The 277,700-nt window shown below is 42.4% G+C and overlaps 3 protein-coding genes and 1 long non-coding RNA gene across 8 annotated transcripts in view; 1 reads left to right on the top strand and 3 right to left on the bottom strand.

Annotated features, from left to right (window-relative positions):
- The first annotated feature begins 7,394 nt into the window (after positions 1–7,394).
- On the top strand, positions 7,395–34,238 carry Pglym78 (phosphoglyceromutase 78). Its single transcript, XM_070084496.1, has 5 exons — positions 7,395–7,631; positions 18,346–18,578; positions 22,370–22,512; positions 32,515–32,636; positions 33,829–34,238. The coding sequence occupies exons 1-5, from the start codon at positions 7,532–7,534 to the stop codon at positions 33,993–33,995; spliced, it is 765 nt and encodes a 254-aa protein (XP_069940597.1). The 5' UTR covers positions 7,395–7,531; the 3' UTR covers positions 33,996–34,238.
- LOC138852633 (uncharacterized) lies at positions 19,660–20,287 on the bottom strand. Its single transcript, XR_011391928.1, has 2 exons — positions 20,199–20,287; positions 19,660–20,150 (listed from the first exon to the last, which is right to left on the bottom strand). It is a non-coding gene; the product is annotated as an uncharacterized lncRNA (long non-coding RNA).
- A 21,220-nt stretch (positions 34,239–55,458) lies between the features above and the next one.
- LOC128688663 (clavesin-2) lies at positions 55,459–189,112 on the bottom strand. Of its 3 annotated transcripts, none has more exons than XM_053776590.2 (6): positions 189,012–189,112; positions 73,061–73,421; positions 70,245–70,527; positions 62,878–63,052; positions 61,462–61,572; positions 55,459–56,888 (listed from the first exon to the last, which is right to left on the bottom strand). In XM_053776590.2, the coding sequence occupies exons 2-6, from the start codon at positions 73,227–73,229 to the stop codon at positions 56,433–56,435; spliced, it is 1,194 nt and encodes a 397-aa protein (XP_053632565.1). In that variant the 5' UTR covers positions 73,230–73,421; positions 189,012–189,112; the 3' UTR covers positions 55,459–56,432. The 3 variants fall into 3 exon arrangements, with proteins under 3 accessions (XP_053632565.1, XP_053632566.1, XP_053632564.1); XM_053776591.2 differs by lacking the exon at positions 189,012–189,112 and adding an exon at positions 188,886–188,997; XM_053776589.2 differs by lacking the exon at positions 189,012–189,112 and adding an exon at positions 107,616–107,759.
- A 77,752-nt stretch (positions 189,113–266,864) lies between these two features.
- Positions 266,865–277,700, bottom strand: part of LOC128688665 (major facilitator superfamily domain-containing protein 6) — a 58,764-nt gene continuing 47,928 nt past the window's right edge. For 2 of the 3 annotated variants that reach the window (XM_053776595.2, XM_053776594.2), the window contains 4 exons: positions 277,518–277,681; positions 276,218–276,421; positions 268,396–268,563; positions 267,150–267,748 (listed from right to left, as the gene is read on the bottom strand). In XM_053776595.2, coding sequence (XP_053632570.2) covers positions 267,285–267,748; positions 268,396–268,563; positions 276,218–276,421; positions 277,518–277,681 — 1,000 coding nt within the window. In that variant the 3' untranslated portion in view covers positions 267,150–267,284. Of the gene's footprint in view, positions 267,749–268,395; positions 268,564–276,217; positions 276,422–277,517; positions 277,682–277,700 lie in introns of all 3 variants that reach the window. The other variant, XM_053776593.2, reaches the window with a different exon arrangement.

Here is a 277,700-nt window from a genome sequence, read left to right as displayed (position 1 = left end):
AAGGTGATCCCTACACCACAACAGTGTAGAAATTGCTGGCGATTTGGCCATCCAGCGAAATATTGCAGATCTATCGCCGAATGCCCAGTCTGTGGTGCCGATGACCATTCTAATACGTCTTGCAATCGATCTCCCTCTTGCCTTAACTGTCATGAGGCTCACCCTTCGTACTCTCGCCGTTGTCAGGTCTATTTAAACGAGCGGGAAATCCGTTACCTCAAAGAGACAGAAGGTCTCCCTTATGCCATGGCAGTTTCTCATCTCCGCCTCCAAGGGAGACTCCCACGTGTTTCTTATTCCCGTGTTTCAAAACGTCCCCCCACTTCTGGTATCCCATCTTCTACACCCACCTCTGTGGTTACCTCTCCCATAATCACTCCTGTATCTAATCCTTTTGCTGTCCTCGGCTCAGACGTCCCTACTTCAACGCCTCAGTCTAATCTCGCTTCTTCGAGTTCTCTCTTACAAGCCTCAGTATCGACGAGACCTCGTACGACACCTCTTCCCAATCGTCCCTCTACTTCTCAAAAGTCAAAAAAAGGTCCGGTAACACCTCCTACCCATCTTCCACCTCCTCATTTTACCCTCCCTGTCTCTGTCCCTAGTTCTTCCCCTCTCACTGGCTCAGTTACAAGTGCAGAGGTTCACCCTCCTCCTCGTAATGTACCTTCCTCCCCTGTTCCCTCCCAAGTTTCTTCCTCTTCTGCCACCTCCCAGGTTCCTGTCTCTTCTGTCCCCTGCCACGCTTCTCCAGTTCCCTCCACCCTTTCGCCCCCCCCTACCTTGGTACAGTCCAATACAGTTCCAATCTTTACTCATCCTCCCCCTACCATTCCCAATATTGTCTCCCATACGACATCTCTGAATTCCGAAACACTTGAAGCAATCTCTGAATATATTGCAGAGACCAAACCATCAATGGACACTGATCCACCTTCCGCTCTTCCTCTCTCCTCTGCTCCATCTGCGCAACTCCTTTCTTCACAGCGCACCGTTCCTTCGCTGCTTGAACATTTTCCACTGCCTCCGCATGTGGACTTTTCTAACCCTTCTAGTCCGTAGGAACCCTTACCTGCGGATTTCAAGTATCTTTATCATTGCCAATCATGGCCTTTTTACAGTGGAATATACGCGGCCTCAGGGGTAATCGGGGTGAGCTTCAGATGTTACTCTCCCAGTTTGCCCCTGTTGGTGTTTGCTTACAGGAACCAAAATTACACTCTGCTGTTATTTCTCACATCTCAGGCTATAATTTATTGTATTCTTCAGATCCTTTTCCTGATGGGACCTTTAATGAAAGTGCCCTTCTTCTCCGCACTGATATTCCGTACCATCAGCTATTTGTTCATACTTCGCTGCATTACACAGCAGCCCGTATCCACTTACATAGGTGGTATACGCTCTGTTCTTTATATCTCTCTCCTTCTCGGGCATTATCTATTCCGGATTTTGCCTTCCTTGTTTCGTCATTACCGCCACCGATTCTGTTACTTGGTGATTTTAATGCCCACCATTTCCTCTGGGGAGGGTCTCACTGTGATTCCCGTGGAATTCAGTTAGAGGCTTTTCTTGCCACCCACCCCCTCCATGTTTTAAATACAGGTACTCACACCCATTTTGATCCTCGGACTCATGCTCTCTCTTGCATCGATCTCTCAGTTTGCTCTTCCTCCGCCGCATTAGACTTTACTTGGTCTGTTCTCCCGGACTTACATGACAGTGATCATTTCCCAATCATTCTTACTTCCCCTTCATATTCGCCACCTCTTCGCACCCCACGCTGGCAATTTAATCGGGCAAATTGGAACCTTTACTCACACCTGACTGTTTTTAAAGAGGTTCCTTCTTCGTCCTCCATCGATGAGCTTTTACACCTCTTCTCGTCCTCCGTTTTCACCGCAGCTTCTCATTCTATACCCCAAACTTCGAGCAGGCATTCTCAGAAATGCGTGCCTTGGTGGTCTCCTGCTTGTGCTCGTGCAGTACGTTTGAAACGCGCTGCATGGGGCAGGTACCGGTACAATAGAACCACAGAGCGACTCCTTGATTTTAAACAGAAGCGTGCGATCGCTCGCCGTGTCATCCGTGACGCTAAACGCACTTGCTGGCGAGATTATGTCTCCACCATCACCTCTGCTTCCTCTATGAGTGCAGTCTGGAAAAAAGTACGAAAACTGAGTGGTAAATATTCTCCTGACCCGGCTCCTGTTCTGCGGGTTGCCGGTGTTGATATAGCAAACCCACTAGATGTTGCCAATGAAATTGGCAATCATCTGGTCCGTATTTCTCAGGGACTCCATCTATGCCCCTCATTTCTTTCCTCAAAGTCTGCCAGAGAGTTAGCACCCTTGGACTTTTCTTCTCTCAGAGAAGAACAGTATAATGTGCCTTTTACACTTCAAGAACTGGAGGCAACACTCTCAGCTTGTCGATCATCGGCAGCTGGGCCCGACGACATTCATATTCGTATGCTACAACATTTACATCAGTCAGCCCTTGCAGTCCTATTACACCTTTACAATCTTATTTGGTCACAAGGAGTTCTTCCACAGCTGTGGAAATCCGCCATTGTTCTCCCTTTCCGCAAACCAGGCACTACGGGACATGAAACCTCCCACTATCGTCCCATTGCTCTTACCAGTGCAGTTTGCAAAGTAATGGAACGTCTAGTAAATAGACGTTTAGTGTGGTATTTAGAGACACACAACAGTCTCTCCACTCGTCAATATGGCTTTCGTAAGGGACGTTCTACCATAGACCCCTTACTGCGCTTGGATACGTATGTTCGTAATGCCTTTGCGAATAACCACTCAGTTATTGCCATATTTTTTGACCTTGAGAAGGCATATGACACAACTTGGAGGTATAATATTTTAGCCCAAGCCCACTCCTTAGGCCTTCGAGGCAATCTACCATCCTTCCTTAAGAACTTTTTAACTGACAGGCATTTCCGTGTTCGGGTTAATAATGTGCTCTCCCCGGACTTTGTCCAAGCTGAAGGTGTCCCCCAGGGATGTGTTCTGAGCACAACACTTTTTCTCCTTGCTATTAATGATTTGGCCTCTAGTCTTCCATCAAATATTTGGTCATCACTCTATGTTGATGACTTTGCTATTGCCTGTGCAGGCGCTGACTGTCACCTCCTTACAGTTTCTCTCCAGCATGCAGTCGACCGTGTTTCCAATTGGGCCACCACACATGGGTTTAAATTTTCCAGCACTAAAACCCACCAAATCACTTTCACTAGACGCTCTGTCATCTCTGATCATCCTTTGTACCTCTATGGCTCACGTATCCCTGAACGTGATACAGTCAAGTTTCTGGGCCTCCTCTTTGATCGTAGGTTATCCTGGAAACCTCACATTACCTCTCTGAAGGCAACTTGTCACAGCCGGCTGAACCTTCTTAAAACCCTTGCTCATCTTTCGTGGGGAGCTGATCGTCGAACCCTCCTTCACCTACATTCCACCCTTATTTTATCGAAACTTGATTATGGTGACCAGATCTATTCAGCGGCATCTCCTGCTACTCTCTCTAGCCTTAACCCCATTCATCACCAAGGATTACGTTTATGCCTTGGTGCTTTTCGCTCTTCCCCTGTCGAAAGCCTCTATGCAGAAGCGAACGTTCCATCCTTATCCGATCGCCGTGATGCCCATTGCCTGCGCTACTATGTACGCTCTCATGATCTCCGCAATCCTTCCATTTATAGAATGGTCACTGATATTAGTAGACATTCTTTATTTGTTCGCCGCCCCTGCTTACTCCGTCCCTTCTCTCTTCGCCTTCATTCGCTCTTGTCTTCTCTTCAACTACCACCTTTCTATGTACATGTAGCATCTCACTTTTCCCTACCCCCCTGGGAGGTCCCAGCTGTTCGAGTCTGTTCTTTCTCCCTCCCTTGCTCGAAAGCCCAACTGTCTACGGTCGCTTCCCGCTCTCTTTTTCTTGACCACTTTCACTCTCATTCTCATGCCATTGCTGTGTACACAGATGGCTCTAAGTCTTCTGACGGCGTAGGATTCGCAGCAGTGTTTCCGGACAGCGTCGTACAAGGGCATTTACTATCTTCAGCTAGTATTTTTACTGCTGAATTATATGCCATCCTTACAGCACTTATCCGTATTGCATCTATGCCTGTGTCATCATTTGTGGTTGTCTCAGACTCCCTTAGTGCTTTACAGGCTATACAAAAATTTGATACACCTCACCCCTTAGTCCTCCGTATCCAACTTTGGCTACGCCGCATCTTTACTAAGCATAAAGATATTGTTTTTTGTTGGGTCCCTGGTCATGTTGACGTACAGGGCAATGAACAGGCAGACACTGCTGCGCGGTCAGCAGTACATGACCTACCAGTTTCTTATAGAGGTATTCCATGTACGGACTATTTTGCTGTAATATCTTCCCACCTTCACACCCGTTGGCAACAACGTTGGTCTACTATGCTCGGCAACAAACTTCAGTCTATTAAACCGAGTATAGGTTACTGGCCGTCTTCTTATCACCAGTGTCGAGGTTGGGAGACTACTCTCTCCCGTCTTCGCATTGGCCATACTCGTCTTACTCATGGATATCTCATGGAGAGGCGTCTTGTTCCTCTCTGTGAGAATTGCCAAGCTCCATTATCAGTCAGCCACATTCTGTTGGACTGCCCACTTTATCAACGAGCACGCAGAATTTACCTCTGTCGTCGTCTTCGCCCCGCTGCTCTCTCTTTACCTTCCCTTCTCGCTGATGGACCCACCTTTCATCCGGACTCTCTTATTGACTTTTTGACAACGACTGACTTACTTCACAAATTCTGATACTTTCAGCCCTTTCTACTTGTATCTCTTGCTACCCTCTACCCCCGTACTATCCCCTGCCCCGCTGTTTTCTGTAACCTGCTGATCATCCCCCCTCCCTCCTGCCATCCAATTCCCTTGCTTCCTTCCCTACCCTGCAGCGCTGTATAGCCCTTGTGGCTTAGCGCTTCTTTTTGATTATAATAATAATAATAAATACGGGTTTAGCGCTTCCCCATAATTATAATAATTCAGCTCAGTGCTCTTAGCCTTTGTATTGTTAACAAAGTCTTGTCACAAGCCAAGGTAAGTATTGAGATTTCAAGGTCTAGATGCTTGTATCTGGTTACATATTCATGTCGAGATCTATCATGTAACTGGATCGTGCGGATTGCGCCTCTGTCGAAGACGTCTGATAAATATCTGTTTTCTCAGCCAAGATGATCAACCCCAGGTCCTAACACGAGGCTATTGCATGGTTAAGGATATTCTGGGTGTTTGAGAGTCCGGTGGTGTAAACTGTAAATCATTATATCAGCAAAGCTAATTATATAATGGCAAGGCTGGCTAGGCATACCCCTCAAGGAAGGTTCCTTGATGTTGGTGAGGGGCTCTTGATTTAGGGAATTGGATCTGTGCTCCAGTTCCCTGAATTAAGCCTGAATGCCTTCCACATCCTCCCCAGGCGCTGTATAATTCTCCGGGTTTAGCGCTTCCCCCTTGATTATAATAATAATAATGGCTAGGCATAGTTATTATTAAAGCATTAATTAGAATATTGAATAAGGTGGGACTGAGAACACCTCAGATAGAATATTGAATAAGACGGGACTGGAGACACCTCCCTGGAGTGTTCTTAATTCAAAGTTAACATAAGACTTTGTTGGATAGGTAACCTTTAATGCAGCGGAGATGCTATCCTCTGGCATCCATCCTGACGAGTTCACTGATGATTACATATTTGTTAGCTATATCAAAGGCAGCAGCGCTGTATAGCCCTTGTGGCTTAGCGCTTCTTTTTGATTATAATAATAATAATATATCAAAGGCAGATTTAAGGTCAAGAAAGGTAATGTGGGAGCTGTCACTATGCAGGGCGAGACCTTGACGCTGGTGAGGGGCTCTTCATCTAGGGAATTGGATCTGTGCTTAAGTTCCCTGAATTAAACCTGAATACCCTCCACATCCCCCTACAGGCGCTGTATAATCCTACGGGTTTAACGCTTTCCCTTTATAATAATAATAATATGCAGGGTGAAAAATGTGGTTACTGCGTGCAACGATGCACACTTATTCCTTGCATGAAACTATACAACCAGGGAGACAGAATTTGTTGGATTCTATGAATGAGACTATTTAGAATCATCCTATCAAAGGTTGACAAGCAGCTAATGAGAGATTGGGCAACATGCATTTTGCTGACTGGGTTTCGGAACGTGAATGATGAAGCTGTTGGTCCATTATTTAGGGAGCTCCCCGGGTACACATGTCAAATTGTATAGTTTAAGTAAAAGATTTTCTGGTACTCGACAGCGTAGTCTGGCAATAGCGTTGTAGATGAGTGGAACAAACTCCGGGTAGCGTCATGTGTAAGTTAGACGGGTACATAATTGGGTGTAAATTGGACCTGCCTAGCATGGGCCAGTAATTACGCCTGCTGCAGTGTTCCTTCGTCCTTATGTTCTTAAGTAGGTAAAAGAACCTAGGATAACCCAAAAAAAAGTCAGTGACTTATTTCGTACTAAAAAAATGTAGAAAGTGAATAATTATACAATGACACTAGTTCTAGAACTAAGGGGGTTTGTGCTATGAGAAGCTAACGGAATTGAATGTAAAATCGTTGGAGGACTGGTTCCAGGGGAGACATGATAACAACATACAAAATACTTAGAGGAACTGATTGATTAATCAGGGACATATATATCACCCACATATGCAGATAGGTCTACATATTTGCATGTAATTTATATATTATGCACTCACATTCACCTGGGGCGCTGCTGGGCTAATATATTGTTAGTGCTGGCATATTGCAATTCGCTTGTACACTCCCTTTAAGGGAGGTGCCATTTGATGCTGGAGGGCTCTTGATCCAATGATTGGCAGCTACTCTTTTCTTTGAATCCAATTTGATTGCGTCCTGTTCCTCGAGCATACTATGACCTTTGTGGATTTAATCTTTCCTTATGAATATACTGGTAAATTTTGACAGGTTTAGGAAGAGATGAAAACTCACGTCATTAATAAATATCTTACTGTTTAATTACATATAATCTAGTCATTCAGAATTATTCCTACTATTAGCAATTCTGTATTGACATCAGGTAACTGTTAAATTGACGAAATATATTAAGTAATCTAGAAATATTGACGTCAGAAGGTATGCAATAGTGTCTTGCATACTTCCGAGACACCTGATGCCAGTCATATATTTTTTGCCTAAATAAACTTAGCTTTAATATAGGAAAAAAAAAGCTGTGTTCGTCGTGCAAAAAAATAATATAAATATTTCCACTGCTCTAGAAGTAGAATCAAAGTATAATAAGTGAGAATTACAAAGGGAATGTCCTAGATAATGCGAGGTGTGGCAGGGTGTGAGTGAGGGACGCTGAAGGTCGCAGCGGACACCCGGGGGACGAGGACACCAGCAGTAGCCGGCTTATTCTCACCACCACTACACCGGCTGACTCTCCTCCTACCGGTTATCCTGCTCAGTGGCTCTCAGTGCCAGGCACTTCCTCAGCATGGTGAAATACCAGATTGTGATGGTCCGTCATGGGGAGAGTGAGTGGAACAAGCTGAATAAATTCTGTGGTTGGCATGATGCTGAGCTCTCCCAGCAAGGTAAGTTGTAATGTATTAATATAATGTACTTCATGTGTGAAATTATATGTAACACTGAATACTAATCTGGTTGATTTTATTCATCGCAATTCAAAATATTTGTGTAATAGGCAGAAATAATGTTTGGTTGACGTGATTAAATATCGATAATCAAGTGTTGGGTTTCCTTCCATGACAACCATTTATGTCTGGAATTCAAAGACTTCATGACATACCCCCCTCAAGGAAGGTTCCTTGATGTTGGTGAGGGGCTCTTGATTTAGGGAATTGGATCTGTGCTCCAGTTCCCCGAATTAAGCCTGAATGCCTTCCACATCCCCCAGGCGCTGTATAATCCTCCGGGTTTAGCGCTTCCCCTTGATTATAATAATAATTCATGATATACCCTGGACTTGAACACGAGAACCTGCACTAGAGAATGAGGTGAATATTAGAAATAATGCAAGAAACAGAAAAAATAAACTAAACCGTGTCTACAAGAAAATGTCTGATCTCACTTGATCTTACAAAGTCGAGGTAGAAGTTTCCGGTATTTTCCTACTGATAGTATCCCCCCTTGTATAAATTTAATAAAATTCTTGTCAGTCACAAACATAACCTACATCTAAATTTTGTTGGATAGCTCTTTGATATTTTGTCACTGAGGCTGCTGTCTGATAATAAAATATTCCAATATCTGTGAGTGTCTCCCTTAAATATTTCTAACGTTGTCTTTTGATAGGTTAAAGGACACTTGTCCAACCGTGACATTTTATTGTGGCAGCATTTTGCTCCTCAGCATATTTTATTTGGCTTCTGAAGAGTTAGATGTTGCCAACATTATTCTAGATTTTGATTTGGCCTAATTTGTGGGTTGCATCCTGGGGGGGTGGGACAAGATTAAAGGGCCCCAATGGAAATGTTAGTCCTCTATGACTGACTTTCTGGGGTTATCCTGGGTGGCTAACCCTGCAGGGTTAAAAATCTCAACAAAATCTCTTCTAAGGTTACCCTACTTCAAATGTAAAGATTAAGGTGTGTAGGATATGAGTGTATGTAGTACATAGACTTTGGTAAGTTGTAGGAATTTAAGTATGCATACTGGATTGGTGTGCTAGTGGAATATATAACTATCAACTTTGACCCATCAAACTGCCAAAGGGTCTAAAATAAATGTGCCCTCAGTGCTAGCAGTTTTGAAAAATATAATTACTAAGGGAAAACACCATAAGTGTCCTGGGCCCAAGACTGTTCAACAGCCTCCCATCAAGCATTAGGGGAATTGCCAATAAACCCCTGGCTGCCTTCAAGAGAGAGCTGGACAGATACCTAAAGTCAGTGCCGGATCAGCCGGGCTGTGACTCGTACGTTGGACTGCATGCAGCCAGTAGCAACAGCCTAGTTGATCAGGCCCTGATCCATCGGGATTCCTGGTCATGGACCGGGCCGCGGGGACGTTGATCCCCGGAATAACCTCCAGGTAACCAAAAAATTCTTTATTTTTAAAAGTGAAATAACAAGAGTAAAATTAAAAGTACAGTGGACCCCCGGTTAACGATTTTAATCCGTGCAAGAGGGGTAATTGTTATGCGAAATAATCGTTATGTGAATGAATTTTCCCCATAAGAAATAATGGAAATAAAATTAATCCGTGCAAGACACCCAAAAGTATGAAAAAAAATTTTTTTTACCACATGAAATGTTAATTTTAATACACACAAACTGAAAAAGGCATGCACACTTACATGACACTTACTTTTATTGAAGATCTGGTGATGATTGATGGGATGGGAGGAGGGGAGAGTGTCGAACTTATTGTTTAGAAGGGGAATCCCCTTCCATTAGGACTTGAGGTAGCAAGTCCTTTTCCGGGGTTACTTCCCTTCTTCTTTTAATGCCACTAGGACCAGCTTGAGAGTCACTGGACCTCTGTCGCACAACAAATCTGTCCATAGAGCTCTGTACCTCCCGTTCCTTTACGATTTGTCTAAAATGGGCCACAACATTGTCATTGAAATAGTCACCAGCACGGCTTGCAACAGCTGTGTCAGGGTGATTTTCATCCATAAAGGTTTGCAGTTCAACCCACTGTGCACACATTTCCTTAATTTTTGAAGTAGGCACAATGGATTCCACAACTGGCATAGGCTTCTCAGGGTTAGCCCCAAACCCTTCAAAATCTTTCTTAATTTCCATACTAATTCTCACCCTTTTTACCACAGGGTTGGCACTAGAAGCTTTCTTGGGGCCCATGGTCACTTATTTTCCAGAAACAGCACCGAAAACACTGTAACAATACGAAATATTCCGAGTGTATGCTTGGATGTTACCGCGGAGGCTGGCTGGTAAACAATGGCACGGGCAGCACATGTGAGGCTGGCTGAGGGCGCACATTGGACGCGTCTCGGACGAAAATCGGTGAGTGGGTTTTTAATCGGTATGCGCGGCAAAAATTTTGCGATTAAAGTAAGCGGTATGCGGAATAATCGCTATGTGATGCCATCGTTATGCGGGGGTCCACTGTAATACTTACCTAGATATAAAGGTTTGTTCAGTAATAATAAAACAGCATTTTCTGGCTCCCACAATACCCTACAGTGATTGTATTCTGGAAGAGAGAATAGACATTGCTAACTGGTATCATATAGTGAGCCACTTCACTCTCCTCTAGCTTGCAGTAAACTAGAGGCTCTAATAAAATGAAATGCCAAAACACAAGCTTGCTCAGAATGTTTTGAGTGCCCCTGTGAACCAAAAAGCCGTTGCAATGTACTAGATAATGCACACCTTGTATCTTGTATCTGTGCATCTCTGGCAAAACAGTGATAGTATAAATGATGGGGAAGGATTCTTTTTCGAGTCTCCCTGCCTTGGTCGGAGATGGCCAGCATGTACCTTGTGTATAGTACCTGAACAAAGCTTTTGAGTGATGAAATTCTAGTTTCAATAGCACAGTATAAACTGTCATTGTAAACTAGATTGTAGTTGCATCACTTGACCACAAAAAAAAATACTAACATCGCAAACATTGAACTAAAGCTAAAGGAATATTATAGGAGTCGGGAATCGCAGGAAGAACTAAAAGCCATGAAATCGAAAGAAACCCAAAGTATTTCTTTTCTTATGCCAAATCAAAGTCGAGAACAACATCCAGTATTGGGCCCCTACTTAAACAAGATGGGTCCTACACAGATGACAGCAAGGAAATGAGTGAGCTACTCAAGTCCCAATATGACTTGGTTTTTAGCAAGCCACTAACCAGACTGAGTTGAAGATCTAAAAAGTTTCTATGAGAGCCACAGAATTTGGTACACAAGCCTATCTGACATTATCCTGACTCCAAATGACTTCAAACAGACGATAAATGACCTGCCCATGCACTCTGCCCCAGGACCAGACTCGTGGAACTCGGTGTTCGTCAAGAACTGCAAGAAGCCCCTATCACGTGCTTTTAACATCCTATGGAGAGGGAGCATGGACACTAGGGTCGTCCCACAGACATAGCCCCACTCCAGAAAGGGGGCAGTAAAGCAGCGAAGAACTACAGACTGATAGCTCTCACATCGCATATCATTAAAAATCTTTGAAAGGGTCCTAAGAAGCAAGATTGCCACCTATCTAGATACCCATCAATTACACAACCCAAGGCAGCATGGGTTTAGAGCAGGTCGCTCCTGTCTGTCCCAACTACTGGATCACTACGACAAGGTCTTAGATGCGCTAGAAGACAGAATGCGCATGTAATATATACACCTTGCAAAAGCCTTCGACGAGTGTGACCATGGCATAATAGCGCACAAAATGCGTGCTAAAGAAATAACAGAAAAAGTTGGTAGATGGATCTATAATTTCCTGACAAATAGAACACAAAGTAGTAGTCAACAGAGTGAAGTCTGAGGCGGCTACAGTGAAAAGCTCTGTTCCGCAAGGCACAGTTCTTGCTCCCATCTTATTCCTCGTCCTCAAATCTGACTGACAGGGATGTAAGCCACAGCACCATGCCTTCCTTTGCAGATGACACCCGAATCAGCACAAGTGCCTTCCATTGCAGACACTGCAAGACTTCAGGTGGACATCAACCAAATCTTTCAGTGGGTTGCAGAAAACAACGATGAGAAATTTCAATTACTCCGATATGTAATAAAGTTGGTAGAATTACCGACAATATGTAAAGTAAAAGGACACAAGTGCAACTAATGTGACATTTATTGTAGCAACGTTTCGCTCTCCAGGAGCTTTATCAAGCCATTACAAACAATACATGGACACAGAGGGTATATAAAGGCTCAGAGTGAGGTGAATACTAGTGAGGTACCATTTCGATGTTCACTAGTGGTAGTAGTAGTAGTAGTGGTAGTGACAAAAGCAATTAATTCGTACATGAGTAAAAGGATATAAAAGCTATTACTTGGGTAACATAAAAATAGGTTGGACAAATATAAACTGGAATGAGGCAGGTTGTTTCAGTGTTCACTCTCTGTGCTTTGTGTAGTATAACAGGAGAGACTATGTGATGGCAGGGTTTATTGTTTTCAGGAGGATTCTTGCTAAGACTTCGGAGATGGTGAAGCTGCCGTTGTTTTGTTTAATTGTATTCGAAACAGCGATCAGTGCTGATTCAAGGCACTTGCGTGTGCGGAAATTAGTTTCTTTTATCACTAATTGGGCGTCTCTGAATTTCATAAGATGATTGGTGGAATTTCGGTGTTGTACACAGGCGTTGTTTAAGTTGTCGTTCCTACATGCGTATGTGTGTTCATTGAGGCAGGTGTCGAGGTTTCTTGCTGTTTCACCTTCAATAACAAGCTCTACAAACAAACCTACGGCATGGGAATGGGGTCCCCAATAAGTGCCGTCCTAGCCAACTTATACATGGAACACCTAGAGTCTGAACACTTCGCCAACATCATCCCTTCAAGCGTCACTTGGTTACGTTACGTGGACGATGTCCTCGTAATAACTCCAAAACGTTTTGATGTACGGGATCTTCAGGCAAGGCTCAACGCAGTTGAACCAGCGATTCAGTTTACACTAGAAGAAGAGTCCAATGACAAGCTACCTTTCCTCGACGTCCTCATTCACAAAGTAGACAACAACCTAAGATTTCAAGTTTATCGGAAACCCACCAATAAAAATGATCTCACACACTTCTATTCCAGTCAAGATACCAAGACCAAAAGAGGCATCATCATCGGGTTTTTCCTAAGAGCATACCGAATTTGTAGTCCTGAGTTTCTTGACGAGGAATGTACTTACATTCACCAAACATTCACTGAGTTACAATTTCCTTCTTTTTTCATCAAAGACTGCAAGAAAAGAGCTCTTCAGATCATCAATTCTCCACGCATCAACACCGCTCCCAACAAAGTTATAATTCTTCCCAACAGCCAGGTTGCACTAAACGTCTCAAAAGTACTTTCACAAGCTAACACCAGAGTCGCCATCGCTTCTACCACTTCAATTAAGGATCTAACCAGGACAAAACCCAAGCACCACGAACCAGTCAATGCAGGAGTTTACACTATACCCTGTGGAGGCTGTGACAAGATCTACGTAGGTGAAACAGCAAGAAACCTCGACACCCGCCTCAATGAACACATATACGCATGTAGGAACGACAACTTAAACAACGCCTGTGTACAACACCGAAATTCCACCAATCATCTTATGAAATTCAGAGACGCCCAATTAGTGATAAAAGAAACTAATTTCCGCACACGCAAGTGCCTTGAATCAGCACTGATCGCTGTTTCGAATACAATTAAACAAAACAACGGCAGCTTCACCATCTCCGAAGTCTTAGCAAGAATCCTCCTGAAAACAGTAAACCCTGCCGTCACATAGTCTCTCCTGTTATACTACACAAAGCACAGAGAGTGAACACTGAAACAACCTGCCTCATTCCAGTTTATATTTGTCCAACCTATTTTTATGTTACCCAAGTAATAGCGTTTATATCCTTTTACTCATGTACGAATTAATTGCTTTTGTCACTACCACTACTACTACTACTACTACCACTAGTGAACATCGGGTTGGTACCTCACTAGTATTCACCTCACTCTGAGCCTTTATATACCCTCTGTGTCCATGTAATGTTTGTAATGGCTTGATAAAGCTCCTGGAGAGCGAAACGTTGCCACAATAAATGTCACATTAGTTGCACTTGTGTCCTTTTACTTTACATACTCCGATATGGTAAACGTGAGGAAATTAAAACTTCATCAGAGTATAAAACAAATTCCTTCCACAAACTAGAGTGAAAAACCAACGTCAAAGACCCGGGAGTGATCATGTCGGGGGATCTCGCCTTCAAGGACCATAACATTGTATCAATCGCATCTACTAAAAAAATGACAGGATGGATAATGAGAACCTTCAAAACTAGGGATGCCAAGCCCATGATGACACTCTTCAGGTCGCTTGTTCTATCTAGGCTGGAATATTGCTGCACACTAACAGCACCTTTCAAGGCAGGTGAAATTGCTGACCCAGAAAATGTACAGAGAACCTTCATGGCACGCATAATGGAGATAAAATACCCCAATTACTGGGAGCGCTTGAATTTCCTGAACCTGTACTCCCTGGAGCTGTATAGCCCTTGTGGCTTAGCGCTTCTTTTTGATTATAATAATAATAATAATGTACTCCCTGGAATGCAGGCAGGAGAGATACATGATTATATACACCTGGAAAATCCTAGAGGGACTAGTACCGAACTTGCACGCGAAAATCACTCGCAACAAAAGCAAAAGACTCGGCAGACGATGCAACATCCCCCCAATGAAAAGCAGGGGTGTCACTAGCACGTTAAGAGACAATACAATAAGTATCAGGGGCCCGAGACTGTTCAACTGCCTCCCAGCATACATAAGGGGGATTACCAATAGGCCCCTGGCTGTCTTCAAGCTGGCACTGGACAAACACCTAAAGTCGGTACCTGGCCAGCCGGGCTGTGGCACGTACGTTGGATTGCGTGCAGCCAGCAGTAACAGCCTGGTTGATCAGGCTCTGATCCACCAGGAGGCCTGGTCACAGACCGGGCTGCGGGGGCGTTGACCCCCAAAACTCTCTCCAGGTAAACAGTATGAGGAAAAAAATTTAATGCCAATGTAATGGATGAGTTGGCTTAAATAAATCTTGACAAGTGTGAATAAACTGAAGAAAATAGAATTCAGCAACTCAGTTTTGTTCAGCTGTTCTGCTAGCACCATTGAGCAGCAATGAGTCTGAAAGTGAAGATGTTAGAGACTGAAGAACTTGGTACATTTGATCTTTATAAATGTGTAGAAATTGTAGTCAGCACTTGCAGTAGCAATAATAATAATTATAATTTTAATTATTATAATTATTTATTATAATTATAATTATTTATTATAATTATAATTATTATAATTATTATAATTATTATTATAATTATTATAATTATAATTATTATTATAATTATTATAATTATTATAATTATTATTATAATTATTATTATAATTATTATTATAATATAATTATTATTATAATTATTATAATTATTATTATAATTATTATTATAATTATTATTATAATTATTATAATTATTATTATAATTATTATTATTATTATAATTATTATTATAATTATTATAATTATTATTATAATTATTATTATAATTATTATTATAATTATTATAATTATTATAATTATTATAATAATTATTATAATTATTATAATTATTATAATTATTATTATAATTATTATAATTATTATAATTATTATTATAATTATTATAATTATTATAATTATTATTATAATTATTATTATAATTATTATAATTATTATTATAATTATTATTATAATTATTATAATTATTATTATAATTATTATAATTATTATAATTATTATTATAATTATTATAATTATTATTATAATTATAATTATTATAATTATTATAATTATTATTATAATTATTATAATTATTATAATTATTATTATAATTATTATAATTATTATTATAATTATTATTATAATTATTATAATTATTATTATAATTATTATAATTATTATTATAATTATTATAATTATTATTATTATTATAATTATTATAATTATTATAATTATTATTATAATTATTATAATTATTATTATAATTATTATAATTATTATTATAATTATTATAATTATTATTATAATTATTATAATTATTATAATTATAATTATTATAATTATAATTATTATAATTATTATAATTATAATTATTATAATTATAATTATAATTATTATAATTATTATAATTATAATTATTATAATTATAATTATAATTATTATAATTATTATAATTATAATTATAATTATTATAATTATTATAATTATAATTATTATAATTATAATTATAATTATTATAATTATTATAATTATAATTATTATAATTATTATTATAATTATAATTATTATAATTATAATTATAATTATTATTATAATTATAATTATTATTATAATTATAATTATTATTATAATTATAATTATTATTATAATTATAATTATAATTATAATTATTATAATTATTATAATTATAATTATTATTATAATTATAATTATTATAATTATTATTATAATTATAATTATTATAATTATTATTATAATTATAATTATTATAATTATAATTATAATTATTATAATTATAATTATTATAATTATAATTATTATAATTATTATAATTATTATAATTATAATAATTATTATAATTATAATAATTATTATTATAATTATTATAATTATTATAATTATTATAATTATAATAATTATTATAATTATAATAATTATTATTATAATTATAATAATTATTATAATTATAATAATTATTATTATAATTATAATTTATTATAATTATAATTATTATAATTATTATTATTATTATTATTATTATAATTATTATTATAATTACAATTATTATTATTATAATTATTATTATTATAATTATTATTATAATTATAATTTAATTATAATTATAATTATTAATATTATTAACCCTTTGTCTGTCGCGGCCGTATATATGTCTTACGAGGTACCGTGTTTGACGTATATATACTCATAAATTCTAGCGGCTTCAAATTAAGCAGGAGAAAGCTGGTAGGCCCACATGTGAGAGAATGGGTCTGTGTGGTCAGTGTGCACCATATAAAAAAAATCCTGGAGCACGCAGTGCATAATTGAGAAAAAAAAACTCCGACCGTGGTTTTTTTTTTTTTTTTTTTTTAAATTGCCGACTTTATGGTCTCTTTTCATATAGTATTTATGGTTGTATTCTCGTTTTCTTGGTCTCATTTGATAGAATGGAAAACATATTATAGAAATGGAGGTGATTTTGATTGATTTTACTATAAAAGGAACCTAGAAATGGAGCTCAAAGTAGGGGAAATGTTTGATTTTTGCCAATGTTCAAAAGTAAACAAATGATGCCATTGTCCAATAAATGTCCAACTAGCCATTCTAATATGCAGTCATGAATGGGTTGATGTTATTTATACAATTATTACAGTATTGCAGTAGTCTGCATAATAGTAAGTCTTCAATTTTTTGTTTGAATAAAAATTCAAAATAGAATGCAAGAGTAATATCAGAGGGGCCTGGAGACATGACTGATGCGCAAAGAAAATGTTATTTTAGAGCCAGGAATGTCTGCATTGTTCATTCTGGACCTTATTTTGAAATTCATATTTTTTAGTTTTCGTGAAATTGGCCAAATTGCAAATTTCTGACCACATTATTAGGTAGTTGAAATCGGTAAATGGGCAGTTTCTTGTACTCAGTCGATAGAAAAAATGGAGTTCTAAAGAAATAGCTACGAGTTTGGGCGACTGGAACAATGGAATTAGCCGAAAATAGGGTTCAAAGTGGGCGAAATCGCCGATTTATAAACAGCGCCAAGGTCGCTAACTTCACGAGAGCATAATTCCGTCAGTTTTCCATCAAATTTCGTTTTTTTGGTGTCATTATAATCGGGAAAAGATTCTCTATCATTTCATAAGAAAAAATAATTTTTTTTTTTAAATTTTGTGACACCAGGTGACACTTCAGGAATGGGGGTTGCAACAGTCAAAGGGTTAATAAACCTTGATCCTTTTCCAAATTACAAACAAGCAGCATTCAAAATTAAATGTGCTGATATTAGTGTCATCACACACACAAATATATGGCAATATCATTTCCTAAAGGAGGAAATTGGCTAGATAGAAAGAAAATAAGATAGTTCTGTTATCTCGGGCAAACCTAGCAGTAAGAGTTGATCCCTTCTCCTTCAAAAGTGACATTAAGTATTGGAGGGAACATCTCCTTTCCTCACAGGAACAGATTAACTTTTAAAATAAAGTTGCTTAACTTCAGTTTTTCTTCTGTAGCTGTTAAATATACAGTGCTTGTTATTAACCTATCACAGGTGAAAATGTTGGGCATGTTTCCTTGTACCTGCTGCCCTGTTCACTTAACAATGGGTGTTAGCCAACTGTTGCATTGTGGGGAAAAAAGTTTAACCTAATTTGTCCAAAATGTGCATAACCAGTGATGTCAGCAAGGTCTTTGTTCTATCATGTATTAATAGATACTAATTATTAATGTTAAATTTAGTATAGTTATTTTTATAAATATTGGAAGAGTACAGTGCTTGTATTGGCCTAAAATTATCGGTATAGGCAAAAATTCCCTTTATTGAAATATCTCTACCAGTTTGTAGTGAACATGTATCCAAACCTTGGTCAATTTTGAGCAGGTGTGGAGGAGGCTCATTCTGCAGGGAAGGCTTTGAAGGAGGCAAACTTCCACTTCGATCTTGCCCATACGTCTGTGCTGACACGTGCGCACAAAACTCTGAATGCCATTCTGGAAGAAATTGATCAGAAAGACATCCCAGTTTACAAGACATGGCGACTCAATGAACGTCACTATGGTGGCCTTACTGGGCTGAATAAAGCGGAAACTGCACAGAAGCATGGAGAAGAGCAGGTAGGTACATTTTAATAATAAAAATAACTAACTTAAAATTTCTTTTTATTTAGATAATGTAGATTATTTATTCCATGTAACTGGTGTGTGATTAAAAGATAAAGAATCTAACACAAAGTGTAAGTTGTCAGTTGCTTTGTGTTGATTACCCTGCTCTTGAGAGTCTGAAGAGTAGTTCCAGAGGTTGGTGGACTAGTTTGGTAGGATATGTAAAAGAAGGAAATTAAAAGTGAGCATAGGAAAGAGTAATGTGATGAGGATAACAAAAAAGTTGGGTAATGAAAGATTGGTTAATAGATTGGAGGGAGGGAGTATGGAGGAAGTGAATGTATACAGATATTTGGGAGTGGACTTGTTGCCGATGGGTCTGTGAAAGAGGTGAAGCGTAGAATTGATGGAGAAAAGGCGAGTGGTGTACTGAGTCGTCTGGAGACGAAGAATATTGTCCATGGAAGCAAAGAAGAAAATGTACAAGAGTATAATGGTACCAGTTCTCCTATATGGGTATGAAGCATGGGTGGTGAAGGTTGCAACAAGAAGGCTGGAGGCAGTGGAGATGTTGTCTGAGGGCAATGTTCAGTGTGAATATAATGCAGAGAATCCTCAGTTTGTAAATTAGGAGGTGGTGTGGGGATTACTGAAAGCATTATCCAGAGGGCTGGGGAGGGGTTGAAGTGGTTTGGAAATTTAGAGGATGGAACGAAATGGAATGATTTGGAGAGCGTATAAATCTGTTGTGGAAGGAAGGTGGGTAGGGGTCAGCCTAGGAAAGATTGAGGGGAAGGGGTAAGAAGGTTTTGTGTGCAAGTGGATTAGACTTGCAGTAAGTGTTAGGTAAGAGCAAGTGGAGACAAATGGTTTTTGACTTGATGTGCTGTTGGAGTGCGAGCAAGATAACACTTATGAAGGGATTTAGGGGAACCAGCAAGCTGGACTAGTCCTGGAGGTGGGAAATAGTGCCTGCACTCTGAAGGAGGGGTGTTGATATGTTGGTTTAACTGTAGTGTAGGTGCACCTCTGGCAAGGCAGTGTTGGAGTGAATGATTAAAGTTTCTTTTTCGGGTCATCCTGCCTTGGTGGGAAACAGCTGCTGTTAAAAAAAAAAAAAAAAAAAAAAAAAAAAGCGAATTCCTGGGAAAGCTACCAGTTAAAAAAAAAAATTTTCTTGTGTAATTTGGGTTATGTGCTTAAATTTTTTTTAGGCTAAAATACAGTGCCTGTACTCTGAAGGAAGGGTGATGTTGCTTGAAGGGTCATCTGCACTGTGACGTCAGCACTTCTGGCAAAACATTGAACAGTGTGTTCCATTCCCCCTCCCTCCCCCCCTTTATTTTTTCTTCCTCTTTTTGCCCTATGTTGCGGCCCCCTGCCAAACTAGCGGTTAAATAGTTAACCTGCCGGCCTGAACACCTCACGGTATGCATCTAAGCAGTAGGTACCTGAACACCTCACGGTACACATCTACTGGCTTTAGAAGCAGTACGTACCTAAACATCTCACGGTACACATCTAAGCAGTAGGTACCTGAACACCTAATGGTACACATCTACTGGCCTTAGAAGCAGTAGGTACCTGAACACCTAATGGTACACATCAACTGGCCTTAGAAGCAGTAGGTACCTGAACATCTAATGGTACACATCTACTGGCAGTAGAGTATTCTACTGGCTTCTACTGATTTTAGAAGAAGCGCTCACCGCAGCTCACTGAGTCTGTTGGCCTCAGTTACTTGACGGCCGCATTCAGTGAGCTTGCACAGCATGGTGTTCGGCAAGCAGGATTAACCGAACCTCCTTGCGGTGTCAACTGGTCTTGAAGGCGGTAGATAGTACTCGCCAGACCCTCTTACGGTGTACTTAGCCCTTGTGGCTTAGCGCTTCTTTTTGATTATAATAATAATAATACGGTGTACTTCTACCGGCCTTAGAGAGTATTTATAGGACTACCGGTGATGTCTGCGGACTCGCCGCCTACGCTGGTCAACTGTGGGCCGGAGTCATCGGATGCTGTTTAGTGGGACATTACATGAAGAAAAGGTTGGAGTGTTACACTGAACTGGGCTAGGACCGTAGTGTGACACTTAAGCAAGTATGATGGAGTGGAACACTGAGATATGCTACAGGACCGTAGTGGAACACTGAGAAGAAAAGGGTGTCGTGCGACACTGAAGATGGCCTGGTTTTAGTGTACATTGAATAGTGTCATGTGACTGACCTCGACAAAGACGCTATGCGGGTAGTGTGACGCAGAGACAAGGGTGTCAAGTGTGACACTGTTGTGAAAGTGTGTATTACACGGAGAAAAGGGTGTCAAGTGACACGGTGGAGAAAGAGCTTCACAACTCGGATAAGTGTCGTGAGAAACGCAGTTGATTGTAATTTATTATTTTAAATGTTACTTAATTTATTATTTTAGCATAGATATATATAGTGACACAGTAGTGTCAAGAGTTGTAGCCTGTGTAGGGTCACGAATTATTATTTATCATTTTAGTAAAATGCTAATTGTAATTTATTATTGTAACCTGTATATATTATCAGATGTTTATTAGTTCAAATACCTCTAGACCAAAGATAGTTGATTTTTATATTATATTAAAGATTAATTGATTTTAATGTGTGCATTTATGTATCCCGAACTCTTTATTACAAAATGAGTAAAAACTACCATCTTTAAAAAATTACTTTTTTTGTAATACCCTACATCAGTGGAAGATGGTCAGTGTTAAAAAAAAAAAAATTGTATATGTACCAATAAATGATGCAGAAATTTTACATTGTAATATTGCTTTAAAGTTAATGTAATGGATGGTTTTGTGAACACAAATGAAGCCCCATGACTGATAGTAACTGTCTTGAGTACATTACCTTAATCAGATCAGTGCAACAAATGATGAGCTTTTCCAATATTCGGAAATATTTAAGTTTGAGGCTTCTGCTGCATTACCTTTACCGAAGGATAAGTAAATACTGTGGCTAATCTAGAACTTGGTATAAGACAATTTGGTCAGTTCTGAACAACTTCATAATTACCCAGGACCTAGAAATGTAAAGTTTAAATTTCCAATTATCCTTGGTGTTTATACTGCATACAGGTTCTTCTCACACATTTGCTTATGAAAATATAAAAGCTCTACTTTACCATTTAGAATTCAAAAATGTACCCTTATAATTTAAATTTTTCAGTTTTAGCATCTTTTAAGTTTGTAAATTTATCCCACCCCCCCTCCCCATAAAGAAAAGTTTCGTAATGTTTTATTTAATCTGGATACTTGGTTTCTTCATAAGCATAGATGATCCTGTGATAAAATGTGCAATATTAATATGCTAGTTACATTGAAGATATGATGTTGTCGCTTCTACCTTCATTCTTTTGATGAGGTTGTTGTTCCCAAGATAACCTTAAAAAAAAAAAGTAAATTGGAGAATTACTGCTCTTTTAAAATTCATAAAATTTAATGGAATGGTTATGAATTGCCAGTTAAATCCTTTGGAATCTTTAAATTCATTCCAGAGTTGGGCAAGATGAAAAGCATTTGTGGTTGGGCTTCAAACTTTATTTATGGATAAAGAATTCTTTAATCCCTAAAATAGGGAATAAAGTAAACTATATACACAATCAGATACTATGACTTTGGTAAAGTGTTATAAAAACTATATGATTTTTTTTTTAAGTCTGCCTTAGACTGTAATATTTTAACTGAAAATTGTAAATGGTGTCTTTGATTCAAACCTTCAGAATGTTTAACCTTATTCAGTTACCATATTTACTTACATTTGCAATGACTACAGGTGAAAATTTGGCGTCGCAGCTTTGACATTCCACCACCACCAATGGACAAGAGCAACCCACACTACAAAGAGATCCTGGAAGATCCTCGCTATGCTGATGGCCCCAGCAAAGAGGAGTTTCCAATGTTTGAATCTCTTAAACTGTAAGTCACTTCCTGTTTTATAAATTGGATGATTCAGGGCTTAAATGTAGTTCAGTTAAGTACATACACGATTCTCTTCAGGATTAGAACTGGAGCAGCAAAACTTTTTGAACAAAATGTTAATCTATAATTTGTCTACCAAAATCCTTCTGTACTTCTTGAGGCCTTAATTTCCAAACTGCCAATATACCAAACCCTCCTTTAAATTGCAGGCATTGTACTTCCCATTTCCAGGACTAGAGTTCAGCTAACTGGTTTCCCTGAATCTCTTCACAAAATACTACCTTGCTCACTCAGACAGCTCGTCAAATCCCAAAAACCATTCATCTCCATTCTCCTATTTAACATGCTCTTGCATGCTTGCTGGAAGTCCAAGCCCCTTGCTCATAAAACCTCCTTTACCCCCTCCCTCCAACCTTTTCAGGGACAACCCTTACCCCACCTTCCTTCCCCTCTCCAAGTCATTCTACTTTGTTCCATTCTCTCTTAATGACCAAACCACCTAACATCCCCTCTTCAGCCCTCTGACTAATACTTTTAGTAACTCCATGCCTCCTCCTGATTTCCACACTAAGAATTCTCTGCATAATATTTACACCACACGTTGCCCTTACAGGACATCACTGCCTCCAGCCACCTCCTCGCTGCAGTATTTGCAACCCCTGCTTCACACCCATATAAGAGCATTGGTACCATTATACTCTCGTATATTCCCTTCTTTGCCTCCATGGATAACTTTGTCTCCACAGATACCCCGACGCACCACTTGCCTTTTTTTCCTTCGTTAATTCTATGGTTAACCTCACCCTTCATAAACCCATCCGCTGACAAGTCGACTCCCACATATCTGAAAACATTCACTTCCATACTCCCTTCCTCCAATGTGATATCCAATTTCTCTTTAGCCAAATCATTTGATACCCTCATCGCCTTGCTCTTATTTGTGTTCACTTTCAACTTTCTACCTTTACACACCCTCCCAAACTTGTCCACTAACCTTTGCAACTTTTCTTTAGAATCCCTCAAATGCACAGTATTGTCAGCAAAAAGTAACTGTGTCAACTCTCATTTTGTATTTGTTTCCCCAAAATTTAATCCCACCCCTCTCCCTAACACCCTAGCATTTACTTCTTTTACAACCCCATCTGTAAATGTTAAACAACCATGGAAACATTACACATCCCTGTTAAAGACCTACTTTTACTGAGAAGTAATCTCCCTCTTCTATATACCCTAACCTGAGCCTCACTATCCTCATAAAAACTTTACAGCATTTAATAACTTGCTACCTATTCCATACACTTGCAACATCTCCCACATTGCTCCCCTATTCACACTATCATAAGCCTTTTCTAAATCCATAAATGCAATGAAAGCTTCCCTACCTTTATCTAAATACTGGTTACATGTATGCTTCAATACAAACACTTGATCTACACATCCCCTACCCATTCTAAAGCCCCCTTGTTCATATGTAATCCTACTCTCTCGCCTCTAATTCTTTCAATAATAACCGTACCATACTCTTTACCTGGTATACTTGGTAAATGATTCCCCTGTAATTTTTACAATATCTTTTGTCCCCCTTCCCTTTATATATAGGAAGTATACACACTGCCAATCCCTAGGTACCTTCCCCTCTCATACATTTATTAAACAAAAATAGCAACCACTCCAACACTATATATCTTTCCCTGCTTTTAACATTTGTCATAATCCCATCAGTTCCAGCTGCTTTACCCCCTTTCATTCTATGTAATGCCTCGTGCACCTGCCCCACCCTCGCATCCTTTTCTTCACTCCTAAAAGATGTTATACCTCCATGGCCAGTGCATGAAAGGAGTTTTAGATTGTGTATTGGTGGATAAAAAGGTTGATGGGTAGGCTTCAGGATGTACATGTTTATAGAAGGGCAACAAATATATCGGATCATTATATAGTTGTAGCTACAGTTAGAGTAAGAGGTAGTTGGGACAAAAAGATGGCAACAGCAAGTAAGAGAGGTGAAGGTTTATAAACTGAGGAGGAAGTTAGGGTGAGATGTAAACAACTATTGGCAGAAAGGTGGGCTAGTGAAAGTATGGGTAGTGAGAGGGTTGAGGAGGGATGGGATAGTTTTAAAAATGCAGTATTAGAAAGTGGGGCAGAAGTTTGTGGCTGTAGGAGGGTGGGTACAGGAGGAAAGAGGAGTGATTGATGGAATGGTGAGGTAAAGGGGGCAATAAGAGAAAAAGGTAGCATACAAGGTTTTTACAAAGCAGAAGTGATATAAGAAGGGCAAAGTATACGGAGAGTAAAAGAAAGGTGAAGAGAGTGGTGAGACACTGCAAAAGGAGAGCAAATGATAATGGGAGAGGCACTGTAAAGAAATTTTGCTGAGAATATATAAAAAAAAACAGTAAGATAAACAGGTTAAGAGTTAGGGGAGTTAATAGATGGGGAGCTGGAGGTATTGGGTAGTTGGCAGGAATATTTTGAGGAACTTTTAAATGTTGATGAAGACAGGGGGACAGTAATTTCATGCAGTCTGTTTTTTTTATTATTAACACTGGCCGATTCCCACCAAGGCAGGGCGGCCCGAAAAAGAAAAGCTTTCACCATCATTCACTCCATCACTGTCTTGCCAGAAGGGTGCTTTACACTACAGTTTATAATACTGCAACATTAACACCCCCTCCTTCAGAGTGCAGACACTGTACGTACTTCCCGTCTCCAGGACTCGAGTCCGGCCTGCCGGTTTCCCTGAATCCCTTCATAAATGTTACTTTGCTCACACTCCAACAGCACGTCAAGTATTAAAAACCATTTGTCTCCATTCACTCCTATCGACCACGCTCACGCATGCCCGCTGGAAGTCCAAGCCCCTAGCACACAAAACCTCCTTTACCCCCTCCCTCCGACCCCTACCCCGCCTTCCTTCCGCTTCAGACTGATACACTCTTGATGTCATTCTGTTTCGCTCCATTCTCTACATGTCCGAACCACCTCAACAACCCTTCCTCAGCCCTCTGGACAACAGTTTTGGCAATCCCGCACCTCCTCCTAACTTCCAAACTACGAATTCTCTGCATTATGTTCACACCACACATTGCCCTCAGACATGACATCTCCACTGCCTCCAGTCTTCTCCTCGCTGCAAAATTCATCACCCATGCTTCACACCCATATAAGAGCGTTGGTAAAACTATACTCTCATACATTCCCCTCTTTGCCTCCAAATACAAAGTTTTGTCTCCACAGACTCCTAAGTGCACTGCTCACCCTTTTCCCCTCATCAATTCTGTGATTCGCCTCATCTTTCATAGATCCATCCGCTGACACATCCACTCCCAAATATCTGAATACATTCACCACCTCCATACTCTCTCCCTCCAATCTGATATCTAATCTTTCATCACCTAATCTTTTTGTTATCCTCATAATCTTACTCTTTCCTGTATTCACTTTTAATTTTCTTTTTACATACCCTACCAAATTCATCCACCAACCTCTGCAACTTCTCTTCAGAATCTCCCAAGAGCACAGTGTCATCAGCAAAGAGCAACTGTGACAACTCCCACTTTATGCGTGATTCTTTATCTTTCAGTCTGTTTTATGGGTTTTTAATGGGTCTGATTAAATTATTGGGATGCTGTAAACCATGACTAATCTTTCCTGGTTATTTTATTATCTGAGAGAATAAAATTTTCTATTTTTGTGTGAATAAGCATTCAGAGTGAAAAAGTGAACTATAGTAGAAGCCTGGGAATGTGACTAATGAACATGAAATGTTTTAGTGCCAGGAATGTCTACATTGTTTATTCACTTTATTTTTAAATTGATATTTCTTTATTTTGTGTAAAATTGGCCAAATTACCAACTTCTGTGCACTCTACAGGGTAGTTGAATTAATTTAATGGATGGTTTCTTGTGTTTTATAGAATAGAATGCATACTAGTGAAGTATCTAAGAATTGGGTCAATTTGAACAATGGTATTGGCTTAAAATAGGACTTGTCAGTGAAATCGCCAGTACCACGGTTTCACTGAGACTACTGAAAGTTTTCCATCAAATTTCATACTTTTGGTGTCATTACCTTTAGAAAGGATTTTTTTTTATTAAATACATTTGAGAGCCAGTTTTATTTCAGGGGCCTGGACAGTGAAAGGGTTAACGCTGAAGTGGGTGTGACAGTTGTAGATAGTGTAGTAGGCAAGTTTGTAGTGCCAGGGGTAAATGTAAGGATCAGGGAGCCTTTGTTTAGAAATGGGTTTTGAAAATGAGATGCAGGGTGCATTGAGAACAGTCCAATAGACTGTGTATTAGTAAATAAATGTTTATTGGATAGACTTCTGCATATACATGGAGTGACGTATGTTTCAAAATTTAGTGGTTGCTACAATAGTCTGGTTAGCCAGACTCTAGTCCTGGAGGTTCCTGCACTCTGAAGAAAGGGTAAGGATATTAGAGTTTAGAGGGGCATCTGAGCTGTAATGTCAGCATGCACCTCTGGTAGGGCGATGGGGTGAGTGATGGTGAAAATTTTCAAATCAGTCTACCACAGTGGGAGATGGCCATGAGTAAGGGGTTAGACAATACAGTGAGATTGGCAACAGTGGGTGAGAGAGAAGTGAAAATAAATGAATTAAGTTTCTCAGAGATATAAGCAATTATTGGGGAGAAAAGGTGGGTTAAAGTGCAGGAAATGTGGAAGTTGATGAAATATGGGCTAAATTTATGAATATATTGTGTAGCAGAGGTTTATAGGAAGAGGAACAATTGTTGGTTGAATGAGAGTAGTAGCATGAAATTTTTAAAATGTAAAAATGGAGACTGAATGGTGTGAGAGTAACAAAGGAGAGCCAGTGAGAGAATGGGAGTTATCTGAATTTTGCTGAGAATAAGATTTTTTTGAGCTTTCAGTGAAGTGAGGAAGCCTGGAAAACCAGTGGACTTAATAAGAGCAAAAGAGGGACAATATTAGATGGTGTAGGCACTGGAAAGATGGAGAGGATGTTCTGAAGAGTTGAATGTTAGTGGTGAAGGGGAAGTGGTGATTTCATGTATTGGGAAGGGTGGGATAATATAGGAATGAGGAGCCTGAGGTGAATGTGGGGAGAGATGGAAATAGGCAGTGCATAGATTGATAGATACTAACACAAAAATTAAAGGCCTGTTGCACATTGCCATAACCATAGTCAGCAATATAGCAAGCAACCAGACAAAACAGCAAGGCAAACACAGAAGGGGTAATTTTTTCTTCACCTGTATAATCCTTCACTGCTGTGTATAATATTTACAAAGTCAAGTTGGCAGTATAACGATAAGACAGCAAAGAGCCACTCGAAACGGTAGTAGTGGTCTGGACCAGCATAAGAGTGTCTGCCACTCAGGCAGGCAGGTGTCTCATCACTGTGGTTTGGACCCAAGGTGACGTCACACCTGGTTGGTTGAACTGGACAATTAATACAAGAGTTGGGCCTCAGAACTGTTATATTCTGAACTGCCAGTTCTCTGGTTAAGATGGCATGCCAAAGAGTGATGAACGTCAGATAGGTAACATACTTCGTGCATAGTCATGGTTCTGTTAATCCTTGCAGTATCTTGCGTGTATCTAAATTTTGAGCTTAGTGCCCTCAAATCTGAGTAGCGTTTTGGCCTAGACATGAGAGAACAGATCTGTGTAAAAGTTAAAAGGCCTCTCCCCTAGCCTGTTTGATGGGGGGTAAAGCAGACCTCTGACCTTGTGATTGGTTTAACCCTTTTGCTGTCCCAATCCCTGCTGTCAATTTGTCCTCCTTTTTTTTTTTTTTTTTTTTTTTTTTACAGGGTTTGACAAGGTTAAGGATCCCTAGTTTTATTCACAAGCTATTTACAGGTTAAGGATTCATAACCTTATTGACAAGCTAAGAGCTGTTACCTACATCAGCTCATTTGAAAGAATTTTTATTGTTATGAGACACAAAAGTAGGGAACAGGATGAAGTTGGAGCCATCTGTGGGCCAGCATTTTCATTTGATCAACTGACGTTATCTCGTTGACATCATTATGCTGTACGAATGTGTTCCATACTGGAGTCATCCTGGGTATATATGATCTCAGATGGAGTGATGTTCTGGAGAAGGGTACAGCCAGGGTGAAGTTGCTGCTTTCTGCCCGTCTTGTGGCATAAAAGCTTGTTTCATGCTGTCCTCGAAGTGGATCCAAGTGTGGTACTTTGACAATATTGGCCTTATACATAACAGTAAGGCCACCCACATCCCTCCTGTGTTGAAGGCTCTGCTGAAATGACAGATCTATCCAGGATGGGTCCTGGCAAGAGATGAGACATCTTGCTTTCTCCACTGTCAAGCAGTCGCAGATGAGAGGGGGGGGGGTCAGGCAAACCAAGAAAGTGGAGCATACTTAAGGTGTGAGCGTACTTGTGCCTCGTACAGAATCTTGCAACCCCTACTGTCAAGCAGATGCGAGATACGGCGAAGTGCTGCAAGCTTCCTGGCTGTCTTGTTTGCTAGATTTACAACATGGTTCTTCATGGTTAGTTTGGAGTCAAATTTCACCCCAAGGATATCAACTTCTCCAGGTGCCAACACCCTCCCATTCATCCTTACTACTGCACCACCATTTTCTCAGGTGCAAATGTTACTTGCCATCTATTTCCCCAAGCTGATATAACTCTTAGCTGGTGATTGATGTAGCTTAGAGTCGCTGGCATTTCTTTTCTCGGATAAGTGAATGTCATTGTACAGTCTTCTGCATATGCATGTGATTCTGGGATGAGATGAAGATCGTCGAAGTAGACATTCCATAACAATGGTCCCAGCACGCTTCCTTGTGGAACACTTGCCCCAATAGGATGTCTTGCTGATTCCGTTCCATTGAGAACTACACTTAGAGATCTACCATGAATGTAATCACTGAGGAGACATAGCGTACAGCCTGCAGTTCCCAGTGCTTGAAGTTTTGCTAAGAGGCCCTGGTGCCACACCCGGTCGAAAGCACCAGCAATGTCCAGTGCTACCACACAGCTGACTTTGGATTCATCCAGTGACTGGTGCCACTTAGTGGATAGGTTTAACAACAGATCACCAGCAGAGTAACCTTTCCTGAAGCCATATTGATGATCACAAAGTAGTGAGTGGTAGTCAAAAAACTGTCATTTGTCTTGAGATTATTGTCTCAAGGATCTTACCAGTGATTGACAGGAGTGACACTGGTCTGTAGTTGCTGATTTCTGCTCTGCTCTTCTTTTTGTGAACAGGGACTACATTTGCCTCTTTCTACAGAAAGGGCCACTTACACTGTACTAGGCAGTGCTGAAAGATGCGAGTTAGAGGTGCTGCTAGCTGGTCTGCACATCTTCTCAGCAATCTTGGGCTCAACTTGTCTGGGCCCACAGCCTTTTCTTGGTCAAGCGATTTAAGAAGGAAATGTACCTCCTCCTGCCTTATTGTCACCACTGACAGTTTTGACAGTTCTTGCAGCTATCCAAGGAGGGTCCCTTGCTGGATCAGGAACTTGCATTTTGGTAGCAAAGTGTTCAGCAAAGAGGTCTGCCTTCTCTTGACTACTAGTAGAGGTGGTCCCATCCTGTCGATTTAGAGGTGGAATGAGTTCATCAGGCAGATAACCTTGTCAGTCCTTGACCAGGGACCACCAGGTTTTGGAGCCTACCCTACCTGATGCTAGCTTTCTTTTTGTGTCCACCTCCCATTTAGCAGTGACCCACTTTTGAACGTCACCCATATGTCTACAGGCTTGCCTGTGCAAGTTCCTGTTATTTGTGGTAGGATGTCTTATACCTTCGCCATGCTTTGTACTTGGCAGTAGCAGCCTCTCTACAACGAAAGCCAGACCAAGGCTGATCTGTAGGCTTCGTCACAAATTGCCGGTGAGGAATGTGTTCTTGTTGTAGATTAAGGATGTATCCAGTGAAAGCTTTCACTTGGTTGTCAACATCCCCTTGGAGAAGAGCATTCTAATCGGTGGTGGCTAGCTCAGAGCAAAGGGCTGGCCAATTACCCCTCTCCCATTGCCAGGTTGTGTGTGTGGACTCCCCACCTCGTTCTGTTGGGATTAAGTGTCGTAAAAACAGCCTTGTGGTCAGACGATCCAACGTAGCCGAGGGGTTGACAAGTGACTATGCCTTCTGCCAGATCACTCGCTACTGGGTCAAGGGAGGAGCCAGAGATCTCTCTCTCTCTCTCTCTCTCTCTCTCTCTCTCTCTGTCTCACTGTCTGTCTCTCTCTCTCTCTCTCTCTCTCTCTCTCTCTCACTGTCTATCTGTCTGTCTCACTGTCGCTCACTGTCTGTCTGTCTGTCTGTCTGTCTCTGTCTGTCTGTCTGTCTCTGTCTGTCTGTGTTTGTCTCTGTCTGTGTCTCTCTCTGTCTGTCTGTGTGTCTGTGTCTGTCTGTCTCTCTCTGTCTGTCTGTCTGTCTGCCTCTCTGAAAAGTTGGAATCTTTCTGAAGGTAATGACACCAAAGGTACGAAATTTGATTGAAAACTTAGAATTATGCAGATACGAAGTGGTCCAGAGTGCAATTTATACATCAGCTCTTTTACCCACTTCCTATTTTAACCCTTTGAGTGTCAAAACCCCTACTTGCAAACTTGCTTAATGTCAGAGAATTTAAAAAAAAAAATTCTTGTGAAATGATAATCTTTTTCCAAAGCTAATGAAACCAAGTTTGAAATTTGATGGAAAACTTGTGGAATTACTCACAAAGGTAGTGGTCTTGGTGATATTTACACATTGGCAATTTCACCCACTTTTAGCCCTATTTTGGGCCAATTCCTTTGTTCCATTCGACCACTCGTAGCTATTTCGCTAGAAATCCCTTTATTCTGTCAATCGAGTACAAGAAACCACCCATTTACCTATTTCAACTACACACGGTAAGTTATCAAAACTTATTAATTTGGCCAATTTCACAAATTCAAGGCCAGTTTCAAAATAGGGGCCAGAATAAACTGCAGACATTGTTGGCACTAAAATAACATTTTCTCTGTTCATTAGTCATATCTCTAGGCCACTCTTATATTAGGCTTGCTTTTCATTTTTAATTTTTATTCGCACAAAAAATAGACGATTTACCGTCATTCAGACTACTGCATTGCCGGCGATACTTCTGCATCGGTGATTTCGTCTACTTTGAGTCCAATTTTAGGTAAATTCCATTGTTCCAATTGACCAAATTCTTGGCTATTTCGCTAGTGTGTCTTCCATTTTATCCATCAAGTAAAAGAAACTGACCATTCAACTAATTAAACTACCCAATAGTGATCAGAAAATGGTAATTTGGCAAATTTCATACAAAATTAAAGATATAGGGTCCAGGATAAAACGATGCAGACATTCCCAGCACTAAAATTTTCATTAGTCATATATCTCCAGGCCCCTCTTAAGAATATTACATTGCTTTACATTTTGATTTTTCATTCATACAAAAAATAGAAGATTTACTGTTATGCAGACTACTGCATTATTGTAAATTTTTTAAATGCTTGTGCATTCCTAAATGCATATGAGACTGGCCAATTGGATGTTATTTGTGTACTCTGGAATATCTGCAAAAATCAAACATTTCAGCTACAATGAGCTCAGTTTCAAGCTACTTTGTCCTGAAACCAATCAAAATCATCTTTATTTCTGTAATATATTTTCAATTCTATCAAATGAAAGAAAGAAATCGAAGATACAACCACTAAAACCAAATGAAAATACACCGCAAAGTCGTTGTTTTAAACCATAATCCTAGCTGCCATTTTTTTCTCCTGCACTGCATTCTGCAGGATTTTTTTTATATGGTACACACTTATCTCGGACCCATTCCCTCATATCTAGGCCCAAATTTACTGCTCACAGCTTATGAGCTGAGCTGAGCTCATGGCATAGTACTACAGGACCGATCCTGGCTTCAAAGTCATAGTACGACAGGACCAACACCGAAAGAATTGCTTGCACACTAGTAACAGAGCTAAAATTATGTTTTTGATAATTATTTAAATTTATACCAACAGAACAATTGAGAGAACTTTGCCCTACTGGAATGACACCATTGTGCCCCAGATTAAAGAAGGGAAGAAGATTCTTATCGCTGCTCATGGAAACTCCCTGAGAGGCATTGTCAAACATCTGGATTGTGAGTATTTGATATGAATTTAGTAACAAGTTTATAGTTGCAGCTTTTGAAGGAAAGTGCTTCTAGGAATTGAAGGGTGCATCATCTGAATTCTTTTGATTCTCTTCCCTATCATCTGACGACATCTGATCAGAAGTAGTGATGGTATTACCCAAAATCACATTATGCAATGTCAAGAGGCCTAATTGTTAGTTAGGGATTTTAACCTCCAATTATAGCATTGTGCCTAAGGAGAATAGTGATTCCCATTATGGAATTTCTCTGAATTTGAAAGGAACATGATTATTTGTAAGTGTGGGCTACCTGTATAGTACTGTGTAAGTGTTCCAATGCAGTCAAGTGTTAATTTGCTTATACTGTAATGTATATATTACAAAAAAAGTACCACATGTAGGGCAAACTATGATATTAGATGTGTAAAGGTTGGATGGTAATTGAAGGTGACTTCTAGATGGAGTGAAGCTGATAAGTCTTAACACATTTAAACCAAGGAGATAATTGAAACTATACTCATGTGTTTTGAATTAGCCTTGCACCTAGCTTGGAAATTGAGGAAGGTGGGGATATTTTTCTATGGAGATATAAGGGTGGGTTTGCTTCTTCACTCCTAAATCAGTCACTTTTGCCCATTCCATTCTCCAGTTTCTAAATTCCCTGCTTTAGATGGGTGTCCTATTCCCGTTTCTTCCCTGCGTCTCCTTTTATCTTGTGCCTTTTTCTTTCTTTTTTCATAATTTGCTAAAGGAAGTGGGAATGTAGGAATTTATATATAAATAGCTAGGATGGTTAAGTATCCTAGTGGATTAGTTACATTGGAGAGGAATATCTTACAAGATGGATAAATTTTATAGAGCAAATACTGTGATGATGGTTACAATTTTAGATCTTTTATCTTAATTTGTGAGAATTAGGCTCCTGGAAGTGCATGTGATAAGTTTTGCATGTACATTTTGAATGAAAATAAATTGGCACAAAGGGAAAACAGAAAACGTAATTTGAAGCAGTTCACCGAATTGCTTCAAATTACAAAGTATGCAAACTTTGGGGTTTGACTGTATTGGGAAATCTGTTTTGTGGGATTTTGTTATAATTTGTAGGGTGACTTTGTCCAGGTTAACCAGCATTGTAATCTTGGGAGGGGGTATACTTAGCTTTTGCAAAACTTCTAAATACATGTATTTCATACCAACAGCAATGTCTGATGAAGCAATTATGGGTCTGAACTTGCCAACTGGCATTCCCTTTGTGTACGAGTTGGACGAAAGTCTGAAACCTGTGGTCTCCATGAAATTTTTGGGAGATGAAGAAACTGTTCGAAAGGCAATGGAAGCTGTGGCAGCCCAAGGCAAGGCAAAATAAATTATAGCTCAAATAAAGTGGCCTGTCTCTACTCGCCTTTCCTTGTATGATACTCGTGGAAAACTGAGATTTGCGAAACGAGCTGTTTTGTTAGAATGTAAGCAATTTTTGTATGATTTATGATTTATATTAACTAGGAAAAGTTGTCTAGTCATTCATATTAAATTTGCTGTTAAAGCTTGTGATGTATTCAGTTCCCTTAATTTAATGTATCATAGTTTGAGGAAATATAAATAAAAAATATTATGCATATTCTTTCCTAAAACCTTTCTCAGGGGAGGTGCCTTGATGCAGGTGAGGGCTCTTGATTCAAGAAAAATGGATATATCCTTCCCTTTTTTAATTGAACCTGATTGCTTCTCATTCTCCATGTGTTACATAACCCTTGAGGGTTAACCACTCATCCCTGATTGTAATTATTTTCCCAAAATCAAATGCATACAGTATTCCTAAATGTTTCCTAATTTCTTTCTCTGTAAAGGTGTGGTCATAAATACAGTACTGCAGTTGCCACAAACTCTGCAAGCTGGGTTGCTAGGATGGAAATACATTGCATCATACCATGTAGCTTAACAAATGGAAGTCCCCCTTTGTCCAAGGAATTTCAGCTTGGAAAATGCCCTATTGTGTGTTTATAACAGTGTTGACATGCAGGCAATGCTATCTTTTTCTTGCTAGCATTCCTAATTTCACTATAAAGCATAGCTAGACAAATAGAATTTCAGAGCCCCTGAAGAAAAGCATCTGGATGCTGTACATTCCTCTCCAGAAAGGTACACAGCCATGCTGTGAGATCCAGCACTGGGGCCCTGATGGTCACCAGATCAAACACTAGCTTGTTTTATATTATAGTGGCCCATGGCAAAAGCGCTAGCTTTGCACACTGAGGGGTCCGGGTTCAATTCCCGGCAAGCCTGGAAACACGACGTGTTTTCTTACACCGGTTGTCCATGTTCACCCATCAGTAAAATGAGTACCTGGGTGTCAGTTGACTGGTGTGGGTCACATCCTGGGACAAAGCCTAATTTGCCTGAAATGCATAACAAGGGGCTTTCTATATAGTAATGTGTTATTGATGCCAACTATGGTCTGTATACCTTGTACATTTTTTTTTTTTTTTTTTTTGTCTGCCATTTCCTACTGAGGCAGGGCAACCCAAATAAAGAAAAAACTTAATCATTCAACACTTTAACGATCACTGTCTTTACAGAGGCTCTCGGATACCACAGTTCTGATGTCCCTCCAAAATGCCAATATCTCAAACCCTGACTTTAAGGTGCAGGCATTGTACTTCCCTTGTGCATGTGTGTAGAAATAATATTCTATGAAACTATTTGCTCCCTTCCCAACTAAAATTAAATTTAAAGATTGGACTTTCGAATAGTTTTTATTAAAGGCCTTAGTGCTGCAAGAGGAAAGATTGCCAGACAATCTCCCCAATCCCTAAATGAATTAATCGTCTTTCATTGCCTGGTTATTGCACAAACTTTGACCTCCATGTATAGCTTGAGCTTATTTTTTCAGATTTCCCAGATGTTTAACGATTTTTTTTTTAATACCTATTGCATTCCAATTAGCATCCATTTGAAAAATTGTTAACTTGGCCCTTCTGCCCTCTAGGTCTGTTATTGACAGAAGTATGCTGTGAACGGTAAATTTTGGTTGAAGATAGTGACTTTTAAGATGTTCTCTAGGATAGATTTTAATGGTTTCTTAGTATGTCTCCCATCTAATCAAATACCATTGAAACTGAAATGATTTTGGTTGGTTTCAAGACAAAGTAGCTTGAAATGGGGCTTTTCAAAGTAGCAGAAATATTAGATTTTTGTAGATTTTCTTGTATGGGCAAGGGATGAATTTAACACTTTGCTTCCGACGTATAAATACGTCTTACGAGCCAATGTTTCTGACGTATTTATACGCACAAATTCTAGCGGCTTCATATCAAGCGGGAAAGGCCTGGTAGGCCTACATGAGAGAGAATGGGTCTGTGGTCGGTGTGCACCCTGTGAAAAAAATCTGGGACCCAGCGGTGCATTGTGGGAACGCCATGTTAGTCCATTTTCACCATGCCTCTCGGTAAGAAGTTCCTCACTCCTCCGCGGATTGGAGGTCTTTCGTTCCCAAGTGATAGCTCTAACAGTGATGAAAATGTCAGTGACAGTGAATTCCAGGGTTTTGAAGTGAGTGTTACCGGAAAAAGTGCCCAGGATAACGTAGTTAGTGATGAAAACCCAGATGACCCACAACCTTCCACCCCTGGTGCTGGGCCGACTTGTTCATGTTCATGTTTGCCTGTACCAGGACGAAAGAGGAAACTATTTGGTCGTGTACAACACCCAGATGTTAGCAGTGATAGTGATAGTGATTTCAAGGTCATTGAAAGCAGTTCTAGTGACAGTGAATATTCCCCAGTGAAGCGGCAGTATGTACGACGTAGCATGCAGTCTGGTAGTGTTTCATATGTCCTTCCAATTATTATTATTATAATCAAAAAGAAGCGCTAAGCCACAAGGACTATACAGCGCTGCAGGGCAGGAAGGAAGTGAGGGCATCAGGTGGCAAAAGGGAGATGGATGAGCAACAGGTTACGGATAACAGCGGGGCAGTGGATGGTGAAAGGGTAAAGGGCAGCAAGAGACTGAGCCAGAAAGGGCTGAGGGGAGTGCGAAAAGTATCATCAGAGTTTGTGGAGTAAATCGGTCGTTGTCAAGAAGTCAATGAGAGAGTCAGGATTAAAGGAGGGTCCATCAGCAAGAAGGGAAGGTAAAGAGAGAGTAGTAGAACGAAGACGACGTTGGAGGTAAATTCTGCGTGCTCGTTGATAGAGAGGGCAGTCTAACAGAATGTGGCTAATCGATACTGGAACTTGACACTGCTCACAGAGAGGAACAGGGTGCCTCTCCATGAGATACCCATGAGTAAGACGAGTGTGGCCAATGCGAAGGCGGGAGAGAGTGGTCTCCCAACTTCGGCACTGATGACAAGAAGACGGCCAGTAACCTATGCTCGGTTTAATAGAATGAAGTTTGTTACCGAGCAGAGTTGACCAACGTTGTTGCCAACGGGTGCGAAGGTGGGTAGCTATTGCAGCAAAATAGTCCAGAAATGGAACACCTCGATAGGAAATTGGTAGGTCATATACTGCTGACCGCGCAGCAGTGTCTGCCTGTTCATTGCCCTGTACGTCGACATGACCAGGGACCCAACAAAAAACAATATCTTTATGTTTGGTAGAGATACGGCGTAGCCAAAGTTGGATACGGAGAACTAGGGGATGAGATGTATCAAATTTTCGTATAGCCTGTAGAGCACTAAGGGAGTCTGAGACTACTACAAATGATGACACAGGCATAGATGCAATACGAATAAGTGCTGCAAGAATGGCATACAGTTCAGCAGTAAAAATGCTAGCTGAAGATAGTAAATGCCCTCGTACGACGCTGTCCGGAAACACTGCTGCGAATCCGACGCCGTCTGAAGACTTAGAGCCATCTGTGTACACAGCGGTGGCATGAGAATGGGAGTGGAAGTGATCAAGAAAAAGAGAGCGGGAAGCCACCGTAGGCAGTTGAGCTTTCGAGCAAGGGAGTGAGAAAGAACAGACCCGAACAGCTGGAACTTCCCAGGGGGGCAGGGAAAAGTGAGATGCTACATGAACATATAAAGGTGGTAACTGAAGGGAAGACAAGAGTGAATGTAGGCGAAGAGAAAAGGGACGGAGCAAACAGGGGCGGCGAACGAATAAAGAATGTCTACTAATATCAGTGACCATTCTATAAATGGAAGGATTGTGTAGATCGTGAGAGCGTACATAGTAACGAAGGCAATGGGCATCACGGCGATCAGACAAGGATGGAACATTTGCTTCTGTATAGAGGCTCTCAACAGGGGAAGAGCGAAAAGCACCAAGGCACAAACGTAAGCCTTGGTGATGGATAGAGTTAAGGCTAGAGAGAGTAGCAGGAGAGGCCGCGGAATAAATCTGGTCACCATAATCGAGTTTCGATAAAACGAGGGCTGAATGTAGGCGAAGCAGAGTTCGACGATCAGCTCCCCAGGAAAGATGAGCAAGGGTTTTAAGAAGGTTTAGCCGGCTGTGACAAGTTGCCTTCAAAGAGGTAATGTGAGGTTTCCAGGTTAACCGACGGTCAAAGAGAAGGCCTAGAAACCTGACTGTATCACGTTCGGGGATACGGGAGCCATAGAGATACAAAGGATGATCGGAGATAACAGAGCGTCTAGTGAAAGTAATTTGGTGAGTTTTGGTACTTGAAAATTTAAACCCATGTGTGGTGGCCCAAGTGGAAACACGGTCGACCGCATGCTGGAGAGAAACTGCAATAAGGTGACAGTCAGCGCCTGCACAAGCAATAGCGAAGTCATCAACATAGAGTGATGACCAAATATTGGGTGGAAGAACAGAGGCCAAATCATTTATAGCAAGGAGAAAAAGTGTTGTGCTTAGAACACATCCCTGAGGGACACCTTCAGCTTGGACGAAGTCCGGGGAAAGAACATTATTGACTCGAACACGGAAATGTCTGTCAGTTAAAAAGTTCTTAAGGAAGGATGGTAGATTGCCTCGGAGGCCTAAGGAATGGGCCTGGGCCAAAATATTATACCTCCAAGTTGTGTCATATGCCTTCTCAAGGTCAAAAAATATGGCAATAACTGAGTGATTATTCGCAAAGGCATTACGAACATACGTATCCAAGCGTAGTAAGGGGTCTATGGTAGAACGACCCTTACGAAAGCCATATTGACTAGCGGAGAGACTGTTGTGAGTCTCTAAATACCACATTAAACGTCGATTTACGAGGCGTTCCATCACTTTGCAAACTGCACTTGTAAGAGCGATGGGGCGATAGTGGGAGGCATCATGTCCTGTAGTACCCGGTTTGCGGAAAGGGAGAACAATGGCAGATTTCCACAGCTGGGGAAGAACTCCTTGTGCCCAAATAAGATTGAAGAGGTGTAAGAGGACTACAAGGGCTGACCGATGTAAATGTTGTAACATACGAATATGAATGTCATCAGGCCCAGCTGCCGATGATCGGCAGGCTGAGAGCGTTGCCTCCAGTTCTTGAAGTGTAAAAGGCACATTATACTGTTCTTCTCCGAGAGAAGAAAAGTCCAAGGGTACTAACTCTCTGGCAGACTTTGAGGAAAGAAACGAGGGGCATAGATGGAGCCCTCGGGAAATACGGACCAGATGTGTGCCAAGTTCAATGGCAACGTCGAGAGGGTTTGCTATATCAACACCAGTGACCCGTAGAACAGGAGCCGGGTCAGGAGAGTATTTACCACTCAATTTCCTCACTTTTTTCCAGACTGCACTCATAGAAGAAGCAGAGGTGATGGTGGAAACATAGTCTCGCCAACAAGTGCGTTTAGCTTCACGGATGACACGGCGAGCGATCGCACGCTTCTGCTTAAAATCAACAAGTCTCTCAGCGGTTCTATTGTACCGGTACCTGCCCCATGCAGCACGTTTCAAACGTACTGCACGAGCACAAGCAGGAGACCACCAAGGCACGCACTTCTGAGAATGCCTGCCTGAGGTTTGGGGTATAGAATGAGAAGCTGCGGTATAAACTGATGTCGAGAAGATGTGTAGGAGCTCATCAATGGAGGATGAAGAAGGAACCTCACTAAAAGCAGTGAGGTGTGAGTAAAGATCCCAATTTGCCCGATCAAATTGCCAGCGAGGGTTACGGGAAGGTGGTGAATAGGAAGGAGAAGTAAGAATGATCGGAAAATGATCGCTGTCATGTAAGTCTGGTAGAACAGACCAGGTGAAGTCTAGTGCAGTGGAGGAAGAGCAGACTGATAGATCGATGCAAGAGAGAGTATGAGTACGAGGATCAAAATGGGTGGGAGTACCCGTATTTAAAACATGGAGGGGGTGAGAGGCAAGAAAAGCCTCCAACTGAATGCCACGTGAGTCACAATGAGACCCCCCCCAGAGGAAATGGTGGGCATTAAAATCACCAAGTAACAGAAGTGGTGGTGGTAAGGATGAAACAAGAAAGGCAAAGTCTGGGATAGAAAATGCTCGAGAAGGAGAGAGATATAAAGAACATATTGTAAACCACTTATTCAAGTGGATACGGGCTGCAGTGTAATGCAGCGAGGTATGGACAAATAGTTGACAGTACGGAATATCATTGCGTAGAAGAAGGGCACTTTCATTAAAGGTCCCATCTGAGAAAGGATCCGAAGAATACAATAAATTATAGCCTGAGATAGGTTGGAAAACAGCCGAGTGTAATTTTGGTTCTTGTAAGCAAGCACCAACAGGGGAAAACCTGGAAAGCAACATCTGAAGCTCACCCCGATTACCTCTGAGGCCGCGGATATTCCACTGTAAATAGGCCATGATTGGCGATGAAGAAAATATCAGGAATCTGTAGGTAAAGGCACCTACGGACTAGAGGGGTTAGAAAAGTCAACGTGTGGTGGCATTGGAAGATGTTCAAGTAGCGAAGGAACGGAGCGTTGCGAAGAATGGGGTTGTGAAGATGGAGGAGAGGGAAGAGAAGGAACAGGAAGTGAATCAGTGTCCATTGAAGGTTTAGTCTCTGCAATATATTCTGAAATGGCTTCAAGTGTTTCTGAATTCAAAGATGTATGGGAAACCATATTGGAGATAGGAGGAGGAGGGTGAGTAAAGATTGGGACAGTAATGGACTGTACCAAAGTAGAGGGGGAGGGAAAAGTGTAAGGGACTGGAGATGAAGTGTGGGGGGGGACAGAAGAGGTAGAAACCTGGGAGGTGACAGAAGAGGGAGAAACTTGGGAGGGGACGGGGGTGGAAGGCATAGTACGAGGAGGAGGGTGAATCTCCACACTTGTAATAGAGCCAGAGAGAGGGGAAGAACTAGGTACAGAGACTGGAAAGGTAACGTGTGGAGGTGGAAGAAGGGAAGGAAGGGGCAAAGAAGATTTGAGCAATGTGGATTTTTTGGACTTCTGAGTAGAGGGGCGATTGGTATTAGGTGTCGTACGAGGTCTTGTCGATACTGGGGCTTGTGAGGAAGGACGCGAAGATGTGAGAACAGACTGAGTTGTAGTCGGGACGTCAGAGCCAAGGACAGCAAAAGGATTAGATGCCGTAGTGGCTATGGGAGGGGTAACGACAGAGGAGGCTGCAGAAGATGGGACCCCAGAAGTGGGGGGACGTTTGGAAACACGAGAATAAGAAACACGGGGTAGTCTCCCTTGGAGGCGGAGATGAGTAACTGCCATAGCATAAGGGAGACCTTCTGCCTCTTTGAGGCAACGGATTTCACGTTCATTTAAGTAGACCTGGCAACGGCGGGAGTACGAAGGGTGAGCTTCATTACAATTAAGGCAAGATGGAGGTTGACTGCAAGATGTATTAGAATGGTTGTCGGCACCACAGACTGGGCATTCGGCCATAGATCTGCAATATTTCGCTGGGTGACCAAAACGCCAGCAATTTCTACATTGTTGCGGTGTAGGTATCACCTTTCGAACTTGTAACCGATGTCCCGCGACATATACAGAGGACGGGAGTTCTCGGCTGTCAAAAGTTAAACGAGCCACATTGCAAGGGTAACGTCTCCGCCCCCGGGCAGGAAGGACATAAGTGTCTACTTTGAGGATTGGGAGATCCTGGAGTTCCAGCTGTTCAAAAATGTCATTGCCACATGACTGGAAATTCTGTTGGACTATGGTATGGGGCAGAATGACAGTACCACTACAAGAATTGAGAGAAAGATGTTTTTCAATAGTGATAGGAGTAGTATCGATATTCGAAAGGAGAGAAAGATCATGAGCTTGGGTAGCATTCTGGACAGTGACGATGCGTGTACCGCTCTTGAGAGCGTGAAATGAAATATCTCTGCCAACATGACGCAGGAGCGCTTTGGCAATACTATGGTCAGAAAGGTAGGCAGAAGAAGAAGTAGGTCTTAAAGTAAAGAATTTAGTCCATTGTGTGGTCCGAAACTGAGCGTGGAGAGGGAGTGCTTGACGTGTCGGTCGTTTCCGAGTAGAATGGGAAGGTAACGACGGAGCATCATCAGGAGATTGACGTTGGCGTTTAGGAGTAGGACCGGAGTTGGTCCGGCAGGAAATGGGTGGGCGATTCGAAAATTGCCGTACCGTAGAGGGAGAAGCCGGAAGCATAGTCAAAGGAGAGCGGAGTTCAGACAAATCGAAGGAGTCAGTCGAAGCCCCGGTACCTGAAGCGGGTGAGGAAACAGCACCAGCAAGAGGTACAGGGGCATCAGGAGTGTCCGAAGAGTGGTCTAAACACAAGGCAGGGTCAGAATGGGGTGCGGTATCAAGAAGGGGCCCGGGGGTAGTGGTTTCATGGACTAGGGCTGCCATGGTTAGGTTACTCCTTTGCTTTTTGTTTTTAAGAAAAAAAAAGAAAGAAGAAAAGAAAATAAAAATAAAAAAAAGAATAAAAAAAGGGGGGAGCGGGGAGGAATAGTTCCCAGGAGGAATGAAAGGGCCGGAAATCCCCCTCCGCGCCCAAGAGGACTCGACACCGCTAGTAGCGCAGATGCAGCATGGAACCCGTGCCATACCCTACCCTTCATGCCAGTAAACCAGCAATCTGGGATAGCAACCTCACATCTGCCGAGCTACCTCGGTGGACAAAAGAGAGGGCGGCCGGATATCCGCCACAAAGCATACCTCCTTCAGCCACCACCCCCGGAATCCGAAAGGTGGCTTCCAGAGATACACCCGTCGCCCAAAAGACACCCAAAGCTACTCCGGGATACCGGAGAGGGATCGGGACATCCCCAGGCAATCCAGATTCCACGGCAAACTACGCCACCGCCAAGAAACCTCAACGGAATGGGATGGACCCCGGTGTCCTTTCCCCTACCTAGGAACTAGTGCGCCTGTGGGAGAAATCACGAAGGCCAAGAAGAGGAAGGGCAAAAGGGAGGGGTGAGGAGGAGGAGGAGGAATGGAAAAAGGGGAGGATGGGGAGGATGGGATAGGGGAGGGGAGAATGGGGGGTAATTAGGTTCGGTCTGAGGAAGAAGACCGACAGGGCTAATTCCTCAGACCAAGAGCCTCTTCACCACGCCAAGGAGCCCCCCTTGAAGAGGTTGTCCTTCCAAGGGGAAGGAGAAACTCTGGGAGCACATCCTGTGGCCCTACACCACGACCTGATAGTGAAGATTACGATGTTGTAACGATGGGTATGAATGATGTGAGTGATGGAGCAGGCAGTGAGGGTGGCACGGCCCATGTGGCACCATCAGCGGGCCATGCTACTACCCACGCTGCTGACTCTGCACAACAACCAGCCTCACCCTACCCCACACTCCCACAACCTGCACAACCACAACCACGGTACAATATCCAGACCCCACCAGCAGACCGCATCTGGGATTGGCAGGACGGTGACGAGTTTGTTCCCAGTCCCCATGACTTTGATGAAAGACAAAGTGGGATAAAGCCATCTTGTCCACTTGGGAACAATACCAGTGAACTGGACTGCTTCGAGTTATTCTTCGATGAACCCCTGATGGACATCGTTGTCAGGGAAACAAACACATACTGTGATTACACCATGGCAAATACAATTCTCTCGCCAAAATCACGGCTACACAAGTGGAAGGAGACAACTGTGGCAGAGATGTACCTGTTTTTTGCCACAATAATGCTTATGCCACATGTGTATAAGCACACTGTCACCACATACTGGGCAACAGAACGCCTGATTTCAACTCCAGGTTTTAGTGACATAGGTGTCAATCGTTTCCTGATGCTGTTACGTATGTTACACTTTTCAGACAACCAGGACTGACAGAAGCGACAGGTTATATAAGATCAGAAATGTGTTTATGTACCTGAAACAAAAAGTGCTGCATGTATTTTTATCCCTTCAGGAAGTTTGTTATTGATGAGTCCTTGATTTTATTCAAAGGAAGACTCTCATTCAAGCAATATATACCAAGCAAGAGGAAACGCTTTGGTATAAAGCTATTTGTACTGTAAGATTGCAGAAGTGGTCTAGTTTTGGATATCATTATGTACACTGGCAGTAATACTTTGAGAGATACCATGAAGTTATTGGGTATCTCTGGTGATGTGGTTTGAACAGTGATGGAACCATATCTTGGCAAGGGGCATATGTTGTTTACTGATAACTGGTACACGCCCCTTACTCAGTGATTTCTTGCGAGTGAACTTGACAGACGTGTGTGGCACAGTGCGTCGTAATCATAAACATATGCCAAGGTTCGACGCTGGCACTCGCAGAGGTGAGGTGCAAGCCTTTGCTGCCAATGACATCATGGCATTTCGGTGGCATGACAAACGTGATGTCACATTGTTGACATCAGTTCACAGAAACAAAATGGTACCCAGTGGCAGGGACAACAGAGACCAATGAACCCATTCTAAAGCCTGCAGCTGTCATGGACTACATCATCAATATGCGCTTAGTGGACAAATGTGACATGCAGATTGGGTTTGCAGACTGTGTACGCAAGAGTTATAAGTGGTATATAAAACTTTTTTTCCATCTTGTTGATATCTCTATGCTAAATGCTTATAACATATACAAGTTGAAGACCAACAAAACACCAAAATATGGTGAATTTTGCCTGTCGGTAATCAGACAAATAATTGCAAAGTACCAAGGAGCAACTCCTGCAATAAACCAGCGCCCACACACGTCATCTCGTTTCAGGCCTGGTGATCACTACCCCATACAACTGCCTCCTACTGCCAAGAAAAATGCTCAGAAGAGGTGTTATGTATGTATGCATACCACAAAACGCCCACAAACACGCAGAGACACTCGTTTTATGTGTGAGGAGTGTGAAGTGCCCCTCTGCATATACCCATGTTTCAAAGAGTTCCACAAGCTGCAGCAGTTCTAGGAAAGTGTTTAGTGACTGTACATATGTATATATATTATGGAACAATAGTAATAAACATTGTTTTTTATTGTTTGTGTATACACTTTGTTTACAAAAACAAACTAATAGTGATAGTTTCTGTTATTGTGTTGTAAACAATGAGTGTATATTTGAACAATGCACCTTACATTGGTCTCACAGGCCACATAAGTTACCTGGAACAGAAAAATATTGAAAAATGCAAGAAACCTTTGAATTAGAGTAAATAAAAGAATAACGGGTGGGCGGCAGTCGCCGCACGCACGTCACTTCCTGCAAACTTTGCGGCTCTATATCTCGGTAAGTACTGATGGCAAAAAAATTTTTTTAGGCTTAAAACACTCGCAAAAATATTCCTAACATTTTCATAAGAAAAAATAATTTTTTTTTTTCGAATATTTGGCAACATAGAATAACAGTTTCAGAGGGGCCTGAAACAGTCAAAGGGTTAAAGAAACTAGCATTTTGTAAAAAAAAATTTATTGCCTAGAAATTTTTTTTATGTACTATAAACATGCATCCACCAGCTGAGTGAATGTTTAAATAATTTCAACGATACAAGATGCATTAGTCTGCATAAAAAAAGGAAGCTTACATAAATATTGATAGAAAAATATAATACAGTAATGGTCAAGACTGCCCAAAATGTTATGCTTAACTATGGGCTTCTTGTAGGATACAGTATGCACTTAACTTGCTTTAATAATTATGTATCATCTTGGGAAATAGTTATCTATATTGTCTTGAAAATGTATGTTCACACCATGAGCGAGTATGTATCATATGTGCTTAACTTTATGAATTCAGATATAAAATTCAATTTTTAAAATAATTTCCCAAATTTGGGAGATTCTGAAGCAGATTGTTGTAATACAGTAACATACAAGGCATATAAACTCACTCTTTAATGTCTTAAGATAATGGCATTATATTGCATATTAGCAGAGTAATACACGGCAATGCTGTATAACCCTTGTGGGTTTAGTACTTTATCATAATGAGGCAATCTTCCCTTCCAGACCAAAACGATGTGAATAACTAATAAAATTTAACCTCGGATCATGTAAAGCCAGCATCTCCTTCATCCTACTGAAGAATAATTCGATGACAAACAGCTTGATCCAAATTAAACAGTGATCTCGTTACTTAGCTAAGAGAAATTCTTGATTATGAGGAGTGATCATGCCCAAGGCCTGATTGAAAGCCTTTATCTTAGCCAGAGAAGAAACCAGTAATGCATCAGTCTCGACAATTAAGACCAGGTTTGTAAGAACTAACAATTTTACTGAACAAACAATGCCTTTACAGTATCCATGGAAGCAAATTCATGTTCAGGTAGGTTTGCCAGGACAGGTCCCCATGAAGGCAAAAATGGAATATTCCACAGTATATTGGTACAAACACTCATAGGCATGAAGAATGGGTTTTAAACACCACAGTGAGGAGGCAGCTACAGGAAGTATAGATATTGTCCGAGGGCAATGTGTGGTGTGAATGTTATGTGGAGAATTCGTAGTTTGGAGACGAGTATTAGGTGCAGAATTACTAAAAGTACTGTCCATAAGACTAAAAACAGGTTATTGAGGTAGTTGGGACATTGAGAGGATGGAGCAAATAGAATGATTTGGAGGGTGTATAAATCTGCCATGGAGGGATAGGGGTCATCATAGGAAAGGCTGGTGGGAGGGGTAAAGGAGATTGTACATGAGGGGGCTTGAACATCCAACAGACGTGTGTGAGAGCATGTCAGATAGGAGCTAGTGGAAGCATGTGGCTTTTATGACTTTACATGTTTGAGTAAGCAAAGTAACATTCATGAAGGGATTCAGGAAAACTAGTTAGCTGGACTTGAGTCCCGGAGGAGGGGTAGAGATATTTGCAGTTTGGAGGGACATCTGAGCAATAAAGTTGGCATGCCTATGGCAAAACAGGCATAGTGGAAGTGTTCTTTTTTGGGTCACCCTGCTTTGGTTGAGATGGCTGGTGTTAAAAAAGTGCCTTTATAATATGTAGTTATTAATTTTACCGATATACAGTGGACCCCCGGTTAACGATATTTTTTCACTCCAGAAGTATGTTCAGGTGCCAGTACTGACCGAATTTGTTCCCATAAGGAATATTGTGAAGTAGATTAGTCCATTTCAGACCCCCAAACATACACGTACAAACGCACTTACATAAATACACTTACATAATTGGTCGCATTCGGAGGTGATCGTTATGCGGGGGTCCACTGTATTCTTAATGCACAGTAAATGCATTTGAAACTATTACATGTTTCTTGGTTTTAATGCATTTTCAAAATGTGAAACCAGAAAACTGAGTAATGCACAGGAGCCTTTATGCCGAAATGTACAGTAAATTTAATAAACTGGATGCATGAAATACTGGTATAACAGTTTTCATAAAATTGTAAAATTTGAGTACTACAGGCCATATTACACGACTCTTCCTCTCCCACTGGCAACCCACACTACCTACTATTGTATTCTAGGAGCATTATATGCCTCGCTGTGAATATCTCAGACCCTGTCTACTACTTGCAGGATCTGCCCCTGGCAAACTATTTTCCAGTCGTCTATGAGAATTTGGGATTGATGGCAGCATTGTTGGTTCGGTTAGAGAACAAGCTGTTAATGATCAAACCACAAGAGTTGTTGGTTGATTTCTTTCCACCACTGTTACATTTGGGAACTGTTCTCATGCAAGTGAGTATTTATCATGCATGACTGCTATCCCATGGAGAGAGACCCAACACCTGTGCAACTTAGTCAGGTCTTGTCCAAAGTCACACATTTTGATTGTACAATTTATCAGAGCGCACACATTTCATTTAATGCCCACCAATATTTTGGCATCTTAATCTGCCTGCTCTTCATTTAGAAAGCCCTACCTTCAATGCAAACACCCATCTTACACCAACTTCGACTTTCCTTGTTAGCTCACAAGTTTACCCTTCACACTTCTTTCCTTTGCCAATAGCTCCCATTAACCATGATCTATATTTATTGACCTATTTTGAGTGCCTCAACTATGGCACTTGAGAGGAATATTATTGATGTGAGAGGTGCTAAGAATAAGCGGGAATCTATGATGGTCTTAAAAAAAGAGTGCTACATATACTTAGTGGTGGTGTATGTGCAATGGAAACTGCCCCTGAAATGTGTGAATGAATCCTTTTCATAAAGTAGGAACAGTGAGAAGCAGCAAGTGTCTGGGATTAAGTAGTGCAGAATGTCACCTGTTCAAAAGAATCTCAGGGATCATTACAATTATGTATGATAAGTTACTTGGTGTTTGGGTTGAAAATCCCAGAAAGATGCTTCCCTTAGAGCTCAGATAAGAAGCTCAGTTTTATAATACATAACTATCAAGTTCAGTGCTCTATGGTTTAAAAAATTAACACACGTACTTGATTTCATAAAGGTTTTTGGAGAGTACATCAGCTGACCAAGTAGCTACATCCACATTAATCATCCTCACTCTTGCAATACCTCGAGTACCAACTAACAGTGTAAAGCAAATTATACTGTAGTACTTAATAGTAAAAAAAAAAAAAAGAGGGGGGTGTTCGTAACTTTGGTGTTTTCGGGAACGTAACTATTAACGCTTATTTTACGTTACAAGCCAATGCTCATTATTATTACATCATGGAGGGGAGGGAACACAACATACCACCACACATGTAGGAACATGCAGCACCTGGAATGCAACTCCTACATTATGAGGGGTTTACTTCCCCAATGTACATTTTCATTTGTGTTCAGTTTCTATTGTAAATGTGCTATGGTAAAATTGATGACAAAAATTTGAATAGATTTACTAGTTAGTTACTATTTAGAAACACGGAAATAACTAATTTTTACTTTTTACTTATTTGTCACTTGCACTGTCCTGGCCTGAAGGGAGCCTCATATTTAGGTAAAGCCAATTTACACTAAGCAAATTAGATAATTTTAAAATTCAGCACACTTATAATCAATACAATAGTTAAGCATTAACATTGTGTTTTTCAAAAAAGTCGTTTATACGGATATTTGTACTGTATATTCGTACTTAGAATATTTGATCATTGAATCTACCGACAAGGATGCACTGTTATGGCTTCACAATATACCTAATATGGTGAGTGTTCATTTTTGCAAATTTTATTATTAACAGTGGCTGTTTTTTTATGGAGGTAGGGTGACCTAAATAAAGGAAACATTCACCATCACTCATTCAATAGCTGTCTATCCAGGAGTGTGCAGTTAAAGTATCCCTCAAAACGGTAGCACCCTCACTCCTTCAGAGGGGTGGGGATGGTGGATGCTCTGGCCCTTAAAACCCTATTTACCACACATCCTAGTTCAAATCTTTCCTCTCCTCCATTCCACCCCAGATTTATACTGTCATCCTGTTCCACTCCTTTCCCTAAATGTTCAGACCGAACTCGACAACCCCTCTTCAGCCCTCGGAATTTTTTTTTTTTTTAAACCCAGCTCCACCTAATTTCTATGCTCCAAATTCTATACATATTATTTGTTACACTTTGCTCTCAAATATAATATTTCTACTGTCTCCAGCCTCCTCTTTGCTGTAATACCTAAAATACCAAATGCTTCAACCATATACAAGTGTTGGTACCACTATACTCTGGTCCATTTCCCATTTTGCCTTGGGAAAACTTTTGTTCCACACATGCCTCAACACTTCACTTTTTTTCCTCTCCTTTTCCCTCATCTATTCTGTAGTTCACCTCATCTTTCATAAGACACTTCTGTCAACATGTCCACTCCCAAATATCTGAATGCATTCACTTCCTCCATATTTCCCCCCTACAGCTGGATCCAATCTTTCATTACCTGTATTTTTTTTGTTACTTTCATCAACTTGCTCTTTCTTACATTCTTTTAATTTTCTTCCTTTACATACCTCCCAAAATTCCTCCAGCAACTTTAGGATCTCTTTAAAGAACAGTAATCAGTAAAGAGCAATCATTAACTACTCCCCCCCCCCCTTTTTTTTTTATCAAATTCACTATCTTTTAATCCCACACATCTCAACACCCTAGCATTCACTTCTATTGCAATCTTTTTTTTTTTTTTTTTAACTTCAAATGCACTAGCCATCTTCCACTGAGATAGGGTGACCCCCTCTCAAAAAAATAAGAAAAATTGTTCATTGCAACTCATTCAATCAGTGTCCTCCTAGAAGGACACTGGCATCACAATTTAGAGGGCACTGAACTGCAACAACCTCATCTGTACATAAATCATGGGGGACATCACACATTTAGACATCCGAGGACTACTTTTACTGAGAAATAGCTCCCACTCTCCTACATACCCTAACCTGAGCCTTACTATCTGCACAATTTTTTGTTTTTTTTTAACATACTACCTATTCATACATTTACATTGGCCACACTGCTTCTCAATGTACTCTATCATATATCTTTTCTAAATCCATGAATGTGACAGTTCCTTAACTTTAAGTATTGTTCTCTTGTATGCTTTAATATAAATGTCGTGCCGAATAGGTAAAACTTGCGAGTGGCTTAAATAGCAACGCTCTTCTTGCCGAATAAGGCAAAAGAAAATTTACAAATGCAATAATTTCGCAAAAACCTTTCTGAACCTAATGGAAAAAAAATATATTTTATTGTTTATTATTAATTTATTGTAAATGTATTTAAAATAAAGTAGTGGCACCTCGGGATACGAACAACTCAAAATGCAGACAATCATACAAGTGTATTTTTGGGGGTCTGAAACGGATTAATCTAATTTACATTATTTATTATGGGAACAAATTCATTTGGTATCAGCACTTGAACAGCCTTCTGGAATGGAAAAAGTTTGTATCCCGAGGTACCACTGTAGTTGGATTAGGCTAAATTAAATCGTGTTTGTTATAATAAGGTTAAGCAAGTTTTCTAAGGTTCTTTTGGCACAAAATTATTTATTTTTACATTAACATAAATGAAAAATAATACATCTTTAAATATAAGAGAAAATTTTAGAAAGGACAATTTTAAAAGAGTTCTTGCTAATTGACTAGCTTACCTATTCAGCACGACATTGTCTGAATAGGTATCTTGTAGGTAGTAGGTTGGTAGACAGCAACCACCCAGGGAAGTACTACCGTCCTGCCAGATGACTGTGAAACAAAAACCTGTAACTGTTTTGCATGATGGTAGGATTGCTGGTTTCTTTTTCTGTCTCATAAACACGCTAAGATAACAGGGATATCTTGCTACTCCTACTTACACTTTGGTCACACTTCACAGACACGCACATGCATATATATATATACATACATCTAGGTTTTTCTCTTTTTTCTAAATAGCTCTTGTTCTTTTTTATTTTTTCTATTGTCCATGGGGAAGTGGAAAAGAATCTTTCCTCCGTAAGCCATGCGTGTCGTATGAGGCGACTAAAATGCCGGGAGCAATGGGCTAGTAACCCCTTCTCCTGTATACAATTACTAAAAAAGAGAAGAAGAAAAACTTTATAAAACTGGGTTGCTTAAATGTGCGTGGATGTAGTGCGGATGACAAGAAACAGATGATTGCTGATGTTATGAATGAAAAGAAGTTGGATGTCCTGGCCCTAAGCGAAACAAAGCTGAAGGGGGTAGGAGAGTTTCAGTGGGGGGAAATAAATGGGATTAAATCTGGAGTATCTGAGAGAGTTAGAGCAAAGGAAGGGGTAGCAGTAATGTTAAATGATCAGTTATGGAAGGAGAAAAGAGAATATGAATGTGTAAATTCAAGAATTATGTGGATTAAAGTAAAGGTTGGATGCGAGAAGTGGGTCATAATAAGCGTGTATGCACCTGGAGAAGAGAGGAATGCAGAGGAGAGAGAGAGATTTTGGGAGATGTTAAGTGAATGTATAGGAGCCTTTGAACCAAGTGAGAGAGTAATTGTGGTAGGGGACTTGAATGCTAAAGTAGGAGAAACTTTTAGAGAGGGTGTGGTAGGTAAGTTTGGGGTGCCAGGTGTAAATGATAATGGGAGCCCTTTGATTGAACTTTGTATAGAAAGGGGTTTAGTTATAGGTAATACATATTTTAAGAAAAAGAGGATAAATAAGTATACACGATATGATGTAGGGCGAAATGACAGTAGTTTGTTGGATTATGTATTGGTAGATAAAAGACTGTTGAGTAGACTTCAGGATGTACATGTTTATAGAGGGGCCACAGATATATCAGATCACTTTCTAGTTGTAGCTATACTGAGAGTAAAAGGTAGATGGGATACAAGGAGAATAGAAGCATCAGGGAAGAGAGAGGTGAAGGTTTATAAACTAAAAGAGGAGGCAGTTAGGGTAAGATATAAACAGCTATTGGAGGATAGATGGGCTAATGAGAGCATAGGCAATGGGGTCGAAGAGGTATGGGGTAGGTTTAAAAATGTAGTGTTAGAGTGTTCAGCAGAAGTTTGTGGTTACAGGAAAGTGGGTGCAGGAGGGAAGAGGAGCGATTGGTGGAATGATGATGTAAAGAGAGTAGTAAGGGAGAAAAAGTTAGCATATGAGAAGTTTTTACAAAGTAGAAGTGATGCAAGGAGGGAAGAGTATATGGAGAAAAAGAGAGAAGTTAAGAGAGTGGTGAAGCAATGTAAAAAGAGAGCAAATGAGAGAGTGGGTGAGATGTTATCAACAAATTTTGTTGAAAATAAGAAAAAGTTTTGGAGTGAGATTAACAAGTTAAGAAAGCCTAGAGAACAAATGGATTTGTCAGTTAAAAATAGGAGAGGAGAGTTATTAAATGGAGAGTTAGAGGTATTGGGAAGATGGAAGGAATATTTTGAGGAATTGTTAAATGTTGATGAAGATAGGGAAGCTGTGATTTCGTGTATAGGGCAAGGAGGAATAACATCTTGTAGGAGTGAGGAAGAGCCAGTTGTGAGTGTGGGGGAAGTTCGTGAGGCAGTAGGTAAAATGAAAGGGGGTAAGGCAGCCGGGATTGATGGGATAAAGATAGAAATGTTAAAAGCAGGTGGGGATATAGTTTTGGAGTGGTTGGTGCAATTATTTAATAAATGTATGGAAGAGGGTAAGGTACCTAGGGATTGGCAGAGAGCATGCATAGTTCCTTTGTATAAAGGCAAAGGGGATAAAAGAGAGTGCAAAAATTATAGGGGGATAAGTCTGTTGAGTGTACCTGGTAAAGTGTATGGTAGAGTTATAATTGAAAGAATTAAGAGTAAGACGGAGAATAGGATAGCAGATGAACAAGGAGGCTTTAGGAAAGGTAGGGGGTGTGTGGACCAGGTGTTTACAGTGAAACATATAAGTGAACAGTATTTAGATAAGGCTAAAGAGGTCTTTGTGGCATTTATGGATTTGGAAAAGGCGTATGACAGGGTGGATAGGGGGGCAATGTGGCAGATGTTGCAAGTGTATGGTGTAGGAGGTAGGTTACTGAAAGCAGTGAAGAGTTTTTACGAGGATAGTGAGGCTCAAGTTAGAGTATGTAGGAAAGAGGGAAATTTTTTCCCAGTAAAAGTAGGCCTTAGACAAGGATGTGTGATGTCACCGTGGTTGTTTAATATATTTATAGATGGGGTTGTAAGAGAAGTAAATGCGAGGGTTTTGGCAAGAGGCGTGGAGTTAAAAGATAAAGAATCACACACAAAGTGGGAGTTGTCACAGCTGCTCTTTGCTGATGACACTGTGCTCTTGGGAGATTCTGAAGAGAAGTTGCAGAGATTGGTGGATGAATTTGGTAGGGTGTGCAAAAGAAGAAAATTAAAGGTGAATACAGGAAAGAGTAAGGTTATGAGGATAACAAAAAGATTAGGTGATGAAAGATTGAATATCAGATTGGAGGGAGAGAGTATGGAGGAGGTGAACGTATTCAGATATTTGGGAGTGGACGTGTCAGCGGATGGGTCTATGAAAGATGAGGTGAATCATAGAATTGATGAGGGAAAAAGAGTGAGTGGTGCACTTAGGAGTCTGTGGAAACAAAGAACTTTGTCCTTGGAGGCAAAGAGGGGAATGTATGAGAGTATAGTTTTACCAACGCTCTTATATGGGTGTGAAGCGTGGGTGATGAATGTTGCAGCGAGGAGAAGGCTGGAGGCAGTGGAGATGTCATGTCTGAGGGCAGTGTGTGGTGTGAATATAATGCAGAGAATTCGTAGTTTGGAAGTTAGGAGGAGGTGCGGGATTACCAAAACTGTTGTCCAGAGGGCTGAGGAAGGGTTGTTGAGGTGGTTCGGACATGTAGAGAGAATGGAGCGAAACAGAATGACTTCAAGAGTGTATCAGTCTGTAGTGGAAGGAAGGCGGGGTAGGGGTCGGCCTAGGAAGGGTTGGAGGGAGGGGGTAAAGGAGGTTTTGTGTGCGAGGGGCTTGGACTTCCAGCAGGCATGCGTGAGCGTGTTTGATAGGAGTGAATGGAGACAAATGGTTTTTAATACTTGACGTGCTGTTGGAGTGTGAGCAAAGTAACATTTATGAAGGGATTCAGGGAAACCGGCAGGCCGGACTTGAGTCCTGGAGATGGGAAGTACAGTGCCTGCACTCTGAAGGAGGGGTGTTAATGTTGCAGTTTAAAAACTGTAGTGTAAAGCACCCTTCTGGCAAGACAGTGATGGAGTGAATGATGGTGAAAGTTTTTCTTTTTCGGGCCACCCTGCCTTGGTGGGAATCGGCCGGTGTGATAATAAAAAATAATAATAATATTGTCTACACATCCCCTACCCTTTCTAACTCCATGCTCTGCAATCCTACCTCAGTTCTCAATCTGCCATGCAATTTACCGGGTATACTTAAGGCTTATTTTCCTAAAATTCTTATACTCACTATTCCCTTTTTCTTTTATACATAAGAATTATCCATGCCCTCTGCCAATTCTAAGTTACTCTTCATAATCCCATTTGTCTCAACTTCTTTACTTTCATTCTTCATGCACTTTTCCTGCTCACATCTGGATCCTCCTTACCTTTAAGATGTTACTTCTTCCTGCCCAGTGCTTGAAATCACTGCCTCCCTTTCTTCAACGACATTTAACAGCTCAAGCTATTCCCTCCATCCTCCCAATACCTCTACCTTCCCACCCAACATCTCTCTCTCCTCCTATTATTAACTGTCAGTCCATTTGCTCCCCATACTTTTTCAATCTGTATTACTATGCTAAATTTAATAATAATGCAGACTAATGTTAATGGGCATAGCCAAGCACTAAGCTATCTAACAATTACTTTTAATCTTAAACTTGACTAGTCTTTGGCTTCGAATTTAGAAAAACAGATACGTAATTCTAGGTAGGGAATCTTCCTCTGACATTCCAAGTTTTCATCAAAGTGTTAAAACAAAAAATGGAAGGAACTATCAAAACATTTAAGGTTCTACATGACTATCATACAAGTGAAGCAGTCATTACTTACACTGAAGAACATGAATTTATATATAGAAAGGAGAAAGGGCAAAGCAACATTTAGGTGGAGAAAATTAAGCAGCCCATTAAATGGTATGATAGTAGGTGTAGCCAAAATATAATAGTCACAGGGTAAAAGTTACTACACTGAGCCATTACCTGTAAGGAATTAAAAGTTAAAGCTGTTCCCAATTTTTTTTTTTTAATATTGCCAACATATCTATAAGAGCATAATGTTTACTGTACTGCACTTTAACCAAGTGAGGACTGATGATACATGGTAGGCTTTTCATACTTCACCAGTTTTGGTGACTGTCAAATTAGCCAGTTATTTGTCTAGAATACTAGATGTACTGTCTAGAAGTGCTGAACTTTGACAATTCCCAGATTAAAACATTAATAAGTAAAATCATTCACTTTAACCTGATTTTGGGTAGCCTTGTAAGCAGCAGCAAAGGCTTCATATGAAGGGAAGACAAAGATGACAGCTGTGGTTTTGAAAAGTCACAAAACACTACAAATTTTGTATTGGCTACTTTGAAGAATTATGAAGCAATAACACTGTTACATTTATTTTTTACACTGCAGATCAATTAGTTTCATCACTTCATGACTGCTTACTTAAGAAAAATTCAAAGCCTGTATGAAATGTCAGGAAATTTACAGATTAACTATTTTTTAGATACTGTATAGTGTGCTAACACAGTACTTGTATGGCCCTGACTAAGGCCTATTATAGTCACTTCAGTGCATTTTATATATAGTATGGTAGCACAGCCTGGTCTCAGAACGGGCCGCGGGGGCGCTGACCCCCGAAACCCTCTCCAGATAAACAGCACTATGTAATTATCATTGGTAAAACATCCTTTATTTTTTATATTAATCATTACAGCATAAATAAAATTCTAAACCTGGCTACAAAATCAACACATTACTTTAAAACGTATATTGTCAAAGTGCATGGTAATAAATAGAGAAATTTATTTGTCACCATGCTGAATGACCCACACAGGCTTATGCTCATAAAAAATGTTCTATCAAACATACTGGAAGGGGCACAGGCACTGCACTTGAAGTATGAACATACTTACGCTACAACACTGCTTTAATGATGTTGCGTGTTTAGTAAGCTCATTACCAGCTCACCATTGGTTAGACACTAGTGAGCTTTCAGTGCTACATCTTCTCCTTCACTAATATTCCCATTGGTAGTATTATCAGAGTCACTGTTCCCAAAAAGCATTGAAGCAAAACTGGCTGATGTCCGGGTGGTAGTGGTCATTTTGTTCACCAGTGGAGTGCTCTGCGAAGCTGTGATAGTAGTATTTGCTGTTGTTGTCGATTCATTGAGTGAAGATGTTTCATTGGGAGACTTCAAAGAAGAGAGAGAAACTGATTTATCAATGGATGTCTGTACTTTGGTAGGTTTTGTACAGCTGGAATTATGCACAGCACTATCATCAGTCTGCTGGGTTTGCTTTGGTATATAGTTGAGCATGGTAGCAGCCCAGGTATGTGCGTGATATTCTCCACCTTCACCACCCAGTTCAGCAGGCAGAAGTCTTGGTGGTACTTGATTATGTAATGTAGCTAGATTGTTTCCATGTGCATGTATCTGTAAAACAAGAAAAATATTAAATTTACAAAAAATAGTCAATCACAAACGGCCCGATATTGTGCCACAAATGAAACTAATTAGTTTACCATATACAGTACAGTTCCTACAAATTTACAGGCGATTACATTCCTAGATGTCTGCAAAAGCAGGAACTGTAAAAAATAATAAACTGCACATGCTACAATATAATCAAACTGCACAGGTTGACTCCTGGCATTTTGGAAAAAAAAAAAAAAAAAAAAATTGTACAAGTTTCAGCTTGCTGTATGACCCCTGTGGGTTTAATGCTTTGCTCTGACTGTAGTAACAAGTTTCACCTGGTTTTTGAGGTACTTAAAAGGTTAAATGGTTCTGATGCAAAATTATTCTAGATGGTATAAAAAAAATAATGAAAACATAAAAAGAAACTGAAAATTTCAAAATGCACAAGACAATAACAAACAGTCAGCCCAAACCCCAGATTAAAAAAAAAAAATTGTGGTACAAGAATATTTTACTTTACATGTAATAAAACATTGTCGGGCGCAAAAAGCCACTAGTATGGAATACATTTTGGGAAAACATACAGTATTAAGTAGGATTTATTATATGAACAATAAGAAAGGTAGCTAATGAACAAATAGTAAAATTTTAAAAGTATGACATTATTTCAAACTGATTCAATGATCTTCAGTTTTGTGGAGCAATTGAATAAAGAAGAAGATATAGGAAGTTACAGTGGAAAGAAAATGGATATGATGAGTAATCAATTTTCTATGGGAGTTGGAGCTGTATAGTCCTTGTGGCTTAGCGCTTCTTTTTGATTATAATAATAATAATATGGGAGTTGGAGGAAGATTGGAAGAGAACAGGGACAGAGCTGGATGAGCTGATTTTGTCTGACACTGAGTATTGTTAGGGAGATGAGGTGCTTTTTAACAATAGATGCACTGTATGACCCTTGTGGTTTAGTGCCTCTTTTTTTATTGTACTAACAATAGATCTGAACCGATTGGCAGTTGAGTACCTTTTGATGTTTCATATCCCTCAAGGAAGATTCCTTGGTGCTGGTAAGGGGCTCATGATGTAGGGGTGCTGTATAGCCCTTGTGGCTTAAGAGCTTCTTTTTGATTATAATAATGATAATCATGATGTAGGGAATTGGATCTGTTCTCCAGTTCCCTGAATTAAACCTGAATACCTTCCACATATCCCCTCAGGCACTGTATAATCCTATGGGTTTAGCTCTTCCCCTTGATTATTATAATAATTGATGTTTCAGGTAATGAATTCCAGATCTTTGGGCCTTTTATGCACAAGAAGTTTTTGAACAAGTTCATAAAAGTAAGAAAAAACAAGCACTGCAGTAGATCTATTGGCTCATGTTATGCAGGTCCTACTCGCCTGATCATTACATAAAGGGCATTACAATAGGCATACTGGCCTAACTTTTCCCTCAATCTGTCTCTGCCTCACCCTCTCTCCTACATAATTATACCTTCAGCACTTCCCAATACCATAAATTGTGAATGATTGGCTTTTCATAATAAATCAAAAGGAAAAATAAAACATTGGTTAGTCTTGAGGTTGGGAAGAGAACTAATCTGGAGACACTGCAGCTGTACAGTAAACAAACCAAGGGAAGAAGGCATTTGCAGCCATGTTCTTGGGGGTTTAGGGCATAAGTTGTTCATTATTATTATTATAATAATGCAATCACACTGACTTATGCTCCTAGTTAACTGCAATACAGAACCTATATTTAGGATAATTTAACCTAACCTAGTTGACCCTAACATAAAACAACTTAAGGGAGGATTAGAACAAAACAGTGCCTGACCAAGGCTACCTGTTGTCTGACCTGTGAAAATGAAAGTATTAGTGTAGTTTCGTCTCTGATGCATAAAAGAAATCCAATACATTGAAGGTCCAGTAGCTGGGTTAGAAACACTCTTGCCTCACACACAGTGTCCATAGTTCAATCCCCAGCATGTGGAAACACTGAGCATGTTTCTTCACACCTGTCCTTGTTCATCTAGCAGCAAGTTATGAATTTTTCATTTTTTTTTTTAACCTAATGCATTGATATGTTAATGTTCATTTAATGCAATGTGAAGTAATATTTTAGTACAGATTGGTTAAGAACTGCAGATTAAAGAATTACATTGTTCTGTTAGGATGTGATAGTTATCAGTGCTACTCACAGGCTGAACATGTTAGTGGGCAAGATGCAGGATGGGGAGGTCAACTTTGTCTCACACTATTATACTCAACCACTACTGACTCACACTATGCAGGCACGTTATACCCTCACCACAACAGTGAGTGTATGGAAAATGTACTGTGTCAGGTATGATGCAAGAGGGTGGGAGTGAATAGGAGAGTAAGACGTACCAGCTGCTGTCCACCCCTACACATGTACTGTATTATAGCTCTCATCTGTCAAACTGATCTACAACCATTAAACCATATTTAATGTTATTTGCAAGTGAAGGGAACAGTAGGGAATGTAAAGTATTGGTCAATATCCTTAGTAAAAGTGTACATGAAATTAGGTATATACACGTAATATTATAGCTCTGGAAAATGCACTGTTAATTATGATATGGGAGCAAATAAAGATGCACAATTCAAGACATTTAGGGAGCAAGGGGCTAGTAACCCCTTCTCCCGTATAAATTACTAAATTTTTAAAGAGAAACTTTTGTTTTTCTTTTCGGGCCACCCCGCCTTGGTGGGATACGGCCGGTGTGTTGAAAGAAAGAAAGAATTCAAGACATTTAACGAGGAAATGTTTTACTCACGGTGAAATGTTTCCTCAACAGATGTCTAACTGTGCATACGTGTATCTACATACTGCTGGTATCACCAAACTTGTTCTCCACTAACACAGGTGTAGGAAAAAATAGTTTCAGAGCTCTGAACACTAATAATTTTCTGGAATGCATTAATGTTATATCTATTTTTATACGTTTATTTCATCACGATACATTGTTTACACTGAAATGGGAGACACTCGAGTGCATGTTGAGAGCCCATGGTTATGAAGACCATTTTGGGAAACCTTAAGCCTAAGACTACAAGGGCATATAATTTTACATAAGAAAAAATTAGTTGGATTATAGTCTAGTAAGTTTATAGGTGCTATTTTTACATTAGATGAGAGTATAAGTACTATTTAGTTTGATACAGTAATTTCACTGACTAATATATACATGGAACATTCTGGACTGAAACTGGCAGCACACTTAACCCTTTGACTGTTTTGGTCGTATATATACATCTTAGGAGGTACCGTGTTTGACGTATATATGCTCATAAGTTCTAGCGGCTTCAAATCAAGCAGGAGAAAGCTGGTAGGCCCACATGAGAGAGAATGGGTCTGTGTGGTCAGTGTGCACCACATAAAAAAATACTGGAGCACGCAGTGCATAATGAGAAAAAAGAACTCCGACTTTTTTTTTTTAATTAAAATGCCGACTTTGTGGTCTATTTTCGTATAGTATTTATGGTTATATTCTCGTTTTATTGGTCTCATTTGATAGAATGGAAAACATATTATAGAAATAGATGTGATTTTGGTTGGTTTTACTATAAAAAAAATCCTGGAAATGGAGTTCAAGTAGGGGAAATGTTTGATTTTTGCCGATTTTCAAAAGTAAACAGATGATGTCATTGTCCAATAAATGTCCAACTAGCCATTCTAATATGCAATCATGAATGGGTTGACATTATTTGTACAACTATTACAATATTGCAGTAGTCTGCATAACAGTAAATCTTCTATTTTTGGTTTGAATAAAAATTCAAAATAGAAAGCAAGAGTAATATCAGAGGGGCCTGGAAACGTGACTGATGAACAAAGAAAATGTTGTTTTAGAGCCAGGAATGTCTGCATTGTTCATTCTGGACCTTATTTTGAAATTGTCATATTTTTTAATTTTTGTGAAATTGACCAAATTGCAAATTTCTGACCACGTTATTGGGTAGTTGAAATCGGTAAATGGGCAGTTTCTTGCACTCAATTGATAGAAAAAATGGAGTTCTAAAGAAATAGCTATGAGTTTGGTCGACCGGAACAGTGGAATTAGCCGAAAATAGGGCTCAAAGTGGGCGAAGTCGCCGATTTGTAAATATCACTGCCGTCGCTAACTTCGCGAGAGCATAATTCCGTCAGTTTTCAATCAAATTTAGTTTTTTTTGGTATCATTACAATCGGGAAAAGATTCTCTATCATTTCATAAGAAAAAATATATATTTTTTTTTTTTAAATTTGCAACACCAGGAGACACCTCAGGATTGGGGGTTGCGACAGCCAAAGGGTTAACTTTTACAATAGTCAAGTAAAATACAATTTAAAATGTCATAAATTTAACAATTTTCTTGTAAAAAAAAAAAAAAAGAAATGGTGTATGTGATACAATGTGAAAGGTAAGTGTGCTCAAGGTACCTTGATAGTACATGTTAATGTAATAACATACAATACCAACAAGAAGATAAATAAGACGTGCAATAGTCAGGTATCTATTTAGAATAAAGATGACTAACTGTTGAACAATACACGTTAGCTTAATATTTTCAGTGAACTGACCCGAGAGCGAAGTTTGTCTTTTAGGAAAGGTCGAGCAAGACCCAGTGCTGCTTCCACATACCATGGCTGGTTGACCATGTGCAAGGCACCCAAGCGTAAAGGAAATGCATCCTGTGAAAGATAATTATCATTATTACTGTAATAAAATAATTATTTACTATTAATAGCATATGTAAGGTGAACGATCAGGTTTGTAGTCATATTTGTTGAGGTAGATAATAAAGAATACCGTACAGTATTTTACATCAAACATTGATCTTAAGTGCATTCTTAATGCCTCAAACTTCCTTATTGCAACATTCATAGTCCTTGCTTCACTTTTATACAAATTTGTGGTATGAAAAGTTCAATTCAGGAAGCAAGAGGGAGTAGAGATGGTCTGGATATTTAGAAAGAATGGAGCAAGTTAAGACTGACCATGAGGCTGCATAAATTTTGGAACAATAAAAAGAAGAGTTCATGAAAAAATGGAGAAGAGTCCTTCCAATGTAAGCCATGTACTCACCTATTTGTACTCACCTATTTGTGGTTGCAGGGGTCGAGTCATAGCTCCTGGCCCCGCCTCTTCATTTGTGCCACAAGAGGTGACTAAAATGTTGGGAGCAAGGGACTAGTAACCCCTTTTCCTGTATAAATTACTATATATAAAAAGAAAATTTTTATGAGTGTTTCTTCTTTTTTGGGTCACCCTGCCTTGGTGGGAGACAGCTGGTGTGTTAAAAAATGTTCCATCACAGATGGCAATAAATTTCATGAATACAGCTTTGAAATTTGTATATTTTAATAAACTGCACAGAAATTATTGAAATTATTGAAGACACAAAGAGGATTTTTTGGTGTAAAATAATGAAGATGTGAGAAAGGTGTGGTGATAGTGGTGAGTAAATAAACCATTCGAAAGATGTATAAATGAAATTAAGTACTATACTGTATACAGTACTTTAAAGATGCTATACTTGCACAGTTTAAGACTAAGAGGCAAAGCATACAAAACAACTCAATAAATTGTTAATTAAATAGCGGACATTTGTCATGGATTATGTTAAGTGGAACAGAGACCATACATTTAACATATCTGTTTACAAATTTGAAGAACAAACAGAAAAAAGTCCCACTAATTGGACAAACAAGTGAATTAAATATCTCTTTGTATATTGTATTCTTCCTCCTGTCATTATTTATTGTACTCCAGCCTTTATTAGAATGAAAAATACTGCAGCTAACTAATTAAATCGTGTATCTTTTTAAAGACTGTGGATATAATGTATCAACGTGTATTGAGATGCAACAATGTTCACAAGCAACTACAATCATCTTGATCAGGAATGCAAAAGTAGTCAAAAAGTTAAATTCATTGGATCCCTTTCAATGTAACAGTATCGCACAGAATATAACTTATTTTAATCCTTTACATACCTGAAGTCCATCAAGCATGAGTCTGAGGAGTTTTGGTGTCAAACTAGTGGTGAGGCGTGCTGGAAAATTTGACCAATCAAGAATTGCTACTACACCTGCTGCTTGAACAGCTTCATCTTCTACTAGACGTTCTAACGTTAGCAAGACAGCCTGATATACAGTGCGTACATCATATCTAAGAGAAATTATACATTTTTAGAAAACTAATAAACAAAATATGTTCTAATGTTGTTAGGGTATGTAATATATTCCAATAGTTTTTCCTCAGACTCTCAGTAGAAGGAGCTTCAGCAGATTTGAGGGCACTGCTAAAGTAAAAAAAAAAGCAGGCAAGATATTTCTAAATTACTATTATACTCACAAAAAAGTGTTAAATCTAAATAGGTAATAGTGCTAAAAGATGTGATATGTTTAATGCTGCTGCAGTCTAACAGTGTGACATTGTTGAAGACAAAGCTGCAGTAACAAACAAGCAAAATATTTTAAGAGAAAACTTCTTAGCAGTACTGTTGGCGGGTGTAGCAATGTGAGGGAACCAGGACAAGTATTGTTCTGGTATTGTGTACACAACCATCTCTAAAACTACAACAGTGTAAAAATGTCTATTCCTAAATACAAAAGACAATATATGACCAGATGGATAACTTGTGCAGCAGATATATTAAAATTAATTTAACTGGAAGATATTTCAATATACACATTAAATACAGAGTATACATAGGTTAGTAATGTAAGGAACAAATACTGCAACACAGTAAATGTTGATAACTGTTACATATTAAATATTACATCAAATTCAGAAGGTTTTTGATATTTCTGAACCTATTGTTTTTTTTTTTTTATCCTTCAGGTGGGGTGTTCCAAATTTTGAGCCCTTTGATTTATATGAAGTGTTTGCTCAGGATGAGTAGTACACATGGAATATCAGATATTTATTTCCAGTGTTAAACTTATGCAATCTACTGTAGCTCTAGAGAAACTTGTTTCAGCTCAAGGTTATTATTGGAATTAAGTGTTCTGTATATTTTTTTTTTCCCAACAAGTCGGCCATCTCCCACCGAGGCAGGGTGACCCAAAAAAAAGAAAGAAAATCCCCAAAAAGAAAATGCTTTCATCATCATTCAACACTTTCACCACACTCACACATAATCACTGTTTTTGCAGAGGTGCTCAGGATACAACAGCTTACAAGCATATGCATATAAAGATACACAACATATCCCTCCAAACTGCCAATATCCCAAACTCCTCCTTTAAAGTGCAGGCATTGTACTTCCCATTTCCAGGACTCAAGTCCGACTATATGAAAATAACCGGTTTCCCCTGAATCCCTTCACTAAATATTACCCTGCTCACACTCCAACAGATCGTCAGGTCCCAAGTACCATTCGTCTCCATTCACTCCTATCTAACACACTTACACACGCTTGCTGGAAGTCCAAGCCCCTTGCCCACAAAACCTCCTTTACCCCCTCTCTCCAACCCTTTCGAGGACGACCCCTACCTCGCCTTCCTTCCCCTATAGATTTATATGCTTTCCATGTCATTCTACTTTGATCCATTCTCTCTAAATGACCAAACCACCTCAACAACCCCTCTTCTGCCCTCTGACTAATACTTTTATTAACTCCACACGTTTTCCTAATTTCCACACTCCGAATTTTCTGCATAATATTTACACCACACATTGCCCTTAGACAGGACATCTCCACTGCCTCCAACCGTCTCCTCGCTGCTGCATTTACCACCCAAGCTTCACACCCATATAAGAGTGTTGGTACTACTATACTTTCATACATTCCCTTCTTTGCCTCCATAGATAACGTTTTTTGACTCCACATATACCTCAATGCACCACTCACCTTTTTTCCCTCATCAATTCTATGATTAACCTCATCCTTCATAAATCCATCCGCCGACACGTCAACTCCCAAGTATCTGAAAACATTCACTTCTTCCATACTCCTCCTCCCCAATTTGATATCCAATTTTTCTTTATCTAAATCATTTGATACCCTCATCACCTTACTCTTTTCTATGTTCACTTTCAACTTTCTACCTTTACACACATTCCCAAACTCATCCACTAACCTTTGCAATTTTTCTTTAGAATCTCCCATAAGCACAGTATCATCAGCAAAAAGTAACTGTGTTAATTCCCATTTTGAATTTGATTCCCCATAATTTAATCCCACCCCTCTCCCGAACACCCTAGCATTTACTTCCTTTACAACCCCATCTATAAATATATTAAACAACCATGATGACATTACACATCCCTGTCTAAGACCTACTTTTACTGGGAAGTAGTCTCCTTCTCTTCTACACACCCTAACCTGAGCCTCACTATCCTCATAAAAACTCTTTACAGCATTTAGTAACTTACCACCTATTCCATATACTTGCAACATCTGCCACATTGCTCCCCTATCCACTATCATATGCCTTTTCTAAATCCATAAATGCAATAAAAACTTCCCTACCTTTATCTAAATACTGTTCACATATATGCTTCAATGTAAACACTTGATCTACACATCCCCTACCCACTCTGAAACCTCCTTGCTCATCCGCAATCCTACATTCTGTCTTACCTCTAATTCTTTCAATTATAACCCTACCGTACACAAATTCTGGCCACAAAATAGAGCGAAACACCAACGTCAAAGACCTGGGAGTGATCATGTCGGAGGATCTCACCTTCAAGGACCATAACATTGTATCAATCACATCTGCTAGAAAAATGACAGGATGGATAATGAGAACCTTCAAAACTAGGGAGGCCAAGCCCATGATGACACTCTTCAGGTCACTTGCTCTATCTAGGCTGGAATATTGCTGCACACTAACAGCACCTTTCAAGGCAGGTGAAATCGCCGACCTAGAAAATGTACAGAGAACTTTCATGGCGCGCATAACGGAGATAAAACACCTCAATTACTGGGAGCGCTTGAGGTTCCTAAACCTGTATTCCCTGGAACGCAGGAGGGAGAGATACATGATTATATACACCTGGAAAATCCTAGAGGGACTAGTACCGAACTTGCACACGAAAATCACTCACTACGAAAGCAAAAGACTTGGCAGACGATGTACCATCCCCCCAATGAAAAGCAGGGGTGTAACTAGCACGTTAAGAGACCATACAATAAGTGTCAGGGGCCCGAGACTGTTCAACTGCCTCCCAGCACACATAAGGGGGATTACCAACAGACCCCTGGCAGTCTTCAAGCTGGCACTGGACAAGCACCTAAAGTCAGTTCCTGATCAGCCGGGCTGTGGCTCGTACGTTGGTTTGCGTGCAGCCAGCAGCAACAGCCTGGTTGATCAGGCTCTGATCCACCAGGAGGCCTGGTCACAGACCGGGCCGCGGGGGCGTTGACCCCCGGAACTCTCTCCAGGTAAACTCCAGGTACTCAAACTTATTCCTCTATAATTTTTACAATCTCTTTTGTCCCCTTTCCCTTTATATAAAGGGACTATACATGCTCTCCGCCAATCCCTAGGTACCTTCCCCTCTTTCATACATTTACTAAACAAAAGTACCAACCACTCCAACACTATATCCCCCTGCTTTTAACATTTCTGTCATGATCCCATTAGTTCCAGCTGCTTTACCCCCTTTCATTCTACGTAATGCCTCACGTACCTCCCCCACACTTACATTCTGCTCTTCTTCACTCCTAAAAGATGGTATACCTCCCTGACCAGTACATGAAATTACCGCCTCCCTTTCTTCCTCAACATTTAAAAGCTCCTCAAAATATTCTCGCCATTTACCTAATACCTCCCTCTCCCCATCTACTAACTCCCCTACTCTGTTTTTAACTGACAAATCCATACTTTCCCTAGGCTTTCTTAACTTGTTTAACTCACTCAAAAATTTTTTCTTATTTTCATTAAAATTTCTTGACAGTGCCTCTCCCACTCTATCATCTGCTCTCCTTTTGCACTCTCTCACCACTCTCTTCACCTTTCTTTTACTCTCCATATACAGTGGACCCCCGCGTAACGATCACCTCCGAATGCGACCAATTATGTAAGTGTATTTATGTAAGTGCGTTTGTACGTGTATGTTTGGGGGTCTGAAATGGACTAATCTACTTCACAATATTCCTTATGGGAACAAATTCGGTCAGTACTGGCACCTGAACATACTTCTGGAGTGAAAAAATATCGTTAACCGGGGGTCCACTGTACTCTGCTTTTCTTATAACACTTCTGCTTTGTAAAAACCTCTCATAAGCTAACTTTTTCTCTTTTATCACACCCTTTACTTCATCATTCCACCAATCACTCCTCTTTCCACCTGCCCCCACCCTCCTATAACCACAAACTTCTGCCCCACATTCTAATACTGCATTTTTAAAACTATTCCAACCCTCTTCAACCCCCCCACTACTCATCTTTGCACTAGCCCACCTTTCTTCCAACAGTCGCTTATATCTCCCCCGAACTTCCTCCTCCCTTAGTTTATACACTTTCACCTCCCTCTTACTTCTTGTTGCCACCTTCCTCTTTTCCCATCTACCTCTTACTCTAACTGTAGCTACAACTAAATAATGATCCGATATATCAGTTGCCCCTCTATAAACATGTACATCCTGGAGCCTACCCATCAACCTTTTATCCACCAATACATAATCTAACAAACTACTTTCATTACATGCTACATCATACCTTGTATATTTATTTATCCTCTTTTTCATAAAATATGTTATTTTCATATAGTCGGACTTGAGTCCTGGAAATGGGAAGTACACTGCCTGCACTTTAAAGTAGGGGTTTGGGATATTGGCAGTTTGGAGGGATATGTTGTGTATCTTTATATGTGTATGCTTCTAGACTGTTGTATTCTGAGCACCTCTGCAAAAACAGTGATAATGTGCGAGTGTGGTGAAAGTGTTGAATGATGATGAAAGTATTTTCTTTTTGGGGATTTTCTTTCTTTTTTGGGTCACCCTGCCTCGGTGGGAGACGGCCGACTTGTTGAAAAAAAAAAAAAAAATGTATTACTTATTACCAAATCTCTTTCTACACATAGCTCAATTAAAGGCTCCCCATTTACATTTACCCCTGGCACCCCAAATTTACCTACTACTCCCTCCATAACATTTTTACCCACTTTAGCATTGAAATCCCCAACCACCATTACTCTCACACTTGATTCAAAGCTCCCCACGCATTCACTCAACATTTCCCAAAATCTCTCTCTCTCCTCTACACTTCTTTCTTCTCCAGGTGCATACACGCTTACTATAACCCACTTTTCACATCCAATCTTTATTTTACTCCACATAATCCTTGAATTAATACATTTATAGTCCCTCTTTTCCTGCCATAGCTTATCCTTCAACATTATTGCTACTCCTTCTTTAGCTCTAACTCTATTTGAAACCCCTGACCTAATCCCATTTATTCCTCTCCATTGAAACTCTCCCACCCCCTTCAGCTTCGTTTCACTTAAAGCCAGGACATCCAGCTTCTCATTCATAACATCCACAATCATCTCTTTCTTATCATTTGCACAACATCCACACACAGACTTCCCACTTTGACAAATTTCTTCTTCTTATTCTTTTTAGTAATCTTTACAGGAAAAGGGGTTACTAGCCCATTGTTCCCGGCATTTTAGTTGACTTTTACAACACGCATGACTTACGGAGGTAAGATTCTTATTCCACTTCCCCATGGATATAAAAGGAAAAGTAATAAGACCAAGAACTATTAAGATAAAATAAAAGAAAACTCAGATGAGTGTGTATAAATAAACGTGTACATGTATGTGTAGTGTGACCTAAATGTAAGTAGAAGTAGCAAGACATACCTGTAATCTTGCATATTTATGAGACAGACGAAAGACACCAGCAATCCTACCATCATGTAAAACAATTACAGGCTTTTGTTTTACATTCACTTGGCAGGACGGTAGTACCTCCCTGGGTGGTTGCTGTCTACCAACCTACTACCACTGTATATGTAATATGCAAAACATTAAGTAGGTTCAAATCTTTGAACAGTGTAGGTAAGGGAGGTGTTGTCTAGTCAAACTGAGTGGTTCTAATTGCAGATTTTTGCTGGGTTATGACCGATTTTAGATTTACTGTTGTAGATCCCTATCCGCATACCACAGGCGAAGCAAAGTAGAGTAACGCTTCATCAGGATTATTTAGTATAATTTTTTTTTTTTTTGTTTTTAGTCACTTTGTTAGAACCCAATATACGAGTGTTTTCCAGATCTTTTTTAATATGTCCACCCCTCCTTTAGAGTGCAGGCACTGTACTTCCCACCTCCATGACTCAAGTCTGGGTATCTGGTTTCCTTTAATCCCTTCATAAATGTTAACTTTCTCACACTCCAACAATACATCAAGTCATAAAAACCATGAAATCTGTTGCTTTGATTATTTAGTTTCATTATTGTTGAGCATCTTTTTGCTATGGTATTTCTTAGACAGTACAGGAAAGAGATTACTAGGTATCATTAATGAAGGTATTCAGGGGAACTGTTTGTCGGACAGAGTCCTGGAGGTGGGAAGTATAGTGCCTGCACTCTGGAGGAAGGGTGTGGATGTTGCAGTTCAGAGGGTTATCCAAGCTGTGGCGATGGTATTCTTCTGTCATGACAATGTTTTCTTTTTCAGGTCGCCCTTCCTTAATGGGAAATAGCCAACGTGTTAAAAGAAAAATGATTTAAAATACATTATGCCTTACTAAATCTAAAGTATTATACAGTGCTTATATCTTGGAATTGAGTCTATAATTGCTTGGTTAGGTTTTGCTGCCCAAGCGTGTAAATGGAGTCTTACTTTATTAGTGGTTACTCTGAATGGAGTTCCTAGAAATTCAACAGTTAAGGAAAAGACCATAATTTCAATAAATAGGTGTGGGCTCAGATCTCTAGCTACTGATTTTTAAACTTAATGCTGCTATTAACCAAGCACAATCAAGATTATCTATTTTTGTAGAGACTAAAGTGGATCAGATCATGCCATACAGGTCAGTCAAGAACATAATACAGGAGTAAGCCTCCTAGCTTATGCTAGATAAACCTCAACAGTTTAGGAACTAATACAGAAAGGCATACAAATTTCTCTTGCTTTATGATGTAGATGCATTACAGGTCCATGGCTGCTGTGGCAATCACAATCAGATCAACTAATACTTCATTATATTTGGATACCCATTTATCTCTCAGGGCAAATTCATGTAGGATGTAGGCAATTAATGCTAGAAATTGGACAGCATAAAAGCAAATTTGCATACAGCCTAGTGAATCCACAAAATGAAGGACTATTGTATCTAGATTTTCCAAGTACATTTCAGTTTATGATATGCAAGATTAATAATTTTTAAATTTTTCTTACCTGGAATGATCCCAGTTGCTAGCCAAGAGGACAATAATAGGTCTTCCGCATGGATCTCTTTCTGCTAGCACCCCTGGTAAACCATCTAATAGTGCAGACTGTATTCCTGTCTCACCACTACCAGAGTCGCCAACTCCACCTCCAACATTTAATCCACGAAATAATTCACGGTGACGTTGTCTGTACTCAAAGTAGTGGCAAAGAAGAATGAATGCATCTCCCACTCTAAATTTCTTAGCTCTTAGGAAGCGCAGCAAGAAGGGATGATCAGTCCTCAGGAATGCTGAGTGGGAAAAAAATTATTTTTTTACTTTCATAAATGTAATCTGAAATCTAGAAGAGCTTAGATTAATTATACAAGTTTTTACACATGTCAATTCTGCAATTGACTAACTTATTTTAAGGCTTAATGCTGTAGCTGTGGAGATGGGAAGAGGATGGGGGCTAAGGGTGATGAGAAGAAATGTATCAGGAGCTTGAAAGGTATGTTAAGATGACTTTTCAAGAATATTATATAATCTGCCTTTTAAAAGAAGAGTTGTGTGTTGTAGACCTACATTATTTTTAATGCAGTTCAGTGTAAAGTAATAGCAGCATTTATGCGATTAGAAAAGAGCAACCAGTGAATAGATTCAATTATGCAACATTCTTCTGACTCCACTGCTTTCCCATGCCCATATCTTCATTTTAGTCTTTTCTTTTTTTATGAATGTTAATAATACTGCAATACACTATAATACAAGGATAAGGTCTCTCAAAGTAAACCTTACTTTATACTACTGTATTTACAGTTTATACTTTCGCTGGGCTTCTAGGAATACAGTGGACCCCCGCATAACGATGGCATCACATAGCGATTATTTCGCATACCGCTTACTTTAATTGCAAAAATTTTGCCTCACATACCGCTTAAAAACCCGCTTACCGATTTTCTTCCGAGACGCGCTCACATGTTCCGCCGGTGGCATTGTTTACCAGCCAGCCTCCGCGGTAACATCCAAGCATACAATCGGAATATTTCGTATTATTACAGTGTTTTCGGTGCTTTTTCTGGAAAATAAGTGACCATGGGCCCCAAGAAAGCTTCTAGTGCCAACCCTACAGCAATAAGGGTGAGAATTACAATAGAGATGAAGAAAAAGATCATTGATAAGTATGAAAGTGGAGTGCATGTCTCCGAGCTGGCCAGGTTGTATAATAAACCCCAATCAACCATCGCTACTATTGGTGGTACAGCTGCTGCTGCTGCTGCACTGTCAGCTGCTGCTGCTGCTGTAGCACCGTTGTTGGTGTGGCTTATTGAGAATACCAAGAAACAATTAACCCCAGAGGATTTGCCACCCAGGATAACCCAAAAAAGTCAGTGTCATCGAAGACTGTCTAACTTATTTCCATTGGGGTCCTTAATCTTATCTCCCAGGATGCAACCCACACAAGTCGACTAACACCCAGGTGAACAGGGAAAAATGCCTGGAACTAGTGCTCATATTGGTGAATTTAAAGCCAGCAAAGGTTGGTTTGAGAGATTTAAGAATCGTAGTGGCATACACAGTGTGATAAGGCCTGTTCTGGAAGAAAATGCCAAACAGGACCTACAGTACTCAGGAGGAAAAGGCACTCCCAGGACACAGTGTCTCATCAGTCATTGCTGCATCTTCAATAAAGGTAAGTGTCATTTATTCTTCATTTAGTAGACTAGTACATGCACAATATATACTGTGCATGTACTACTCTACTATTGTGCATGTATCCTTCTCTTTGTGTGTGGGAAAATGTATATTTCATGTGGTAAAATTTTTTTTTTCATACTTTTGGGTGTCTTGCACGGATTAATTTTATTTCCATTATTTCTTATGGGGAAAATTCATTCACATAACGATTATTTCGCATAACAATTACCCCTCTTGCACGGATTAAAATCGTTAACCGGGGGTCCACTGTATAACCCTCTGATTATTTGTAGGGACAACTGTATACAACTCAACCCTCAAGTTTGAATGGGTTAGGTTCCTGGTGTAATATAAATCCTTAAGCTGTGCATAACAAGAAATTTTGCACATCTGAATCTCAGTACAGTATGGTATGTTAGACAGGAGTGGAGATAAATGGGTTTTGGGACTAGACGAGCTGTTGGAGTGTGAGCAAGGTAATATTTTGTGAAGGAATTCAGGAAAACTGGTTAGCCAGACTTAAGTCCTGGAGGTGGGAAGTACAATGCCTGCACTTTAAAGGAGGGGTTTGGGATACTGGTTGTTTGGAATGACATCTAAACTGTCATATCTGGGCACCTGTGCAAAGACAGTGATTATGTGTTAATGATGGTGAAAGGGTTTCTTTTTTTGGGTCACCCTACCTCGGTGGGAGACGGCCGAAGTGTTAAGCGTTAAAAAAAAAAAAAAAAATCAACAGCCAAGAAAGTCTCCAAAACTGTAGTCATCCTAAGATACGATACTATGTACCCTTAAACAACAATACTTACACAATACCATTCTCTAATCTACCCTTACCTCATCTATGGTGTGCGTGTCTGGGGATCTACGTACTATGACTAATCGCCTTAAATCATTAATAATTACCCAACAAAAAGCTGCTCTGTGGACTATCACACAGCAGCTTTTTACAAGATTCATTCAAATTCAAATTAAAGTTTATTTCCACATGATAGTGTTTATACAGAAATGGGTGACACTTTAATGCAAGTAGAAAACCCATGATTATGCAGAGCATTTCAGGCAAGCTTAAGACTACGAGGGCGATAAACATTACACACATCTTAAATGACATTAACAGTGTTAAGAGCTGATAAATTAACTTACCCACATCTGGTCTTGTTGGAAGGAGTGCATGGAGCTGCTGTATGGCATGGGTCTTGTCTGGCAGGGGTGTAACATTTTCTCTGCTCCTGTTTTCCAGACTTAACTCCTCACAGGTGTAGGAAGAGGTCATATGCTGGGTCCAAGGAGGGTTCAACTCGCATACATCCATGTCTGGGGGCGCTGTTTTTAGCGCTCCCCTAAGAGCAGCCCGCAACAGCTTGTTAGAATGATTACAAACACTTCAATGTCTTGTCTATTTTTCAAAAGTTATGCCGCCTCTCAAATTTTCTCAAAACTGTCTTGCACTTACACCATTTATCCTGCTGACTTTTTTATTGCTACAATTTGTTTCAATCCATATCTAGAAATAAACGAAAAATATTTATAAATTTTTAATTTATGCATAAAGGTCACGCAAAAAACACATGCAATACGTTAATACTTTAACTGGCTAATTAGAGCTACATTTAGTAATACATTGGATGCATTGCTAGAACTCTCAGACTCTTATTTACTGTAATTCATAATGGGTTAAGATACAAAAGTTCTCACATGTTATCACCACACTAAACCCAGGTACAGTGACTGATTCAAAACTGGAAATGATTTCACTGGGGACTTAGAACTTCATACTGGTACCTTAAACCACATTTTACTAAGACATGCTAGCACCTGCAAATGAAAGCACAATCCAAATTGTTATGGATTCAGATCAGAAAAAATTAGAGTCAGAGGTCTGCTGTAAAGCACACACAATACAACAGCCTTAGCCTTCACATCTGTCCATTCATTATCCAGGACCATTACACGCTCAAGGTAACAGCAGAATTTTGTCCTTGTGCTTGGAAGCATAAATACAGAATACCTGACTAGCAAGTTATCTTTCTGTAGATGAACACGAGCACCACTGTAGTAGCCTCTCTTATTACCTCCAGTGTCAAACCTTTTGTCATTGCAGTCTGCAATTAGAATACATTGTACTTCCTTAGGGTATCTTAGATGAACTCTGCAATCACTGCCTACTACTTATTACATTTTAAGGATTCTCTCTTCAACTATGTACTGTATGGTAGTTATGGTAGTTTAAAGCACCGAAGTGAATAGCTCAGAATCAAGGCCTTTTTGTGCTTTACATCAGCTAAGCCAGGAGCTGCACTGACAACTGGAAAATAATAATTAAAGGTTTTACATTCATTTAAAATGGGTATGGTCACATTAAGAATGCAATACTGTCTGAGACATAATAAGCTTTCAATAGGAAATGTGTGACTTGAGATTCCTATCACTTCTTGGAGCCACATTAAGATTGATTTTCCTCTGAACACAAAGTATCTTTCCCAAAGATCCACATCACAGAATCCTATACATGTAGTACAGCCTCTCCTCACTTAGCGACATACTCGTTTACCGATGCCTCGGACTTATGACAGGCTCTCTGACCAGTATTCATACCTAAATACAGTGGACCCCCGCATAACGATGGCATCGCATAGCGATTTTTCCGCATAACGATTACTTTTATCGCAAAATTTTTGCCGCGCATACCGATTAAAAACCCGCATACCGATTTTCGTCCGAGACGCGTCCAATGTGCCCTCAGCCAGCCTCACATGTGCCGCTCCGTCCCATTGTTTACCAGCCAGCCTCCGCGGTAACATCCAAGCATACACTCGGAATATTTCGTATTATTACAGTATTTTCGGTGCTGTTTCTGGAAAATAAGTGACCATGGGCCCCAAGAAAGCTTCTAGTGCCAACCCTGTGGTAAAAAGGGTGAGAATTAGTATGGAAATTAAGAAAGATTTTGAAGGGTTTGGGGCTAACCCTGAGAAGCCTATGCCAGTTGTGGAATCCATTGTGCCTACTTCAAAGATTAAGGAAATGTGTGCAGAGTGGGTTGAACTGCAAACCTTTATAGATGAAAATCACCCTGACACAGCTGTTGCAAGCCGTGCTTGTGACTATTTCAATGACAATGTTATGGCCCATTTTAGGAAAGTCTTGAAGGAACGGGAGGTACAGAGCTCTATGGACAGATTTGTTGTGCGACAGAGGTCCAGTGACTCTCAAGCTGGTCCTAGTGGCATTAAAAGAAGAAGGGAAGTAACCCCAGAAAAGGACTTGCTACCTCAAGTCCTAATGGAAGGGGATTCCCCTTCTAAACAGTAAGAAGATAATGCTCTCCCCTCCTCCCATCCCATCAATCATCACCAGATCTTCAATAAAAGTAAGTGTCATGTAATTGTGCATGCCTTTTTCAGTTTGTGTGTATTAAAATTAACATTTCATGTGGTAAAAAAAAATTTTTTTCATACTTTTGGGCGTCTTGCACGGATTAATTTTATTTCCATTATTTCTTATGGGGAAAATTCATTCGCATAACGATTATTTCGCATAACGATGAGCCCTCTTGCACGGATTAAAATCGTTAACCGGGGGTCCACTGTAATGTATATTAGAGCTGATTTACCAGAAATGTTATAAATGGTGCAAAGGTGACAATATCAAAGATAACAAAAAAAGGCACAATACCGTGACTGGAACAATACACAAATAACCCATACATAGAGAGGAACTTACAACGACATTTCGGTCCCATTATAGATTTTACAGTTTTCCCATAAATGCTTACAGATGTTCTGACAAGTACCTCTGATGCAACAGTATGACCTAAGCCAGTTAAAATATGCTACAGTCTATAGCACACCACATGCATTAGGTACCCTTTTAGAAGACATGACAGTGATAAATCAGTATTACAAATGCAGATAGCAATTTCAAGGTCTATTGTACCTGGTTATAATTAAAGTCTCCAGTCAAGGAATAACCATACTATCAAAGGCAAGGTAAAATCAAACATGGGTAGTTTTCTCTTTAGCTGTATATTCCTTCACCAAGCAGGCTTATTGCTATACTGTTAAATCGACAGTATTACAATAAGCCAGACAGCAAAGAGCCACCCATATCGGCAGGTTTACACCTCGGAATAAAAGTAAGAGTGTACAATCTGTAGTGGAGTGAAGGTGGGGTAGGGGTTAGCCTAGGAAAGGTTGGAGGGAGGGCGTAAAGGTTTTGTGTGAGGGGCTTGGACCTCACCATTTGATAGTGAATGGAGACGAATGGTTTTTAATACTCGACGTGGTGTTGGAGTGTGAGCAAAGGAACATTTATGAAGGGATTCAGGGAAACCGGCAGGCCAGACTCGAGTCCTGGAGATGGGAAGTACAGTGTCTGCACTCTGAAGGAGGGGTGTTAATGTTGCAGTTTTATAACTGTAGTGTAAAGCACCCCTCTGGCAAGGCAGTGATGGAGTGAATGATGAAAGTTTTTCTTTTTCGGGCCACCCTGCCTTGGTGGGAATTGGCTGATGCGTTAATAAAAAAAAAAAATTGAGTATACAAAACCAGCTTATTGGTCAGCACAACTTCATCTCAGCTGGGGAGAGGAAGGGCAGCTCTCTCACTATTGGTTTGATGAACTAAACAATTAACAGAGCAGTGGGGCCCCTATATAACCTGCTCCATTCTGAAATGCCAGTTTACTGGTCAACAGGGCATGCCAAGAGGTGTGTGATAAATGTCAAATAAATTGTAATGTAGCTGGTGCATGCCACAATCAGAGATTGTGGCATTATTCATCACATGGTGGTAAAGAACATGTCTTAAATGCTTTATCAAAACTGTAGCAGCATTTTGATAAAGCACTCAAGTCTGGATAGATTTTAGTGTTAAATTGTGCTTTCATTCTGTTTCTCCAAATTCCATGATGTGGGAATGAGGGTTACAATGGACCACAAAAGCACTGATGATGTCATCCATTCTGCAGGCATACTTGTGTTCGTAACCTGCATTCCCATTTCATACAGAAAGTACAACTGATATACAGTAGACCGTCATTTAACACGGTTTTGTTTGGCACGTCTTTGTTATAGCACTAATGAAGAATTGCGGCATATTTCTGTATAACACTTTGTAAAATTAACTTAACACAGTTCAGTTTACAAGAGGGGAAAAAATTTGGAGCATCGCCTGTGGGATATACACTGCCTGGCTGTGGGTTAGATCACCGAGTCAACAGGGGAGACCTACTGCCATCCCCCACCACTCCCACCACCTTTGTCCCAGCCTTGGGTTCATACATGTGTAGGACCATCCTCTACTAGATAAATATGAGTGTGTGATGACTGACTGACTTGCTGACTAGACTGACTAATGCACAATCTGGTACCAGAACCTCTACCATCCACCTCAGCCCAGTAGAGCCACAGCAAAACTCTCCACTCTCTACAATCATCCACAAACACCAGCACCCACAATTTAAGGTAAGAAAAACTATTATTTCTGTTACATCTAATCTGAAGCAGTAAAAACAACATAATACATCACAACAATGAACCACAATTTCACATTTACTTTTATTTTTGTAAGATCTGTTGGTCTAAAAGTTGTTTGGCTTTGGGGGCTCCCAGGAACATAACCCTATTTTTCCCTTAAGTTCTTCAGTTTGTCTAACACAGTTTTAAATACCATGGTATTTTCAGGAACATAACTACCGTGTTAAACGACGGTCTACTGTATCATGAAAAAAAAAAAGGTCAAAACAAAGATGCATTAAGACAACTAATATGCATCCCAAAGAAACCGTAAAATAAAACAGAGGAATGTATACATTAGCAAAACCCAACAGCACGCACTACCTATAAACTTATGGCATAAACAATGTCTTTAGCGTTAGGCTAATTTCTTGTTCCCTTTCAGTATATATCCATGTGCACAGTATACATGCACATACGTGCCCACTGGTATGTGTCCATGTGTGCTCATGCATACTTAAATGCATGTTTGCATGAACAGTGAGAGAACATGGGGCTGAATCTTAGCTCCTGGCCCTACCTCTAAGCTTCATCAACAAGTATTATCGTATTCTAGTTTCGAGTCCTGCCATAACTACACTGAAAACTATGTATGGACTGTCACTGCTTCTAATTTTCTGCATCCAATGCATGTGCGCGTCCACACAGACGCGCACTCTGACACCTTGTCACGTCCTATCACTCGTTTCCTTCCTGTCAGGTATTCTGTGATCCACTGCAGTGAGTGTGTTACTAAGTAACGTCAGGGGGGATTCAGGGTGAAGGAGAGGGTTTGAAATCAAGGAAGGAGAGGACAAGGAGGGATAGACCTGGGAAGCAAGGAAAAATATGAACAGTAAGGAGGGAAGGGTTGGTAGGGAGGGGCCAATGGAGGATGATTGGGAGGTAGGGAGGAGGATCGTGTGTCGAGACGGGTACGGAGAGATGGGTGTTTGAAGGTAGGGAAAAGGTTGGGAGGGAGAAGCGGGTGGGATTAAGGGTTGGCCTTGAGCAGTCGGCTGTGAAGGGCAATATGACTCACAGTCGGCTAGGGGAAGGGGAAGAGTAATAACAGGGAAAGGGGGGTGACAACTCACCACCATATATCCTATACTTCACTGTGTTTTGCATCAATGCCAGCTGTTCATTCATCAATTTTCAAACTTTACAATTAATAATGATCATTAAACATCTCTTCTCAAGTCGGTATAGATACTGAGTATCAAAACTTATATTACCTTTCACGGTGCCCCGTGGTCTGGTGGCAAAAGCACTCACACAGTGTCAGGGTTCGATTCTCGGCGAAGGGGTGGAAACATTTAAAGTGTTTCTTGACGCCGGTTGTCTATGTTCACCCATCAGTAAAATGGGTACTTGGGAGTTAGTCGACTGGTGTGGGTCGCATCCTGGCACAAAGCTGACCTAATTTGCCCGAAATACTCTGCATAACAAGCGGCTTTCTATATAGTAGCATGCCATTTATGTCAGCTAGGCCTGTGTATCTTGTACATGTAGTAAATAAACATATTATCTTAGTATCTTATTAACGACAGAGTAGGGGTGGGAAGGGGAGGGGGTATGTGCATACAGCATTAGTAATGTGACGTCAGGAGGTGCTTGTGTGGTGTGGGTGTGTGCTGGCGCCCTGTGGCAACCCGGATGTTTACCTGTTTATGGTGCTGCCACCTTGCTCCTTATTCCTGCCTGCAGTAGAACTTACCCGTCCTAACCATATGGTCCTCATTGGCTGTTTATTTGACGTTAAAATGAGTTAATTACATTATAACCTGTTAAAATTACTTTGTAGGGGTCGGGTATTTTGTCATGGGAAATTTCTTTTAGCTCGGATATTAAGCCACATGACTCAGTGGAACATTTGGCTATCTGGCAAAAGCCTTCCACTGGCTTATGGACCCAGTCGTAAAACAAAACTACCTTGGAGGTACTGAATAGACGCCATTGCCCCGGTCTCAGACCAAGTAAACTGACTGAAATTGCACAAGTTAAGCAAGTTGCATCCATGAGTCACTGGGAAGCGAGCGGCATAACGGATGGAAAACGGGGGGGGGGGGGGGGTGGTAAGAGACGGGGCAAGAGTTTCCTTACCCAGATCCAGTCACACTGGAACACCATCAGTCCCAGCAACACATCACTGGTGAGGCAGGGAATGGTCAAGCCTCTGTACAAGCGAGGGCGTTGTACGCTAGGGGTAGATGAGGGAGAATCTGTATTAAGGTCACCGAACTGGACAAACACCGTTAAACATCACCCCCAGAGCTCCTACACACCTTCATGATGCTCACCCCCCCCACACACACACACAGTCAGCTAAGGCTAGCTCAAAGTATTTCGCTTTCCTTTGTGGTATATCGGGTAAAAATTATGACCTATATATGGCGTGGGTGTGACTGCGGACGTGGGCCTGGTAACTACCTGCACACATCTGCCTCTCCCATAACTAGATTGAGACTACAAGTGCCAGTGATATTATCAAGTTAGGTTTAATACATTTCAATATAAGGAGCCAAGTACATACACTCAGGTCGACCTTACAAGTTACGTTTCAATCCTGGGACCTTGGTCACCCCAATGATCATTTGGAGTGACCTAGGTCCCAGGACCGATGCTTATCTAATAAAGATGAACTAAATTTAAATGCACTTAGTGCTTCATCAACATTGTCAATGTTGCTGCACCTTCTACTGTAATAACTCACCTACAGGAGTATGGTTAGAATTGCATGTCACCGCCACAGTGAAAACAAAAAAACTTTGAATCTAAAAATAGGGATTAAAATAAACTTGGTATATACAATATATACATCTGTATATACCAGTTATATATTGTTACGAATATCATCAAGGCTTCTCTATAAGGTAAAGGTAGTGCTGTCGCTGAGCGATCCAAGAAAAGTGTAACCTAAGCCCCCTTTACCTCAACCAATGTGAGGACATTTGAACCTACAAACCCTCTGCTACAAATCCAGGCAGCCGAACTTCCTGAAGAGACATAGGAGCTATAGTTCAACCCTCCCAAGAGGTTCAGAAGCCGGAGATCAACATTTTTAAGGTTGGCGAGGGTTTCATGAACCAAGTAATTAGACCAATCTTCCCCAACACTGGATCGAACATGACTGCCTCCCGTTCATCCAGTTATTGCATGACCCCTCCGAATTTAGCGCTCCTCGATGAATAACAATAGCAACACCCGGAAGAGGACCAAGAGTTTTAGCTCGAGACACACAAGAAGTCCAACAACTGTAGCTTAACACCTGCAAAGGACTCAAGATCAACACTCCATTAGGGCCAGGAACTAATATAATGTAAACCTTCCGCTTAGTAAGATACAACAGCTCTGAAGGCTTGAAGCTAATCAGTAGCAGACATTGATAAATTAGATACACGTGCAACACTTTGGTATCTTTATTGTGGAAACGTTTCGCCACACAGTGACTTCATCAGTCCTACACAGAAGAATGGTTGAAAGATCAGGAATTTGAAGTAATCAGTCCCTCACCCTGGAGTCGATTACATAGACTCCAGGCTGAGGGGCAGATCACCTTAAATTCCTGATCTTTTAATCATTCTTCTCTGTATTGGACTGAGGATGCCACTGTGTGGCGAAATTCTTCCACAATAAAGATACGCAAGCATTGCACATGTGTCTAATTTATTAACTTGTCGGTTCTCTGAACAGTTTATCAACAGTACACACATTTTCCCGTTATCACACACAAACCACTAACACTGTCTTAAGTCAATAAAGTTAAATTGAAGTTCTTTTCGTATTGTTCTCAAACTGCTAACTGACAAGTCAAGATGGCATGTAACTTAGCCAGTTCATCATTTTTATCATGCATGTGACGTAATGTGATATAGAATCCACAGAACGTGCACTCCGACTCTACAATCCTACCAGTTAGTTTAATATTTTTATGCACCCCATACCATCCTACCATACCTGGTGGGAGGGTTCATACATCACAAGCCGTCGTGGCCCTTAAAACCAAGAGTTTGAACTTTCATAATATACAAAATATGCACTCTTATTGTAACTATATACAGAACCCTTAACTCCAATATAAACCCTCCTCTCAAACTTCTCCCTGATAGCTGTAACAGAACACAGCCACAACACTGACATCCTTCGTGTCCACCTCACACTTTGCAACAAAGCAATGCTTCAATATCTGGAATTCACTGCCTGAACCAGCAAAAGGTCCTCTGTCTGTTAATCAGTTTAGGATTATAAATTAAATATCCTCATCTCCCAAATATAACTATACAAACACTATACTCTGCCTGAAATCATAGAACCAGTTTGAAACTACTCAAGGAATCCCAGTTAACTTAAGATCAATAAATCAATTTAAAGTATCAATACACTTAAAATTTGTACTAATTTTAATATTTTTTTGCCACCTTTCCTCTATAAATTTTATTAAATTTTATTGAAAATATAATAAAAATTTACCACTGTATAACCTGACCAGCCGGGCAGTGGTTCGTACGCCTGGTTGCGTGCGGCCAACAGTAACAGCCTGGTTGATCAAGCCTTAATTCATCACAAGGCCTGGTCACAGACCCCCGAAACCCCCTCTAGTCAAAGAAGTTATTCTAAAATCTCAGACAAATAATTACCATACAATTTTTATGGTAAAAAAAGGCACCTACATAATGCAATAAACCAAACTTTCTTCCAAGTTGGATACATCTGTGCTGAAACTTAGAAGTTAATCGGTAGAGGCATTAAGTTATCGCATGTAAAGCACTGCCCTATTTGTACATTCAAGTGGTCAGTGGTACATTCAGTGGTCAGTCGTCACGTGAGGTCACAGGCCCTGAGCTGCTTTGGGAATTAGTGTGGACGGTTACAAAGCCATGGCTTGGTTTTGCAGTGTTTTAAAAATTGAGGTTGGAGAGTTGAAGGATGAAGTCTTGCTTCTCCAGGAGGAAATTAGGAGGCTGAAGGTTCACCTCAATGGGGTTGGGAGCGAGTGTGACGTGGCGGGAATGGTGGAGGGGAATGAGGCTACCAGCAGCGAGGTGCAGTCCAGCACCTGCTACAAGTGCAAGTGGTTCCCAGTAATGGGAAGAGCATCAAAATAAGGAAAGTTAAGAGAAGATTTAAAGGTAGGAAATCGCTTCTCTGTTCTTCAGGATGAGTGTACTTCAGTGGCCAGTGAAGGTAAAGGTACTACTTCCCCTGCAAATAGAGTTAAGCGCATACTTGTGGTTGGTGACTCACAGGCAAGATATATGGACCATGCTTTCTGTAATAGGAATAAGAAGGTAAGAGATAGAGTGTGCTTCCCAGGAGCTGGTGTTAGTGACATAGTCGACAGGTTGGATAATATGTCAGGTAATGGGAACAAGCCTTATCTGTCTCAGTGCTGGTGGAAATGATATTGGGAAGGTTAGGAGAGAAGAACTGCTAGATAAGTACAGGTCAGCTATAGATTTAGTTATGTCTAAGGGAGGGGTCCCAGTCATATGTAGCATCTTGCCTAGAAGGGGAGTGGGCAATGAATGGTTGTCTAGGGCAATTGAGATACTGCAAGGAATTTGCAATCCCATTCATTGACAACTGGGACAACTTTTATGGCAAACATGGTATGTATGCAAGGGATGGGGTACATCTTTCTGGGGCAGGGGTGGTAGCTCTTGAAAAATCAATCGAGAGGGTCATTGCTGAAATGCCTGGGATTTTAAACTGATAGAAGATAGAGGTATGGGTGTGTGGGGGAAACAGTCAGGATGCAACAATAGGGTTGAAAATAGTAAATGCATAAAAGACATTCATCATGAAGTAATAAACAAAGACAATAGATCAGGTCAGCAAACAAAGGGAGACAGCAGAGGGCAGCAAGGGACTAGCTCCCTTAGGGTCTATTATACTAATAGCAGGAGCGTGAGAAATAAGATAAATGAGCTAAGATTAATTGCAAGCGCAGGAAACATTGAGATCATTGCGATAACAGAGACCTGGCTCAATCTGAAAGATAGAGAGATGCCTTCTGAATGTCACATACAAGGCTATAAATTATTCCATACTGACAGGGTCAACAGGAAGGGTGGTGGAGTAGCGATGTACATCAGAGACAATTTAAATTGTTGTGTTAGACATAAAATTAGAAGCGTCAGCCACTGAATCTGTTTGGTTACAACTTCTCGAGGGCCGTGAAAAACTAGTTTTGGGTGTGATTTACAGGGCCCCAAATCTTGATAGGGAGTGCGGTAAACTTTTATGGGATGAAATTCGTAAGGCCTCTACATACGAAAATGTTGTGATAATGGGAGAGTTCAACTATAGATTGACTGGAGCAGTTTGACAGAAAATTTAGAGTCAAGTGACTTTCTTAATACGATTCAGGATTGTTTTTTAAAACAGTGTGACAGCCAACTAGAGGAAATAACCTGCTTGACTTGGTTCTTGCCAGCAGGGAAACGCTAATTAATCATCTTGAGGTTAATGATGAGCTTGGGGTAAGTGATCACAAATCACTCGGTGATTTGTGATCATGATTTATGATAGTGTATATGGATTTCAGTAAGGCTTTTGACAGGGTCCCACATCAGAGACTATTGAGGAAAATTAAGGCACATGGAATAGGAGAAATTTTTTCCTGGATAGAGACATGGTTGACAAATAGGCAGAAGAGGGTTTACATAAATGGGGAGAAATCAGAGTGGGGAAGCGTCACAAGCGGTGTTCCACAGGGGTCAGTGTTGGGCCCCCTGTTGTTCACAATCTACATAAACGACACAGATGAGGGCATAACGAGTGACATAAGCAAGTTTGCCGATGACACCAAAATAGGCCGTCGAATTCATTCTGACGAGGACATTAGAGCACTCCAGGAAGATTTGAATAGACTGATGTAGTGGTCGGAGAAGTGCCAGATGCAGTTTAATATAGACAAATGCAAAGTTCTAAATGTTGGACAGGAAAATAACCATGCCACAAACTAAATAATGTAGATCTTATTACAGATTGCGAAAAAGATTTAGGAGTTCTGGTTAGCAGTAATCTGAGACCAAGACAACAGTGCATAAGTGTTCGCAATAAAGCTAACAGAATCCTTGGCTTCATATCAAGAAGCATAAATAATAGGAGTCCTCAGGTTGTTCAACTCTATATATCCTTGGTTAGGCCTCATTTAGATTATGCTGCACAGTTTTGGTCACCGTATTACAGAATGGAAACAAATGCTCTGGAAAGCATACAAAGGAGGATGACAAAGTTGATCCCATGTATCAGAAATCTTCCCTATGAGGATAGACTGAGGGCCCTGAATCTGCACTCACTAGAAAGGCGTAGAATTAGGGAGGATATGATTGAGGTGTATAAATGGAAGACGGGAATAAATAAAGGGGATGTAAATAACGTGCTGAAAGTATCTAGCCTGGACAGGACTCGTAGCAATGGTTTTAAGTTGGAAAAATTAAGATTCAGGAAGGATATAGGAAAGCACTGGTTTGGTAATAGAGTTGTGAATGAGTGGAACAAACTTCCGAGCACAGTTATAGAGGCTAAAACGTTGTGTAGTTTTAAAAATAGGTTAGATAAATACATGAGTGGGTGTGGGTGGGTGTGAGTTGGACCAGATTAGCTTGTGCTACTAGGTCAGTTGCTGTGTTCCTTCCTTAAGTGAATGTGACCTGACCTGACTAGGTTGGGGCATTGGCTTAAGTCGGTAGGAAACTTGGACCTTCCTCGTATGGGCCAGTAGGCCTGCTGCAGTGTTCCTTCTTTCTTATGTTCTTATGTTCAAAAGCACCTAAAGAGCTCAATAACAATTCCTTTCTTTAATGAATATGCACACAAAAAAGTTTGAAGCTAATACAAAGAGGCGTTCTAATACTGCATGGAAGAGCACTCGGAGGAAACCACAAGTCATATTACCGGCTCTAGCATGGCCAGGCAAAAGTAATAAACTTTGCTCTTACGAAAATAACCTCACCCACCATGGAAACCCGTTTGTACCAGGGACGCTGGTGAGGCTTGTAATGAAACTCAAAGTTATTTTCCTGCGTGACACATGCAAGACCAGACTACAGCAAAATTTAAATATTGAAAATCTTTTAGGTTTCAGATTATATAATATTATATATATTATATAATATATGTGTATGTATATATGTGTATGTATGTATATATATAAATATATATATATATAAATATATATATATATATATATATAAATATATATATATATATATATATATATATGTATATATATATATATATATATATATATATATATATATATATATATATATATATATATATATATATATATGCGCGCCATCGTCCACGGTTTAAAGTCTAATAGAAAAGGCATTCTCCAGTTACTGAAGGGAAATAGGTACCAACTTTAATAAAACTGGCAAACTGGAACTTATGAGAGATCAATAACGCGAGCCTTCCGTTAAGAGAGACATACCAGCGCCAAGTTTGAAGGCAACCAAAAGAAGCATTCTCCAGGTATCGAACAGAAACCAACGAGTCCCGAGTTTTTAACCAAGTAAGGACATTGGCAAGGTTGCATATACACAGCCCAAAATTATTTGGCACAATCCGACCCATAAGATTCATCAGCCATTAATGGTCGAAGCCATTCAAGATGACAGTCAAGATATTTCACCGAAAAAATCCAAACCATTTTAAAAATTAAATTAACAAATTGGCACTGACAAACTCCAATCACAATCCTAATTTTCTTCTAAGAACGATACACCGCTGTTAAAAGTTTGAAGCTCATACAAAGAGGCTTCAAGTTACTACACGGATACCTCAACTGGTAGTGATCTACATAACACTGACCAGACGGCAACTGTCCTCATGGTCAGTAGCTGCATGAACCTTCCCTTATTGTAATAAAGTTGGTAGAATTACCGACAACATGTAAAGTAAAAGGACACAAGTGCAACTAATGTGACATTTATTGTGGCAACGTTTCGCTCTCCAGGAGCTTTATCAAGCCATTACAAACAATACATGGACACAGAGGGTATATAAAGTCTCAGAGTGAGGTGAATACTAGTGAGGTACCATTTCGATGTTCACTAGTGGTAGTAGTAGTGGTAGTGACAAAAGTAATACAATATGGTAGAGCAATTAATTCGTACACGAGTAAAAGGATATAAAAGCTATTACTTGGGTAACATAAAAATAGGTTGGACAAATATAGACTGGAATGAGGCAGCTTGTTTCAGTGTTCACTCTCTGTTCTTTGTGTAGTATAACAGGAGAGACTATGTGATGGCAGGGTTTACTGTTTTCAGGAGGATTCTTGCTAAGACTTCGGAGATGGTGAAGCTGCCGTTGTTTTGTTTAATTGTATTCGAAACAGCGATCAGTGCTGATTCGAGGCACTTGCGTCTGCGGAAATTAGTTTCTTTGATCACTAATTGGGCGTCTCTGAATTTCATGAGATGATTGGTGGAATTTCGGTGTTGTACACAGGCGTTGTTCAGGTTATCGTTCCTACATGCGTAAATGTGTTCATTGAGGCGGGTGTCGAGGTTTCTGGCTGTTTCACCTACGTAAATCTTGTCACAGCCTCCACAGGGTATAGTGTAAACTCCTGCATTGACTGGTTCGTGGTGCTTGGATTTTGTCCTGGTTATATCCTTTATTGAAGTGCTAGAAGCGATGGCGACTCTGGTGTTAGCTTGTGAAAGAACTTTTGAGACGTTCAGTGCAACCTGACTGTTGGGAAGAATTATAACTTTGCTGGGAGTGGTGTTGATGCGTGGAGAATTTATGATCTGAAGAGCTCTTTTCTTGCAGTCTTTGATGAAAAAAGAAGGATTAATACGAATTAATTGCTCTACCATATTGTATTACTTTTGTCACTACCACTACTACTACCACTAGTGAACATCGAAATGGTACCTCACTAGTATTCACCTCACTCTGAGCCTTTATATACCCTCTGTGTCCATGTATTGTTTGTAATGGCTTGATAAAGCTCCTGGAGAGCGAAACGTTGCCACAATAAATGTCACATTAGTTGCACTTGTGTCCTTTTACTTTACAACCTTCCCTTACATTACACCAGCAATGAAAATTTGAAGCCGATCTGGATAAAACAAAATCAGGCTACCAGTATAATGAAAGACTTCTGATTTCTACTCTACTGTTCTTGCATTGGAATATGGCCTGAATAGCCAAAGTCCAAGTTTAGAGTCTTGACCTCTCACCTTCCCGCTGTTATCAAAAGCTCCAACACATCTGTATCTATAGTGCTTAAACAAAGAATACTAACATACGAGATTCCTAACATTGATTCAGCAGCTCTGCATTATAATACAAAATGAAGCGCTAAACCTACAAGGGTCATACAGCGCAGCACAGCTCTCTAAATTATCCGCAACCCTAACAAACGAAATTAAAACAATCTTTAATTTTCTTCCATGCTAAATATATTTACATGTATGCAAGAGAAACTTTCAATGTGTTTACGTACGTACCCAAACCCAGTTGTCTCTCCAGGACTGAGAAACTGCTCCTGACCCCGCCTCTTATATGCCTTGACTTACATTTACGGGTTGTGGCCTCACTGGCCCATCATACCTGTTATTTATGTCAGATTTTTCCCACTAATCCTCTCCTCCAGGGTCAAATTCATTTAATTTAGTCTCTATTCATTACTCATTCCTGAGGCTACACCAACATTTGCGGTAATTTAATGTACTGATGAAACTTTTTGCCACCTGATGGGAAAAACGTCTCCATAAATGTGCTAGTTGCCGCTTATGTCTTTCTTACATATTTGTCATTCTTCTCAGATGCTATACAACTTTCTCTCAAACCTGTGGATTTATATAATTTTGGCACGAGTTTGGTCAGGTGGTGGCTCCACGCTGGGGCTACGTACTCCACACTAAGTCGGATGTGCGTAATATACAACATCCTGAAGAATTGTGTTCAGGTTTATAAATGGTTTCGAGATTTGCTACTCACGCATATATGCTGCCGATGTTGCAAATAGAGAGACACATGTTTAATATAATGCTTACTCCCAGTTCCTCACATTTATCACTGATAATTATCAGATCTTCTCCATCCCCAGGCTGTACTCAGTCTCAACTCTACCCTCAGGATAAGCTCAGATAACCACTTCTGTCATTTCCATCCCCCCTTAGCCTGTCCAAGTCTTCCTGAAACCTCTCCCTATTCTCTAAGTTTTTATTTTTTTCTCTCACGAGTCAGACTAACGGACACAAAAATCAATAACCCCCCCCCCGGGTGATCATTTATTTAAATTACTAACAATGACTCGAGTACATATCTTAGAGAACTACCTCAATGACTTACTCTGTTCTCGACCATTCAGATACTCCATTTCACAGCGTTTCTCCCTTTCATCTGTATTTAAACTTGTGAATTTAATTTCTAGTTATGGTACCGCGTCTAGTCATATAATCTAAGATAATTAAGTCCAGCCCTGCCTTTACTGTTATAATATTTTAATTGGGATAAACGTCCAGGTTTCCGAGACAGAATTTCAAGTTTACTGGTTTCCTCTAAAAAAAATTCATCCCCCTCTGTAAATGGCCTACAAGCTTCTACCAGATTTTACACTATGTATATCAGCAACAAGAGTGTGTAGAAGAGTGGAACATTGTTGACTTCTGTCAGATTATATCTTGTCCTTACGGCAACTTATTTTTTTTTTAATTAGCTTTATTAACCCATTTTACCTACATTTGCCGTTTAGTTTATGTTAACGTGAATTAACCAAACTTAAGTGAGACTCTTGATGCGCGACCAGAAAATTTGGGACCACCGAGAATGCCGAGGAAGAAACATTAAACGTTAACATTTTCTACGTTTGCTTACTAAGACATTTCCAACACTGATGTCTACTACCGAAACGCTGCGCCTGCACAACAGGTTCTTCAGACAAGTTAAAGAATGAGACTTGTGCAACATTTGGGAATCTGTTACGGAAACGTTTCGCCCTTCAGTGGCTTCAGTAGTTGAACATCAAAATGGTATAAAATACCGAAAGGTTGTTAGGTAAGACACACATGCAACAGTTCATGAACTGAAGAAACCACTGGCTGGGGAAACGGTTCTGCAATGAAGATTCCCAAAATGTTACACACGTCTCATTCTTTTTCAGTCGAATACCGGAGAACATAACACCGGGGATTACTGCTGCTGGCGGACGCAGCAGCAGCAGTTTGTAACAAAGTTGGTAGAATTACCGACAATATGTAAAGTAAAAGGACACAAGTGCAACTAATGTGACATTTTATTGTGGCAACGTTTCGCTCTCCAGGAGCTCATGGAGAGCGAAACGTTGCCACAATAAAATGTCACATTAGTTGCACTTGTGTCCTTTTACTTCACAGCAGCAGCAGTTGTTGTTGTGTTTTTTGTTGCTTTTTGTTTTAAGGACCACTGCGGGAGACCTATTGGCCCGTGCTTGGCAGGACTCCACTCACACAATCACTGGTGTATTTGCATAACTCATTTTTGAAGCATTCTAAGATACTAGCGTTTATAACACCACTTGACAGTTTCTTAAACTGATCTACAGGTAAGACACCCCTCAACTTTTGTAACCACACGGTCTCACTAGACCGTGCTGCATCCTCAAGGTTCACTGGACCGTGCTGCATCCTCAAGGTTCACTGGACCGTACTGCATCCTCAAACGATTCTCCAAACAGTGGCTTCCTCAGTCCAATACAGAGAAGAATGGTTGAAAGATCAAGAGGAGTTTGAGGTAATCAGTCCCTCATCCTGAAGTCGATGTAATCGACTCCAGGCTGAGGGACTGATGAAGCCACTCGTTAAGACAAGTTTCCCTAATAACAGTTATAAACGGTGATGAGATGTCTACATACTGTCGATATTACCATATACGTTCTCCAACCACAATAAAATCACCCTTTCGAGAGGAAACCTAGACGAAGTTGCTGGAGGAAGGGTGGCCAAGGTCAGTACCCGAGCTCGGCATAATGGGTCATAAAACACTCATTGTCAACAGACATTTCCGGTACTGTTCAGGTGATTATTATATAAAAGTGAAAACACTAAACCCGAAGAGATCGTACAACGCCTGGGATATGGAAGGTTATCAAGTTGCATCCGAGGAAGGAGAGATGAGCTCTAATTCTTCACCTGAATCCAAAGGATAGTAGAGAGAACGCGGCCTCCTTGACCCCAGACACATCCAGTTCACACTCCAGGGGAGGAAGTAGGTCGCACCAAAATACGTCATGGCATTGACATGCCAGTGGTCGCTGCTGCCATGGCCCACCAAAGCCACCATGGTACCATCGACTACCTCACCTTCAATAATCTGTGTCAGATTATTCATCCGAACTGGCTCCTGGAGTTCTCCCTCCAGTTAAGTTACAGTATTTGCTACATTCTTCTATATTAGTTATCTTAAATTGAAATCCCCAAGCAGCAGGATATTTGGGACCACGTAGGACACACCATGTGCTGCGCACCTGATACAGTGACGGCACTACTGTGAGAGGTTATCTTATGACTAGTGATTTTTTCCTGGCGAATAATGGAACATGTACTCTGTGACGAAACTGAAAGAACCACTGAGCCTAGCAGTGAACCCCCCCCACACTATAATATATTAACTGTACGTGCGACTCACGCTGCAGGTGGCGCTGAAGGGCCGAGGTGGAACTCGCAACGCTGTAAGTAGCGCTGAGTTATTTAGGGATGGTGGCATGTTAGTGAAGGGCTATTAATCGAAGGAACTGGAGAAACCCCTCATTTCTCTTAATAAATCTGATTGCCTCATGTGTGGCCCCTAAGGGTTTAATGTTTCACCATTAAAAAATAATTTCATAAGAGTTAAGACTTGCTTGTGTTTGTTTTAACTTCCCGGAGACTGCAGTTTACTACGTGTTGTTACGAGAGTTGTTTACGTTACACTTTTAAAGTAACAAACTGGTACTTAAATGTGGTTATCTCATACAGGCAGTAGGTTCAACTCAATACTTTGTTTACACTTCTTTCAGGAACTGGAACAATAATGCAGTGTTTATATAATGTATGCAGAGATTCCCTGCAACATGTGGCAGTTACTGTACCACAGTCCATGTACCATCAACCCGTCGTTTTCGTTCGTAAACTGGGAACGTTTTAACTGGATTATTATATTCACGGGAAAGCGCTAACTCCGTATGGGTCACCGTCCTTGGAAGTGGAAGGTAATCTGATTTGATTTACGGGGGAGGGGTATCCTTATTCCTTGGATCAGAAACCCTTCAGTAACATCGAGGCACCTCCCTTCCTCCCTCTTCACTGAAGGGGTTAAAACATTAGTTAACATTGTTAATACACTAGAGCATTATATCTTAAGTGTCCATGTTAGCTGGGGTTCTAGGATGAAATGTTGGTCGAATGAAACTGAAATCTGTTATTCAAGCGTTCTATTACGAATAACCGAAGAGGGTTCAGGCCTGCCTATCCACCGTCTGCTATGCCTAGTCGGGAAGTGAGAGAGCTAGCTGTAGCCTACGGCTCACGTAGGGGGTCTCGTGACGTCATGGGTAGCAAAGAACCTTTACTACGAATTAGCTGGGAAATTTAATTAAGTATACTTCCAAATATCCACAACCTGTCAGACACCTCCATGCAAACCTTACAGGATATGCCAAAACACCTCATTGTTAGTGATATCTGAAGTCTTGGAGGTTGTATCCACATTGTGCATGGACTATGAATGAACGGGTTTTATAGAAGAGATTGCAATCCAGTTATGACCACTGTTTTTTAGTGGTGATATCAATTTGAGATTGTATTCTATACAATATTGTGTACATTACTATATGAAGTAATTGTAAAATATAAAATAACTAACATATCTTCCTTGTGATGTAACAATGCCCAGTGAAGTCTGACAATAGAACCATTGTGACTTCTGTAATCCTGCTTTTTATGCTACTGTTCAAAGGACGAGTTATGGGGTGGACAATAACCTAGCCACTCCGGCGCCACTAACATTTTAACATGGCCACAACCCGCTTGCCATTTTTTTGTGAATTATAATCAAGGGAAGCACTAAACCTGTAGGAGACTTTACCGAACTTGGGAAACGGGAGGCAATCAGGTTCAATCCAAGAAAAGGAAGGAAAGGTCCACTTGTTTAGAGCAAGAGTCCCTCACCGGCATCAACGGGGTCTTTGCCGTGAAAAACTGTTAAGCTCAGGACACAGCCCAAAATTTCAGGACAAATTCTGTAAGGAAAGATGACCACATTGCCAGCCATTCTCTATGTTTACGAGGACAACAACCGATGTGAGCTCGTTTGTCCTGTCAACTGTCCACTGAATGGTTGCTTACATCGGTTCAGCCAATGATAGGCTCGTGTGTAGTATTAACACTGTTGACTGGTGGTGTCTCGTGCAGTGGTAGGCAAGGCAATGATGCTCCTGGAACTGAGTGATTGTTATATAGCCTAAGTTTGGTATGTTACAATTTAAATTAATGGCGTGTTCCGAGAGGAGTGACGAGGTTCCTGAATAGCGAAGGTTCAGATGGCATGGAGTCCGAGTGGTGTTGTTGCCTGATGAATAAGTAAACACTGTCTTGGCTAGCTATTAAGACCCATAACGTGTGTTTGGTGTCAAACAATATCAAGCGCTCTTGTGGTGATCACGAGTCCACATTCGTGCTCAGGTGATAAAAGAACATTAATTGTATTTCCCACTGGCACTACTGCTACCAGAGATTATTTGTAAACGATCAGATAAAGTGGATTTCTCTCAGCAAAGACCAGTGCGCAACAAGTGGCAATGAAGCCGAGGGACTGTGCCTAGTAGGGGAAAAAACTCAACTTTCAGAAAACGTTGCTCAAAAATTGATTTCATAATGACAAATCTAATATTGTTTGTAAAATATGTACTACGAGCCTGCTTATATACTGCATACATATTTGTGGTGGCACAATATTTGGAAGAAAATACCGACAGGGAGGCGAGAAAACCATGGTTCCAAGAGTGAGTGCTTGTGGTGACATCTATCCTAAAACAAAATTATTGCAAATGCCTAAATTCCTTTCAGTGTATTCACGTGAGTTAAAGATACATCAACTTACACCTGGAAAACAGTGGTAGGATTAGACAAATCTGCACACAAACATTCTACAGGAACAAGATAGCTACATTGAAAACTGCAAAATGTTCCAGAGGAAGAGCATTATTATTATAATCAAGGGGGAAGGCTTAATTCGGGGAACTGGAGCAGATTCAATTCCCTAAATCAAGAGCCCCTCACCAACATCAAGGAACCTTCCATGAGGGGCCGAGGAAGAGCAGAATTGCAATACGTATAGCAAGAGAACTTGGTATACATAAGGAAGTACAGCCTTTTAAATATCCCATCAAATATAAGGGATTGCAAATTACGTGAACGTCAGGGTCTCCTTTCATCTTCATTAGTAATAATTAAATTACGTGTTTTCTTTGCTTATTCCTTTATATTGTTCCCCCCCCCCCAAAAAAAAAAAAAAGACTGGATATTTGGTTACAGAATCCTGCTTCCAAAAATTATTAGCTGCTACGACACGTTCTGATCGCCTGAGTTGTAGTTCTACGGTGGGCCGCTTGTAGCGAGCACAAACAACCTAACTGTGCAGGGCGTACATCAGGAGGCACGGTGTGAGAGTAAGTATGGAGTCACTGCCAATTCGCCTTGCTCTCCCCCAGTCATTATGATAGGTCGAGCCGAACCCATCATTAACGTATGATAAGGCAATCATCCCGCCCGGTCCAGCCACACACAATATTCTGGTCACTCCCCACGCTCACTTTTTTGTTTTAAAATAGGACATCAGCAGTGTGCTGCTATCCACACTATTACTAGTTTCATGGCAGAAACAAAAGCTAGTTATATTGCCTTAATACAGAGGATGAGCCTCTTACGTAGGGTAATTAAATATCAGCCTGAGCTGGGAAATTTCAGTAAAGCAATGAACAAATATTTCTACATGCCTGCATGCGGGACACAGACAACTAAATATGCAAGTTATGATTATCATTACTATTAAAATCAAAACCAAGCGCTACACCCACTAATTATAAAAAAAAGCAGTTTTAAAAGAATATTTAGATTTTCCACAGTAGTAGAACACTAGTAGGATCCAAAAGATAGTGCGCTACAACCACTGGAAATAATAACACGACACTAAAGACCAGACACTACGAGCATGGTTCGCTTCCTTGAGCAGTACAAATAGATAACTACAAACGGGTAATCTCATACAGGTAACTGTTATGGTTGGTGTGTAGAAGTAACTGGTGAGTTGGGAACAATGCAGAATAATATAAACTCGGGTGGACTAGACCGTGGTTTATTTTCAATGATTTCTTCCAAGCAGACGACCAGGATGAATCTAGGACCAAGGTGAAGGTGTCAGATTGAGGCCGTGAGCTAGCCACGCGGGCTCACTTCAGTGCCAGTCCCCTAGCGAGGCCTATGTGAAATAGGTTGTCGGCGGGCATTATAAAATTACATAATCACTAACGGGTAATCATTAACATTAACAACAAATAATTTATCCCAAACAGATGAACAATTCGTAGCTATGCTTATGATTACCAGTCTGTAACAACTGTTTGTGCTACCTGGAGGGTGTTTCGGGGTTCAACGTCCCCCGGCCCGGTCTATGACCAGGCCTCGCGGTGGATCAGGGCCTGATCAACCAGGCTGTTACTGATGGCAGAACGCAAACCAACGTACGAGCCACAGCCCGGTTGGTTAAGTCCGGACTTTAGGTGCCTGTCCAGCTCCCTCTAAAACAGCTAAGGGTCTACTGGTAATCACCCTATGTATGCTGGGAGGGTTGAACAGTCTTGAGCCCCTAACACATTGTATTATTTCTTAGTGTACTCATGGCACCCCTGCTTTTCATTCGGGGGATGTTGCACCGCTTGCAGAGTCTTGCAATCGTAGGGGGGTGATTTCCGTGTGCAGATTTGGTAACAGTCCCTCTAGGATTTTTTTGCTAGTCTCTAGTTATCGCTTAACTACAAAGAGGTAATGATAAGCATACCTAGGAAGAGGTTATCACAATTGGGTCAGCTAGACGTGGGAGGGAAGTCCACCACCACTGACTCATCAGGCACGTACAGGTGGAGGAAACAGTCACACCAGCCCACAGGGACACGCTGTGTGTGTGGGAGGGGGGGGCGACGACGACTGTGGGCGCAAGTGGTTTTGTGTGTGCATGTGTATGACCTAGCGAAAGATGAGGCAGAATGCATGTGTATCACAAACGCCAACAAGACACTTGTATTAACACCTATGATCGTCCTATGTCAGCTGATCCTCTTAATAACCAACAATTTCACCACTGTACAGTCAAATGGATGACTGAAGGTACCTTAAAACAATGAAAATTAGCAATTCAATTTTCAGTTCACGCCGAAGAACTTTTTCTACCGTTTTTATCTTGTATTTATAATTTTTTCACTGTTGTATAATTGATTTTATGGCAAGAGAGCAGCCTAGTCTAACCGACAAATCTGCAGCAAACCGTATGATAAATGTACAGAGATATTCATGGGAGTTAAGAGGATAGGTTACCTTAGCAGACGATCCCGATTCGAAATTAACCTTTCTTTATAGTCAATAATAGTAAAATTAACCTCATCTCTAGTCTATAATGGTATAATCCGACTGATTATGAGAGTCACACATCAAAGGCCACGTGTGGCCCCCATGGCCACTGGTTGGTGAACCCTGCTTTTAAAAATGGGTTAGTTTATTTATGGAATTTTTTTTTATGTTATTTAAAAAACACAGTATACATGTATGTTATACATAATTGACTTAAAACACAGCCTAAATGTGTGGTATATAAAATTTATTTTAAAACATGAACCGTGAAAACTTTATGCAAGACAACAACAATATATATAACTAAACAGAGAACTGCCGGAACATAAACACCAAATAAATATATAACCAAATCTGACAGTCTTATTCATATTGTATATGATTTTTTTTATATACAAAAGAATGTCATATAAACTATGCATTGCGCATTCAATTGTACTATGGATATACAAAAATTTTATATACAAAAACAATATCATATAAACTAATACATTACACACTCACTAGTACTATGGTTATATAAAACAACTATCAGAAACCCACCTGACTCTTGAAATTGAAACATGGTGTTCTTTATTTTTGGTTTTGCATATATTGAGAAAGGAATCAAAATATACAAAAAGCCTTTAATAATTAACATAAGACTTTTACAGATCTAACATGTATGATTACATATGAGGAAACACTAAGACACCTAATACCCCGACCAACCCCATATTTACCTTCTCAAACTAATTATAAACCCACAAAAAAAAATATACCTTACTTGTATACAGTGATATTAGTCAAGTTGCTTAATTGAACATCAGCTGACTATATGCACCATAAATGATAAAAAAAAATACATGTGATATCACTGGGTGTCAGAACAATATGTCCACAAAAGCGTGCTGCCCAAGGAACTTAAATGCCCAAAGATTACAATATAGGACATTATACTTCTCAACCCCCCCCCTCTCATAGGTGACCTCTACTACATATTCGAACAATCTTAGGCCATTGAAACTTTTTGCCCTTCATCAAAAGTTTACAACCATCACCAAAGGTCTGCTTATGAACATTCCCCTTAAAGGGCTGTATAACACGTACTTTTAGCGGTGATATCAGCAAAAATGGGTTAGTTTATTTATGGAATTGAAAGCCCTCGACTACACGATGGTCAGGGCTGCACGTCACCTGTTCACCACTAGTCAAGGATACTTTCATTACCGTGTCATGGAATATCTAAGGAAAGTGGGGAGGGGGGGGGTATTTAGATTTGATCCGAGATAAAGGAGGAAATAAATCTGCTTCAGTCCTTCAGGTCAAGAGTCCATCATGATAGAGCCTGGGACCCCCCCCCCATTTGCATTATAATGACCTGGCAATGATCATACCACTCCACTGCTCTTATATAAAAAAAATTACTTTGTGCAATTTACCACCGCTTTAGCAGTTTTACAGTGTGTTCTACTGTTCTTTGTCGATGACAAGATATTTACCACGTGGGGACACACTTGCAATAGCCGGGAACAAAATCTGAAGTGGATGAAAATCAAACCTGAGTAACGACCCGTCCCCCTTGAAAATTTTCTTTAATGCTTAAAGTATCGTCGACTGGTAGTTTTTATTTTAATAATCTTTATCACGCACCCAGTAGTACCCTTCCTGTGGACTAGTAGGTGTTAGTTTAAAATAAGCATTATTAAACACCCCATACTTATCCTGTGGACTAGTAATTACTTTAATATCTTATGTACTTCATAACCACCCTGTACACTGGTAGTTTGTTGTGGTCACCAACACCCGGCACACATCAACACCTGCTACCATCAGATAACCCCTTCCGTTAACACTCAACGTCATGTTTACACACTGAACTCATCCAGAGTCGTCGACAATGTAAACAACATTAGTTTTTCTGGATTTGTTTGATTTAGTCAGGGGATAAAGCGTCGAACCCGTAGGGAAGGGGTTCATAAGCGCATGCGGTAATGGGATACATTCAAGATCGATCCAAGGATGGAGAGGGCAAGTCCAGTTTCTCAGATCAAGAGCCCCATTACCTGGTATCAATGCACCTAACCCCACCCCCTTGAGTATTTTAAAAATACATTAATGAAAAGCTTACAATAATAATAATAATAACAATAATATCGATCAGCTGTCTCAGGTCAGTGTTCAAGGATGGTCCTGCCTATCCTAAGCTAAGGAATCTGGACGGAATTTTATAACGAGTAACTTGTACTAGTTTCTAAGCTTTTAATTCTTTAGAATCAGAGCTCAGTGTGGCGAAAATTAAGTCTTGCTTCTCAACGAGGAAAATAAAATATTGAAAATGTTTTTATACAAGTGTAACAATGAGCGTGTAGTAGTTGGGGATTGTGAAGTGTAACACGTTAGCAGTAATGAAGGAACTGGTTTGCAGTTAATGGAGGATAAGAAGGGAGCGGGTTTTAAAGGTACACCATGAGTAATGTATAATGGTCGACGAAGAGGATAACACTAAGCCCCCTTTCTAATAAAAGAATGTTTTCTCGTCGGCGACTCATAAATTAGATTTATGGACCGTGACTTCTGTAACTGATACAGGAAGGCGAGACAGCGGATGTTTTCCTGAAGCTAGTGTAGGAGAGTCAATAGATTAGATCGCATGTCAGGTAATGGGAACAAGCCTATATATGCCTCAGTAAGAGGAAATATTAGAAAGGGGAGGAGCTGTTAGTCAAGTGCAGGACAGCTATAGATTTAATCAGAATATAGGGAGGACTCCCAATCATATGTAGTATTTTAATTTAGAATGTCTAGCAACTGGTTTAAATTGCTGTTAAGCCAGTAATGCAGAAACCTTGCGATTCTATTCATTGACAACTGGGATAAATTCTGTCAAGTATGCATGCATATAAGGGTTAGGGAGGTGCATCTCTCGGGGAAGGGGGGAAAGGGTGGTAGCGTTAGACAACTGGGTCGAGGAAGCTGTTGCTGAACTGTACAAGACTAAGAAGACAGGTGTAGAGGTTTGGGGAAAACAAAAACGAACTGCTGTCTAACGATGGAGCAAAACTGCCAAGATATCTTAGGAAAAACTTCAAAATCAAATAATAAAAAAAAAGCACAGTACCGTGACGAACAAAAATAACCCGCACATAGAAAAAAAAATTACGAAATTTTCATTCCGAGCTGGACTATTAACTAGTCACAGACTAGTTAATAGTCCAAGTCGGACCGAAACGAAGTCACTAGTTTGTCTGCTATGTGTGGGTTATTTGTGTACTGTTTAAAAAACAGTATCATACATTTATTAGTAAAAGCAATGAAACTGGTCAACAAACGGTGCAAAGAGGCGAGTGACTAACTCCCTTCAACGTCTACCATACTAACAGTAGGACTGCTAGAAATAAGATAAAGGAACTAAGGTTAATTGCATGTCTAGGAAGCATATTATTGCGATAACCGAGATACAAGTCATTTGAAAGATAGGGACATGCCTGCTGAATTCCATATACAAGTACATTACTTATTCCACAACGACAAGAGTCGACAGGTATGGTGGCGGAGTTCGGAAAATTTTAAACCGTTTCATTACACAAGATATAAAAGTGGAAGCGATGGACACTATTCGACTAGTTTTTCAAACGACGCGAAAAGCTGAGCCTCGTATGTAATCTACAGACCTCCAAACCGAGATTTGGGAACAAACTACGAAACAAAATCACTAGGCCATCTAGATACGCAAATGGTTAAATGGGAGATTTTAACTTAACCAAAATTATTGACAAAATAAGATAGGAAAGCTAGTCAACTACTTTCTAGAAAGTCCAGGAAATGTCTTAAAACGGTCTGTGACAAAAACTAGAGGCAATAACCTGCTTAACTTGGTTCTGCCAAACAAGGAATCTGTACCTAATAATCTCGAGGTTAATGAAGAACTTGGAGAAAGCTATCACGCATCACTTTCAATATCTTACGGAATTATCGTAATAATTATAATCAAGGTCGTTAATTTCCGAGCAGCAGATTTTATGTTAGTGTAGCCTTGGGTAACCTGACTAGGTATTATCGTGTGTATCAGGAAAGAGAAGATGGTTGACAACAGGAGTGTGCCCAAGTATCAGTATCGGCCAACTGTGATGGTATCGGTGGATATCGGCTAATTTTGATTATCTGTATCGACTTAAAACAGAGCATAGGTATCGGCAGAAAAAACTGTATTGTTCCATCCCTGATTAATTAAAATATGACATTTTCTCGAAGATCGCATGTCAGGTAATGGGAAGTTGCCTAAGCTACACACAGAAAAATTGTATCAAACAAAAATGACCTTAAATGGATAAACAATAAATTATTTTATAGGTCAAAAAAAAAAGGCATTTAGAGGAGTCAAAAGAGAGCGACGCTTACTGGACCAATATATTATACCTTTAATATTTATATTAGTTTTTATGCAACAATTTCAAATTATCTCGACATGATCAACATAGCCAATTACAGAGAGAAATAACATGGTTTAAAAAGAAAGTAGCAGGGGAATTAAAGTGCAGAAAGGTTGTACGAGAAATCTTTCCTGAGAAGATAGGCTAAACTTTAACAAATAGAACACAGAGTAATAGTAAACAGAGTCAAGTCTGATGCAGCTACGGTGAAAAGCTGTGTTCCACAAGGTACACAGTACTCGCTCCCTTCCTATTCCTCATATCTGACAGATGTAAGCCATAGCTCCGTGTCTTCCTTTGCGGATGACACCCGAATTGCCATGACAGCCTCCTCCATCGACGACACCACAAGACTCCAAGCGGACATCAACCAAATCTTCAAATGGGCCACTCAACAATATGAAGTTCAATGAAGAGAAATTTCAACTACTCAGATATGGGAAAACTATAGGAAATTAAAACTATCAGGATATACAAAAAATTCTAACCATACAATAGAGCAGTGGTTCCCAAACTGGGGGTAAATTACCCCCTGGGGGTAATTTAACCATTTTTGGGGGGTAATGGAGGGGTGACAGAAAAAAAGTTATGAATTCTGAAAATCAAGAAAACAATGCGGTACCCGGTATGAGGATTATTAACTGTCTTAGTATATAAAGTTGTAAAGTAAACCTATTATAAGTAAGTAATAAAGTTAAACCAAATAACAATAAACATCAAAAACTAATATACAGTATTATAAAAGAAGAAATATATAGCTAAGTGTGTGGAAACCCAAAAGTATTTTGACAAGTGTGCTTCAGGACAAAAGTCACTCAGTAGCCCAGATCGACCTGTCCAGTACGCGTCACTCACTTCCTGAGGCTGCCTCTATTTCACACTGTCAGTTTATCTGTGAACATCAGCCGAGGTAGACATAAGCTGGTATGTATGTGTACTGCCCTGTGCAGTATATAGTTAGTATTTACCCACTGTTACTGTGAATTTGTAGCTATTATTAATTTTATATATAATGTATGTGTGGTATGTGGGCTTGAAACAAGCATGCATTACTACTTTCCAGAGAGTGACCAAGAAACAGCCACTCTTCAGTGGATCATTCATCCCTTCTCTGTACCTGATGATGCCATTCATGATGATTTCCCTGCAAAGGAGGAGTGGATCACAATGCGAGCCAATGAAGCCTTGAAAATCGAATTCCGAAACCAAAATGCAGATTCCTTTTGGATTTCACGACTACCTGACTCGCCAACTCTGTCCAAGATAGCCTTGAAGTTGTTGGTATCATTCTCAACAACGTTTCTGTGCGAGAAGGGCTTCTCAACTGTGCTGGGTATGAAAACAAAAAAGAGGACTCGCTTGAATGTTGCAAACGATGCCAGGCTGGCACTTTCAACCACGAAGCCAAGAATTCCTAAATTAGCTTCAAGTATGTAACTCCATCCATCCCACTGATGTTCTTGACATCTTTGGTAATAGTCATTAGAGATGCACAATGTTCAAATACAATAAATAAAAGAAAATATCTCAAGTGTTTTAATTTAGCCATATATATCAATAATAACAACATTTTGTGAAAGGGGTAACATGCTTTATGTGGCATGTTAAATTGGGTAACAAGCTGAAAAAGTTTGGGAACCACTGCAATAGAGCGAAAATTAATGTGAAGGGCCTGGGAGTGATAATGTCAGAGCATCTCTCCTTCAAAGACCAAAACAATGTATCTACCGCATCTGCTAGAAAAATGTTAGGATGGATGAGAACCTTCAATACTAGGGACTCCAAGCCCATGATGATTCTCTTCAAATAACTTGTTCTTTCTAGGCTGGAATACTGCTGTACACTAATGGCCCCTTCTGAAAAGGCAGGCGAAATTGCTGACCTGGAGAGTGTACAAAGAACTTTCACGGCACATATAAGTACGATAAAACACCTAAATTACTGGGAACGGTTGAAGTCCCTTGATTTACATTCTCTGGAAGGCAGGCGAGAGACACGATAATATACACTTGGAAAATCCTAGAGGGATTAGTACCAAATTTGCACACGAAAATCACTTCAAATGAAAGCAAAAGACTGCAGGAGATGCAACATTCCACAAATGAAAAGCGGGGGCGCCACGAGTACACAGAACACAATAAGTATCAGGGGCACAAGACTGTCCAACTGCCTCCCAGGATACATAAGAGGGATTACCAATAGACCCCTGGCTGTCTTCAAGAAGGCACTGGACAAGCACCTTAAGTCAGTACCTAACCAGCCGGGCTGTGGTTTGTACGTCAGTTTGCGTAAGGCCAACAGTAACAGCCTGGTTGATAAGCCTCTGATCCACCACGATGCCTGGTTTCAGACTGGGCCGCGGGGGCGTTGCCCCCCGAAACTCTCCAGGTATACTCTCAAGGCCTATCCTCATAGGAAAGGCGTAGAATTAAGCGGAATACAACTGAAGTATACAAATAAAAAATCGGTATAAGGGAATATAAACGACGTGCTAAAAGTATCTAACCAAGACAGGGCCCGCAACAATGGATTCAAGTTGAACAAATTAAATATTTAAAAATGATACAGGGAAGTAAATGGCTCGGCAAGAGTTACGGGTGAGTGGAATAAAATTCCGAACAGCGTCACTTCAGCGAGGAATTTGGGTAGCTTAAATAATAGGTTTGGACAGGCACACGAGTGGGTGTTAGGTGCCGTGCAGCTCATGTTATTTCCCTCTATTCATATCTATTATCCTGAACAATATTTAGTAAGCAATACAAGCACACGTGTACTCGTACACACGTTTTCGTCTAGAGCAGAGATTCCCAAAATGGACGCCCCCCCCCCCCGTGGGGGCGGTGGAAAGATCCAGGGATGCACTGAGGAAAAAGGGGGGCGGCAGAGTGGCATCAGAACCAAGGAAGTGTGTTTTACAAAATCTAAGATACAAAAGAGGAGTCATTATTTAGTGTTGAGAATTTTTTCAAGAAGAAAGACATCCCGCTTACCAACATTCTTGCTTGTGCAACAGAGGGGTACCATCGATGGCAGGTTTGTCATCGTGGCTTCATCAGTTTCTTGAAAAAAGGCTGTACCTGGTGTGTTTACGGTGCACTGTGTAATCCACAAATAACATCTGGTTGTAAAAAAAAACTGTGGTCGACTTCACAAGTCATTAAGCACTGTTATCACAGCAGCAAATAAAATCAAGGCACATGCTCTCAATTACCGACTGTCTCGACAGTTCTGTACCGAGAATGAAGAAGATATTGATTGTTGTTGCACACAGAAGCTAGATGGCTGTTAATAGGAAACTTCCTGAGAAGTTTCTATTCACTATTTAAAACAGTAGTTGAATTCTTCTAAGACTACAATTCTGTTCTGTCATGAACTAAAACATCAAGCATGACACTGCTTATTTGTCAGTTGTATTCACAAAGTTCAACGAAGTTAATCTGCAACTGCAAGGAAATGAGAATATTATCAAAGTCAAATCAGCCCTTTCCACTTTTCTATCCAGGTTCCAGTCATTCAAACGTAACATAGCCCGTCGTGAGCTCTTCCAGTTACCGAGCCTCTGAATTGGAGAAAAGCATACCAGACTATAACCTTCAAGTGTATTGTGTACACCTAAATGAGCTGCATAGACATGTCTGACAGGTTTCAGATTTTTTTTTTGCTTAAAATACAAGACTGGGTGTTCAATCCATTTCTAGATTTCAGCAACAAGGAAACAGGAAAGGTGGAGGAAGAACTGATTTCACTCCAAAATGACATTATGCTAAGGCCAAAGTTTAAAAAAATAAAAGATTTTTTGTCACAAAAAGCATTTCTGACCGCTACCCTGCACTGTGGAACAGTCAAGATGTATTTTATTGCCTTCTCAACATCGTATTTAGTAAATCGAGGTTTCAGTGCAGTTGTCAAGCTTCTTTCTAAGCAAAGACTGAAAATTACTTTACACCGGGATCTAAGACTTCTTAGTGCTTCCAAGACCGATGTTGAGAAGCTGATGTTCCTGCACCAAGCACATCCATCTCATTAAAACTGTAAAGACAACGTAGTTACAGACGAGAAGTAAATTTACCCTTTCATATTAAATAAAATGGTTTACTATGTTAATTTTTATTTGTGAAATAAATACGCTTGTTTATAGTTAATACTGGATTAGCTGTTTTGAATTTGTAGTAAATCTAACAGTACCAAGAAAGAGGTTTCGTATGTGTATGGGGGGGGGGCCCACTAGGGATGTGGTCTAGGAGCCACGGGGGGAGGCAGCCTGAAAAAGTTTGGGAACCAATGGTCTAGTTTTTTCCGGAACAACCTGTTCTAAACTGACCCCACTTAACGAGGCAACATTTAAAGCGGCACTATTTAAATTTGCAACAAGGGGGGTTGCCTTTTACGTTAGACCCTTTCTTTGAGGAAGTGAACCACACTGTACAAGGCTTGTCTGTATTAGTGAGAGGCGAGGGATTATTGCAGGGAGAGTTAGGGTAGTGTAGCCCAGGTGTTTACTGCCGCAGACAGCTGCTCCTCCATACTACCCACCTCCTCCCCTCTGCTCCATGCTCCCCTCATCACCTACCCCTTCCCCCCTTTCCACGCTCCTCTCATCACCTACCTTCTCCCCTCCACGCGGTTTTCATCCTTCTCCATACCATCCTCTCCTACTCCCTCCATATCACACTTCCTTCCATATCACCCTCCTTTTCCCTCCCTAGACGCCACTCTTCCTCTGGTCACACTATTCATAGTACCTCGTATTCGCTTTCATAACCTTGACACTTAAACGCTCTGTTAGACAAATACTCAAGTGAAAACTATGGCTGGGAGTTTTGTGGTTAGCTGCAGGTCTTCCCGCTAGCGCTGCAGTTCCTGCCTGTGTTGCTGGTACTCGCCTTTTCAAACTGTCATTTATTGTGGCATCTAGGTAGTACCAATAAAAAAATAATGACAATTTATGATATATAATCCTAAATTAGCTGAATAGCATAACTAGACGTGAAATATAAGAGAAGTATGACTGGAAAGATTGATTTTTATTTGGAACGATTTTTTATTTTTATTTGTATTAATGGCAGTTTCGCTACATGTGGTTCGGGAATGAAGCCCCCCCCCCTTCCCTTGTGGTGAAACGTTTCCTCAATGTCTTGAATTATGCCAGTATCTACACGAGAGAAGCATAGTTGACATTATTTGTCTATGGACATCGACAGCATGTTGCACCCAAAGAGATCATGAAAGTTTTTATAAAAGAAGCTTCCACAAAAATGGGGTCGTGTGGTGCTCGTGAGAGGTAGTATACCTGACCCATGGTTTATCCAGCTGACAGTCTATATTTTACATGACTATCATGATGGCTGCATCCTACTTGTACACCATCAGTCACGGATACTTCAACTGCTAAGATATGGACTGTATTCAATTTCAGCATACAGATAGCAGCAGAGAAAAAAGAATGTGTATACTTGATATTAAAGCTTTTTTGGAGGTTATCTGTTGAGGAATTCTAGCGTCCTCTACCGTCTGTAGTCTCTAGACAGTTTTAAATTTAGGGTGGGGAAGTGGAGTAGACGGCAAATCAAGGTTTTTGTAGGAAGGAGAGAGTTTTTAATGCTGGGTGAAGTAGAGGAAGTGCAAGGTGTGGGGATGGTGTGAAGTGGGCGGGCAGCCAGCTGTGCAAGTCTTCATTATTCTCTTCATTAGCATCATTAGATATACCAGTGTGTGGATATACTGCGTCCAATACGAATACTTCCACCACGAAATTTTTCACTGTAATAATCAACCACAACCATCACAATAATGGTAATTATTAAATGCTGCTCCACCGCGTATTCTGGCTATAAATTATAATTTAATATGTAGTCTCTGCCACCAAGATAGTTTTATGTTGTGCAATTGGGTAAAAAACCTAACAACGAACATAACCTTACTCCAATAATAATAATTTCGTTCATCCATACAAGGAATACAGTAGTTATATATTGGTATAAAAGTAGGCACAAAAGGAAAACACTAATTATGTAATGCATTTCAGGCAGGGATGGAAATGGCGTGTCTGGTTACTGCCACTAACTGGCCAGACACATCGACTGACTCAGTAACCGCTGATTGACGTGGTATTCCTAAAGAAATAATTTTCCAAAAAACAATTCGCACAAGAAACAAAACATTCGAGTGGTTTAGATAGCAGGTACGTATGTGAAGGTAAATAAATAAATCCCAAGAGTTCCGCCGCAGAGCAACATTAATAACCAGACATTTTACAGATTAAAATCAATTATGCCACATGTTTCGGGTATACAACAATGGCACGTTTAGTAGATGCCATCTAAAATAACCCAGTCAAGTCCAGCAGTCCCCCTGTATGGCAATTATAATCAAGGGGAAGTGCTAAACCCGTAGGATTATACAGCGCCTGTGGGGTAGGGATGGAAGGCATTCAGGCTCAATTTAGGGAACTGGAGCACAGATCCAATTCCCTAGATCAAGAGCACCTCACCAGCGTCAAGGAACCTCCCTCGAGGTGCTGAACCAAGGAAATAGATCGTGATCCACAGCCAAGATGGCGTTCTCTCCTGATTACTGACCCTTCAAGACTTATCTCACCCATTTATTACGTACGGTAGGTGTAAATATTTAGGCCTATTTATACAAGCTAATAATGGTAGTCGGTGCAATATCAGCCCAATGAAAAAAGTCACAAATAGTATCCTAGGCTAATTCTGCATATTTTTGTATATAAAACTTTGGTATACACAAAGTCGTATATAAAGTTGTATAACAACTTACTAACTACTTGCAGATTCACGAACTGTTTCGTCCTTCGTCAACTGTCGCGGACACGAAAACTGGACGTTTCGATCATGAATAATCGATGTACAATATTAATTTTCAATTTGTAATAAATTTATATATAATAAACAAGTGTACTATAAACTACACTGATGGTATTACACATTTCTATGATTCCATAATGTTACACTGTCATACAGTGTTGACGAGTGACTAACTCGCAGCCACGTCCAATACGAGATATTTTAACCATGTAGGCGTTACTGTGTTGGTCAGGTCACGGTAGTTGAACTATCCTGTTTCACTAGTGTATCACGTAATTTAGTTGCTGGTTTACGACTGTGAGGAAGAGGAGACGCATGGAGCACCACCACCACACTGTTGAATATACACATTACCTCACTTCCTGTCACTTGTTAAGAATGACGAGATATATTACAATATAAACAACACAGATCAGAGCCAGGGTGGCAACAACACTCCCTCTCCACGGCTGACAGCACACTGACTGTCTGACTCCCTGCTGGTTCACACCTTGACCAGCGCTGCCAACACTGGTACAACTATTGTACCACCAAAACATACCAAATATACACAACATGTACACGTAAACGTCTCCATGAACATGCGGAGTTATCTGCTGGATGCACAGGTACCACCATGATACATTTAAGCTTGACAATACTTCCGGAGCCACGTCACGTCGACATTACGAAGCTCTGCTTCCAGACGCATGAGTCCAACCTCTTGGGCGGGTCCTGATTCCTTGACCTTGACTTACAAAGTGCGGGAAACATGTGAACTTGGGCGCTGCTGCCTCTCTACCTCAGCTCAGTGGGCACCTGTAGCACCATGAACCATCACCAGTCACCAAGAAATTAGCCACTGCACAATAGTCTATCGTCATTTTCTATGGTCATCTATCCTTGCATCAGTTTCTGAACTTTTCAATGCTATCAGATAAAAAAAAAATAGTGTCTGCTTTTATTCTTGGTGAGGGTAGGTTACATAAGCCGTGGGAGGTGGGAGAGGGAAGTGTGGGAGAGGGAAGTGTGGGAGTGAGGTGTGTAAGCTGAGGATAATACCTGGGGAGCCTAGTGCTGGGTCCAGCTGCTCTACCTCAACATATACATGAAAAGATGGAGACACAATAACACATGAATAATAGAAAACAAAGTGGGGTGAGGGTGAGCTATTGGGAAAGAGGTGAGGCGGGAAAGCTGGTGACACACTGAGAAGGTCGAGGGAAGGCATGGAGACAGGAAGAGGTCAAGGAAAGAAAGGAATGATGGGGTCGAGGAAAGGGATGGAAGGAGGCAGGTCGTGGAGGAGAGAGGGGGGGGGTGGAGACTTCAGAAAAAGATCAGAGTCGAAGTTATTTAAGAGACAGCAATCACAAGCCTGGCCACCAGGAATACTTAGCCTTCACAAGCAACAACGTCAAGAAGTCAGTTTATAAAATAAACTTGAATGAAACAAGAATGTCGTCATATCTTGAAAGTAATACTGTGTCAGGAGTACAGAGAGTCTAGTTGACGGCCTTGCAGGAAGAATGTTCCAACTATCCCGAGGTTATCCGCTACCCATCAAGATTACCGAGCTACAGCTCTTGTCTGTAGCCTACAAATGATTATATCGCATAAAAATCTGTATTTCAATTTTTGCCAGTTTCTTCTAAAAAAAAAAAAAGGTAAATTGAGACCAAGAGGCCAAAATAAATCCAAGCTTTTATTTCAGTAAAATTTACCAATATTTAAGTTTTAAGTAAGTTTGCATGCAAGTAATTACGATATATATGAATATTATGTAGAAACAACCAAAGATAACCTAATAAAGACAAATACTGCGATTTATTACTGATCAGAAGCGACATTCTCTAGTGTATTGTATACAAACCAATGTGACTAATACAATTAGCCTATTAAAACTTACACACCCTAAAATCAAGATTTTTTTTTACGTCATTTCATTAAAGACTAATAATGATGTTCACAACTGTTGTATTTTAATCAGGAGAAATCGCTAAACCAGTATGTGACATCCTGAGACTGGACCTCCACATTCTGTGAAGAGAGTAAAAAAAGTTAATCCTCTTATAGTCTGCCTTAGTCAGAGAACTCAAGCTTAGTCTTGATGGAGACCACCTCGTGAATTTCCCACGAGACTGCCCACCGTAACCGAAAGTTCTGGGACAGTGTAAAGACTATAAGCTCTGGGAAAGTAGCTAAGAGAAAAAAAATCTTTAGAGACACCGAAGGGTCATCTATATGATTAGAACCCGTGTCAGGAAATACTTGTCTCGTCTCCTGATGAATATTAAAACAACAAGGTAAGAAAAGATAGACCGGTAAGCCAGCGGAAGGCCTCGGTCAGATGAAAAAAAAAAAACTCCAGTGGCAGGTCATGATTAAGACCTCGCGTCAGGAAACACTTGCCTAGTTTCCTGACGAATCTTACCGAAGTTGACGAGCCTTGGCCAGGGACAGAGCTGAAGCTGCGTGTGAGGTCTTAGGACCTGGGATTAGGAATCTGGTCTACTTTAAGTGGTCTACCAATGATTATTTTACACCGTAAGTAAATATTTATTTAGATCCAGTATATTGTATTCATCTATGTCAATTATCATGTACCTTCCCAAATATCCTAAAGCGTCAGATAATTTTCTCCTTAACCAAGTATACAATAGTGAGGAGTGTATGTAGTGAGGAGTGTGTGTAGTGAGGAGTGTGTGTAGTGAAGAGTGTGTGTAGTGAGGAGAGTGCGTAGTGAGTGTGTAGTGAGGAGTGTGTACTCACCTAATTGTACTTGCCTAATTGTGGTTGCAGGGGTCGAGACTCAGTGTGTGTAGTGAGGAGTGTGTGTGTAGTGAAGTGTGTGTGTGTAGTGAGGAGTGTGAGTAGTGAGGAGTGTGAGTAGTGAGGAGTATGAGTAGTGAGGAGTGTGTGTAGTGAGGAGTGTGTGTAGAAGAGTGTGTGTAGTGAAGAGTGTGTAGCGAAGAGTGTGTGTATCATGTGAGAGTTCGACACGTGGATTGGGTAAAGTAATACTCACGTAGGCTGGTAGTACGTATAATTACAGACAAGGTGAGTAGCGCCCTTACAGCCGTAACCTAGTCTCTCTGCTCTCTCTCGTACAACTGACTGACTGGCCGCCCACAGTACCCATATGTGAGGGGGTCTTTGAATAGTGCCAGGTCAGCACAACATGAATAGACAGTGACTCAGGCAGAGACGGTTGGTAACGAGTCAACGGTACACTGGTTACTGGTAACTGGTTACTACTACTGAGATGTGTAGTGAAGAGTGTGTGTAGCGAAGAGTGTGTGTAGCGAAGAGTGTGTGTACCGAAGTGTGTGTAGTGAGGAGTGTGTAGTGAAGAGTGTGTGTAATGAAGAGTGTGTGTAGTGAAGAGTGTGTGTAGTGAGGAAAGTGTGTAATGAGGAGTGTGTGTAGTGTAGAGTGTGTGTAGCGAAGTGTGTGTAGTGAAGAGTGTGTGTAGTGAGGAGTGTGAGTAGTGAGGAGTATGTGTAGTGAGGAAAGTGTGTAGTGAGGAGTGTGTGTAGTGAAGAGTGTGTGTAGTGAAGAGTGTGTGTAGTGAAGAGTGTGTAGTGAGGAGAGTGTGTAATGAGGAGAGTGTGTAGTGAGGAGAGTGTGTAGTGAGGAGAGTGTGTAGTGAGGAGAGTGTGTAGTGAGGAGAGTGTGTAGTGAGGAGAGTGTGTAGTGAGGAGTGTGTGTAGTGAGGAGTGTGTGTAGTGAAGAGTGTGTGTAGTGAGGAGTGTGAGTAGTGAGGAGTGTGTGTAGTGAGGAGAGTGTAGTGAGGAAAGTGTGTAGTGAGGAGTGTGTGTAGTGAGGAGTGTGTGTAGTGAGGAGTGTGTGTAGTGAGGAGTGTGTGTAGTGAGGAGTGTGTGTAGTGAGGAGTGTGTGTAGTGAGGAGTGTGTGTAGTGAGGAGTGTGTGTAGTGAGGAGTGTGTGTAGTGAGGAGAGTATGTAGTGAGGAAAGTGTGTAGTGAGGAGTGTAGTAAGGAGACTGTGTAGTGAGGAGTGTGTGTAGTGAGGAGTCTGTAGTGAGGCGAATCTGTAGTGAGGCGAGTATGTAGTGAGGAGTGTGTGTAGTGAGGAGAGTGTGTAGTGGATTAACAAATATACTAATAGCGCTAAACTCTCATGGGTCACTGAGAGGTATACTTCACAGCATTAAGAAACTACGTATCTAGTGTTGAGTGAGGTCACCACCTCAGGGATTATCACAACACAGACCTCAAGAAGGTAGATAACTGCCAGCAAGCCATATTAAAAATATATCACTGTACACACGGTCAAAGAAACATGGATGCTTCAGAGATAAAGAATTCAACGAAGAAAATTAACCGAAATGTATATAAGACAACAAAACATCTCTTGGGTAAGAATAGTTTCTTAATGGCTGTAGCAGAGTCACTGTTGACACACCCACAAGTTCCAATCAAAATGAGGTAAAAAAGAAAAAACTACACAAACCTCACGAAAATATAAAACTAAAATTACCATGGGACCTTGAGACCAAGCCTGATTTTGTAAATATATATAAATTATTTAAAAAAATAAGAAATATTAGCTAAAACGTTATTTTACTGCATGTTTTGACGATTCAGTTTATGCCAACTTAGGAAAAAAACAGGTCTACTTATGTAAGGAAAATACCAATTAAATCCCAGAAATTAATAATTTATTGAGACCCAATGAATACAGACTGTACAAAAATTATAGCCACTAGTGAGAATTGGACAAATACAAATAAACAGGACAATTTTAATTCAATTGTTCTTAAGAAATGCAAAGAGGAATTTAGTAATCCACTAAATGTGGAAATTGGCCACTGTGGCACCTACCTACAAAATGGAAGATCAATCCTTAGCTTCGAATTACCGCCCCATCAGCCCGATCTGGACAGTGGGCAATTTACTGGAATGGATAAGAGCAGATGGCACTCTAAATCACTGTTTGATCAGTGAGCTTCCATCAATTTCACAGTGCGTCATCATAATATCTTTATTTACTACAAGTACATGTACAAGGTATACAGGCCTAGCTGACATCAGTGACATACTACTATATAAAAAGCCCCTTGAGTTAACATTAAATGATTTCAAGCGGTGAACAACGATACAAGAGTACCAAGTTGTTTATCAGCCTCTTAGTAAGGTCTAGGACAGGGTGCTAGAGAAATTCTCTCATGGTTCAAAAGACGGTCAGGGTGAGTGACCAGAGTGTGGGAGAGGTGTTGTCCAGGACTGAAGGATGGTCACGGCAGAGACTGATAAGGAGAGTGGCTGCAGAGGCAAGGATCTCTCACGGATCAAAACATGACCACACAAGAGACAAAGTGACAGCACAAGATATGGAAGAAGTTTTCCTCTAGATGGCGACGTGGTTGACCCACAGGCAGTGATATACATAAATGGGTTTAACACACAATAGGAATTAGCCACATATAACATTAAACAGGAATTACAGTGTAATATATATTTACTAACGACAATCCAACACTAGAGAGTTTTCGGGACGATATGGACACGTTAATATCACGACTGGAAAAGTGACAGACGTATCTTAACCTGAACATATGTAAGACCTTCTTGTAATTTATTATAGGGAAGAGCTAAGATCATCCAGCCACTGGGCAACGGAAGGCGATTTTATTTGACCCGAGGAAGGCGAGGAACGCCCTAAGATAGACGAAAGAAAATAACCCTGGTGGGTACAAAGTAATAATATGGAACAAAAACAATTTAGGTGCAGGAAGAAACTAGTGTTCTGGTTAGTAGAAATCTGAAGCCAAGGCAAGAACGGATAATTGTTCTTAATGCGGCTTACATACTACTAGCTTTCATATCAGCAAGTGGAGGTAACACAGATCTCAAGGTTAAACTACAATACCTTTCAGTATTAACCCAGTTATATTAACACACGTCCTAATGCTACGATACATTACCTTTGTATGTTAATGTCTCTGTTATGTTACGTAGCGCATCCTGCTCTTCATATCACAGCATATAACTACGCATAGAAACTTACCGAGAATAACCAGGTTAATGCACAACACCAGGAATCTTTCCCACCAAACTGAGAGCACTCAAACTTACACTCTCTTGAATAGCCTAAGTGATGTAATTAAAGATTTTAACTGCTGAGATATCACCTCACACACGACCTTGCACCCGAGCCAATATGATGCGGGTGCGAGGGTCAAGATATGTGTTAAGTGTAAATTATGCTAGTCACGTCACGCATAGCTTAAATTCCTTACAAATTAATTATAAATGAATCTAATTTATATAACCCTGAACTAATATTTATATTAAAATCAATACCGTTTTTTATAAACCTTGATTTAGTTATAGTTCTCTCAACAATGGAGATGCCTGATACAACTTTCTCGGCGTTTTAAAAATCAACTGGGTGGTTTGTGTGTGTGTGTGTGTGTGTGTGTGTGTGTGTGTGTGTGTGTGTGTGTGTGTGTGTGTGTGTGTGTGTGTGTGTGTGTGTGTGTATATATATATATATATATATATATATATATATATATATATATATATATATATATATATATATATATATATATATATATATATATATATAGTGTGTGTGTGTGTGTGTGCGCGCGCGTCTGTGTGTGCTGAAAATACGAAACTAAAACAGTGTGAATTTGAATCTCACAGATTAGCAGACGGAGGATAGAGCCTCCGCCACTAAATCACCCACTCAGGGATTAGGGATTCGCAGAAACAATAATAACCTGCCAATGTGTGTGTCATGCGTGCAGTACCCTGTTGTCGCTACACATCACAAGGGGGTGGGAGAAATGAGGGAGATGAGGGAAGGGGGAAGAGAGGACGACCAGAATGAGCGGGGGAGGGGGAAGTATTAAGAAAAGTTAGAGGTGAGGTCGAGAAGATTTCAGCAGATGGTAATAAGATGGAGTAGAAGGGAAACAGGATGGAATGGAAGGTAAACAAAACTGAATAGAAGGTAAACACAATTGAATAGAAGATAAACAGGTTGAACAGAAGGGAGAATGAGCTACGGAACAATTTAAAAACGAAAGATATGAGCAGACACACTCTTCCCTGCACTGCTACACTGAGTATATTCTCATGACGTCAAACATTCAAACATAAAACACGACCACATCGTGAGCCACATACGAAGATAAATTTCCTTACAAGGGGCGACGTCATGCACCATCACCTGGAGTTTCCTGGAGTTTACCCGGAGAGGCTTTCGGGGGTCAACGCCCCCCGCTGCCCGGCCAAATAAAATCACTAGAAAAAATACTGTCGAAACTTTTTTTTTCACTTCTCTGAAAACCGTACCGACCGTAATTACCGCAAAACAACATTCCCGCTATAAATCGAGATAGCGCAACTGCGCGGCTGCATTACGATAGGAAGTGACCGCCGCTTAGCTGGTGACTGCTGTCTAGTTTGTCCCACGGTGTGCCAGGCAAGGGTGAGTAGCTAGCTGGCTCCATCAGCCTTTTCTGGCTGAGCCAGTGCCTTCACATGAAGTAAGAGTCACAGCACACGTGACATATTCAGAGCGAAGTGCAACAGGACAGTGCGTAATTATTGAAGATGAGAGTCTCAGACCTCCAGTTCCAGGACACAGTGTTGCTGGTGGTAGCTCCAAGACACAGTGTTACTGGTGGTAGCTCCAGGACACAGTGTTGCTGGTGGTAGCTCCAGGAGACAGTGATGCTGGTGGTAGCTCCAGGACACAGTGTTGCTGGTGGTAGCTCCAGGAGACAGTGTTGCTGGTGGTAGCTCCAGCAGAGTGTTACTGGTGGTAGCTCCAGGACACAGTGTTGCTGGTGGTAGGTCCAGGACACAGTGTTGCTGGTGGTAGCTCCAGGAGACAGTGTTGCTGGTGGTAGCTCCAGGAGACAGTGTTGCTGGTGGTAGCTCCAGGAGACAGTGTTGCCGGTGGTAGCTCCAGGAGACAGTGTTACTGGTGGTAGCTCCAGGAGACAGTGTTGCTGGTGGTAGCTCCAGGAGACAGTGTTGCTGGTGGTAGCTCCAGGAGACAGTGTTGCTGGTGGTAGGTCCAGGACAGTGTTGCTGGTGGTAGGTCCAGGACACAGTGTTGCTGGTGGTAGCTCCAGGAGACAGTGCTGCTGGTGGTAGCTCCAGGAGACAGTGTTGGTGGTGGTAGCTCCAGGAGACAGTGTTAGTGGTGGTAGCTCCAGAAGACAGTGCTGTTGGGAGTAATTCCAGGACACAGTGTTACTGGTAGTAACTGCAGGACACACTCCCAAACAGTGCTGGGAGCCTCGGGGAGGAAGCAAGAGAGAGAGAGAGAGAGAGAGAGAGAGAGAGAGAGAGAGAGAGAGAGAGAGAGAGAGAGAGAGAGAGAGAGAGAGAGAGAGAGAGAGAGAGAGAGAGAGAGAGAGAGAGAGAGTGAGTTTACACGGAGGTCAGTGGATACGCTTGGCTGCTCTCTCAGTGATGGTGACACACTGGGACCTACCTCCACACCATCTTAGTTCCCTCCCTCCCTTCCTACCCCTGTCCATTCCCCTCTCTCTCCCTACCTCCCTCCCTATACGTATTTCTTCCTCTCTCACTTACACGCTCTGAGCCCCGGGTACAGGTACATATAAATACAGGTATACAAATTTAGGTGATTACAATGATCATACATAGTAACCTATGCAATAATCGCAAACCAAAGATACAAAATGCAAAACAACTACGAGGACGGGGAAGTTGAATGTTAGGTCTAGGCCTTTCGTGTTGCAATCAACACATCAGGAGCTTGCAATGTTGCAGAAATGAGTAGTAAGTCCAGGTAGATGTGTTCAAGGGAACGACTCTAGCTAGCGCCGTTCCCTTGAACAAATCTACCTGAACTTCCTACTCACTTCTGCAACACTGCAAGCCCCTGATGACGTGTTGACGGCAACACGAAAGGCCTAGATCTATCATTCAACTAACCCCATTGTTGTATTGAATAGTAACCTATGTGTAAATTACCTAGCATATCCCCCCCCCTTTATTATTTAACCTTAGCTGTGAAGAGGGGTGCAATAATAGACACAATGTTAGAATGTTACTCTCCTTCCTTAGTAACAAACGTTACATTGTTACATTACACTGTTATAACGTTACAATGTTACCTTACACTGTTATAACGTGACATTGTTGCAACGTTGCATTGTTACAACGTTATTTACAACGTTACATTGTCACAACGTTACACTGTTACAACGTTACGGTTACATTACACTGTTACAACGTTACGCTGTTACAGCGTTACACCGTTACAACGTTACACTGTTACAACGTTACAATGATATAACGTTACAGTGTTACATCACACTGTTACAACGTTGCAATGTTACAGCGTTACACTGTTACAACGCTACAATGTTGCAGCGTTACACTGTTACGTTACAATGTTACAGCGTTACACTGTTACAACGTTACAATGTTACAGCGTTACACTGTTACAACGTTACACTATTACAGCGTTACATTGTTACAACGTTGCACTGCTACAACGTTACAACGTTAGTGTTACATTACATTGTTACAATGTCACATTGTTATAACGTTACACTGTTACAGCGTTACACTGTTACAACGCTACAATGTTGCAGCGTTACACTGTTACAACGTTACAATGTTACAGCGTTACACTGTTACAACGTTACAATGTTACAGCGTTACACTGTTACAACGTTACACTATTACAGCGTTACATTGTTACAACGTTGCACTGCTACAACGTTACAACGTTAGTGTTACATTACATTGTTACAATGTCACATTGTTATAACGTTACACTGTTACAGCGTTACACTGTTACAACGTTGCACTGCTACAACGTTACAGTGTTACATTACATTGTCACAATGTCACATTGTTATAACGTTACAATGTTACAACGTTACAATGTTACAGCGTTACACTGTGGTAACACCTGCAGTGTGCTGTCACACTCTCATCTCATGTGGATGGTGGAACAGTTTCATTGTCTACACTAAGTGTAGACAACCCACTCTGAGTCTTTGTTTACATTCTGAGGCGTTGTTTACATTCTGAGACTTTGTTTACATTCTGAGACTTTGTTTACATTCTGAGACTTTGTTTACATTCTGAGACTTTGTTTACATTCTGAGACTTTGTTTACATTCTGAGACTTTGTTTACATTCTGAAACTTTGTTTACATTCTGAGGCTTTGTTTACATTCTGAGACTTTGTTTACATTCTGAGACTTTGTTTACATTCTGAGACTGTTTACATTCTGAGACTGTTTACATTCTGAGATTTTGTTTACATTCTGAGACTGTTTACATTGAGACTTTGTTTACATTCTGAGACTTTGTTTACATTCTGAGACTTTGTTTACATTCTGAGACTGTTTACATTCTGAGACTTTGTTTACATTCAGAGGCTTTGTTTACATTCTGAGACTTTGTTTACATTCTGAGACTTTGTTTACATTCTGAGACTTTGTTTACATTCTGAGGTTTTGTTTACATTCTGAGGCTTTGTTTACATTCTGAGACTGTTTACATTCTGAGGCTTTGTTTACATTCTGAGACTTTGTTTACATTCTGAGACTTTGTTTACATTCTGAGACTTTGTTTACATTCTGAGACTTTGTTTACATTCTGAGACTGTTTACATTCTGAGACTTTGTTTACATTCTGAGACTGTTTACATTCTGAGTCTTTGTTTACATTCTGAGGGTTTGTTTACATTCTGAGACTTTGTTTACATTCTGAGACTTTGTTTACATTCTGAGACTGTTTACATTCTGAGACTTTGTTTACATTCTGAGACTGTTTACATTCTGAGACTTTGTTTACATTCTGAGACTTTGTTTACATTCTGAGACTTTGTTTACATTCTGAGACTTTGTTTACATTCTGAGACTTTACATTCTGAGACTTTGTTTACATTCTGAGACTTTGTTTACATTCTGAGACTTTGTTTACATTCTGAGACTTTGTTTACATTATGAGACTTTGTTTACATTATGAGACTTTGTTTACATTCTGAGACTGTTTACATTCTGAGACTTTGTTTACATTCTGAGACTTTGTTTGCATTCTGAGACTTTGTTTACATTCTGAGACTTTGTTTACATTCTGAGACTTTGTTTACATTCTGAGACTTTGTTTACTATTAGTTCCCCCGTTTTTTGTCCCCGTCACCAATAATATCTTAATTTCTACATGTACAAGGTATACAGACCATAGCTAGCATCAATGACAGAGCATTTCCCGCAAAATAGGTCTATTTTGTCCCAGGATGCGACCCACACCAGTCGACTAACACCCAGGTACCTATTTTACTGCTAGGTGAACATTGGACAGCAGGTGTCTTATGGAAGTCCTAATGATTTCCAGCGTGTGAGCTGAGTGCGCTACCAATCGAGCTACGGGATTCCGTCAGTCGTACTCATTTTTATGAATGTGTTCTGTAATTTACCTCGCTAAACATCCTATATTGAATAATTTTTTTTTTATATTTAGAATTCAAATTTCCCCCCAAAATATTTACAGGTTTTGGCTATTTTTTGAAAATTATCTTCAAGAAAATAATGTTCAGCGTAACAAACTACATAACATGTCCAAAAATAGGCATGATGGATGCAACAAAACGGGAAGAAATATTTGTACCTGTAACATCTCACGAACCTGTAATTGTCTGTTGTGTTTAGTCATCGTGAAGGCACGTTCAACAGGCGTTTTGTCGTTCTTCAGATTTGACGAATACCGTGTAATCTGCAAGCTGCCTCTGGCGAACGCTCCACATACTCTGGCATTTTAAGTAAAATGAGGCAATAAAATCAACCGAGCAAGCATGATAAAACAACATTCACACATCTGCAGGAGACTGTGCATCAAAAAACAGCAGACACGAGTATTGCAACAGAATTATTATCAGTCGTGACTTGGAGAAAAAATGACAGCCATGCTCAACGACTCGTGTTCTTCGTTCTCGTCAACATGGCTTCATTTTCAATGAACATTCCAGATTTTGTAGTCAGCCTGGAAAAATATCAAGGGGGGTTGGGAAAGGCGAGGAAATGATGCCTTCCCTGTAAGAACCATTGTGCTTCGATCAAGCAACCAACGTGTGTTCAAGAAGCACAGTGACGATTGGGTTCTCAGTGCTGACAGTCGGATAGCGTTTGCGCAAGATTTTATTGTCTTATTTTATATAATACTTTTATTGTGGGAACACCGGCAGCGTGATGTTTCATATAATTTCCTGTAACAAACACCATATTCTATGTGATACTTTGTGGTAACATCAGCAGTGTTAATATACTAGCCTATGTGAAAGTTGCATGGTGGAAACGTTACCTAGCTATAATTCCCTGTCACATTCCTTCACACAGGATGGGTCAAATATACGAAGTCTTGAAATCTGTCAGCCTGAGCTGAGAGATTTCAGATGGGAGATGAGGATATCATAATGCATTCAACTATGGATTCAGTAACCATGAAAGTTTAAAAGATTTCTTTTCCTAAGAGGTGAAGTTATTGTTACTTGAGAATTACAATCTTTCAGGATGGCCTCTTCCACAGTCACTCAGGACTAGAATCCATTAAGATGGCTGAAGGGGAAGGTGTTCTGTGACGAATACTTCATCACAAGGTTACAAAAAGTAATGACAAGGTCAGAACCAGGGGTGGCAACAATAGCAGTACCAGGAACATCATGAATGATGGCTACTGTAGCTCCGGTAACGATAGCAGCTGATGCTGCAGCTGTGCTAAAAATATAAGATGAGCACCAGCAATAACATGTATTCAAGAAGGAAGAGTATGAACACACCACTAGCATAACTAAGAATATGATCAACAGCAACAGCATGACTAAGAACTGCGTCAGCAACAAAAGCAGAAGAGAGCTGATCAATAGCACTAGCCAAGTTTAGATAAAGTGTATGAGCAGCAGCTGATAATGTCTGAGACGTCACAGACATCAGACAAGACGCTGAGGTTCTGGAAGACGACATTGCAATCATTGTCACAATGTCTGGGATGCCTCAGCCGTCAGACTAGAAGCAAACGTTCTTGAAGACGACCTTGTCATTGCCTCACTGTCTGGGATGCCTCAGCCATCAGACAAGAAGCAAAGGTTCTTGAAGACGACTTTGCAGTCATTACTTCACTGACTGAGATTCCTCAGCCATCAGACAAAAAGCAAAGGTTCTAGCAGATGACTTTGCAGTCATTGCCACACTGGGATGCCTCAGACATCAGACAAGAAGTTGGGGTTCTTGAAGACGCCCTTGCGGTCACTTGCCAGACTGACCACAAGGCCGTCCACCTCTCCCGCCGCCAACACCTGCAACGTCACCGCCACCAGCCACAACCACCTTCATTTGCCACTGCCCTCAACATTACTTCCACGCGCTGGATTCGACTAGCGTACTGCCGACTGAAGGAAAGACGCGCTTTGCAGAACAAACTTTAGTTAGGACAGATGTTTTGCTCTGTTAAGAGCCTGATCAAGTCATAGGACCTTACCATGACTTAATAAAGCTCTAACAGAGCGAAACATTGTCTAAATAAAAGCTTATTCAGCACCATGTTTTCTCAATACAGTTGGACACTAGCTTGATCTTCGTCATCGTCAGTATCCGGACGACCATGATAACTGCGACAACCTCAGTCACCGCCCATTGGCACTCTATCTACCAAGTTATCACATGTCACAGGCTCATCTGGACGACCATACTGTGACAACCTGATTCCCCTCCTGCCTGCCTGCCTGCCTGCCTGCCTGCCTGCCTGCCTGCCTGCCTGCCTGCCTGCATGCCTGCATGCCTGCTTCCTTTCCTGCCTACCTCCACGTATGAAGTTCCACTGAAGACAATGTGAAACACCCAGTACTCCAGCTGCAGAACCACCACTGAAGACAATGTGAAACACCCAGTACACCACCTGCAGAACCACCACTGAAGACAATGTGAAACACCCAGTACTCCAGCTGCAGAACCACCACTGAAGACAATGTGAAACACCCAGTACTCCAGCTGCAGAACCACCACTGAAGACAATGTGAAACACCCAGTACTCCAGCTGCAGAACCACCACTGAAGACAATGTCATCTTCTCTTACACAACATCCTCATTAACTTTCATCACCTGTTGTTTAGCTGAGGTTCAAGATACCAGTGTATGTTAATGGTAGGTTACTGCTACAGTCCTCCCCCTCCCTCCCTCCTCTCAAACACCCTCCCCTTCCCTATCTTCCTCCTCTCCCCCACCTTGCCTCTTCTTCCCCTCCCTACTTCCTGCAATTAAAGAACACCCCCACCATCCACCCAGTAAGGCCATCCCTACTCCTCTATCAATACATCTCTGATTAATATATCCCCTACCACACACATGCACACACACACGCACACACACACACACACACACACACACACACACACACACACACACACACACACACACACACACACACACACACACACACACGGAGTACAGTCTAGGGACCAGAGACTACAAACCTCACTCAAGGAAAAAGATCTTGGGGTGAGTATAACACCAGGCACATCTCCTGAGGCGCACATCAACCAAATAATTGCTGCAGCATATGGGCGCGTAGCAAACCTCAGAACAGCATTCCACCATCTTAATAAGGAATCGTTCAGGACCCTGTACACCTTGTACGTTAAGCCCATATTGGAGTATGCAGCACCAGTTTGGAACCCACACCTAGCCAAGCACGTAAAGAAACTAGAGAAAGTGCAAAGGTTTGCAACAAGACTAGTCCCAGAGCTAAGGGGTATGTCCTACGAGGAGAGGTTAAGGGAAATCGACCTGACGACACTGGAAGACAGGAGAGATAGCGGGGACATGACAACGACATACAAAATACTGAGAGGAAATGAAAAGGTGGACAAAGACAGGATGTTTCAGAGATGGGACACAACAACAAGGGGACACAGTTGGAAGTTGAAGACACAGATGAATCACAGGGATGTTAGGAAGTATTTCTTCAACCACAGAGTAGTCAGGAAGTGGAATAGTTTGGGAAGCGATGTAGTGGAGGCAGGATCCATACATAGCTTTAAGCAGAGGTATGATACAACTCACGGTTCAGGGAGAGCGACCTAGTAGCGACCAGTGAAGAGGCGGGGCCAGGAGCTAGGACTCGACCCCTGCAACCTCAACTAGGTGAGTACACACACACACAGGCACTGAGACTCAACACCTGCTACAACATAAATATAAGAACACACACACACTTCTGCCACTCACGCAGTCGACCACGTCCACAAGGTACAAGTAAATGACACTCCAAGAGTTTAACAGCCTCGAATAAGGAAGGAAAGAGAAGTAATACAAAGTTTGATAATACGCAATGTCAGAGAAGAACCAGAATTACAGCACAGTCACATGAGGATAACCAAGGATGAAATGATAACACTCAAGAGAGGAAGAGGACGGCCCGCAACATGACAGTGACGTGGGCAACTCAACTCGACAAAAGATCTTGCAGTATCCTCAACATTTAGTAAGGACCAGAAGTTGAGAGGAGGACCAAGAGTGTACAACTGTCATATTATTAGGGAGGACGTAACGAGATCCTTGTTGGAACTTGATGCTTCATGAAAGCCAGCAGGACGGGACACAATATCAACATGGATGCTACGAGTAGGCTAAAATATGATGAAAGGAGCCATTCAACTTTTCGAGAAAACATAAGAGACGGAGGAAACTGCCAGATACCTGCAAGACGGAAAATGTATTAAGAACAGTGTCGCTGTCAAGCTTCTCCTGCAAGACAATGCAAAAATCACATGGAAAATAGTGGAACACCTACAGTACATGAAGTTCCCTATAAACCACCAAGATGGCTTCAGGAATGGGAAATAGTGCCTTGTAAACATGTCTGCAATCTTTTAGGCATTGTCACGTGGTTGGCATTAACGAGCAGGTGTACAGGTGTACCTGATAAAGTGGCCACTGAGAGTATAAGTGACTACAAGAATTCAACTTCAAGGGCAAATTACTGACAATGAGAGTCAAAGCAAGGAGATTGTACACGTAGTCTCGTAGACTACGTGAAGACTGGTGGCTTATGCTAGACTGACAATGACATTCAGAAATCATGGCAAAGACTTCCTAAAGGCATTCTTTCCTATGTATGTAAAAGCTTTTAACAAACATTATCTCTCAGTCCACAACAGGATTCAAACCTGCACACTCTGTATCAAGGTACACAATACCTTCGCCACCCAGCCAGATCGTGTCCTCTGATACAGTGTGTGCAGGTTCGAATCTTGCTGTGGACTGAAAGATAATGCTTGTTAAAGGTTAGTAGTACCAGTGTGAAACCTTCACTTAATGCTTGTATATGTTACACAAAATACTCCTGGGTACAAAACAAGGTCCGGCTACTTATCAGATAAGAAAACAAGAGCTAGAGACCACAAATGAAAACTAAAGTGAGCCAGTAAGACACCAAAAAACACTTCTTTATGGTGAAAGTAAAGGAATGAAATGAACTTAGGAATAACACAGTAGACGATACCTCACGACAAGGCTTCAAACATAAACATAAGAGAGTCATTCACTTTAGTTAGTCGAAAGAAAGATACAGGCTCAGTAAAATACATAATTACCTGAACCAGGTATTGAGAGACTTCGTAAAACAATTCTGTTGCCAGCCACTCAGATCTTGGACAGCCACTCTGATCTTGGACAGCCACACCCGCCCTCACAAGGCCTACTCCATGATTCCTTAACGTCTTGCTAACATTGTTTTATCCGAGTTCAAACAATATACATATTTTATTTTTAGTCCAATTCGCGAGGTAATAATTAAGAGGGGAAAGAGAGAAGATGAGTGTTGTGAGTTTGGTAGATTGCGTGACTGTGTCTGGTGATGACTTGAGTGAAGAGTGGACGGGAGATGAGTCTTTGAGTGTGGTAGTTTGTACAGGGTGCTTAGCTCAGGGAATAGAGACAGACAGACAGAGACAGAGGGAGGGACGGAAGGGGGCGGGGAAGTTGGGTGTCTGGAAGTGTTGTGGGAGTATGTTGATGACTCAGTGTCAGCAGACGTGGCTGGCTTTCACAAGTGTGTGTGTGTGTCAACTTGACCCTCACCTGGCCTAGCAACTCCATCTAGGGTAGCAGCAAGCATGCCTCAGAGATGCATGTGTGTGAGGGTGTGTACTCGGCTCGGCATGCCTCAGAGATGCATGTGTGTGAGGGTGTGTACTCGGCTCGGCATACCTCAGAGATGCGTGTGTGTGAGGGTGTGTACTCGGCTCGGCATGCCTCAGAGATGCGTGTGTGTGAGGGTGTGTACTCGGCTCGGCATGCCTCAGAGATACATGTGTGTGAGGGTGTGTACTCGGCTCGGCATGCCTCAGAGATGCATGTGTGTGAGGGTGTGTACTCGGCTCGGGATAAAACAAAATTATAAACACGAGTGTTCTTAATTCAACAATATCCTAATACTGTGTTCACGCACCTGTGTTTTATATAGTTCCTTGCTATTCACCCACATTCACCAAGCGTTGTATGAAACGACGAGGGTAATACAGTAATACAGCATACAGCTGCATATTTCTCTTAACACCCTAGAGAAAGTAACTTTCGCTCAGTCACTGTTATAAAGGTCACAATCTTTCTCTTAATAACGCCCCAGAGAAAGTAACTTTCGATTAGTCACCGTCATAAGCTTTCTATGTGTTCAAGGTAATTAAATAATGGTCACTGTACTGCAGGTGACCAGAACTACACTGCGTAATACAATCTTCCCAGGTAAGTCTCTCACATTATTGTGTCTTTCAGGTCAGGTTGACAGGTCGGACTGACAGCCTCAGTGGTCACGCTAACTGTCCTGCACCTCTTAACTGAGGAGACTGATGCATTGCAGTGGCTGCGGGATCCCACAGAGTTAACCCTCTATTCAACAACCCCAGGAAATGATTAGTGCAGAGTGCGGTATAACTTTTTAGTACAGTTGAGTATTTATATTCAAGATTAAAGGTGAATTAGATTTGGTATTGGTAAGTTATCACCTGGAAGTTTAATATACAAAAAAAAGAAATCAATACAAATGACACATTAGGACATATACCTGGAGTATACCTGGTGAGGATTTCGGGGGTCAATGCCCCCGCAGCCCGGTCTGTGACCAGGCCTGATGGTGAATCAGGGCCTGATCAACCAGGCTGTTACTGTTGACCGAATGTAAACCGACGTACGAACCACAGCCTGGCTGGTCAGGTACTGACTTTAGGTGCTTGTCCAAAGCCTTCTTGAAGACAGCCAGGGGTCTAATGGTATGCTGGGAGGAAGCTGAACAGTCTTGGGCCCCTGACGCTTATAGTGTTGTCTCTTATACAACCAAAAATTAATTCAAAGCTTCCACTAAGACAAAGCAACTTTGAAGCCACACTAAAGAAGAATTCCTCTATCTCAGAAGAACCAATATCCTAAAATACACCGATGCATTAAGTTTGAAGCATGTCAGACTTTGCATTATGTTGTCAGTGTTGAAGGGTGAAGTCATGAGACACTCAGAGATCATCGTGTGAAAATCAGAATTTCAATTTTGCCAGTTTCTTCTATTAAAAAAAAGGCAAATTAGTACCAACGGAGGAAAACAAGAAATTTAAAAGGTTTCCAGTACGGGAGAAAAATAAAATTAAGGAAGGTCAAAGGAACAGACTTAAAAAAACAGGAAATCGCTTTTCTGTTTTCCAGGAGTAACGAAGTGGTCAACGAGGATAAGGGTAATTATCATCACCTCGACAAATAAACGTAAGAAAATTCCCGTGGCCCGTGACTAACAAATTTGATGGACATTGTGTTTCTGAATAAGTGACAGGAAGGTGAGACAGAGGGTGTGTTTCCCCATACTTTGTGTTGGTTACATAGTCAACAAGGTGGGTATATCATGTCAGGTAATGGGGAATAAGCCAATTATCTGCCTCAGTGCTGTGGATGACGATAGTAGTGGTGGTTGTGGTGGTGGTAGTGGTGGTGGTAGTGGTGGTGGTAGTGGTGGTGGTGGTAGTGGTGGTGGTGGTAGTGGTGGTGGTTGTGGTGGTGGTTGTGGTGGTGGTGGTTGTGGTGGTGGTTGTGGTGGTGGTGGTAGTGGTGGTTGTGGTGGTGGTGGTTGTGGTAGTGGTGGTCGTGGTGGTTGTGGTGGTGGTGGTGGTGGTAGTGGTGGTTGTGGTGGTGGTGGTAGTGGTGGTGGTGGTCGTCGTGGTGGTTGTGGTTGTGGTGGTGGTTGTGGTAGGGGTGCTAGTGGTGGTAGTGGTTGTTGTTGTTGTGGTGGTGGTGGTGGTGGTGGTGGTAGTGGTGGTAGTGGTGGTAGTGGTGGTGGTGGTGGTGGTGGTGGTGGTAGTGGTGGTAGTGGTAGTGGTGGTGGTGGTGGTGGTGGTGCTAGTGGGTCACAAAGGAGTCCTCAGGTCAGGCTCATCTCAACTTTATGGTGAAAGTATTGAAATAAGACTTTGAAGCGGCCGCCCAGTTACTGATGTGCCGACCACCCTCTCACCATCCACCCAGCCAGCCCACCACCCTCTCACCATCCGCCCAGCCAGCCCACCACCCTCTCACCATCCACCCAGCCAGCCCACCATCCTCTCACCATCCACCCAGCCAGCCCACCACCCTCTCACCATCCACCCAGCCAGCCCACCATCCTCTCACCATCCACCCAGCCAGCCCACCACCCTCTCACCATCCACCCAGCCAGCCCACCAACCTCTCACCATCCACCCAGCCAGCCCACCATCCTCTCACCATCCACCCAGCCAGCCCACCACCCTCTCACCATCCACCCAGCCAGCCCACCATCCTCTCACCATCCACCCAGCCAGCCCCCCACCCACTCACCATCAACCCAGCCAGCCCACCATCCACCCAGCCAGCCCACCACCCTCTCACCATCCACCCAGACAGCCCACCACCCTCTCACCATCCACCCAGCCAGCCCACCATCCACCCAGCCAGCCCACCACCCTCTCACCATCAACCCAGCCAGCCCACCACCCTCTCACCATCCACCCAGCCAGCCCACCATCCTCTCACCATCCACCCAGCCAGCCCACCATCCCTCTCACCATCCACCCAGCCAGCCCACCACCCTCTCACCATCCACCCAGCCAGCCCACCACCCTCTCACCATCCACCCAGCCAGCCCACCACCCTCTCACCATCCACCCAGCCAGCCCACCACCCTCACACCATCCCCCCACCCCTCCCAACACCCTCTCCCCATCAACCCAGCCAGCCCACCACCCTCTCACCATCCACCCAGCCAGCCCACCATCCTCTCACCATCCACCCAGCCAGCCCACCACCCTCTCACCATCCACCCAGCCAGCCCACCACCCTCTCACCATCCACCCAGCCAGCCCACCACCCTCTCACCATCCACCCAGCCAGCCCACCACCCTCTCACCATCCACCCAGCCAGCCCCCCACCCGCTCACCATCAACCCAGCCAGCCCACCACCCTCTCACCATCCACCCAGCCAGCCCACCATCCTCTCACCATCCACCCAGCCAGCCCACCACCCTCTCACCATCCACCCAGCCAGCCCACCACCCTCTCACCATCCACCCAGCCAGCCCACCACCCTCTCACCATCCACCCAGCCAGCCCACCACCCTCTCACCATCCACCCAGCCAGCCCACCACCCTCTCACCATCCACCCAGCCAGCCCACCATCCTCTCACCATCCACCCAGCCAGCCCACCACCCTCTCACCATCCACCCAGCCAGCCCACCACCCTCTCACCATCCACCCAGCCAGCCCACCACCCTCTCACCATCCACCCAGCCAGCCCACCACCCTCTCACCATCCACCCAGCCAGCCCACCACCCTCTCACCATCCACCCAGCCAGCCCACCACCCTCTCACCATCCACCCAGCCAGCCCACCACCCTCTCACCATCCACCCAGTCAGCCCACCACCCTCTCACCATCCACCCAACCAGCCCACCACCCTCTCACCATCCACCCAGCCAGCCCACCACCCTCTCACCATCCACCCAGCCAGCCCACCACCCTCTCACCATCCACCCAGCCAGCCCACCACCCTCTCACCATCCACCCAGCCAGCCCACCACCCTCTCACCATCCACCCAGCCAGCCCACCATCCTCTCACCATCCACCCAGCCAGCCCACCATCCTCTCACCATCCACCCAGCCAGCCCACCACCCTCTCACCATCCACCCAGCCAGCCCACCATCCTCTCACCATCCACCCAGCCAGCCCACCACCCTCTCACCATCCACCCAGCCAGCCCACCATCCTCTCACCATCCACCCAGCCAGCCCACCATCCTCTCACCATCCACCCAGCCAGCCCACCACCCTCTCACCATCCACCCAGCCAGCCCACCATCCTCTCACCATCCACCCAGCCAGCCCACCACCCTCTCACCATCCACCCAGACAGCCCACCACCCTCTCACCATCCACCCAGCCAGCCCACCATCCACCCAGCCAGCCCACCACCCTCTCACCATCAACCCAGCCAGCCCACCACCCTCTCACCATCCACCCAGCCAGCCCACCATCCTCTCACCATCCACCCAGCCAGCCCACCACCCTCTCACCATCCACCCAGCCAGCCCACCACCCTCTCACCATCCACCCAGCCAGCCCACCACCCTCTCACCATCCACCCAGCCAGCCCACCACCCTCTCACCATCCACCCAGCCAGCCCACCACCCTCTCACCATCCACCCAGCCAGCCCACCACCCTCTCACCATCAACCCAGCCAGCCCACCACCCTCTCACCATCCACCCAGCCAGCCCACCATCCTCTCACCATCCACCCAGCCAGCCCACCACCCTCTCACCATCCACCCAGCCAGCTCACCACCCTCTCACCATCCACCCAGCCAGCCCACCACCCTCTCACCATCCACCCAGCCAGCCCACCACCCTCTCACCATCCACCCAGCCAGCCCACCACCCTCTCACCATCAACCCAGCCAGCCCACCACCCTCTCACCATCCACCCAGCCAGCCCACCATCCTCTCACCATCCACCCAGCCAGCCCACCACCCTCTCACCATCCACCCAGCCAGCCCACCACCCTCTCACCATCCACCCAGCCAGCCCACCACCCTCTCACCATCCACCCAGCCAGCCCACCACCCTCTCACCATCCACCCAGCCAGCCCACCACCCTCTCACCATCCACCCAGCCAGCCCACCATCCTCTCACCATCCACCCAGCCAGCCCACCACCCTCTCACCATCCACCCAGCCAGCCCACCACCCTCTCACCATCCACCCAGCCAGCCCACCACCCTCTCACCATCCACCCAGCCAGACCACCACCTTCTCACCATCCACCCAGCCAGCTCACCACCCTCTCACCATCCACCCAGCCAGCCCACCACCCTCTCACCATCCACCCAGCCAGCCCACCACCCTCTCACCATCCACCCAGTCAGCCCACCACCCTCTCACCATCCACCCAACCAGCCCACCACCCTCTCACCATCCACCCAGCCAGCCCACCACCCTCTCACCATCCACCCAGCCAGCCCACCACCCTCTCACCATCCACCCAGCCAGCCCACCACCCTCTCACCATCCACCCAGCCAGCCCACCACCCTCTCACCATCCACCCAGCCAGCCCACCACCCTTTCACCATCCACCCAGCTAGCCCACCACCCTCTCACCATCCACCCAGCCAGCCCACCACCCTCTCACCATCCACCCAGCCAGCCCACCACCCTCTCACCATCCACCCAGCCAGCCCACCACCCTTTCACCATCCACCCAGCCAGCCCACCACCCTCTCACCATCCACCCAGCCAGCCCACCACCCTTTCACCATCCACCCAGCTAGCCCACCACCCTCTCTGCTTACCCATCCACAACCATCAGTGCAGCCGCCAACTGCCCTTCCATCCACTGTCCACTCGTCAAGTTCCAGGTACCCCACAAGAGCAACCATCTGCCACCCGTCAGGTTCCAGGTACCCCATAAGAGCGACCACCCGCCACCCCTGAAGTTTCAGGTACCCCATAAGAGCGACCACCCGCCACCCCTCAAGTTCTAGGTACCCCATAAGAGCGACCACCCACCATCCCTTTAGTTCCCGGTACCCTACAAGAGCGATCCAATAAGGTGACTGTGATTTATTTCTGATCATAAGATAATCTCCAGTTATTTCACACAATGTGACTGATTAATGATATCGTAATAAGACGAGGCGAGGCATCCTTTGAGGAAAATACGTCAACACAAAAAGTTTAAAGCCCACCAGAAGAGCCATTCTCCAGTTATTACACAGAATCTAACATAACGTGCGTCTACACAGCCTAAAAGCAAGAAACTGGATTTGACCGGGACAAAGTAGCGAGTAACAGTGTCTACGGCGAAGCTATGCCACGTTGAAACGTAGACATATTCATGGCCGTATTCACAATGTGTACTTTGTGAGGCTGAAGCAGTACGATGACAACCGAAATCGTAATGACACGATTGCAAGCAAACCATACCACGGGTGGGGTTCGAATCCGAGATCAAAGAGTCGAACTCCAGTGGCTAACGCGTCGGTCTGGAGTTTTGAGACTCGACGATGACAATCTCCAGGAAGAACCTTGGGAGAGATACTGCAAATACGTAACTCTCCTATGTACACGAGTGCCAGAAACTCTCCCTGCTGTGAATAATCACCGTCATATTAGCGAGTGAGTAAACAACGGAAGAACATTACTGACGGTCACACAACATAGAAAAGTAAATTCGTGGTCAAACAGTTTCCGTGTCGGTTATTCGTGCTTGAATGAATATTAAGGAAAACTGAGGCAAAGATACAATGTTTAGAGTGCTAATAGTATCTCTGCTCAGCGAGGTATCGCTAGTAATTCTCCGTATTGTGGATATTATCCACCGATATAACTCGCAAGTAGAACTTGTGGACGAGTGATGGCCAAGTTAAGTGACGTTCAGTGTGGCTACAGTGATGAAAGAAATCATTCGTCATACAGCCCAGTGGGAAACATGGAAGGAGAACCCCAGACCCGGAGCTGCTGGGGCTCTGGGCTATAAAGATGAGTACCCCAGACCAACAGTGGTCTTTTAAAATTGTATTCATTCATATACTTCGTAATATCCCCCATATTTGAAGTTATCAGAGCTATTCCAGGATGTTGCGATTGTGTTCAATATTATGGTCACAGGGCACCTGCACATGCCTACTTTTCCAAGAATCTAGCCCTAGTTACTGTACACAAGAATCGAAAATGTGAAGCCGATCGGATAAGGCTTTTTCGGGTTATGAAAGAAAAACGAAAAGCTGGAAGAAAAAATAAATCCTGGCATCACTCTGTTTCCCTTCCTCAATAAATTATTAGTTATTTTATTAGTAATTTTAGGATATGTTAATATATCCTAAAATACTGTGTAAATGTTGTTTTTTCGTTGGTGAAGTCGTTCAGAAACAGACATACGTAAAAGCGTCATAAAATAAACGTATTTTGAGGAAGGTCACCACGGTGCGCGATAATGTGCGTCGCTGTACTCAATTTCATCTCTCTTAAGTTCGTATGATTATTTGAGTTTGATTATCATCAGTTGTGCTTGCTTACACCATCAGCTGTGCTTGTTTACACCAATCAGCTGTTCTTGTTTACACCAATCAGCTGTGTAAACACTAGACGTGCTGTTACTCGTCATTTCAATATTCTCCCGTGATTGATTTACTGATTAGAAAATGCGCTAACATTAATCTCTGTAATAATGAGTACAAGTTGTCCCCATCATGTAAGTAAATTTACTTACTTATGTTTATACATGGTTACAATCATGAACAAATTATAAAGTAATGAGCAATTCACACGTCCACACCCAGTCACAACTGTAATGAGTTATCGTTGCAATTATTAATTGTTGGGCCACACACACACACACACACACACACACACACACACACACACAGTAAGGAATCGTTCAAGACACTGTACACTGTGTACATCAGTCCCATACTGGAGTATGCAGCACCAGTTTGGAACCCACACCTGGTCAAGCACGTCAAGAAATTAGAGAAAGTGCAAAGGTTTGCAACAAGGCTAGTTCCGGAGCTCAGGGGTATGTCCTACGAAGAAAGGTTGAGGGAAATCGGACTGACGACATTGGAGGATAGGAGGGTCAGGGGAGACATGATAACGACATACAAAATACTGCGTGGAATAGATAAGGTAGACAGAGACAGGTTGTTTCAGAGAGGGGACACAGAAACAAGGAGTCACAATTGGAAGCTGAAGACTCAGACGAGTCAGAGGGATGTTAGGAAGTATTTCTTCAGTCACAGAGTCGTCAGGAAGTGGAATAGCCTAGCAAGTGATGTAGTGGAGGTAGGAGCCATACATAGCTTTACGAAGAGGTATGACAAAGCTCTGGAAGCAGAGAGAGAGAGGACCTAGTAGCGATCAGTGAAGATGCGGGGCCAGGAGCTGAGTCTCGACCCCTGCAACTACAATTAGGTGAGTACACACACACACACAAGAAACTCAGTTAATCGTTTTGCGGTCTAGTTCCCCGGACTCTTAGTGTGCTCACGTTATCGTGCGCTACCGTCAATACGATGGATATGAGATGCACAGTACACTAGCCACTTCGACTGCAAAAATCTAATCTAGTACCGTCTGAGGACAGTACTAGACTCAAACCGAACACGGGGAAGACGTGTTCAAGGTGTTGTAGAAGTCTTAGCGAAGCTCAGACCTCTACAACACAATTGTCCTCAAAGATTTGTTAAATTATACCATGAATTAAGATCCCAGACTTCACCTTACGAAACAAATGCAATAATAATTATGGACAAAGATTATAGTGGAAAAGTTAACATGTTATTAGAAGACAGAGGTAATTATGTGCTCCTTAAAGACGCATCTGAGCCACAGAAAATTTATGAAATTTTAATCTCCGGGTGTAAGAGCACTGCTGCAGCTGAAGACGTTGGTGGTAGTGACAAACACAATACTAAGCTTCTAGAGCAGATACAATCCTACACTGGAAGACAAGAATCAGTCAAGTCCGCCATTGAGAGTTGAGAAGCAGAGCCAGGAGCTATGACTCGACCTCTGCAAACAAATATGGGTACACGGGAGGTCTGGAGGGGCAGGGGTAATGATTTTCACTATTAAGGTCAAGCAACACTGTCCAGTCAATTATTTTTTTCCTTCGCTTAATGCATTCCACTGAAGTTTCAGAAAGTCAAGATTACTTTTAAATGAATAATTTTCACTTGCTGCCCAATTTTCAGCCGCACGTCTGTATTAATAACTTCATTTTTTATTCATAAGAGCAGGTAAGATATTAGAATATCATTGAAATTCGAAAATACAATATGAACGCTTACAAAGGACTATGTACTATAACAGTCACATGAAAGACGAACATGACTGCTGATGAGGACACCAACTGGAGGTCGAAATGTAGTCTTATTTCGACTGCAATTCTCCCGTCATCATGTAGGTTACCCTTCAGCACAACCTGTTTTTACTGAGGTGATAAGAAGCCAGACGACTTGCTGGTGTATATAGGTGAAGGCTACACGCAGTGCTCCTGGTGGTTTATTTGTCAGGAAAATTCACCGGACACGCGACTGCCGGCACTTGTGGCGGTAACCACCTGATTCCCCGAACCTACCGTGGAGCACGCAATCAGATACCGCTGATTTACTCGTGCCGGACTCGGTGACCTGAGTGGCGAGCACAAGGCCCCTGTGCTCAATAATGCAACTTACTACGATACCGAATCAATGCTGATGTTGTCTGTTTTCAGTAACTCACTATGTGAATTGGGTTAGACATGTAGGTCACCTCAGTACAGCGACCAGTGAAGACTCGATAATCAAGAGAGAAAGAGAGAGAGAGAGAGAGAGAGAGAGAGAGAGAGAGAGAGAATCAACTTCATTCAACTACACGAGCTAGCTACAGTGTTAAGTGGGCCGTGTATTGTTTTAAGTTTGCAATAATTGCAACACATGGCGCCTCCCCTTGCAACACTAACACTCTTGATGGGCAAAACTTTTTATTACCTTTTCCATGCTATTACTTCTTGTATATGGCTTACAACTGTGACCTCTTGTCTACAACAGTGGCCTCTTGTTTACAACTGTGGCCTCTTGTCTACAACTGTGACCTCTTGTCTACAACTGTGGCCTCTTGTTTACAACTGTGGCCTCTTGTCTACAACTGTGACCTCTTGTCTACAACTGTGGCCTCTTGTTTACAACTGTGGCCTCTTGTCTACAACTGTGGCCTCTTGTCTACAACTGTGGCCTCTTGTCTACAACTGTGGCCTCTTGTCTACAACTGTGGCCTCGTCTACAACTGTGGCCTCTTGTCTACAACTGTGGCCTCTTGTCTACAACTGTGGCCTCTTGTCTACAACTGTGGCATCTTGTCTACAACTGTGGCATCTTGTCTACAACTGTGGCATCTTGTCTACAACTGTGGCATCTTGTCTACAACTGTGGCATCTTGTCTACAACTACGGCATCTTGTCTACAACTGTGGCATCTTGTCTACAACTGTGGCATCTTGTCTACAACTGTGGCATCTTGTCTACAACTGTGGCCTCTTGTCTACAACTGTGGCATCTTGTCTACAATTGTGGCATCTTGTCTACAACTGTGGCATCTTCTCTACAACTGTGGCATCTTGTCTACAACTGTGGCATCTTGTCTACAACTGTGGCCTCGTCTACAACTGTGGCCTCGTCTACAACTGTGGCCTCTTGTCTACAACTGTGGCATCTTGTCTACAACTGTGGCCTCTTGTCTACAACTATGGCATCTTGTCTACAACTGTGGCATCTTGTCTACAACTGTGGCATCTTGTCTACAACTGTGGCATCTTGTCTACAACTGTGGCCTCTTGTCTACAACTGTGGCATCTTGTCTACAACTGTGGCATCTTGTCTACAACTGTGGCATCTTGTCTACAACTGTGGCATCTTGTCTACAACTGTGGCCTCTTGTCTACAACTGTGGCCTCTTACTCTCCTGTTGATGGCGCTAAAGTCTCTTACATTTTCATGACCTTATCACGTCTCACATTTTCTCTGCTATCAGACAACTGACACATATTTAATGTTCTCAGTTTTTCTTCGTAGTCTCACTTTCTTTAAAACTGAGTCATTTGGAAGCTCGTCTCTAAACTTCTTTAAAGCTAAGAAGCTAAGAGTCACCTGACAGCTCGTCTTGGAACTTCCTTACAGCTAAGAGTCACCTGACAACTCGTCTTGGAACTTCCTTACAGCTAAGAGTCACCTGACAACTCGTCTTGGAACTTCCTTACAGCTAAGAGTCACCTGACAACTCGTCTTGGAACTTCTTGGTATAACATTCCCATGTTTGTCTCAGGCGGGGACACAACGCTATCGTCGCGTCTTCCGTGTTTACTCCAACACGCGGCGGCTGTGATCCATTGGCTTTTAAGTCTTGGCATTGCTTTCCACCCATGTTAAGTGAAGACTGGTTTATGGTCTGTCAGCCCACCTTATGATTTTCTCACGATTTCATTTATGTGATTTTCCGGTGACACACTTTTTGTGTGTGTGTGAGGTGATGACCATCCCCCCACGCACCTCGGATCATTCTTACCTGGCTGTTTAAATAATTTCTCACACAATCTATATTCTGTGAGTGAGAGAGAGAGAGAGAGAGAGAGAGAGAGAGAGAGAGAGAGAGAGAGAGAGAGAGAGAGACTTAATGCAAAGTTTGATTCTTTCTTTTATTTTGGAAAACACCCCACAGCTGAAAAGTTGAAAGCCGATCAGGAGAAGCATTCTCCAGCTATCACCCGGATTCCAACTCCAAGTTGCACATGTGTCTGAGTCTTCATCTTGTCGGTACTGTATACATGTGTATTATTATAACCATGGGAAGCGCTAAACCCGTAGGATTATACAGCGCCTGTGTATGTGGGAGGGGGGATGAAATGGAAGGTATTCAAGCTTAATTCAGGGAACTGGAGCACAGATCCAATTCCCTAGAACAAGAGCCCCTCACCAGCGTCCAAGAACCTCCCTTCAGGGAAGTATACATGTATAAGCAGTTTTATACATGAACAAGACTGCCGGCACACAGACTTAATAACCACTCTGGTGGCAGCATCAGTCATTAAACAAGATACATGTCCAACAGTTGGGTATCTTGAATTCTTGTAACGTTCTCTTGCAACGTTCCTCTTACAATGCTCATCTTGCAACGTTCCCCTAGCAATGTTCCTCTTGTAACGTTCCTCTTGCAACATTCCTCTTGCAACGTTCCTCTTACAACGTTCGCTGCTACCCCGCAGAGGATTTTGCAAGTTTGATGGACATATTCCATGCAACCGGGATAACATTGCAACTTTGGTCATAGAGGCTCAAGAAACCGTAATGATGGCAAACAAGCCAGGGAACGGGTGGGGGTTGAAACCTTAGTGAGTGAACAATAAAACTGACAAGCCAGTGTGTTAATCACTCAGATGGACGAGTGGTTAACGCACTGGCCTGTCAGTTTGAGGACTGGCCCGTTCCGTGGCTTGGTCAAGTAGCACCTGTACAGGCAAGAACTTGAAGGTTCTCCTTGAGCGATACTAACTTACACTCACCTTCAACACGTTATACTTTCTAGTTATTCAACACAGCCTGGTTAATTAACACAACCTGGTTACTCAATACAACCTGGTTACTCAACACAGCGTGGTTACTTAATACAGCGTGGTTACTTAACACAGCCTGTTACTCAATACAGCCTGTTTATTCAATATAGCCTGGTTACTTAACACAACCTGGTTACTCAACACAGCCTGGTTACTCATTACAACCTGGTTACTCAATACTGCCTGGTTACTTAACACAGCCTGTTACTCAATACAGCCTGGTTATTCAATATAGCCTGGTTACTTAACACAACCTGGTTACTCAACACAGCCTGGTTACTCAATACAGCCTGGTTACTCAATACAACCTGTTACTCATTACAACCTGGTTACTCAATACTGCCTGGTTACTTAACACAGCCTGTTACTTAATACAGCCTGGTTACTCAATACAGCCTGGTTAGCCAATACAGCCTGGTTACTCAATACAACCTGTTAATACAGCCTGGTTACTCAATACAGCCTGGTTACTCAATACAGCCTGGTTACTTAACACAGCTTGTTACTCATTAGAGCCTGGCTACTTAACACAGCCTAGTTACTCAATACAGCCTGGTTACTTAACACAGCCTGGTTACTCAATACAACCTGGTTACTTAACACACCCTGGTTACTCAACACAGCCTAGTTATTCAACACAGCCTGGTTATTCAACGCAGTCTGGTTACTCAACACAGCCTGGTTATTCAACGCAGTCTGGTTACTCAACACAGCCTGGTTATTCAATGAGCGCCCGGTTACTTAACACAGCCTGGTTACTTAAAACAGCCTCGTTACTCAAAACAGCCTGGTTACTTAACACAGCCTCGTTACCACAGGCTGGTTACTCAACACACTTTGGTAAGTGCCACTAGAGTGAATGACTGGCAACTACAAGCTAACCTCCGATCACTGATCACGTTACCAGGTGATATGACCAAGTGACGTGACACTTGACCACGTGACGTGACACTTGAGCACGTGATGTGACACTTGACCACGTGAAGTGACACTTGACCACGTGAAGTGACACTTGACCACGTGAAGTGACACTTGACCACGTGAAGTGACACTTGACCACGTGATGTGACACTTGACCACGTGATGTGACACTTGACCACGTGATGTGACACTTGACCACGTGACGTGACACTTGACCACGTGATGTGACACTTGACCACGTGATGTGACACTTGACCACGTGATGTGACACTTGACCACGTGATGTGACACTTGACCACGTGATGTGACACTTGACCACGTGATGTGACACTTGACCACGTGATGTGACACTTGACCACGTGATGTGACACTTGACCACGTGAAGTGACACTTGACCACGTGAAGTGACACTTGACCACGTGAAGTGGCACTTGACCAGGTGATGTGACACTTGACCACGTGAAGTGACACTTGACCACGTGAAGTGGCACTTGACCAGGTGATGTGACACTTGACCACGTTAAGTGACACTTGACCACGTGAAGTGACACTTGACCACGTGAAGTGACACTTGACCACGTGATGTGACACTTGACCACGTGAAGTGGCACTTGACCAGGTGATGTGACACTTGACCACGTGACGTGACACTTGACCACGTGACGTGACACTTGACCACGTGATGTGACACTTGACCACGTGAAGTGACACTTGACCACGTGACGTGACACTTGACCACGTGACGTGACACTTGACCACGTGATGTGACACTTGACCACGTGAAGTGACACTTAACCACGTGAAGTGACACTTGACCACGTGAAGTGACACTTGACCACGTGAAGTGGCACTTGACCACGTGAAGTGACACTTGACCACGTGAAGTGACACTTGACCACGTGATGTGACACTTGACCACGTGAAGTGACACTTGACCACGTGAAGTGGCACTTGACCAGGTGATGTGACACTTGACCACGTGAAGTGACACTTGACCACGTGAAGTGACACTTGACCAGGTGATGTGACACTTGACCACGTGAAGTGACACTTGACCACGTGAAGTGACACTTGACCACGTGACGTGACACTTGACCACGTGAAGTGACACTTGACCACGTGAAGTGACACTTGACCACGTTAAGTGACACTTGACCACGTCATGTGACACTTGACCACGTCATGTGACACTTGACCACGTGATGTGTCATTTACATCACTACGTAGTATATGTTCCCTGTGTCTTCCCCACATGTTGCCTGCACGAAACTGACTTCTCGCCCTGGTGTCTTCCCCACATGTTGCCTGCTCGGAACTGACTTCTCGCCCTGGTGTCTTCCCCACATGTTGCCTGCACGAAACTGACTTCTCGCCCTGGTGTCTTCCCCACATGTTGCCTGCACGAAACTGACTTCTCGCCCTGGTGTCTTCCCCACATGTTGCCTGCACGAAACTGACTTCTTGCCCTGGTGTCTTCCCCACATGTTGCCTGCACGGAACTGACTTCTCGCCCTGGTGTCTTCCCCACATGTTGCCTGCACGGAACTGACTTCTTGCCCTGGTGTCTTCCCCACATGTTGCCTGCACGGAACTGACTTCTCGCCCTGGTGTCTTCCCCACATGCTACCTGCACGGAACTGACTTCTTGCCCTGGTGTCTTCCCCACATGTTGCCTGCACGAAACTGACTTCTCGCCCTGGTGTCTTCCCCACATGTTGCCTGCACGGAACTGACTTCTTGCCCTGGTGTCTTCCCCACATGTTGCCTGCACGAAACTGACTTCTCGCCCTGGTGTCTTCCCCACATGTTGCCTGCACGAAACTGACTTCTTGCCCTGGTGTCTTCCCCACATGTTGCCTGCACGGAACTGACTTCTCGCCCTGGTGTCTTCCCCACATGCTGCCTGCACGGAACTGACTTCTCGCCCTGGTGTCTTCCCCACATGCTGCCTGCACGGAACTGACTTCTCGCCCTGGTGTCTTCCCCACATGCTGCCTGCACGGAACTGACTTCTCGCCCTGGTGTCTTCCCCACATGTTGCCTGCACGGAATTGACTTCTCGCCCTGGTGTCTTCCCCACATGTTGCCTGCACGGAACTGACTTCTCGCCCTGGTGTCTTCCCCACATGTTGCCTGCACGGAACTGACTTCTCGCCCTGGTGTCTTCCCCACATGTTGCCTGCACGGAACTGACTTCTTGCCCTGGTGTCTTCCCCACATGCTGCCTGCACGGAACTGACTTCTTGCCCTGGTGTCTTCCCCACATGTTGCCTGCACGGAACTGACTTCTCACCCTGGTGTCTTCCCCACATGTTGCCTGCACGGAACTGACTTCTTGCCCTGGTGTCTTCCCCACATGCTGCCTGCACGGAACTGACTTCTTGCCCTGGTGTCTTCCCCACATGTTGCCTGCACGGAACTGACTTCTCGCCCTGGTGTCTTCCCCACATGTTGCCTGCACGGAACTGACTTCTCGCCCTGGTGTCTTCCCCACATGTTGCCTGCACGGAACTGACTTCTTGCCCTGGTGTCCTCCCCACATGTTGCCTGCACGGAACTGACTTCTCGCCCTGGTGTCTTCCCCACATGCTGCCTGCACGGAACTGACTTCTTGCCCTGGTGTCTTCCCCACATGTTGCCTGCACGGAACTGACTTCTCGCCCTGGTGTCTTCCCCACATGCTGCCTGCACGGAACTGACTTCTTGCCCTGGTGTCTTCCCCACATGTTGCCTGCACGGAACTGACTTCTCGCCCTGGTGTCTTCCCCACATGCTGCCTGCACGGAACTGACTTCTTGCCCTGGTGTCTTCCCCACATGTTGCCTGCACGGAACTGACTTCTCGCCCTGGTGTCTTCCCCACATGCTGCCTGCACGGAACTGACTTCTTGCCCTGGTGTCTTCCCCACATGTTGCCTGCACGGAACTGACTTCTCGCCCTGGTGTCTTCCCCACATGCTGCCTGCACGGAACTGACTTCTTGCCCTGGTGTCTTCCCCACATGTTGCCTGCACGGAACTGACTTCTCGCCCTGGTGTCTTCCCCACATGCTGCCTGCACGGAACTGACTTCTCGCCCTGGTGTCTTCCCCACATGCTGCCTGCACGGAACTGACTTCTTGCCCTGGTGTCTTCCCCACATGTTGCCTGCACGGAACTGACTTCTCGCCCTGGTGTCTTCCCCACATGCTGCCTGCACGGAACTGACTTCTTGCCCTGGTGTCTTCCCCACATGTTGCCTGCACGGAACTGACTTCTCGCCCTGGTGTCTTCCCCACATGCTGCCTGCACGGAACTGACTTCTTGCCCTGGTGTCTTCCCCACATGTTGCCTGCACGGAATTGACTTCTCGCCCTGGTGTCTTCCCCACATGCTGCCTGCACGGAACTGACTCCTTGCCCTGGTGTCTTCCCCACATGTTGCCTGCACGGAACTGACTTCTCGCCCTGGTGTCTTCCCCACATGTTGCCTGCACGGAACTGACTTCTTGCCCTGGTGTCTTCCCCACATGTTGCCTGCACGGAACTGACTTCTCACCCTGGTGTCTTCCCCACATGTTGCCTGCACGGAACTGACTTCTTGCCCTGGTGTCTTCCCCACATGTTGCCTGCACGGAACTGACTTCTCGCCCTGGTGTCTTCCCCACATGTTGCCTGCACGGAACTGACTTCTCGCCCTGGTGTCTTCCCCACATGTTGCCTGCTCGGAACTGACTTCTTGCCCTGGTGTCTTCCCCACATGTTGCCTGCACGGAACTGACTTCTTGCCCTGGTGTCTTCCCCACATGTTGCCTGCACGGAACTGACTTCTCGCCCTGGTGTCTTCCCCACATGTTGCCTGCACGGAACTGACTTCTTGCCCTGGTGTCTTCCCCACATGTTGCCTGCACGAAACTGACTTCTCGCCCTGGTGTCTTCCCCACATGCTGCCTGCACGGAACTGACTTCTTGCCCTGGTGTCTTCCCCACATGTTGCCTGCACGGAACTGACTTCTCGCCCTGGTGTCTTCCCCACATGTTGCCTGCACGGAACTGACTTCTTGCCCTGGTGTCCTCCCCACATGTTGCCTGCACGGAACTGACTTCTCGCCCTGGTGTCTTCCCCACATGTTGCCTGCACGGAACTGACTTCTTGCCCTGGTGTCCTCCCCACATGTTGCCTGCACGGAACTGACTTCTCGCCCTGGTGTCTTCCCCACATGTTGCCTGCACGGAACTGACTTCTCGCCCTGGTGTCTTCCCCACATGTTGCCTGCTCGGAACTGACTTCTTGCCCTGGTGTCTTCCCCACATGTTGCCTGCACGGAACTGACTTCTTGCCCTGGTGTCTTCCCCACATGTTGCCTGCACGGAACTGACTTCTTGCCCTGGTGTCTTCCCCACATGTTGCCTGCACGGAACTGACTTCTTGCCCTGGTGTCTTCCCCACATGTTGCCTGCACGGAACTGACTTCTTGCCCTGGTGTCTTCCCCACATGTTGCCTGCACGGAACTGACTTCTTGCCCTGGTGTCTTCCCCACATGTTGCCTGCACGGAACTGACTTCTTGCCCTCCCGACACTCACCCATGAAGACAAAATATCCTAAAAATCAGACCATTTAAAGCGGCCACTCCAGACATCACAACCTTAGATAAAACCCCGCAGTCCCTGCTCCCTGCTTGCTGCTCCCTGCTTGCTGCTCCCTGCTCGCTGTTCCCTGCTCGCTGTTCCCTGCTCCCTAGTTGCTGCTCCCTGCTTGCTGCTCCCTGCTTGCTGCTCGCTGTTCCCTGCTCGCTTCCCCCTAGTTTCTGCTCCCTGCTTGCTGCTCGCTGTTCCCTGCTCGCTGCCCCTTGCTCGCTGTCCCCTGCTGCCCTGCTCCCTGCTCGCTTCGCCCTGCTCCCTGCTAGCTGTTCCCTGCTCCATGCTTGATGTTCCCTGCTCGCTATTCCCTGCTTGCTGCCTCCTGCTCCCTAGATGCTGCTCCCTGCTTGCTGCTCGCTTCTCCCTGCTTGCTGCCTCCTGCTCCCTATATGTTGCTCCCTGCTTGCTGCTCACTGCTTGCTGCTCGCTGCCCCCTGCTTATTGCTCCCTGCTCCCTGCTTGCTGCTCCATGCTTGCTGTCCTCTGCTTGCTGCTCGCTGCTCCCTGCTTGCTGCTCCCTGCTTGCTGCTCCTGACATCTTCCAAAATATCTTTTATTCCAAGATTCATTTTTCTCCCTGAATTCTGATATTCCATTTTGTTGACTCTACTAAATTTACCTTCCTCCCCAGTGACCTACCTTCCTCCCCAGAGTGACCTACCTTCCTCCCCAGAGTGACCTACCTTCCTCCCCAGAGTGACCTACCTTCCTCCCCAGTGTGACCTACCTTCCTCCCCAGAGTGACCTACCTTCCTCCCCAGAGTGACCTACCTTCCTCCCCAGAGTGACCTACCTTCCTCCCCAGAGTGACCTACCTTCCTCCCCAGTGACCTACCTTCCTCCCCAGAGTGACCTACCTTCCTCCCCAGAGTGACCTACCTTCCTCCCCAGAGTGACCTACCTTCCTCCCCAGAGTGACCTACCTTCCTCCCCAGAGTGACCTACCTTCCTCCCCAGAGTGACCTACCTTCCTCCCCAGAGTGACCTACCTTCCTCCCCAGAGTGACCTACCTTCCTCCCCAGAGTGACCTACCTTCCTCCCCAGAGTGACCTACCTTCCTCCCCAGAGTGACCTACCTTCCTCCCCAGAGTGACCTACCTTCCTCCCCAGAGTGACCTACCTTCCTCCCCAGAGTGACCTACCTTCCTCCCCAGAGTGACCTACCTTCCTCCCCAGAGTGACCTACCTTCCTCCCCAGAGTGACCTACCTTCCTCCCCAGAGTGACCTACCTTCCTCCCCAGAGTGACCTACCTTCCTCCCCAGAGTGACCTACCTTCCTCCCCAGAGTGACCTACCTTCCTCCCCAGAGTGACCTACCTTCCTCCCCAGAGTGACCTACCTTCCTCCCCAGAGTGACCTACCTTCCTCCCCAGAGTGTGACCTACCTTCCTCCTCCCCAGAGTGACCTACCTTCCTCCCCAGAGTGACCTACCTTCCTCCCCAGAGTGTCCTACCTTCCTCCCCAGAGTGACCTACCTTCCTCCCCAGAGTGACCTACCTTCCTCCCCAGAGTGACCTACCTTCCTCCCCAGAGTGACCTACCTTCCTCCCCAGAGTGACCTACCTTCCTCCCCAGAGTGACCTACCTTCCTCCCCAGTGTCCTACCCTCCTCCCCAGAGTGACCTACCTTCCTCCCCAGAGTGACCTGCCTTCCTCCCCAGTGTGACCTACCTTCCTCCCCAGAGTGACCTACCTTCCTCCCCAGAGTGACCTACCTTCCTCCCCAGAGTGACCTACCTTCCTCCCCAGAGTGACCTACCTTCCTCCCCAGTGTGACCTACCTTCCTCCCCAGTGTGACCTACCTTCCTCCCCAGAGTGACCTACCTTCCTCCCCAGAGTGACCTACCTTCCTCCCCAGAGTGACCTACCTTCCTCCCCAGAGTGACCTACCTTCCTCCCCAGAGTGACCTACCTTCCTCCCCAGTGTCCTACCCTCCTCCCCAGAGTGACCTACCTTCCTCCCCAGAGTGACCTACCTTCCTCCCCAGAGTGACCTACCTTCCTCCCCAGTGACCTACCTTCCTCCCCAGACCTTCCTCCCCAGTGTCCTACCCTCCTCCCCAGAGTGACCTACCTTCCTCCCCAGTGTCCTACCCTCCTCCCCAGAGTGACCTACCTTCCTCCCCAGAGTGACCTACCTTCCTCCCCAGAGTGACCTACCTTCCTCCCCAGAGTGACCTACCTTCCTCCCCAGAGTGACCTACCTTCCTCCCCAGTGTCCTACCCTCCTCCCCAGAGTGTCCTACCGTCCTCCCCAGAGTGACCTACCTTCCTCCCCAGAGTGACCTACCTTCCTCCCCAGAGTGACCTACCTTCCTCCCCAGTGACCTACCTTCCTCCCCAGTGACCTACCTTCCTCCCCAGAGTGACCTACCTTCCTCCCCAGAGTGACCTACCTTCCTCCCCAGAGTGACCTACCTTCCTCCCCAGAGTGACCTACCTTCCTCCCCAGTGTCCTACCCTCCTCCCCAGAGTGACCTACCTTCCTCCCCAGAGTGACCTACCTTCCTCCCCAGAGTGACCTACCTTCCTCCCCAGAGTGACCTACCTTCCTCCCCAGTGTCCTACCCTCCTCCCCAGTGACCTACCTTCCTCCCCAGAGTGACCTACCTTCCTTCCCAGAGTGACCTACCTTCCTCCCCAGAGTGACCTACCTTCCTCCCCAGAGTGACCTACCTACCTTCCTCCCCAGAGTGACCTACCTTCCTCCCCAGTGTGACCTACCTTCCTCCCCAGAGTGACCTACCTTCCTCCCCAGAGTGTCCTAGTGTGTCCTACTTCCTCCCCAGTGACCTACCTTCCTCCCCAGAGTGACCTACCTTCCTCCCCAGAGTGACCTACCTTCCTCCCCAGAGTGACCTACCTTCCTCCCCAGAGTGACCTACCACCTCCCCAGAGTGACCTACCTTCCTCCCCAGAGTGACCTACCTTCCTCCCCAGAGTGACCTACCTTCCTCCCCAGAGTGACCTACCTTCCTCCCCAGAGTGACCTACCTTCCTCCCCAGAGTGTACTACCTTCCTCCCCAGAGTGTCCTACCTTCCTCCCCAGTGACCTACCTTCCTCCCCAGAGTGACCTACCTTCCTCCCCAGAGTGACCTACCTTCCTCCCCAGAGTGACCTACCTTCCTCCCCAGAGTGACCTACCTTCCTCCCCAGAGTGACCTACCTTCCTCCCCAGAGTGTCCTACCTTCCTCCCCAGAGTGTCCTACCTTCCTCCCCAGTGTCCTACGTTTCTCCCCAGTGTCCTACCTTCCTCCCCAGAGTGTCCTACCTTCCTCCCCAGAGTGTCCTACCTTCCTCCCCAGAGTGTAATACCTTCCTCCCCAGTGTGTCCTACCTTCCTCCCCAGAGTGACCTACCTTCCTCCCCAGAGTGTCCTACCTTCCTCCCCAGAGTGACCTACCTTCCTCCCCAGAGTGACCTACCTTCCTCCCCAGAGTGTCCTACCTTCCTCCCCAGAGTGTCCTACCTTCCTCCCCAGAGTGACCTACCTTCCTCCCCAGAGTGACCTACCTTCCTCCCCAGAGTGACCTACCTTCCTCCCCAGAGTGACCTACCACCTCCCCAGAGTGACCTACCTTCCTCCCCAGAGTGTCCTACCCTCCTCCCCAGAGTGACCTACCTTCCTCCCCAGAGTGACCTACCTTCCTCCCCAGAGTGACCTACCTTCCTCCCCAGAGTGACCTACCTTCCTCCCCAGAGTGACCTACCTTCCTCCCCAGAGTGACCTACCTTCCTCCCCAGAGTGTCCTACCTTCCTCCCCAGAGTGACCTACCTTCCTCCCAGAGTGACCTACCTTCCTCCCCAGAGTAACCTACCTTCATCCCCAGAGTGACCTACCTTCCTCCCCAAAGTGACCTACCTTCCTCCCCAGAGTGACCTACCTTCCTCCCCAGAGTGTCCTACCTTCCTCCCCAGAGTGTCCTACCTTCCTCCCCAGTGTCCTACCTTCCTCCCCAGAGTGCACCTTCACCACCCTCTCGTCTCTGCACCTTTACCACCCTCTCGTCTCTGTGCACCTCCACCATCCTCTCGTCTCTGTGCACCTTCACCACCCTCTCATCTCTGTGCACCTCCACCACCCTCTCGTCTCTGTGCACCTTCACCACCCTCTCGTCTCTGTGCACCTCCACCATCCTCTCGTCTCTGTGCACCTCCACCACCCTCTCATATCTGTGCACTTCCACCACCCTCTCATATCTGTGCACCTCCACCACCCTCTCATATCTGTGCACTTCCACCACCCTCTGATATCTGTGCACCTCCACCACACTCTCATATCTGTGCACCTCCACCACACTCTCATATCTGTGCACCTCCACCACACTCTCATATCTGTGCACCTCCACCACCCTCTCATATCTGTGCACCTCCACCACCCTCTCATATCTGTGCACCTCCACCACCGTCTCATATCTGTGCACCTCCACCACCCTCTCATATCTGTGCACCTCCACCACCCTCTCCTGTCTGTGCACCTCCACCTTCCCTGGCTACAACACAAGAGTAAGTGGGGAAACAAAAGAATTCCCATCTGGAAGGACGTAGTAACTTCTTAAGGCTGACTTATAAGGTATGTATACCGAGAGCCAGGGACCAGGGAAAACCATGGAGAACTAAGGACCAGGGAGAGCCTAGGCACCAGGGAGAACTAGAGACCAGGGTAAACCATGGTTCAGGTAGAACCAGGGACCGGCCCCGACTGCTACGATAAGATAAACATTAGTTGGTGATGGTGTTACATATATTAGGTGTGATGGTGGAAATGGGGTTAACACGGCGCTTGTCCCCTACACTAACATCAAGTGAAACAGAGATTAAAGTCGGTGTATAAACACAAGATACACCTGGTGGTGCATACACCCTGCTATACAACACACACACAAGGTAACGCAAAGGTAGATGAAAGAGTATGTTAGACTTGTCAAGTGATAAGCTCACCATCTGGGCAAGAATGGAAGGAATCGTTGATGAATAAGTCATGTGCAACTCTTGGGTATCTACGCAGGTGCGTTATTCTTCAACTCGTCGGTACTGTGTACCATGAGACCATCAATTCATCTAACAAAACTCTCAACTAACCCAGGGATTAGAGGGTATAACAAGACTTCTTACCCATCACGGACAATTGTTAATTTGCGAGTCACAAAGTTGTAGATTGTTGAATTGCTACATCCATGGTATTGTGGGTAAGTTATGAATTGTTGAAGCTACTATATTGTGAATAATACATGTCCACAAGTTGCTATGTCACTGCCCACCACCCACGCCTCTCCTGGCCCTGGTCCACCACCCACGCCTCCCCTGGCCCTGGTCCACCACCCACGCCTCCCCTGGGCCTGGTCCATCACCTGGGCGACCAGCAGTCGTCAACAAAAGGTGGGCACAAAGCCGCTTTTTGTCAATATCCAGTAGGAAGCAAAGTGCTCAGTACATGTGAATATTACATGTGCGACAGCTTCAGTGATACCAGTGCTCAGTACATGTGAATATTACATGTGCGACAGCTTCAGTGATACCAGTGCTCAGCACATGTGATTACATGTGCGACAGCCTCAGTGATACCAGTGCTCAGCACATGTGAATATTACATGTGCGACAGCTTCAGTGATACCAGTGCTCAGCACATGTGAATATTACATGTGCGACAGCCTCAGTGATACCAGTGCTCAGTACATGTGAATATTACATGTGCGACAGCCTCAGTGATACCAGTGCTCAGTACATGTGAATATTACATGTGCGACAGCCTCAGTGATACCAGTGCTCAGCACATGTGATTACATGTGCGATAGCCTCAGTGATACCAGTGCTCAGCACATGTGATTACATGTGCGACAGCCTCAGTGATACCAGTGCTCAGCACATGTGAATATTACATGTGCGACAGCCTCAGTGATAGCAGTGCTCAGCACATGTGAATATTACATGTGCGACAGCCTCAGTGATACCAGTGCTCAGCACATGTGAATATTACATGTGCGACAGCCTCAGTGATACCAGTGCTCAGTACATGTGAATATTACATGTGCGACAGCCTCAGTGATACCAGTGCTCAGCACATGTGAATATTGTGAATATTACATGTGCGACAGCCTCAGTGACCCCAGAGATAACCTGGAGGGTCTCACGGTGGATCAGGGCCTGATCAACCAGGCTGTTACTGCTGGCCGCAAGCAATCCAACATACGAACCACAGCCCAACCGGTCAGGTACTAACTTTGAGTATCAGTCAGCTCCCTCTTGTAACAGCTACAACTAACCCATCCCTTTGGGTAGGACCTACTTCCACTGAGGAATCCCGCCTACCAGTGACTATGCCCTCGTCTGCTACACGTCCTTATCCACTGACGCCTATATAACCACCAGTCTTCTTGCCTCTGCTCCAGATTCTCCACCACCATGATGCTGTGAACACTAACAAGGCTGAGGGACTGATTACCTCATCTTTTGTATTTTTGTATATAGTTCTACTGTCTTCTAATTATGTCCTCGAATCTATATTGATAAAGCCACTGGATGGCGAAACGTCTACAATAAAGATATCCAGACGTTGCACACGTGTTTTAACTTTCACAAAGTTAGGGGTCTATTGATAATCCCCCTTATGTATGCTGGGAGGCACTTGAACAGTCTTGGGCCCCTGACACTTACTGTGTTATCTTTTAGTGTACTCACGGCACCCCTGCTTTTCACTGGGGGAAGGAGATGTTGCACCGCCTGCTCAGTCTCTTGATTTATGTGTGCAGATTCGGAACTAGTCCCGCTAGGATTTTTCAGATGTAAATTATGATGTATCTTTCTCGCCTAAGTTCCAAGGAGTACAGGTCAGAGGACTTAAAACTTTCCCAGTAACTAAGGTGCTTTATTGTATTATACGTGAAGTGAAAGCTCTCTGTATATTGTCCAGGTCTGCAATTTCGCCTGTCTTGAAAGGGTCGTCACAGAAGTACTGTAGCCTGGAGAGAACAAGCGATTTAATGAGGATCACTGACTTAGCATCCCTTGTTTTGAAGGTTCTCATTATCCATCCTATCATTTTCCTAGCAGATGTGATAAAGACGTTGTGATCTTTGAAAGTGAGATTCTCTGACATTATCACTCCCAGGTCCTTCACATTAATTTTTTTTTCTAATGTGTGGTTAGAATTTGTGTTATAATCCGATCTAGCTTTTATTTCACCAAGTCTTTCATAGCGGAGTAATTGAAATTTGTCCTCAGTGAACTTCCTATTGTTTTCTGAGGCCTATTTGCTGGACTAGACAGTGACACGTGACTCCGCAGGTATTTCTCTGTACCCCGCAGCACCTATCCCTCGGCGTTAGTACTCGAGACTTTGAATGCGTTCATGTACTCTACCAAGTGCAAGGGGTGGCCATTACCCATCAGAGATCCACCACTGCAACTGTCTATCAATTTACACTACCCACTGTGTAGCATGGAGGTATGTACATATTAATACAGGTAAGCTAGGATGGTGTGGCAGGTCCGAGCCTGATTCTTATGACTAACCCACTCAGGTGTAAGCCACAGACAACCTCTGTTCTACACACCACAACCTCCGCATCCACAGCCACAACCACAACCTCCGCATCCACAACCACCACAACCTCCGCATCCAAAACCACCACAACCTCCGCATCCACAACCACCACAACAACCACAAGACTGTACACCGCCGTGCTAATTAACCAGGTAGTGAGAGACGTCAAACATTATTGTCAGAGTTAAAGAACTTGCACTTGTACACCCAAGAACGTACATACCGAGCGGTATATAACGACATATACCGGCAGGCCGGACTTGAGTCCTGGAGATGGGAAGTACAGTGCCTGCACTCTGAAGGAGGGGTGTTAATGTTGCAGTTTAAAAACTGTAGTGTAAAGCACCCTTCTGGCAAGACAGTGATGGAGTGAATGATGGTGAAAGTTTTTCTTTTTCGGGCCACCCTGCCTTGGTGGGAATCGGCCAGTGTGTTAATAGAATAGAAATAGATACCTGGAGTTTACCTGGAGAGAGTTCCGGGGGTCAACGCCCCCGCGGCCTGGTCTGTGACCAGGCCTCCTGGTGGATCAGAGCCTGATCAACCAGGCTGTTACTGATGGCTGCACACAAACCAACGTACGAGCCACAGCCCGGCTGGTCAGGTACCGACTTTAGGTGGTATGGATATATAAGTGAATGGTATAGTGTGAGAAGGGCAGTTTGTGGCACGTAGTATCGTATCTTGGACTCTGAGTGCCCACCGTTTTGGCTACTTTTTTTGTTATGTGTTGGATATGGGTGCTGAAATTTAGGTTGTTGTCAAGGTATAGGCCTAGGAATTTGCCCTCATTATGTCTGGTAATTAGAGTGTTGTCGATCTTAATGTTAAGTTGTGCAACACCTGCTCTGCTACCAAACATAATATAGTAGGTTTTGCCAGTGTTAAGTGTAAGTTTATTGGCTGTCATCCAAGTCGATATTTTGAGCAGCTCCTCGTTAACAATGGTGTTGAGGGTGTCAAGATTAGGGTGGGAGATGACATAAGTCGTGTCGTCAGCAAAGAGAAGGACAGAGAAAGTATCAATTCAGCTAATATTTAAGCAAACAATAGTAAATAAGAAAATTACATAAGGTGACTTATGCTTACTAATAAAATCACATAATGAGGTAGTTGATTATTTAATTACTAAGAGATTGTACTATGAAATTTGAACAATAATGGAGCAAAACATACTGTAAAGTAAAAGGACACAAGTGCATCTAATGTGACATTTATTGTGGCAACGTTTCGCTCTCCAGGAGCTTTATCAAGCCATTGGCTTGATAAAGCTCCTGGAGAGCGAAACGTTGCCACAATAAATGTCACATTAGTTGCACTTGTGTCCTTTTACTTTACATATTGTCGGTAATTCTACCAACTTTATTACAAAACATACACTACACTACGTAGGCTTTTAGGTTGGACATTGTTTAGTTATTCTCTGTAAGATTAGTATCCCTGAGAAATCGTGATAGATCATTCTCGTTCGTAATTGTGAACAGTTGACCTACATTTGTTTTCCTAACTAGAAGTTTCCCATCCCGTGTGAAGCATTGGTGTATAGTGTCATTATTCTCCCGCTTAAGTTTTCAAGTGATATACATTGTACATGTTAGTGTACAGGTGATATACATTGTACACTTTAAAAAACAAGTGAACACCTAAGGAATGAGAGGTGCTCGACACGTGGTACAGTACTAATGTACACCACTGATCCAAGTTTGTGAGGTCAAAGCTAGAGTGATCCCTTGTGTTGGATCCTGAATTGATCTCAGTGTTCTCCGGCCAACATAATCAAAGCGACTTAGATACCCCGTTTATAACAGTGACCAGATAGCCAACTGTGACCCAGGTATGCAAGACTGACGTGTTTGTGACCCAGGTATGCCAGACTGACGTGTTTGTGACCCAGGTATGCCAGTCTGACGTGTTTGTGACCCAGGTATGCCAGACTGACGTGTTTGTGACCCACGTATGCCAGACTGACGTGTTTGTGACCCAGGTATGCCAGACTGACGTGTTTGTGACCCAGGTATGCCAGACTGACGTGTTTGTGACCCAGGTATGCCAGACTGATGTGTTTGTGACCCAGGTATGCCAGACTGACGTGTTTGTGACCCAGGTATGCCAGACTGACGTGTTTGTGACCCAGGTATGCCAGACTGACGTGTTTGTGCACTATGACGGGCTTTCCATGCACTGTGAAGGCTTTGCCGCGCAATATTCCATTTTTAATTAACTTTTTTCATCATACGAGGAAAAAGGCTGGGCTACATAGACAAATTTATTCAATACAATCTCTTACGACGCTACGATACACAGCGCAATGTTGTGCGAGTCCATTGTAAGCAGCACAGAACGTGACGGAGCCTGGGTAGTGCGCATTACGCAGTTTTTAGCGCCTTTGTTTTCAGCCACGGTGACGGGAATCGCACAATGTAGTATGGCTTAACGAGAGGATTTATTACTCTCGCCAAGTTGAACGGCAGTATTGGCAACACATCACGCTTCGCAAGGCGAGTTTGTTTTAACAGGTTTGCGAACGCTAGACACTTAAGTGGCAGCTTTATTAGATACACTTACTGGTTAATGTAACTATTTCTAATCAGCCAATCACGTGGCAGCACCTCAGTGTCTAAAAGCAATGCAGACAGGCTTAACACTGCAGGAATTTCTCTGTATTTTCCCCGAGGTCTCAACAGGTATCTTTTTTTTTCAAGACTGATGAACCAATCAGACTTGTAAAAGGTTGCTGTGCAGGCGAAACGTCTACGATATCCGTGGCCACAGTAGTTCACAACAAATCTATAGTACAGCAGCAGCTACTATTCACGACTACAACACACAAGCTGTAGACAGTGAGGCAGGGTCCCCTACAAGTGACTGTGGGTGACGTGGGTGTGTCACAGTCACCAGCAAGTCACCCACAACCAAGAGACTGTGGGTGACGTGGGTGTGTCACAGTCTCCATCAAGTCACCCACAACCAAGTGACTGTGGGTGACGTGGGTGTGTCACAGTCTCCAGCAAGTCACCCACAACCAAGTGACTGTGGGTGACGTGGGTGTGTCACAGTCACCAGCAAGTCACCCACAACAAAGTGACTGTGGGTGACGTGGGTGTGTCACAGTCACCAGCAAGTCACCCACAACCAAGAGACTGTGGGTGACGTGGGTGTGTCACAGTCACCAGCAAGTCACCCACAACGAAGTGACTGTGGGTGACGTGGGTGTGTCACAGTCTCCAGCAAGTCACCCACAACGAAGTGACTGTGGGTGACGTGGGTGTGTCACAGTCACCAGCAAGTCACCCACAACCAAGAGACTGTGGGTGACGTGGGTGTGTCACAGTCTCCAGCAAGTCACCCATAACGAAGTGACTGTGGGTGACGTGGGTGTGTCACAGTCTCCAGCAAGTCACCCACAACTAAGTGACTGTGAGTGACGTGGGTGTGTCACAGTCACCAGCAAGTCACCCACAACCAAGTGACTGTGGGTGACGTGGGTGTGTCACAGTCTCCAGCAAGTCACCCACAACCAAGAGACTGTGGGTGACGTGGGTGTGTCACAGTCTCCAGCAAGTCACCCACAACGAAGTGACTGTGGGTGACGTGGGTGTGTCACAGTCTCCAGCAAGTCACCCACAACGAAGTGACTGTGGGTGACGTGGGTGTGTCACAGTCACCAGCAAGTCACCCACAACTAAGTGACTGTGAGTGACGTGGGTGTGTCACAGTCACCAGCAAGTCACCCACAACGAAGTGACTGTGGGTGACGTGGGTGTGTCAGTCACCAGCAAGTCACCCACAACGAAGTGACTGTGGGTGACGTGGGTGTGTCAGTCACCAGCAAGTCACCCACAACCAAGTGACTGTGGGTGAGTATATTAATGAGTACGCTGAATCAGAATGAACTAGCTGTCAGAGTGAACAATCTGAACCATACCCCCGGCCGGGATTGAACCCGCGGTCATAGAGTCTCAAAACTCCAGCCCGTCGCGATAGCCACTAGACCAGCTAGCCACAATAAGATTCATCCAACTATGTATATTTCTACACCATAGGAAAGTTAGCACAGGCACCTCTGTGACCACAAATGCAAGTTTTTACAGACGAATCTCCAGCTAGCGTGGCCGTGACGAACTCTAGCTCAAGTCCCTTCACTGCCGTCAACATGACTCAAGAGTTCGTCACGGCCACGCTAGCTGGAGATTCGTCTGTAAAAACTTGCATTTGTGGTCACAGAGGTGCCTGTGCTAACTTTCCTATGGTGTAGAAATATACCTAGTTGGATGAATCTTATTGTGGCTAGCTGGTCTATTGGCTAACGCGACGGGCTGGAGTTTTGAGACTATGACCGCGGGTTCAATCCCGGCCGGGGGTATGGTTTATTTGCAATCGTGTCATTACGATTTCTTGAGTCATGAACAATCTGATTCAATTTATAACTTGTCTCAGAATGCATGTTAAGGTACCTTGACCACTTGAAGGGTAATGTAGAACATAACTTCAGTATATCTGTGTCTAGCATTAGGAATAATATTAGGGGAGACGTAAATAATGAAACAATGTTATAGGAATGCAATTAGAAGCCTGAGTAGATCTATAACCCACTATGATAACATGAACGTAGATAAGTATGTTTATGGAACAACTTGCAATGTGAACAGACTGGCTGATGTTGTAGTGGCCAGACTTAGGCTTGGTTACAAGTACTGACTGATGTTGTAGTGGCCAGACTTATGCTTGGTTACAAGTACTGACTGATGTTGTAGTGGCCAGACTTAGGCTTGGTTACAAGTACTGACTGATGTTGTAGTGGCCAGACTTAGGCTTGGTTACAAGTACTGACTGATGTTGTAGTGGCCAGACTTATGCTTGGTTGCAAGTACTGACTGATGTTGCAGTGGCCAGGCTTAGGCTTGGTTACAAGTACTGACTGATGTTGTAGTGGCCAGACTTAGTACTGTCTGATGTTGTAGTGGCCAGACTTAGGCTTGGTTACAAGTACTGACTGATGTTGTAGTGGCCAGACTTATGCTTGGTTACAAGTACTGACTGATGTTGTAGTGGCCAGACTTAGGCTTGGTTACAAGTACTGACTGATGTTGTAGTGGCCAGGCTTAGGCTTGGTTACAAGTACTGACTGATGTTGTAGTGGCCAGACTTATGCTTGGTTACAAGTACTGACTGATGTTGTAGTGGCCAGACTTAGGCTTGGTTACAAGTACTGACTGATGTTGTAGTGGCCAGACTTATGCTTGGTTACAAGTACTGACTGATGTTGTAGTGGCCAGACTTAGGCTTGGTTACAAGTACTGACTGATGTTGTAGTGGCCAGACTTAGGCTTGGTTACAAGTACTGACTGATGTTGTAGTGGCCAGACTTAGGCTTGGTTACAAGTACTGACTGATGTTGTAGTGGCCAGACTTATGCTTGGTTACAAGTACTGACTGATGTTGTAGTGGCCAGACTTAGGCTTGGTTACAAGTACTTCTGGCAGTTTGGCAGACACACAGATGATCAAAGTAAATGCAAAGTATGTGGTCAACCTTATGGTCACTATCTTCAACACTATGTGCTTAATTGTCCACTTATTGAGAAATATACATAGACAGTTTAATAACCTATGTGACATGTCAAGATATCTTATTATTGAAAATAAAATACCAGATACATTATGCAAATTTCCTAAATTTGCTTGTAACAGATAAGTGAACTGTAGATATAAAACCAGATGTAATCGTATTAACCCTTTTGGGGCCTAGTTCCTAGGCCTTTTGAGTATCCATATGGTCTTGTGCTACTATCCACATGATGGATATGGGGTGCACAATAAACTAGCCAACTCAGTGGCAAAATCTAGATCTAATCTGAACAGTCAGCTTATAATTTGTCTGAGGATGCTTCTTGAAGAACCTTGACCCACTGAAGGTTCAAACATTCCAAATATAAATCCCCAGAGAGAAACAAAATATATTCAGCTCTATAATTTACGCCCCTTCCCTCCTCACCACGTGCTGTGTTGATAACTTACCCACCATATGTTACGTAAATGGATACAGATGCAACTAATGTGACATAATGCTGTTAAGCCGTAACGGCTTGACAAAGCTCCTGGAGAGAGAAACGTTGCCACAATAAAATGTCACATTAATTCCATTTGTGTCCACTTATCCAACATTTTGTCGATAATCCTCCCATTATTTACTTACCCACGATAACCTCAAATGACAAGGATGCGTATGAGAATGACTCTAAAATGAGCGTCAGAAGTGTTCTCTCAGACTCGCCTTCACTACCGGTACCAGGAGCTGGGCTGACGAACGTCAGGAAGGAAGCGTTCTCAAGACTCGCCCGGGCTACAGGTACCAGGAGCTGGGCTGGGTCGATCACCTACACACGCAACCACCACCACAGCAACAACCACCGCCCTCCTGCCACAACCCTCACCTATTTATCACAATACTGTTTATTTTAGGGGTCACACGTAGCTCAGTGGTCGGCGTTTTCGGAACACAGCCGAAAGATCCGGGGTCTATCCCCGGGCAAGTCGAGAAGTATAGGAAAGCACTCTTACGCAAACTGCCCTATTCATCTAGTAGTAAATAAATATATCTGTGTTGCTTGGCTGGTTTGGATCACCAGAAGAAATGTAATACAAATAATAATAATAATAATAATAATAATAATAATAATAATAATAATAATAATGATCATATATTTACTACAAGTACAAGTACAAGATATACAGACCATAGCTGACATCAATGACATACTACTACATAGAAAGCCGCTTGTTATGCTGAGTATTTCGGGCAAATTAGGTCAATTTCGTCCCAGGATGCGACCCACACCAGTCGACTAACACCCAGGTACCTATTTTACTGATGGTGAACATAGACAACCGGTATAAGGAAACACGCCCAATGTTTCTACCCTCGCCGGGAATCGAACCCGGACATCGCCGTGTGAAGCGAGAGCATTAGCCACCAGGCCACGGGGTACCATAAGACTATAAGCTGATAGCAATGACGTCGCACTTTACAATAGGCTTTGAGAGAGTCTTAAGAAGTAAGATCGCTCACCACATGAATTCACAAGACATGCACAACTCAGCTCAGTACGGGTTTAGAGGAGGTCGCTCATGACTCTCGCAGCTATTGAACCATTATGAGACGACTCACGAAATCGTAATGACACGATTGCAAACAAACCATACCACGAGCGGGTTTTGAGACTCTCTGATCGCGGGTTCTATCCCCGCCCGTGGTATGGTTCATTATGAGATGGTCTTGGATGTACCGGATGACAAAATGTGGATGCAGTATACACAGACTTTGCCAAAGTCTTCGACACGTGCGACCATGGTGTAATTACGTGCAAAATGAATAACTGGGTAGATGGATTTCAACTTGCGAACAAACAGAACACAAAGAGTCAAGTCAAAATCTGCCACTGTAAGAAGCTGTGTTTCCCGGAGCACAGTACTCGCCTCCATCTTTTTCCTCATTCCCACACCGAACATGGACAGGAACATAAATCATAGAACAGTATCATTCTTTACAAACAATACTAGAGTTTGTATGGAAGTATCATCCACTGATATTAACCAAGTCTTCCAGTGGACCGCAGTAGCCAGTATGCTCTTCAGTGAGGACAAACTCACCTACTCAATTATGGAAAAATGCGGAAATAAAAGTTGGGAGTGGAGAATAAAAATAACAATAACCACTCAACAGGGAGAAAAATTAACCTGAAGGTCTTAAGAGTGATAATGTCGGAGGATCTCACTCTCAACGATCGCGTGTCATTATCACAATACGAGCAAAATAACAAGATGGATAACAAGAATCTTCAAAATAATGAGACGTCAAGTCAATGATGAGATTTTGAGTTAATTCTCCTCTCTAGGCTTGAATGCTGGTGTACATTAACAGCCCCTTTTAAGGCGGACGAAACTGCAGACCGACAGAATGTACAGAGAACTTTCACTGTACGTATAACTTCAAATACCTGAATTACTGGGAACACTTGAAAGTCCCTCGACCTATACACCTTAAAATGCAGGTCAAAGATACATAATTTTCTCCTGGAAAACTCTAAAATGACTGATCGGAATCGGAACACAGAACACAAGAGGCTTGGCAGAACGCAAGAGGCTTGGCAGAACGCAAGAGGCTTGGCAAAACGCAAGAGGTTTTGCAGAACACAAGAGGCTTGGCAGAACACAAGAGGCTTGGCAGAACGCAAGAGGCTTGGCAGAACACAAGAGGCTTGGCAGAACGCAAGAGGCTTGGCAGAACGCAAGAGGTTTGGCAGAACGCAAGAGGCTTGATTCACCAGGACTGTGGGGGCGCTGACCCCTGAAAACATCCTTCAGGACCCTTCAAGGGAAAGAACTACCATGATGATGGTAAAGGAATTATGAGTTTAAGAATGAGCTAGAACGCTGTGTGATGAAACACTAAACCCCTCATGGGTTTAGCGTTTCATCACGAGTATCAAATTTGTGGGTTGTCTCAGACATGCCGGAAGTCTTACCACTTACACTTGCAAGACGATTCTTGTGCTGCTGGAAGACACTGCTGGGCAGAAGGTATTCGCAGTATATCTTGTAATAATTACAAAAAATAATACTATCACACAAACAGTACACTGATAGTATAACACATGTACTAAGATGGATTCAAATGTCGCTGTCAGTAGTGTTTCTGTGTAGTATACATAGATAATCGCAGCTACTTTATAGATAGGCTCCCTTCTTGCTGTGACGTCCCTCTCATTTGAGCTAAGCGTAGATTAGACAGGCAGGCTCCTGGGATTCTCCTCGACTCAATTATACGCCTTCAAGATATCCAACATGTGTATTTCTTACTTCAAGAAATTGTGATGTTGATGCTAGTGAAGAAAAACACAGATAGCTTTGATTTTGCAACGTTCCCGTGTAGAACTTGAGCAAATCACCTTACAAGAGACACGTTAGTTCCCCCTCTCTTCTAATAATATGTTATTTTCTCCTATAATCTACCTTCTCCATAATTACTATCACATTTGCTTTGTTTACTTTCGTAAGGTGAAGTCCAGGATCTTTCCTTAATTCATGGTATAACTTAACAAATCTTTGAGGACAATTGTGTTGCAGAGTTCTAAGCAAAGCTCTGCAACACAACTGACCTCAAAGATTTAAGTTATAACATAAAGATTAAGGAAAGATCCTGGACTTCACCTTACGAAAGCAGACAAAGCAAATGCAATACTAATTATGGACAAGGTAGATTATAGGAGGGGAAAATAAACATGATATTAGGAGACAGGGAAACTCACGTGCCTCTTAAGCAAGAAAGAACCTCCAAGTCATGCCCTGATAAAGCTCTAGAGAGAGCAAAATGTGGCAACGAAAATTTGTTCTGGAACCAATGTCTTTCCTTCGTATACCAAGTTCTGTTGGCATTTTTGATACAACCAGTAGGGAACTCGAACTTCCCTGCGACTTTCTATTTTCTGCTCACATGTTTTCGCTAGTCTTTCCTCCCCCCCTCCCTTCCCCCTCCCGAAAAATTCTCCCTGCCTTGTGTTTATGAGAACGAGGATGGTCGGATAAACACAGCCCCCCCACCCGCACACACACCTCTGCTCCATTACCACCTTGTGATGGAGAGGCCAGGATGGTAGCCATAAAGACAGCCACACACTACCCTGCTCCATCACCACCTTGTGATGGAGGTGGAGATGGTGTCTTTAAACAAGAGCCTCACACTGCCCTATTTCACTACCCTCACAACACCTCGTTATGTTGAATACCAGTGCCGCTATCGGTCTCCCACTTCAGGTTAGTAATGCCGTGGCTAGACCTGCTACTCTGAGAGGTTAGTTTGCTCCATAATGACACTGCTTGTTCCACCCTTGTTTCCACCAGGCGAACACCAACAGCCAGGTTTCACGAGGCAGAAATAAGAGGGTTATGAACGAGGCTAGTAACCATGCAATAAGGAGTGTGTCATCTGTGCCACAGTACACCATCACCACCTGTCTGGCACCAGTTGGTAATTTATTAGGTTGATAGCCTCATATACCTGGATGTTCGTCAATGAAACAACGCTACACTAACATCCAGAATACTTTAATCCCAAAAATCGATATTAGAGTAAACTCATCTATTAGTATTCACCTATTTGTGGTTGCAGGGGTCGAGTCATAGTTTCTGGCCTCGCCTCTTTGCTGGTCGCTACTAGATGCAGTCTCTACCTGCTCCATGAGCTTTATCGTATCTCTTCTTAAAGCTATGTATGGTATGTCTTGTATAAAATTTTCTCTTATACCTTTAAAGATATTTATGTTTTTTTTTTCATTTATGTTAATATAAAAATTATTTTGTACCAAAAGAATCTTAGAAAACTTACCTAACCTTATTATATCAAGCGCAATTTAATTTAGCCTAATATAACTAAATATATTTTAGATAAGTTTACAATAATTTAATAATAGACTCAATGAAATTATTTTTTTCGTTAGGTTCAGAATAATTTTTGCGAAGTTATTGCATACACAGATTTTCGCTTGCCTTATTCGGCAAGAAGAGCGTTGGTGTTCAAGCCAAAATCGCAAATTTTACGTATTCGGCACCACACACATACACACACACACACACACACACACACACACATACATTATGATAGCTGATGCCAATGCGCTACGATACTCCGAAAAAAACCTACCCTATTTTCCCTGCTGTTGCCCTTGCAACGTTGCACAGCTTCTGATGACGCACTGAGAAGTGTGAAAGTACCTGAGCTAAAGATTCCCCCCCATGGCTTGTCTTGCATATATATATATATATATATATATATATATATATATATATATATATATATATATATATATATATATATATATATATATATATATATATATATACATACATACATCTCTCTGTGTATATATCATGTGTGATTGCTGGTGTCTGGGTGGGAGAGTATAGCTGTAACACACTGTTCACTGAGTGCCCTATAACTCGATTCGTGGATAAATTCAGAAGCGTGTCATTTCACAAACAAGTCGGCCATTAAGCACGTAACAGGTTACCCAATAAACTCTTAATTGTCGTCGGCCAATAATCAATTCCATCCACGGGAGAACGCCGGCACACACGGCTTTATTGGACGTATTAAAAACCCGGCTGAAACTGCCCTCACGTCAATACTTTATTAAAGCGTACATAATTCACTCTCGTTACTAAGCACTCTGAGTGTATATACAGTGAGGTGTTTATCTCACAGTGTGTATATACCGAGAGGCGTTTATCGCTGTGTATATGCACCGAGAGGTGTTCATCTCTGTGTATATACACGAAGTTTACCGTCATTGAGTGGTTCGCAAGCCTATGTCCATCGTGCACCCTTGACGTTCATCGTTTTATCACCCTTGTACACTCTTGTACACACGTAAATAATAACTTACTTATGATGTCTGAGATAAAGACAGATAAAAGATGTATACTTCCAGATTTTAGAGGAACGTAACTTCGCTGTACACACACACACACACACACACAAGTTTCCCCAGACTGTTACCTCTTGTGTAGTAAATGGTGAGATGTGCTGTGGACGTCTTTTCACTACGGACCTGGAGCTGTACGCTAACTAGCCTGGAGGGAAGCTAGTCCATGTGTGCTGAGGCGGGATGATTCTCTCACCCACTCCAGACCGCCCTGACGGAACTAATGGTGCTGCTGCCATCCACCACTACCATACTTTCCACCATGACACCTCTACCATTACCTCCCACCATGACACCACTACCATACCTCCCACCATGACACCACTACCATATCTCCCACCATGACACCACTACCATTACCTCCCACCATGACACCACTACCATACCTCCCACCATGACACCACTACCATATCTCCCACCATGACACCACTACCATACCTCCCACCATGACACCATACCATACCTACCACCATGACACCACTACCATACCTCCCACCATGACACCACTACCATACCTCCCACCATGACACCACTACCATACCTCCCACCATGACACCACTACCACACCTCCCACAATGACACCACTACCACACCTCCCACCATGACACCACTACCATACCTCCCACCATGACACCACTACCACACCTCCCAACATAACACCACTATCATACGTCCCACCAAGACACCATATGTCCACCATGACACCATGTGTCCCACCATGACACCATGTGTCCCACCATGACACCATTACCACACCTCCCAACATAACACCACTACCATACTTCCCACTATGACACAACTACCATACCTTTCCCATGACACCACGACCATACCTCCCACTATGACAACTACCATATCTCCCATCATGACACCACTACCCATAAAGTCTCTTGTTCCCAGTGTATAATTATAACGAAGGAGTATCAGCACTCTGCTGATGTATCCAATGTTTCCTAAGAGTGTTCCGGTTCACTGCTAGTGAGAACATTAACTCACAACGGCTCTTACGAATGCCTCCTCGTATAATATATATATATATATATATATATATATATATATATATATATATATATATATATATATATATATATATATATATATATATATATATATATATATATATATATATATATATATGCAAAACAACCACTCTGAAAGAATAGAGAAATTCCAAGCGCTTTCGTGACTACTCACATTATATAGTTCCTTGATAATGTGAGTAGTCACGAAAGCGCTTGGAATTTCTCTATTCTTTCAGAGTGGTTGTTTTGCATATTCTGAAATCACCTGTTTACTGTGATCTTATTGCATATATATATATATATATATATATATATATATATATATATATATATATATATATATATATATGCAATAAGATCACAGTAAACAGGTGATTTCAGAATATGCAAAACAACCACTCTGAAAGAATAGAGAAATTCCAAGCGCTTTCGTGACTACTCACATTATCAAGGAACTATATAATGTGAGTAGTCACGAAAGCGCTTGGAATTTCTCTATTCTTTCAGAGTGGTTGTTTTGCATATATATATATATATATATATATATATATATATATATATATATATATATATATATATATATATATATATATATATATATATATATATATATATATATATATCATAGTTCCCTGATAATGTGAGAAGTCACGAAAGCGCTGGGAATTTAGCTATCTTTTCATATCTTATTGCATATCAGATATACATTGCATGTTTTGTAATGTTGGAGACAAGCATCAGCAGCACTGTCTTACTACTGCTGACTTACGGTGTTTTTATCCCTGGAAGAGATTGGAAGGAGGCGAGTGAGATCTTACCATCTGTGATCAATGTTGCTGAGGGAAAGTCATGATTACTTTTAGCCTGAAGTTTGTAGACTCAAAGTTTGGGATCATATGTAAAGTGATTGTTATTGTCATGGTTAGGGAATTTCGGAGGGAGAGAGGGCAAGGAGGAATGACGGAGAATTTAGGTGATTTTTGTGGTGGTGTTGCTGTCCTGGCGCTCGCACCAGTTAGTAGTACTAGGCTGCAACTGAGTAACTGGAGAGTACTGTATGCGATTACTGTGAGTACTGTGTACTGTTTTATCCCTCAGTTCTGCTCATCTCTTCTATACATCTGACTCCTTCCTGGTATATTGGTGTTGCTCGCAGACTAATACATTTTATACCCACAATTAGTATCATTAGTATCAAGGTGTCTTACATTTTTTCAATTATTCTGACCTATAAATTCCCCCTCCTCATTTTTTATATAAATATTACGGTACCGTGTTTCGCTTTCCGGTTTATCTGTTCGCGTCATCCTTATTATTCCAGTGTTCTGTGTTTCGTCTCTCGGATAAAAAGAGTGATTGAGTGACAAACTACAGAAGAGTGAAAAATAAACGGGCTTGACTTAAGCCTTGTTGTACAGTGTTGGTAATTAATAACTGAGTTATTAAGCCAGACCGGAACTTGTGGACATCCAGACTGTGGTCTGACATTACAAGGTGCCGGGTACATGCCAGGCAACCATATGTTGGAGAGTAGGCGAGGGAATGACCACAAATACACACACATAAACACTCATACATACAAAAACACACAAAAAACACGCATATACGGGGCCATGAGCCGTGAATCGACCCCTGCAACTTCATATAGGTGAGTACACACACACACACACACACACACACACACACACACACACACACACACACACACACACACTAGCCATTTTAGTTGGTACACCTGTACACCTGCTCGTTAATGCAAATACCTAATCAGCCAATCACGTGGCAGCACCTCAATGTGTAGAAACATGCAGACATGGTCAGGAAGTTCAGCTGTTGTTTAAACCAAACATCAGAACGGGGAAAGAAATGTGATCTGTGACTGACCGCAGAATGATTGTTGGTGCCAGACAGACCTGGAGGTTTGAGTATCTCAAAAATTGCTGATCTCCTGGGATTTTAACGCACAACAGTCTTTACAGTTTAGAGAATGGTGCGAAAAACGCAAAACGCCCAGTGAGCGACAGTTCTGTGGGCGAAAACGCCTGATAATGAGGGAGGTCAGAAGAGAATGGCCAGACTGATACAAGTTGACAGGACGGCTACAGTGACTCAGATAACCTTGTGTTACAACAGTGGTATGTGGAAGAGCATCTCTGAATGCCCAACACGTCGAACCTTCGAAGCTGATGGGATGGAGCAGCAGAAGACCACACCGGGTTCCACTCTTGTCAGCTAAGAACAGGAAACCAGGCTACTGTGAGCAGAGACTCGCCAAAACTGTACGGCTGAAGACTGGAAAAAATACGTCGCCTGATCTGACGAATTGAGATTTCTGTTGATATGCAAATGGTAGGACTAGATTTTGGCATAAACCTTTGGGATGTAGTGGAACTGGAGATTCGCAGCATAACTGTACAACTGAAAAATCTGCAGCAACTGCCTGATGCTATCACGTCAATATGGACCAGGATCTCTAAGGAAATTCAGTCTGTTCGGGGGTTAAGGGGGGCCTTACCTAGTACAAGAAGGGTGTAGCTAATAAAGTGGCCACTGAGTGTATATACACACAGGGCGAGAGGTGACATGATAACGGCATACAAAACACTCAAGAGAAATTGATAGGGTGGTCAGGGACAAAGTTCGAGAGGCAAAAAACAAGAACACGAGAGCACAGCTGGAAATTTAAAACACAGATGGGTCACAGAGATGTTAAGAAGTATTTCTCTAAACTGGAGTAGTCAGTAAGTGCAACGAGAGAGAGAGACAGACAGACAGACTATTCAAGTAACTTTTTTTACATTTCACAACCATATCTGCAAATTTAGACGAAAGAGAAAATATTCCACCATTTACGCAGAAATGTTGGATTCTCAGTGGGGCAGACTGTGGGGAGAGTGACACCTGTCCCAGTGTGATCCACACCAAGGTACGAACCTTACGTTTGTAAGCATTACGTTAAGGTGACACAGCGTCTAGTCCATTCCACCTGCCACATTTACAAGAAATAAAAGACCATAAAAGAAGACTCATCTCTCGCCTCAACCCGCTGTGGGTTGACCAGTTACTTCAGCAGAATCTTCAGTGACTGGGAAAATGTGTCTTCATACTGTTAATGAACAAGCCTGGCCCATGGCCGGGCTCCGATAGTTAAACTCTTGAAATTCTTCAAAGGTATACCTTCAAAGGTATGTCATGTGATTCCAAATAAGTGGGGACAGCCATAGGATATATTATGCCCTAAGACGGACAGTCACAATCAGTTCCACTCTGGTTGTTTCCTTCTCAAGAACACCAATGCAGATGAGTCAGTCCTCAAATGACTCATCTGCAACACGTTCTCTGACAGTATTGGCAGAAAAACTCTTGAAAAATAACAGCAAGAGCTCTTAACCTAACTGCAGTTGTACATAATTGATTCGGTGAAGAGGCAGTTGAGGTAGTTAGGGTAGCGGAGGCAGTGGAGGCAGCTGAAGCAGTTAAGGTAGTTGAGGGAGATAAGGCAGTTGAGGCAGGTGTGAGGTTTATTGGCTGAGTCCAGGTGCTGGTGGCTCCACCGCTAACTCAGTGATAGTTATGACCAGCAGTGATAAGTGTAACCTTCAGTGGTTATGACCAGAAGTGATAGTTATGACCCGCAGTGATAGTTATGACCAGCAGTGATAAGTGTAACCTGCAGTGGTTATGACCAGAAGTGATAGTTATGACCCGCAGTGATAGCTGTGACCAGCAGTGATAGTTGTGACCCGCAGTGATAGTTATGACCAGCAGTGATAGTTATGACCAGCAGTGATAGTTGTGACCCGCAGTGATAGCTGTGACCAGCAGTGATAGCTATGACCAGCAGTGATAGCTGTGACCAGCAGTGATAGTTGTGACCCGCAGTGATAGCTGTGACCAGCAGTGATAGTTATGACCAGCAGTGATAGCTGCGACCAGCAGTGATAGTTATGACCAGCAGTGATACTTGTGACCAGCAGTGATAAAAGCTATAAGCTTGAACGTTAACACAAGAATTCTTGGACTGCATTTTAAGAACAAGAACTTTTAGCCTGGAATATAATAGTAACTCTTCGTCTGTAATATATCTGTAGTAACTCTTAGACTGTAATACACAGTAACCGAATGTAATATAAACACAGTAACCGACTGTAATATAAACACAGTAACCGACTGTAATATAAACACAGTAACCGACTGTAATATAAACACAGAAACCGACTGTAATATAAACACAGTTACCGACTGTAATATAAACACAGTAACCGACTGTAATATAAACACAGTTACCGAGTGTAATATAAACACAGTAACCGACTGTAATATAAACACAGTAACCGACTGTAATATAAACACAGTAACCGACTGTAATATAAACACAGTAACCGACTGTAATATAAACACAGTTACCGACTGTAATATAAACACAGTAACCGACTGTAATATAAACACAGTTACCGACTGTAATATAAACACAGTAACCGACTGTAATATAAACACAGAAACCGACTGTAATATAAACACAGTAACCGACTGTAATATAAACACAGTAACCGACTGTAATATAAACACAGTAACCGACTGTAATATAAACACAGTAACCGACTGTAATATAAACACAGTAACCGACTGTAATATAAACACAGTAACCGACTGTAATATAAACACAGTAACCGACTGTAATATAAACACAGTAACCGACTGTAATATAAACATAGCAACTCTCTGACTTTAATATAAACGCAAAATCTGAAGACTAAAATAAACGCAGCAATTCTTAGCAAAATTAAAAAAAAAAAAAAACTCTTGAAAAAATAACCGCAAGAATTCTTAGCCTAACTGCAGCTGTATATATATATTACAATAGGTGAGGAGATTGTCAAGGCAGTTGTGACAGTTGTGGGGTTTACTGTCCCAGCCTACGTGGTGGTGGCTCCATAAAGTGGCAGTTTTGGTCCAAGGGAAGAACTGGTCCAGTGGAAGAGCTGAGAAAGAGCTGGTCCAGTTTGAAAGAGCTGGTCCAGTTTGGTAGAGCTGGAGCAATCGCGATGTTGGAAAATCAGGACCAGCTCCTCTGATGGACCAACTCGTGGACCAGCTCGTCCCCTAGACCAGCTCGTCCCCTGGACCAGCTCGTCCCCTGGACCAGCTCGTCCCCTGGACCAGCTCGTCCCCTGGACCAGCTCGTCCCCTGGACCAGCTCGTCCCCTAGACCAGCTCGTCCCCTGGACCAGCTCGTCCCCTGGACCAGCTCGTTCCCTGGACCAGCTCGTCCCCTGGACCAGCTCGTCCCCTGGACCAGCTCTTCCCCTGGACCAGCTCGTCCCCTGGACCAGCTCGTCCCCATGGACCAGGTCGTCCCATGGACCAGCTCGTCCCCATGGACTAGCTCGTCCCCTGGACCAGCTCTTCCCCTGGATCAGCTCGTCCCCATGGACCAGCTCGTCCCCTGGACCAGCTCGTCCCCTGGACCAGCTCGTCCCCTGGACCAGCTCGTCCCCTGGACCAGCTCGTCCCCTGGACCAGCTCGTCTCCTGGACCAGCTCTTCCCCTGGACCAGCTCGTCCCCTTGGCCAGCTCGTCCCCATGGACCAGGCTCTTCCCCTGGATCGTCCCCTGGACCAGCTCGTCCCCTGGACCAGCTCGTCCCCTGGACCAGCTCGTCCCCTGGACCAGCTCGTCCCCTGGACCAGCTCGTCCCCTGGACCAGCTCGTCCCCTGGACCAGCTCGTCCCCTGGACCAGCTCGTCCCCATGGACTAGCTCGTCCCCTGGACCAGCTCTTCCCCTGGATCAGCCGTCCCCATGGACCAGCTCGTCCCCTGGACCAGCTCGTCCCCTGGACCAGCTCGTCCCCAGCTGGACCAGCTCGTCCCCTGGACCAGCTCGTCCCCTGGACCAGCTCTTCCCCTGGACCAGCTCGTCCCCTGGACCAGCTCGTCCCCATGGACCAGGTCGTCCCCTGGACCAGCTCGTCCCCATGGACTAGCTCGTCCCCTGGACCAGCTCTTCCCCTGGACCAGCTCGTCCCCATGGACCAGCTCGTCCCCTGGACCAGCTCGTCCCCTGGACCAGCTCGTCCCCTGGAGCAGCTCGTCCCCTGGAGCAGCTCGTCCCCTGGACCAGCTCGTCCCCTGGACCAGCTCGTCCCCTGGACCAGCTCGTCCCCTGGACCAGCTCGTCCCCTGGACCAGCTCGTCCCCTGGACCAGCTCGTCCCCTGGACCAGCTCGTCGTCCCCTGGACCAGCTCGTCCCCATGGACCAGCTCGTCCCCTGGACCAGCTCGTTGGACCCCTGGACCAGCTCGTCCCCATGGACCCGCTCGTCCCCTGGACCAGCTCGTCCCCTGGACCAGCTCGTCCCCGGGACCCGCTCGTCCCCTGGACCCGCTCGGCCCCGGGACCCGCGCGGCCCCTGGACCCGCGCGGCCCCTGGACCCGCTCGTCCCCCAGCTCGTCCCCTGGACCAGCTCGTCCCCTGGACCAGCTCGTCCCATGGACCAGCTCGTCCCCTGGACCAGCTCGTCACCTGGACCAGCTCGTCCCATGGACCAGCTCGTCCCCTGGACCAGCTCGTTCCCTGGACCAGCTCGTCCCATGGACCAGCTCGTCCCCTGGACCAGCTCGTCCCCTGGACCAGCTCGTCCCCTGGACCAGCTCGTCCAATGGACCAGCTCGTCTCCTGGACCAGCTCGTCCCCTGGACCAGCTCGTCCCCTGGACCAGCTCGTCCCCTGGACCAGCTCGTCCCCATGGACTCGCTCGTCCCCTGGACCAGCTCTTCCCCTGGATCAGCTCGTCCCCCTGGACCAGCTCGTCCCATGGATGGACCAGCTCGTCCCCTGGACCAGCTCGTCCCCTGGACCAGCGCGTCCCGTGGACCAGCTCGTCCCCTGGACCAGCTCGTCCCCTGGACCAGCTCGTCCCCTGGACCAGCTCGTCCCCTGGACCAGCTCGTCCCCTGGACCAGCTCGTCCCCTGGACAAGCTCTTCCCCTGGACCAGCTCGTCCCCTGGACCAGCTCGTCCCCATGGACCAGGTCGTCCCCTGGACCAGCTCGTCCCCATGGACTAGCTCGTCCCCTGGACCAGCTCTTCCCCTGGATCAGCTCGTCCCCATGGACCAGCTCGTCCCCTGGACCAGCTCGTCCCCTGGACCAGCTCGTCCCCTGGACCAGCTCGTCCCCTGGACCAGCTCGTCCCCTGGACCAGCTCGTCCCCTGGACCAGCTCGTCCCCTGGACCAGCTCGTCCCCTGGACCAGCTCGTCCCATGGACCAGCTCGTCCCCTGGACCAGCTCGTCCCCTGGACCAGCTCGTCCCCTGGACCAGCTCGTCCCCTGGACCAGCTCGTCCCCTGGACCAGCTCGTCCCATGGACCAGCTCGTCCCCTGGACCAGCTCGTCCCCTGGACCAGCTCGTCCCCATGGACCAGCTCGTCCCCTGGACCAGCTCTTCCCCTGGACCAGCTCGTCCCCTGGACCAGCTCGTCCCCATGGACCAGCTCGTCCCCTGGACCAGCTCGTCCCCATGGACTAGCTCGTCCCCTGGAACAGCTAGTCCCCTGGACCAGCTCGTCCCCTGGAGCACCTCGTCCCCTGGACCAGCTCGTCCCCTGGACCAGCTCGTCCCCTGGACCAGCTCGTCCCCTGGACCAGCTCGTCCCCTGGACCAGCTCGTCCCCTGGACCAGCTCTTCCCCTGGACCAGCTCGTCCCCTGGACCAGCTCGTCCCCTGGACCAGCTCGTCCCCTGGACCAGCTCGTCCCCTGGACCAGCTCGTCCCCTGGACCAGCTCGTCCAATGGACCAGCTCGTCTCCTGGACCAGCTCGTCCCCTGGACCAGCTCGTCCCCTGGACCAGCTCGTCCCCTGGACCAGCTCGTCCCCTGGACCAGCTCTTCCCCTGGACCAGCTCGTCCCCTGGACCAGCTCGTCCCCATGGACCAGGTCGTCCCCTGGACCAGCTCGTCCCCATGGACTAGCTCGTCCCCTGGACCAGCTCTTCCCCTGGATCAGCTCGTCCCCATGGACCAGCTCGTCCCCTGGACCAGCTCGTCCCCTGGACCAGCGCGTCCCCTGGACCAGCTCGTCCCCTGGACCAGCTCGTCCCCTGGACCAGCTCGTCCCCTGGACCAGCGCGTCCCCTGGACCAGCTCGTCCCCTGGACCAGCTCTTCCCCTGGACCAGCTCGTCCCCTGGACCAGCTCGTCCCCATGGACCAGGTCGTCCCCTGGACCAGCTCGTCCCCATGGACTAGCTCGTCCCCTGGACCAGCTCTTCCCCTGGATCAGCTCGTCCCCATGGACCAGCTCGTCCCCTGGACCAGCTCGTCCCCTGGACCAGCTCGTCCCCTGGACCAGCTCGTCCCCTGGACCAGCTCGTCCCCTGGACCAGCTCGTCCCCTGGACCAGCTCGTCCCCCTGGACCAGCTCGTTCCCTGGACCAGCTCGTTCCCTGGACCAGCTCGTCCCATGGACCAGCTCGTCCCCTGGACCAGCTCGTCCCCTGGACCAGCTCGTCCCCTGGACCAGCTCGTCCAATGGACCAGCTCGTCTCCTGGACCAGCTCGTCTCCTGGACCAGCTCGTCCCCTGGACCAGCTCGTCCCCTGGACCAGCTCGTCCCCTGGACCAGCTCTCCCCCTGGACCAGCTCTCCCCCTGGACCAGCTCGTCCCCTGGACCAGCTCGTCCCCATGGACCAGGTCGTCCCCTGGACCAGCTCGTCCCCATGGACTAGCTCTTCCCCTGGATCAGCTCGTCCCCATGGACCAGCTCGTCCCCTGGACCAGCTCGTCCCCTGGACCAGCGCGTCCCCTGGACCAGCTCGTCCCCTGGACCAGCTCGTACCCTGGACCAGCTCGTCCCCTGGACCAGCTCGTCCCCTGGACCAGCTCGTCCCCTGGACCAGCTCTTCCCCTGGACCAGCTCGTCCCCTGGACCAGCTCGTCCCCATGGACCAGGTCGTCCCCTGGACCAGCTCGTCCCCATGGACTAGCTCGTCCCCTGGACCAGCTCTTCCCCTGGATCAGCTCGTCCCCTGGACCAGCACGGCCCCTGGACCAGCTCGTCCCCTGGACCAGCTCGTCCCATGGACCAGCTCGTCCCATGGACCAGCTCGTCCCCTGGACCAGCTCGTCCCCTGGACCAGCGCGTCCACAGGACCAGCTAGTCCCCTGGACCAGCTCGTCCCCTGGACCAGCTCGTCCCCTGGACCAGCTCGTCCCCTGGACCAGCTCGTCCCCCTGGACCAGCTCGTTCCCTGGACCAGCTCGTCCCATGGACCAGCTCGTCCCATGGACCAGCTCGTCCCCTGGACCAGCTCGTCCCCTGGACCAGCTCGTCCCCTGGAGCAGCTCGTCCCCTGGAGCAGCTCGTCCCCTGGAGCAGCTCGTCCCCTGGACCAGCTCGTCCCCTGGAGCGGCTCGTCCCCTGGAGCAGCTCGTCCCCAGGACCAGCTCGTCCCCTGGACCAGCTCGTCCCCTGGACCAGCTCGTCCCCTGGACCAGCTCGTCCCCTGGACCAGCTCGTCCCCCTGGACCAGCTCGTCCCATGGACCAGCTCGTTCCCTGGACCAGCTCGTCCCCTGGACCAGCTCGTCCCATGGACCAGCTCGTCCCATGGACCAGCTCGTCCCCTGGACCAGCTCGTCCCCTGGACCAGCTCGTCCCCTGGACCAGCTCGTCCCCTGGACCAGCTCGTCCCCTGGACCAGCTCGTCCCCTGGACCAGCTCGTCCCATGGACCAGCTCGTCCCATGGACCAGCTCGTCCCCTGGACCAGCTCGTCCCCTGGACCAGCTCGTCCCCCTGGACCAGCTCGTCCCCTGGACCAGCTCGTCCCCTGGACCAGCTCGTCCCCTGGACCAGCTCGTCCCCTGGACCAGCTCGTCCCCTGGACCAGCTCGTCCCCTGGACCAGCTCGTCCCCTGGACCAGCTCGTCCCCTGGACCAGCTCGTCCCCTGGACCAGCTCGTCCCCTGGACCAGCTCGTCCCCTGGACCAGCTCGTCCCCATGGACCAGCTCGTCCCCTGGACCAGCTCTTCCCCTGGACCAGCTCGTCCCCTGGACCAGCTCGTCCCCATGGACCAGCTCGTCCCCTGGACCAGCTCGTCCCCATGGACTAGCTCGTCCCCTGGATCAGCTCGTCCCCTGGACCAGCTCGTCCCCTGGATCAGCTCGTCCCCTGGACCAGCTCGTCCCCTGGACCAGCTCGTCCCCTGGACCAGTTCGTCCCCTGGACCAGCTCGTCCCCTGAACCAGCTCGTCCCCTGGACCAGCTCGTCCCCTGGACCAGCTCGTCCCTTGGACCAGCTCGTCCCCTGGACCAGCTCGTCCCCTGGACCAGCTCGTCCCCTGAACCAGCTCGTCCCCTGGACCAGCTCGTCCCCTGGACCAGCTCGTCCCCTGGACCAGCGCAGTATTAACACATTAAATAACTGAAATGCATACACTTAAAAATATCATTTAATGGGTAAGTTTGCGTCCTGGTGCTTGCCTGGTCAACCAGGCTGTTGCTGCTGGAGGCCCGCTGCCCCACATATCCATCACAGCCTGGTTGATCTGGCACTTGGTGAAGATACTTGTCCAATTTCCTCTTGAAGGCTTCTACACTTGTCCCAGCCGTGTTTCAGATATCTTCTGGCAAGATGTTGCTTTGGGCACTTCGTATGCCGTGGCTGGGTTGGTAGTTGCCCCATCTCCCACATTGAGGGACCAGGGTGCGATCCCCGGCGCGAGATAAAACGATGAGCATGTTTCTTTACACCTGTTGTTTCTGTTCACCTAACAGTAAGCAGGTACCTAAAGAACAACAGGACACAATACCGTGACTGGAACAATACACAACCCGCATTCAATGATCCAAGTCGGACCGAAACATCGTCACAAGCTTCCTTCTCCTCTGTGCCGGTTATTTTTGCCAAGTATCTAGGTAGTTAAGCGACCTGTATGGGTCGCACCCTGAGGAAGAGGATCACAATAGAAACTACATATATGTCGTGGCACCATCCGAGAAAAGTATCCCCGCGTTCCATAAGCCCAGCCTCTTCTACTCTCGATGCAAATGGAATATATATATATATATATATATATATATATATATATATATATATATATATATATATATATATATATATATATATATATATATATATATATATATATATATTACCCTCCTCTGGTGGACGAAACGTCTTATCAATATCCCTGATGGGTGAAACGTCTTATCAACATCCCTGATCGGCGAAACGTCTTATCAACCTCCTTGGCGGGCGAAACGTCGTACCAACCTCTCTGGTAGGCGAAACGTTTTATCAACATCCCTGGTAGGCGAAACGTCTTATCAAGAATCCGCCTCACTATCGAGGAAGCCCGGGTTCGATCCTAGGGCTTGACCCTGTTTGTTAGGTAAGACACATATGCAACTGTTTCTTAGTTCTAAGTCCTGTTACTTATTTCTTAGTCCTGCTAGTTCTAAGTCCTGTTTCTTAGCACTTCGTACTGTTCCTCGGAATATTTTTAAGTCCTGTTTCTAGTTCTTTTAACAGGTAATCCAGGAGATTCTTGGTATTAACAGTAGTAACCCTGGTATTAACAGCGGTAATCCAGGAGATTCCTGGTATTAACAGTGGTAACCCTGGTATTAACAGTGGTAATCCAGGAGATTCTTGGTATTAACAGTAGTAACCCTGGTATTAACAGTGGTAATCCAGGAGATTCCTGGTATTAACAGTGGTAACCCTGGTATTAACAGTGGTAATCCAGGAGATTCTTGGTATTAACAGCAGTAACCCTGGTATTAACAGTGGTAATCCAGGAGATTCCTGGTATTAACAGTGGTAACCCTGGTATTAACAGTGGTAATCCAGGAGATTCCTGGTATTAACAGTGGTAACCCTGGTATTAACAGTGGTAATCCAGGAGATTCCTGGTATTAACAGTGGTAACCCTGGTATTAACAGTGGTAATCCAGGAAATTCCTGGTATTAACAGTGGTAATACAGGAGATTCCTGGTATTAACAGTGGTAACCCTGGTATTAACAGTGGTAATCCAGGAGATTCCTGGTATTAAGTGGTAACCCTGGCATTAACAGTGGTAATACAGGAGATTCCTGGTATTAACAGTGGTAACCCTGGTATTAACAGTGGTAATCGAGGAGATTCCTGGTATTAACAGTATAATCCAGGAGATTCCTGGTATTAACAGTGGTAACCCTGGTATTAACAGTGGTAATACAGGAGATTCCTGATATTAACAGTGGTAACCCTGGTATTAACAGTGGTAATCCAGGAGATTCCTGGTATTAACAGTAGTAATCCAGGAGATTCCTGGTATTAACAGTGGTAACCCTGGTATTAACAGTGGTAATCCAGGAGATTCCTGGTATTAACAGTGGTAACCCTGGTATTAACAGTGGTAATCCAGGAAATTCCTGGTATTAACAGTGGTAATACAGGAGATTCCTGGTATTAACAGTGGTAACCCTGGTATTAACAGTGGTAATCCAGGAGATTCCTGGTATTAACAGTGGTAACCCTGGCATTAACAGTGGTAATACAGGAGATTCCTGGTATTAACAGTGGTAACCCTGGTATTAACAGTGGTAATCGAGGAGATTCCTGGTATTAACAGTATAATCCAGGAGATTCCTGGTATTAACAGTGGTAACCCTGGTATTAACAGTGGTAATACAGGAGATTCCTGGTATTAACAGTGGTAACCCTGGTATTAACAGTGGTAATCCAGGAGATTCCTGGTATTAACAGTAGTAATCCAGGAGATTCCTGGTATTAACAGTGGTAACCCTGGTATTAACAGTGGTAATCGAGGAGATTCCTGGTATTAACAGTGGTAATCCAGGAGATTCCTGGTATTAACAGTGGTAACCCTGGTATTAACAGTGGTAATACAGGAGATTCCTGGTATTAACAGTGGTAACCCTGGTATTAACAGTGGTAATCCAGGAGATTCCTGGTATTAACAGTGGTAACCCTGGTATTAACAGTGGTAATCCAGGAGATTCCTGGTATTAACCGGCAGAAACACTGACACTTGCTTGTCATTGCGTAATAAACTCAGTAATGCAGCACATATCCCCCGGTAGCTTTACTCTGGGAGTACAAAGTGAGTCCTTCCCTCACCAACACATCAACAACAGTCATGTTTATCATAAGTGATGTAGCACGTGTGATAAATGGTTTAAAACCGGCAAGTTGAAGAATGAGACACTTATGCAACATATGGGAATCTTTACTGAAGATACGTTTCGCCACACAGTGGTTTCATCAATCAAATACAAATCAGAAAGGTGTAAGGAGAGGAGGAGTTGGAGGTAATCAGTCCCTCAGACTGGAGTCGATGTGTTCAGTCCATCACTCTTGGTGGATGGTACCATTATGAACCCCCCCCCCCCGCCTCCTGCTTCGCCTCACCTGACTACAGTATATAAGCCACGTCTACGGCCCTATGCTGCACTTTCTACAAGATTGATGGACTGAACACATCGACTCCAGGCTGAGGGACTGATTACCTCAAACTCCTCCTCTCCTTACACCCTTCTGATTTGTACTGGACTGATGAGGCCACTGTGTGGCGAAACGTTTCTTCAGTAAAGATTCCCACATGTTGCATAAGTGTGTCTGATGTAGCACGCATCAACAGTCATGTTTATTATACCTGGCACACATCAACAGTCATGTTTACAATATCTGATGCAACAAACATCGTCAACAGTCATGTTTACAATATCTGATGCAACAAACATCGTCAACAGTCATGTTTATAATATCTGATGCAACACACATCGTCAACAGTCATGTTTACAATATCTGATGCAACACACATCGTCAACAGTCATGTTTATAATATCTGATGCAACAAACATCGTCAACAGTCATGTTTATCACAACCGATGCAGCCCACATCAACATCAATAATGATGCCACACCCACAACTCATCATTTTACAACGAGTTTACATTTTTACAATGATAGTCTACACGAGGCTACAAGGAACCTTGACACGTACACTAACCAGTTATGTATACTTCAATACCTAAAACTAAATTAAATTCTAAGTATATATACACATCTCTGTGTATATATACACAGAGATGTGTATATATATACTTATGTTTGCCGGTTTCGCTAGCTCATTGAACTGGTAGATATATTACTGCCTATTTTCTTAATTGGTTTATGGTTCAATATATTCTTTGATAGGTTTATGGCAACCCAGCTCAATGTAACCTAACTTAATATATATAACGTGACCCGTGTAGGTCATTAAGGTCAAGGAGTTGTGGAGACTCGGTCCTCCTTCCTCTAATCCAGAGATAATTGTCGCAGTCAGGGAATTACGTACGACTTACCCCACAAACAACGAGAATTATGCACGACTAACCCCACTAACAGCGAGAATTATGTACGACTTACCCCACGAACAGCGAGAATTATGTACGACTTACCCCACTAACAGCGAGAATTATGTACGACTTAACCCACTAACAGCAAGAATTATGTACGACTTAAACCACAAACAACGAGAATTACGTACGACTTACCCCACTAACAGCGAGAATTATGTACGACTTTGCCCACAAACAACGAGAATTACGTAAGACTTACCCCACTAACAGCGAGAATTACCTACGACTTAACCCACAAACAGCAAGAATTACGTACGACTTACCCCACTAACAGCGATAATTACGTACGACTTACCCCACTAACAGCTAGAATTAGGTACGACTTACCCCACTCACAGCGAGAATTACGTACGACTTACCCCACTAACAGCAAGAATTATGTACGACTTACCCCACTAACAGCAAGAATTATGTACGACTTACCCCACTAACAGCGAGAATTATGTACGACTTACCCCACTAACAGCGAGAATTATGTACGACTTACCCCACTAACAGCAAGAATTATGTACGATTTACCCCACTAACAGCGAGAATTATGTACGACTTACCCCACTAACAGCTACATATACAGTAACACAAAGGGAAACACAGCTGATTGAACGTGGGTTAACTATTACAGGAAGACAAGGCAAGGAGTGACTGATATAGAGAAGACCAACATAATGAAGACCGAAGTCTACTACGTACTGTCGCGGCCATATTGGACACCAAGCCTCACTGACAACATACTCGTACATATATGAGATTTCTCTCGCCTTTCCAGCCTCTTACGATGGTTACCGCTTGTTGTGGCGCTGGGTGCAGTAATAAACAAGATGATAAGTCAGATCTAACACTGTATATTTTTTCCAAGGATTCCGAGAGACGAAAACTGAAAATTTCTGCAGTAAAGCGGAAAAAGGACTGTAAGAGAAGGATCCTGTGGCTGTAACTTGAAACTGGTGAATTGCTCTTGATCCATGGGTTTGGAGCTACCCCTCCCTTTCCTCGACACAAACCTGATTACCTCTCAGTCCCCAAGTGCTGTAACCCCTACGAGTTTAACTCTATAGGTTCTCCCTGTGAGGATACGACTTGCCCTTCGTGCGTTCCTGTACGCTTGAAATTTCACGGGAATATTATTTTTCTCTGTTCAGGTAGGTTAATGTATGTTGACTTATAATTTAGGATAATTACCAAATAACGAAAATAAATAAGAAGGCAACTTATGCCTGGCAACGACGTTGTACATAGAAATTTCGTTCATGCATTTTCACACGCACTGTAAACTTGCGGAAGGCAAGTTATATAGGGTGGGGTGAGGGGTGACTGTTATAGGTTGGTGGGGTGACTTGTAGGTTGGTGGGATGACTGTTGTAGGTTGGTGGGGGTGAGAGGTGACTGTTCGAGGTTGGTGGGGGCGAGGGGTGACTTGTTAAAGGTTGACTGTTATAGGTTGGTGGGGTGCCTGTTATAGGTTGGTGCGATGAGGGGTGAATGTTATAGGTTGGCGGGGCGAGGGGTGACTGTTATAAGGCAGTAAAGCGAGGGGAGGGGAGGATGGGGAGACATTGAAAGTGCTGCAGTAGTCCTCATGCCGCACCATCAGGAAAAACGGTGGGCGATGGTATGGTGGAGGAATGGTAAAGAGGGAGGGATGGAGGACACCATTTTAAAGGGATTTTTACACGTAGCTCGCATACACACACACACACACACACACACACACACACACACACACACACACACACACACACACAGATATAACAGGAATTTCTAAAGGGCGGAGAGTAGGCCACACCGGGTGATATAACAGGAATTTCTAAAGGGCGGAGAGTAGGCCACACCGGGTGACCTGCCAAGGTGAGGCCTAAGAGGTGGAGCTCAATCCCTGGACAGATAATTGGGTCACTACAACAAAGTTAATATAATTTAGGTCACTACAAGTGGCTACAAACAGGTAAATATAAGCAGGTAAATACAACTAGGCGAACACACACACACACACACACACACACAAACACACAAAGACGGGATGTTCCAGAGAAGGGACACAGACACAAGAGGTCACAATTGGAAGTCGAAGACTCAGATGAATCAAAGGGATGTTAGGAAGTATTTCTTCAGTCATAGAGTAGTCAGGCAGTGGAATAGCCTAGAAAGTGACGTAGTGGAGGCGAGAACCATACATAGTTTTAAGACGAGGTTTGATAAAGCTCATGGAGCAGGGAGAGAGAGGACCAAGTAGCAATCAGTGAAGAGGCAGGGCCAGGTGCTATGACTCGATCCCTGCAACCACAAATAGGTGAGTACACACACACACGCACACACATAGCTCCTGGCGGGGCCAGGAGCTATGAATCGACCCCTGCAACCACAACTAGGTGAGTACGTACACGTACACACACACACACACACACATACACACACACAACCTCCGTCAGGTCGTGTATCGGAGTGTAGCAATCAGCTAAGTAGATGGTGGGAGCGAAGCGGTATAGAGGTACGCTCCAGAGTCGCCTCCTGAAGAGCTTTTAACTGGATTTCCTCGTCTTCCACACAGAATCTCCATAACTCTCGCTAAACCCAGTCATCTCTCCCCAAGACACCAAACACCAAATGAATTTTAAATAACCGACAGAGCCTCTTTGCATTTCTGAATGTTTAGATAAATTGAACACCACTAGCTCTGAGACGCATTTAGTGAACACCAGGAGTAGGGGAGGGGGAGGAGTTCATCAAGAAGCTGGGTCACCTTTAGGATGATTGGCGAAAGGGACTGAGCTGTGTTTGGGTGATTGTTGCCTCCCACAGTCCATGAATGAAGCTGTGTTCGGGTGACTTGTCTGCCTAACACATTCCATGGACGAAGCTGTTTGGGTGACTTGTCTCAACAACACAGTCCATGGACGAAGCTATGTTTGGGTGACTGTTGTTTCCCACAGTCCATGGACGAAGCTGTGTCTGGGTGACTGTTGTTTTCAAAACACAGTCGATGGACGAAGCCGAACCGCCTTATACTTGATGATGGTATTCCAGCAGCGAGGAGCCCAGAATTTTCTATTGTTTCAACAAGGCAGATACTTCCTCAGACTTCAAAATTTCACGCTGAAAGACATCAGCGAATTTGGCGATTTTTTTTCTTGAGTAGAATAAAGATCGACACTCACAGTACTGCAGATGGAAGCAATCACACCTTACACAGACTGAAAATTAATACTAAATGATGTTTGGCTTTGTGCTGGACAATGGTAAACTCTTGAACAACAATGATCCAGGACGGAAATATCATTATCCACGTTTCCTCTTCAATTTATGACTTAATTGTGAATAAAATAAATAAACAGTTAACGTCGGTAGCTGTAAGGTATAGTGTAAGCGTCAAGAGTGCCTCCAGGTCCTGCTGATACCAAGAGTGCCTCCAGGCCCTGCTGATGCCAGGAGTGCTTGCAGGTCCTGCTGACGCCAGGAGTGCTCCAGGCCCTGTTGACGAAAGGAATGCTTCCAGACCCTGCTGAAGCCAGGAGTGCTTCCAAGAACTGTTGATTCCTGGAGTGCTTCCAGGCCCTGCTGACGCCAGCATGCTTCCATGCGCCTAAGTTATAATTCACTTAATGCCGTATTATGACTGCAGTGAATAACAGAAAAAGGCACAATACCGTGACTGGAACGATACACAAATAACCCGGCCGAAACGTCGTCGTAAGCTCCTCTCTTCTATGTGCGGGTTATTTGTGTATGACTACAGTGTAAAGTATCACTGACACTACCTGGACACACAGTAATGTGAAATTACTGGCAACACAGGTCTCTAACACCATGTTAAACAATATTAACCTCAGTCATTACGAGGTACTAGCGGCGTCCCCCCCCCCCCACGGATTACTTCATGCAGCCGCTCCCCTCCTCCCCATCCCCCAGGACCAGAGGGAAATTAGCATTATATTCACAGGGTTCATAGTACGTAACTGTCACTTTCATATCTATGTAATTAGGCAACACCCGCCATAGCAGTGTACGTCAGTTCTCTCTTGCTCAACCCTCTCTGCTGCTGCCACAAATCCTGTCGTTCTTAGATATTTTCAGCACGTTATTTGCATACCCCTTTTTATTCTGTTTTCGATTTGTAAACTTCATTCATATCTTCCCTAATTCTACGCCTTTCTAAATTCAGCAACTTTAGCCCGTCTTCAAAAGAAAGTTTCTTGATACATGGGATACACAAATAATCCGCACATAGAATAGAGCTTACGACGACGTTTCGGTCCGACTTGTAACTTTGTATATGGTCCAAGTCGAGCCGAAACGTCGTCGTAAAGCTCCTCTCTTCTATGTACGGGTTATTTGTGCATCGTTCCAGTCACGGTATTGTGCCTTTTTTTTTTATTGGTACATGGGGTCAATCTCGTCATCTAAAATATTTTATGTACATTTTCCATAACATTAATGTCCTCTCTGTAATATGAGGTGAGCAGCATAAGCGTTATTTAAGCTTCTTGTACTGAAGCCATGGAATTAATCAGCTTTATTGAGAACGCTTATGCACTGTTAGCTTGGCTTGAATAACATATTAATAGGCCAATGGAACAGTTTAAAATCGCACTTATGATGCTACAGGTACGTTATGTTATTTAAGTCCAGATGCAAGGCCAATATGTTTTGAGGCTATAAATTATAGTGAGTTAAGAAAACCAGTTATTGAATCTCAGGACAGGATGACCCACCCATAAGCCCAACAGCACCAATGATCTTATGAAAAATATTCATATTAGGTGATTTTTCTTGACGAAAGTAGACACCATGACAATAACAACAACAACGTGGTCACCTGACTGCCACACCACCTGTTTCATAAATACCTGAGACTCACTTGCAACACATGTGCTCTTGATGTGCCACGTCTCACCACGTGAGGTTTACCGAACCACAAAAGTGAGCAGAATATTTTTCAACCATTACTAGGTGTTCCCGGCTCTGGTCTTGAATTACAGCACAAAATAATCTCAAAGAATAACCAGGAATCTTACCAAGGTTAAGGGGCACGTCAGTTCCCCTGTTTTCTAATATGTTATTCCCCCCCCCTATAATCGACCATGTCCATAATTACTATTGCATTTGCTTTGTCTGTTTCGTAAGGTGAAGTTTAGAATCTTTCCTTAATTCATGGTAGATTATGGGAGGAAGATAAACACGATATTAGGATACAGTGAAACTGACGAGCCTCTAGAGGTGTCTGCAGCAGAAACCAGACTACATACAGGAATGAATTAATAATATACATATAAAATGCTTATACATGCATATGCACTGAATACTATCACACCAAAATATTCAATGAATAAAAATTGACTTATTGAAGCCTAAGTCCTGCCTACAATACAAAAACACTTCAGTCAAATCCTGCCATATCCAGATTGCACTCCTCCCCCCACCAGGGCCTTGATGCCTAACCCTCCCTACCCACCCCTGCCAAAACTCCCCCTACCCATCCCACTTAACTAAAATAATCAGCATCTCCCATTATTTAGGCTGCGTCAAAACCCAACTCCACTAAAAAAAAAAAAGTCAGTATTTTACTGTGGTTTACACAGTCGGATGTGTGACTGTGATAGAGGAATGAACGCGTTATTATAAATTTTACGTTGTGTTGTATAGACAGCTTTAAGGAAATCTCTTTTCAATTCACGTTTTTCGAAATTTATCACTTTTATGTATTGTTTCATTTATTGGCGTCACGTTATAATTTTTAACACAGGACAATCTAACTTTTAACCATTACAAGATTATTATAATAATAACTAAGAGATAAACAAGAGTAACGTAAAGCGAGACATTTATTAAAACGGTAACATCCTCAGGCTTCAAGAGGACCGGGCTGAAAAAAAATCGAAAATAATCTCAGGCACCGATGGGATGTGTTGTTGAGAAGTGAGCGGTATACATACATGTCTTGTTTTGCACCCTTGGTAAGCAACACAATGATTCAATCTGAATGTTTAACAAAGACAGTAACTACCTGCAACACAATGCCTATCTGCAACACAATAACTACCTGCAACACAACACAATGCCCACCTCCAACATAACACAATGCCTACCTGCAACACAATAACTGCCTGCCACATAACTACCTGCAACACAACTACCCGCAACACAATACAATGACTTCCTGCAAGACAAGAACTACCTGCAACACAATGCCTACCTGCAACATAACACAATCACTTCCGGGAGCACAATGACTACCTTCACCCTAATAACCACCTGCAACAGAAGGCAATGACTATCTGCAACAGTATGACTACCTGCATCATAATAACTATCTGCAACTTAATAACTACCAGTAACATAATAGACCAGCATGCACCTGAAAGACAATAGACTGGCATGCACCTGCAACACGATAGACCAGCATGCACCAGCAACATAGACAACAGTTCGGTCTGTAGTCTTCTTGCAACACAAATTGGTAAACTGGATTTTGCGATACTTAAAGAATACCTCAGTTGATCGGCTTCAAACTTATTAAAGCAATGGCGAATCATACGTAGTGGAAAGCTAGGACTTATTTTAGGCTGTTTAGGTGCCAATTAGTCAATCTTTGTTGAGATTGGAGTTATTAATATAATTGTGGAAAATAATTTCCCAATATTATGCTGTGTAAATAAACCTGATTAAAAATGTATTTTTAAAAGAAGAGAATGGAGCAGACAAGGAAGCCCTGCGCCTGCGCAGAAGAGACTCGCCATGTTTGAACTAGTCAACACAAACATTAGTGAATAATCGGAAGAATTTTCGTGTTCTAGAGGTTATATTGGGCTTAAAACCTCTCAAACAGGAGCCGAAATTGTTGGATGTGCATTCCCGCATAACTTGAGATATCAGCTCCTGGACAAGACAGCTCCAGGAACCTCAGATAAGGTATCTAAATTGTGTTGTAATTCTGGCCAGTATTATCATAAATTTAGTTAGAATGAGTTTTTTTTGAGTATGATACACATTAATCTCCAGTCAAATTGGTGAGTGATATTAAGATATATTCTCCTGTTATGTAAATGTGTGTATATATAATCATTTATTAATTTTAATATACAGTCCACCAATTTTTATATTTACCAGAATTCCTGGTATGATGCATATTTCATTTATAATTAATAGGTCTAGAGCAACTTGTGGATATGACAGTGGTAGGTATTGAAGGGGGACATTTTTGCGACCTAGGTGTCCCAAATTCCTACTTGTCTATGTAACCTTGATAAATAATAATTATCTTTGTTATCATTTACTGGTATGTACATTATGAGTTACATCCAGATAAATGCAATTTTCCGCAATAATATTATAGTCAAAAAGAAGCGATTGAGATTGGGATACTGGCTAGGCAACAGCATTAACTGTCCATGTCCCATGTCAGCAGATGACCAAAACCTCCAGCTGTGGGTCATCATATGACTAAGACCAGACAAACCTAGTTTCGTCTGCCTGGTCATATAATATTGTAACTTTGAATAGGTTGAAATTCAGCTCCTGGGCCTGTTGAGGGTGTTGATTTAGAGCTCGTGCATCCTGAAGGTGCTGATATGCACAGTTCCTGTTTCCTGACAAACGTTATATATTATATGCCTACCCATGTCGACATCAAATTAAAAAAAAAATCGGCTTCGTAAAGTGTCAATTAGAATGATGCTCCCAATATTTTTAATTAACAAAATTAATAAACAATATTATGAGTATCATTCTAACAATAATAATTATTCAAGAGGTATTAACGACTTTTGTATTAAGCTTAAAAATTAAATCTACATAATTCAATCTACATGTGTGCCCATAACACTATTCTAGCATCTACTTAAAAAAAAATTATAGAATATAAAGCCTATATGAAAAGTTTTTTTGTGACCCCTTAATTAGACGCCATAATTTTTACACAACTTTTGTAGCAAATTAGGATATAATTTGTATTATATATTTCAGAAAATTTAGCTTAAGTTTTTTAATTTTATTTTTTTCAATGGTGTCTAGCACATCTCTTTGCATAGAAATACACGAAGTTCATTATCATCAGTATAAATCAGTCTATACCTTTATAAAAATTAGTATTTCATAAAAATCAGTCTATACTTTCACGTAAATCAGTCTATACTTTCATAAATCAGCCTATACTTTCATAAATCAGTCTATATTTTCATAAATCAGTCTATATTTTCATAAATCAGTCTATATTTTCATAAATTAGTCTGTTTTCATAAATCAGTCTATATTTTCATAAATCAGTCTATACTTTCATAAATCAGCCTATATTTTCATAAATCAGTCTATATTTTCATAAATCAGTCTATATTTTCATAAATTAGTCTATATTTTCATAAATCAGTCTATATTTTCATAAATCAAAGTATTTCTATGATACAAAAGAGACACTTAACACACGTGTAATTCTACCTTATTGCTAGTAATGACCCTCGTATTGTAGATAGTCTTAATGACCCTCGTGTAGTAGATAATCTTTTTAGTATGCTAATAAGATGTTATCTCCATTATAGAATAATAAGATATTATAACCTTTATATTATAATAATAAAGTGAAAGGACCCAAATGAAAATAAGTCACTCTGACTTTTTTGGGTTATCTTAGGTTCTCTACACATATGCTGCTATGTATGATAATCTATGTAACTGTGTTTGTGTATACATGAATAAACTTACTTACATATCCAAACCTTTCAATGCAATAGTAAACCTGTTGAAAAAAAAAAAGATATTGACCCGGCAAGCCTAGTTTCATTTGACTGATCATACAATATTGTAACGGTGTTTGACTAGGCTGAATTTCATCTCCTGGGCCTGTTGAGGGTGTTGGTTTATAACTCGTGTATCTTGAAGGTGCTGATGTACAGCTCCTGGGCCGCTTGAGGGCGTTGATCTCTAGCTCCCATACCTCTTGAGGGCAGTATTAGGGAACACGCTACAGCAGTGAGCTAACACCTGGCAACGGGAAGGTGAGGGAGGGGGATACATGCCACAGTTGTTTAATAAGAAAACAATGCACTATGGTGGTGACGTTATGGGTCGATACTTGTGTAGCGGCAACATTGTGCTTATGTATAGAGAGAACGTGTATCCTGCCCTTCCCCTGATAGTTTCCCTTGAACATATTCCCACGAAGACACTTTGTACCTGGATATATACTCTCTCTACGGACACGTTTACCACTGATGTCTCTCTTAGGCACATTCCCACAGGTATTAAAAAAAAAAACAAGGACTTCGACAACGAGTGACTGACAACGACAGTGACTGACGATGACAGTGACTGACACGACAGTGACTGACGCGACCGTGACTGACGAGTGACTGACGCGACAGTGGCTGACAACGACAGTGACTGACGACGACAGTGACTGACGCGACAGTGACTGACGAGTGACTGACGCGACAGTGGCTGACAACAACAGTGACTGACGACGACAGTGACTGTGACTGACAACGACAGTGACTGACGCGACAGTGGCTGACAACAACAGTGACCTTCCAATATGACCCCGGTGTGTGTGTGCTGTTAAAAATCACGGGAGAAAATGTTCTGTGCTTCATGTTATAAACTGTTGGATGGAAATTATCGGGGGGAGGGGAGGGGAATTATTGAAGGAGTAAAGGGAGGGAAGGAATTGTCTGGGGAAAGAGGCGAACTACGGTAGAGGTGGTTGAAGGGGAGACGCTAAACTCATAAGGTTTATGCGTCGCCTGGGAAATGAAAGCAAACAGGTTTGATCCGAGGAAGAAGAGGGGTAACTCCAGTTCCAATAAATACACACACACACATATATATATATATATATTATATATATATAATATATATATATATATATATATATATATATATATATATATATATATATATATATATATATATATATATATATATATATATATATATATATATATATCTCGTGCCGAATAGGCAGAACTTGCGATATTGGCTTAAATAGCAACGCTCATCTTGCCATATAGGACAAGTGAAAATTTGTGTATGCAATAATTTCGCCAAAATCATTCTGAACCTAACGAAAAAATATATTTCACTGTGTTTGTTTAGTATTAAATTATTGTAAACAAATCTAAAATATATTTAGTTGGGTTAGGCTAAAATAAATTGTTCTTGTTATAATAAGTTAGGTAAGTTTTCTAAGATTCTTTTGGTGCAAAATTAAAATTTTTACATTAACATTAATGAAAAAAATATATCTTTAAACGTATAAGAGAAAATTTTAGAAAGGACTTCATTTTAAATGAGTTCTTGCTAATTGACCAGTTTTACATATTCGGCACATTATATATATATATATATATATATATATATATATATATATATATATATATATATATATATATATATATATATATATATATATATATATATATATATATATATATAAAAATGCTGAATTACCCACAATTGCCTCATGCACCTCAAAAAGCAGCTAGGGTCAGGGGGTCAGAATAATTATGTCTCAAGCACCGGTGTTTAACGGTTCCAAAATAAACTTGAAATTGAACCAACCTTGAGATTCACGGCAAAATTACTTCAGCATTAATATACAATTTTTTTTTCTGGAGCTACCAATGGTAATTAAGATAGTAGGTATATTTACATTAATAAATTAATACTGTATATTTATATAAACAGTATTTACAAGAAATGCTATATGGTTAGATAGTAGTAACTGGGCTATATTCATATGATAAATGGACTATTCTGTAACATTTATCAAGTTGTGACCTGGTAAGTCCTGGTGGAACCAAATACTATCTTATAATTTCACCTTCATAATGTAGGCTATATGATGTTCTATCCACGGTATTGTAACTTTTGTTCTCTTCTGATAAACTGTCATAACAGATAAAGTTACCTGAGGCGTCACTCATGGTTTCCAATGACAACCATAATAAACACTGTCACTACAGTTGCTGTAACTGCTGTGAATGTTATTTTATTAAGGCTTTCTTAATTACTATTATACTCAAGTGCTAAATCCATAAGACTCGTACACCTGGGAAATGGGAGGTTATCAGGTTTGATCCAAGAGAATTGATTCATTTCCATGGATCAAGAGCCTGTTATGTACATCAAGGACTCTTCCTCCTACTCGCTTGAAGGCTTTTGAGGTCTGGGTAAATGTGTCATAACTGTTCATAAACATACTTTCTCTTAACACACATGTGCCCGGGCGGAAACACCCAACCTCCATCATAATACTGAGGCCAATTTTTCCCATTTGCAACACCAAATGATGTTATCTTTAATAGTTAAAGGGAGGGGGGACTGGAAAGATGGCGGAGGGTCATCACATGACCCACCTCACGAGGTATTTGTTGTTTCCTAGGGAGTTTTACCTGACTTAACCTTACGAGGCCTGGTCACAGACCGGGCCGCGGGGGCGTTGACCCCCGTTGACTCCAGGTATACCCGCCTTTTTCAATAACACTGGGCTACAAGGGGTGCTTTCTTAATCTCTATTGCAAATGTGAAAAAAAAATCGGCTCCTGCCCTGTCATAAAAGGGATGGTAATGTGATGGTCGCGGGTTACTTTAATAAATTTCAAGTCCAACTACTACACGTGCTTTACTGGTCCTGCATTTCACATAAATAGTACAGAATTATATTAAATTCAGATTGTGTATGAATAGATATATACGCCTCTGTATGTACTCTGAGCGGCTTTAGATATACAAAACCCGGATATTTCATCTTTGATTCAACTCTCGACTGCCTGAAATACAAACTGGGCCTCACCCTCCAAAAAATGTTAATTGTGCCTTACACTGGTATACAACAAACATAAAGGTCCATGTGATAAATGGTTTTGAAGCCGACAAGTTGAAAGACTGAGACGCTGGTACCATCATGTCAGTTATCAGTACAGAGAAGAGAATCGATGGAACTTACCTGAACACCTGGTGTGACAGGTGGCCATGCCACACACTCACCATTATATACTGGAGAGTCGTGTTGTACCCGCCGGGGAGGGGAAGTCATCACACATACACACCCACAAGAGTATAAATTCCTTCCACGGCAATGCAAAAGAGGTAATCATAAGCACTAGTACTCACGTGTTACACAACAAGAGGACGAGAGAAATACGTTCTCCCTCACACGTCGCAGACCTGAATGACTGGAGATGAGACGTACAGTCCGCCATGGCTCCCTCGCTGCCATCACACACCTCACACTATCGTACCTTCATCATCAAACAATGCTAAATGCATAACAGCTTTACATAAAAAACATTTACGTTTGTATTATAAAAACAATTTTGTCTTAATGGCACTGGTCGAGGAGCGGGCCGCGGGGGCGCTGACCCCCAGAACGACCCCCCAGGTAAGTCGACAGTCTTATAGGTTAGGGTAGGTAAGGTTTGTCAGGAAATAGACAAGTGTTTCCCGACGCTGGAGCCTTTGGTCATCTGACTGAGGCCTTCCGCTGGCTTACCGGTCCACCCCTTTAAAAATTATGGCACACACTAACATTATATAGACCTTCTCTAGTATGACAAAATGAAGCCAGACTATTAAATTTATTTCCAAACATGTAATCGTAGGCTGGGTAATAGATACACCAACCAAGACTAACAGAAAATGTGCATATATGCTTGGACTATATACCTGCTGCGTCATTATGCGTCAAGGCATAGTTTTAGCAAGTGATTATTCGGGGATTACAGTACCGAAATTATCAAGCATGGAACAGTGATTTGTCAGAGTCTGGAACAGTGTGTCAGGGGCTGGAACAGTGACTGTTTCAGGGGCTGGAACAGTGATTGTGCCAGGGGCTGGAACAGTGTGTCAGGGGCTGGAACAGTGACTGTTTCAGGGGCTGGAACAGTGATTGTGCCAGGGGCTGGAACAGTGTGTCAGGGGCTGGAACAGTGACTGTTTCAGGGGCTGGAACAGTGATTGTGCCAGGGGCTGGAACAGTGTGTCAGGGGCCGGAACAGTAACTGCGTCAGGGGCTGGAACAGTGACTGTTTCAGGGGCTGGAACAGTGATTGTGTCACGGGCTGGAACAGTGACTGTGTCAGGAGCTAGAACAGTAATTGTGTCACGGGCTGGAACAGTGATTGTGTCAGGGGTTAGAACAGTGTATCAGGGGCAACAACAGTGATTGTCACAGTGACTGTCTAACTGGTTACAACAGTGACAGTCTCAGGGGCAACAACAGTGTCTTACCGGCTACAACAGTGAGTCTCATCTTCTACAACAGTGACTGTCTCACTGGTTACAACAGTGACTGTCTCACTGGTTACAACAGTGACTGTCTCAGGAGCTACAACAGCGTCTCAGGGGCTGGACCACTGTCTCATGGGCTACAACAGTGACTGGGAGAGGCTAGTGGAGGCCTCACTGCAGTTGCTACACCAAACTCTTGCATCCTAAACATTGTTTTCGTCACAGAGACGATGCTGGAAAAGTTACTAAAAGTCACTAGAATGAACCACCAACAACTGAACTTGATGTACAAAGACTTCTACAGTTGTTTATTGTCTGGGGTGACGTCAACAATATTGTTTTATTCCAACACCCGCAATGTTTTGTGATTAACAATGAGAGCAGTAAGAGAGTTTTCCTTCTGTGAACGACAATGATGCACTGAATACATTCGACCTGCATTGCCTGAACGACAATGACGCACTGAACACATTCGACCTGCATTGCCTGAACGACAATGACGCACTGAACACATTCGACCTGCATTGCCTGAACAACAATGATGCTCTGAATAGTCAACCTGCACTGCCTGAACGACAATGATGCACTGAATACATTCGACCTGCATTGCCTGAACGACAATGACGCACTGAACACATTCGACCTGCATTGCCTGAACGACAATGGCGCACTGAATACATTCGACCTGCATTGCCTGAACGACAATGACGCACTGAATACATTCAACCTGCATTGCCTGAACGACAATGACGCACTGAACACATTCGACCTGCATTGCCTGAACAACAATGATGCTCTGAATAGTCAACCTGCACTGCCTGAACGACAATGACGCATTGAATACATTCGACCTGCATTGCCTGAACGACAATGACGCACTGAACACAGTCGACCTGCATTGCCTGAACGACAATGACGCACTGAACACAGTCGACCTGCATTGCCTGAACGACAATGACGCAATGAAGTACGGTCGTCAGTCAACCTGTGGCATGTAGAACTTTTTACCATTACTGTCTCAACAACACACAGCTGGTCCACAACACACAGCTGGTCCACAACACACAGCTGGTCCACAACACACAGCTGGTCCACAACACACAGCTGGTCCACAACACACAGCTGGTCCACAACACACAGCTGGTCCACAACACCGTATCATCCTTTGCGGATGATACTAGGATCTGCATGAGGCTGTCATCTGCTGAGGACGCGGTTAACCTCCAAGAAGATATAAACAAAGTTTTCCAGTGGGCCACGGTAAACAATATGATGTTCAATGAGGACAAATTCCAACTACTCCGTTATGGAAAACTGGAGGAGATAATAACTAGAACAGAGTATACTACTGACTCCGGCCATACAATAGAGCGGAAAAATAATGTAAGGGACCTGGGAGTAGTAATGTCTGAGGATCTCACTTTCAAGGATCACAACAGTGCCACGATCGCACGTGCAAAGAAAATGATAGGATGGATAATGAGAACTTTCAAAACGAGAGATGCCAAGCCCATGATGATCCTTTTCAAATCACTTGTTCTCTCTAGGCTGGAATACTGCTGTACATTAACATCTCCATACAAAGCAGGTGAAATCGCAGATCTAGAGAGTGTACAGAGATCCTTTACCGCACGTATAAGTTCTGTCAAGCACCTTAACTACTGGGAACGCTTGAAAGCACTTGACTTGTACTCGTTGGAACGCAGGAGGGAGAGATATATCATAATCTACACTTGGAAAATCTTGGAAGGAATGGTCCCAAATCTGCACACAGAAATCACTCCCTACGAAAGTAAAAGACTGGGCAGGCGATGCAAAATGCCGCCAATAAAAAGTAGGGGCGCCATTGGTACACTAAGAGAAAACACCATAAGTGTCCGGGGCCCAAAACTGTTCAACAGCCTCCCATCAAGCATTAGGGGAATTGCCAATAAACCCCTGGCTGCCTTCAAGAGAGAGCTGGACAGATACCTAAAGTCAGTGCCGGATCAGCCGGGCTGTGGCTCGTACGTCGGACTGCGTGCGGCCAGCAGTAACAGCCTAGTTGATCAGGCCCTGATCCATCGGGAGGCCTGGTCGTGGACCGGGCCGCGGGGGCGTTGATCCCCGGAATAACCTCCAGGTAACCTCCAGGTAATCGCATACATGGGGAAGGAAAATTGGGGAGAGCTATAATTTAAACAAGGAAGTTGCACCTTGAAATTAAATAAAATTAAAAGAATTGTTGCAGAAAGTTGCAAATGAGATATTAATGAAAATATTATTGACTTTACTGGTGCACAACAACTTACATAAGTTGCAACCATCTTCACACATCACAGTTCATTAAGTTTCAAACATGGAAGCTGCACTTAAATCAGAAGTTTACTAAAGGTTACAGGTCCATAGCTGCGCCCTGTTGCAGGTGCATAGCTGCTCCCTGTTGCAGGTGCATAGCTGCGCCCTGTTGCAGGTCCATAGCTGCTCCCTGTTGCAGGTGCATAGCTGCTCCCTGTTGCAGGTGCATAGCTGCTCCCTGTTGCAGGTGCATAGCTGCGCCCTGTTGCAGGTGCATAGCTGCGCCCTGTTGCAGGTGCATAGCTGCGCCCTGTTGCAGGTGCATAGCTGCGCCCTGTTGCAGGTGCATAGCTGCGCCCTGTTGCAGGTGCATAGCTGCGCCCTGTTGCAGGTGCATAGCTGCGCCCTGTTGCAGGTGCATAGCTGCGCCTTGCAGGTGCATAGCTGCGCCCTGTTGCAGGTGCATAGCTGCGCCCTGTTGCAGGTGCATAGCTGCGCCCTGTTGCAGGTGCATAGCTGCTCCCTGTTGCAGGTGCATAGCTGCTCCCTGTTGCAGGTGCATAGCTGCGCCCTGTTGCAGGTGCATAGCTGCGCCCTGTTGCAGGTGCATAGCTGCGCCCTGTTGCAGGATCATAGCTGCGCTCTGTTGCAGGTGCATAGCTGCGCCCTGTTGCAGGTGCATAGCTGCGCCCTGTTGCAGGTGCATAGCTGCGCCCTGTTGCAGGATCATAGCTGCGCCCTGTTGCAGGTGCATAGCTGCGCCCTGTTGCAGGTGCATAGCTGCGCCCTGTTGCAGGTGCATAGCTGCGCTCTGTTGCAGGTGCATAGCTGCGCCCTGTTGCAGGTGCATAGCTGCGCCCTGTTGCAGGTGCATAGCTGCGCCCTGTTGCAGGATCATAGCTGCGCTCTGTTGCAGGTGCATAGCTGCGCCGTGTTGCAGGACCATAGCTACGCCCTGTTGCAGGTGCATAGCTGCGCCCTGTTGCAGGTGCATAGCTGCGCCCTGTTGCAGGATCATAGCTGCGCCCTGTTGCAGGTGCATAGCTGCTCCCTGTTGCAGGTGCATAGCTGCGCCCTGTTGCAGGTGCATAGCTGCGCCCTGTTGCAGGTGCATAGCTGCGCCATGTTGCAGGTGCATAGCTGCGCCCTGTTGCAGGATCATAGCTGTGCTCTGTTGCAGGATCATAGCTGCGCTCTGTTGCAGGATCATAGCTGCGCCCTGTTGCAGGTGCATAGCTGCGCCCTGTTGCAGGATCATAGCTGCGCCCTGTTGCAGGACCATAGCTACGCCCTGTTGCAGGTGCATAGCTGCGCCCTGTTGCAGGTGCATAGCTGCGCCCTGTTGCAGGATCATAGCTGCGCCCTATTGCAGGTGCATAGCTGCTCCCTGTTGCAGGTGCATAGCTGCGCCCTGTTGCAGGTGCTGCGCCTTGTTGCAGGTGCATAGCTGCGCCCTGTTGCAGGTGCATAGCTGCGCCCTGTTGCAGGTGCATAGCTGCGCCCTGTTGCAGGTGCATAGCTGCGCCCTGTTGCAGGTGCATAGCTGCGCCCTGTTGCAGGATCATAGCTGCGCTCTGTTGCAGGACCATAGCTGCGCCCTGTTGCAGGTGCATAGCTGCGCCCTGTTGCAAGTGCATAGCTGCGCCCTGTTGCAGGTGCATAGCTGCGCTCTGTTGCAGGATCATAGCTGCGCCCTGTTGCAGGTGCATAGCTGCGCCCTGTTGCAGGTGCATAGCTGCGCCCTGTTGCAGGTGCATAGCTGCGCCCTGTTGCAGGACCATAGCTGCGCCATGTTGCAGGTGCATAGCTGCGCCCTGTTGCAGGACCATAGCTGCGCCCTGTTGCAGGATCATAGCTACGCTCTGTTGCAGGACCATAGCTGCGCCCTGTTGCAGGACCATAGCTGCGCCCTGTTGCAGGACCATAGCTGCGCCCTGTTGCAGGACCATAGCTGCGCCCTGTTGCAGGATCATAGCTGCGCCCTGTTGCAGGATCATAGCTGCGCCCTGTTGCAGGATCATAGCTGCGCCCTGTTGCAGGTCCATAGCTTTGCCCTGTTGCAGGATCATAGCTGCGCTCTGTTGCAGGACCATAGCTGCGCTCTGTTGCAGGACCATAGCTGCGCCCTGTTGCAGGACCATAGCTGCGCCCTGTTGCAGGTCCATAGCTTTACTCTGTTGCAGGACCATAGCTACGCCCTGTTGCAGAACCATAGCCGCGCCCTGTTGCAGGACCATAGCTACGCCCTGTTGCAGAACCGTAGCTGCGCCCTGTTGCAGGACCATAGCTGCGCCCTGTTGCAGGTCCATAGCTTTGCTCTGTTTCAGGACCATAGCTACGCCCTGTTTCAGGACCATAGCTGCGCCCTGTTGCAGGTCCATAGCTTTGCTCTGTTGCAGGACCATAGCTACGCCCTGTTGCAGAACCATAGCCGCGCCCTGTTGCAGGACCATAGCTACGCCCTGTTGCAGAACCATAGCTGCGCCCTGTTGCAGGACCATAGCTACGCCCTGTTGCAGAACCATAGCTGCGCCCTGTTGCAGGTCCATAGCTTTGCTCTGTTGCAGAACCATAGCCGCGCCCTGTTGCAGGACCATAGCTACGCCCTGTTGCAGAACCATAGCCGCGCCCTGTTGCAGAATCATAGCTGTGCCCTGTTGCAGGACCATAGCTGCGCCCTGTTGCAGGACCATAGCTGCGCCCTGTTGCAGAATCATAGCTGTGCCCTGTTGCAGGACCATAGCCGCGCCCTGTTGCAGGACCATAGCTACGCCCTGTTGCAGAACCATAGCTGCGCCCTGTTGCAGAATCATAGCTGTGCCCTGTTGCAGGACCATAGCTGCGCCCTGTTGCAGGACCATAGCTGCGCCCTGTTGCAGAACCATAGCTGCGCCTTGTTGCAGAATCATAGCTGTGCCCTGTTGCAGAACCATAGTTGCGTCCTGTTGCAGAATCATAGCTGTGCCCTGTTGCAGGACCATAGCTGCGCCCTGTTGCAGGACCATAGCTGCGCCCTGTTGCAGGACCATAGCCGCGCCCTGTTGCAGAATCATAGCTGTGCCCTGTTGCAGGACCATAGCTGCGCCCTGTTGCAGGACCATAGCTGTGCCCTGTTGCAGGACCATAGCTGCGCCCTGTTGCAGGACCATAGCTGTGCCCTGTTGCAGAACTATAGCCGCGCCCTGTTGCAGAATCATAGCTGTGCCCTGTTGCAGAATCATAGCTGTGCCCTGTTGCAGGACCATAGCTGTGCCCTGTTGCAGGACCATAGCTGTGCTCTGTTGCAGGACCATAGCTGTGCTTTGTTGCAGGATCATAGCTGTGCCCTGTTGCAGAACTATAGCCGCGCCCTGTTGCAGAATCATAGCTGTGCCCTGTTGCAGGACCATAGCTGCGCCCTGTTGCAGGATCATAGCTGCGCCCTGTTGCAGGATCATAGCTGCGCCCTGTTGCAGCACCATAGCTGTGCCCTGTTGCAGGATCATAGCTGCGTCCTGTTGCAGGACCATAGCTGTGCCCTGTTGCAGGACCATAGCTGCGCCCTGTTGCAGGACCATAGCTGTGCTCTGTTGCAGGATCATAGCTGTGCCCTGTTGCAGGATCATAGCTGTGCTCTGTTGCAGGACCATAGCTGTGCTCTGTTGCAGGATCATAGCTGTGCCCTGTTGCAGGATCATAGCTGTGCTCTGTTGCAGGACCATAGCTGCGCCCTGTTGCAGGACCATAGCTGTGCTCTGTTGCAGGATCATAGCTGTGCCCTGTTGCAGGATCATAGCTGTGCTCTGTTGCAGGATCATAGCTGCGCCCTGTTGCAGGATCATAGCTGCGCCCTGTTGCAGCACCATAGCTGTGCCCTGTTGCAGGATCATAGCTGCGTCCTGTTGCAGGACCATAGCTGTGCCCTGTTGCAGGACCATAGCTGCGCCCTGTTGCAGGACCATAGCTGTGCTCTGTTGCAGGATCATAGCTGTGCCCTGTTGCAGGATCATAGCTGTGCTCTGTTGCAGGACCATAGCTGTGCTCTGTTGCAGGATCATAGCTGTGCCCTGTTGCAGGATCATAGCTGTGCTCTGTTGCAGGACCATAGCTGCGCCCTGTTGCAGGATCATAGCTGTGCTCTGTTGCAGGATCATAGCTGTGCTCTGTTGCAGGATCATAGCTGTGCCCTGTTGCAGGATCATAGCTGTGCCCTGTTGCAGGATCATAGCTGTGCTCTGTTGCAGGACCATAGCTGTGCTCTGTTGCAGGATCATAGCTGTGCCCTGTTGCAGGACCATAGCTGCGCCCTGTTGCAGGATCATAGCTGTGCTCTGTTGCAGGATCATAGCTGTGCTCTGTTGCAGGATCATAGCTGTGCTCTGTTGCAGGATCATAGCTGTGCCCTTGTAAATGTAGACAACAACAAAGATCCTGCTGAGCTAAATCCTCTGTGACAGTGTTGAAGTGGTTGTGGAACCCAGCCAAGGTAGTATCAGATCAGAACGTACAGTTATGTACCATTTGACATATATTCTCATTAACTCATCATAAAACCTCAGTTTAATGATATAATTTAAGCAGGTATAAGCTTGACAACTACTGATTATAATTACAATTGTTTTTTTTATCTACAGATTCAGTTACAGCGATTTTTCAATTATATTTAGTTCCAATGTAATTACTCCAGGCCTGGCAAGGAGTGGCGGAGGCTCGATCCTCCGTCAGCAACGCGCTAAACAGACCTAGACGACGCTACAGAGCCTTGAGAAGAGGGATAGTTTTCATAGCAGTACCTCCACATCGCTGCCGTATTTAAAATACTAAGCAAATGACAGGTCCTCCCAGGGTAGTCTTGGACAGTCCCCATAACCTGTCCAGGTATCGGAGATGGAATGACAGACAGCCCGTCAAACAGTGATGTATAGACTTGCATGGTATGAGGGAACTTGTCTTCTCTCTCTCTCTCTCTCTCTCTCTCTCTCTCTCTCTATATATATATATATATATATATATATATATATATATATATATATATATATATATATATATATATATCTATCTATCTATCTATCTATCTATCTTTACATTACAAACTGCGACGACACGACAGTATACATAACGTGATGAATGCTTAAGGTAGTCTTAACATTATACGTTGTTACAAGCCTGGAGTGAGAGGACTGATCAGAGCCCAGTATCAAGTTGTCTTCACTCACACCACAACCCACTGGCCAAGCAATACAAGACTATATTTGGATTTCTCAGCTCGGAGGGTCAGTAACCCAGGATAACCCAAGAAAGCAATTCAGGCTTATTTCCACTGGGGTCCCTTGATCTTCTTCCCCCAGGATGCGGCCAACAACAGCCGGCTAGCAGCCAGGTACCTACTTACTGCTATGTGAACAATAGCAACAGCAGGCGTAAGGTAGTATGACCAACGTTCCCAGTCGTCCTAGGTCCTGTTTACCATGTAACACCATGGGTTTCTACGTCGGCCATGTTGGACGTCAAGCCTCATTGATATCCACGCATATATGCGCGATTTCTCTCTGTCTTAGCCTCTACAATGTTGATTGCTTGATTAGGAGTTGGATGTGGTAACCAGGAAGCTATATTAAATCTAACCTTCTGTAGGCCGGATCTAACTTTTACAGGTCAAATCTAAACTTCTAAAGGTCAAACCTAGACTTCTACAGGTCAAATCTAAGGTTATACAAGTCTAATACAATCTTCTACAGGTCAGACCTAGACTTCTACAGGTCAGATTTAACCTACAGGTCAAATCTAAACTTTGAAGGTCAAATCCAAACTTCTACAGGTCAAATTTAACTTCTAAAAGTCCAGTCTAACCTTATAAAGTCATAACCGTCTACAGGTCAAATATATCCTGCTGCAGGTTTCCCAAGGATTTTGTGAGACGATAAAGAAGCATTTGTGTGGTGAGGCGGGAGAACCAGGAACCAGCAGCAACATTCCCTTCATGGAAGGTGTGCCTTCAAGCTGGTGAAGGGCTCTTTATCTGAGGAATGGGAGCTTCCCCTCTCCCGCGGAGTGAACCTGATTTTTCTCCCATTTACCAGGCGCTGTATCACCCCTACTGTTTTAACGCTAACCCATAATAATAATAACTTTTATTTGGTCAAACTGCTTCAACAGCAGACGGTCGGTGCTAAATAAAATGATAATAATAATAATAGTAATATTAATAATAATAATGAAAACGCATGTCCTAAACGAGACACACACGTCTTGAACCCACAAACAAGAGTTCAACGTATCATTATTCGCGACGTGATGGCCAAGTTTCACCAGAACTGTTAGCGAATTTCGTCTCGTCCTCACTGCTAGATTCTTGTCACGGTCTCATTGCAGGAGAACAATCAGCGTCCAGTATGAGCCGACCTTCCTTCCCTGGCTGTCTGCCCTAGTGTGAGAGACACTGTCGTCTCACACTGCAGGAATGTATACACCAATCACATCTTAAATTATCGAGGGCTGGAAGGGTAAGCCAGTTGAAGGTCTCGGTCAGATGACCAAAAGCTCCAATGGAGGGTCATCAGTTGACCAAGACACGTGCAACAGTTAGATATCTTTGTTATTGAAACGTTTCGCCTAAATCGTAGGCTTCTTCGGTCATATGCAAAGGCAGGAGGTGTGGTTGAGACATGAAGATGATGTAATCAGTCCATCATAAACTTTGGAGAAATAGCATTTGAGTAGGTCAGTCCCTCAGCCTGGAGAAGAGTTCAGCTTCATAGTCTGGAACGATAAATAATTCCGTATATATGTGTATATACATGTATATATGTGTATATATACACATACGTGTATATATGTGTATATACAAATATATGTGTTCCCTCAGTGTATATACGCTGAGAACTTACTTTAATCAAGGGTAGCATGAGGCGATGCTAACCTCTCTATGGTGTATAAATATACACCATAGAGAGGTTAGGATTCATCTGCCATGGGTTCAATCCCCACCCGTTCCTTGATTTTCATGCAGTGTTTGTATTACCACTTCGTGAGTCAGGACACTTGCAGCCTTGATAACCCTCGTGTAGTAGAGCGGCTTCAAACTCCCCATTCTGCTGTGTATATCTCTCTCGATGTGCATGAGCAACAGTGCGTATACATGTGGAGGGTATACTGTATACTTAGAGTAAACTTTAATCCCGGTACTCCCATATTTAGCATTAAAATATTCTTGATTGGTGATGACCAGGTGATGCGCGGACTTAATGATTCTCATGTGACTAAGTTCTAAGTCCAATTACAGAACCAACCAGTATGTCTCATTGTGTATACAATGAAAGATATATGCATGGAAAAGTGTACATACTCTAAGAGGTATATGTCTCGAGGTGTGCATATACCTCGAGATATGTATTATACACTGAAAGGTATATACTTCGAGGTGTGAAGAATTAGATGTGGAACATCTAGGTATCTTTATTTATAGACGTGTCTCCAACCAATGGCTTTATCAGTACAATACTAGGACATAATGTGAAGGTAATCAGTCCCTCAGTCTCGGAGTTAGTGATGAGCACCGTAGTCTTGAAGACTCTGAAGAACAATCAATCAATCAAGGACTCACAGGTAAGGACCCACGAGGGGCGAGGGGCAAGTGGGGACAGTGCGAAGAATAGACGGTGAGAGGAATGTTTTGAGTCGAAGAGAGAGAGTCAGGACTAGACCCAACTGCTAAGCCTGGATAAACAATAACGAAGACGATAGAGAAGACAGCAGGAACTCTGCGGGCGTTGACTGCAACTTGCTGGATGGAAGATTGCTGCATCTTGATGTTGATTGGCGGCTGGCAGAAGCTGGAGGCGTAGTCAAGGGAGGCTAGCTTCTTGATTGGTCAGGTGTCATTAAATTGTGAGTCAGGAGTTACTTCATTTCTTCAGTGTGGGAGGCATTCCTTATGTTGTGCAGTTGTTGGAAGGAAACGATGAGTAGTCTTGTAATCTTGGGTCGAAATGCTGGGTCGGCTTGTAACTGGTCAAGTGTCATCTTGAGTGTAGTGAAGGAGCAGTGGGATCCTTTATGATTTGTAAACTTGACTGTTCTGTCGTGTAATTTCTCGTACAAAGTGTCGACATTCATGGTGGGTTCTTGGTCAGGAGTCGTATAAAAAGTTATATCTTTCCAGTGCAGGTATTGATCTCGATGTTGGTCTTCTGTATTAATATGTCGAGTGATGACTTGAGAGGTTTTTTTTTTGGTGGTTGCAGCATTGAAGGTTCTTTCAATGTTGGTGTCTCCGCTAGAGAGTGTGTAGAAGACTGTGGTAGAATCGTGGCTTCTGATTGGTCCATATGAGTAGTGGTGAGTGGAGGTGAAGGAGGTACGCCGCCACTACGAGCCAATCGACGAGTAGGAGGCGATCGACGAATAGGAGGCGTAGTGCTGACTTGGATGTTATCAGGTGAACGTTGATTGGAGGATTCAAAAAAGGATGCGTCTTCATTGTCAATTATTAATTTCTTCAAGTCATCTGGCGCTTCAAAACTGACGATCTTCGGGATTATTTTCAAAATTTCAGCTGATGGTGGACTTGCAGGGAAGTTAAATGATGGCATGTTGTTGAGTGCAAGAAGTTCATTGATAGTCGTGTTGAAAGAGCCAGGTTTTGCAGCATTTTGCATGTGGGCAAACATCATGCAGTAATAGAATGTGGTAGAAATATCATCAGGTGGAGGTTGAGTAGTGAGAGGTGGTGGAGACGACTGTTGAGTAGCTTGTAGAATCTTGGATGTTGTAGATTGAATCTTGGCAATTGCAGCGTATGTAGGAGAGGTTCCAGATGACTTCTTTGTTTCTTCCTTTAGTTTCTTAGAAAGGATATCCTTTCGCACTGGACACTTGGCTGCAAGAGTATGGTGATCACTCTTACAGTTGATGCAAGTGGGAGCAGCAGTGGAAGTGCAAGAACGAAAATCGTGTCCTGCAGACCCACAGGTGGAACATATCTTCTTATTCTTCACGTGGCAGTCGGCAGTAGAGTGACTGTACGAGTAACATGTCCAGCAAGATGTTATATACGTGAAGCGTTCAGGTTCAATCTGTCGAGGGTTGATGTAGTAGTAAGAGATGGCCAGGCCATCCAACAGTGCTCTGGTCGCCATGGTAACGTCCAGGAATGTGACCTTGAGCATTGAGGAAGCGTTGGGGATCTTCCCTACAGTGTCAATCTTGGCCCAGGTGTTGAGGTCTTCAAGTGATGTAGTAATTTCCTGGATTGTCATGTTCGTGATCAGCTTGTCAAGACGTTTCATAAACACTGAACGTTTTGCAAGCATGTATGGTGACGTAGAGATGGTAAAGCCTCGGTCTTCTAAGGTCTTCATGGCAGTAGGTGTAAGCACCTTGTCAGCTTCAGTATCATCGAGAAAAGTGACGATGAAAGCTTCCTTCAGTGACGTGATCTTGGAGAACTTTGCGTGCAGACAAGTGTTGAGAGAAGCTGCAAGCTCAAGCTTCGTGGCGTCATCGACGACAGCAGACTTGGGCTTAATTCTCACACGATGAGACATCGTGGAGATGGTAGAGGTTCCCCTCCCCAACGGGGATCGTAGGGATACTGTGCAAGTAAGGAGAGCTGCTATGACCTGCCAGGGCGAGAGTCAACAACAGAATTGTGATGAAGAACAGGCAGGAAGGTTGGCGCTTATATACTGGCGTCAGGCGAGGGACGCGCAGCAGACGAAGACATTGTCAATGGTACACGAAATTCCCCAGTGGAAGTAGGTCACACCCGAGGGATGTGCTAGTAGTAAGCAAGAAGGATGTGAAGATGTCCTCTACAAATAAAGATACCCAGATGTTGCACATGTGTCGGTATTGTATACCATTCATGTACAACTCAAGGTGTGTATACCTCGAGAGGCATATATACACTGAGAGGTATATCATGTCTATTCGCTTACCTTCTTCCACAAAAAAAAAAAAAAAATGCACGATGTTGTGAAATCGTATTTCCTCCTCTTGCAAATGATTTATTTCCTTGAACTTCTGTACTGGTGACATATCACGAAGGTGCTTACCGATAAGAGGCAAGGTTGCAACAGCTCAGATGCAAAGTCACAGTTTAGTGTGCCAGACCCAAGAGACGATTAATGGGGAAACTAATGCACTGCATGTTTCATAGCTCTAGTCCTTTTGTGTTGCAATCAACACATCATTAGGAGCTTGCAGTGTTGCAGAAAAGATGTCCAAGTAAATAGGATCAGAGGCAGCGTCTTTGCTCGGATGAGGCAGGGGGCGGTAAGTGTTCCCAGGGATACCAGTACCCATTGCCAGAAAGACTGAATATAATAGCACTTGAAGGCAGCCAGCCCACAAGCACTCATATTGTTGTTATAATCTAACGAGCGTAACATTAGTGACATGACAATAATAAAAAATCCGGTCAGACTACTGTATGATATGAACGACTTTATGTACTAAATATAGGTGTATCCGGCAATAGTCTTAGGAATTCTTTGCACATGTAAAGCTCATTTAAATGGATTTATTTAAAGGGAAACATCTGTAGTTTATCCAAAGGAAGACGGCCATAGTTTATCTATCCCACAAGATTCTGAGGTAGACGCTGGTCTAACCATCAAAGACAATCAGAAAAACAGGTCCTAAGTCCTCGGTATGGAACTACAACACTTAACACAACCCAACGCATTCGTATAGGAGTTTGATTTTAGGCTATGTACGATAATCCTCAACTATAAACAAATCAAATTTGAATAAGCTGTCCCTATTATTGTTTAATGAATGCATTTCACGTTTCATAATTTCCAGTTCTATGATATTCTGTTCAAGCCAAATGGAACAAGGAACAATACTCTGGCTTCCGACCAATTTGCTGAGTTATTGCAGACTCTAATGTGGTTGAAAATGGCATTTGATTCCTGGGCAGTTCGTATCAAATATCGGTGTTGTGATATCCTAACACCTAAAGGTTTGCCAGTCTGTCTCACATAAGTTGCAACCAGTACTGTAAATACGACGAATACACTATTGAAGAGAATTATCTATCAGAATGCTTCTAACAGTCCGTGAAGTTTTAAAACTACTTGTATGTTAAATCTTTACAGGGGATTCGGCAGGTCAGATAAATTCTCATTGTATGGGAGAACCAACACAGTCTTAAAATGAGGTGTTATCCTAGGTTCAGCTGTATGATAAATTTTCCTAGCTTCCAGCAATGCTGATTCCACGAACTCCTTAGGGCTCACTCAGGATCACTCAGGCTTACTCATTCAGGCTCACCCAGGCTCATCCAGGATCACTCAGGCTCTCCAAGGCTCACTCAGGCTCACCCAGGCTCATTCAGGTTCACCTAGGCTCACCCAGGTTCACCTAGGCTCACTCAGGCTCACCCAGGTTCACCCAGGTTCACCCACGCTCACCCAGGTTCGCCCAGGCTCACTCAGATTCACTCAGGTTCACCCAGGTTCACTCAGGTTCACCCAGGTTCACTCAGGTTCACTCTAGTGACATGATTTATAAATTTTTAGAGGAATTTTTCCACATTATGAACAACTTGTTGTATATTCCCAAAGTACAAATAAATTCATCACACAACCTGTGTGTTACAACCTGTGTGTTACAACCTGTGTGTTACAACCTGTGTGTTACAACCTGTGTGTTACAACCTGTGTGTTACAATCTGTGTGTTACAACCTGTGTGTTACAATCTGTGTGTTACAACCTGTGTTACAACCTGTGTGTTACAACCTGTACTCACCTAGTTGAGGTTGCAGGGGTCGAGTCCAAGCTCCTGCCCCCGCCTCTTCACTGGTCGCTACTAGGTCACTCTCCCTGAACCATGAGCTTCATCGTACCTCTTCTTAAAGCTATGTATGGATCCTGACTCCACTACATCGCTTCCCAAACTATTCCACTTCCTGACTACTCTGTGGCTGAAGAAATACTTCCTAACATCCCTTTGATTCATCTGTGTCTTCAACTTCCAACTGTGTCCCCTTGTTACTGTGTCCAGTCTCTGGAACATCCTGTCTTTGTCCACCTTGTCAATTCCTCTCAGTATTTTGTAAGTCGTTATCATGTCCCCCCTATCTCTCCTGTCCTCCAGTGTCGTCAGGTTGATTTCCCTTAACCTCTCCTCATAGGACATACCTCTTAGCTCTGGGACTAGTCTTGTTGCAAACCTTTGCACTTTCTCTAGTTTCTTTACATGCTTGGCTAGGTGTGGGTTCCAAACTGGTGCCACATACTCCAATATGGGCCTAACGTACACGGTGTATAGGGTCCTGAACGATTCCTTATTAAGATGTCGGAATGCTGTTCTGAGGTTTGCCAGGCGCCCATATGCTGCAGCAGTTATTTGGTTGATGTGCGCTTCAGGAGATGTGCCTGGTGTTATACTCACCCCAAGATCTTTTTCCTTGAGTGATGTTTGTAGTCTCTGACCCCCTAGACTGTACTCCGTCTGCGGCCTTCTTTGCCCTTCCCCAATCTTCATGACTGCACTTGGTGGGATTGAACTCCAGGAGCCAATTGCTGGACCAGGTCTGCAGCCTGTCCAGATCCCTTTGTAGTTCTGCCTGGTCTTCGATCGAGTGAATTCTTCTCATCAACTTCACGTCATCTGCAAACAGGGACACCTCAGAGTCTATTCCTTCCGTCATGTCGTTCACAAATACCAGAAACAGCACTGGTCCTAGGACTGACCCCTGCGGGACCCCGCTGGTCACAGGTGCCCACTCTGACACCTCGCCACGTACCATGACTCGCTGCTGTCTTCCTGACAAGTATTCCCTGATCCATTGTAGTGCCTTCCCTGTTATCCCTGCTTGGTCCTCCAGTTTTTGCACCAATCTCTTGTGTGGAACTGTGTCAAACGCCTTCTGTGTTACAACCTGTGTGTGACAACCTGTGTGTTACAACCTGTGTGTTACAACCTGTGTGTTACAACCTGTGTGTTACAACCTGTGTGTTACAACCTGTGCCTTACAACCTGTGTGTTACAACCTGTACTCACCTATTTGTGGTTGCAGGGGTCGAGACATACATCCTGCGTTTGACAACCTGTGTTACAACATGTTGTTGATACAACATGTCTGGTATCACCAATATGTTGTGACGTCTTCATATATAACATCACAAACCATACCACGGGGGGGGGGGTTAGAACCCGCGGCCAGAGTCTCAAAACTCCAAACCGACGCGTTAGCCACTGAACCAGCTAGCTTCAGTAAGATTCATCCAACGAGGTATATTTATACACCACAGGAAGGTTAGCGTAAGCACCACTGTGACCACAAATGCAAGTTTTTACAGATGAATCTCCAGCTAGCGTGGCCGTGACGAACTCTAGCTCAAGTCCCCTCAAAGCCATCAACATGACTCACGAAATCGTAATTTTACGATCGCAAACAAACCATACCACGGGTGGGGTTTGAACCCGCGGTCAGAGAGTCTCAAAACTCCAGACCGTCGCTAACCTTCCTATGGTGTAGAAATTTACATAGATCAATCTTACTGAAGCTAGCTGGCCCAGTGGCTAACGCGTCGGTCTGGAGTTTTGAGACTCTCTGGCCGCGGGTTCAAACCCCACCCGTGGTATAGTTTGTTCGCAATCGTGTCATTACGATTTCGTGAGTCATAGCATCACAAGCATGTGATTTTTCTTAAATGGATTCCTTATTTTCTTTTGCTTATCATTAAAGCCCATACATAGTAAGAAAAAAATCAGCAGAAGCTGGATTACAAGTAAAAGATCAAATCCTGAGAATGAAGTGGGACAGAGGCAAGAATTTCATCTGGCAGTGACTGATGTTGAGTCAACACGGCAGATTCTGGACACGTACACTATCTCTGGTAAAGCTTAACGAAGCCTCTCAGCTCAAGCTTACGGATTTCATTACCTAATCTACCTAATATAACCTGTGTGACGGATTATGATCGAGAAACATAGGTAGCTTTCGTTGTTGCAGTATAATTATCATGTAGAAGAGTGTAGCTGTGCACTGTGGCTGTCTCCGCCATTATAGAGCAGAACTGCCGTACATGTATTCTAGTATACATCAAATAAAAACATTATCTTACCTTGAACACAAACTATGAACCTGATGCTGCTAAGAGGATAAGAATATCATTAATGCAGTGTAGAGGAGTAACAGGACTCCACTAAACACGCAGCGGAGAGCTTTCGAGTTACCATCGTCAACACAACCTGGAACAACACCCCACGAAGGGTCAGTACCTCACAAAGAACTGCTAGGAAAATCGTTCCTCAGTACTAACCTTGTCAGCCGAGCGCATCATTCATAACACCGAGTTACACTGTTCCGAGAATGATAATCACAAATTATTATTAATCACGGAACATTTCCCCGATGTGCGTGACTGACGGTGTTATTAGTTAACGTTTAATGAGGTATACACCCAACTGGGGGGATACTATATGGCTATACGGACCGTACGAGCATGATTCATAGCTGATCAGTATTTTTAAGTGTACTGGGAATACGATTATCACTCTATTCACCAGATGACTGATCCCGCAGTCTGACCAGAGGCACCAGTACAACCCTTCAATTAGGTTGAGTGGTTTTGTGGTGGGAGGAGAGACCAGTAACACCTTCACACCAGCAACCATGTCTAGTTAAGACTTAAGTAACAATCGCTTGGCTGAATATAAAGGTCCCCGTCCTCTGTAAGTCATCACTAGAGACTTAATGGTTGTTGAAGCGGGCTGATGAGTCTATCTCCACCCTAGAGAAAACTACAATTCGTTTACTTGTTGGCTAGATTAGCTGCCTACACTTACAATATTCGTCTACAGTTAGAGCATTCGTCTATTGCATCTAGTTAGAACCGTCACTGTTAAATACCCTGGCGCGGGATTCATCGTTGTCATCTGCTCTTTGTGCATATCCTCAGAAATTTTCAATTATAACATTTGGAAAAAAAAAACATGATTTCTTTTAAATTTCATATATCATCGTTTTATTTATTGTTGCACAGTTCTACTTATTTATTTTTTTCGATCACTAAGGAGACTCTTACGTTATCTTCGTACACACTGAAGATGCTACACAGAATTCTCGTTTTATTGCTATTATTATTATTATTATTATTATTATTATTATTATTATTATTAGTAGTAGTAGTAGTAGTAGTAGTAGTAGTAGTAGTATTAGTAGTAGTAGTAGTAGTAGTAGTATTAGCAGTATTAGTAGTAGTAGTAGTATTAGTAGCAGTAGTAGTATTAGTAGTAGTAGTAGTAGTAGTATTAGCAGTATTAGTAGTAGTAGTAGTATTAGTAGCAGTAGTAGTATTAGTAGTAGTAGTAGTAGTAGTAGTATTAGCAGTATTAGTAGTAGTAGTCGTAGCAGCAGTAGTAGTAGTAGTAGTATTAGTAGTAGTAGTATTAGTAGTAGTAGTAGTAGTCGTAGCAGCAGTAGTAGTAGTAGTAGTATTAGTAGTAGTAGTATTAGTAGTAGTAGTAGTAGTATTAGTAGCAGTAGTAGTATTAGTAGTAGTAGTAGTAGTATTAGCAGTATTAGTAGTAGTAGTAGCAGCAGTAGTAGTAGTAGTAGTAGTAGTAGTAATAGTAGTAGTATTAGTAGTAGTAGTTGTAGTAGTAGTAGTAATAGTAGTAGTAATGTGGATGCTTAAAGTCATTATTATAGGAGAGGCAAGTGTAACTTAGCCTCAGGAATCACTGTGACATTACAGATGGTATAAATACTATACCCACATCTTTCCTTTCATTTTGCACTGCTTCTTTATTCCCGAAATTTATCGCCTACACAGAAGGCTTCTTGAGTCTGAGCCTACTGCGCAGGCGGAACGTTTGGGAAATATACCGGAGTGTTACATAAGTGTCTTACTCTTCAGCGAGAATCCCTCTCACCAGGTCTTCCAGACGAGATGAAGCCTCCAGCATCTCCTCCTCCTCCCCTTCTAGGTCGTGTTTACTGGGGTTCCTTCTATTCCATCCGTACGACTTCCTGGCTAATTAGGATATAAGAACATAAGAAAGGAGGAACACTGCAACAGGCCTGTTGGCCCATACTGAGACTTCATTATAATTATCAAAACAATTCACCAAGATAATAACGTTGATATAATGACACTAGTTACACTTTATGCAACACTTACAAGAAGTTACTCTACACAAAGTTAGAGTGTTCGTATTGGAGTACTCTCCACTGCCATCAGAAGAATGTGAAGACTCATTACACCAGTTATACCGCAATTATTCTTGTAAATAAGGCAATTTATGGAATAAGCAAGTAAACACGGCAGCACGTAACCTATATAGAGAGTATGGTGTTACCTTCCAGGATCGTCAGAGTTTAGCGTCCAGAATCTTTCAGAGTTTAGCATCCAGGATTGTCAGAATTTACCTTCCAGGATCGTCAGAATTTACTGTCCAGGATCGTCAGAGTTTACCGTCCAGGATCGTCAGAGCTTACCGTCCAGGATCGTCGGAATTTACCGTCCAGGATCGTCAGAATTTACCGTCCAGGATCGTCAGAGCTTACCGTCCAGGATCGTCGGAGTTTACCGTCCAGGATCGTCAGAATTTACCGTCCAGGATCATCAGAATTTACGGACGAGGATCATCAGAATTTACCGTCTAGGATCATCAGAATTTACCATCTAGGATCGTCAGAGAAACCTTTCACAAACCTTCGAATTAGTCCCCACATTATTAACTAGTAACCTACTAGAGCAGCGCTGAACCTAGAATAGTTCATCTGTCACTAGTGTCTTCAAGACGTCCTGTACGTGTGTATGTGTTTGTGTGTACCGTTCTCTTTATCCACGTCCTGGTCTTCTTAATCCCATGTATACCAAACGTGTATACCAAACATTAATGCCAAACATGTATATACATTTTCATATATTCCTCACAAAAGTTAAGTATCTTTGTATCCAAGAATGTCAGTAAATTCCTTAAGCATTTCCTCTTAAGCTAAACCTGAACGTGGCAGGTAAATTCCAGTCAGGAAGGATACGGCATTGTCTGAAATTGGTGTTATTTACACGCCATGGCCACTACTCTCACCTGGCGTCGTTTTACACTTCAATTTACAGGCTGACAGCTATTATCCTGTCTTAGTTCATTTATAGGCTGACAGTTGTTATCCTGTCTCAACTCATTTACACGCTGACAACTGTTATCCTGTCTCAACTCATTTATAGGCTGACGGTTATCCTGTCTCAGCTCATTTATAGGCTGACAGCTGCTATACTGTCTCACCTCATTTACAGGTTGACAGCTGTTATACTGTCTCAGCTCATTTATAGGCTGACAGCTGTTATACTGTCTCACCTCATTTCAAAGCCTTGTCCTAATACTCTTACATCATTACTCTTATCAACATTCTCAGAAATGTAATAAAGTTGGTAGAATTACCGACAATATGTAAAGTAAAAGGACACAAGTGCAACTAATGTGACATTTATTGTGGCAACGTTTCGCTCTCCAGGAGCTTTATCAAGCCATTACAAACAATACATGGACACAGAGGGTATATAAAGGCTCTGAGTGAGGTGCAATACTAGTGAGGTAACATTTCGATGTTCACTTTTACTCATGTACGAATTAATTTCTCTTCCATATTGTATTATTTCTGTTACTACTACTACTACTACTACTACTACTACTACTACTACTACTATTACTACCACCACTAGTGAACATCGAAATGTTACCTCACTGGTATTGCACCTCAGAGCCTTTATATACCCTCTGTGTCCATGTATTGTTTGTAATGGCTTGATAAAGCTCCTGGAGAGCGAAACGTTGCCACAATAAATGTCACATTAGTTGCACTTGTGTCCTTTTACTTTACATTCTCAGAAATGTTGATGTCAGGTAACATCGACTTGTAATGTTCACATCATTTACTTTTTTCTTCACTTCCTCTTTCGCTCATTGGGTATGTTCTTGTGTGTGTTGCTGTGCTCTACCTCCCATCTTTACTATCTTCATGTAATGTTGCTAACCGCGAAGAGGCGGCGCCAGGAGCCGCCTCTTCGCTGGTCGCTACTAGGTCCACGCTCTCCCTGCTCAATGAGCTTTATCGTATCTCTTCTGAAAACTATGTATGGATCCTGCCTTCACTACATCACTTTCCAGATTGTTCCACTTCCTGACAACTCTGTGACAAGAAATACTTCCTAACATCCCTGTGACTCATCTGAGTTTTCAACTTCCAGTTGTGACCTCTTATTGCTGTGTCACATCTCTGAAACATCCTGTTCCTATCTACCTTGTCAGTTCCTCTCAGTATTTTTTATGTCGTTAACATGTCCTCCCTATCCTTCCTGTCCTCCAGGGTCGTCAGGCTGAGTTCTCTTAACATCTCCTTGTACGACATACACCTCAACTCCTGGACTAGTTTTGTTGCAAACTCTGCACTTTCTCTAATTCCTTGACGTGTTTGACCAGGTGTGGGTTCTATACCGGTGCTGCATACTTCAATACGGGCCTGACGAACACGGTGTACAGTGTCGTGAATGACTCCTTACTAAGATGTCAAAACGCTGTGTGTGTGTGTGTGTGTGTGTGTGTGTGTGTGTGTGTGTGTGTGTGTGTCTTTGTATGTATATATGTATTATGTATGCTTAACAATTCGCGAAGTATTGTGTGTTTTGATGCAGAGAGCACAGGTTCGGTCCTGATCCGGACTGAGAGGTAATGTTTATATATGTATATAGGAAGAGAGAGAGAGACGTGAGGAGGTTGTGAGGCAGGTGTGAGTGTCAGGTGTGAGGGTCAGGTGTGAGTGTCAGGTGTGAGGATCAGGTGTGAGAGTCAGGTGTGAGGGTCAGGTGTGAGGTTCAGGTGTGAGGGTCAGGTGTGAGTGTCAGGTGTGAATGTCAGGTGTGAGTGTCAGGTGCGAGTGTCAGGTGTGAGTGTCAGGTGTGAGTGCCAGGTGTGAGGGTCAGGTGTGAGTGTCAGGTGTGAGTGTCAGGTGTGAGTGATCTACCAACGTGACTGTCATGTGAGCGTCTTCAGTGGTCTCACTGCCTCTAACATGATACCAGGTTCCTGCCCCTCTAGTTTCTTTCTCTTTCTCTCCACACGTTAATAATCAAACGAGGCTGTGGTTATCGTGTTGGTGCCAGGTAATGTTGTACAGCCATACTTACTCCATGTATTATACTCGTATATACATATTTGCCTTTAAGCTGTGTGGGTATATACGACTCCTGGGATTACCACAGCTTACGTTCCTGCTGGCTTGTGTTTATTACAGTGTTATTCTCTGAGCTTAGCTTGTTTGTTCAGTGCTCGTTGTGTGCTTGAGTAGCTGTCTTTGCTCCCTCAGGAGGAGAAAGCAATGGCTGTCTACGAAACAGGTAGTAACAGACACAAGTGTCTGGGATCTGTAGCAAGAGGCGGTCCGTCATGCAGAAGCAAACACATGTTAACCCCCACAGGTGTTTATTTTTCAGTGAGTCATATATAATGTGGAGAGTAAATGCGAGTGTGTCACCACTGTTACCAGTGTCGCCAGTGTTACCAGTGTCTCCAATGTCACCAATGTCACGTATACTTACATATAACTCAGGTTGCTGTAAAATATATACAGGTAATGTGACACACGGTCGTTTCTTATACAGGTAGTGTGACACACGGTGGTGTCTTATACAGGTAGTGTCTTATACAGGTAGTGTAACAGACGGTGGTGTCTTATACAGGTAGTGTAACAGACGGTGGTGTCTTATACAGGTAGTGTGACACACGGTGGTGTCTTATACAGGTAGTGTGACACACAGTGGTGTCTTATACAGGTAGTGTGACACACGGTGGTGTCTTATACAGGTAGTGTCACAAACGGTGGTGTCTTATACAGGTAGTGTCACACACGGTGGTGTCTTATACAGGTAGTGTCACTCACGGTGGTGTCTTATGCAGGTAGTGTCACACACGGTGGTGTCTTATACAGGTAGTGTCACACATGGTGGTATCTTATGTAGGTAGTGTCACACACGGTGGTGTCTTATGCAGGTAGTGTCACACACGGTGGTGTCTTATACAGATAGTGTCACACACGGTGGTGTCTTATACAGGTAGTGTCACACATGGTGGTGTCTTATACAGGTAGTGTCACACACGGTGGTGTCTTATACAGGTAGTGTCACACACGGTGGTGTCTTATACAGGTAGTGTCACACACGGTGGTGTGACACTACCTATGGTGTGTATCTCGGTTCCCAGTGTGCATTTTGGTTCCCGTTTGTACAGTGTAGTTCTTGTACGATGTTCTTTGTGTACGTGTGTGTCTAACATCTCGTACGTAGTTATTCACGTAAATGTATATGTGTGAGTGTGTGTATTTCACACATCTAGTTGCTTGTATAATACGATGTTCCTAACACCATATTGAGAAGGAATAAACTTATAGCCTCGTCCACCGGGAGGCCCGGTCATGGACTGGGGGGGCATTGACCCCTGGAATACCCTCCAGGTACATCTTACCCTTCCTGCTCCCTCGCCTACACTACCCTCTTTTCTCACCTCTCCCTATCATCTTCTCAACCTACCCTTACCTTCTCTCTCTCTCTCTCTCTCTCTCTCTCTCTCTCTCTCTCTCTCTCCAGGTTTTTCCTCCACGTGTTAGCCAGCTGCTCTAAAGGCGTGAGTGTCGGAAGCCAACTGATGTAAAAGATTACAGTGTTGACGACAGTGTTGAGAGTATTGATGACTGGTGATAACAGTAGCTGAAGGTTGTGGTCGCAATTCTGCAGTCTCCTGTGGTGTGGCTATGACTCCTACTTCTGGTGACTTTCTGCAACCATAGCAGCAACGTCAACAGTAACAGTAGCATCAGCAGCAACAGGAACAGCGTCAGCAGCAACAGAAGTAACATCAGTAGCAACAGGAGCAACATCAGTAGCAACAGGAACAGCGTCAGCAACAACAGAAGTAACATCAGTAGCAACAAGTAGCAGCAACACTAGCAGCAACAGTAGCACCAGCCTCTCCATGTCACAACGTACGTGAGGTGAAGGTCGAGCAGTCGACGTCTCAGTATAAAAACGTCCCAAATATCTGAATACGTTCACCTCTCCATACTCTCTCCCTCCAATCTGATATTCAATCTTTCATCACCTAATCTTTTTGTTATCCTCATAACCTTACTCTTTCCTGTATTCACCTTTAATTTTCTTCTTTTGCACACCCTACCAAATTCATCCACCAATCTCTGTTTGTCATCAGCAAAGAGCAGCTGTGACCTTTATCTTTTAACTCCACGCCTCTTGTCGCATTTACTTCTCTTACAACCCCATCTATAAATATATTAAACAACCACGGTAAGGCGGGAAAAAATTTCCTACACCATACACTTGCAGCCACATTGCCCCCCTATCAAATCCATAAATGCCACAAAGACCTCTTTAGCCTTATCTAAATACTGTTGCACTGTAAACACCTGGTCCACACACCCCCTACCTTTCCTAAAGCCTCCTTGTTCATCTGCTATGTCTTACTCTTAATTCTTTCAATTATAACTCTACCATACACTTTACCAGGTACACTCAACAGACTTATTATAATTTTTGCACTCTCTTTTATCCCCTTTGCCTTTATACAAAGGAACTATGCTGCTCTCTGCCAATCCCTAGGTACCTTACCCTCTTCCATACATTTATTAAATAATTGCACCAACCACTCCAAAACTATATCCCCACCTGCTTTTAACATTTCTATCTTTATCCCATCAATCCCGGCTGCCTTAATTTTACCTACTGCCTCACGAACTTCACACTCACAACTGGCTCTTCCTCACTCCTACAAGATGTTATTCCTCCTTGCCCTATTCACAGCTTCCCTATCTTCATCAACATTTAACAATTCCTCAAAATATTCCTTCCATCTTCCCAATACCTCTAACTCTCCATTTAATAACTCTCCTCTCCTATTTTTAACTGACAAATCCATTTGTTCTTACCTACCAGGAAATATGGCGACATTTGGCAACCTTGCAACGTTTCCGTCTACGTTTAGCAGACTTGCAATGTTTCTGCTTAAATCTGATAACGTTGCAACGGTTCAGCGAGAGCATTGCAGTACTTCCACGTCAAAAACGTTGCCTCGTTCTTCGAGTATGGAGCATTAATAAATTTCCCAGGTGGCTCCGCTGGTAGCGCACTCAGCTCACATACTGAGTGCCCAAGGTTCAATTCCCGGCACGGGTAGAAACGTTGGGCAAGTTTCCTTACACCTGCTGTCCCTGTTCACCTAGCAGTAAGTAGGTACCTGGGTGTTAGTCGACTATTGTGGGTCTCATCCCAAGGGGTTGTGTTGTACCTTAGGGCTGGGCAGTATAATGAGGATAACGTCTTTTATGTATATATATATATATATATATATATATATATATATATATATATATATATATATATATATATATATATATATATATATATATATATATATATATATATAGATATATATACATATACATATATGTATTTATATACGGTAGCAAGTCTTCTCTGTGTACATTATTGGCGTGGCTGGGGATCACAGCCAGCTCATATAGTTACCGTAAGTCTCCTCCCGGTACAGTGAGAGTCACTGCTCCTCCACCATTACTGGTTGCGGTTACTTGATTACATTGCGTCATATCATGAGTCATGTTGACTGTTGCTGGGAGTTGCTCGCAGTCATCCAGGAGCCAGTGAACACTGGTATCATACTACCTCAGTGAACACTGGTATCATACTACCTCAGTGAACACTGGTATCATACTACCTCAGTGAACACTGGTATCATACTACCTCAGTGAACACTGGTATCATACTACCTCAGTGAACACTGGTATTATACTCCCTCAGTGAACACTGGTATCATACTACCTCAGTGAACATTTGAGTCATATACACTACCTCAATGAACACTTGAGTCATACACACTACCTCAGTGGATCAGGGGAAAGCTTAAATAACAGCAAAGTTTCTCAACACATGAGGAACAATCCCGGTGAATCTCAACTCACAAGCGTAGTAAAAAATTTGAGGTTGCAGCCTGGGGTGGCTGACTAGAGGCCAGAAAGACAGTCAAAAATTATTTTTATCAGTAAAATGCTGCAACTACGCGATACTTAAGAACATAAGAAAGGAGGAACACTGCAGCAGGCCTGTTGGCCCATACTAGGCAGGTCCTTTACAATTCATCCCACTAACAAACATTTGACCAACCCAATTTTCAATGCCACCCAAGAAACAAGCTCCGATGTGCAAGTCCCTCTCAAATCCAACCCCTCCCACTCATGTACTTATCCAACCTAAATTTGAAACTACCCAAAGTCCTAGCCTCAATAACCCAACTAGGTAGACTGTTCCACTCATCAACTACCCTATTTTCCAAACCAATACTTACCTATGTCCTTTCTAAATCTAAACTTATCTAATTTAAATCCATTACTGCGGGTTCTCTCTTCGAGAGATATCCTCAAGACCTTGTTAATATCCCCTTTATTAATACCTATCTTCCACTTATACACTTCGATCAGGTCTCCCCTCATTCTTCGTCTAACAAGTGAATGTAACTTAAGAGTCTTCAATCTTTCTTCATAAGGAAGATTTCTAATGCTATGTATTAATTTAGTCATCCTACGCTGAATGTTTTCTAACGAATTTATGTCCATTCTGTAATATGGAGACCAGAATTGAGCTGCATAATCTAGGTGAGGCCTTACTAATGATGTATAAAGCTGCAGTATGACCTCTGGACTTCTGTTGCTTACACTTCTTGATATAAATCCCAGTAATCTATTTGCCTTATTACGTACGCTTAGGCATTGCTGTCTTGGTTTAAGGTTGCTGCTTACCATAACCCCCAAGTCCTTTTCGCAATCTGTATGGCTAAGTTCTACATTATTTAACTTGTAAGTGCTAGGGTTATGGACACTCCCGAGCTTCTTGTATATGACTACTTGTATATGACTTGTATACAATACCGACAAGACGAAGACTTAGACACACGTGCAACATCTGGGTATGTTTAGTTTGTAGACGTATCGCCCTCCAGTGGCTTTATCAATACAAGGACATAATGTGAAAAATGTAGAAGCCTCGTCTAAAATCTCATGCTGGTAAAACCTCGTCTAAAACCTCAAGTTGGTGAATCATACTCAACAACGACAAGCTTCCTAAAAATTTCAATAAATACATTGACGGTATTAGTGATATAATATATATATATTTTTTTTTCAAAAGTTTCACGTCTCTTATAGAAGGAAATAAATAATAGTAGGCTCGTCGGTGCTGTCCCGGTCCGGGTCTTTTCCAGATGGTGACCCGGCGAAATAAATAATAAATTTTATATATCGTTTGATACCTTGGAATATTTTTTTTCCGTGGATTCTGATGCATGAGTGATGATGTGTCTGTCAGTGGTACTCATCACCAGTTTTGAGTGGTGTATTCTGTTATATGACTACTGAGTCTGACTCTCTTTCCCAGTGCTAATGGCGAGTTGTAAATGCTAATCTGTTAATTATATATCACTGTTATTCATGATATTCCCGTATGATCAGTTCTTTGACACTAACAGTAGCTGTGTTCTCATCTAACAAGTCATACTTTCCAGCAACTTAAGTTACATTTTCCACACATGTAGTCTGATAAATACTGCCCTTAAAACTATTTATTGTTTGGCTAGCTATGTAAGTGGTACACAGATCTGTGTGTCCGTATTAGCAGGGGGTCCTCCCAGAGAGTCTTAAGACTTCCAGACTGTTATGTGAGATGATATAAACCGTGGTAATTGACACCGTCATGTGGTTTTAAGACACTTGAACAGCCACTGGGAAAAATTTATTCCTGAGGGACTTGATAAATATGTCAAGAGTTTTTTAAAACCATGTGAAAAGACGACTGGTTAAGAGACACTTGATGAGAGGTGACTGAACCTTCAACTGCCGTTGTAAATACTTTATCTGTCGTTGTAAATACTTTATCTGTCGTTGTAAATGCTTTATCTGTCGTTGTAAATACTTTATCTGTCGTTGTAAATACTTTATCTGTCGTTGTAAATACTTTATCTGTCGTTGTAAATACTTTATCTGTCGTTGTAAATACTTTATCTGTCGTTGTAAATACTTTATCTGTCGTTGTAAATACTTTATCTGTCGTTGTAAATACTTTATCTGTCGTTGTAAATACTTTATCTGTCGTTGTAAATACTTTATCTGCCGTTGTAAATACTTTATCTGCCGTTGTAAATACTTTATCTGTCGTTGTAAATACTTTATCTGTCGTTGTAAATACTTTATCTGTCGTTGTAAATACTTTATCTGTCATTGTAAATACTTTATCTGCCGTTGTAAATACTTTATCTGTCGTTGTAAATACTTTATCTGTCGTTGTAAATACTTTATCTGCCGTTGTAAATACTTATGTCATTGTAAATACTTTATCTGTCGTTGTAAATACTTTATCTGCCGTTGTAAATACTTATGTCATTGTAAATACTTTATCTGTCGTTGTAAATACTTTATCTGCCGTTGTAAATACTTATGTCATTGTAAATACTTTATCTGTCGTTGTAAATACTTTATCTGCCGTTGTAAATACTTATGTCATTGTAAATACTTTATCTGTCGTTGTAAATACTTTATCTGCCGTTGTAAATACTTATGTCATTGTAAATACTTTATCTGTCGTTGTAAATACTTTATCTGCCGTTGTAAATACTTATGTCATTGTAAATACTTTATCTGTCGTTGTAAATACTTTATCTGCCGTTGTAAATACTTATGTCATTGTAAATACTTTATCTGTCGTTGTAAATACTTTATCTGTCGTTGTAAATACTTATGTCATTGTAAATACTTTATCTGTCGTTGTAAATACTTATGTCATTGTAAATACTTTTTCTGTATAAATACCTTATCTACCGTTGTACTTAGTCATTGTAAATACTTTATCTATCTTTGTGCTTTATTTGCCGTTGTAAATTCACATCGTCCGTTATACTAAATGTCGTCTCATAACCAGATGATTATCCGTGGATAATAAACTAACAAGTTCTCTCTAGGCTGGAATATTGTACACTAACTGCCACCTTCAAGGCTGGCGACATTGCAGACCTGGAGAACGTACAAAAAACTTTCACGGCACACATAAGTACGATAAGGCACCTAAACTACTGGGAACGGTTGAAGGTCCTTGAACTGTCTTCCCTGGAACGCAGGCGAGAGAGATACATGATAATATACACTTGGAAGGTCCTGGAGGGACTGGTACCAAACCTGCACACGAAAATCACTCCATATGAAAGCAAAAGACTCGGAAGGAGATGCAACATTCCCCCGATGAAAAGCAGGGGCGCCACGAGTACACTGAGAAACAACACAATAAGTGTCCGGGGCCCAAGACTGTTCAACTGCCTCCCAGCATACATAAAGGGGATTACCAATAGACCCCTGGCTGTTACACAAATAACCCGCACATAAAAGACAGAAGCCCCTGGCTGTCTTCAAGAAGGCACTGGACAGGCACCTAAAGTCAGTACCTGTGGTTCGTACTTCAGTTTGCGTGAGGCCAGCAGTAACAGCCTGGTTGACCAGATCCTGATCCACCATGAGGCCTGGTCTCAGACCGGGCCCCGGGGACATTGACCCCCGAAATCCTCTCTAGGTAAACTCCAGATAAACAACACATCCCCTGAATGATTTTTTTTTAAAGTGTGAGTTGATCCATACAAAAATAAACCGCACATAGAAGAGAGGAGCTTACGACGACGTTTCGGTCCGACTTGGACCATTTACAAAGTCACACTAACGAAAAGGAGAGGAGGATGGGTATATATAGGCAGGAGGTGGTAGTAGTAGTGGAGGTGGAAGGAAGCAGTAGTGGGGAGGTAGTAAGAGTAGGAGGAGCCAGTCAAATACTAAGAGAGAGGAGCACTGCAAGGGAGCTGGGTGCCCACAGAGGGTAAGAGCAAGAACACAGAAGGAGGGGGCAAATAAATAAATAAAGAAGGAACAAATACACGGCAGAAGAAAGACAACCCAAAGGAGAAAAAGAAAAGAAGAAACGGGAAGAGGGAGAAGAAGAAAAAAGAAGGAATCATGTTAAGTCACGGGTGTTCTGAAGTTTGGAGTATTTTACAATGTAGTGGGAGAGGAAGGCATCTACAGAGACGAAGCCAGGACTAAGATTCATAAAAGGAAAGTTGTGTATTAGGGAGAATTCAACCAGACGGCGACTGTTAAAGTTGGAAGCAGGGAAGACAGTTTTAGCAGAAGGCCAGTCAATAGGATGGCTGTGATCTCTGACGTGACAGAAAAGAGCATTGTTAGTGGAAATAAATGGTATAAAATACCGACACAATGGAAATATAAACACAAATGCAGTATAATGTGATCCTTTATTGACTACGTTTCGCCCACACAGTGGGCTTTTTCAAGTCACAAACAGAACTGTTTGTGACTTGAAAAAGCCCACTGTGTGGGCGAAACGTAGTCAATAAAGGATCACATTATACTGCATTTGTGTTTATATTTCCAGCATTGTGCTCCCTAAGTCTGTCAGAAAGACAGACCGAAACGTTGTCGTAAGCTCCTCTTTTCTATGTCCGGGTTATTTGTGTATTGTTCCAGTCACGGTATTGTGCCTTTTTTTTTGTTATTTTTGGGGGTTGATCTCTATCAGCAACAGATGCTTGCTACTGAAGTGATCGTCGTATGACTGTCAGCACATATTTTTCCTGACGAATAAAACACCATCATCACACCGCAGTACTCAGAGCACTGAATCAGAAGCGTCATGCAGCAGTCACTTAGCCATAGCCTGCCGTAGGGTTAGTTGGCACCGCCGTCTCTATTGCTTCATTGCTACGCTGTTTCCCTTCCCCATGAAGCCGTGGAACCATGGGACTATGTAATGGTGTAGAAGACCGACAAGTTGAAGAATGAGACACTTGTGCAACATTTAGGAGTCTTTATTGATGAAACGTTTCTCCCGCCAGTGACTTCTTAAGTCCAGTACAAAGAAGAACGTTGGAAAAAAAGGAGTTTGAGGTAATCAGTCCCTCAGCCTGAAATCCATGCGTTCAGTCCAACAGTCATGAAGGAAGTACAACATATGCTCGGAGAAGTTGCTTATATAATCTGCAGTCAGGTGAGTTGAAGCAGCAGGAAGAGGAGTCACAGTGGAACCATCCACTAGTGTAAGTAGGTCTTGCTGAAGAAGAATTCCTTGTATCAAGAGCTGTCGTTGAAGTGTTTGACAGATGTGATAAATGTGATGTTGAAGTGTTTGACAGATGTGATAAATGGTTCAGAAAGTCGACAAAATCGAAGAATAGGGCCATGATTCCATCGGGCCATCGACACCACCGAACTCGACTTTACTTGTCAACGTCCTCTGGGGATTCACCCTGACGAATGCAACAGCAACAACAATAATAAGCTTGTCACATTCACTACCTCATTAACAGCTAAAGATTATGATGGTGTAAGGTGATAATTAATTTGGTTATTGTGATTTCCTTAGCTACTTAATGGCATGCTAAGCTCCAGAGGTCAAGTTTATTCATGCTCTGTTAAGCACTATTTGTTCAGTTTCTTAATGTGGTTGTGAGACGTGTCTGGTCACTCATTATATACATAGTGAACAAAATATCAAATATAAACTTAATATTGAGCAGATTACCTGGTGTCACACTATCACAGTCCTAACAGAGTTAACTTTTTCTGATTATATATAACAATCTTAATAAAGTTAGCAATATTTGTGTAAACATAACAATTCTAACATTTTACCTGTTCTGTCATAACAATCCTAACATAGTTACCTGTTCTGTCATAAGATCAGGTGGAGAGTCATAACTTTCCCTCCGTCATTACTGATGTGTGAAGGTCACACACACACACACACACACACACACACACACACACACACACACACACACACACACACACACACACACACACACACACACACACACACACACACACACACACACTCGCGTGGTGGCCAGGAATGTTCATAAGAGAACATTATCATCCCGTGAGGGCCAAACAGCGTCTAGGGAATAGGAGATAACCAGGTTTGATCCAAGGGAAGGGACTGGTGGTAACTTAAGTTCCATGGACCGAAGAGTCCTCCACCGATAGCAAAACATTGTCTCTCAAAAATTTTAGCGTACACAGGTCATTATGAACACTATTTTACATTTAGTAAGGCATTTACAAAGTCCTAATTAATATGTAAATAATCCTAACTACGACATACTAATATTAATTAATATTGACTGATTAATACTGTAAATTACGTACTTGTACGTACACACTTGTCGTACTTGATGATGATGGTGATAATGATGGTGATGATTCTCTCAGTACAGTTATCTCTCCACGACACAGTGAACCATTATTATGGAGTGGAGAGGGATGGGAGGAAAGGTGGAATGGAGGGGAGGGGGAAGAAGGGGAGAAATGGATGGGAGGAGAGTAGCCTGATTTTGTCTACACAGTGTCTAGTCTACAGTGTCTACCCACTGTCTACGGTGTCTCTACAGTGTCTACCCACTTTCTAAAGTGTCCACCCACTTTCTACAGTATATACCCACTGTAGGCAGTGGGTACACACTGCCTACGGTGTCTAAACAGTAAATAATGTCTGCATGCTGTATAAAAACTGTCTATATAATATGTACATTCTACAAACTATCTAAACAGTCTATATTGTCTAAACTGTCTACACTGAGAGAACTTAAGTTAGATAAATACAACATTAAAGACCATTGGTGATCTTGGGGGTACTTATCTTCAAGTTGACAGCGTAAGACTTCTAGCAGCAGCAACCTGGAGGTTTCTTGGGATGAGGTCAGCTATCCAATATGATGAATGATGAGGGAAGTGAAGACGGGGGATGTAACGTCATCTCTCAGCTCAAGCCATCGATATCTGTACCAACTACACGGTAGTATCACTCTCAATACACAAAACCAGGTAAGTCTTATGTCCCCATACATATCTATTTTCAGATCACTGCAGGGTTAAGTGTAGGGGTGATAGGACTAACCACTTCGATACTGTGCTAAGAGGGCGAGTGTCCATACTCAGGTAAGACATATAAGCTTCCCAGGTGACACACCTGTAATATTAGAGTATATATGTCATTAGGGCGAGTGTTAATCCTGGTCATAATCTCTGTTACAGCCCAGGGGGACATAAGACAGCTGACCCATCGAAGGAGACCCCTAGGTTACTGCTGCTAGAAATCTTAAGCTGTCAGCTTGAAGATAATGACCTCCCAAGACCACCTATGGTCATTAATGTTGTATTTATCTAACTAAAGCTCCCACAGTTGGTTCCTCGATCACGAGTAAGTGACACAGAGAGTACATAGTCTGGCCACAGATTTTATGTTTAAAACGCAGTGTGATTTCATTGGTAACTTTCTACCATGGTTCACTCACTCAATCATTCGTCACTGTTCGATGATCTTTCAGAAACAGTCTTGCATGGCTAGATGACTACTCATTGTTGACGCCTCTTTATATGGGCGTAAAGATGCTGACATAATGTCTGGAAGGTATGGATGCCAGCCATCACAATGCAGCCGAGTCAAAGAATGTGAATTCCTTGACTTCAATGAGTTCTTTCTATGTTAAATAGGTCCTATTAGCTATGATAGATTGAAGACTTATTACTACGCATTTTTAAAGGACTTAGGAATTGGGGTTTTTATCGGGCAAACACTGGAAGGAAATGTTTTGCTGGCTTTTGATAGGCAAGAGGGAAAAGCGTCTTATGTCCACACCAAGCTCGAATGAATATCTCATCTAAATGCAATCTAAATCTAATTTAGTTGCACTCTGAATCTGCCTAGTCAAGAATACACTAAGATATATGGTTGTTTCGGTAAGGCTTAAATAAGCTTCGATGAAAAACATGATCCCCCTTCATCTCGCTAATGGAAAGATAGAAGGGTCATGACCTCGAACCAGCACCTGCATTTTGCACTGTGGGAACGAGAGAGAGAGAGGGGTCGCAGCCCCCTTGCAGCCCGCCCCCTGTTGGGGGTAAATTCCTCCACATACACACTGGTCGTACACTACATCTTTAGGATTAAGCGTTCATACGTAGGGTTACGCAACATGGGACGTTATCAGTTTTGATCCAAAGAACGGTAGCTCCAATTCCTTGGATCAATAGCTCCCTCGCGGGCATCGAGGAACCTCGTATCCTTACCCGAGGATGACACTTGTACAGAGCAGTGATAGTACTCACCTCACTTTTAGTTCCTCTTCCTTGACTTTTAGCTTGACACTCCCAGGTCTCTCTTCACCTTGTAGAGCTGCTGATTATGTAGCAAAGTTCAGCGATAAAATTTTCTTCCTGGTAAAGTAAGGCCGCGACACCAGGTTATATACACCGAAAGATGTATATAACTTAAAGTTAGTGTATATACACTGAGAATTTACTTAAATCCCTGTGTTAGGGGATACAGTTTACACGCAACCCTAATGATCTTTGTGTAGTCGATGGTCTTTTAAACTAATTAACTAATCAACCAATCAAGACCATGAGAATATTCTTCAGCCAGAAATTGCTGATTTTGTCACCTCATGTTATGCTATAAACTATGTATTAACCCGTTCAGAAATTCAATAAATCAGAGTTAGGTTCAAATAAACCCCATAGGAAATAGTGAATAATTTTATTGCTAACAAGAAGATATCGGTAATGTTTTGTGGTACCGCTGACGGGATGAGCTGCACAGTACATCTATATATATTGATGAGTTACAAAACCTTGAAGCAGATGAATAGGACACGCAGGCAATGATTTGGGAATCTTGATGCAGAGATGTTTCGCCAACCAGTGGCTTTATCAGTCCAGTACTGAGAATAATACAGCAGACAGTAGAAGATATGAAGAAATAGTTTGAGGTGGTCAGTCCCTGAGCCTAGATGAATCAGTTGAAGACAGTGGAAGACGTGGGGGAATAAATTGAAGGTGACAAGTTCCTCATCAATTTTCGGATGACACTTTTCCTTTCCCGGCTGAGACTGTTCACTTCAAACCTATTCTCCATGTCTTCCACAGTCTCCAACTGATTCTTCTAAACTGAGGGACTGATCACCTCTATTTCTTCGTGCCTTCTACCGTCTGCTGTATTATTCCTTGTATTTGACTGAAAATTACTGGCTAGCGAAGAATGTCCACAATTAAAACTTCCAAGTGTCGTACATGTGTCTTGCAAGATACATCTACTGGTCGAGTAACAATGTTCAGTCAATTCTTTATTTACTCCCATTCCCGTTCCCCTCGACATGGTTAATTTTATAAAAATCTACAAATGTACTAAAACGTTTGGAGACAGATAAGATAAGATAAGATTTCGTTCGGATTTTTAACCCCGGAGGGTTAGCCACTCAGGATAACCCAAGAAAGTCAGTGCGTCATCGAGGACTGTCTAACTTATTTCCATTGGGGTCCTTAATCTTGTCCCCCAGGATGCGACCCACACCAGTCGACTAACACCCAGGTACCTATTTGCTGCTAGGTGAACAGGACAATAGGTGTAAGGAAACGTGTCGAAATGTTTCCACCCGCCGGGAATCGAACCCGGGCCCTCCGTGTGTGAAGCGGGAGCTTTAGCCACCAGGCCACCGTTTTTATTTGCACTGAGGATAACAAGACCAGAACTGCTGGGCATATTAACTAGCAGTCAACAATGCTTAGTTAATGAAATGTAGAAAAGATACAGAAACACAGGTAAACTAGCCAACAATGATTCTCAAACTTAACTGAGGAGGATGACCAGGTTGTTGCAGCGGGTTGACGGTGTCGAGTGAGGTATCGTGGGCGCTGGTACTGAGTGAATACCAGTTAATGTTGCTGCTCCACGAGCTACTGAAGACACGGCGAGCTGGGTACCTAGTTGTCTTCATTGGTTTAAGACTTATCAACTGCCACTAATATTCGACAGAGAATTGAGTAAGCTTTCACTGCATAAAAATCAAACAGATTCACCTTTTCAGTGTTTGGGAGGTGAGCGAAAAACTTATTGCCAGGTTGTTGGACTGGTGCTACGCCACTGACTAGTAGCATTTTGAGTGTTTTTGGGCGACAGATTACGTCACCAGCGCTTCCTCTCCCACTTCAAGACAACTTGCTCCAGACATATTAAGAAACACGGAGGACACTGAATAGTGCAGCTGAAGTATGTCATGTAGTCGTCTGGGTTAAGTTGTCAACACTGAGGTGGGAACATTTGCCAGGAAGTGTGAGGGTGACCATAGCAGGCGGGCCTTGAAGGGGGAGGGAGAGCAGCAGAAGCGGGTGATCTGGGAGTTAGAAGCACACCTGGTGAAATATATTCTGGCAGATATATTCATGGAGAAGATTGTATCACAGAAGTATTCGGTGTAGGGCATTCTAGCAGACGAGGTTCTAGCAAGGCTAGCATTGCTATGGGTAATGATATATGGGAGGAAATTGTAACTGGACCTACAGTGTGTAATCGCAGGAGGCCTTGTCGTATAGTCTATAACGGGAAACTCCTTGCAAGTTACATTAAAAGTTTGGGATGCTAGGGTTTCAAATGCATTCTTTCAGACTGGGTAATTGTATTGTGGGAAGGTTCTTGAGTTTGGAGCTTTGGCAGCTGGGACGATCATCGTTGTATTTACACTCTTTTACAGCTTGGGAAAATGATCGATCTAGGCATGTTTCTATACAATCCTTTATTTTGCAGTGGACCACTGTACGTAAGTCCCAGTGTAGGCAATCGTAGGTATGTTGGTGCAGTCTTTCTTCATTATGAAGTGTTTGGGTTTTTGTACTGCTAACAGTTTGGTTATTTTATCAAATGGTAAAAATCTTCGCAGGATCTAGTAATTCGAGCCTCATCGTTTCCTTCGTGGTTGCCTTTTCTAGTTGGTCATCAGGAGACACTTGCCCTCCCAGGTGTGTGACGTAATGCTATGCTGTACTCTGACTCAAAAAACATTCACTGATTGTTTTTTAACTGGTGAAAGACTTTTTCCAGTCTAGGGAGGCTGATTCCCGACTCAGGTGCTGTGGGTGTCTGTTGCTTGTTTTATGTCCTAATGTTTGCTCTCGAACACTGCCGTTCATTTTCCTTCCTTCAGTACTTGTGAGTCATGTTGACGCTCACTAGCTTTGAGCAACGATGAAATCTAAATATTCAATCAGCTAAACATAAGAAAGAACATGATAAAAAAGGAACACTGCAACAGGCCTACTGACCCATGCGGAGCAGGTCCATGTCCCCCCCCCCCGGATTAGATCAATGACCTTCCCCCGGATTAGCCCAATGACCCACCCAGTCTGATCATCTCCACTCAAGGATGGAGCACTGCACCAGACCCAGCAGCACAAGCTACTCAGGTCCAACTCACACCCACCCACACCCACTCATGTATTTATCTAACCTATTTTTAAAATTTCACAACGTTTTAGCCTGAATAACTGTACTCAGGAGTTTATTCCACTCATCCACAACTCTATTACCAAACCAGTGCTTTCCTATATCCTTTCTGAATCTGAATTTTTCCAACTTGAAACCATTGCTGAGAGCCCTGTCTTGGCTGGAAATTTTCAGCACGCTATTTACATCCCCTTTATTTATTCCTGTTTTCCATTTATACACCTCGATCACATCCCCCCTAATTCAACGCCTTTCAAGAGAGTGCAGATTCAGGGCCCTCAGTCTATCCTCATATGGAAGATTTCTGATACATGGGATCATCTTTGTCATCCTCCTCTGTACGTTTTCCAGAGCATTTATATCCATTCTGTAATACGGTGACCAGAACTGAGCAGCATAGTCTAAATGAGGCCTAACCAAGGCTATATAGAGTTGAAGAACAACCTGAGGGCTTCTATTATTTATACTTCTAGATATGAAGCCAAGAATTCTGTTAGCTTTATTGCGGACACTAATGCAATGTTGTCTTGGTTTTAAATTACTGCTAACCAGAACTCCTAAATCCTTTTCGCAATCAGTAGTATTAAGATCTACATTATATAGTTTATATGTGGCATGGTTATTTACCTGTCCAACATTTAGAACTTTGCATTTGTCAACATTAAACTGCATCTGCCACTTCTCCGACCATTGCATCAGTCTATTCTTAAAAGAGGAAAATTGACTCTGCAAACGAGCAAATCCAGTTGCGAGCAAGGCCATGGAATGGATTAAACTCGCAAGTAGAGGTTCCACTGTACCGAGAATAAATCCCTAAATGAGGAGAAACTTTAATAATCAACAACGTTCACTTGATTATATAAAATAGTTGACTGACTATTGAGAGTATATCCCTGGGTGTTTTCTCAGTAAATTTTAATATTTAAGAACTCTAACTTGACTATATAAAATAGTTGACTGGCTATTGAGAATATATCCCTGGGTGTTTTCTCAGCAAATTTTAATGCCGGGTCGCCATCTGGAGAAGACCCAGGCCGGAAGTACGGGCGAATCAACAAGAAGAAGTAAATTTTAATCAAGAATTCTAACCTGACTATATAAAATAGTTGGCTGACTATTGAGAATATATCCCAGGGTGTTTTCTCAGTAAATTTTAATATTCAAGAGCTCTAACTTGACTATATAAAATAGTTGGCTGACTATTGAGAATATATCCCTGGGTGTTTTCTCAGTAAATTTTAATATTCAAGAACTTTCCCCTGACTATATAAAATAGTTGACTGACTATTGAGAGTATATCCCTGGGAGCTTTCTTAGCAAATCTATATATAAATCAGTCGGGTGATTGGAAAAGCTTGCGTGCTCTCTTTCATCGCGGCTGCTTCTTCCTCTAAGTCCGTCACCTAGAGAAAAATGGACTGGTTCAAGACACGCTCTCGCCGACTTCGGGAGAAATATGTTGATTCCAGGTGGATTCTGGAAAATGAAAAGCACCTTAAAATTAAGGACCTCGGTTATGGAGGGTGTGGTAAGACCCAACTCTGGAATCTTCCAGGACACGACACACCAGTGGTCCTCAAAAACATCTTCGATCCTAATACCCGAGAAACGGATTGTCTGCGCGAGGCCCAGATCTTGGAGAAACTCAACGGTGCAGGTGGAGCTCCCAGACTTCTGGGTCTGTCTCCTGAGATAGGTTGTTACTTTATGTCTTTTTTGGGATTGGAGGATCTGGAAACACTCAGCCACAACCAGGAGATAGGTAGGGAAAAATTAGATGATTTGTTTTGGCTAAAAGCCATAGAAAGCATCATCAAGAATTTGATTAAAATCCACAAAAAATGCATTGTCCATCTGGACCTTAAACAAAACAATGTAATGGTAGACAGAACCGACCCAAAATGTCCAAAAACCTCTATAATTGATTTCGGACTTTCAACCCGCCCAGGCCAACCTTGGGTTTATGGTGACTATGAAAAGAACTGCATCGACAAGTTTTTGCAGTTCAGCCCCTGGACCTGTTATGAAGCTGCTATGGGCCAGCCTGTCACAACGAAAAGTGATGTGGTGGGAGTCGCCCTGCTCATCAAACAGGTTATTGGAATAATGGATCGTAAGCCCCACCAGCTGATGACCATGGCCCTGAAGGGCCTCAGCCGGGACCCAAAGGAGAGACCTGGCCTGAAGACGTATCTCCGAACAACACAAAAAATCATTAAATTCTTCACTGCCAAGTTTGGTTGAGCTCGGACTTTTTTTGTTTATTTTTTGTTACATATTGCCAAATTTGGTTGACCTCGGATTTCATTTGTTTATTATTTGTTACATATATTGTAAAAAAAAAAAAAAAAAATAAAAAAAAAAAAAAAAAAAATAAATAAAAAAAAAAAAAAAAGGAACTTGAAGAGCAGCCGCCTCCACGTGGCAAGTTCTGGGTACCTTGTGTAACTAAGAGTACTTGGACACTCATGTGTGACTGTTGCTACATGACCAGTCATGTGTGAGTGTGCAGTACACGATCAGTTACACAAAGTAGCTGAGAGCTGCTCACACTACAGTAGACCGTCATTTAGCACGAGTTTATTTGGCACGATTTGGGTATAGCACGACTGAAGAAATGCGGCACAATTTTATGTAACATTAAATTTAACACGGTTCAGTTTGCGGAAAGGAAAAAAAAATGGCTTTTCCTGAAGTGGCCGCCTTGTTGTGGGTCAACCAATGAGACCTCCTACCATCTGCTGCCACCCCGACAACACCACCCCACAATTCGTACTTCATGGTGTCCAGTCGAGTCGTTCTCTGCTATAAGGTAGCTGTGTTTGTAAATTGTGTTTTGATCATTTAATTTGTATCTACCAAGCAATCATGACACCCAGTAGGCACACCAGAGTTGCTGAAAGTGCCAAGAAAACCTATAAGCATTTAAGTCTTACAAGTAACAAAGTAAACAAAGATCTTAGACAAGAAATACCCATAATACATAAAAAGAGGTGTGTGACCGACTTAACTGAATGACTTATTGACTTGACTGAATGACTTACTGACTATACTGAATATCTTACTGACTTGAATGAATGATTTACTGACTTAACTGAATAACTTACTGACTTGACTGAATGATTTACCGACTTGGCTGAATGACTTACTGACTTGACTGAATGACTTACTGACTTGACTGAATGATTTACTGACTAGGCTGAATGACTTATTGACTTCTCTGAATGACTTATTGACGTGACTGAATGACTTACTGACTTGACTAAATGACTTACTGACTTGACTGAGTGACTTATTGACTTGACTGAACGACTTACTGACTTGAATGAATGACTTACTGACTTGAATGAATGATTTACTGACTTGACTGAATGAGTTACTGACTTGACTGAATGACTTACTGACTTGACTGAATGACTTACTGACTTGGCAGAATGAATTACTGACTTAGCTCAATGACATGCTGAATTGACTGAATGGTTTACTGACTTGACTGAATGACTTACTGACTTGACTGAAGAACTTACTGACTTGGCTGAATGACTAACTGACTTGACTGAATGACTTACTGACTTGACTGAATGATTTACTGACTTTACTGAATGACTTACTGACTTGACTGAATGATTTTCTGACTTCACTGAATGACTTGCTGACTTGACTGAATGACTTGCTGACTTGACTGAATGACTTACTGACTTGAATGAATGACTTACTGACTTGAATGAATGATTTACTGATTTGACTGAGTTACTGACTTGACTGAATGAGTTACTGACTTGACTGAATGACTTACTGACTTGACTGAATGACTTACTGACTTTACTGAATATCTTACTGACTTGAATGAATGATTTACTGACTTAGCTGAATGACTTACTGACTTGACTGAATGACTTACTGACTTGACTGAATGATTTACCGACTTAGCTGAATGACTTACTGACTTGACTGAATGACTTACTGACTTGACTGAATGATTTACTGACTTGACTGAATGACTTGCTGACTTGACTGAATGACTTACTGACTTGAATGAATGACTTATTGATTTGAATGAATGATTTACTGACTTAACTGAATAACTTACTGACTTGACTGAATGATTTACCGACTTGACTGAATGACTTACTGACTTGACTGAATGACTTACTGACTTGACTGAATGATTTACTGACTTGACTGAATGACTTACTGACTTGACTGAATGATTTACTGACTTGACTGAATGACTTACTGACTTGACTGAATGACTTACTGACTTGACTGAATGACTTACTGACTTGACTGAATGATTTACTGACTTGACTGAATGACTTACTGACTTGACTGAATGATTTACTGACTTGACTGAATGACTTGCTGACTTGACTGAATGATTTATTGACTTGGCTGAATGACTGACTTGATTGAATTTACTGACTTGACTGAATGACTTACTGACTTGACTGAATGATTTACTGACTTGACTGAATGACTTGCTGACTTGACTGAATGACTTACTGACTTGAATGAATGACTTATTGATTTGAATGAATGATTTACTGATTTGACTGAATGAGTTACTGACTTGACTGAATGTTACTGACTTCACTGAATGACTTACTGACTTGACTGAATGATTTACTGACTTGACTGAATGACTTACTGACTTGACTGAATGATTTACTGACTTGACTGAATGACTTGCTGACTTGACTGAATTCAGTACATAAATCAAATCAGCATGTCAGTCAAGTCTATCAGCAAGTCAATCAAATAAGTCAGTCAGTTATTCATCACACAAACTCACATACAGCCTCCAACCACCCAACAACAGAGATCCGTTCCCAAGACCACGCCGGCAAACGAACTCGTCGCTAAGTGAGGAGGATACTATAATGGTAGTGCAGGTGTGTCAACCATCCCCCACATTGTTCCAATGCCACCCCTGCACCACCCACAACACCTCTGGTATATATCTAAATGCTTTAACAGAAGTGTACTGTGAAGTGTATTGTAATAAACAGAATAGAGGAAATCAGCTCCAATATACACCATTTAGTTATGAATACTGGGCAGAGAACCCATCACAAGTCCATGGCTTTGGTAAACGAGTACGTCGCTAAGTGATGAGATGCTGCATTATTTGTTTAAAAAAGTCACAATGGGGCCTAAGAGGGTTAGATAACAACCAACCAAAAAGATAATTGGTTGGGAAAAATGTGTTCGTTACTAGGACAGATCGGCACTTCAACAGCCTTCTGGGAAGAATTAAGCTCAAGTGCCGAGGTTCCACTATACATCACCACTCTAAATCACGATACATAACTATACAACATTACACATCACTGCACAACATTACTACAAACATCACTACATATCAATGTCACTACACACAAACATCACTACATATCAACATCACTATACACAAACATCACTACATATCAATGTCACTATACACAAACATCACTACATAACGACACTACAGACAAACATCACTACATATCAACAACACTACACAAAAATATCACTACATATCAATGTCACTACACACAAACATCACTACATATCAATGTCACTACACACAATCACCACATATCAACCTCACTACACACAAACACTACATATCAACGTCAATACACACAAGCATCACTATATATCAACGTCACTACACACAAATATCACTACATATCAACGTCACTACACACAAACATCGCTACATATCAACATCACTGTACAGAAACATCACTACACACAAACACCACTATATCAACGTCACTATACACAAATATTACTACATATCAACATCACTACACACAAACACCACTACATATCAATGTCACTACATATCAACGTCACTACACACAAACAACACTAGATATCAACATCACTACATATCAACGTCATTACACACAAACATCACAACATATCAATGTCACTACACACAAGCACTACATATCAGTGTTACTACACACAATCACTACATATCAACGTCACTACACACAAACATCACTCCATATCATCAACACCAATACACATTTATATACCATTACACAAGTATACACTTCAACACCATCACTAAACATCAACGCCACATACACATCAACACTACACATCAACAACAATCACTACACACACACAATATACTACACATCAGGGACATGAACTGTGGATCAACCCCTGCAACTACCCGTAGGTAAGTGCATCAGAAACTCTGTCACCATACATCAACAACACCGTCACCATTACTCTTCTTCACAACAACTCATCCAAAAGAAATATTTGTTATTGCTTTTCACTATCGCAGACGATGACTAATATTCAATAATTGTAACTTGACTATATAACTGTTTGACTGACTATTGATATGCCCTGAGATATATCTCAGGGCATTTTCTCAGCAAATTTTAATATTCAAGTGCATTCCTGACTATATAAATAGCTTACTGACCATTGAGAATATAACCTGGGGCATTTTCTCAGTAAATTTTAATATTCAAGTGCATTCCTGACTATATAAATAGTTGATTGACTATTGAGAATATATCTCTAGGTGTTTTCTTAGTAAATTTTAACATTCAAGAACTTTCCCTTGACTATATAAAATAGTTGACTGACTATTGAGAATATATCCGTGGGTGTTTTCTCAGTAAATTTTAATATTCAGGAACTCTAACTTGACTATATAAAATAGTTGGCTGACTATTGAGAATATATCCCTGGGTGTTTTCTCAGTAAATTTTAATATTCAAGAATTCTAACTTGACTATATAAAATAGTTGGCTGACTATTGAGAATATATCTCTGGGTGTTTTCTCAGTAAATTTTAATATTCAAGAACTTTCCCCTGACTATATAAAATAGTTGACTGACTATTGAGAGTATATCCCTGGGTGTTTTCTTAGCAAATCTATATATAAATCAGTCGACTGATTGGATAAGCTTGCGTGCTCTCTTTCATCGCGGCTACTTCTTCCTCTAAGTCCGTCGCTTAGAGAACAATGGACTGGTTCAAGACACACTCTCGCAGACTTCGGGAGAAATATGTTGATTCAAAGTGGATTCTGGAAAATGAAAAGCACCTTAAAATTAAGGACCTCGGTTATGGAGGGTGTGGTAAGACCCAGCTCTGGAATCTTCCAGGACACGAAACACCAGTGGTCCTCAAAAATATCTTTGATCCTAATACCCGAGAAACGGATTGTCTGCGCGAGGCCCAGATCTTGGAGAAACTCAACGGTGCAGGTGGAGCTCCCAGACTTCTGGGTCTGTCTCCTGAGATAGGTTGTTATTTTATGTCTTTTTTGGGATTGATGGACCTTGAAACACTGAGCCACAACCAGGAAACAGGTAGGGAAAAATTAGATGATTTGTTTTGGCTAAAAGCCATTGAGAGCATCATCAAGAATTTGATTAACATTCACAAAAAATGCATTGTTCATCTGGACCTTAAACAAAACAATGTAATGGTAGACAGAACCGACCCAAAATGTCCAAAAACCTCTATAATTGATTTTGGACTTTCAACCCGTCCAGGCCAACCTTGGGTTTATGGTGACTATGAAAAGAACCGCATCGACAAATTTTTGGAGTTCAGCCCCTGGACCTGTTATGAAGCTGCTATGGGCCAGCCTGTCACAACGAAAAGTGATGTGGTGGGAGTCGCCCTGCTCATCAAACAGGTTATTGGAATAATGGATCGTAAGCCCCACCAGCTGATGACCATGGCCCTGAAGGGCCTCAGCAGGGACCCAAAGGAGAGACCTGGTCTGAAGAAGTACCTCCGAACAACACAAAAAATCATTAAATTCTTCACTGCCAAGTTTGGTTGAGCTCGAATTTTTTTGTTTATTATTTGTTACATATTGCAAAATTTGGTTGACCTCGGATTTCTTTTGTTTATTATTTGTTACATATATTTAAAAAAAAAAAAAAAAAAAAAAAAAAAAAAAAAAAAAAAAAAACAAAAAAAAAAAAAAAAAAAGGAACTTGAGGAGCAGCCGCCTCCACGTGGCAAGTTCTGGGTATCTTGTGTAACTGAGAGTACTTGGACACTCATGTGTGACTGTTGCTACATGACCAGTCATGTGTGAGTGTCCAGTACACGATCAGTTACACAAAGTAGCGGAGAGCTGCTCACACTACAGTAGACTTTCATTTAGAACGAGTTTATTTCGCACGACTTGGGTATAGCACGACTGAAGAAATGCAGCACAATTTTATGTAACACATTAAATTTAACACGGTTCAGTTTGCGGAAAGGAAAAAAAATAGCTTTTCATGAAGTGGCCGCCTTGTTGTGGGTCAACCAGGGAGACCTCTTACCATCTGCTGCTACTCCCCCAACACCACCCCACCATTCTTACATCATAGTGTCCAGTCCAGTCTTTCTCTGTTATAAGGTAGCTGTGTTTGTAAATTGTGTTTTGATCATTTAATTACTATATTTTGTATCTACCAAGCAATCATGACACCCAGTAGGCACTCCAGTATTGCTGAAAGTGGCAAGAAAACGTATAAGCATTTAAGTAACGAAGTAAACAAAGATCTTAGACAAGAAATACCCATAATGAAGTGTTACTTTGTACACATGAAAAGAGGTGATTATGACAGACTTGACTGAATGACTTACTGATTTGACTGAATGACTTACTGACTTGGCTGAATGACTTACTGACTTGACTGACTTACTGACTTGACTGAATGACTTACTGACTTGATTGAATGACTTACTGATTTGGCTGAATGACTGACTTGACTGAATGACTTACTGACTTGACTGAATGACTTACTGACTTGGCTGAATGACTTACTGACTTGGCTGAATGACTTAGTTGACTTACTGACTTGACTGAATGACTTACTGACTTGACTGAATGACTTACTGACTTGGCTGAATGACTTGCTGACTTGACTGAATGGCTTACTGAATAGGCTGAAATACTTACTGACTTGACTGAATGAATTACTTGACTTACTGAATGACTGACTGACTTATTTACATGAATGACTTACTGACTTAACTGAAGAACTTACTGACTTGACTGAACAACTTATTGATTTGGCTGAATGACTTACTGACCTGACTGAATGACTTACTGACTTGACTGAAGAACTTACTGACTTGACCGAATGACTTATTGACTTGACTGAATGACTTACTGACTTGACTGAAGAACTTACTGACATGAATGAATGACTTATTGACTTACTGATCAACTTACTGACTTGACTGAATGACCTACTGACTTGACTGAATGACTTACTGACTTGACTGAATGACTTATTGACTTGACTGAACGACTTACTGACTTGACTGAATGACTTACTGACTTGACTGAATGATTTACTGACTTGACTGAATGACTTATTGACTTGACTGAATGACTTATTGACTTGACTGAATGACTTACTGACCAGACTGAACAACTTATGATTTGACTGAATGCCTTACTGACTTGACTGAATGACTTACTGACTTGACTGAATGACTTACTGACTTGACTGAATGACTTACTGACTTGACTGAATGATTTACTGACTTGACTGAATGACTTACTGACTTGACTGAATGACTTACTGACTTGACTGAATGATTTACTGACTTGACTGAATGACTTACTGACTTGACTGAATGACTTACTGACTTTACTGAGTGACTTACTGACTTGACTGAATGACTTACTGACTTGACTGAATGACTTACTGACTTAACTGAATGATTTACTGACTTGACTGAATGACTTATTGACTTGACTGAATGACTTACTGACTTGACTGAATGACTTACTGACTTGACTGAATGATTTACTGACTTGACTGAATGACTTACTGACTTGACTGAATGACTTACTGACTTGACTGAATGATTTACTGACTTGACTGAATGACTTACTGACTTGACTGAATGACTGACTTGACTGAATGATTTATTGACTTGACTGAATTACTTACTGACTGGACTGAATGATTTACTGACTTGACTGAATGACTTACTGACTTGACTGAATGACTTACTGACTTTACTGAGTGACTTACTGACTTGACTGAATGACTTACTGACTTGACTGAACATTTTTTTTGACTTGACAGATTGACTTACTGATTTGACTGAATGACTTACTGTCTTGACTTAACTTATTGACTTGACTGAATGACTTACTGACTTCACTCAATGACTTACTGATATGAAAGGATAACTTATTGACTTGACTGACTTACTGATATGACAGGATGACTTATTGACTTGGCTGACTTACTGACTTGACTGAACATACTGACTTGCCTGAGTGAATTACTGACTTGACTGAATGACTTTCTGACTTGAATGAATGACTTATTGAACTTACTTAATGACTACTGACTTGACTGAATGACTTCAATGACTTATTGACTTGACTGATTGACTTACTGACTTGACTGAATGACATACTGACCTGACTGAATGACTTACTGATCTGACTGAATAACTTGAAGGACTGAATGATTTACTGACTTGACTGAATGACTTACTGACTTGATTGAACGACTTACTGATCTGACTGAATAACTTGACTGAATGATTTTACTGACTTGACTGAGTGAATGACTTAAAAGTTAGACACTGCAGTACAACCTCCAGTACCAGAACCTCTACCATCCACCTCAGCACAGTAGAGTTACAGTATAACTCTCCACTCTCTTCACAATCATCTACAAACACCAGCACCCACAATTTAAGGTAAGAAATACTATTATTTCTGCTACATTTGTAGTCTTAACCAGTGAAAACAACATAATACATCACAATAATGAACTAGTTCATTAAACTATACATAAAATCATCTTGTTTTCTTTAAAACTAAATAATATTTGTGAAAGTTTTTCTTTTTCGGGCCACCCTGCCTTGGTGGGAATCGGCCAGTGTGTTAATAAAAAAATTAATAATAGTGTGTTTATGTATAGCATACTGGAGTGTGCACAAATTCTGCAATGGACGTCTGAGCCACACTACCCTGCAGCACATTATACAGCTGGTGGAAAAGTATAAGCTGCTCTCGACACTGCTTCAGAGCACAGCCCCCAGACTTGTTAGGGACCCCCTCAGTCAAAATGTCCAACCTCAAGTCAGTAAGTCATTCAAATCAGTCAGTCAAGTCTGTAACTCCTTCAGTCAGTCACTAAGCCAGTCAATCAAGTCATTCAGTACATCAATCAAATCAGTATGCCACTCAAGTCATTCAGTACATAAATCAAATCAGCATGTCAGTCAAGTCTATCAGCAAGTCAATCAAATAAGTCAGTCAGTTATTCATCACACAAACTCACATACAGCCTCCCCCCACCCAACAACAGAGATCCGTTCCCAAGACCACGCCGGCAAACGAACTCGTCGCTAAGTGAGGAGGATACTATAATGGTAGTGCAGGTGTGTCAACCATCCCCCACATTGTTCCAATGCCACCCCTGCACCACCCACAACACCTCTGGTATATATCTAAATGCTTTAACAGAAGTGTACTGTGAAGTGTATTGTAATAAACAGAATAGAGGAAATCAGCTCCAATATACACCATTTAGTTATGAATACTGGGCAGAGAACCCATCACAAGTCCATGGCTTTGGTAAACGAGTACGTCGCTAAGTGATGAGACGCTGCATTATTTGTTTAAAAAAGTCACAATGGGGCCTAAGAGGGTTAGATAACAACCAACCAAAAAGATAATTGGTTGGGAAAAATGTGTTCGTTACTAGGACAGATCGGCACTTCAACAGCCTTCTGGGAAGAATTAAGCTCAAGTGCCGAGGTTCCACTATACATCACCACTCTAAATCACGATACATAACTATACAACATTACACATCACTGCACAACATTACTACAAACATCACTACATATCAATGTCACTACACACAAACATCACTACATATCAACATCACTATACACAAACATCACTACATATCAATGTCACTATACACAAACATCACTACATAACGTCACTACAGACAAACATCACTACATATCAACAACACTACACAAAAATATCACTACATATCAATGTCACTACACACAAACATCACTACATATCAATGTCACTACACACAATCACCACATATCAACCTCACTACACACAAACACTACATATCAACGTCAATACACACAAGCATCACTATATATCAACGTCACTACACACAAATATCACTACATATCAACGTCACTACACACAAACATCGCTACATATCAACATCACTGTACAGAAACATCACTACACACAAACACCACTATATCAACGTCACTATACACAAATATTACTACATATCAACATCACTACACACAAACACCACTACATATCAATGTCACTACATATCAACGTCACTACACACAAACAACACTAGATATCAACATCACTACATATCAACGTCATTACACACAAACATCACTACATATCAATGTCACTACACACAAGCACTACATATCAGTGTTACTACACACAATCACTACATATCAACGTCACTACACACAAACATCACTCCATATCATCAACACCAATACACATTTATATACCATTACACAAGTATACACTTCAACACCATCACTAAACATCAACGCCACATACACATCAACACTACACATCAACAACAATCACTACACACACACAATATACTACACATCAGGGACATGAACTGTGGCTCAACCCCTGCAACTACCCGTAGGTAAGTGCATCAGAAACTCTGTCACCATACATCAACAACACCGTCACCATTACTCTTCTTCACAACAACTCATCCAAAAGAAATATTTGTTATTGCTTTTCACTATCGCAGACGATGACTAATATTCAATAATTGTAACTTGACTATATAACTGTTTGACTGACTATTGATATGCCCTGAGATATATCTCAGGGCATTTTCTCAGCAAATTTTAATATTCAAGTGCATTCCTGACTATATAAATAGCTTACTGACCATTGAGAATATAACCTGGGGCATTTTCTCAGTAAATTTTAATATTCAAGTGCATTCCTGACTATATAAATAGTTGATTGACTATTGAGAATATATCTCTAGGTGTTTTCTTAGTAAATTTTAACATTCAAGAACTTTCCCTTGACTATATAAAATAGTTGACTGACTATTGAGAATATATCCGTGGGTGTTTTCTCAGTAAATTTTAATATTCAGGAACTCTAACTTGACTATATAAAATAGTTGGCTGACTATTGAGAATATATCCCTGGGTGTTTTCTCAGTAAATTTTAATATTCAAGAATTCTAACTTGACTATATAAAATAGTTGGCTGACTATTGAGAATATATCTCTGGGTGTTTTCTCAGTAAATTTTAATATTCAAGAACTTTCCCCTGACTATATAAAATAGTTGACTGACTATTGAGAGTATATCCCTGGGTGTTTTCTTAGCAAATCTATATATAAATCAGTCGACTGATTGGATAAGCTTGCGTGCTCTCTTTCATCGCGGCTACTTCTTCCTCTAAGTCCGTCGCTTAGAGAACAATGGACTGGTTCAAGACACACTCTCGCAGACTTCGGGAGAAATATGTTGATTCAAAGTGGATTCTGGAAAATGAAAAGCACCTTAAAATTAAGGACCTCGGTTATGGAGGGTGTGGTAAGACCCAGCTCTGGAATCTTCCAGGACACGAAACACCAGTGGTCCTCAAAAATATCTTTGATCCTAATACCCGAGAAACGGATTGTCTGCGCGAGGCCCAGATCTTGGAGAAACTCAACGGTGCAGGTGGAGCTCCCAGACTTCTGGGTCTGTCTCCTGAGATAGGTTGTTATTTTATGTCTTTTTTGGGATTGATGGACCTTGAAACACTGAGCCACAACCAGGAAACAGGTAGGGAAAAATTAGATGATTTGTTTTGGCTAAAAGCCATTGAGAGCATCATCAAGAATTTGATTAACATTCACAAAAAATGCATTGTTCATCTGGACCTTAAACAAAACAATGTAATGGTAGACAGAACCGACCCAAAATGTCCAAAAACCTCTATAATTGATTTTGGACTTTCAACCCGTCCAGGCCAACCTTGGGTTTATGGTGACTATGAAAAGAACCGCATCGACAAATTTTTGGAGTTCAGCCCCTGGACCTGTTATGAAGCTGCTATGGGCCAGCCTGTCACAACGAAAAGTGATGTGGTGGGAGTCGCCCTGCTCATCAAACAGGTTATTGGAATAATGGATCGTAAGCCCCACCAGCTGATGACCATGGCCCTGAAGGGCCTCAGCAGGGACCCAAAGGAGAGACCTGGTCTGAAGAAGTACCTCCGAACAACACAAAAAATCATTAAATTCTTCACTGCCAAGTTTGGTTGAGCTCGAATTTTTTTGTTTATTATTTGTTACATATTGCAAAATTTGGTTGACCTCGGATTTCTTTTGTTTATTATTTGTTACATTTATTTAAAAAAAAAAAAAAAAAAAAAAACAAAAAAAAAAAAAAAAAAAAAAAAAAAAAAAAAGGAACTTGAGGAGCAGCCGCCTCCACGTGGCAAGTTCTGGGTATCTTGTGTAACTGAGAGTACTTGGACACTCATGTGTGACTGTTGCTACATGACCAGTCATGTGTGAGTGTCCAGTACACGATCAGTTACACAAAGTAGCGGAGAGCTGCTCACACTACAGTAGACTTTCATTTAGAACGAGTTTATTTCGCACGATTTGGGTATAGCACGACTGAAGAAATGCAGCACAATTTTATGTAACACATTAAATTTAACACGGTTCAGTTTGCGGAAAGGAAAAAAAATAGCTTTTCATGAAGTGGCCGCCTTGTTGTGGGTCAACCAGGGAGACCTCTTACCATCTGCTGCTACTCCCCCAACACCACCCCACCATTCTTACATCATAGTGTCCAGTCCAGTCTTTCTCTGTTATAAGGTAGCTGTGTTTGTAAATTGTGTTTTGATCATTTAATTACTATATTTTGTATCTACCAAGCAATCATGACACCCAGTAGGCACTCCAGTATTGCTGAAAGTGGCAAGAAAACGTATAAGCATTTAAGTAACGAAGTAAACAAAGATCTTAGACAAGAAATACCCATAATGAAGTGTTACTTTGTACACATGAAAAGAGGTGATTATGACAGACTTGACTGAATGACTTACTGATTTGACTGAATGACTTACTGACTTGGCTGAATGACTTACTGACTTGACTGACTTACTGACTTGACTGAATGACTTACTGACTTGATTGAATGACTTACTGATTTGGCTGAATGACTGACTTGACTGAATGACTTACTGACTTGACTGAATGACTTACCGACTTGGCTGAATGACTTACTGACTTGGCTGAATGACTTAGTTGACTTACTGACTTGACTGAATGACTTACTGACTTGACTGAATGACTTACTGACTTGGCTGAATGACTTGCTGACTTGACTGAATGGCTTACTGAATAGGCTGAAATACTTACTGACTTGACTGAATGAATTACAGACTTGGCCCAATGACTTACTGAATGGTTTACTGACTTGACAGAATTATTTACATTGAATGACTTACCGACTTAACTGAAGAACTTACTGACTTGACTGAACAACTTATTGATTTGGCTGAATGACTTACTGACCTGACTGAATGACTTACTGACTTGACTGAAGAACTTACTGACTTGACCGAATGACTTATTGACTTGACTGAATGACTTACTGACTTGACTGAAGAACTTACTGACATGAATGAATGACTTATTGACTTACTGATCAACTTACTGACTTGACTGAATGACCTACTGACTTGACTGAATGACTTACTGACTTGACTGAATGACTTATTGACTTGACTTGACTGGATGACTTACTGACTTGACTGAACGACTTGCTGACTTTACTGAATGTCCTACTGACTTGAATGAATGACTTACTGACTTGAATGAACGATTTAGACTTGACTGAATGACTTACTGCCTTGACTGAATGAGTTATTGACTTGACTATGACTTATTGACTTGACTGAATGACTTATTGACTTGACTGAATGACTCATTGACGTGACTGAACGACTTACTGGCTTAACTGAGTGACTGAACTAAATGACTTACTGACTTGACTGAACGACTACTTGACTAAATGACTTGACTGAATGGAATGGCTTACTGACTTGACTGAATGACTTGAGTGAATGACTTATTGACTTGACTGAACGACTGACTTGACTGAACTGATGACTTATTGACTTGACTGAACGAATTACAGGCTTAACTGAGTGACTTACTGACTTGACTGAATGACTTACTGACTTGACTGAATGACTTACTGACTTGACTAAATGACCTATTGACTTGACTGACTTATTGAATGACTTACTGACTTGACTGAATGACTTACTGACTTGACTGAATGACATTGACTTTACTGAATGTCTTACTGGCTTGAATGAATGACTTACTGACTTGAATGAATGATTTTACTGACTTGACTGAATGACTTACTGACTGGTCTCAATGACTAATTGACTTGACTGAACAACTTGCTGACTTGACTGAATGACTTAAAGACTTTACTGAATGTCTTACTGACTTGAATGAATGATTTTACTGACTTTACTGAATGACTTACTGACTTGACTGAATGAGTTACTGAATTGACTGAATGACTTATTGACTTGACTGAATGACTGACTTGACTGAATGACTTACTGACTTGACTGAATGATTTACTGACTTGACTGAATGACTTACTGACTAGATTGAATGACTTACTGACTTGACTGAATATTTTACTGACTTGACTGAATGACTTGACTGAATGACTTACTGACTTTACTGAGTGACTTACTGACTTGACTGAATGACTTACTGACTTGACTGAATGATTTACTGACTTGACTGAATACCTTATTGACTTGACTGAATGACTTACTGACTTGACTGAATGCCTTACTGACTTGACTTGACTTATTGACTTGACTGAATGAATTACCGACTTCACTTAATGATTTACTGACTTACTGATATGACAGGATGACTTATTGACTTGACTGGCTTACTGAATTAGCCACATTCTGACTTATTGAATGGCTTACTGACTTGACTGAATGACTTACTGACTTGACTGAATGACTTATTGACTTGACTGAACGACTTACTGATTTGACTGAATGATTTATTGACTTGACTGAATGACGTACTGACTTGACTGAATGACTTACTGACTTGACTGAAGAACTTACTGACTTGACTGAATGACTTATTGACTTGACTGAATGATTTATCGACTTGACTGAATGACTTATTGACTTGACTGAATGACTTATTGACTTGACTGAATAACTTACTGACCTGACTGAACAATTTAGGACTTGACTGACTGCCTTACTGACTTGACAGAATGATTTACTGACTTGACTGAATTATTTACTGACTTGAGTGAATGACTTACTGACTTGACTGAATGACTTACTGACTTGACTGAACAACTTGCTGACTTTACTGAATGCCCTACTGACTTGAATGAATGACTTACTGACTTGAATGAATGATTTACTGACTTGACTGAATGACTTGCTGCTTTGACTGAATGAGTTAGTGACTTGACTATATAACTTATTGACTTAACTGAATGACTTAGTGACTTAACTGAATGACTTATTGATTTGACTGGATGACTTACTGGCATGAACTATTGACTTGACTGACTTACTGAATGACTTACTGACTTGACTGAATGACTTACTGACTTGACTGAATGATTTACTGACTTGACTGAATGATTTACTGACTTGACTGAATGACTTACTGATTTGACTGAATGACTTACTGACTGGACTCAATGACTAATTGACTTGACTGAACAACTTGCTGACTTGATGGAATGACTTACTGACTTTACTGAATGTCTTACTGACTTGAATGAATGATTTTACTGACTTTACTGAATGACTTACTGACTTGACTGAATGAGTTACTGACTTGACTGAATGACTTACTGACTTGACTGAATGATTTACTGACTTGACTGAATGACTTACTGACTTGACTGAATGACTTACTGACTTGACTGAATGATTTACTGACTTGACTGAATGACTTGACTGAATGACTTACTGACTTGACTGAATGATTTACTGACTTGACTGAATGATTTGCTGACTTGACTGAATGACTTACTGACTTGACTGAATGACTTACTGACTTGACTGAATGATTTACTGACTTGTCTGAATACCTTATTGACTTGACTGAATAACTTACTGACTTGACTGAATGACTTACTGACTTGACTGAATGATTTACTGTCTTGACTGAATGACTTACTGACTTGACTGAACGACTTACTGGACTGAATGATTTACTGACTTGACTGAATGACTTACTGACTTGACTGAATGACTTACTGACTTTACTGAGTGACTTACTGACTTGACTGAATGACTTACTGACTTGACTGAATGACTTACTGACTTGACTGAACATTTTTTTTGACTTGACAGATTGACTTACTGATTTGACTGAATGACTTACTGTCTTGACTTAACTTATTGACTTGACTGAATGACTTACTGATATGACAGGATGACTTATTGACTTGACTGACTTACTGATTTGACAGGATGACTTACTGACTTGGCTGACTTGACTGAACATACTGACTTGCCTGAGTGAATTACTGACTTGACTGAATGACTTACTGACTTGAGTGAATGACTTATTGAACTTACTTAATGACTTACTGACTTGACTGAATGACTTCAATGACTTATTGACTTGACTGATTGACTTACTGACTTGACTGAATGACATACTGACCTGACTGAATGACTTACTGATCTGACTGAATAACTTGGACTGAATGATTTACTGACTTGACTGAATGACTTACTGACTTGACTGAACGACTTACTGATCTGACTGAAAAACTTGACTGAATGATTTTACTGACTTGACTGAGTGAATGACTTAAAAGTTAGACACTCCAGTACAACCTCCAGTACCAGAACCTCTACCATCCACCTCAGCACAGTAGAGTTACAGTATAACTCTCCACTCTCTTCACAATCATCTACAAACACCAGCACCCACAATTTAAGGTAAGAAATACTATTATTTCTGCTACATTTGTAGTCTTAACCAGTGAAAACAACATAATACATCACAATAATGAACTAGTTCATTAAACTATACATAAAATCATCTTGTTTTCTTTAAAACTAAATAATATTTGTGAAAGTTTTTCTTTTTCGGGCCACCCTGCCTTGGTGGGAATCGGCCAGTGTGTTAATAAAAAAATTAATAATAGTGTGTTTATGTATAGCATACTGGAGTGTGCACAAATTCTGCAATGGACGTCTGAGCCACACTACCCTGCAGCACATTATACAGCTGGTGGAAAAGTATAAGCTGCTCTCGACACTGCTTCAGAGCACAGCCCCCAGACTTGTTAGGGACCCCCTCAGTCAAAATGTCCAACCTCAAGTCAGTAAGTCATTCAAATCAGTCAGTCAAGTCTGTAACTCCTTCAGTCAGTCACTAAGCCAGTCAATCAAGTCATTCAGTACATCAATCAAATCAGTATGCCACTCAAGTCATTCAGTACATAAATCAAATCAGCATGTCAGTCAAGTCTATCAGCAAGTCAATCAAATAAGTCAGTCAGTTATTCATCACACAAACTCACATACAGCCTCCCCCCACCCAACAACAGAGATCCGTTCCCAAGACCACGCCGGCAAACGAACTCGTCGCTAAGTGAGGAGGATACTATAATGGTAGTGCAGGTGTGTCAACCATCCCCCACATTGTTCCAATGCCACCCCTGCACCACCCACAACACCTCTGGTATATATCTAAATGCTTTAACAGAAGTGTACTGTGAAGTGTATTGTAATAAACAGAATAGAGGAAATCAGCTCCAATATACACCATTTAGTTATGAATACTGGGCAGAGAACCCATCACAAGTCCATGGCTTTGGTAAACGAGTACGTCGCTAAGTGATGAGACGCTGCATTATTTGTTTAAAAAAGTCACAATGGGGCCTAAGAGGGTTAGATAACAACCAACCAAAAAGATAATTGGTTGGGAAAAATGTGTTCGTTACTAGGACAGATCGGCACTTCAACAGCCTTCTGGGAAGAATTAAGCTCAAGTGCCGAGGTTCCACTATACATCACCACTCTAAATCACGATACATAACTATACAACATTACACATCACTGCACAACATTACTACAAACATCACTACATATCAATGTCACTACACACAAACATCACTACATATCAACATCACTATACACAAACATCACTACATATCAATGTCACTATACACAAACATCACTACATAACGTCACTACAGACAAACATCACTACATATCAACAACACTACACAAAAATATCACTACATATCAATGTCACTACACACAAACATCACTACATATCAATGTCACTACACACAATCACCACATATCAACCTCACTACACACAAACACTACATATCAACGTCAATACACACAAGCATCACTATATATCAACGTCACTACACACAAATATCACTACATATCAACGTCACTACACACAAACATCGCTACATATCAACATCACTGTACAGAAACATCACCACACACAAACACCACTATATCAACGTCACTATACACAAATATTACTACATATCAACATCACTACACACAAACACCACTACATATCAATGTCACTACATATCAACGTCACTACACACAAACAACACTAGATATCAACATCACTACATATCAACGTCATTACACACAAACATCACTACATATCAATGTCACTACACACAAGCACTACATATCAGTGTTACTACACACAATCACTACATATCAACGTCAGTACACACAAACATCACTCCATATCATCAACACCAATACACATTTATATACCATTACACAAGTATACACTTCAACACCATCACTAAACATCAACGCCACATACACATCAACACTACACATCAACAACAATCACTACACACACACAATATACTACACATCAGGGACATGAACTGTGGCTCAACCCCTGCAACTACCCGTAGGTAAGTGCATCAGAAACTCTGTCACCATACATCAACAACACCATCACCATTACTCTTCTTCACAACAACTCATCCAAAAGAAATATTTGTTATTGCTTTTCACTATCGCAGACGATGACTAATATTCAATAATTGTAACTTGACTATATAACTGTTTGACTGACTATTGATATGCCCTGAGATATATCTCAGGGCATTTTCTCAGCAAATTTTAATATTCAAGTGCATTCCTGACTATATAAATAGCTTACTGACCATTGAGAATATAACCTGGGGCATTTTCTCAGTAAATTTTAATATTCAAGTGCATTCCTGACTATATAAATAGTTGATTGACTATTGAGAATATATCTCTAGGTGTTTTCTTAGTAAATTTTAACATTCAAGAACTTTCCCTTGACTATATAAAATAGTTGACTGACTATTGAGAATATATCCGTGGGTGTTTTCTCAGTAAATTTTAATATTCAGGAACTCTAACTTGACTATATAAAATAGTTGGCTGACTATTGAGAATATATCCCTGGGTGTTTTCTCAGTAAATTTTAATATTCAAGAATTCTAACTTGACTATATAAAATAGTTGGCTGACTATTGAGAATATATCTCTGGGTGTTTTCTCAGTAAATTTTAATATTCAAGAACTTTCCCCTGACTATATAAAATAGTTGACTGACTATTGAGAGTATATCCCTGGGTGTTTTCTTAGCAAATCTATATATAAATCAGTCGACTGATTGGATAAGCTTGCGTGCTCTCTTTCATCGCGGCTACTTCTTCCTCTAAGTCCGTCGCTTAGAGAACAATGGACTGGTTCAAGACACACTCTCGCAGACTTCGGGAGAAATATGTTGATTCAAAGTGGATTCTGGAAAATGAAAAGCACCTTAAAATTAAGGACCTCGGTTATGGAGGGTGTGGTAAGACCCAGCTCTGGAATCTTCCAGGACACGAAACACCAGTGGTCCTCAAAAATATCTTTGATCCTAATACCCGAGAAACGGATTGTCTGCGCGAGGCCCAGATCTTGGAGAAACTCAACGGTGCAGGTGGAGCTCCCAGACTTCTGGGTCTGTCTCCTGAGATAGGTTGTTATTTTATGTCTTTTTTGGGATTGATGGACCTTGAAACACTGAGCCACAACCAGGAAACAGGTAGGGAAAAATTAGATGATTTGTTTTGGCTAAAAGCCATTGAGAGCATCATCAAGAATTTGATTAACATTCACAAAAAATGCATTGTTCATCTGGACCTTAAACAAAACAATGTAATGGTAGACAGAACCGACCCAAAATGTCCAAAAACCTCTATAATTGATTTTGGACTTTCAACCCGTCCAGGCCAACCTTGGGTTTATGGTGACTATGAAAAGAACCGCATCGACAAATTTTTGGAGTTCAGCCCCTGGACCTGTTATGAAGCTGCTATGGGCCAGCCTGTCACAACGAAAAGTGATGTGGTGGGAGTCGCCCTGCTCATCAAACAGGTTATTGGAATAATGGATCGTAAGCCCCACCAGCTGATGACCATGGCCCTGAAGGGCCTCAGCAGGGACCCAAAGGAGAGACCTGGTCTGAAGAAGTACCTCCGAACAACACAAAAAATCATTAAATTCTTCACTGCCAAGTTTGGTTGAGCTCGAATTTTTTTGTTTATTATTTGTTACATATTGCAAAATTTGGTTGACCTCGGATTTCTTTTGTTTATTATTTGTTACATTTATTTAAAAAAAAAAAAAAAAAAGAAAAAAAAAAAAATAAAAAAAAAAAAAAAAAAAAAAAAAAAAAAAAAAAAAAAAAAAAGGAACTTGAGGAGCAGCCGCCTCCACGTGGCAAGTTCTGGGTATCTTGTGTAACTGAGAGTACTTGGACACTCATGTGTGACTGTTGCTATATGACCAGTCATGTGTGAGTGTCCAGTACACGATCAGTTACACAAAGTAGCGGAGAGCTGCTCACACTACAGTAGACTTTCATTTAGAACGAGTTTATTTCGCACGATTTGGGTATAGCACGACTGAAGAAATGCAGCACAATTTTATGTAACACATTAAATTTAACACGGTTCAGTTTGCGGAAAGGAAAAAAAGTAGCTTTTCATGAAGTGGCCGCCTTGTTGTGGGTCAACCAGGGAGACCTCTTACCATCTGCTGCTACTCCCCCAACACCACCCCACCATTCTTACATCATAGTGTCCAGTCCAGTCTTTCTCTGTTATAAGGTAGCTGTGTTTGTAAATTGTGTTTTGATCATTTAATTACTATATTTTGTATCTACCAAGTAATCATGACACCCAGTAGGCACTCCAGTATTGCTGAAAGTGGCAAGAAAACGTATAAGCATTTAAGTAACGAAGTAAACAAAGATCTTAGACAAGAAATACCCATAATGAAGTGTTACTTTGTACACATGAAAAGAGGTGATTATGACAGACTTGACTGAATGACTTACTGACTTGACTGAATGACTTACTGATTTGGCTGAATGACTGACTTGACTGAATGACTTACTGACTTGACTGAATGACTTACTGACTTGGCTGAATGACTTACTTGACTGAATGACTGACGACTTAATGACTTACTGACTTGGCTGAATGACTTACTGACTTACTGACTTGACTGAATGACTTACTGACTTGACTGAATGACTTACTGATTTGGCTGAATGACTGACTTGACTTAATGACTTACTGACTTGACTGAATGACTTACTGACTTGGCTGAATGACTTACTTGACTGAATGACTTACTGACTAGGCTGAATGACTTACTGACTTGACTGAATGAATTACTGACTTGGCCCAATGACTTACTGAATTGACTGAATGGTTTACTGAATTGACTGAATGGTTCACTGACTTGACAGAATTATTTACTTGACTGAATGACTTACTGACTTAACTGAAGAACTTACTGACTGGACTGAATAACTTACTGATTTGGCTGAATGACTTACTGACCTGACTGAATGACTTACTGACTTGACTGAAGAACTTACTGACTTGACTGAATGACTTATTGACTTGACTGAATGACTTACTGACTTGACTGAAGAACTTACTGATATGAATGAATGACTTATTGACTTACTGATCAACTTACTGACTTGACTGAGTGTCTTACTGACTTGACTGAATGACTTACTAACTTGACTGAATGACTTATTGACTTCACTGAACGACTTACTGACTTGACTGAATGACTTACTGACTAGACTGAATGATTTATTGACTTGACTGAATGACTTATTGACTTGACTGAATGACTTATTGACTTGACTGAATGACTTACTGACCTGACTGAACAACTTATGACTTGACTGAATGCCTGACTTGACATAATGATTTACTGACTTGACTGAATGATTTACTGACTTGGCTGAATGACTTACTGACTTGACTGGATGACTTACTGACTTGACTGAACGACTTGCTGACTTTACTGAATGTCCTACTGACTTGAATGAATGACTTGCTGACTTGAATGAACGATTTACTGACTTGACTGAATGACTTACTGCCTTGACTGAATGAGTTATTGACTTGACTATGACTTATTGACTTGATTGAATGACTTATTGACTTGACTGAATGACTCATTAACGTGACTGAACGACTTACTGGCTTAACTGAGTGACTTACTGACTTGACTGAATGACTTATCGACTTGACTAAATGACCTATTGACTTGACTGACTTACGGAATGGCTTACTGACTTGACTGAATAGCTTACTGACTTGAGTGAATGACTTATTGACTTGACTGAACGACTTATTGACTTGACTGAATGATTTACTGACTAGACTGAATGACTTACTGACTTGAATGAATGACTTACTGACTTGACTGAAGAACTTACTGACTTGACTGAATGACTTATTGACTTGACTGAATGACTTACTGACTTGAATGAATGACTTATTGACTTGACTGAACGACTTACTGACTTGACTGAATGATTTACTGACTAGACTGAATGACTTACTGACTTGAATGAATGACTTACTGACTTGACTGAAGAACTTACTGACTTGACTGAATGACTTATTGACTTGACTGAATGACTTACTGACTTACCTGAAGAACTTACTGACATGACTGAATGACTTACTGATCAACTTACTGACTTGACTGAGTGACTTACTGACTTGACTGAATGATTTATTGACTTGACTGAATGACTTATTGACTTGACTGAATGACTTATTGACTTGACTGAATGACTTACTGACCTGACTGAACAACTTATGACTTGACTGAATGCCTTACTGACTTGACAGAATGATTTACTGACTTGACTGAATGATTTACTGACTTGACTGAATGACTTGCTGACTTTACTGAATATCCTACTGACTTGAATGAATGACTTACTGACTTGAATGATTTACTGACTTGACTGAATGACTTACTGCCTTGACTGAATGAGTTACTGACTTGACTATATGACTTGTCTGAATGACTTATTTACTTGACTGAATGACTTATTGACTTGACTGAACGAATTACTGGCTTAACTGAGTGACTTACTGACTTGACTGAATGACTTACTGACTTGACTTACTGACTTGACTAAATGACCTATTGGCTTGACTTACTTATTGAATGACTTACTGACTTGACTGAATGGCTTACTGACTTGAATGAATGACTTACTGACTTGACTGAACGACTTACTGACTTGACTGAATGATTTATTGACTTGACTGAATGACTTACTGACTTGAGTGAATGACTTGACTGAAGATCTTACTGACTTGACTGAATGACTTATTGACTTGACTGAATGACTTACTGACTTGACTGAAGAAATTACTGACTGAATGACTTACTGATCAACTTACTGACTTGACTGAGTGACTTACTGACTTGACAATGACTGACTTGATTGAATGACTTATTGACTTGACTGAACGACTTACTGACTTGACTGAATGACTTACTGACTTGACTGAATGACTTAGACTTAACTGAATGACACTGACCTGAATGACTTGACTGAATGCCTTACTGATGACTGAACGACTTGCTGACTTGACTGAATGACTTACTGACTTGACTTACTGACTTGACTGAACGACTTGCCGACTTTACTGAATGTCCTACAGACTTGAAAGAATGACTTACTGACTTGAATGAATGATTTACTGACTTGACTGAATGACTTACTGCCTTGACTGAATGAGTTACTGACTTGACTATATGACTTATTGACTTGAACTTGACTTGACTGAATGACTTGACTGAATGACTTAACTGAATGAATTATTGACTTGACTGAACGATTTACTGGCTTAACTGAGTGACTTACTGACTTGACTGAATGAATTATTGACTTGACTAAATGACCTATTGACTTGACTGACTTATTGAATGACTTACTGACTTGACTGAATGGCTTACTGACTTGACTGAATGACTTACTGACTTGACTGAACGACTTACTGACTTGACTGAATGATTTACTGACTTGACTGAATGACTTACTGACTTGACTGAAGAACTTACTGACTTGACTGAATGACTTATTGACTTGACTGAATGACTTACTGACTTGACTGAAGAACTTACTGACATGACTGAATGACTTATTGACTTACTGATCAACTTACTGACTTAACTGAGTGACTTACTGACTTGACAATGACTGACTTGATTGACTTATTGACTTGACTGAACGACTTACTGACTTGACTGAATGACTTACTGACTTGACTGAATGATTTATTGACTTGACTGAATGACTTATTGACTTGAGTGAATGACTTAGACTTGACTGAATGACACTGACCTTAATGAACAACTTATGACTTGACTGAATACCTTACTGACTTGACAGAATGACTTACTGACTTGACTGAACGACTTGCTGACTTTACTGAATTATTAACTGACTTGACTGAATGACTTACTGACTTGACTGAATGATTTACTGACTGAATGACTTACTGACTTGACTGAATGACTTACTGACTTGACTGAACGACTTGCCGACTTTACTGAATGTCCTACAGACTTGAAAGAATGACTTACTGACTTGAATGAATGATTTACTGACTTGACTGAATGACTTACTGCCTTGACTGAATGAGTTACTGACTTGACTATATGACTTATTGACTTGACTGAATGAATTATTGACTTGACTGAATGACTTGACTGAACGATTTACTGGCTTAACTGAGTGACTTACTGACTTGACTGAATGAATTATTGACTTGACTAAATGGCCTATTGACTTGACTGACTTACTGACTTCACTGAATGGCTTATTGACTTGACTGAATGACTTACTGATTTGACTGAATGACTTACTGACTGGACTGAATGACTAATTGACTTGACTGAACTTGCTGACTTGACTGAATGACTTACTGACTTTACTGAATGTCTTACTGGCTTGAATGAATGACTTACTGACTTGAATGATTTTACTGACTTGACTGAATGACTTACTGACTTGACTGAATGAGTTACTGACCTGACTGAATGACTTACTGACTTGACTGAATGACTTACTGACTTGACTGAATGATTTACTGACTTGACTGAATGACTTACTGAGTTGACTGAATGACTTACTGATTTGACTGAATGATTTACTGACTTGACTGAATGACTTGACTGAATGACTTACTGACTTGACTGAATGACTTACTGACTTGACTGAATTATTTACTGACTTGACTGAATGACTTACTGACATGACTGAATGATTTACTGACTTGACTGAATGACTTACTGACTTTACTGAGTGACTTACTGACTTGACTGAATGACTTACTGACTTGACTGAACATTTTTTTGACTTGACAGATTGACTTACTGATTTGACTGGATGACTTACTGACTTGACTGAACGACTTGCTGACTTTACTGAATGTCCTACTGACTTGAATGAATGACTTACTGACTTGAATGAACGATTTACTGACTTGACTGAATGACTTACTGCCTTGACTGAATGAGTTATTGACTTGACTATGACTTATTGACTTGATTGAATGACTTATTGACTTGACTGAATGACTCATTAACGTGACTGAACGACTTACTGGCTTAACTGAGTGACTTACTGACTTGACTGAATGACTTATCGACTTGACTAAATGACCTATTGACTTGACTGACTTACGGAATGGCTTACTGACTTGACTGAATGGCTTACTGACTTGAGTGAATGACTTATTGACTTGACTGAACGACTTATTGACTTGACTGAATGATTTACTGACTAGACTGAATGACTTACTGACTTGAATGAATGACTTACTGACTTGACTGAAGAACTTACTGACTTGACTGAATGACTTATTGACTTGACTGAATGACTTACTGACTTGAATGAATGACTTATTGACTTGACTGAACGACTTACTGACTTGACTGAATGATTTACTGACTAGACTGAATGACTTACTGACTTGAATGAATGACTTACTGACTTGACTGAAGAACTTACTGACTTGACTGAATGACTTATTGACTTGACTGAATGACTTACTGACTTACCTGAAGAACTTACTGACATGACTGAATGACTTACTGATCAACTTACTGACTTGACTGAGTGACTTACTGACTTGACTGAATGATTTATTGACTTGACTGAATGACTTATTGACTTGACTGAATGACTTATTGACTTGACTGAATGACTTACTGACCTGACTGAACAACTTATGACTTGACTGAATGCCTTACTGACTTGACAGAATGATTTACTGACTTGACTGAATGATTTACTGACTTGACTGAATGACTTGCTGAGTTTACTGAATATCCTACTGACTTGAATGAATGACTTACTGACTTGAATGATTTACTGACTTGACTGAATGACTTACTGCCTTGATAGAATGAGTTACTGACTTGACTATATGACTTGTCTGAATGACTTATTTACTTGACTGAATGACTTATTGACTTGACTGAACGAATTACTGGCTTAACTGAGTGACTTACTGACTTGACTGAATGACTTACTGACTTGACTGAATGACTTACTGACTTGACTAAATGACCTATTGGCTTGACTTACTTATTGAATGACTTACTGACTTGACTGAATGGCTTACTGACTTGAATGAATGACTTACTGACTTGACTGAACGACTTACTGACTTGACGGAATGATTTACTGACTTGACTGAATGACTTACTGACTTGACTGAATGACTTGCTGACTTGACTGAAGATCTTACTGACTTGACTGAATGACTTATTGACTTGACTGAATGACTTACTGACTTGACTGAAGAAATTACTGACATGACTGAATGACTTACTGATCAACTTACTGACTTGACTGAGTGACTTACTGACTTGACAATGACTGACTTGATTGAATGACTTATTGACTTGACTGAACGACTTACTGACTTGACTGAATGACTTACTGACTTGACTGAATGATTTATTGACTTGACTGAATGACTTGACTGAATGACTTAGACTTAACTGAATGACACTGACCTGAATGAACAACTTATGACTTGACTGAATGCCTTACTGACTTGACAGAATGACTTACTGACTTGACTGAACGACTTGCTGACTTTACTGAATTATTAACTGACTTGACTGAATGACTTGACTGAATGATTTACTGACTTGACTGAATGACTTACTGACTTGACTTACTGACTTGACTGAACGACTTGCCGACTTTACTGAATGTCCTACAGACTTGAAAGAATGACTTACTGACTTGAATGAATGATTTACTGACTTGACTGAATGACTTACTGCCTTGACTGAATGAGTTACTGACTTGACTATATGACTTATTGACTTGACTGAATGAATTATTGACTTGACTGAACGATTTACTGGCTTAACTGAGTGACTTACTGACTTGACTGAATGAATTATTGACTTGACTAAATGACCTATTGACTTGACTGACTTATTGAATGACTTACTGACTTGACTGAATGGCTTACTGACTTGACTGAATGACTTACTGACTTGACTGAACGACTTACTGACTTGACTGAATGATTTACTGACTTGACTGAATGACTTACTGACTTGACTGAAGAACTTACTGACTTGACTGAATGACTTATTGACTTGACTGAATGACTTACTGACTTGACTGAAGAACTTACTGACATGACTGAATGACTTATTGACTTACTGATCAACTTACTGACTTGACTGAGTGACTTACTGACTTGACAATGACTGACTTGATTGACTTATTGACTTGACTGAACGACTTACTGACTTGACTGAATGACTTACTGACTTGACTGAATGATTTATTGACTTGACTGAATGACTTATTGACTTGAGTGAATGACTTAGACTTGACTGAATGACACTGACCTGAATGAACAACTTATGACTTGACTGAATACCTTACTGACTTGACAGAATGACTTACTGACTTGACTGAACGACTTGCTGACTTTACTGAATTATTAACTGACTTGACTGAATGACTTACTGACTTGACTGAATGATTTACTGACTGAATGACTTGACTGAATGACTTACTGACTTGACTGAACGACTTGCCGACTTTACTGAATGTCCTACAGACTTGAAAGAATGACTTACTGACTTGAATGAATGATTTACTGACTTGACTGAATGACTTACTGCCTTGACTGAATGAGTTACTGACTTGACTATATGACTTATTGACTTGACTGAATGAATTATTGACTTGACTGAACGATTTACTGGCTTAACTGAGTGACTTACTGACTTGACTGAATGAATTATTGACTTGACTAAATGACCTATTGACTTGACTGACTTACTGACTTCACTGAATGGCTTATTGACTTGACTGAATGACTTACTGATTTGACTGAATGACTTACTGACTGGACTGAATGACTAATTGACTTGACTGAACAACTTGCTGACTTGACTGAATGACTTACTGACTTTACTGAATGTCTTACTGGCTTGAATGAATGACTTACTGACTTGAATGATTTTACTGACTTGACTGAATGACTTACTGACTTGACTGAATGATTTACTGACTTGACTGAATGACTTACTGACTTGACTGAATGACTTACTGATTTGACTGAATGATTTACTGACTTGACTGAATGACTTATTGACTTGACTGAATGACTTACTGACTTGACTGAATGACTTACTGACTTGACTGAATGATTTACTGACTTGACTGAATGACTTACTGACTTGACTTACTGACATGACTGAATGATTTACTGACTTGACTGAATGACTTACTGACTTTACTGAGTGACTTACTGACTTGACTGAATGACTTACTGACTTGACTGAACATTTTTTTGACTTGACAGATTGACTTACTGATTTGACTGGATGACTTACTGACTTGACTGAACGACTTGCTGACTTTACTGAATGTCCTACTGACTTGAATGAATGACTTACTGACTTGAATGAACGATTTACTGACTTGACTGAATGACTTACTGCCTTGACTGAATGAGTTATTGACTTGACTATGACTTATTGACTTGATTGAATGACTTATTGACTTGACTGAATGACTCATTAACGTGACTGAACGACTTACTGGCTTAACTGAGTGACTTACTGACTTGACTGAATGACTTATCGACTTGACTAAATGACCTATTGACTTGACTGACTTACGGAATGGCTTACTGACTTGACTGAATGGCTTACTGACTTGAGTGAATGACTTATTGACTTGACTGAATGATTTACTGACTAGACTGAATGACTTACTGACTTGAATGAATGACTTACTGACTTGACTGAACTTACTGACTTGACTGAATGACTTATTGACTTGACTGAATGACTTACTGACTTGAATGAATGACTTATTGACTTGACTGAACGACTTACTGACTTGACTGAATGATTTACTGACTAGACTGAATGACTTACTGACTTGAATGAATGACTTACTGACTTGACTGAAGAACTTACTGACTTGACTGAATGACTTATTGACTTGACTGAATGACTTACCTGAAGAACTTACTGACATGACTGAATGACTTACTGATCAACTTACTGACTTGACTGAGTGACTTACTGACTTGACTGAATGATTTATTGACTTGACTGAATGACTTATTGACTTGACTGAATGACTTATTGACTTGACTGAATGACTTACTGACCTGACTGAACAACTTATGACTTGACTGAATGCCTTACTGACTTGACAGAATGATTTACTGACTTGACTGAATGATTTACTGACTTGACTGAATGACTTACTGACTTGACTCAATGACTTCCTGACTTGACTGAACGACTTGCTGACTTTACTGAATATCCTACTGACTTGAATGAATGACTTACTGACTTGAATGATTTACTGACTTGACTGAATGACTTACTGCCTTGACTGAATGAGTTACTGACTTGACTATATGACTTGTCTGACTTATTTACTTGACTGAATGACTTATTGACTTGACTGAACGAATTACTGGCTTAACTGAGTGACTTACTGACTTGACTGAATGACTTACTGACTTGACTGAATGACTTACTGACTTGACTAAATGACCTATTGGCTTGACTTACTTATTGAATGACTTACTGACTTGACTGAATGGCTTACTGACTTGAATGAATGACTTACTGACTTGACTGAACGACTTACTGACTTGACTGAATGATTTACTGACTTGACTGAATGACTGACTTGACTGAATGACTTGCTGACTTGACTGAAGAACTTACTGACTTGACTGAATGACTTATTGACTTGACTGAATGACTTACTGACTTGACTGAAGAAAGTACTGACATGACTTACTGACTTGACTGAAGAAATTACTGACATGACTGAATGACTTACTGATCAACTTACTGACTTGACTGAGTGACTTACTGACTTGACAATGACTGACTTGATTGAATGACTTATTGACTTGACTGAACGACTTACTGACTTGACTGAATGACTTACTGACTTGACTGAATGATTTATTGACTTGACTGAATGACTTGACTGAATGACTTAGACTTAACTGAATGACACTGACCTGAATGAACAACTTATGACTTGACTGAATGCCTTACTGACTTGACAGAATGACTTACTGACTTGACTGAACGACTTGCTGACTTTACTGAATTATTGACTTGACTGAATGATTTACTGACTTGACTGAATGATTTACTGACTTGACTGAATGACTTACTGACTTGACTGAACGACTTGCCGACTTTACTGAATGTCCTACAGACTTGAAAGAATGACTTACTGACTTGAATGAATGATTTACTGACTTGACTGAATGACTTACTGCCTTGACTGAATGAGTTACTGACTTGACTATATGACTTATTGACTTGACTGAATGAATTATTGACTTGACTGAACGATTTACTGGCTTAACTGAGTGACTTACTGACTTGACTGAATGAATTATTGACTTGACTAAATGACCTATTGACTTGACTGACTTATTGAATGACTTACTGACTTGACTGAATGGCTTACTGACTTGACTGAATGACTTACTGACTTGACTGAACGACTTACTGACTTGACTGAATGATTTACTGACTTGACTGAATGACTTACTGACTTGACTGAAGAACTTACTGACTTGACTGAATGACTTATTGACTTGACTGAATGACTTACTGACTTGACTGAAGAACTTACTGACATGACTGAATGACTTACTGATCAACTTACTGACTTGACTGAGTGACTTACTGACTTCACAATGACTGACTTGATTGAATGACTTATTGACTTGACTGAACGACTTACTGACTTGACTGAATGACTTACTGACTTGACTGAATGATTTATTGACTTGACTGAATGACTTATTGACTTGACTGAATGACTTAGACTTGACTGAATGACACTGACCTGAATGAACAACTTATGACTTGACTGAATACCTTACTGACTTGACAGAATGACTTACTGACTTGACTGAACGACTTGCTGACTTTACTGAATTATTAACTGACTTGACTGAATGACTTACTGACTTGACTGAATGATTTACTGACTGAATGACTTACTGACTTGACTGAATGACTTACTGACTTGACTGAACGACTTGCCGACTTTACTGAATGTCCTACAGACTTGAAAGAATGACTTACTGACTTGAATGAATGATTTACTGACTTGACTGAATGACTTACTGCCTTGACTGAATGAGTTACTGACTTGACTATATGACTTATTGACTTGACTGAATGAATTATTGACTTAGACTGAATGACTTGACTGAACGATTTACTGGCTTAACTGAGTGACTTACTGACTTGACTGAATGAATTATTGACTTGACTAAATGACCTATTGACTTGACTGACTTACTGACTTCACTGAATGGCTTATTGACTTGACTGAATGACTTACTGATTTGACTGAATGACTTACTGACTGGACTGAATGACTAATTGACTTGACTGAACAACTTGCTGTCTTGACTGAATGACTTATTGACTTTACTGAATGTCTTACTGGCTTGAATGAATGACTTACTGACTTGAATGATTTTACTGACTTGACTGAATGACTTACTGACTTGACTGAATGAGTTACTGACCTGACTGAATGACTTACTGACTTGACTGAATGACTTACTGACTTGACTGAATGATTTACTGACTTGACTGAATGACTTACTGAGTTGACTGAATGACTTACTGATTTGACTGAATGATTTACTGACTTGACTGAATGACTTATTGACTTGACTGAATGACTTACTGACTTGACTGAATGACTTACTGACTTGACTGAATGATTTACTGACTTGACTGAATGACTTACTGACTTGACTTACTGACATGACTGAATGATTTACTGACTTGACTGAATGACTTACTGACTTTACTGAGTGACTTACTGACTTGACTGAATGACTTACTGACTTGACTGAACATTTTTTTGACTTGACAGATTGACTTACTGATTTGACTGAATGACTTACTGTCTTGACTTAACTTATTGACTTGACTGAACGACTTCACTCAATGACTTACTGACATGACAGGATGACTTATTGACTTGACTGACTTACTGATATGACAGGATGACTTATTGACTTGGGTGACTTACTGACTTGACTGAACATACTGACTTGCCTGAGTGAGTTACTGACTTGACTGAATGACTTACTGACTTGACTGAATGACTTCAATGACTTATTGACTTACTGACTTGACTGAATGACATACTGACCTGACTGAATGACTGAATTGAAGCATATATGTGAACAGTATTTAGATAAAGGTAGGGAAGTTTTTATTGCATTTATGGATTTAGAAAAGGCATATGATAGAGTGGATAGAGGAGCAATGTGGCAGATGTTGCAAGTATATGGAATAGGTGGTAAGTTACTAAATGCTGTAAAGAGCTTTTATGAGGATAGTGAGGCTCAGGTTAGAGTGTGTAGAAGAGGGAGAATACTTCCGGGTAAAAGTAGGTCTTAGACAGGGATGTGTAATGTCACCATGGTTGTTTAATATATTTATAGATGGGGTAGTAAAAGAAGTAAATGCTAGGGTGTTCGGGAGAGGGGTGGGATTAAATTATGGGGAATCAAATTCAAAATGGGAATTGACACAGTTACTTTTTGCAGATGATACTGTGCTTATGGGAGATTCTAAAGAAAAATTGCAAAGGTTAGTTGATGAGTTTGAGAATGTGTGTAAAGGTAGAAAGTTGAAAGTGAACATAGAAAAGAGTAAGGTGATGAGGGTATCAAATGATTTAGATAAAGAAAAATTGGATATCAAATTGGGGAGGAGGAGTATGGAAGAAGTGAATGTTTTCAGATACTTGGGAGTTGACGTGTCGGCGGATGGATTTATGAAGGATGAGGTTAATCATAGAATTGATGAGGGAAAAAAAGTGAGTGGTGCGTTGAGGTATATGTGGAGTCAAAAAACGTTATCTATGGAGGCAAAGAAGGGAATGTATGAAAGTATAGTAGTACCAACACTCTTATATGGATGTGAAGCTTGGGTGGTAAATGCAGCAGCGAGGAGACGGTTGGAGGCAGTGGAGATGTCCTGTCTAAGGGCAATGTGTGGTGTAAATATTATGCAGAAAATTCGGAGTGTGGAAATTAGGAGAAGGTGTGGAGTTAATAAAAGCATTAGTCAGAGGGCAGAAGAGGGGTTGTTGAGGTGGTTTGGTCATTTAGAGAGAATGGATCAAAGTAGAATGACATGGAAAGCATATAAATCTATAGGGGAAGGAAAGAGGGGTAGGGGTCGTCCTCGAAAGGGTTGGAAAGGGGTAAAGGAGGTTTTGTGGGCGAGGGGCTTGGACTTCCAGCAAGCGTGCATGAGCGTGTTAGATAGGAGTGAATGGAGACGAATGATACTTGGGACCTGACGATCTGTTGGAGTGTGAGCAGGGTAATATTTAGTGAAGGGATTCAGGGAAACCGGTTATTTTCATTTAGTCGGACTTGAGTCCTGGAAATGGGAAGTACAATGCCTGCACTTTAAAGGAGGGGTTTGGGATATTGGCAGTTTGGAGGGATATGTTGTGTATCTCTATACGTATATGCTTCTAAACTGTTGTATTCTGAGCACCTCTGCAAAAGCAGTGATAATGTGTGAGTGTGGTGAAAGTGTTGAATGATGATGAAAGTATTTTCTTTTTGGGGATTTTCTTTCTTTTTTGGGTCCCTGCCTCGGTGGGAGACGACCGACTTGTTGAAAAAATATATATATATATATATATATATATATATATATATATATATATATATATATATATATATATATATATATATATATATATATATATATATATATATATATATATATATATATATATATATATATATATATATATATATATATATATATATATATATATATATATATATATATATATATATATAAACTCCGTCTCCTCACTTAGCGACATAGTAGTTTATGAAGGCTTCAGACTTACGATTGACTTTCTGACCAGTATGAATACCCAAATAATGTATATTAGAGTTGACCTCCTCCACTCTATCCATTAGAATACACAGTACAGCACTATATAAACACTCGGATTTCTTTTGTTTATTATTTGTTACATACATTGTGTAAAAAAAAAAAAAAAAAAATAAGGAACTTGAAGAGCAGCCGCCTCCACGTGGCAAGTTCTGGGTATCTTGTGTAACTGAGAGTACTTGGACACTCATGTGTGACTGTTGCTACATGACCAGTCATGTGGGAGTAAAAAGTTATAATAATAATAATTTATTTCCATTATACATTAGTTTTTATGAAACTCAGCGACAATTAATAGTAAACATGGAACCCTGATTATGCACAGCATTTCGGACAAAAAGCTAGAAATAGTTAACTTTACACACAATGAATCATTTACTTACCACACACTGTTAAATTATATTAAAGAGCAGGTTCGTGTAGATGAATGGTTCACAGAACCGACAAGTTGATAAATTAGACACATTTGCAACATTTGGGTATGTTTAATAAGGAAACGTTTCGCCACACAGTGGCTTCATCAGTCCATACAAAGGAGAATGGTGAAGAACAGGATCTTAATACAGGGAATTCTTCAACTTGCCTAACCCTTGGGCACGATCTACTTCCACACAGGACAAATATGATACCACCTACGACTGCTGCACCTCTCCTGCCTACAGTATATAAGCCACTTCTTCGCACATATACTGTTTTCTTTTCAAGAGTGATGGACTGATCACATCGACTCAAGGCTGAGGGAATGAATACCTCAAACTCCTCCTGTTCTTCACCATTCTCCTTTGTATGGACTGATGAAGCCACTGTGTGGCGAAACGTTTCCTCATTAAAGATACCCAACTGTTGCCCAAGTGTCTAATTTATCAGCAGGTTCATGTTTTAGTACAGCGGTGAACAACGCACACTATTTCCATATTGTTTTCTTGCCTATGCAATGATGATTATTTTTTATCTATATATCATGACATTATAGCCAATTTCATTACGTTCCTAAATCAGAATAAATCAAGTACAGCGAAATTATTGAATACCATAGTAAATTAAAGAGTTAATGACTTGCAGACTTTGTGTTGAATACGTGTAATGTTCCATTATATAGTACGTGCTTCACGTAATGATTCTGGACTTGACTAATCTTGTGTAGTGTGTATTTAAATAAACTTCTCTGCCCTCCTCATAACTTTTCAAAATGGAAATTACACTTAACATACAGTGACGAATTATTATGGTATTATTCTGGCATTAGACCAATATGATTTTTGTTAATCATCAGCATGTAAATATCTTGAGGTTAGGGCAGCAGTTATTCATTTTAAGCAAGTGAGTAAATTGCAGCAAATTATAGATCTATAAAAAAACTTCAAGATCTCTGGGTTTCTTCCTCTTCAGATATTGTTCTATATTTGGCTGCTGACTAAGCTAGCCGCGCAAACCACTCTGGATTCCAGCTCGTGTAGGATATGATATTAAACGAAAGCTTTATATAAGAACTTTGGTTTTGACTGACCAGTGTTTTTTTCACAATCTTTTGTCTTCATGAAATTAAAATTTACTAAAAGTATTAAGTGAATTAATATACAAAATATTGCTTTCACACAACTGCCCGTTAAGATGTTTCCAAGCGTGTGTAGAGGAAAAACTCACACTCTATTACCACACTGCAACACTGACATGTAAATAAAGTGATAAAGACAGTTGAAATCATGAAATATAGTTGTCATTATCGTTGCCCCTTTACACACACACAGATCTCGACCCCTGCAACCACAATTAGTTGAGTACATTATTATTATAATCAAAAAGAAGCGCTAAGCCACAAGGGCTATACAGCTAGTTGAGTACAGTTAGGTGAGTATGTACACACACACACACACACACACACACACACACACACACACACACACACACACACACACACACACACACACACACACACACACACACACACACACACACACACACACACACACAGGCTAGGTGGCCAAAGACTGCAAACCTCACTCAAGGAGAAAGATCTTGGGGTGAGTATAACACCGAGCATGTCTCCGGAAGCACACATCAATCAGATAACTGCTGCAGCATATGGGCGCCTGGCAAACCTGAGAACAGCATTCCGACACCTTAGTAAGGAATCATTCAAGACACTGTACACCGTGTATGTCAGGCCCATACTGGAGTATGCAGCACCTGTTTGGAACCCGCACTTGATAAAGCACGTCAAGAAACTAGAGAAAGTACAAAGGTTTGCAACAAGGTTAGTTCCAGAGCTAAGGGGAATGTCCTATGAAGAAAGATTAAGGGAAATCGGCCTGACGACACTGGAGGACAGGAGGGTCAGGGGAGACATGATAACGACATATAAAATACTGCGTGGAATAGACAAGGTGGACAAGGACAGGATGTTCCAGGGAGGGGACACAGAAACAAGAGGCCACAATTGGAAGTTGAAGACACAAATGAGTCAGAGAGATAGTAGGAAGTATTTCTTCAGTCATAGAGTTGTAAGGCAGTGGAATAGCCTAGAAAATGACGTAGTGGAGGCAGGAACCATACACAGTTTTAAGACGAGGTTTGATAAAGCTCATGGAGCGGGGAGAGAGAGGGTCTAGTAGCAACCGGTGAAGAGGCGGGGCCAGGAGCTAGGACTCGACCCCTGCAACCACAAATAGGTGAGTACAAATAGGTGAGTACACACACACACACACACACACACACACACACACACAGAGCTACGGGGATTGTCCTACGAAGAAAGGTTGAGGGAAATCGGCCTGACGACACTGGAGGACAGGAGGGTCAGGGGAGACATGATAACGACATATAAAATACTGCGCGGAATAGACAAGGTGGACAAAGACGGGATGTTCCAGAGAAGGGACACAGACACAAGAGGTCACAATTGGAAGTTGAAGACTCAGATGAATCAAAGGGATGTTAGGAAGTATTTCTTCAGTCATAGAGTGGTCAAGCCGTGGAATAGCCTAGAAAGTGTAGTAGTGGAGGCGGGAACCATACATAGTTTTAAGGCGAGGTATGATAAAGCTCATGGAGCAGGGAGAGAGAGGACCTAGTAGCAATCAGTGAAGAGGCGGGGCCAGGAGCTATGAATCGACCCCTGCAACCACAAATAGGTGAGTACACACACACCACACACACACACACACGCACGCACGCACGCACTCATATACAACAGGCCTAGTGTCGAATTGACATGTGCCTTGGACAAAATGGTAACTAACAGAGGTGGAGTTCAACTCCTATAAATTCATCTTGGTAAGTACACACACATACACACGCACACAAACAATAAATTCACATCAGTCACTCCATAACAGAGACAGGTTCAAGAGCTACAACTCAACCTCCACTGCCAACTCAAATAATTACACATCTACACTAATTAATATTCAAAATACGCCTCTTCACTTGCTATTATACAATACTTTACCTATATTAGATACGCTGTCCTCTGGATCAAGTTACATAGTTATATAAGGAATTTGTTATATCCGAGTATGTTGATCAATTTTTGATACTGATGCTTGAATTACTTAGTTCATCCCAACAGTCGTCATCATCGTCGTCAGTCTCAGGAGTTGCAATTGCAGCAGCAAACTGCACTGGGTCAGTCTGCGTATCCACATCTACCAGAGTTACTCTACGAAGTTCATACAGGCCGTTTTCTTTAGGGTCGATCTGAATGCTTCCTCGCTTCCCGTCCTTACGTTTCTTCGATTTCTTGTCCTTGCTTTTCTTCTCCTTGGGAATTTTTAGCTTGATAATTTCTACGGCGTCTTCTGCAAGTAAAAGCTTCTCCTTTTCCGATTGATTAAGCTCACGAAGACGGTTGCGCTGCTGGATGTATATTTGGAAGACTAGGAAGATGATGGCACTGAGTAGACTGGCCACTGTCATCATGCGGAAGGTCTTCCGAGCTCCCAGGTGGTAGTACATGTAACCTCCAACAACGCTGCCCAGGCCTTTACCTGTGTACAACACAACTAATCATGCTCACATATTAAACACTGGTAATCACCAGCAACTAAAAATACCATGAAATTCAGCAAATTTTTGGTGGGGAAATTTGTCAAGAAATAGTGTCTCCTGACACGGGACTTGAACCTGAAGGTAATTCATCACAATTTTAGTATCCGCGGGCATATCCCCAGCAAGAGTTTGCATTCCGTTTAAAAAAACAAGGGATCAATCACTACATGGTAGTGTGGGGAAGTTGACAGGACCCCTGACAACAAAAGGCCTAGGAAATAGGCCCCAAAAGGGTTAACAGGTGTACATTTGGATTTATATCTACTGTTCACTTATCTGTTGCAAACAAATTTGGGAAATTTGCTTAGTATATCTGGTATCTTATTTTCATTAGTAAGATATCTTGACATGTCACATAAAGTTATTATGCTATCTATATTCCTATATTCCTAGGGTTTAAGACAGTGACCATATGCCTGGCCACATAATTTGGATTTGGTTTGATCATCTGTGTGTCTCCCAAACTGCCAAAATTACAAGAGGGAGGTGACTGTATGACTTTTATGAGGGTTTTCAAGACCCCCCCCCCCTCTCTCTCTCTCTCTCTCTCACTCTTTCTCTATCTTTCTCTCTCTGGAAGACTCACCAACTCCGTAGTAAAGTGTCCCACAGAGTGCCTGTAAGGAGACAATGTTCTTGGTGGAGCAAAGTTCACTAGCGTATGTCATCCCAGCTGACAGCATGAGACCAATGGTTATACCTTCCAAAGCCTCAAAGTAGAGGGCGCTCACAGGGTTGTAGATGGAGGCGTAGCCTGAAAGTTCAGATATTCTTGTATATTAGGTAAGTTCAGAAAGGGTAGATCACCCTGTATAGAAAGTTTTGGCCCAAAATTAAAGATGTGTATATAAAAATAAACCGGTCAATGATAACCGAAGCAACGTGGAGAGAAGGTAAAAGAAGACAATAAAAGAAATTTTTGTTTTTGGGGCCTCAATGGTAGGCTGACTTATGAGGTCTTTTTTTATATTGCGTCTCTACGTGGGCTCGGTTATGCATCTGTATACTGTACAAACTACATATTTCGATCAATGTGGAATCTTATAAAAGTACAGTCGTGTCCAATAATACCAGCCCCCTCTACCTCAATGCACGTAAAAGGAATACTGTTGTGGAAAATTACATTTATCTGTATGTAACTCATTATGTACATAACAGTAAATGATAACAAAGATAATTATTATTTATCAGTTACATAGACAAGTAGGAATTTGGGACACCTAGGTCGCAAAAATGTCCCCCTTCGATACCTACAAATGTCTTATCCACAATTTGCTCTAGACCTATTAATTATAAATAAAAGATGCATCAACAAGAATTCTGGGAAATATATAATTTTGTGGACTGTATATTAAATTAATAAAGGATTATATATATACACATATACATAACAGAAAGGAGAATATCTTAAAATCACTCACCAATTTGATTGGAGATCAAGGTGTATCATACTCAGAAAACCTTACTGTCTATACATGAAAATAACACTGGCCAGAGTTACAAACATAAACTTATCTGAGGTTCCTGGAGCTGTCTTGTCCAGTCGCCTGATATCTCAAGTTATGCAGGAATACACATCCAACAATTTCGCCTCCTATTTGAGAGGTGTCAGCCCATTTTAACCTCTAGAGCACGAAAAATTCTTCCCATTTTACTATCGTTTTCTTGGCTCATTCAAACAAAATGGCGAGTCTCATCTGCGCAGGTGCAGCTTTCCCTGTCGGATCCATTCTCTTCTTTTAAAAATACACTTTTAATCAGGTTTATTTACACAGCATAATATTGGGAAATTATTTTCCACAAGTGCAGAGTGTAGCTAGTTTCGAATTTAGTTAAGTATCAGCACCGGAGATCTAAAGCCAATCAGAAACATTCACAGTTTATCACATGAAAACTAATATTTCAATTTATTCTAATGAAACGGTATAATTGACTCCTACACACTGAGGTAACAGTCTCAACTTTAAGACGGATACACAAGTCTTGGAAATTGGAATCCCCTTAAGAGATGTTCCTTGGTGCTGGTGAAAGGCTCTTGATCTAGGGAATTGGAACTGTGCTCCGGTTCCCTGAACTGTGCCTGAATAGAATACCTTCAATTCTCCCCCTCTCCCAACAGGCGCTGTATAATCCTATGCGTTTAGCGCTCCCCCATAATTATAATATTGGAAATTTGAAGCCGAGCACAAGCAGCTTTCTCAAGTTATCGTATACCTGGAGTTTACCTGGAGAGAGTTCCGGGGGTCAACGCCCCCGCGGCCCGGTCTGTGACCAGGCCTCCTGGTGGATCAGAGCCTGATCAACCAGGCTGTTACTGCTGGCTGCACGCAAACCAACGTACGAGCCACAGCCCGGCTGGTCAGGAACTGACTTTAGGTGCTTGTCCAGTGCCAGCTTGAAGACTGCCAGGGGTCTGTTGGTAATCCCCCTTATGTATGCTGGGAGGCAGTTGAACAGTCTCGGGCCCCTGACACTTATTGTATGGTCTCTTAACGTGCTAGTGACACCCCCTGCTTTTCATTCAAATTCAAATTCAAATTTTATTCTCTATAAGGATTACAATTTTGATTTTACAGAAATTTGGTTATTGGGGGGATGTTGCATCGTCTGCCAAGTCTTTTGCTTTCGTAGTGAGTGATTTTCGTGTGCAAGTTCGGTACTAGTCCCTCTAGGATTTTCCAGGTGTATATAATCATGTATCTCTCCCGCCTGCATTCCAGCGAATACAGTTTTAGGAACCTCAAGCGCTCCCAGTAATTGAGGTGTTTGATCTCCGTTATGCGCGCCGTGAAGGTTCTCTGTACATTTTCTAGGTCAGCAATTTCACGTGCCTTGAAAGGTGCTGTTAGTGTGCAGCAATATTCCAGCCTAGATAGAACAAGTGACCTGAAGAGTGTCATCATGGGCTTGGCCTCCCTAGTTTTGAAGGTTCTCATTATCCATCCTGTCATTTTTCTAGCAGATGCGATTGATACAATGTTATGGTCCTTGAAGGTGAGATCCTCCGATATGATCACTCCCAGGTCTTTGACGTTGGTGTTTCGCTCTATTTTGTGGCCAGAATTTGTTTTGTACTCTGATGAAGATTTAATTTCCTCGTGTTTACCATATCTGAGTAATTGAAATTTCTCATCGTTGAACTTCATATTGTTTTCTGCAGCCCACTGAAAGATTTGGTTGATGTCCGCTTGGAGCCTTGCAGTGTCTGCAATGGAGGACACTGTCATGCAGATTCGGGTGTCATCTGCAAAGGAAGACACGGTGCTGTGGCTGACATCCTTGTCTATGTCGGATATGAGGATGAGGAACAAGATGGGAGCGAGTACTGTGCCTTGTGGAACAGAGCTTTTCACCGTAGCTGCCTCGGACTTTACTCTGTTGACGACTACTCTCTGTGTTCTGTTAGTGAGGAAATTATAGATCCATCGACCGACTTTTCCTGTTATTCCTTTAGCACGCATTTTGTGCGCTATTACGCCATGGTCACACTTGTCGAAGGCTTTTGCAAAGTCTGTATATATTACATCTGCATTCTTTTTGTCTTCTAGTGCATCTAGGACCTTGTCGTAGTGATCCAATAGTTGAAACAGACAGGAGCGACCTGTTCTAAACCCATGTTGCCCTGGGTTGTGTAAATGATGGGTTTCTAGATGGGTGGTGATCTTGTTTCTTAGGACCCTTTCAAAGATTTTTATGATATGGGATGTTAGTGCTATCGGTCTGTAGTTCTTTGCTGTTGCTTTACTGCCCCCTTTGTGGAGTGGGGCTATGTCTGTTGTTTTTAGTAACTGTGGGACGACCCCCGTGTCCATGCTCCCTCTCCATAGGATGGAAAACGCTCGTGATAGGGGCTTCTTGCAGTTCTTGATGAACACGGAGTTCCATGAGTCTGGCCGTGGGGCAGAGTGCATGGGCATGTCATTTATCGCCTGTTCGAAGTCATTTGGCGTCAGGATAACATCGGATAGGCTTGTGTTAACCAAATTCTGTGGCTCTCTCATAAAAAATTCATTTTGATCTTCGACTCTCAGTCTGGTTAGCGGCTTGCTAAAAACTGAGTCATATTGGGACTTGAGTAGCTCACTCATTTCATTGCTGTCATCTGTGTAGGACCCATCTTGTTTAAGTAGGGGCCCAATACTGGACGTTGTTCTCGACTTTGATTTGGCATAGGAGAAGAAATACTTTGGGTTTCTTTCGATTTCATTTATGGCTTTTAGTTCTTCCCGCGATTCCTGACTCCTATAAGATTCCTTTAGCTTAAGTTCGATGCTTGCTATTTCTCTGACCAGTGTCTCCCTATGCATTTCAGATATATTGACCTCTTTTAGCCGCTCTGTTATTCTTTTCCGTCGCCTGTAAAGGGAGCGCCTGTCTCTTTCTATTTTACATCTACTCCTCCTTTTTCTTGGAGGAATAAGCCTTGTGCATACATCGAGTGCCACCAAGTTAATCTGTTCTAGGCATAAGTTGGGGTCTGTGTTGCTTAGTATATCTTCCCAGCTTATATCGGTTAGGACTTGGTTTACTTGGTCCCACTTTATATTTTTGTTATTGAAGTTGAATTTGGTGAATGCTCCCTCGTGACTAATCTCATTATGTCGGTCTGGGGCTCCACGCATACATGTCTGAACCTCAATTATGTTGTGATCTGAGTATATTGTTTTTGATATGGTGACATTTCTTATCAGATCATCATTGTTAGTGAAGATGAGGTCTAGTGTATTCTCCAGTCTAGTAGGCTCTATTATTTGCTGGTTTAAATTGAATTTTGTGCAGAGATTTAAAAGCTCGTGTGAGTGTGAGTTTTCATCAGAGCTACCTCCTGGTGTTATTACTGCAACAATATTATTTGCTATATTCCTCCATTTTAGGTGACTTAAGTTGAAATCCCCCAGGAGCAAGATGTTGGGTGCAGGAGCTGGAAGATTTTCCAGACAGTGGTCAATTTTTAACAGCTGTTCCTGGAATTGCTGGGATGTTGCATCTGGAGGCTTGTAGACTACCACAATGACTAGGTTTTGGTTCTCGACCTTTACTGCTAAAACTTCCACTACATCATTTGAGGCATTAAGCAGTTCTGTGCAAACAAGTGACTCTGCAATGTACAGGCCAACCCCCCCCCCTTTTGCCTGTTCACTCTGTTACATTTGTATAGGTTGTAACCTGGGATCCATATTTCGTTGTCCAAGTGATCCTTTATGTGGGTCTCAGTGAAAGCCGCGAACACTGCCTTTGCCTCTGCAAGCAGTCCACGGATGAAAGGTATTTTGTTGTTTGTTGCTGGCTTTAGACCCTGTATATTTGCAAAGAAGAATGTCATCGGACTGGTGGTATTGTTGGTACTGGGGGGGGATTTTTTTTCCGGCATTAGTATCTGTATCTGTTGGTTTGGAGTGGAGGCCATCGACTGTGGTTCCACTCCAGGAATGACTGGATTAGTGTACGATTTCTGCCATTTCCTGCCAGTTTTTTTTCCTTCCTGGCACAAAAAAAACCTCTCCCTCTTGAGTGGCTGTGGCTACCTAGGTTTTCCCATGGCCTGGATGTTTTATCTTTTTGTCCCCTTTAGATGGTGTGCCTGGCAATTTAAGTTATAGCACAGTCTTTCCTGTACTGAAGAGGTACACATTTCAGGGTGAAAAAGCTTACAGGAAGGGAGTTTGCATTTTCCTGTTGTCATATGGGCACGGCATTATCTAGGGTGGTCATAGTTGCACGTCCCGTCTGTTTTTCCAGATTTCCCATGCCTGCAGATACCAAGTGCATAGTATGTGCACAGGCTTGGTTTCCGTTTGCCTTGGGTTTCTGTAACTGTATTCCCTGTTGGTGCATGTTTCCCTGTCTTATTCCTATCCTCCCTAGCACCAACAATGGAGCTCCCACCAGTTGTTTTTGGTAATATATCCTCACTATTGCTAGTGGAGACCTCTTGTTTGCTATTTCCTGTGGTATTTCTAGTTTGCAATATTGGTTTTATCTTATCTTTGACTACATTTGTTTCCCCACTACGGCTCCTGTCCCCTATGAGGTCATTTATATGTATTCCTTCCTGCGTAAAATTCCCGACTACCTGGACAAAATCTCCAGCTTCACCATTTCTGTCTCCCAGGACAGCACCTCCAGCTTCACCATTACTGTCTCCCAGGACAGCACCTCCAGCTTCAACATTACTGTCTCCCAGGACAGCACCTCCAGCTTCCCCATTACTGCCTCCCAGGACAGCACCTCCAGCTTCACCATTACTGTCTCCCAGGACAGCACTATCAGCCCCACATTTACTGACTACCAGGACATCACCTCCAGCCTTACAGTTTGTGACTACATGGCCAGTATCAAGGGCAGTACCATTCAGCCCAGACTTTTTATGTTCCCATCTGTTGTAGAAAGCTTCCAGGTTTTCTATGAAAGCAGCTTTGATGTTATCCTCTTTTAATACCCTTGTGATTTTAGTCCACAGATTTATCTCATTTGGGCATACCCAAAAACATTTCCCTGTTTTAATACTGCTTGTAGCTAGTTCTTGGATATCTGCACAAGGGGCGTGACACCAATTTCCACAAAAATGACAATTTATCCATGTGGAAGCCCGTTTGTTTGATTTATTGACTGCAGACTACACAGGGCTTCATAATGATTTGAATGGTTGATTTACTGTAATTCTACTAGCAACCTCTTGAATACTCTATTAATAACCTCCTTAAATGAAGCTCTAGCTATTTGTATTTCTATTTCTAACTGTACTTGTATATTGGACAGCTTACCGTGTACGTTCCTGACTTATATTTGTTTGTGTTTGATAAAGGCGCCTACAACCCCATCCTTTTACAGTCTGCTTTATTGTTCAACGAATCCGTTTGAAACCAGTCAAGGGTTCGGACCAGTCTGATCTGATCAGTGGGTCACTTATTTAAAACATACTGGTCGGTGATTTGGGCTAACACATGAAGGATCTACTTGAAATTATCTACTCGAGTAATATGTGATTTGATTGATACAAAAGTATAACTTGCGTGTTGAAGAACCGGTGATTGCTGGCAGCTCCTACAATGACGAACGGTCGAGCCTCAACCCTTGTTTATCAATCGCTGTATCTAGCTTTTCTAGGTTTTTTTTTCGGCTCCACCACAATAAATGCTATATTATCACTATAGTTGACTGGTGGAAATTTTGGAGGAAGGACGCTTTTTCTGTAGTAATAATTGCTTCTCGTTGTGTATATTGCGACAGCTGGTAACTACAGGTTATATGAAATTCACAGTATACGTCTGGTATTTCAAGAAAAAAGAAACTAATGAAAGTCACTCCACTCCACTAAGTACCATTATAATACTGGTTAGTTGCTACTACAACACTGTATTCTGCTATTCACTGGTATCACTAGATTATATGCGAGTACACTAGCAGGCCAGGAAGATTATTAGAACAGCTGACCTGTGGTAAGTTTCTGGGGACTTCTGGCACCTGCCTCTATAGGCTTATCACTTCATTTACAAATTCACCTGATTTCAAATGACACTTTAGCCAAACCCATGCATGGTCTATTATAATATTAACCAGAGGACACCTGCATATGCCAATAGTTCATAAACCTTTCCCTAGTTACAACATACTAATTTTGAAAATTTGAAGCCGATGTGATAAAACATTTTGAAGTTACAAACAAGAACCGTGGAGGAAAAAAAACAATCAGGCAAATACTTAAAAGTTTCCCTTCAGTGATTGATAATTCACTTTATATTTTTTACAATTATTACATTTTCTATATTTACTTTTAAAACTTACATTAGATTCCCCAAGGAAGTTCCAAGAATATTAAATGTATATAACAGCGTAGTATAACATAAACATCAATGAACGCTGACAAGACAATTTTGACTCTCATACGGATGCTCTTGTTACTAAATTTCACAGTGTATCTACACTTTAAGAGTTTATTTTGATCCTTTAATTTGTTAAGGATAAAAGTACATAATTAAAATGTTAAGCATGTAAGTGCCTCTGTACCGACGCTGGTACATCATAAACTGACGTAGTAAAAATTTCGATTTAGCCTTGTTTTTCACTCAAAAATTAGCCAACACATAAAAAGTATCTGTAAGTTACATAGTTAAAATTCACTTCGATAGATTAGTAATATTTTGACTGACACTTCTGCATAAGTTGAAAATTTTCCTATCTTTCCTCTACAGTGATTTTCTCGCAAAGTCGAATTACTTAAATGTGTTCAGTGAACACTGCCTCTACCCCGTTAGAAATTAATCTCAAAGTTAATGACGCACAGAATAATTATAAATAATAAAACGTAAAACTTATGGTCAAATACTAATCCTGCTCTGGTGGGAGGCATAATTATTTCAGGCTAATGCTTAAAACTGGAAGAAAGCTGTGGCTGGAGGGACACTGACCAGCAAACCTGATGGCGTACATAATGAAGCCTGAGGCGATGACACCGAGGTGGCCAAATTTGTTGATGATGGGAGACATGAAGACGAGGAATGGTATGGCTGATGCCGCACCCATGGTCACTGTCAAGCCCATGAGAGAGCGTGAGGCTCCAAGGTCACCCAAGAACCAAAAGAGAAAAGCCTCCAGAAATCCGAAGAACGCCCCTGTGGGAATAAGTTATTTTTTGTCAATATATAACGTCAGTTTGAAATTAGGCTCTGCAGCGCCTTCGTGGCTACTGTTTTTCAAGTTAGGCTTTTCTGATACACATTAATGCACATAAACTGTATAAATCGAAATAAGGAATGGCTACATTGTGAGCTAGGATCAGAACTTTGAACTACAAATCAAACGCTTCTTGGAATCTCCCGAACACCTCGAGGATTCACCACAAAATTCACTGTAATGACTTCATTAATGTACCTACATAAGAAGGTCTCCTGCAGATTCGTCCCGCTCTCCTCCTAATCTTGACCTACAAAAGGGTAGGATTAAGTCATGCAAACTTCTGATATGCTAATCATTAATTCTGTAATAAAATAAACTAATAACTTCACTATGCGTAATATAAATAACTTAAATTTACCCAGGCTATAGAAGAATTTGCACAACTTTAGTTGGTTCTTGAGGGGAAGGAGAGATTGTGAATCTCTAGGTAATGAATACACAACCCAACACATGTTTGTTAATGGGAGTTTAATAAAACATGATACTTCAATGAACCTGCTTTGATGCTCTTGCTTTAAGATACAGGAGATAGCTTCCCCTTCCATGGATCAACCCTTATTACCTATCGTTCCCCAAACGCTTTATTACCATTACTTTTTGGCACTTCCCCATGAATTTAAAAATAATCCAAATAAGACACAAATGTGTCAAGGAACATCGTATAAAAAGGTTGTGACCCGCCAGCATGTGATATGTGTCTTACGGTAATTATAGACCGTGACCCACCAGCATGTGACACGTGTTTTATGGTAATTGTAGACCGTGACCCACCAGCATGTGACATGTGTCTACTAATGATAGTCATAGACTTTGTGACTCAGAAATATATACATTTGTAATGATAGATATAGAGAATGTGACTCACTAGCATACATGTATCTAGTAATAATTATGAAGACTCTGACCCAGGAGCACATGTCTCTCATGATAGTAACAAATTGTGACCCACAAACATACACGTCTATAATGATTGTGACCCTCCCGCAGAAAATGAAGGCGTCTGATGACAGATTTAAAGATACTGTGACCCACCAGCGAGCATCATGGCAACGAAGAGCATGATGACCTCCGGGTTGTGCATGAGCATCCAGATATTTTTGATGACGTGGTCACACGGTGTCCTGAACTTGAGGTCGACAGAGAGCGCCACCAGACCTGCCAGGCTCTGCAACCCCACGAAGAGGTAGAAGGCTGGTCTGAGGAAACACGTACATC

Source organism: Cherax quadricarinatus, chromosome 13 (assembly GCF_038502225.1).
Source record: "Cherax quadricarinatus isolate ZL_2023a chromosome 13, ASM3850222v1, whole genome shotgun sequence".
NCBI lineage: Eukaryota > Metazoa > Arthropoda > Malacostraca > Decapoda > Parastacidae > Cherax > Cherax quadricarinatus.
This window is presented reverse-complemented; position numbering and strand designations above follow the sequence as displayed.

Coding starts and splice junctions, on each gene's coding strand:
- Pglym78 (XM_070084496.1), top strand. CDS start 7,532: ATGGTGAAATACCAGATTGTGATGGTCCGTCATGGGGAGAGTGAGTGG. Junction 22,513..32,514: donor ATGTTTGAATCTCTTAAACT/GTAAGTCACTTC, acceptor TTATACCAACAG/AACAATTGAGAGAACTTTGC. Junction 32,637..33,828: donor CATTGTCAAACATCTGGATT/GTGAGTATTTGA, acceptor TCATACCAACAG/CAATGTCTGATGAAGCAATT.
- LOC128688663 (XM_053776590.2), bottom strand. CDS start 73,229: ATGGATGTATGCGAGTTGAACCCTCCTTGGACCCAGCATATGACCTCT. Junction 63,053..70,244: donor AGCAACTGGGATCATTCCAG/GTAAGAAAAATT, acceptor AATTTCTCTTAG/ATATGATGTACGCACTGTAT. Junction 61,573..62,877: donor TCATGCTTGATGGACTTCAG/GTATGTAAAGGA, acceptor TATCTTTCACAG/GATGCATTTCCTTTACGCTT.